Source organism: Chlamydotis macqueenii, chromosome Z (assembly GCF_036417535.1).
Source record: "Chlamydotis macqueenii isolate bChlMac1 chromosome Z, bChlMac1.mat, whole genome shotgun sequence".
Lineage (NCBI taxonomy): Eukaryota > Metazoa > Chordata > Aves > Otidiformes > Otididae > Chlamydotis > Chlamydotis macqueenii.
In genome coordinates, this window is record NC_141593.1 from 84,436,879 (window position 1) to 84,721,067 (window position 284,189).

Sequence of the window (284,189 nt, forward strand, 5' to 3'; positions counted from 1 at the left end):
CAGTGAGCAAGTACACAACCTAAAGGGCTTTTCTTTAATGTTCCTCCACTCTGACCTCCTCCCATATTTACTGATTCATTCTCTGATCCTGTCTTTACTCCGTGTCCAGCAACTCAGTTGCTGTACCACCCCTTCCCCAGAGTTTGAGGGGTGCTGCCACTCCCCCAGAATCCGACTGGGCGACTACTTCCTCTCTTCCCTCAGCCCGACTTCCTCTTTCCAGCGTACACATACACAACCCTCTCTTTACTCACCTAGAACACTCGAAATTCCAGCTAAACACTGCTCACAACTTTTCATTGCAGCACTTACTTGCACTCTGGAACAAACACAGGTTTACAAGAGGTATCGCGGTGTAAAGGATACCATTCAGGGCCATCGGGGTCCCACTACAAGGGAACAAAGAAATCTACAATGACAGAACACAATAAATTCGTACCGCAACTACAAAGACGCACTTTGGATCCAGTTCAAGAATACGTACACCGTGATCTCGGATAAAAACATACTAAACGTATAGTTAAGTTAGTTCAAATATTCTGTTCTTGTTCTACGTTTTACAGCAATCGTAAAGAATATATATATCTTAAAATAGTTGTTACCTTAAAAAGATCGATTAACGGCACTTTGTGAGTAGGCGTAAAAGCGAAGGCAAGCCTAATACTGTTAGTAAACCTGAGTGAAAATACTGTGTAATCATCTCGCGATAGCGAGTGTAAGGCACGCTGGGCGGATGGTAAATGGGGAACGATTAGGGATAATTCTAAACAAACAGAACCTTAAAGCAATTGTCGGTGTTCCATGCGTTCCACTAACATGACGTTAACCGTCTCTAATCGGCTCTTGACAAACGACACGAGTCTGTTTAGTATACAGGGTCCGAAGACCAATGCTAACACGATCATTGTGACTGGCCCTCCCAGGGTAGATACCAGGGTGGTTAACCACGGTGTGGCGAGTAAACCCTTTGTCCCCCGTCTGCCACCCGGACCGGGAATGCCAGCGTGGCTGTTGGGACCCAATCCGCACAGGCAATCTTTATTTCCCTCCAATCCGTGAGAGGAACTCCTTCCCCTCGCGATTCCTTTTTATTTTGGCTGGGGATATTTTTGCTTTTAATTTTATTTACCCTCGTGTCCTCCTCCTCTGAGTCTGAATCGGTTACGAGCCGCTCGCCCCAGCTCGCGGCTGTTCCGGAGTCGGAACTCCACTGACTGGTTACTTCCGGGTTCTGATGCCTTTTGTTGGGCGCCGCCTACTTCCTTGGTGGGCGGGCCGTTCCCTCCCCCTTGGCTTGTCCCTCCGTTTTGGTTCGCCCCGCCTTCTGCTCGGCGGGCCGCTCTGATTGGCTGTCGGCGCTTCACTCACACTCCCCTCCCCTCCCCGGTCGCCCCCACCACTCTTCTCCTTCTTGTCCTCCTGCCCTTCACCTTTGTGTGCGCTTCTTAGCTCGAGCGCTTCTTCTTTGTTCCCACCGGGGACATCTTCGCCCCGCCCTCCCCCCGGGGTTCGGCGCCATTATGAGGCGCATAAGGTGGTGGTCTCGCCCGGGCTTCAGCGCCCCTGGCTTCCTCAGTTAACCCACCCCAGAAGGACAGTGCGCGCTTCTGTGCCTCCGTAATCGGGTCAGGGTTTGGGGACTGAGGGGGCGAGGGGTTCAGGGGTAGAGGGGGCGTGTCGCCCTCTTGTAAGTTTTTGGACTCCGTGGAATCACCGCCGTTTGGGGGGTGCGGAGTCTGCGTAGCTGCCCCGACTCCCAATTTCGGAGTGACTAACAAACAGTCCCTTGCCGCCCTCCAGGTTTCCTGCTCTTGTAAGGCCTTCTGCAGGGCCTGTACGACTTTCCCCCACGACTTAAGGTTTTTCCCGCTACCCGAGGACATCGTCTCCTCGGCTAATGCTTTAGTGCATTTATCCCACACTTCAGGGTGGAGAATATCCACCGGCTGGTCAATGACCCCAATTTGTAAAAGCCTCGCAACTGCGACAGTAAAATCTTTGGGCTTACAATCAATACCCCACTGCTTATGTAATTGTGATACGACCTTCACAAGGGCTTCCATCCTCCTTGTTGGTCCGGGAGCGTCCTCCCCGCCGGGCTGGTCCTGCCGCTCCGGCCGCCCTTCACCCGTCCAGGCGACTTCCCGGGTTTCGGCACCACTTGTTGCCTTTGTTGGCGTGGCGACCTGGTTCAGGAACGGCATGGCGACCAACCCCAGGCCGCTCGGTCCATCAGCTCGCTGACACCAGTGTGGTGGACGGCAAATGGCGTTTATTGAGGGGTAACATGACCTTATATAGCTTAGGTTTACAACGTTATTTCCGTCTGCTTGCATCACAAACTGACCGCTATTGGTCATCAGGAGAGAGACCCTATCTTTCCGTACAGCGCGATATCTTCCGGTCGCCAGACCGTAGCTACCCACAACCACCCCTCCCGAGCGGCACGGAGTGGGGGGAAGGGAATGGGGGACACGGTAAGTTCATCACGCGATGTTAAATGCCACTGTGTCATCGTCGGGGGAAGAACTCCTCCCCTGCTCCAGCGTGGGGTCCCTCCCACGGTCCACAGCCCTTCGTGAAACTGCTCCGGCGTGGGTCATCTCTTCCACGGGGTGCAGTCCCTCCAGAACAGCTGTCCCAGCGGGCCTTCCACGGGCCACAGCCTCCTTCAGGCCTCTACCTGCTCCGGCGTGGGGTTCTCCACGGGCTGCAGGTGGATCTCTGCCCCTCCATGGACCTCCATGGGCTGCAGGGGGACAACCTGCTCCACCATGGTCTTCACCAGGAGCTGCAGAGGAATCTTGGCCAGGAGCCGCATTACTCCTCCCCCTCACATCTGAACTGACCTTGGTGTCTGCAGCCGTTCCTCACAACAGGCTGGCAGACGCCTCTCAGAATCCTTTTCACATCTTATTCACTTCAACTTCTCATCTCCTCTCCACTTCTTGCAGCCAGGCCGGGCCGAGTTGGGCCCAGTCGGCTCCCCGGTGGGAGGCCAGAGGGTGAGGTCTGCAAGGCCCATGAGGCTCGCGCCTCCCCCTCTCTGGCCCCCACTCAGCTGCTTCACATCTCTCCTCTCTTTTGCTGTTTTCCCCTACTTAAATACGTTATCGCAGAGGCGTTATCACGGGACATTCTGCTACCAATTGGCTTGGCCTTGGCCAGCAGTGGGTCCGCCCTAGGCCCGGCCGAGTCCACTGAACAAAGGGGAGTGACTTCTAGCAGTTTCCTACAGAAGCTACCACCTTAGGCCCCCCCTCACTAACAAAACCAGAACAGGCTGATATGATCAGAGCATGTCAAGATATTGGCTCAACAGGACACCAAGCTGATGCTTTAGCTAATGCCCTTGCAGCACAGTTAAAAGTATTGGATAAAAGGTCAGGACAAGGCAAGTGCTATTGTTGTGGTTCTTTGGGACATTTAAAGAGAGATTGCCCAAAAAATGCAGACAGAAAAAATTTTCCACCCCAAAACTGTCCTCGTTGTAGGAAAGGAAAACATTGGTCTAATGAATGTCATTCCAGATATCACGCTGATGGACAGCCCTTATCAGATCACTCGGGGAACGTGAGGCTGGGGGCAAGGCTGCGCACCCCGGACAATCAAATAAATCCGTGTCACGCTGTGTGGTAGGCAACCTCACTCCAGCCACCACAGGGAGTGCGGGGCTGGAGCTGGCCGCTGCCCACTCAGTTACAATCACAACAACTGATGTAATTCTTATTCTGACAGGAGTTTGGGGTCCGATGGAAACAGGGGTGCATGCTGTAAGGGTCAGTCAGAAAATCAGTATTTTTCAACCTTGTCATCGAGGACTTCCAGGTGGACTATGGACTTGATCTGGCCTAAAAGTTAGGCTCACAACTTGACATGAGTTGCTGCGAGCAGCTGGCCTGAGATGCAGTTGTTTTTTTTTCTCCCAGGAACAGAACGGAACTGTTATGGACAAGGCCGACTCTGGCCTAACAACAAAATATACAACATCCTTGAAATGGCGGACAGAGTGGCGCGGAGGTGCCATGGCTCATCCCTGTTGTCGAAACTGGCAGAGATAACTGTGCAGCTGCTATCGAGGAGGATGAATCACAACTGCTGTCTCAAAAACAATGGTGAGAAAGTGCCCTTTAACGGAACTTTGGTAATTATAATGTACAAAAACACACTTCTATCCTAAGTGCCAAGAACAGGTGGAGATCCCCAAAGTAATGAGGAGCCAGGTTTGCCACTTGGCATAAAAGGTCGACCCCTAACAACAAGACCCCCGAAGAGCTCTCCCCACCAAGGATCGACATCGACATCGATCGTGAGGACCAGCGGGACGCTGCCTGGATCTGGGACCATAGGGACGCCTTGGACCCGCGGCGGTAGCTATTATCTTCTTTTTTCCCTTCCCTATCTTTACTTTTACTTTTCACTCCCTTTCACATATCGCATGCCGCTTTACGGGCAAAATAATAAAGTTTGTGCTATTTGATTGAAACCAACCCCTTTGGCGTGTTCGCTGTAATTTTGCACTTTGAGATCACATTAAAAGAACCATCACGAGTCCCGAGTGGGCCGTGACACATGCTTTGTTAATTGGTAAATCATCAACCACTAAACTGGGACTTTTTGTTTTACTTGCAATCATTGATTCAGATTACAGTGGAGAAATTCAAATCATGGCATGGACACCGGTGCCTTCTTGTTATATCTCAGCAGGACAGCATATTGCACAGCTTGTACCTTTTCAAGGGGAAACTTCTGGGAAATCTGGACATTCAGGTAAAAAAAAAGTTTTGACAGCACTGGAAAACCACAGGTATTGTGGACAAAATCTATAAAGGGGACACAACCTATGATAACATGCACCATTGACGGACGTTGTTTTACAGGACTTGTAGATACCAGTGCAGATGTCTCTATAATCCAGAGTTCTGTCTGGCCGCCAGAATGTCCCACAGCAGACCCTGCTTCCACGATTGTGGGAATAGGAGGAATGCAGCAACCAAAACAAAGCACACTCCTTCGAGTGATTATCGGACCAGAAGGACAGGTAGCCCGTGCTGCTCCTTTCATTGCTCCAGTTCCATGCACCCTAAGGGGACGAGACATGCTTGGACAGTTTGGAACTACAGTCCACATAGCAGAACTGAAACAGAGAAATTGTATGCAGAGAACATCGAACAACCGATCAGAGCCTTCCTTCCATGACAGGAACACTCCTGTTTTTTGTATTCCAAAAAAAGAACGGCAGATGGCGCTTGCTACACGACCTCAGAGCAATTAATGCTGTAATTGAGCCTATGGGAGCTCTTCAACCAGGGATGCCCTCACCACCTATGCTTCCAGCCAATTGGCCTTTAACAGTGATTGATTTAAAGGACCGTTTTTTCACTATTTTTCTACATCCTGAAGATGCACCGTGTTTTGCTTTTTCCATTCCATCATTAAATCAGCAAGCACCCATGCAAAGATACCACTGGACAGTTTTACCACAAGGAATGCAAAACAGCCCAATGATTTGCCAAGCAGTTGTTAATGCAGCACTTCATCCAGTAAGAATCCAAAGTTTAGATGCCGTCATTTATCACTATATGGACTGTATTTTAATTGCTACACCACTTGACAGTGACTTAAAAAGCGTTATTACACAAGTCTACAAAGCCATCGAACAAGTTCGATTGGCCCATCTGGCACCTTATTTATATAGACCTGTGTCCCAAACTGTCCCAAGACCCTCAAGAAACCTCCAGAATTTTTTGCATACTGTTTTGCTCGCCTTCCAGGTAATCCCAAGGTCATTGGACATTCAGTTCTCCCTGGAGACTTTAATGGGTTCTCTGTCTCCCACAGCAGTGTCACCTTTACCAGTGTCTCTTCTGATCCTCACCCACCAGGGGTCACCCAGCTTGTCCAACCCAGAGACAAGCTCCACACATCCAAGCAGCTCCTTCACACTGAGGACACCCACCTCCTGATCTTTCTGGCCCGATGACCCTCATAATCCTATACCCACCTGGCACAGCACCCCAGCCACGTGATCTGTCCCAGTACCCCGCAGCTGTTATTCCCCCAAAGTGGAATGAAGAGATGGCACATGGGGTCCAGCTTCTCCAGCCTGTGCCCCTCAGCCTGAGGACATTGGTGCATGTCTGGCCTGGAGGTGAAGCTGATCTCAGCAAGGAAGAGAGAATTTTGAAAGCAGTTTTGGGTGTGGACATCCTGTGATACAGGCACACTGTGAAAATTGTTAGCCTAATCCATGACGGTATCATCGAGGGAAAGGTTAAACAAAGGATAAGAGAAGAACCAGGAGAGTTTGAGAGTGACGGAACACTTGCAGAGACCTCCGTGGGAGATGTTTTGTGTTCATGTGCTGTCATACGCCTACTGGATGGAGAAGGGACAGACCTTGTGTCTCTGCAGCGGTGGGATTCAGTCACTGGCCAAAGGCACTGAATTGGTCTGAGGTGCCCTGGCTGGTGCCCGTCACACCGCTGCTCTGAATGGGGCTGGGGTTCCTGCACAGGGCCGCTGCTGTCTGTGCCAGCTGCATGCAGCTGTGCTGCAGAGCCCTGGCGTCTTGCATAGCACTACAAGCCCATGCTTGGCCATCAAACCGACATTCAACTGCCCTGATTTAGGTCAGGCAGAGGAGGGACGTATGTGGGACAAGTGCCATTCTACCCAAAGGACAGGTGGAAAATACAGCTGATGGTGAACATTATCCAACATTATTGGATGGGCCAATAATGTTGACACTCATTTGCATCTGTCACTCACAAAGAGGGAAGATCTGGTCATGGATGTGAAAACCAGAGTCAGCCGTAGTTGTCATGATCGTTAAATAATGGGGTCTCACCTCCCAAGGAGAATGAGGGCACAGATGGATGTAATTCTTCAGTAGTGAGTCCCAAGACTGGTCGAAGCCAATTAATTGCTCCTAAAATCTTTTGCAGTTCATTAAGTGTTACTGTGTCCTTTAGCTTTATACAAAGAGGCTGTGGACGAATTTCTTGTTTGGTAATTTGCCATCCTAGGTATTTCCATGGTCTGGTTTCCTGTACCTTGTCAGGTGAGATGTGAAGGCCAACTTGTTCGATGGCATCCATTCATAAAATAAACAGCAAGATATCTGTGGAGTAAGAGTAATGAGGCTTTGGCCTAGTGTTGTGATTTGTAGTGGGGGAGCCCATGTGAGCAGCACAGAAGGGCAGCAGAGCTCAGTAGAGCTGGTCTTCAAGGACAGCGCTTTTCAAGTCCAAGACCGTCTGCACCAACAGTCAGGAAAAGCAGAAGAGATATTCAGGAGAGAAGCTTGAGGAAGCAGGAAATTCACGGTAAAGCTTGACGGCAAAAAGGAAGTGTACAGGAGATGGATGCAGGGTAACTCCAGGTCAGTCAGACTCATCTCTGTGCCTGGCAAGGTCATGGAGCAGATTCTCCTGGAAACCATGCTAAGGCACATGGAGAGCAAGGAGGTGGTTGGTGACAGCCAACACGGCTCCACCAAGGGTACATTGTGCCTGACCAATCTGGTGGCCTTCTATGACGGGGTGACAGCATTGGTGGACAAGGGACGAGCAACGGACATCATCTACCTGGATTTGTGCAAGGCATTTGACACTGTCCCACACAACATCCTTCTCTCTGAACTGGAGAGACATGGGTTTGATGGACGGACCACTCGGTGGATAAGGAGTTGGCTGGATGGCCGCACTCAGAGAGTGGCGGTCAACGGCTCGATATCCAGGTGGAGACCGGTGACAAGTGACGTTCCTCAGGGGTCCTTGTTGGGCCAGGCCCTGTTCAACATCTTTGTCGGCGACATGGACAGTGGGATAGAGTGCACCCTCAGCAAGTCCACCGACGACTCCAAGCTGTGTGGTGCAATCAACACGCTGGAACGGAGGGGTGCCATCCAGAGGGACCTTGACAGGCTGGAGAGATGGGACCTTGACAGGCTGGAGAGATGGGCCCATGCCTGTTGGATACCTGGAGTATCAGGGACACTTAGTGAACAATCCAGACTGAATGGAATTTTTATGTTTGTGAGCAGCAGGCCTCAAGGACATCGCTGAAGCTGCCTGTGAGAAAGCACTGAAGCCACCTGTGAGAAAGTAAATGAAGCAACCTTGAGAAGAAGGAAAACAGCTGGCATACATGACTGGGGGCTGAACGTGAAGCGGGGTGCAGGTTGAGGGTACCGTGTGCGTGAACAAAGAGACTTAACAAATCATATTTTAGCTAAGAGCGCGTGCATGATATAGTTAACCAATTAGTAGAGAGCTTGCGCATGATACAGAATTGGAAGGGCTATATTAACCGGGACGTATCAACAATAAATTGGCATTTGCTTGATCATATTGGTCGTGTGCAGTGTCCGTGACTTCTGCATCAGCAGGTGGCGCCCGAACAGGGACCTTCAGATCGGTGTTGGACATCACGACGGAACCGAAGAAGGAAAGAAGAAATGAGGGGGGGGAAGCCGGTCAAAGTCGAGTGCTGCCCCGGCACTTGGGAAGTCACTATAGCGCAAAAAGGTACAAAAAGTACGGAGGGAATCTCGTCTTGGCCAGGCAAGCAGCCGGGGAGGAGATGGGGTCCACACTGACCAAAGAGGAGTCAGCAGTGGTTAAGCTCCTCCAACATATGCTCTCTGTGAGAGGACTGAGTTATGACGCGGCCGTCCTAGAAGCTTTGCTGCAGTGGGCAAAGAAAAGGGAATTAATCCCCACAGTTGATGCTGCTTTTGAAACCCCAACATGGGAAAATATAGGGAAAGAACTGTGGGATGAGATAAGTAAGGGATCAAAGGAGGCGAGCAAATTCTCCACCGCGTGGAGGCTGGTTAATGAAACCTTGAAAAGTATGAAAGCCGAGCGTTCAGTTGTCTGCTTTCGTGGCTTTAACTCCAGCTGACGGGTCCACCTTCGCTACCAGCATGCTGTTCTTGGGTTTAACGAGCCCTGCTGCCACCCCGGCTCGTGCTGAGGGTGGGGGGGTTCGAGCCCCAGCAGGGACTCCAGGAAGTGCAGCCACAGCCCCCATAACTATAGATATGTGGGCACCAGAGGGAAAAACTGTCAAAAGCTTTTCACCACCATCAGATGTACCACCGCCAGGCACCCCACCACGCTGCGCCAGTGCAGGCTCAGAGTCACGAGCCTTTTCACTGGTGCCAACAGCTCCGGTTTATCCCCCGTTACCACCTTCTTCCCTACCACCACGGCGTGAGGAAGAGGGGGATGAACATTCATCCGGCTTGAAGGATGCACAGCTGCAAGAGATGCTAAAAAGGCTGGAAGCCCTAGAGGTTCGCCTAGAAGCATCGCTGGGAAACTTGTCAACTCCTTCGCCTGTGCCACATCGAGACCTGCCAGCGTCCAACCTGTTCGTTCCGAATGGAGCATCGGGTGAGATCAGTCTTCTTGCACCTTTGCAAGGGACGCCGGCGGGAGGGGTCGGGGATCCGAATCCAACAGCGCGGTGGAAAGGGGTGATTCGAGATGCCGTGATAGAAGGACAGCCTTTTCCTATGGCATTTCCAGTTGTGACTGATAATACTGGGAGAGGTGTGTGGGAAGCATTAGACTGGAAAATATTGAAGGAAGCTAAAAGCACAGTTACTCAGTATGGGCTAAAATCATCATACACTCGGTCTGTGTTGCAGCATATTTTTCTGTCACAGTTGTTAACTCCTTATGATATCAGAATGATTGTCCAGATGCTTCTGCCACTGTTGTTACATGACATAAACGTTGAAAATTAAATATCAATATGAGGTGATTCTTGCTAACTGTAGAACTGTAGTCACATAGGTTAAATCTTCATAAAATTCGTTTGTTCCTAAAGGGAGTGGGACCCTAGAGATATTATAATATGCATTTGTTAGAAGCTAGCCTAGCATATCTTTAATACAATGGTAAGTCCCAAACACCACCTGCAGAAATAGGCCCTGAGCCATCACTTTGGAGCCAGGAAAATCAAGGAGCATCGCGACCTGTTCTCAAGACCATATATGGTGATTTCAAGGAGGAGTTTGACCAGCGAATTCGAGGAGGGGGCGTTTTGATGACCACCAAAAGACCCTCGACTCAAAAGACTGGGCATGCGCGAGTGGGTGGGGAAATGATGTAATGGTTTCTCAGAAAATTTATGTTTATGCATATTATTTCTTGGAATTTAATGAATATGTATAATTAATGTGTATTTAACCCGTGCTGTTGATCAAATGGGTGCGCACGCTAGGTGGAGCAATCCCCCGTGTGCCCAGCGCTGCAATAAAGAAGTGCCTGCTTCTTAACTTCTCATTGCTGTTAAGGAGTTTTGTTCCGGATTTCGGTAACACTGTCACAGCAGCTGCAGTTCTTTCAGCACTGACAGGCTGCTTGTGATAGGGCAGCTGCATCGCCTCGACAACAGGGTGATCCATTATTTGGGGTGCAAACTCAAATGCTGATGGGAGCAGGACCCTACACACGATCTGATTGGCAAGTGCAATTTGCTACCGAAGTGTTACAACTGGGCCAAGATTTGGCTTATAGAGCGCTTGCTAGGGTGCACGATGAAAAGTCTGGACCTGCCTTTATGTCAGTAAGGCAAGGTCCCACAGAACCATATGGGAAATTTATTGATCGGTTGCACACTGCAATTATGGCTCACCCTGATCTGGGTGATGACATGAAAGCAAAGTTCTTAGATATGCTTGCCTTTAATAATGCTAATGAAAAAACTAAGAGAGCCCTTAGTGTGCTGCCAAAAGGATCTAGTAGAGGGCAACTGCTGGAAGCTGCCGAGCGAACGTTAGAACAAGAAAAGGCTACAGTCATGGCTGCTGCTGTAGGTGCAGCAGTTAAACCATTGATATCAATAAAGCGGCGCGTGATTAACTGTCTGTAACCCCCATTCCCTCGTCCCCCGTCCCCTGTCCCACCCAGGGGGCAGGGGAGGGAGGTGGAGATGGTGTTAAGCCCGAGAAGAGGGAGGGGTGGGGGGAGGTTTTCTTGTTCCCTTTTTCCTTATCCTGCTTTGGTTTTAATGATGGTCTGTTTTGCTTGTAGCGGTGGCTTTAAGGATCCCTCCCTATTCTTGTCTTAAACCTCGGGTTTTAGTTTTCTTTCCTCTTATATGTCCGGGGACACGCCCCCACCCCCCCTGCCCCTGACATGGTTAACAGATACTCCTGTCAGAGTCAAGCTGTGTATAAGTGGAAGGACCGTTCCCTCTTATAACATGGGGGAAGGGATACGCTTATGTCTTTACAGGAGCAGTAAACAAGTGGATCCCTGTCTGTGTCATCTGCGGGTAAGCCTTTCAGAACATGTTTGGTTGACCTGCCAGATACCGGTAGGACGGCAACTCTGTGTAAAACAGCAGCAACCATGAGTGCTGAGTGCTAAAACTACAAAAGATGAAACTTTTGGGGATCAGTAAAGATGGACTTCTGTCTATTTTTTTTAACTATTCAAGAGCTAACGTTTCTAGAGGGGTAATGATTGTAAATGCTTTAAGATCTATACATTGCAACCACACAGCATGACGTAATCATGAGAGCACATATCAAAATCCAGACAGCATAAAGACCTAAACGAAGCATTGAATCTGATTGCCAAGATGATACAGAGTTTTGGAAACTAAGTAAAATTATTGCTGCTTCAGTCTTTACACCTGGTGTGGCAAGTGCCTAGGCATTAACTATGCTAAATAAATTGGGCTGTTGGCTTGCTAAGCAAATAAATACAACTGCATCAGCACTATCAACGCTGTTAATTGATGTAGATTCTATACACTACGCTACTTTACAAAACAGAACCGCTGTTAGCCTGCAGAGCACATATTTGACAGGCCTTGTTGTATGCGCTGGCCACGCATGCAGCAACACCAGGTCAGTACTCTTTCACTGAATCTGCTGAGGGTATAAACAGAGGTGGCTCGGAGCGGAGGGGAGAGGACAGACCCAGAGCACACTTTATTTACAACAGGGGACGCCCTGAAGGTGCTGTGCCTGCCTCCTTTCTCTGCTCTGACCCAGCTGATCATCATCCTCTTGCTCAGCGGTGTCTTTGGCATAGTTGGGCTGGTAACCAAACAGATTAGCAATAGATTTTTTATTATTAGCACAAAATCATGGTTGTCAGGATTTTGATGGGCTTTGCAGCATGAATCTGTCTGATCATTTGGAATCTATTCACAAAGTCTTCAAAATTTGCAAACAGAGTACAAAACCAGCAACAAAGTGATGGTTTTGATATATTCAGAAATCTTTTTGGTGGATTGATTTAAGCCTATTACAAATAGCTGTAGAACGCTTATTCATGCTCTTTCTGTATGTATTTTGATCTGTATTTAGTGTGTGTGTTAAAATGTGTGCAGACTTTAATAGATAAAGCGTTGAAACAAGCCTCTTCTCATAAATAAAGAAAGGGGGAAATGTGGGTATTTTTTAAGCCACTACAGTGTCAGTGAAAGCAAACTGACCTTGGGAGAGGGATACAATCCTGCTCGCTGGAAGAAAGCCATGGAGTGAGAAAGGAAGCTTTAAGATACAAGACTTTGTTAGCAGAATTTATGGCTTTTTTCAACAGAGGCCTGGGGAAAAAAAAAAAAACCTAGTCACTGGCCTTGTAGATAAGAAAGTCACTGGACTTGATCTATCTATAATGGTGGAAGAGTGCCGTAGTAGAAAATTATTAGAAGGTAGTGAAATTTAGTTTTGCTTAACTAATTACGATTATGTATATCGTGTGTTCGGTAATTATATTGACTAAGCTTCTCTGTGGCATAACTGGGTGGTTGCTGTCCTTGGCTAAAATCGGAATTGAGACACTAGGTATCTCAGTAAGCATAATCATTAACATTTCGTGTTTGATTCACCTGCCTACAAAAATGATACAGAAAATACTATATAGGATATTGATAGTAGAAAAACAAAAAGGGGGAAATTTGGTAACAGAGAGTTCAGCACAGCTGTCTGATATTGAACAATTTGAGCTATGTCCTTGAACACCACTTGCTCAATAACAAAAAAAAAACTGCAATAATCATAGAATCATAGAATGGTTAGGGTTGGAAGGGACCTTCAAAGGTCATCTAGTCCAAGCCCCCTGCAAGGAGCAGGGACATCCCTGACTAGATCAGGTTGCTCAGAGCCTCATCCAGCCTGGCCTTGAAGGTTTCCAAGGATGGGGCCTCCACCACCTTCTGGGCAACCTGTTCCAGTGTTCTATAACTCGCATTGTAAAAAATTTTTTCCTAATTTCTAATCTAAATCTACCCCCCTCTATTTTAAAACCATTACCCCTCGTCCTATCGCAACAGGCCCTACTGAACAGCTTCTCCCCATGTTCTGGTTTTTTTAGTGAGGGGGGGCCTAAGGTGGCAGCTTCTGTAGGAAACTGCTAGAAGTTGCTCCCCTTTGTTTAGTGGACTCGGCTGTGCCTAGGGTGGACCCGCTGCAGGCCAAGGCCGAGCCAATTGGTAGCAGAATGTCCCATGATAACGCCTCTGTGATAACGTATTTAAGTAGGGGAAAACAGAAAAAAAAAAGGAGAAGATGTGAAGTAGCTGAGCGGGGGGCAGAGAGGGGGAGGCGCGAGCCTCGTGGGCCTTGCAGGCCTCACCCTCTGGCCACCCGCCGGGCAGCTGACTGGGCCCAACTCGGCCCAGCCTGGCTGCAAGAAGTGGAGAGGAGATGAGAAGGAAGTGAACAAGATGTAAAAAGGATCCTGAGAGGCGTCTGCCAGCCTGTTGTGAGGAACGGCTGCAGACGCCAAGGTCGGTGAAGAAGGAGGGGGAGGAGTAAGGCAGTTCCTGGCCAAGATTCCTCTGCAACTCGTGGTGAAGACCATGGTGGAGCGGGTTGTCCCCCTGCAGTCCATGGAGGTCCACGGAGGGGCAGAGATCCACCTGCAGCCCATGGGGGACCCCACGCCGGAGCAGGTGGAGGCCTGAAGGAGGCTGTGGCCCGTGGAAGGCCCACTGGGACAGCTGTTCTGGAGGGACTGCACCCCGTGGAAGAGATGACCCACGTCGGAGCAGTTTCATGAAGGAATGTGGCCCATAGGAGGGACGCCACACTGGAGCAGAGGAGGAATGTGAGGAGTTCTTCCCCCGACGATGATACAGCGGCGTAAAACCACGCGTGATGAACTGACCATGACCCCCATTCCCTTTTCCCCCCCCCGTGCCGCTCGGGAGGGGAAGGTAGTAGAGATAATATTAAGCCCGGGAAGAGGGAGGGGTGAGGGGAGGTTATCTTGTTCCCTGTCTCATTCTCCTGCTAATTTTAGAAATAAATGAATAGTTTTTCCCAAGTCGAGTCTGTTTTGCCCGTAACGGTAACTTTAAGGATTTCTCCCCGTCCTTATCTCAAACCTCGAGCCGTTTTTCTTATATCATCTCCCCCTATTCTCTCGGAGGGTGGGGGGAGCGAGAGAGAGACTGCGTAGTCTGGTCCCAATCGGGGCTGAACTACGACACCCCATCTTTCTTGTAGGCCCCCTTGAGGTACTGGAAGACCGCTATCAGGTCTCCTCGGAGCCTCCTCTTCTCCAGGCGGAACAGCCCCAACTCTCTCAGCCTGTGCTCATAAGAGAGGTGCTCCAGCCCTTTTATCATCTTTGTGGCCCTCCTCTGGACCTTCTCCAACTGGTCCATGTCCTTCTTGTGTTGGGGGCTCCAGAACTGGACACAGTACTCCAGGTGGGGTCTCACCAGGGTAGAGTAGAGGGGGAGAATCACCTCCCTTGACCTGCTGGCCATGCTCCTCTTGATGCAGCCCAGGATGCGGTTGGCCTTCTGGGCCACAAGGGCGCATTGCCTGCTCATGTTAAGCTTCTCATCCACCAGCAAGCTTCTCATCCACAAGATAAGTAAATATCAAATGCAAAAATAGTAAAGGCAACTAAAAAATCTATAAGCAATCCAAACCAAGCTTAAGGCACGTGAACATTTTATTGCTACCAACAGAATTATATTAAGTACGTGCACTTCACGTGTAACTGAGAAAAATTATAAAAGACTTATGGTGACAGACAATAAAGGTCTCCGGAACACCATCCACAGAGTCCATGTTTTTACTGCAACACCTCCAGATTCCTAGAGCTACCAGGACTGGGGGATAAACAGAAGAGTGATGTAAAAAGAAGTTCCCAGGGGATGGGGGCTGTATAGAGGCTCCTCACAGGAACAGACACTTCTCTGTGCCTCCGGCCAGAGCAGGGCCAACAGCCTGGTTTGGTCAGACCCCCCAAAAGTTCTCGAGTGAATGGACTGAAAGACAGGATCTGGGGGAGCAAAGTCACTCCCACTGCAAGAGAAGATATGATTTGTGACTGCCTGAGGCACCTGAACATCCCTAAGTCCATAGGATCTGACAAGACAGGTCCCAGAGTCCTGAAGGAACGGGATGACGGGCTGCTGCAGCTGCAAAGCCACTCTCCATGATATTTGAAAAGTCATGGCAGTCAGGTGATGTCCCTGGTGACCGGAGAAAGAGAAACATCTGTATCTCCTCTTGCTCATCAGCTAGTCCAGCTGCAAGTCCACTGGTGAACTGCAAATGCACAAAGTGCTCCAACCAGCAGCTGGCCCCAGACGTTCTGTGTTTCCCACTGCTGGGTGCCCCGGACCTCTGTCGGTCGCTTGCAGCCACGTCTCGGACCATCGTGCCTTCTGGGACACGGGACCTGGCTCCGCGATAAAGGGTGGTTTATTAGCAGCAGGGGTTTCCTGCAGACCCGCCCTCAGCATTGCCGGGGAAACATAGCGCACAAGGGCTGAGGCCAGGAAACTGTGGGGCTGTTCTGGGAGGTTCACAGACTTTACTTGCGTTTTTTTTTTTTTAAATAGCAGGCTGAAGTTCTGCTCCTGCAAACTGCTCCCCAGTACTCATACGCATGCCCTGGGACAAAAATTCAAATCCTTTGGCAGGCACAATCTCTGTGTGTACTTTCTGGTTTGAACGACCTGAAAACATACATTTAGCAATAAATGCAGCATGATGCTCCTTACCTTGCACTCATCTTTTTCTCACAGCTCAGTATTGTAGAATATTGGAGTATATTCTTTCCAAAACCATGCACTGAAAATAAAATACTAGCAGTATCACCTCATTTTCTGTCACTTCTGATGCATCATCCCAGCGTTCTTTACAAAATCTACCATGATGCATGGCTGCAGAGAATAACCCAGGACCGTTTAAAACTTTCTTTGGCCTGGAGCACACAACAAACCCCTCAAGTCACTTGCTGTATTCTTGGCATGGGGCAGCAAAACAAAGAAAGCCAGGCTACCCACAGGTGGGTAGGGAGAAAAGGTCTGGATCCTACAGAGTTTGGGGAGTAGGGGGAGGGATGGGAATCCAAATTCCCCAAATGCAACAGTGATGTTTTCCAAATACCTTCCTGACCAGACCGAAACAAGATGTTTGAACCTAAATGGCAATACAAAGAGCTCATTTCGGTACAGGGACTGTTGTAAAAGAAAAAAACACTCCTCCTGCCAAGACTGCAGTAACTAAAAACACGGGGGGCTCAAGGGGGCTCTGGGAGATAGGGTGCCTGGTGCTTGTGCCCGGGGAGTTCTGTCTCCATCTCCCTCCCCAGCTCTCGGGACACTCCCGAGGCTGCCGCGGCTGGGCCTGGCTCCAGCTGACCCCATGGCACTGGGCACTCTGGAGCTCCCCAGCAGCACCATGGGCTGGGGAGCGCCCACCTCGCTTGGGCTGCAGCTGGAGCAGAGACCGCACCTGCAGGCATCAACACGGCTGCCCGGAAGGTCAGTGTGGGTTCAGAACAATTTCCAGCATGCCCCGGGAACAACATGGCCGACCAGCAGCCACATGCCCTGCACTACAGCTCCCAGCATGGCCCAGGAGCAACATGGCCGACCAGCAGCCACATGCCCTGCACTACAGCTCCCAGCATGCCCTGGGTACAACATGGCCGACCAGCAGCCATATGCCCTGCACTACAGCTTCCAGCATGCCCCGGGAACAACATGGCCGACCAGCAGCCACGTGCCCCAGCACTACAGCTCCCAGCATGCTCCGGGAGCAACATGGCCGAAAAGGAGCACACTCCCCAGCACTACAAATCCTTTTACCATTCTTTTACTGCATTCCCGGGAGTTAAAAGTGTATGGTGGGTCCTCACTAATGGTGGAAGAATATATATGTGTACTCTTTCATCAGGGTATCCTTGAGTTCCTGGTTCCTCGTGCTGTAGATGAGGAGGTGCTCATGATGATGACTGATGATGGAACTGACGATGAGGGTGCTGGAGGCACCACCAAGTACAGAAATGACACCACCAGGTTCAGAGATGGGGAGGAGATGGAGGGGGGCTTCAGATGGGCAAACATGCCAGTGGTGACAAAAAAGGAGACCACAGCCAGGTGAGGGAGGCACGTGGAAAAGGCTTTGTGCCGTCCCTGCTCAGAGGGGATCCTCAGCACAGCCCTGAAGATCTGCACATAGGACACCACAATGAAAACAAAACAGGAAAATACAGCAAAGACACTAACCACAATTACCCCAGACTCCCCGAGATATGTTTCTGAGCAGGAGAGCCTGAGGATCTGGGGGATTTCACAGAAGAACTGGTCCACAGCATTGCCCTGGCAGAGTGGCAGTGAAAATGTATTGGCAGTGTGCAGCAGAGCATAGAGAAACCCACTGCCCCAGGCAGCTGCTGCCATGTGGACACAAGCTCTGCTGCCCAGGAGGGTCCCGTAGTGCAGGGGTCTGCAGATGGCAGCATAATGGTCATAGGCCATGACAGTGAGAAGACAGTACTCCGCAGATATAAAACAGAAAAAGAAGAATAGCTGGGCTACACATCCTTGGAAAGAGATTTTCCTGCTGTTCCAGAGGGAATTGACCGTGGATTTGGGGACAGTGGAGGAGATTGATGCTAGGTCGAGGAGGGAGAGGCTGAGAAGGAGGAAGTACATGGGGGTGTGGAGGCGGTGGTTGCAGGCTATGGCAGTGATGATGAGGCCGTTGGCCAGGAGGGCAGCCAGGTAGATGCCCAGGAAGAGCCAGAAGTGCAAGAGCTACAGCTCCCGTGTGTCTGCAAATGCCAGGAGGAGGAACTCAGTGACGGAGCTGCTGTTGGACATTTCCTTCTTCTGAGCACTGGGTCTCAGAGCACTTTTCCTCCTTTCCCAAGGAGGAAAAGGCAATGAAAGGTTAGGACAGACAAATCTGAGCAATACCTCTTCCATTTCTCACAAAACTCCCACTCCTCTAGCCTTTTCCCTTCCAGAAAACCATCGTGCAGCTCCCTGGCTGAGCTCTGTTTTATTGGCGGTTCAGGGTGCAGATGATTAAAATGTAGATGGTCTGCACACTCACCTCTCCAGGGAAGAGCTGTCAGCTTCTGGATGCCCTAAAGATGGGGTGTCCTTAACAGAGAGCCAGTTTCATCCACACCTTATGGACTGCATTGCCCAGAGACCCACAGGCCAGAAGAGGGAATGGGCACCTTGCTCCCATGGACACATCTGCACGGCAAGGCCTGCAGGGTCAGTGGCTGAGCTGCTGCTGAGCCCCCACCCCCAGAGAGCCCGAAAACAAGAGCAGCAGCAGCAGGGGCAGGTGGAAAAAGAAGGAGAAATGCCCCAGTGCTTCTGCCCAGGGAGGCAAGGCCAGGGAGGGACAGAGGGGCACTGGAGAGACTCTCCTGTGCTGGAGCTCTGGCTGAAGATTCTACAGCTCACAGAGCCCATCCCACCCACCGTGTGCTCACCTCTCCCCTCAAGGAACCTCCTGGCAGGAGGACACTGCCCAGGCCCATCTTTCTGTTGGCCAGCCCTAAGGAGCAGGTCAGAAAACCACTGAAGAGATGACTGAGCTTTCTGTAGGCAAAGGAATGGATGAAGGAGCTTTATCAGGTTCCTCGCAGACCTGCTGATCTGTCAGTGTAACGCTATAGGAGCCTCCTTCTCTTGTCCAAACCCAACAGCTGCATTGCTGTTCCCTCACAGTCACAGCAGGAAACCGAGAGCACAGACCCTGGAAAGCACCTTTCCTTCCAGGCAGCCCCTGCCTGCTTGTGCTTCTTGAAAAGCTGCCTCTGCCCATGTCCTGGGAGTGACCTGGAGCTGTGAGAAGCTCTGAGCCATACAGCACCCTCTTGTCAGCAGAAGGAACCCACCCTGATGGGGGTCTGTCCTTCCACCCACAGCTTCTCCCCAAACACCATGCGGAGCTCCCCGGGCAGGCTGAGTGCTGAGCCTGGCAGAGGCAGAGTCCCTGCCCCAGCACACAGCCCCTGGGGCGCAGGGACCCTGCTCTGAAGGACAGCCCTGGGCACCCCTGGCTGCACACACACATTCACACCCTGCAGCCGTCCCTGGGAGAAGGCAGCCGTCGTGCTCTGTCCCTCTAGCAGTGCAGCAGGGAATCCCTGCTCTGGAGCATCTCCTCCTCCTCCACACTACAGAGACATCCCATAGGTTGTGGGCTACGGCAGCTTTACAAGTTCCCTCCTGGAACAGCAGATGCATTGCCCTACACTGAGAGACTTACCATGTCACAGGCTGCAGAGACCTTTCCCACAGTGAGCTTTCAGCTGCCCTCCCACTGCCAGCTGCCTTTAACGTCCCTCTGCCTCTCTTATATAACACCAGTGCGTGCAGCAGTGCCCTCACACTGCTGTGCTTTGCAGAGCAGCTGCTCCTGGGCAGAGCTGTCTCTCTGCTGTTCTGCCTCCTTGCCGTGAGCTCCCTGCATCCCAGGAGCCTGGAGCAGCTCAGCAACAGAGGACCAGCCCAAGGCATTTTAAGGACCTCTCTGGTGGGTTTTGTGCCAAGTCCATGAACCTCAGACACGGTGAGGAAGTTGAGGAAACCTCTCCAGAAGTCAAAGTCAGATACAAACTCCAAGTTTCTTGGAGCCGTAATGGGTCCCAGTGAGGGACATTACTGACAAAGCCTCCCTGGGGCTGGTGAGAGCAGAAACCGGGAGGCAGAAATGACAGGGAAAGGAAATGTAGAGGTGGAACAGATGCTGAGTAAACCTGGATGTGTTATATTAAGCCAGAGGGCCAAGCCCTGACCCCTAGGCACTGGAAAAGGAGATCCTGTCCCTCACGTTTCTTGAGACTCTTTCTTGGGGCAGTGTGATGCGGGGATGATGTGCAACGCCAAGCGCAAGAACAGAGTGTGACACCTCCCTGCTCCTGAGTGGGGAAGAGGAGTCCATGAGGCCCTGGTGCTGTCAGTTTCTCCTAATTGGCACAGACAACAGCCATGGCCAAGGGGAGAAAGATGTCAGCTCTGATGAGGGTATTCAGCATTGTCAGGTCATAGAATCATAGAATCATAGAATGGTTAGGGTTGGAAGGGACCTTCAAAGGTCATCTAGTCCAACCCCCCTGCAAGGAGCAGGGACATCCCTGACTAGGTCAGGTTGCTCAGAGCCTCATCCAGCCTGGCCTTGAACGCTTCCAGAGATGGGGCCTCCACCACCTTTCTGGGCAACCTGTTTCAGTGTTCTATAACCCGCATCGTAAAGAATTTTTTCCTAATTTCTAATCTAAATCTACCCCCCTCTATTTTAAAACCATTACCTCTCGTCCTATCGCAACAGGCCCTACTAAACAGCCTATCCCCATCTTTCTTGTAGCCCCCCTTGAGGTACTGGAAGACGGCTATCAGGTCTCCCCGGAGCCTCCTCTTCTGCAGGCTGAACAGCCCCAACTCTCTCAGCCTGTCCTCATAGGAGAGGTGCTCCAGCCCTTTTATCATCTTCGTGGCCCTCAACAATCTCCAGCACAGGCTGTCCTCTGCTGCCCTACGCCTGCACCTGTTTCCTTGAAAGCTGTGGACACCTAATCCTCTTCTGCTTGTTCTCATCTGAGTATCTCACTACCATTACTTATTTCTCTCCACCATCCCTGTCTGTCCCTTGACACACAAAGCCTTGGGCTGGTCCAAACTCCCTCTGGGTGGACACAGACACGCACACAAATCCATCCACTCTCAGTCCATTGTTCAAGGAGCTGAAGCCTCTGATCGTGCTGCTCTGAGGCTCTGTCTCAGCAGGCAAAAGCCCAAGTGCCTCAGGATCCCCACAGAGGCCATGTACACGAGACTCCATCTTGGAAGACCTCTTCTGGGCACTCTCCAGTTCCTCCCAAGTTGTCTAGAGCAGGAAACCCAACAGAGGGAAGTATCAGTCCAAATGTGGCCACAACAGTTCTCAGTTGAGGGGGATGGTAACTCCCCTTTTCTGAGTGGCCACATGGTTCCTAATGCAGCTGCCTACCCAGCTGATCTCACTTATGGTGAGCATGTTCTACTGGCTCATATGGCATCCCTCCTTGGGCCCAGGCCCTCCTCCTTAGGGTCCCTGCTCAGCCAGCCAGGTCCTAGCCTGCCCTGAGGTACAAGGTTATTCTTTCCCCTCAAAGCAGGACTTGTTGCTTCTCCTTGTGAACTTCAGGATGTTTCTGTTGACCGAATCCCAGAGATTCTCAGGGTTCTCCCAGACTGATGCTCCATTGCGACAGCTGTTAATCTTGCAGGCAGCTGGCTCACCCTGATTTTGGTGTGTCTCACAAGAAAACAGCATGAGTTGCAGGGCACTACAAATACTAAAATAAGGTATTAATTCAAGGAAATTGCTTTCAAATATAGAATTATCCATGCTGACCACCTCAGAAAGAGCTACAAAGCAAGCAAAGCCAAGACCAGTGTGGGAGGCGCTAAGGATGATCAAAGGGAAGATCTCTGGTGGGGGAAAAGAGGGGAAAAGGAAACAGCAGATGAAGCAAAGGGTACGATCAAGGATGTGTGGAAGTACCTGCCAAGCAGCTCTGCATGTGACCAGCAGTGACTTGCAGAAGACAAGAAAGATTTTCTGACCAGTCATGTTTGCTCACTTCCATGGTCATGAGGAACCAGAGTGCTTTCCCTAGCATGGTCAAGGGAAGCCCTGTGGTGGAAGGAAATACACCATCAATGGTGCTGCAAGGCAGCTCAGGAAGTCTCTAAGCCAACCTCCTCCTCACAGCAAGGTCTCATCACCATTGCACAGCGTCTAGACCTGAACTGTTTTGGATGTAGTGTAAAAAGTGCTGACCAGAAGGAGATAATAACTTCTTCTGGCTATGGTGCTCTCACGCAGCCCTGGCCACCTTCTCTGCTGGGGGATGTTTTGCCTCATGAAACTGAAGAACCACCACAGCCTTTTACAACAGAGCTGTTGGCCAGCCACACAGTTCCTGGCCTCTGTCACTGCAGCCTGGAATTTCCCTGCTCAGTCCTTGGGTCTTCTTAGAAGATAGACACAAGACGGAACAGCCTTGCTATGACATCATCCTGGTCTGTCAGCATCCAAAGATCCATCCCATCTGGTGCAACGGACTCTTAAGGACTGACCTTACCTAAATAACCTCTGACTCCATCTCCATCCACTGTTGTGTTTTGGCTGGGCTCTGCCTTTTAGGCACATGCAACTGAGAGACCTTGCTGGAGAAGACAAAGGCCGAGAGTACCTCCAACCTATCTAGTCCTCCTCCTACTAAACCCAGCAGTGGCCACACATTCTCTTCATTTCTTGACCTTTTCCTCAAGTAGGAACAGCTGATTGTTGTTCCCCTGAACTCCCTTGCAAGTCTCAACTCTGCAGCTTTCCTAAAACCAACCCTATTTCTGAATTCCTTCTTTCTTTCAAGTCTCCGCATCCATCTCCTGTATGCTTCCTTTTTGCCATGGAGCTTTCCCAGGAATTTCCTGCTTCCTCAAGCTTCTCTCCTGAGTCTCTCTTCTTCTTTTCCAGACTGTTGGTGCAGAGGGTCTTGGACTTGAAAAGCGCTGTCCTTGAAGACCAGCTCTACTGAGCTCTGCTGCCCTTCTGTGCTGCTCACATGGGCTCCCCCACTACAAATCACAACACTAGGCCAAAGCCTCCTCCTCGGAGGTGGGGCATCTGCACTTTTCTATTTTCCTTCCTGTCACGAACCGATAAATGTCCGGGTGTGAAAGGTACGAATTTCTCGGTTACAGGTTTAAGACACAACGGTGTCATACGCATATATTGGTTTTTTTTTTCATTCACACACAAACGGTAACCACGGGGAGAGAACGAGAAGAGAGGAGAGAGAGGAAAAGAGGAAAAAAAGTGTGGAGAAAATACCACCATGGAGGGTCAGTCTCCTCAAAGTCTGTCTTATATATTGGGTGGGTTGGGCGCCTCAAGAGGATGACAATGCCACCACGGAGATTTGGCGTCCCAAAGGTCTGTCTGAGTCGGGTAGAGGTCCACACACGGGTTCATGCATCGACCCTTTTTATAGTCCTTTGTATCAGCCCTCCCTTCTTGATGTTTTGGGGGCCTTTACCAGTCTTTCCATCTTAGGAGGTCAGGTGCTTCCTCCCTGTGGTTTAGCTTGTGATTGCTGCATCATGCTGATCTGTCTCTGTGGTGGTGGGTGTTAGCTCTCTGCAAATGCAAGGCCCGCTTGTTCTTTGTAAGCCGTGAGGTTACCTGAAGGATATTGTTACCTGATGTCCAGCAAGACGGTGTCCACAAAGTCATTTTGCATCCCCCAGAGCGGGCCTCCATTGTGCAGTCACTTGGCAATGCTGTGCATGTTTGGTATCATCCAGGGCCTGAGCTCATGCACAGGGTTTGGCTCTATTCTGGGGGAAGGGTACAAAAACAAGATACCCCGTTTTGCAGTTCTTGGAGTTTTTAAGCACGTGTTGCTGCTTCAGCTACAAAACCAGGATATTTGTCTAGACATTTTTTCACAGTTATTGAAGTTTTTAGCATTGTGGTTTGTCGACATTTTGCTCGGTTCCATCCACCGTTTAGCGATGTTGAGACATTAATTAACCTTTTCAGTCTCTGACAAGGGAGGTAGATTTAGATTAGATATTAGGAAAATTTTTTTTAAACTGAGCGTGGTGGAACACTGGCCCAGGTTGCCCAGAGAGGTGGTGAATGTCCCGTACCTGGTAAAATTCAAGGCCAGGTTGGATGAGGCTCTGAGGAACCTGATCTGGTTGAAGATGTCCCTGCTCCCTGCAGAGGTGTTAAACTAGACAACATTTAAAGGTTCCTTCCAAACCTAAATATTCTATGATTCTAAAATTTCCACTTAAATAATATTATTCTTGGCATTCGATTCCTGGGTTTTTTTGATCCAAACACCTCACGTACAAATGGAGCTAGACTCCTTGTGTAGAGAGACACAATAAAGAAACCAGTTCAAAATTGTTTTTCCAAGCTCCCATCTCTATTGAACTTTTCCGGAGCAAGGTGCAGCTGCAGCATGCAGGAGGGGTTCAGGAGCCAAGAGCCCAGATGCCATGAGGGGACCTACGGCCTTTCCATTGCTCTCCAGTTACCCCCTGCCCTTGCACCTTGTTCAGAATCAGATCCCTTTCAAGTACCCAGGTGCTGCTTTGAGCTTCAAGGAGTCAGAAGCCTCGCCTCGTCTGTCAGCAACAGGATTATCTCTTCAGCCAGCTCCCTCACTATGTTTGTATCTACCTGTGAAAAGCATCTCCAGTGTGGTTATCCCCTGTGGGTGGTGAACCTCATTGGAGGCACCTTAGACTTAGCATACAGATGAGAACTGTGGGTTCTTGTTTATTAAACTTTACCATCCTCTCCTTCTGTTGGTTTGCAATGAAGGAAACTCTGCTGTGCCTGTGTGCAGCCAGGTCTCTCAGGAAAGCAGGTGGGAGTTGGTGCAGAGGAGCTGTCACCTCCAGCTGCAGACCTGGGTGGAGAAGTCTGATATCAGGAAAAGTGATGCAAGTCCCAGGGGGGTGATGAGAGAAATGGTGGGGCTGGAGTGGTGAGGAATCAGGTTGTCCATGCAGTGTCTGACCTCCAGGAGGAGCTGGTCCTACCCATCCTGATACCATTAGCAAATGCCCTGCATCCATATCGACTGGACAATGCTGCAATCACTCCTTCTGACCACTGAAAAAAATAATAAAATTGAAAGAAAATTAAGAAACTAAAAAGTAAAAAATGCTTTTGTGTTGAATACTCAGTGAAAACTTCCCCTTTACCTACACTCTGGAGACTTCTCCAAGTAGTTGTCCAAGACTTGAAGATTGTAGGAAATAATTGGAAGAGACATGGCTTTTTGCATTTTAATGAGCCCCAGGGTGTACCTGTTGCTGAGACCATGAAGCTCAGACACTGAGAAGAGCCTGGACAAACCCCTGAAGAAGTCAATGTCAGAAGCAATCCCTGCAGTCTCAGGGAATATTAATGGGTCCCACTGAGGATCGTTACCAACAAAGCCTCCCTGGGGGCTGGTTACAGGAGAAAACTGGAGGCAGAGATGAGAGGCAGGCAAATGCGATGTAAAGGTGGCTCTGATGCTGAGTGAACCTCCATGTGTTGCATGAAGACAAAGGGCCATGGCCTGACCCCCAGCCCCTGGGAAGGGAGATCCTGTGGGTCACACATTGCTCAGGGCTTTTCCTGGGGCAGTGTGATGTGGGAATGGGTGGTGCCATGTGCAGGAGTACGGTATGATGCTTATGGGTCTCTCCTTGGTAGGATGAGGAGGCCTTCATGTCCTGGTGCCATCAAGTTGTGGTGTCTCATGAGAGGCCTTGGTGGTCCAGGCAACAGGAGTAAAGACCTTGGCTCTGTTGGGAGCTTCTAGCCTTGCCACAGCCCTTGACCATCTCCACTACAGCCGGTCCTATAGAGTCTAACATCTGCGGCTCTTTCCCTGCAGGCTGTCAAAATCTTCCTTGCTTCCCTCTCCTGATCTCACCAGATCATATCCCTAACATTACCCATCTCTCTCTGTGCTCCCGGATTGTTCCTCAAAACACAAAGACACGGACTAATCTCAATTCCCTCAGAGTGACCTGTTGTAGCACAGAACAGCATTTGAAGAGACATTTCTTTCTCTTCGTGTCAAATCTCAGCCTCCTAAGCTGTACTTTCTCCTTTTCTTTTTATCTCATGTTGTTTTTCACTGTGAAGAAAAGGCCCACCGTCTCTGAAACCACCCTTCAAGCACTCTCAGGCTACTCCTACACTGCTCTGAGCCTGTCTGCCACTGGGCCAAAGATGCCCAGGTCTCTCCTTCTCTATACATAGATCATAAGCTTGAAGCTCTGAACCCCATCTTGGGAGACCTCCTCTGAGCACTCTCCAAAATCAACAGGTAAGAGCTTCAGGGTCCAGACCATGGCCTTTGAGGGTGCTAAAACTTGATGCTATGAGCTTCAGGGGTAATGTGGAGCTGTCTGAGGCAGTGCCTCCCAGGCTCTGCTTGCAGTCAATGGAGTGGAGGAGAAGTTCACCTGACTTGGTTTACATGTCACATAAACCACAGGAGGATTTGTGCCCCATATACATCTGCTCTCTCATCTGCTGAATAGATATCAGACAAGAGATCCTAGGATGATAAAAACATTGAGATTTGGAGCAGACCTTGGGGCATATGTAGAATCTCAAAGCAGCATCAGGTATATGGTCACACCTGGTTGCTCAGGGCTTGGTCCATCTGGGTCTTGAAAATCTCCAAGGACGGAGGACTTCACAATGTCTCGTGGTGACCAAAGCTTGTTCCAATGTCTGGCTAGCCTCATGGTAAAAAAGATGAGCCCTCCCCCTTGCTGTGAGGTTCCCCTCAGCCATCCCTTCTGCAGGCTGAACAAGCCCAGCTTCATCAGCTTTTCCTCACAGGGAAAGTGATCCAGCCCCCTGATCATCTTCAGGGCCCTTCACTAAACCTGCTCCAGCTTGCCAACACCTTTCCAGTGCTGGGGTTCCCAAAACTGGACACAGTGTTCTGGATGTGGCCTAACAACCTCCACATAGAGGGGGAGTGCTTTCCCCCCATCTCCTGGCCATGCTCCTGGTCGTACAGCCCAGGGCACTGCTGTCCTCTCTTGCTACCAGGGCACACGGCTGCCTCCTGTCCAGCTCCCTGCCCACCAAGTCCTTTCCCTCAGAGCTGCTCCCCAGCCTGTGCCAGGGCCAGGGTGAGTGCCCTGCAGGGGCAGGAACTGGCACTTGTCCTTGTGGGATCTGCCCAGGTTCCTCTCAATAAACCCTCTCCTCCTCCTTGAGCCCTGTCACTAAGGAGAGGCCTGGGAGGCAAAGCCTGGGGTAAAGAAGGCATCGAGTGCCTCAGCCCTGCCTGTTTCTGCAGTTATGGCCCCGTCCACCCCATCACTCAGCAGCCTGTTCCTTGCTCAGCCTTTACTGCAAACTCAGTGACTGAAGCTCTTCATTTTTCTCTTGACCTTTCCTGCAGCCCCCATCAGCTCCAGGTGATTGTCAGCTTTCCTAAACACGTGCCTGTACGCTGAGGTCACACTTCCAAATTTCTGCTTCATGGCCTGTTCTTGCTTCCGCCTCCTGACTGTTGGGTTATGGCTCCAATGTGTGACCCGTTCCTGAGCCAGCACAGCCCCACTGCCCAACACACGCCCCCACGGCCCTCCCCTCATCAGATACCGCAGAGGACAGGGTGTGTTTGGGGTGGGGAAACTGCTGTCACCAGAGCCCCCATGCCAGACCTCAGTGTCCATCCCCATCAGCTCTCTTTCTTTTGTAGTCCCCCAGTGCCCAGATCCAGCCAAGCCCCAGCTGTGTCCATGCAAGGGCTCACCAACAGCCCTGCTCTAGGGTCTGCCAAGGTCTGGGTGAGAAGAGCGGCTGGGCAGGGCTGGCTCTTCCCCCAGCACAGGCGCTGAGACCAGCAGGAGGATGGAGATGGCCACAGAGCAAAAACACCCACAAACTGGTGTGAGTGGGTGTCACGGCCCACTCGGGACTCGTGATGGTCCTTTTAATGCGATCTCGAAGTGCAAAATTACGGCGAACACGCCAAAGGGGTTGGTTTCAATCAAACAGCACAAACTTTATTATTTTGCCCGTAAAGCGGCGTGCAATAGGTGAAAGGGAGTGAAAAGGAAAAGTAAAGATAGGGAAGGGGAAAAAAAAAGAAGATAATAGCTACCACCGCGGGTCCAAGGCGTCCCTATGGTCCCAGGTCCAGGCAGCGTCCCGCCGGTCCTCACGATTGATGTCGATGTCGATCCTTGGTGGGGAGAGCTCTTCGGGGGTCTCGTTGTTAGGGGTCGACCTTTTATGCCAAGTGGCAAACCTTGCTCCTCCTTACTTCGGGGATCTCCGCCTGCTCTCGGCCCTTAGGATAGAAGTATTTTTTTTTGTACATTATAATTAGCAAAGTTCCGTTAAAGGACACTTTCTCACCGTTGTTTTTGAGACAGCAGTTGTGATTCATCCTCCTCGATAGCAGCTGCACGGTTATCTCTGCCAGTTTTGACAACAGGGATGAGCCGTGGCACCTCTGCGCCACTCTGTCTGCCGCTTCAAGGATGTTGTACATTTTGTTGTTAGGCCAGAGTCGGCCTTGTCCATAACCGCTCCGTTTTGTTCCCAGGAGGAAAAAAAAACAACTGCATCTCAGGCAGGCTGCTCACAGCAACTCATGTCAAGTTGTGAGCCTAACTTTTAGGCCAGATCAAGTCCATAGTCCGCCTGGAAGTCCTCGATGACAAGGTTGAGACAATACTGGTTTTCGATACTGGTTTTCTGACCGACCCTTACACCACCCCGTGGCTCAACATTGTCGTCAGGACCGCATGGTGGTAGCATAACCCTCAAAGGGAGACAGGAAAGAAGAGAGAAAGAGAAAGAGAAAAGTAACAGCAGCATAATTACCATACAACTTTGCAAAAAGTTAAGCTGTTTCTCTAACATACACTAAAAATCTTCTAATTCTATATCATGTTTTTCTCTAGGCAATCTGCCTTGCACTAGCAGATTTTGGAATATCTATGTAGGTTGGAACATTTATCAGACTGTGTGCATTAAGTACGGAAGTCAAACGTGTCAACTGATTCATTATTTTCCAAATTTTGACATACAGTATTGCTGTTAAAACAAAACTTATTAAGACCAGTATTAAGAGAACAATAATGGGGTGACACAATTTGTTCAACATGCCTGTTGCAGTAGGTGACCACCCAAAAACTGTGTCCCACCATCTATGTTCTGAATCTTTTTCTACCCTTTCCAAAACATGGTGGATTTCATCCACATCATGATGAACTGTTACTAAGGTTTTTTGTCCGTTTTCCCTGATCTTTCCCAGGATCTTGATCAAATCCTGGTGGTGTAATAATTTTTTTACCAAAGTGAGATTCATTCCAATTGGTGCAGGTAGCAGTTCATGAATCAGTGTGTAATTAGATTGCAAGAGTTTGTGAGAGGTCACCGGTGCTAAGTAAGAAAAGTCACATCCAGTGATTTTAGTAAAATTACAAACACAAAAATTTGAGTGGTTCCTAGTATCTACAACTACATCACTTACAGCTATGGAATCGCAAACAGTCCGTAAGCATGCACAACCTTTGCCAATATATACAAGTATTGTCTCAGGGTTTTCGTCAGGACGAATCTCGAAATGGCAAATGTTTTGTTCAGTGTCAAGACAAATGTCTTGGGCTCTGATGGTATTGCTTTCACAAATGAATCCTTGTTGTTCCCGCACAATACATGCATCAACATCAATACTTTGCCATTTATGCCCGTTTTTCCGGGCCCATACTCTATGGTCTAGAGGATAGAGTACAGTTCCGTTGTGGTTCAGTCCTAGCGCAATGATTGGGTATATTGTATCTACCGAAGCATTGTGTATGGTTAACACAAAAGCTGTGGCCACGCTGTTGATGGGGTTATAGGTAAAATTAACCAGATACCACCAGGACTGGAATTTCCTTTCAAAGTCAGTGGCACTGTCCCAAACTATTTTCCGAATTTCAGTGGGGAAAGTGCCTTCTTCACCTTCTCTTATAATTGATGCGGCTACTGATTGCATCCACAGTTGAGCTTGGATACAACTGAGAGCCAGGGAGAGGTTGTTTTGGACCACACTGAGTGCATCTATAACCAATTCATGGTCTTTTTCATTCACCTTCTCCCATTTTGGTAATATATTCGATAACATCCATTGATTAGTTCCCAAAGCCAATAGGGAGGATCGTAAAGGATGTTGCAATTTAGTCAGGTCACTACTTGTGGTAGCCAATTTGTTCATCAATACCTCTGAATCAATACTATTTAGAACTCCCAATCCTGTTCCCAAAACACCAGTTAGGTCTCTCTTTATTCGTTTCTCGGAAGGGGTCCGTTTTTGCAGCCAGGTTGTCCATCCCTCGTAAGAGGTTTTTAGGAAAGGTGAGCAAGCTGGCTGAATTTCTGAAGCATTATTTTGCATTGACAATTCAACTTGTTTGAGGGACCATGATGGATTGAATAACATCTGTTGCTGGCCCATATTTCTGATTACATATGGTCCAATCTCGACAATTTTCGGGTTCAGTACAATAACTGGTTCAGTGGTAAGAGGTGCTGTGTTTGTTGTCACGTTGGGGCTGGGAGTAGTAGTTGGCTCAATAATGGCCATTTTAAATTTAAATGTGAGTGCCACGTCACCTTTCTGGTTATTCCAGAGACAGATTACAAAGACAGGTTGGGTTAGTGTAAAATTACTCCAGCATTCCAATTTTTCCTTTTCAAGGACACAGAGACTCTTTGTGAGTACAGATTCATTAGTTCTTCTTACAATAATTTGGGTTGCTTTTTCATGGATAGATCCATTGACCATTCGGCAACCTATTTGAATTTTTTCTCCAATTGTTCCCATCAAGAGGGGAGCCCTGCTGTCTCTGTCCCAGCCCCACTCATGCTCTGAGTACATTTCCATTTCATGCTTAACCACAGTGGCCAAGTTTAAGTCCAACCGTTTAAAAGGTGGTCCCATGCTTCCTGTAAACCTAAGGTAGGCGTGAGACCATGGCCATTCGGTGTTCTTTTGATTACAGGTCAGTGGTAAGATGCAGAAAAATATTGTAAGCCCAATCACAGGTCCAATTAAAAAATTGGTCATTTTTAGAATTTATGCTTCCAAATTATCATCCATGTGCAGCTTTTCCCACTCACTGTTGTCCCTCGGAGTTCTTCTGCAAGATAAAATAACAGAGCTTGCCTCCTTGAGGCACAGTTAAAATGACGGAACTATCCAACGGGTATTAATCCGATGTTCCTTTCCCAGGGCATCAGAGGCTACCCATGCATATGCATTTAGAGGGGTTTTTAGGACCAATGGTACTGTTCCCGCAGTGGGAAGCTCCACTAAAACAGGTTGTCCTGGGAGGTGAGCTGGATTTTTAGAGTCATTTGGTCCTTTTAAAGAAGGGATTAAAGTAGGGGCTTTTGGACAGAAGGCAGTGATTTTAGGGCATCCATTTACCCCCCATCTGTCATTTACACCTTTGACAGCTTCCCACAGGCGAGCATCCCAATTGCCTTCCTGTGGTTTCAAAAGTCGTTTCAGCAAACCATTGGTTCTTTCTACAATACCATTAGCTTGTGGGTAATAAGGAGTGTGAAAAATCCATTTAATCCCTTCACTTCGTGCCCAATCCTGTACTATTCTGGCAGTGAAGTGGGAACCGTTATCAGACTGTATTTCTTGTGGTTTTGGAAAAGTTCCAAACCATTGTCGCAATGCTTTCACAGTGCTTTCTCCCGTAGCCCTGTTAAAGGCTTCTGCTTGGACTAGTCCTGATATTATTTCCACTCCCACCAACACAAAATGTTTCCCTCCTGATTTCTTAAAGGGTCCAATATAATCTACCTGCCACGCATCCCACAAACCTTTACCCTCTCTTAGATGCAGGGGATCATCTTCTAAAGGGTGTCTTTCCAGTCGCCTACGACATTGCTCACAGGCAGATATGCAAGTTTCGCATGTTGCTCTGGTGACAGGCCAGCCTCGAGCAAGGGCTTCACGATACAGGTCCTTAGCTCCTGTGTGTTTACGCTTTACATGCAACCATTCTAGCAGGCGTTCCCAATCTTCTGTGACTTGGTCCTTTTGTACAGGGGCTAGCCTTGCTAACTCATCCGCTCTGTTGTTCCATTTACCCGCTGAGCCCCCATCTGCCTGATGAGAAGCTACCCATCCCACGGCAAAGTTCCCCTGTTTAGCAATGTTTAAGATATCTTGCCATTTTTCCTTTTGCCACACTGGGATTCTGTTAACCTCCCATTCATTTTGCTCCCAAAAAGGCAGCCATTCAGTACAACCCTTAAACACAGCGTAGGAATCAGTATAGATGTGGATGGGAGAAGTGGCTTGAGCTTCACGCTGGAAAACACTCCACACTGCAATTAACTCTCCTACTTGGGCGCTGCCCACTCCCTCTGTAATAATTTGTTCATCAGAGGAGGTATGGAGTGCTACTGCTCGATATTTCCATACTTTCCCTTCTCTTTTTGCGGAAGCATCGGTAAACCAGGCACTCACTGCTTGGTCGGGAGAGAAAGGAGGAGCCGCTTGGATGACAGAGGCAGGTTTATCTTGGCTGCCATCCGAGCTTTCTGTTTCTTGTATAGCCAGGTGTTTTAAAGCTCCTTCAGTCACTGAGAAAATGTTACAGTAGTGTTCAATCTGGGCATACCATTTTCGTACTGAGGCTTTCTGGGCCACCCCGTCAGGGGGAGGGGTCCCACTGATAACTGCTTTTATCACTTTAAACGGGCCTCTCAGTACAATTGGTTGTTGGCGTGCAATTTTCTCTACTTCTATGAGAGCCAGGCTAACCACAAACAACCCTTTCTCCCAAGCAGTGTATCTCCTCTCGGCATCTTTAAAGCTACGAGAATAAAATCCCACAGGCCTAGTTGGACCCTCAGGGCCCCGTTGCCATATATGTACTGATAATCCTGATATGGCAAATCCCCATTCCACCTGAAAAGGGTCTGTAGGGTGGATAGGACCGAGAGCCTGGTGAGCTGTTGCTTCAAAAATTAACAATTGCATAGCTTCTTCCTGAGATGGGGTCCATTCCCATTTGACCCCTTTCCTCAGCAAATCATAAAGAGGTCTAGCAATAATGGAGAAGTCTGGAATATGTTTTCTCCAGAACACCAATAGTCCTAAAGCATGTTGTAAATCCTTTTTTGACTCAGGCATTTTAATCTGATCTAAAGAAGTGAGGGTGTCCGGTGGGATACACGTCATTCCCCCTTTCCACCAAATTCCCAAAAACTTTACTTCTTGTGATGGCTTTTGGACCTTTTCGGGAGGAATTTGCAAACCCAAATTCTCCAAGTGAGAAATTATATTCTGGTGGGTTGTTTCCACCTCCTTTATTTCTTCCCCCCCCACAAGGATGTCATCAATATATTGGTAAACATCTACAGCTTCAGGTTTTGGTATTTTTTCCAATTCTTGGGCTAAAGCATGATGAGCCAATGTAGGAGAGTGCTTATACCCCTGGGGCAGCCGGGTGAAAGTATATTGTTGCCCTTCCCACGTAAAGGCAAAACGGTCTCTGTCCTCTGGTTGCAAAGGTACCATAAAAAACATGTCTTTAACATCTATAGTTGCCATAATTGGGTGAGCTTTCTCCTGAATTATTGTTACCAATTCCGCCAAATTGGGCACTGCGGCAGTCAAAGGTTCGGTGTTGGCATTCAGTCTCCTAAAATCCACTGTGAGTCGCCACTTTCCATTTGGTTTTCGCACTGGCCACACCGGAGAGTTAAAAGGAGAATGTGTATTTATCACAACCCCTTGCTCCCGAAGTTCCTGCATAACAGGTCTGATACCTTCTTTTGCTCCCAGGGGAAGGGGATATTGTTTGACATTAGTTACTTTGCTAAACGGCAGAGAGGGTGCAGTTTGGAGTAACCTAATATTTAATTGGGGGGTCCCAAAAGTCCACCACAAGCCTTCTGGGTCTTTCCAACCTTTCCCTTTAAGGACATCCATTCCTAATAAATTAGTAGGAATATTCCCGATCACCATTGTAACAGTGACAGTGTTTTCCTCTCCCGGCAACGTTAGCTTTACCTGAGCAACACTCATGGCTTCTGTTGATCCTAAAGCATTCAGGACACAAAAACGTCTTCTCGAGGGAGAGACACCACACCTTTGTGCATCTTCTTTAGTCAAAGCGGAGACTTGGGCACCGGTATCAATCAAAAAGGTCACCAGTCCACGTTTTGGACCCACAATAGCCGTAATTAGCAAATCTCCCCTGCTAGTCTTGGTGAGCTGTCGGATATAAATCCATCCTCCATTCCCTCGCTCACCGATGGGGAATGGAGGTTCTAGTTTTCCTGCATCTGGGGAAAAACCTCACTGTTTCTGTTGCCTGTGTCTTCCAAAGGTGGGGCTGTGGGTGTGATGGGTGAGATTTCTTTCCCTTTGGGTGGGTATTGTTTCGGGTTACACCATTTTGATACCACCTTGCTCAGCTTTTCAATGGGTAAACCATCCATTACATCTCTTGGAACACCCTTTTTAATTCCCAAAAGCCACCACTGTTGTCGGGTCATGGGCTGTGCTCCCCCCGCTGTTTTAAAACGAGGGCTAGGTTGACTGATGTGGGGGGGTGAGTCCCTGATTTCTATCTGACGGATTCCTTTTGGTCTGTCCTCTGGGAGTTTTACTGGACCATATTTTCTTCCATAATTTATCAGCTCCTGTGCTACCTCCCCCCAGGTCCACACCTTCGCTTTATCACCTGATGAAGGTCGAGATGGGCTGAGATCGGAGGGAGACACATTCATAGGGCTATTGGTTGCATTTCCATGGCCTCTCATAAAGCCCTCCAATCTTTCTAAGGGACCGAGTGTCTCAATGGTCTTTCGAAGTTGAATCCCCAAAGGTTTAAGTGACTCTGGGAGTCCCCTTATCAAGGGAGTCATGCTCTCAGGGTCCACCGGCAACATCATTGGAGATTCACATCTAGGAGTTAACTTTCTTTCTTTCATCATTTGCAAACAAGCAGCTTTTTGGACGCTTTCCACCAGCTGATCAACTGTGCCAGTGATTGCAAGAGGATCCCCTCTCTCCAAAGGGTTTAGCCCCCCAGCCCAATAAGCAGCTCGCTGAGTTAAGGACCATGGGGCACGATTATCTCCTGTGGTCAAAAAGACGCCAGGACCCCAATATCCCTCAGCCTCCTTTTCACTCAGCTGGATTTGATCTCCCCCGGTTAGAGATACACACCACACATACTCCGTCTCAGATTCTTTGGCAAGACGCCCGTACTCCCGCTTCAGTTTGGCAAGCTCAGTAGCGGTATACGGCGACTCCTTAGTTGTTATCTGTGGGTTGCTATCCTCATCATTCAAATAAAAGAATTCTGTTTTAACCAAAGGTCTTACCCGAGGGTGGTCACCAGAGCGATCCCTCACTTCCTCCAATTTCTTCTGAGGGTATATTGGACTTATCTGTCGAATACCTCTCTCCTCAAGCTTCAGATCTGTCTCACTGTCCAATTCTGAATTCTTTGGATATTCCTCCCTCAAGATAGATTTTAGCAAAAGGTTTTGCTCCTTTTCTCCCTCCAGCTGTTTTTCGAGGTTGGATACTGTCCCCTGAAGGGCCTCCACCAAACGCTGGAGCGACTCAATAATCTGTTGCTCCTGCTCTCGCCGCTTAAGGCGGTCCTCTACTGCTGCTGCCAGACTGGCACCCAGAACAGCACAAACTATGGCTTTGCCTCTGCCAGATTTTACCCTCGCCTCCTTCTGCAAGGAAGTCATTCGATCTACTACGCTCTGCAAATTTGTCCAATTATCCCGAGCCCAATCTTGCCCAGGTGTGGACGGCCGGGCACCATGCTGTGCCAAGAACTCATAAAGCGAGTCTCGATTTCTGACTAACAAGGAGTACCGATCATCAACTTTTCCTGCCATTCTTATTACGAAGGGACCAAACCCACTTCGGAGAGGCTAAACTTAGTTTCCACACACGCAGTTCCCCTGCGTCGCCCTTCTCTTCCCCGAGTGGTTGAAGGGACCAAAATCTACTACAGGGAGGCCAAACTTAAGTTTCCACAAATGCAGACTCTCTGCAGTCGCCCTTCTCTTCCCTGAGTAGTCAGCCTCATACATATGAGGACAGATCCCCCTTTTGCACTAAGAGATCTGATTATTAACTCCCGTCAGACAGAGTCCAAACCTCAGTTCAAGTCCATTAGGTGTGTGAGGTGTGCGGGAAATTCGGATCAGCCCCCTTGCTTTCTAGACACCTCTCATCCGAATGGATGTAGGGCTAGGTGCGGCTGGACCGAACCGTCCTTCCCCTGTTACAGACCACACACAACCTGCACCTCTCTGTCTTTCAGGATCCTGCCGACTACGCCAGTTTAAAAAAAAATGTCACGGCCCACTCGGGACTCGTGATGGTCCTTTTAATGCGATCTCGAAGTGCAAAATTACGGCGAACACGCCAAAGGGGTTGGTTTCAATCAAACAGCACAAACTTTATTATTTTGCCCGTAAAGCGGCGTGCAATAGGTGAAAGGGAGTGAAAAGGAAAAGTAAAGATAGGGAAGGGGAAAAAAAAAGAAGATAATAGCTACCACCGCGGGTCCAAGGCGTCCCTATGGTCCCAGGTCCAGGCAGCGTCCCGCCGGTCCTCACGATTGATGTCGATGTCGATCCTTGGTGGGGAGAGCTCTTCGGGGGTCTCGTTGTTAGGGGTCGACCTTTTATGCCAAGTGGCAAACCTTGCTCCTCCTTACTTCGGGGATCTCCGCCTGCTCTCGGCCCTTAGGATAGAAGTATTTTTTTTTGTACATTATAATTAGCAAAGTTCCGTTAAAGGACACTTTCTCACCGTTGTTTTTGAGACAGCAGTTGTGATTCATCCTCCTCGATAGCAGCTGCACGGTTATCTCTGCCAGTTTTGACAACAGGGATGAGCCGTGGCACCTCTGCGCCACTCTGTCTGCCGCTTCAAGGATGTTGTACATTTTGTTGTTAGGCCAGAGTCGGCCTTGTCCATAACCGCTCCGTTTTGTTCCCAGGAGGAAAAAAAAACAACTGCATCTCAGGCAGGCTGCTCACAGCAACTCATGTCAAGTTGTGAGCCTAACTTTTAGGCCAGATCAAGTCCATAGTCCGCCTGGAAGTCCTCGATGACAAGGTTGAGACAATACTGGTTTTCGATACTGGTTTTCTGACCGACCCTTACAGTGGGCAGTGCTAGAAATATGTAACAAAGGAGGCTGGGTGGTGACAGGTGCCCTGGGGCACCTTCTGGGACTGTCCATGCCACAAAGGGAATGGACCAGCCTCCTCTTTCCTGCACTTGTCTGTCTCAGCTGCCTTCCAGGAGACTGGGCTCTGCACCACACACCCACTGCAGCGTGTCCTCGCTCTGCGTGGTCAAACATCTACGTGAACATTGGTGTTGGCCTCTCCCAGGCACTTTCCAGCACAGTCTAGCCCCTCTCCAGCTCTTCCCACCTCCCCTGCCTGCTCCCCAGCCCAGCCCCACAGAGCAGCCCAGTCTGGGCTGGCCCCATGGCAGTGCCCGCTGCAAGGTGCTGCAGAGCTCTGGCCATAAACCCCCCAGCCCCAGCTCCTCTGAAGTGCACAGCAGTTGCTGTGGGGCAGGGAGGGGTCTCAGGCGCAGGGATGGAGGTTCACCATGGCATGAGGAAATGGATGTCAGTGAAACTCCAGTACCCTTGGTCTCGGGACCAGGAGATGCCCACCACAGACTGACTGTCCCTCCTCAGTGTCAACTGCTCTCCCCGGGCCAGCACAAGAGTCCTGGGCAGGTGACAGAGCAGCATGTCCTGCCCTTGTGCTGCAGAAGGAGGTTTCTCCTTTTCATTGATTCCTCCCTGCAGGCACAGAAATGCTCCCTTGCCCTTCTCCAGAGTCATCTCTGCTCCCCAAGAGCCTTTCCCAGCTGAGCGTGTCTGTGCTGGCCTGGTCAGCTGTGCCTGGCTCCCTCCTCATGCTCTGTGCAGGACCCTGATCCTGCGGTGCTGGATCTTTGTGTTCTTATTCTCCTTGGTTTTGTTCATTTTGATTTAACATACTAGTCTTTGGGGGGATTTTGTGACTTTTTTTCTGTTTTTAGAAGGAAAAGCCATTTCCAAAACTGATCTGGGATGCAGCTACAGGGACACAGATGTCTTCAGGTACAGTGACACAGGCACCTGGTGCCAGTTCAGGTGCCCTGGGACCCTCTGCCTGGCCCATGCAATCAGTGTCCAAGGCACCCTGGTCTTCTGTAGGAGACCTCCTGTCCTGTCTGACAGCGACCAGTCCCAGGCAAACACCTCAGCTACAGTGGGGCCTCTACAAGGGGCACTTTATGTCCCTGGTCAGAAAGCTGAGCTCTGCCTGGAAGGAGGAAGAACTGCTTCTAACTTCTAAAAATCACATGAATACCTTTATAACAGCTGAGATAATTGAATCCTTTTCCTAAAATGATATTTTTCCACCATGCAAGAACAGGAATTTCCAGGGAGTATATTAATGGGTGGAGAAGAAATATTGACCTTCACTTGTATTTGCATTGCCGGGACTCTGGCCATTATACCGTGTATTCTCCCAAATCATAGAATCATAGAATGTTTAAGGTTGGAAGGGACCTTCGAAGGTCATCTAGTCCAAACCCCCTGCAAGGAGCAGGGACATCCACAACTAGATCAGGTTGCTCAGAGCCTCAGCCAGCCTGGCCTTGAACGTTCCCAGGGATGGGGCTTCCACCACCTCTCTGGGCAACGTGTTCCAGTGTTCTACAAACCTCAGTGTAAAAATTTTTTCCTAATATCCAATGTAAATCTACCTCCCTCTATCTTAAAACCATTGCCCCTCGTCCTATCACAACAGGCCCTACTGAACAGCCTCTCCCCATCTTTCTTGTAGGACCCCTTTAGGTACTGGAAGACCGCTATCAGGTCTCCCCAGAGCCTCCTCTTCTCTAGGCTGAACAGCCCCAACTCTCTCAGCCTGTCCTCATAAGAGAGGTGCTCCAGCCCTTTTATCATCTTCGTGGCCCTCCTCTGGACCTTCTCCAACTGGTCCATGTCCTTCTTGTGTTGCGGGCTCCAGAACTGGACACAGTACTCCAGGTGGGGTCTTACCAGGGCAGAATAGAGGGGCAGAATCACCTCCCTCGACCTGCTGGCCATGCTCCTCTTGATGCAGCCCAGGATGCGGTTGGCCTGGGCCTCAAGGGTGCATTGCCAGCTCATGTTGAGCTTCTCGTCCACCAGCACTCCCAAGTCCTTCTCCTCAGGGCTGCTCTCAATCCATTCCCAGCCCAGCCTGTATTTGTGCCTGGGATTGCCACGACCCAGGTGCAGGACCTTGCACTTGGCCTGGTTGAACCTCATGAGGTTGGCACGGGCCCACCTGTCCAGCCTGTCAAGTTCCCTCTGGATGGCATCCCTCCCTTCCAGCATGTCGACAGCACCACACAGCTTGGTGTCATCGGTGAACTTGCTGAGGGTGCACTCTATCCCACTGTCCATGTCGCCCACAAAGATGTTGAACAGGGCCAGGCCCAACATGGACCCCTGAGGGACGCCACTCGTGACCGGTCTCCACATGGACATCGAGCCGTTAAGCACCACTCTCTGAGTGCGGCCATCCAGCCAACTCCTTATCCACCGAGTGGTCCGTCCATCAAACGCATGTCTCTCTAGTTTAGAGAGAAGGATGTTGTGTGGGACAGTGTCAAAAGCTTTGCACAAATCCAGGTAGATGATGTCTGTTGCTCGTCCCTTGTCCACTGATGCTGTCACCCCGTCATAGAAGGCCACCAGATTGGTCAGGCATGATCTGCTGTTGGTGAAGCCATGTTGGCTGTCACCAACCACCTCCTTGCTCTCCATGTGCCTTAGCATGGTTTCCAGGAGAATCTGCTCCATGACCTTGCCAGGCACAGAGGTGAGGCTGACCTGTAGGCCTGCTTTAGGAATCATAGAATGGTTTGGGTTGGAAGGGACCTTAAAGACCACATAGTTCCAACCGCACTGCTTTGGGCAGGGACATCTTCCACTAGACCATGTTGCTCAAAGCCCCGACCAACCTTATCTTGAACATTTCCAGGCAGGGGACATCTACGGCTTCTCTGGGCAACCTCTTTAAGTGCTTCACCATTCATGTAGTGAAGAATTGCTTCCTTATATCTCATCTCAAGCTAGTCCATTTCTTTTGAAGTCATTACTCTTTGTCCTATCACTACATACCCTTGTCAAAAGTCCCTCTCCAACTTTCTCGTAGGCCTGCTTTACGTAGTGGAAGGCTGCTAGAAGGTGTCTCCAGAGCATTCTCTTATCCAGGCTGAATAGCCCCCACTCTCTCAGCCTGTCCTCATTGAAGAGGTGTGTCAGCCCTCTGATCATCTTTGTGGCCTCCTCTGGACTTGGTCCAATAGGTCCACATCCTTCTTATGTTAGAGTCACCAGAGCTGGACGCAGTACTCCAGGTGGTGTTTCATGAAAGCAGAGTAGAGGGGGAGAATCACCTCCCTCAACGGGCTGGCCGTGCTTCTTTTGATGCAGCACAAAATGTGATTGGCTTTCTGGGCCGCAAGCACAAAGTGCTGGCTCATGTTTGGCTCAGTGGAGTAACTGCCACAGTCACACATGGAGTAACTGTCATCATCTTTTCTAAGCACCCCATGGAAGTCTCTGGATGTAGAAGCCTGGGCCTCCATGGGGACTTTAATGACCCTGACATTTCTGGAAGAGGAACACAGCAGCATGCAAACACTCCAGGTGGCTTTAGGACAGCTTATTGTCACAGCTGCCAAATGGGTCAACAAGGGCAATGCAAACCTGGATCTGATATTTACAGAGAATGAGGAGCTGGTCAGTGGTGTGAAGATTGGCTGTTGTGACCCTGAAATAGTGAGTTCTGAGGTGCTCGGAGGAGTGTGGAACAACAGTAGAAGTCTGCAGATTCTTGTCATCAGTGGAGCAGAATTTGGCGTATTGTGGGGAGTTTTAGTGGGGATCCCATGGTCAGCAGCACTGATGGACAGCAAAGCTCAGTGTACCTGGTCTTGAAGGACAGCATCCTCCAAGCACAGGTATTATCTGTTTCAAAACTCAGTTGAAATTCGAAAGGCAGTTCAAGGGCATTATAATAAGATGTGACTAGTTTAGAAACAATTAAAGGAGAAATAAAGATAATATGTGGACCCTGCTGAATTCAGTAAGAGTAGGTGGAGATAGATCTGAGATACTCCATGTCCTCTTTGCCTCATATTTCACCAACAAATTCTCCTCAGCCATTGTGCCTCGTGACAGGGCTCTATAGGAACACAACCAATGATGGATAGGAATCAGATCAGAGGTTACTTGAGAAACCACAAATATTACCAGTTAGAAGAAAACAGATGTGTAAATCTATATTTATCTTGAGGGAACGTGTCATCAGCTTGTTCATTGTTGTCCATGGTTGATGGAAAAGAAATATGAGACTCTACAGAACAGTGTCCAAGTTCTCAGAATGAAGTCTTCTTACACTTTTTTTAATACGATGCCTCTTCAGCACATGTTTCAAGTTCTTCCTGATATCTTCATTCAGGGGTTGATGCAGTTGCCCACGCAGAGGTGGCCAATGCCTCCAGGATACCCAGGGGCACCTGAAGCCCCTACATGGGACTGGGAAATGTGACCCAGGGCTGATGGGAGCATTTCTGGAGCAGGAGATGGTGGACAGGCAGGAATTGAATGGAGGAATTGAATTACACCCAGAGACTTGGCTTGTTAGGGCATTTTGCATGTTAATGAGCCCTCTGGTGCCAAGTTCCTGAACTGGAGGTACCGAAAGTGGATTCAAGAGGCCTCTAGAGCAGTAAAAGTCAGCAGCAAACCTCCAAGTCTCTGGAAATGTCAGTGGGCCCAACTGATGGCCATCTCTGAAGAGACCATGAAGGAATGGGGAGATAAGGTTCCTGTTCCTGTGAGCTGGTGAAGTAGGAAGTCAGAGGCACTGCTTACAGGTGAAAAAACAGTGTTAAGACAACTGTTGAAAGCCCTTGACATGTTTCATCGAGCAGGATGATCAAGGACTGACCCCACACCGTGGGCAGGGGGATCATTTCCTTCATGGGATGCTGAGGGCCATTCCTGGGAGCACTGAGATGTGAGGGTGTGTGATGCTGAGTGCAGGAGAGCAGTAGGACACCTCCCAGCCTCTATGGAGAGCGGGGAATGGGAAAAAAGCCTTGTGGCTGTAAGGAACTGGTGTACTCCTAGGGGTCTCACTGGAAGACACAGTATCCACAGTAGAAAGGAAAAGGATTTCCATTCTGTTGGGGGGTTCGAGTCTCAACAAAGAGACCATCTCCACCCCTGCTTCCCCACCTCACTCTGACCCCATGCTGTCCCAAGTTTTACTGAACGCACAATGGCTGTGAGTTCCCCATCACCTGTGCAGCTTCTCCCAAATACCTACTAATGCTCCTCGATTAACCAAAGAGTGCCAACCCCCTGACTCACTACAAACCTATTTAGTTTCGTGTCCCAGCCCTGAACTGCACATCCTCCTTCTTCTGCTGCCTCAACATCAAAACTGAACATATTTCACTTGAGCATGACACACTCCCACCCCTCGCCATTTCACATCTTCTTCCTCTCTTTTACACACACACTGCCACACACACACCACTGCATCCCTGCACTCCCATGTGTCTCATAATATTTCCTCTTCCCCTGCAGTGATGGGAACTCAGCCCAGGACGTTTGTGCATCTTCCATGCTCATGGATGTTTCCTGAGGTCCATCCAAGCATGGAGAGTGAAGGAAGAAAACAGGTGTCTCAGGGCTGAAGGCCAGCCATGGCATGAAGAGACAGAAGACAGTGTCTCCATGTGTCCCTTGTGCCTGTCTCCAAGACATCCTTCTTGTCCACTGCCAACAAGTCATTCCATGCCAGCTGCTCTCCCAGGAAAAGACTCCTGGCCCAGGGGCTCCTCAGGCTGCTGCAGCTCCCCAGCAATAGAGAAAGCTGCCCCAAGCTGGTGCATTCAGAAATAGGTTTCTCTTGGTCATTGGTCCCCTCCTGGAGGCACAGATTTGCTCCTTTGCTCTTCCCCAGGGGTGTCCTTGCCCCGAGAGAGCCTTTCCCCTGGGCAATGTGTTCATGCTGACCTGACTTGCTGCCCCTGACCCCTCCCTGTGCTCTCCACATGGCCCTGAGCTGCTGGCCCTGCTCTGCAGAGTGAGGGGCTGTGGTGAGAAAGCCATGGGGTGACAGTCCCAGGCAGATCCCTGTGTGGAATGTCGATCGTTCATCATCTCCAAGGGAACCAGACACCCACATGTTAAGGCTCAGCCCAGGCCCGTTCTCAAAAACCTTGCCCCACGCCCTCCTCCCCTCATCCCATGGAGAACCCCAGCACAGCAGCACGGTGCTGTGGGGGCAATTCCTTCAGCCTGACCTCAGCTTTGGAAGAAGAGCCCAAGCTCCAAACACTGATATTGTAGAAACTCTCTTTTATTACTAGGATGCAACATGGGAGGGTCGCTCTACCACTGTGTCAGACACACGTGAACAGACCTCTGGGTCAGACAGGCTGGGTCCATGCCTCTGGTGAAGTGGAGTGCGTGTAGGCATGGACAAACATGCTTAGCATAGATAAAATGTCCAAAGCGCCGTTGCATGCTGAGGTGAATTTGCAATGATTTCTGTAGAGACATGGGCAGCTTAATGCTTCTGAGAAAGAGCTGATTGAATCAGCTTCTTCACTGTGTCTTTCAGCTCCTGGTTCCTCAGGCTGTAGATGAGGGGGTTCACTGCTGGAGGCACCACCGAGTACAGAAATGACACCACCATATTCAACAATGAGGTGGAGATGGAGAGGGGCTTCAGGTAGGCAAATGTGCCAGTGCTGATAAACAAGGAGACCACAGCCAGGTGAGGGAGGCACGTGGAAAAGGCTTTGTGCCGTCCCTGCTCAGAGGGGATCCTCAGCACAGCCCTGAAGATCTGCACATAGGACACCACAATGAACACAAAACAGCCAAAATCAAAACAGGCACTGACCACAAGAAGCCAAACTTCTCTGAGGTAGGTATCTGAGCAGGAGAGCATGAGGATTTGGGGGATTTCACAGAAGAACTGGTCCACAGCATTGCCCTGGCAGAGTGGCAGTGAAAATGTACTGGCAGTGTGCAGCAGAGCAGTGAGAAACCCACTGCCCCAGGCAGCTGCTGCCATGTGGACACAAGCTCTGCTGCCCAGGAGGGTCCCATAGTGCAGGGGTCTGCAGATGGCAATGTAGCGGTCATAGGCCATGACAGTGAGAACATAAAACTCTGCCGCAGACAAAAAGACAAAGAGAAAGACTTGTGCAACACATCCCATGTAGGAAATGGCCCTGGTGTCCCGCAGGGAACTGGCCATAATTTTGGGGATAGTGGTGGAGATGCAGCCCAGGTCGAGGACAGAGAGGTTGAGGAGGAAGAAGTACATGGGGGTGTGGAGGTGGTGGTCGCAGGCTATGGCAGTGATGATGAGGCCGTTGGCCAGGAGGGCAGCCAGGTAGATGCCCAGGAAGAGCCAGAAGTGCAAGAGCTGCAGCTCTCTTGTGTCTGCAAATGCCAGGAGGAGGAACTCGGTGGTGGAGCTGCTGTTGGACATTTACTGCCTTTGAACTTAGGAATGCCTGCAAGGAGGAAAAGTCATTAACAAGCTGGAAAGGACGTTTCTGAACAATACCAAAGAAGTTTTCTACAGACTCTCACCTTCCTAAAGACTGCCCCTTTTTTCTTTTCCATTTCTGAAGACCTTCCTTCAGCTCTATAGCTGAAGCTCTGGTTTGGTGCTGGCTGAATGTGCCCTGAGGAGCTGGGCCTCTGCCCGCTGGCTGCCCAGGTGTCAGCCCTGCTCTGCAGCAGTGAGTTCGTGGGAACGGTGGAAGCAGGGGCCAGCTCTGCTGTTCAACATTGTGAGAGGAAACCACCCCAATCCAGAAGGGTTTGTCAGCATCTGAACCTCCTGTTCTAAGGAATGAGGAAGGTAGAAGGCAGATTGAACATTTAGGTTTTTTACTTTTTTTAAAAATTATTTCTGTTATATTAAATAAAAATTATTTTGAGATGCCAGTAACCCCCAGCATTTCTGCTGCTCTCAGGGAGAACAGAGTGAGTCTTGTATGAGAAGAGAATTGCTGTGGCTTAGCACAAAGTGAGGGGAGCTGGTCTGTCCCTCTGTCCCAGGGGCTCTGGGCTTGCAGCGTTTCACAATCGCACTGCTGTGTTTCTGTGAAAAGCCAGCAAGCACTGCTGAGAGCACAGGGATCCACTGCAGACCACTAAATGTCTCACCCTTACTCAAGATCTCAGCACCTCGCTTCTAGCCCACAACACTCAGGGCTCATTTCACCAACCCAACAGCGGGGTTTTGGCCATAGCATCTCTGTGCTGAACCATGGGGTGTGCAGGTAACACAAAGATGTTATGGGAGAGTTTTGCATCTCTGAGGGAAACTCACAGCTTGGGAGGACACCCCAAGAAGTTATGTTGGGTGTTTTCATGATGGTATCTCACTGAGGGAAAACCAGCTCATGTCCCACTCCCCAGCCTGCATTGCCCACAGTCCCACAGGTGAAAGCTGGGACACTTGTTCCCATGGACACAGCTGCAGGAAAGGACCCACAAGATCAGGGGGTGACTCTGCAGCTGGAACTCCCCTCCTCAGACAGCCTGACAGCAAGAACAAGATCCCAGCAGCAACACCACAGAGAGGTGGAGGCACAAGGGCAAATACAGCCAGGGTGCGGCTGAGAGAGGACAGGGCAGAGGCAGGCGGGCACTGGGGACAGCGTCCCCCTCCCCCAGCTGTGCGTGCCCCCTCCCCGACACCACCATTGCCGGGCAGCTGCTCTCAGCCCCTGTGCTCTGCAGAGGGCCGTGGGCACGTGGCTGGAGAGCTGCAGCACGGCTCTGCTGGAGCTCTGGCTGCAGAGGAGGGGGTTCATGGCTGGGACCCCACAGCCCTGAGGGCAGAGGCTTGGGTGGGTGGGAGAGGAGGCCAGGGGGCTTGCTCAGAGGAAGGGGTCTGCCCTGGAGGGGATGCTACAGAGATTTCTGAATTCTCCCTCCCACAACATTTCTGCTTTTAGTTTCTTCTCATTCCTTGACTGTAAACCTGATGCCTGGGGATTTTCCTCTTGGGAGGTGTTTCCCTGTCTGATCTCTTTTCCCTGTCAGCACTCACAGACCTCATCCCAGCCTCTGTGCACTCACCCTGGCCCTGCACACACCTGCCTGTTTGCAGGGCGCTGGCTGGGTGCCTGTTCCTGTTTGGAGGTTCCAAAGGCCAGGGCAGGACAACCCTGCTGGGTGCAGCAAGGGTGATGCTGGTGCTGTCCCTGGGCAGAGGAGTGGCTGAAGGCACTTGAGGAGGCTCTTAGCAGACCAACTGACCACTCACAGTTGCAGCTCAGGAGTTTCAAGAACTTGTCCAAGCTTGACAGCTCCTTTTATGATATCTCTTTCCCTCCCCACCCTCATTAGACCCCTACCCTCAGAGTAGGAAAACAAAAACAGAGACTCAGGAAATCTCTTTATCTCTATAGCAAACCCTGCCTTGACCTTCCTCTTGAAACATCCCCTTGGAAGTTTCCCAGTGGTGACGTGGAGCTGTGAGCAGCCCTGACCCACGCAGCACCCTCTCGACCGCAGAAGGACCCTGCTCAGCCAGAATTTGATCCTCCCACCCACAGCTTCTTTCCCCAGCACCGTGGGGAGCTCACAAAAGGAGGCTGAGTGCTGAGCCTGGCAGAGGCAGAGTCCCTGCCCCAGCACACAGCCCCTGGGGCGCAGGGACCCTGCTCTGAAGGACAGCCCTGGGCACCCCTGGCTGCACACACACACTCACACCCTGCAGCCATCCCTGGGAGAAGGCAGCCGTCGTGCTCTGTCCCTCTAGCAGTGCAGCAGAAAAGCCCTGCTCCTCTACTGTGAAAGTCCTCCTGACTGTAGGATGTGACAGATTTTGGAAGTCTTTCCACAAACTACAGACACATTGCACTTCATGCAAGTACTTACCACGTATAGGGCTGTGAAGATTTCTCTCCTGTTGAGCTCTCAACTCTCCTCCCACCCCAGGCTGCCTTTCGCCTCTCTCTGCCTCGCTCCTCTCCCCTCAGCTCCTGCAGCAGTGCCCTCAGCCCTGCTGTGCTTGGCAGAGGAGCTGCTCCTGGGCAGAGCTGTCTTTCTGCAGCACTGCCCTGCTACCATCAGCTCCCTCCATCCCAGGAGCCCGGCCCAGCTCAGCAGCAGAGGCCCAGCCCAAGGCAGCACTTTCTCTGTCCCCTCTGGGCTCCCTCCAGCTGTCCCTGGGTCTGCAGGGGAACCTGCTGGGAAACAGCCTGAAGCCATTGCTGATGGTCCCTCCCTCAGCTGGGCAGAGACACTTTTTTTCCAGAAGAGCAATTTCTCCTCTCAGAGACAAAGTTATAATTTTTTTTTTTTTTTAATTGGACAGGACATCCAGATAGAGATGGGCCGGGATCTCTTTTATCCCTGCTGAGAGACGGGATTCAGCTGAGGCTACAAAGGCATCTCAGCATTCATTTCTATTCCCAGCATTTGAAGGGGACTCAGCTCCCTCTCACGCACACCACAAGCCCAGAGGAGGTGGGATTGCTCTGGCCTCTGTTCACATCTGCACAGAATAGACACCTGCATGTGAGCGTCTGTCAGAGTTTAGGCCCGCTCAGGACCAGACTATGTAGTCTCTTGCTCACTTCCCCCACCCTGTGAGGGAATAGGGAGAGGGAATATAAGAAAAAAGTCTCGAGATTTGAGATAAGAACAAGGAAATAATCATTAAAGTTACCGTTACGGGCCAAACAGACTCGACTTGGGGAAAATTATTTGTTTTTATTGCAGGAGAATAAGACAGAGAACAAGGTAACCTCCCCCCACAGCTCCCTCTTCCTGGGCTTAACATTATCTCTACCACCTTCCCGCCACCCAAGCACCACAGGGAGGAAGAGGGAATGGGGGTTATGGTCACTTCATCACTTGTCACTTTATGCTGCTCCTTCCTCCTCGACAAGGGAAGAACTCCTCACATTCCTCCCCTGCTCCATTGTGGGGTCCCTCGCCCGGGCTGCAGTCCTTCAATGAAACTGCTCCAGTGTGGGTCATTTCTTCCACAGGGTGCAGTCCCTCCAGAACAGCTGCCCCAGCGGGCCCTCCATGGGCCACAGCCGCCTTCAGGCACCCGCCTGCTCCGGCATGGGGTCCTCTATAGGCTGCAGGGGGTTCTCTGTTCCTCCGTGGGCCTCCATGGGCTGCAGGGGCATCTGCTCCTCCGGTGGCCTGCATGGGCTGCAGGGCGACAACCTGCTCCACTGTGGTCATCACAACAGGCTGCAGGGGTATCATGGCCAGGAGCTGCATTACTCCTCCCCTCCTTCTTCACTGCCCTTGGCGTCTACAGCTGTTCCTCTCAAGAAATTCTTCACAACAGGCAGGCAGACACCTCTCAATTTCTCTTTACATCTCAACTCCTCTCCACTTCTTGCAGCTGGGCCGGGCCAAGTCAGGCCCACATGGCCACCCAGTGGGAGGCCAGAGGGTGAGGGCCTCAAAGCCCACAGGGCTCGCACCTCCCCCTCTCTGCCCACACTCAGCGTCTTCACATCTCTCCTTTTTTTTTCTGTTTTTCCCATTTTTAAATATATTATAACGCAGAGGCGTTATCACAGGACATTCTCCTACCAATTGGCTTGGCCTTGGCCAGCAGTGGGTCCGCCCTAGGCCTGGCCGAGTCCACTGAACAAAGGGGAACAACTTCTAGCAGCTTCTTATAGAAGCTGCCACCGTAGCCCCCCCTCACTAAACAAAACCAGAACACAACTCATCCAAGAAAACAAATCCATGGAAAAAGACAGGATACACCCAAGGGTGCTGGGCAAGCTGGACAGTGTCCTTGCACGATGTTCTGGTTTTGTTAGTGAGGGGGGGCCTAAGGTGGCAGCTTCTGTAGGAAACTGCTAGAAGTTGCTCCCCTTTGTTCAGTGGACTCGGCCGGGCCTAGGGCGGACCCGCTGCTGGCCAAGGCCGAGCCAATTGGTAGCAGAATGTCCCGTGATAACGTCTCTGCGATAATGTATTTAAGTAGGGGTCTATACTACTTCCCCGAGCAGGGAGGTCTGCTTGTCTGTCCTTGAAATTTCAGGGCCCTCTGGGAAGGCTGTTGACTGCTGAAAGGCAGATGTTGCACCCATCTTCAAGAAGGGTCAGGAGGAGGGTTTGGAGAACTACAGCCCAGTCAGCCTCACCTCATTCCCTGGTAACATGGTGGAGTAAATCCTCCTGGAAGAAGGTTCCAGGCCTGAAATGGACAAGATAGGGAAGAGTCAGCAAGGGCAAATAAAAATCACCCTTGACCAGCCCGGTTGCATTCTCCATGAAGAAGAACGGCTGTGTGCACAAGGGGAATTAGTGGGCCCTTACTTTACTAAGGCCTTTAACACAGGTGCCCTGGTCTCTCTGTAACCAAAACGCTGAGCTCTGGCGTGGGTGAATGGATCATAGGTAGGTGGAAACTTGACTGAGCCATGCACTCACAGTGCAGCCAGCTACTAGTGGCCTCCATCAGCGATCAACACCTAGGGCAACACTTTATTAATGGCCCAAACAAGGGAACAGTGTAAACACCTGGTCTGTTTGTGGATGATGCCAGATGGAGAGGGAACTCCTCATGTCCATCTAGCTGACCTAGGTGATGCTCAGATGGCTTGTACACCCTGAGTTCCTCAGAAAGTCAACAGGACTGAAGAGAAGGACGGAAGGAGTAAGAGGCAGAAGAAGGAATATGAATTATGTCAATATAGATGTAGTAGTTTCTCGAACAAAATAACTGTCTTTATACACACGTATGTCTTTTTACAAATATATATGCATATGTATTTTTATTTCTCTGTATTTATACTTGTTATATCTACAGAAGCACACAGGGAGATTAAATCTTGCAGGGAATGAAAAGAGAGAATGACCAGATGCCTTACAGGCTCCTTTAAGAAGTCACTGTAACACAGCTATGATGAGATTTGTGCAGAAACGGCCATCCAGAAATTAGAGTGTTTCACTGAAACTGCTTCCCCCCATCAGCTGAGAGAGCTCGATACCTTGTTGTGACTCTGTGCCATGAGTGAGGAGAGGCGTGGCCAGAGAACGACAGGAAGATTTTGGGGAGCTCTGGGGTCTGTGCTTGAAACAAAATTCTATCAATTAATGCTGCAGGCCTGATTGTGCAGAAATGTGCAGGAAATTTTACAGAAAAATGAAACAATGAAGAAGTAAATGCAAAGATCTAAAGTGAAGAAATATTTTAATATACTTTTCATCTTTTGAAATTATTTGTGTTCTTATTCTCCTTGGTTTTGTTCATTTTGATTTAACATACTAGTCTTTGGGGGGATTTTGTGACTTTTTCTGTTTTTTAGAAGGAAAAGTCATTTCCAAAACTGATCTGGGATGCAGCTACAGGGACACAGATGTCTTCAGGTACAGTGACACAGGCACCTGGTGCCAGTTCAGGTGCCCTGGGACCCTCTGCCTGGCCCATGCAATCAGTGTCCGAGGCACCCTGGTATTCTGTAGGAGACCTCCTGTCCTGTCTGACAGCGACCAGTCCCAGGCAAACACCTCAGCTACAGTGGGGCCTCTACAAGGGGCACTTTATGTCCCTGGTCAGACAGCTGAGCTCTGCCTGGAAGGAGGAAGAACTGCTTCTGACTTCTAAAAGTCACATTGATACCTTTATACCAGCTGAGATAATTGACAAAAACCAAAACCATGACAAATCCTTTTCCTAAAACAATGATGTTTTTCCACCATGCAAGAACAGGAACTTCCAGGGAGTATATTAATGGGTGGAGAAGAGATATTGACCTTCACTTGTATTTGCATTGCCGGGACTCTGGCCATTATACTGTGTGTTCTCCCAAATCTTTCCATTTGTCCTGATAAACTGACCAGGTCTAAAGGCATCTTCTCAGCAGCCTGTCTGGACCTGTGCCCTTTCCATTGCTCTCCTGTTCCATCCTCCCCTTACTCCTTGCTCGGCCAGATCCCTCTCAGCCACCCAGGTCCTGCTTTGAGCTTCAGGGAGTCAGAAGCCTGCCCTTGACTTTCGGCAGCCTGAGTATCTCTTGAGCCCACTCCCATTGTGTTCAGATCTGCCTGTCCTGGTTTCAGCAGGGATGGAGTTAATTTTCTTCTCAGTAGCTGGTGTGTTTTGGATTTTGTGTGTGAAGAATGTTGATAAAAACATTCTGATGATACGAGTTGTTGTGAATGAGACCAAGGACACTGTCTGGCTTTCCAAGTCTCGTTAACGTGCAGATGCGGGAAGCTGGGCAAAAGACAGACAGAATAATTGATCCAAACTGGCCAAAGAGAGTATTCCATGCCATAAACGTCATGCTCAGTATATAAGTGGGGGTTGCCCATGGGAGGGGGCATCATTTTCAGTTATTCCTTTTCTTGTTGGGTATCCGTTCGGGCACCCTTGGCATCCTTTTCTTCTCTCTTGCTTGCTGGCATCGTTCCCTCTACCTTGCTAGCTTGCTCTCCCCCTTTGCTTGCTGCTCGGTGTTGTTCCTGTGATCGCTGCTCAGGACGGGCTGCGTCGGTCATTCGGACATCGGGTGGTGAGAAATTGTACATTGTTCATTTTGTATATTTTGTACATATTAATATCCTTATATCCTGTTAGCTTTGTAGTTTTTAGTATTTTTAGTAAACTGTTTTTATCTCAACCCACGAGTTTTCCTTTCTTCCCAATTTCTCTCCCCTGTCCCACTAGGTAGGGGCAGGGTGAATAAGAAAACTGTGTGGTGATCCGGGCTAAACCACCACAGTCTTTTTGGCGCCCAACGTGGGGCTCGAAGGGGCCTCACTAGATCAGTCGTGAGATCATCGGACCTTAGTCTGAGGATCCAAGGTTCAAGCCCTGGTCAGTCCCGAAGGGTTGAGATAAGGACAGGTTTGAACACAGTGTGTTGAAAACAGATTTGTTACAAGTGTTCATTAAGCCGGTTTGGTCATCGCTGGGCACAATGTTATTTTATTTGTTCTCGCAGTTGTTTTTAGAGCTGTACTGGATAGCACCCTACTTGCCGTATTTTCTGTTTGTCGGTGTTTGTGCACGCTTTATCAATGATGTGTGTTGGATCAAAGGTATCGTTCTGCTGTGCTATGCGGCACTGATTTGTCTAGTGAGATTGCTGGTAACGGGACCATTTTCATATCTGTACTCAATGGCGGCGGGCAGTGTGCAGAGCGAGGAGGCAGAGGCAGCTCCACCTGGGTATTTCGGGAGCCATCTTGTGGGTGTTGTTTGGAACTATACCTGTTGTTTTGTTCCGGGAAGCCAGGCCGCGGGGGGAACATCTGTTTACAGCTTTCCCCACCTCACCAAGCTAATTTCAACAGCTTTTGAGAATTTTGAATACCCTTTTTATACCCCTACCACCATGTTCATGGTGACAAGTCTCTTGCAGCTATCTCAGATCTTGATATTGATGAAGTTTAAACAGTTCTTTAAAAGTATTATGGCTCCTCCAATCCCTGCAACAGACACTGTGGCTACTCAAACTGCTGCTACAAATACTGCAGCTACTTCAGCCGCTACGGCAGGTGCTGCAGCTACCCCAGCCCCTGCTACAGGCACTGCGATTGCTTCAGCCCCCACGCCAGACACTGTGGCTACTCAAACCTCAGCAAGCAGTACCAAAGAGAAACCGAAAAACCAATCATCTACACCAGTATCAGTTGCCCCTGTACATAAGAAATACACCAAAAAATCAGTTCGCATAGTGAAAGATGATGATGAACCAGGCCCATCACATGATCAGGGAGACACAGAAGGGGAGGTAGTCACCCGATCCCTATCCCTGAGTGAGCTGCGAGATATGCGAAAAGATTTCAGCCGTAATCAAGGTGAGCAACTTGTCACCTGGTTGCTCCGATGCTGGGACAGAGGGGCCAGTAGCCTGGAATTAGAAGGCAGGGAAGCCAGGCAGCTGGGATCTCTGTCTAGGGAAGCAGCCATTGACAGGGCAATTGGAAGAGAGTCAGCAGCCTGCAGCCTCTGGAGGCGACTCCTGTCAGGCGTGAGGGACAGGTATTTCTTTAAGGAAGATATTGTATGCCACCCAAGCAAGTGGACCACCATGGAGAGAGGTATCCAGTTTCTGAGAGAATTAGCTGTTCGGGAGCTGATTTATCATAACCTGGATGACCCACGGACATCCGTAGATCCAGATGAAATTGAATGTACCCGACCCATGTGGCGGAAATTTGTACAGAGTGCACCATCATCGTATGCCAACTCATTGGCAGCAATGAGTTGGAAAGATGATGAGATGCCACCAGTACGTGCGGTGGCTAACCAGCTCCGACAATATGAAGACAATCTCTCTTCCCCGATGCGGGCCTGTGTCTCAGCTATAGAAAGACTGACTGAGAAATCTGAAAGCCAGTTTGAAAAACTGTTAGAAAAACTATCTGAGGTGTGTGAGAAACTCGAAGATTCTTGCTCCCCACCTGCACGGACTAATATCTCAGCTATTAGAAGAAGACCTCATCCTCCTCCTGCTCAAGGGAGACGGTACACCCGACGAGATGACCTATGGTTTACCTTGCGTGACCAAGGAGAGGATATGAGGAAGTGGGATGGAAAGCCTACCTCGGCCCTAGAGGCACGTGTACGTGAGTTGCGAGGTAAAACAATCACAAAGGGAGGTTCTTCCAGGCAATTTGCTGCTCCAGTCTCCAGTGGGCAGTTCCCCAGACAGCGTAGAAGGGCTGATCTTACCTCTGATCCTATGGAAGGAACTTCTGATTCATATTCACAGAAAGTGAATAGAAAATATTACAAACAGGACTAGAGGGGCCCTGCCTCCAGCCAGGCGGAGGAGAGGGACAACAGAGTTTATTGGACTGTATGGATTAAATGGCCTGGCACATCAGACCCACAAAGGTATAAAGCTCTAGTAGACACTGGTGCACAGTGTACCCTAATGCCATCAAGCTATAAAGGGGCACAACCCATTTGTATTTCTGGAGTGACAGGAGGATCCCAAGAGCTGACTGTATTGGAGGCTGAAGTAAGTTTGACTGGGAATGAGTGGCAAAAGCACCCCATAGTGACTGGCCCAGATGCTCCATGCATTCTTGGTATAGATTACCTCAGGAGTGGGTATTTCAAAGACCCAAAAGGGCACCGGTGGGCTTTTGGTATAGCCACCGTGGAGACAGAGAAAAATAAACAGCTGTCCATCTTGCCCAGACTTTCAAAGGACCCTTCCGTTGTGGGAAAGCTGAAGGTTGAAGAACAAAAGGTACCAATTGCTACTACCACGGTGCACCGGCGGCAATATCGCACCAACCGAGACTCCATAATCCCCATCCTCAAGCTGATTCGTCGACTGGAGAGCCAGGGAGTGATCAGCAAGTCCCGCTCACCCTTTAACAGTCCCATATGGCCAGTGCGAAAATCTAATGGAGAATGGAGACTAACAATGGACTATCGTGGCCTAAATGAGGTTACACCACCAATGAGTGCTGCCGTGCCAGACATGCTAGAACTTCAGTATGAACTGGAGTCAAAAGCAGCCAAGTGGTATGCCACCATCGATATTGCCAATGCGTTCTTCTCCATTCCTTTGGCACCAGAATGCAGGCCACAGTTTGCTTTCACTTGGAGGGGTGTCCAGTACACCTGGAATCGACTGCCCCAGGGGTGGAAACACAGCCCCACCATTTGCCATGGACTGATCCAGACTGTATTAGAAAAGGGTGGAGCTCCAGAACACCTGCAGTACATTGATGACATCATCGTATGGGGCAACACAGCAGAAGAAGTTTTTGAGAAAGGGGAGAAAATAATCCAAATCCTTCTGAAAGCCGGTTTTGCAATAAAACAAAGCAAAGTCAAGGGGCCTGCACAAGAGATCCAGTTTTTAGGAGTAAAGTGGCAAGATGGACGTCGTCACATTCCAATGGATGTGGTCAACAAAATAACAGCTATGGCTCCACCAGCTAACAAAAAGGAAACACAAGCCTTTTTAGGTGTTGTGGGTTTCTGGAGAATGCATATTCCAAATTACAGTATGATTGTAAGCCCTCTCTATGAAGTGACTCGAAAGAAGAATGATTTTAAATGGGGCCCTGAACAACGACAAGCCTTTGAACAAATTAAACAGGAGATTGTTCATGCAGTAGCCCTTGGGCCAGTCCGGACAGGACAAGATGTGAAAAACATCCTCTACACCGCAGCCGGGGAGAATGGCCCTACCTGGAGTCTTTGGCAGAGAACACCAGGAGAGACTCGAGGTCGACCCCTAGGCTTTTGGAGCCGGGGATATAGAGGATCTGAGGCTCGCTATACTCCAACTGAAAAAGAAATACTGGCAGCATACGAAGGAGTTCAAGCTGCTTCAGAAGTGATTGGTACTGAAGCACAGCTCCTCCTGGCACCCCGATTGCCAGTGCTGGGCTGGATGTTCAAAGGGAAGGTCCCCTCTACACATCATGCAACTGATGCCACGTGGAGTAAATGGGTCGCACTGATCACACAGCGAGCCCGAATAGGAAACCCCAATCGCCCAGGAATCTTAGAAGTAATCACAGATTGGCCAGAAGGCAAAGATTTTGGAATGCCGCCAGAGGAAGAGGTGACGCGCGCTGAAGAAGCCCCACCATACAACAACCTCCCAGAAAATGAGAGGCGATATGCTTTGTTCACTGATGGATCCTGTCGTATTGTAGGAAAACATCGAAAGTGGAAAGCTGCTGTGTGGAGTCCTACACGACGAGTGGCAGAAGCCACTGAAGGCCAAGGTGAATCAAGTCAGTTTGCAGAGGTGAAAGCCATCCAGCTGGCTTTAGACATTGCTGAACGGGAAAAATGGCCAAAGCTCTATCTCTACACTGACTCATGGATGGTGGCAAATGCCCTGTGGGGGTGGTTAAAGCAATGGAAGCAGAGCAACTGGCAGCGCAGAGGCAAACCCATCTGGGCTGCCGCACTGTGGCAAGATATTGCTGCCCGGTTAGAGAAGCTTGTTGTAAAAGTACGTCACGTAGATGCTCACATACCCAAGAGTCGAGCCACTGAAGAACATCAAAACAACCAGCAAGTGGATCAGGCTGCTAAGATTAAAGTTTCCCAAGTGGACTTAGACTGGCAACACAGAGGTGAACTATTTTTAGCTCGGTGGGCCCATGACACCTCAGGCCATCAAGGAAGAGACGCAACATACAAATGGGCTCGTGATCGAGGGGTGGATTTAACCATGGACACTATTGCACAGGTTATCCACGACTGTGAGACATGCGCTGCAATTAAGCAAGCCAAGCGGCTAAAGCCTCTTTGGTATGGAGGACGATGGCTGAAATACAAATATGGAGAGGCCTGGCAGATTGACTACATCACACTCCCACAAACTCGCCAAGGCAAGCGCTATGTGCTTACAATGGTAGAAGCAACCACTGGGTGGCTAGAGACATATTCTGTACCCCATGCCACCGCCCGAAACACCATCTTGGGCCTTGAGAAGCAAGTTCTCTGGCGACATGGCACTCCAGACAGAATAGAGTCAGACAATGGGACTCATTTCCGAAACAACCTCATAGACACCTGGGCCAAAGAGCATGGCATTGAGTGGGTATATCACATCCCCTATCATGCACCAGCCTCTGGAAAGATTGAACGGTACAATGGACTGCTGAAAACTACACTGAAAGCAATGGGTGGTGGAAGCTTCAAAAACTGGGACAAACATTTAGCAAAAGCCACTTGGTTAGTCAACACTCGGGGATCCATCAATCGAGCTGGCCCTGCCCAATCTGAACTTTTACATACTGTAGATGGTGATAAAGTTCCTGTGGTGCATGTAAGGAATATGTTGGGGAAAACAGTCTGGGTTATTCCTCCTCTGGGCAAAGGCAAACCCATTCGTGGGATTGCTTTCGCTCAAGGACCTGGATGTACTTGGTGGGTGATGCGGGAGGATGGGGAAGTCCGATGTGTACCTCAAGGAGATTTGATTCTAGGTGAAAACAGCCAATAATTTGAACTGTATATAATCATGTCTGTAGTTCTTTTATGTTCTCTCAGAGGTAGTGAAGCAAGAATCACACTCAACAGTGAAGAACAAGCTTCGATGAAACCGAGCGATGTGCAGCAGTGATGGAGTCAGAACTGGTGACCAACAACTTCCTCGAGATCAACATCTTCAACTTGCAGACCATGGACGTGATACACCAGCCGCGCCAGAGGTACCAGCTACGAGTTCCAGATGCAGTATGTAACAACTTCACACTACATACCATCTCTCCTGCCCTGAGAGACTGCTATCACAGATGGGGCCCAAAGTCATGGACTAAATTAACTCAACAGACTTTGGAGGGATAGCTCATAGATTGAGATAGTGATATCTGTGTGTATATCTATAAGCATGACGTAAATGGTATGGAATAAGGGGTGGATACTGTCCTGGTTTCAGCAGGGATGGAGTTAATTTTCTTCTCAGTAGCTGGTGTGTTTTGGATTTTGTGTGTGAAGAATGTTGATAAAAACATTCTGATGATACGAGTTGTTGTGAATGAGACCAAGGACACTGTCTGGCTTTCCAAGTCTCGTTAACGTGCAGATGCGGGAAGCTGGGCAAAAGACAGACAGAATAATTGATCCAAACTGGCCAAAGAGAGTATTCCATGCCATAAACGTCATGCTCAGTATATAAGTGGGGGTTGCCCATGGGAGGGGGCATCATTTTCAGTTATTCCTTTTCTTGTTGGGTATCCGTTCGGGCACCCTTGGCATCCTTTTCTTCTCTCTTGCTTGCTGGCATCGTTCCCTCTACCTTGCTAGCTTGCTCTCCCCCTTTGCTTGCTGCTCGGTGTTGTTCCTGTGATCGCTGCTCAGGACGGGCTGCGTCGGTCATTCGGACATCGGGTGGTGAGAAATTGTACATTGTTCATTTTGTATATTTTGTACATATTAATATCCTTATATCCTGTTAGCTTTGTAGTTTTTAGTATTTTTAGTAAACTGTTTTTATCTCAACCCACGAGTTTTCCTTTCTTCCCAATTTCTCTCCCCTGTCCCACTAGGTAGGGGCAGGGTGAATAAGAAAACTGTGTGGTGATCCGGGCTAAACCACCACAGTCTTTTTGGCGCCCAACGTGGGGCTCGAAGGGGCCTCACTAGATCAGTCGTGAGATCATCGGACCTTAGTCTGAGGATCCAAGGTTCAAGCCCTGGTCAGTCCCGAAGGGTTGAGATAAGGACAGGTTTGAACACAGTGTGTTGAAAACAGATTTGTTACAAGTGTTCATTAAGCCGGTTTGGTCATCGCTGGGCACAATGTTATTTTATTTGTTCTCGCAGTTGTTTTTAGAGCTGTACTGGATAGCACCCTACTTGCCGTATTTTCTGTTTGTCGGTGTTTGTGCACGCTTTATCAATGATGTGTGTTGGATCAAAGGTATCGTTCTGCTGTGCTATGCGGCACTGATTTGTCTAGTGAGATTGCTGGTAACGGGACCATTTTCATATCTGTACTCAATGGCGGCGGGCAGTGTGCAGAGCGAGGAGGCAGAGGCAGCTCCACCTGGGTATTTCGGGAGCCATCTTGTGGGTGTTGTTTGGAACTATACCTGTTGTTTTGTTCCGGGAAGCCAGGCCGCGGGGGGAACATCTGTTTACAGCTTTCCCCACCTCACCAAGCTAATTTCAACAGCTTTTGAGAATTTTGAATACCCTTTTTATACCCCTACCACCATGTTCATGGTGACAAGTCTCTTGCAGCTATCTCAGATCTTGATATTGATGAAGTTTAAACAGTTCTTTAAAAGTATTATGGCTCCTCCAATCCCTGCAACAGACACTGTGGCTACTCAAACTGCTGCTACAAATACTGCAGCTACTTCAGCCGCTACGGCAGGTGCTGCAGCTACCCCAGCCCCTGCTACAGGCACTGCGATTGCTTCAGCCCCCACGCCAGACACTGTGGCTACTCAAACCTCAGCAAGCAGTACCAAAGAGAAACCGAAAAACCAATCATCTACACCAGTATCAGTTGCCCCTGTACATAAGAAATACACCAAAAAATCAGTTCGCATAGTGAAAGATGATGATGAACCAGGCCCATCACATGATCAGGGAGACACAGAAGGGGAGGTAGTCACCCGATCCCTATCCCTGAGTGAGCTGCGAGATATGCGAAAAGATTTCAGCCGTAATCAAGGTGAGCAACTTGTCACCTGGTTGCTCCGATGCTGGGACAGAGGGGCCAGTAGCCTGGAATTAGAAGGCAGGGAAGCCAGGCAGCTGGGATCTCTGTCTAGGGAAGCAGCCATTGACAGGGCAATTGGAAGAGAGTCAGCAGCCTGCAGCCTCTGGAGGCGACTCCTGTCAGGCGTGAGGGACAGGTATTTCTTTAAGGAAGATATTGTATGCCACCCAAGCAAGTGGACCACCATGGAGAGAGGTATCCAGTTTCTGAGAGAATTAGCTGTTCGGGAGCTGATTTATCATAACCTGGATGACCCACGGACATCCGTAGATCCAGATGAAATTGAATGTACCCGACCCATGTGGCGGAAATTTGTACAGAGTGCACCATCATCGTATGCCAACTCATTGGCAGCAATGAGTTGGAAAGATGATGAGATGCCACCAGTACGTGCGGTGGCTAACCAGCTCCGACAATATGAAGACAATCTCTCTTCCCCGATGCGGGCCTGTGTCTCAGCTATAGAAAGACTGACTGAGAAATCTGAAAGCCAGTTTGAAAAACTGTTAGAAAAACTATCTGAGGTGTGTGAGAAACTCGAAGATTCTTGCTCCCCACCTGCACGGACTAATATCTCAGCTATTAGAAGAAGACCTCATCCTCCTCCTGCTCAAGGGAGACGGTACACCCGACGAGATGACCTATGGTTTACCTTGCGTGACCAAGGAGAGGATATGAGGAAGTGGGATGGAAAGCCTACCTCGGCCCTAGAGGCACGTGTACGTGAGTTGCGAGGTAAAACAATCACAAAGGGAGGTTCTTCCAGGCAATTTGCTGCTCCAGTCTCCAGTGGGCAGTTCCCCAGACAGCGTAGAAGGGCTGATCTTACCTCTGATCCTATGGAAGGAACTTCTGATTCATATTCACAGAAAGTGAATAGAAAATATTACAAACAGGACTAGAGGGGCCCTGCCTCCAGCCAGGCGGAGGAGAGGGACAACAGAGTTTATTGGACTGTATGGATTAAATGGCCTGGCACATCAGACCCACAAAGGTATAAAGCTCTAGTAGACACTGGTGCACAGTGTACCCTAATGCCATCAAGCTATAAAGGGGCACAACCCATTTGTATTTCTGGAGTGACAGGAGGATCCCAAGAGCTGACTGTATTGGAGGCTGAAGTAAGTTTGACTGGGAATGAGTGGCAAAAGCACCCCATAGTGACTGGCCCAGATGCTCCATGCATTCTTGGTATAGATTACCTCAGGAGTGGGTATTTCAAAGACCCAAAAGGGCACCGGTGGGCTTTTGGTATAGCCACCGTGGAGACAGAGAAAAATAAACAGCTGTCCATCTTGCCCAGACTTTCAAAGGACCCTTCCGTTGTGGGAAAGCTGAAGGTTGAAGAACAAAAGGTACCAATTGCTACTACCACGGTGCACCGGCGGCAATATCGCACCAACCGAGACTCCATAATCCCCATCCTCAAGCTGATTCGTCGACTGGAGAGCCAGGGAGTGATCAGCAAGTCCCGCTCACCCTTTAACAGTCCCATATGGCCAGTGCGAAAATCTAATGGAGAATGGAGACTAACAATGGACTATCGTGGCCTAAATGAGGTTACACCACCAATGAGTGCTGCCGTGCCAGACATGCTAGAACTTCAGTATGAACTGGAGTCAAAAGCAGCCAAGTGGTATGCCACCATCGATATTGCCAATGCGTTCTTCTCCATTCCTTTGGCACCAGAATGCAGGCCACAGTTTGCTTTCACTTGGAGGGGTGTCCAGTACACCTGGAATCGACTGCCCCAGGGGTGGAAACACAGCCCCACCATTTGCCATGGACTGATCCAGACTGTATTAGAAAAGGGTGGAGCTCCAGAACACCTGCAGTACATTGATGACATCATCGTATGGGGCAACACAGCAGAAGAAGTTTTTGAGAAAGGGGAGAAAATAATCCAAATCCTTCTGAAAGCCGGTTTTGCAATAAAACAAAGCAAAGTCAAGGGGCCTGCACAAGAGATCCAGTTTTTAGGAGTAAAGTGGCAAGATGGACGTCGTCACATTCCAATGGATGTGGTCAACAAAATAACAGCTATGGCTCCACCAGCTAACAAAAAGGAAACACAAGCCTTTTTAGGTGTTGTGGGTTTCTGGAGAATGCATATTCCAAATTACAGTATGATTGTAAGCCCTCTCTATGAAGTGACTCGAAAGAAGAATGATTTTAAATGGGGCCCTGAACAACGACAAGCCTTTGAACAAATTAAACAGGAGATTGTTCATGCAGTAGCCCTTGGGCCAGTCCGGACAGGACAAGATGTGAAAAACATCCTCTACACCGCAGCCGGGGAGAATGGCCCTACCTGGAGTCTTTGGCAGAGAACACCAGGAGAGACTCGAGGTCGACCCCTAGGCTTTTGGAGCCGGGGATATAGAGGATCTGAGGCTCGCTATACTCCAACTGAAAAAGAAATACTGGCAGCATACGAAGGAGTTCAAGCTGCTTCAGAAGTGATTGGTACTGAAGCACAGCTCCTCCTGGCACCCCGATTGCCAGTGCTGGGCTGGATGTTCAAAGGGAAGGTCCCCTCTACACATCATGCAACTGATGCCACGTGGAGTAAATGGGTCGCACTGATCACACAGCGAGCCCGAATAGGAAACCCCAATCGCCCAGGAATCTTAGAAGTAATCACAGATTGGCCAGAAGGCAAAGATTTTGGAATGCCGCCAGAGGAAGAGGTGACGCGCGCTGAAGAAGCCCCACCATACAACAACCTCCCAGAAAATGAGAGGCGATATGCTTTGTTCACTGATGGATCCTGTCGTATTGTAGGAAAACATCGAAAGTGGAAAGCTGCTGTGTGGAGTCCTACACGACGAGTGGCAGAAGCCACTGAAGGCCAAGGTGAATCAAGTCAGTTTGCAGAGGTGAAAGCCATCCAGCTGGCTTTAGACATTGCTGAACGGGAAAAATGGCCAAAGCTCTATCTCTACACTGACTCATGGATGGTGGCAAATGCCCTGTGGGGGTGGTTAAAGCAATGGAAGCAGAGCAACTGGCAGCGCAGAGGCAAACCCATCTGGGCTGCCGCACTGTGGCAAGATATTGCTGCCCGGTTAGAGAAGCTTGTTGTAAAAGTACGTCACGTAGATGCTCACATACCCAAGAGTCGAGCCACTGAAGAACATCAAAACAACCAGCAAGTGGATCAGGCTGCTAAGATTAAAGTTTCCCAAGTGGACTTAGACTGGCAACACAGAGGTGAACTATTTTTAGCTCGGTGGGCCCATGACACCTCAGGCCATCAAGGAAGAGACGCAACATACAAATGGGCTCGTGATCGAGGGGTGGATTTAACCATGGACACTATTGCACAGGTTATCCACGACTGTGAGACATGCGCTGCAATTAAGCAAGCCAAGCGGCTAAAGCCTCTTTGGTATGGAGGACGATGGCTGAAATACAAATATGGAGAGGCCTGGCAGATTGACTACATCACACTCCCACAAACTCGCCAAGGCAAGCGCTATGTGCTTACAATGGTAGAAGCAACCACTGGGTGGCTAGAGACATATTCTGTACCCCATGCCACCGCCCGAAACACCATCTTGGGCCTTGAGAAGCAAGTTCTCTGGCGACATGGCACTCCAGACAGAATAGAGTCAGACAATGGGACTCATTTCCGAAACAACCTCATAGACACCTGGGCCAAAGAGCATGGCATTGAGTGGGTATATCACATCCCCTATCATGCACCAGCCTCTGGAAAGATTGAACGGTACAATGGACTGCTGAAAACTACACTGAAAGCAATGGGTGGTGGAAGCTTCAAAAACTGGGACAAACATTTAGCAAAAGCCACTTGGTTAGTCAACACTCGGGGATCCATCAATCGAGCTGGCCCTGCCCAATCTGAACTTTTACATACTGTAGATGGTGATAAAGTTCCTGTGGTGCATGTAAGGAATATGTTGGGGAAAACAGTCTGGGTTATTCCTCCTCTGGGCAAAGGCAAACCCATTCGTGGGATTGCTTTCGCTCAAGGACCTGGATGTACTTGGTGGGTGATGCGGGAGGATGGGGAAGTCCGATGTGTACCTCAAGGAGATTTGATTCTAGGTGAAAACAGCCAATAATTTGAACTGTATATAATCATGTCTGTAGTTCTTTTATGTTCTCTCAGAGGTAGTGAAGCAAGAATCACACTCAACAGTGAAGAACAAGCTTCGATGAAACCGAGCGATGTGCAGCAGTGATGGAGTCAGAACTGGTGACCAACAACTTCCTCGAGATCAACATCTTCAACTTGCAGACCATGGACGTGATACACCAGCCGCGCCAGAGGTACCAGCTACGAGTTCCAGATGCAGTATGTAACAACTTCACACTACATACCATCTCTCCTGCCCTGAGAGACTGCTATCACAGATGGGGCCCAAAGTCATGGACTAAATTAACTCAACAGACTTTGGAGGGATAGCTCATAGATTGAGATAGTGATATCTGTGTGTATATCTATAAGCATGACGTAAATGGTATGGAATAAGGGGTGGATACTGTCCTGGTTTCAGCAGGGATGGAGTTAATTTTCTTCTCAGTAGCTGGTGTGTTTTGGATTTTGTGTGTGAAGAATGTTGATAAAAACATTCTGATGATACGAGTTGTTGTGAATGAGACCAAGGACACTGTCTGGCTTTCCAAGTCTCGTTAACGTGCAGATGCGGGAAGCTGGGCAAAAGACAGACAGAATAATTGATCCAAACTGGCCAAAGAGAGTATTCCATGCCATAAACGTCATGCTCAGTATATAAGTGGGGGTTGCCCATGGGAGGGGGCATCATTTTCAGTTATTCCTTTTCTTGTTGGGTATCCGTTCGGGCACCCTTGGCATCCTTTTCTTCTCTCTTGCTTGCTGGCATCGTTCCCTCTACCTTGCTAGCTTGCTCTCCCCCTTTGCTTGCTGCTCGGTGTTGTTCCTGTGATCGCTGCTCAGGACGGGCTGCGTCGGTCATTCGGACATCGGGTGGTGAGAAATTGTACATTGTTCATTTTGTATATTTTGTACATATTAATATCCTTATATCCTGTTAGCTTTGTAGTTTTTAGTATTTTTAGTAAACTGTTTTTATCTCAACCCACGAGTTTTCCTTTCTTCCCAATTTCTCTCCCCTGTCCCACTAGGTAGGGGCAGGGTGAATAAGAAAACTGTGTGGTGATCCGGGCTAAACCACCACACTGCCCTTTCCTATCACTCTGCCTAAAACATTTCTAGTGAGGCTGTCACTTGTGGATGGTGAACTTCACTGCAGGCAGATTGAATGGAGCATAGGGTTCAGTGTGGTTGATGGTTTGCTGAATTTCACCATGGTTTTCTTCTGTTTGTGGGTGATGAAGAGAACCTGCTGTGCCTGTGTGCAGCCAGGTCTCTAAGGAAAGCAGATGGGGGTTAATGCAAAAGAGACTGTAACGTCCAGCTGCAGACTTCAGTGGAGAAGTCTGATGTAAGGAGAAGTGATCCAAGACCCCGGTGGCCCATGAGAGCAAGGCTGGGGCTGGGCAGGTGAGGAAGAATTTTGTCCAGCAATGCCTGACCTCCAGGAGCCTGCTTTTCCTATTTCGTCAGGAATCATAATGAAAAAAAAAGACTTCAAAGGATATGTTTTTTTTTTACTAGCTGTTAATACAATTACGTCTCATAACTGCACTCCTGAAACCTCACCAATTAGCTGCACAAGTCTTATTTCTTGCAGAAAATAATGGGAAGAGACATAGCTTCTTGTCTTCTAACGAGCCCCATCATGTATTTGGTGCTGAGTCCATGTACCTCAGACACTGAGAAGGAGTTGAAGAAACCTCTCAAGAAGTCAAAGTCAGACGCAAGCTCCCACTGAGGGACATTACTGACAGAGGCTCCCCAAGGGCTGCTTAGAGCAGAACACTCCAAGCAGTGATGGCAGGTAGGCAAAAGCAATGTAACAGCGTCTCTGACGCTGAATAAACTCTCGCATGTGACATTAAGCCAAAGGGCCAAGCTCTGACATCCAGCCCATGGCAAGGGAGATTTCGTCGTTCCACATTTACTCGGAGCTCTTCCTAGGGCAGTTTCATGTGGGGATGTGCAATGCCAAGGGCAAGACTACAGCGCAATACTTCATGGTCTCTCCTAGGCGGGTCAAGGAGGCAATGAGTTCCTGGTGCCATAAGATGCCTCCTGATGTCTTTGGTGGCAGAGACAACAGCCATAACCAAGAGGAGAAAGAGTTTGACTCTGTCTGGGGCTGTAGGCCTTGCCAGAGCCCTCAGCTGTCTTCACCACACTGGACATCTACACTGTGGACATCCAACTTCCTCTTCACAACCCAAGCAGAAATCTTACTGCTTCTGCTGATATCTCCCTCCCTGACTGTTCCTTGAAACACAAAGCTGTAGGCTGATCCTGACTCCCTCAGGGTGGCCTGTTGTACCATACGAGTGATATTTCTTTTTCCTCATGTCCAGTTTCAACCTCCTAAGCTGCACTTTGTTGCCCTCTTCATTTCTTCTGCTTATCTCCATTGAAGAAAGCCAGTGACTGTGCTGCTCTGAGGTTTCACTTTACCATGCAAAGGTGCTCAAGTCCTTCAGCCTCCCCACAGTGGTCATGTGCCCCTTTTTGGCAGACCTCCTCTGGACACTCTCCAGTTCTTAGCCACCCCACAGAGGGACACACTACTCCAGATGTGGCCACATCAGTGCTAAGTCGTATGGCATTCCTCGTAGTGCCCAGGCCCTTCTCAGGGTCACTGCTCAGCTTGTCAGGTCCCAGCTGGCCCTGACCTACAGGCTTGTTCTTCCCACCTGTTGTGGGAGGGGCGAGGCAGGTGAAGGAGACCTTTCTGTGGGCATGGCTGTTACAGCCACCTGACTGTCTGTGGCAGGCAGGAGGGCAGGGCGTGTTCATGGACACCCTGCTCAGCCCTCTCTCTTGTGGAGCAGACCTGACACCAAGCAGCATGTCACTCCTCTCCCAGGTGTCCTTTAAGTCACTGTTCTGGTTTTGTTTAGTGAGGGGGGGCCTAAGGTGGCAGCTTCTGTAGGAAACTGCTAGAAGTTGCTCCCCTTTGTTCAGTGGACTCGGCCGGGCCTAGGGCAGACCCACTGCTGTCCAAGGCCAAGCCAATTGGTAGGAGAATGTTCCCTGATAACACCTCTGTGATAACATATTTAAGAAGGGGAAAACAGAAAAAAAAAGACAAGAGAAGATGTGAAGAAGCTGAGCAGGGGCAGAGGAGGAGAGTGGGAGGCGCAGGCCTCATGGGCCTTGCAGGCCTCACCCTCTGGCCTCTCGCCAGGCGGCCGACTGGGCCCGACTCGGCCCAGCCCAGCTGCAAGAAGTGGAGAGGAGATGAGATGGATGATGTGAAGAGACTCTGAGAGGCGTCTGTTGTGAAGAACTTTCTTGTGATAGGAATGGCTGCGAATGCCGAGGTCAGTGAAGAAGGAGGGGGAAGAGTAATGCGGCTACTGGCCAAGATTCCCCTGCAGCCTGTGGTGATGACCATGGTGGAGCAGGTTGTCCCCCTGCAGCCTGTGGAGGCCCCCACGCCAGGGGAGGTGGAGGCCTGAAGGAGGCTGTGGCCTGTGGAGGGCCCACTGGGGCAGCTGTTCTGGAGAGACCGTGGAAGAGATGACCCACGCCGGAGCAGTTTCAGGAAGGACTGTGGCGTAGGGGTGGGACCCCACAATGGAGCAGGGGAGGAATGCGAGGAGTTCTTCCCCCGACCATGAAGCAGCAGCGTGAAACAACGTGTGATGAACTGACGACAACCCCCATTCCCTCTTCCACACCCTGTGCTGCTCAGGGGGGAAGGTGGTAGAGATAATGTTAAGCTTGGGAAGAGGGAGGGGTGGGGGGAGGTTATCTTGTTCCCTGTCTCATTCTCCTGCTGTTTGTAGTAACAAATGAATAGTTTTGCCCAAGTTGAGTCTGTTTTGCCCATAACGATATCTTTAAGGATTTCTCCCTGTCCTTATCTCAAACTTCGAGCCATTTTTCCTTATATTATCTCTCCCTGTTCTCTGGGAGGGTGGGGGCAGTGGGGGAGAGACTGCGTAGTCTGGTCCCGATCGGGGCTGAACTACGACACCACCAATATAGGACTGGCCATTTCGCCTTTTAAACTCCTTTCTGTTTCTCAAGGTCCCCCTGGACTGCAGCTCCATTTGGTCACCTGTTGGCTCATGTGCAGATGGTTCGCTCTGATGGTGACGTGTTTCACAAGGTAACAGCAGGAGGAGTTGCAGGGCACTACAAATACTGAAAGGTGGCTCTAGTTTTATGGCATTTCCTTCCATGACTAATCACGCTGACCATCTCAGAAAAAGTTGCAATGCAAGCAAAACCAGGGCGAGTGAGAAGAGTTAACAGAGGTGGTCTGTTCACATGGGTTGGAAAAAGAAGATCAAAGGGAAGAACTTGGATGGGTGAAAAGAAGGAAAAATAAAATCACAGGTGAAGCAACAGACGTGATCAATTTTGTTTGGAAGTACCTGCCAAGCAGCTCTGGTATGGGACAAGAAAGAAACAGATGAGCCAAACCAACTTAGGTCCGATCTGCTTACGAGATGTAAGCACATAATTAAGAACCTCTCTATATGACTGCGTGATGGAGAAACCAGCATGACTGGACATCTCTTGAGGTGGAATGCATGAAGTGTGGCAAACTAACAAGGGGTATTAGAAGTCTGTGTTTAATTACAGAGACAAGGTCTCATTTGTATAACAGAGGCGTGGTGCACTGCTCACACAGCTGCAGTGCTGTGATGGGCAGACACAGGCTCTTTAGAAGGACAGGCCATGCATGCGAGGAAAATAAGTTGCCCCTCATGTGAACGAGCAGCAGGAACACATCAAGCTCTGCCTAGGGAGAGGTGATGACTCAGCTGAGAACCAATGAGTTAGTGGGCAGGGCAACATAGGCGATACTGTAGTGGGTGTCTGCTCTAGGCAATGAGGAAGATTCAGGAAGACACAGATGAAGTTTTCTTCAGAAGTACATGGGCTCTGCTCCTCATGGGGAACTTGAGCCCCTGATAGCTGCCAGAGGTGAAACACAGCAGGGCAGAAGCTATTGAGAAGGCTTCTGGAGGGTAGCAATGATAACTTCCCAAGCAGTGTGACATGGGGTTAGGAAAGCCAGAGCCCACCAGCTGCTCAATGTGGGAAGGGAGGTGAGAGCAGCCAAATGATTCTACAAGTACATCAACAGCAAAAGGAAGGGAAGGGCAAACATGGGGCCACTGCCGAATAGGACAGGGGTCCTGGTTACATGGGTCATGGAAAAGGCTGAGGGAGTAGAGTATGAGACTGTAGTCAGTGGTGCCCAGCGACAGGGCAAGAGGCAGTGGCACAATCTGAAACAAAGGGAATTCCACCTAAACCAAAGAAAGCACTTTAATTTGGAGCAAGTGGTTGATCATTGGAAGAGGCTGCCCAGAGATGTTATGAAGTCTCCCTCCATCCATGAAGGCATTCAAAACCCAGCATGGCTCTGAGCAACCAGCTCTAGCTGACCTCACTTGACCAGGGGAGGAGGAATAGAGGATCTGCAGAGGATCTGCACCCCCACGACATCATATGTGTTGTGATTTCTAACATCTCTGTATTATCCCTGTATTGGTCTGACTTCTGATGCCCACGGAGCAGAACTTTCTTTGAGGATAAAATCATTCACTGTGTGATCCTGACGACAGGGTTGACCAAGGATTACAAATATCAGCAATGCTTCAAACTCACAGCAGTGTCTCCTGCCAGCAACTGTGGTGTCCAGCCCCTTTCTCAGTGAGGATTTGCATCAGAAGGCACCTCTGGAGGTCTCTAGCACCATGATTGCCTCTGAGGAGGGATGACGTTGCAGTTACATGTGGTTGGTCAGTATTTTATCTGGTTGAGTTTTTTAAATCTCTGGGCCCCTGACCCACTGCTGATCCACCAGTATCACGATCTTTTTGGGTTTGGAGTCCCCCTCCACTCCCTCACCTCACTGTTTCTTGTCCTGATTCCCCTTTGTCCTTTTCTGGCTCCAGCGAGATTCTCACACCTACTCTGAGAAAGGACAATCACAACCTACTTTCCAAGCACAGATGCAGCAGCATCCCCTGAGACCTTGCGGGCAGGCTGTGGTGGCCAGCTCCAAGCAGAGACACACACTGCACGTCCCTGCATGGGCTCAGAGCAGGGCACACAGACACACAACACCCAGCACAGAGGGGTGACAGCAGTGCCCACGCATTCTTGGAGGGACTCTGGAGCATTTCCAAGGCCATTAGATGAGTTCTGCTCTCACTCTAGATCCAACTACTGATATTCACAAAGGGTGACATGAATCGCTCTCCAACCTCCCTTCCTCGTGCCTACTGGCTCCCCACTGCCTCCCCTGAGATCACAGCATCCCCATTTGCCTGTTAATACCTGCATTTAGTGCTTTACCTTTGGGTGATTCCTTCTTGGGCCATCTCTCGCTTTGTGGGTCTCTGTCCATTTGCCACCCAAGGCATACGCTGTCCTTGGAAACACCCTGTGCTCCCAGATTCCCTTGCTGATGGATGGCTGTCTGCCATGCCATACGTGTTACAGCCCTGGGTGTCTCCCTCAGTGACACTCACCATCCCCGCTGTCAGTAGCCACACACACAGATGAGTTCTAAATCCATCCCTTGGTCTCTCACAGGTCATGGTGTGACAATGAGGTTTTTGCTCCCAAGTCAATGGATGAATGGGCCTTTTTGGGGTCTTGCTCTTCTTGACACCAACACTTTACTACAGGGATCATGTGAGAGAGACAGCTCTGAGCCAGTGCTACACAAAATTTTTTTATCATCTCAGGGTGAGAGGGAGCATGTTCGTGACTCAGATGTAGTGGGAGAGAGCCAAAGAGTCATGTAGGAAAGAGAGAGGGAGAAATAACAGCAACAAAAATGAAAAAAAAGAGTGAATAAAAAAAAGCTCTAACAGACTAAGAGAGCCACTGTGAATCGTGTGTACGGGAAATGGCAGGGGTTAGCTGTTTAAAAATGTCCATTAAACCATTTCTTAATGGCATCCTTGAGCTCCTGGTTTCTTATGCTATAGATGAGGGGGTTCACTGCTGGAGGCACCACCGAGTACAGGAATGATTCTATCAGATTTAGAGGTGGAGAGGTGATGGAGTGGGGCTTCAGGTAGGCAACTATGGCAGTCCTGATAAGCAGGGAGACCACAGCCAGGTGAGGGAGGCACGTGGAAAAGGCTTTGTGCCGTCCCTGCTCAGGGGGGATCCTCAGCACAGCCCTGAAGATCTGCACGTAGGACACCACAATGAAAACAAAACAGCCAAAACCAAAACAGGCACAAATGACAAGAAGCCCAACTTCCCTGAGGTAGGAGTCTGAGCAGGAGAGCTTGAGGATCTGAGGGACTTCACAGAAGAACTGGTCCACAGCATTGCCCTGGCAGAGTGGCAGTGAAAATGTATTGGCAGTGTGCAGCCGAGCATGGAGAAACCCACTGCCCCAGGCAGCTGCTGCCATGTGGACACAAGCTCTGCTGCCCAGGAGGGTCCCGTAGTGCAGGGGTTTGCAGATGCCATCATAGCGGTCATAGGCCATGACAGTGAGAATAAAATACTCATCAGACATCAGGAACAAAAAGAAAAATATCTGTGCAGCACATCCTGAGTAGGAGATGACCCTAGTGTCCCACAGGGAATTGGCCATGGCTTTGGGGACAGTGGTGGAGATGTAGCCCAGGTCGATGAGGGAGAGGTTGGGGAGGAAGAAGTACATGGGGGTGTGGAGGTGGTGGTCGCAGGCTATGGCAGTGATGATGAGGCCGTTGCCCATGAGGGCAGCCAGGTAGATGCCCAGGAAGAGCCAGAAGTGCAAGAGCTGCAGCTCCCTTGTGTCCGAGAATGTGAGGAGGAGGAACTCGGTGGTGGAGCTGCCATTGGACATTTTGTGCCTCTGAACATCGGGGACCTCTCTATGGAGCAAAACACAGTGAGAAGTTAGGGAAGACTTTCCTGAAGCGAAATCTATTTGATTTCCCATACAGACCCAGCAAATTCCCTTCCTTTCACACTTCTTTTGGGCTTCACTTGCTTCTGGCTGAGTGTGTCATAAGGAGCAGCAATATATAATCTTAGAATCATAGAGTAGTTACAGTTGGAAGGGACCTTCAAATGTCATCTAGTCCAATCCCCCTGCAAAGAGGAGGGACATCTTCAGCCAGAACAGGTTGCTCAGAGCCTTGCACAACCTGGCCTTGAGAGGTTCCACGGACGGGGCATCCACCACCTCTCTGGGCACCTTGATACATTGTTCTACCACCCTCACCGTAATTATTTTTTTCCTTATTGCTGTCTGAATCTACCTCCCTCTATTTTACAAACATTACCCCCCATTCTATCACAACAAGCCCTGCTAAAAAGTTTCTCCCTATCTTTCCTATAAGCCCCTTCTAGGTAGTGGAAGACCACTATCAGGTCTCCCTGGAGCCTCCTCTTCTCCAGGCTGAGCAGCCCCAACTCTCTCAGCCTGTCCTCACAGGAGAGGTGCTCTAGCCCTCTGATCATTTTTGTAGCCCTCCTCTGGACTCTCTTCAAGTGGTCCATGTCCTTCTTATGCTGGGGGCTCCAAAAGTGGATGCAGAACTCCAGGTGGGGTCTCACCAGAGTGGAGTAAAGGGGCAGAATCACCTTCCTCCACCTGCTGGCCAAGCTCCTTTTGATGCAGTTTGCTTTCTGGACTACAGGTGCACATTGCCAGGTGATGTTGAGATTCTCGTCTATCAGCACCCCCAAGTCCTTCTCCTCAGGGCTGCTCTCAATCCATTCTCCACCCAGCCTGGATTTGTGCCTGGGATTGCCATGACCCAGGTGCAGGACCTTGCCCTTGGCCTGGGTGAATTTAATGAGGTTGGCACAGGCCCACCTCTCCAGCCTGTCAAGGTCCCTCTGGATGGCATCCCTCCCCTCCAGCCTGTTGACTGTACTACACAACTTGGTGTTGTCGGTGAACTTTTTGAGGGTGCACTCTATCCCACTGTCCATGCCGCCGACAAAGATGTTGAACAGGGCCTGCCCCAGTATGGACCCCTGAAGAACGCCACTCATCACCAGTCTCCACCTGGACATCAAGTTGTCGAACACAACAATTCAAGTGTGGCCATCCAGCCAATTCCTTATCCACCCAGTGGTCCATCCATCAGACCCTGTTTTTGTTGCCCTAGTGTCGTGGTTTTGTTTAGTGAGGGGGGGCCTAAGGTGGTAGCTTCTGTAGGAAACTGTTAGAAGTCGCTCCCCTTTGTTCAGGGGACTTGGCCAGGCCTAGGGCGGACCCACTGCTGGCCAAGGCCAAGCCGATTGGTAGCAGAATGTCTCGTGATAACGCCTCTGCGATAACGTATTTAAGAATGGGAAAACAGAAAAAAAAAGAGAGAGAAGATGTGAAGAAGCTGAGCGGGGGCAGAGGCACAGAGGGGGAGGCGCAGGCCCATGGGCCTTGCAGGCCTCACCCTCTGGCCTCTCGGCAGGTGGCCGACTGGGCCCAACTCGGTCCGGCCCGGCTGCAAGAAGTGGAGAGGAGATGAGAAGTGAATAAGATGTAAAAAAGATCCTGAGAGACATCTACCAGCCTGTTGTGAGGAACGGCTGCAGACGCCAAGGTCAGTTCAGAAGGAGGGGGAGGAGTAATGCGGCTACTGGCCAAGATTCCCCTGCAGCCTGTGGTGACGACCATGGTGGAGCAGGTTGTCCCCCTGCAGCCCATGGAGGTCCACGGAGGAGCAGAAATCCACTTGGAGCCCGTGAAGGACCCCGTACCGGGGGAGGTGGATGCCTGAAGGCAGCTGTGGCCCGTGGAGGGCCCGCTGGGACAGCTGTTCTAGAGGGACTGCACCCGTGGAAGAGATGACCCACGCCAGAGCAGTTCCACGAAGGACTGTGGCCCGTGGGAGGGACCCCACGATGGAGCAGGGGAGGAACGTGAGGAGTTCTTCCCCCGACCACGAAGCAGCGGCGTAAAACAACGTATGATGAACTGACCGCAACCCCCATTCCCTCTTCCCCCCTGTGCCGCTCGGGGGGGGGGAAGGTAGTAGAGATAATGTTAAGCTTGGGAAGAGGGAGGGGTGGATGGAGGTTATCTTGTTCTCTGTCTCATTATCCTGCTGTTTGTAGTAATAAATGAATAGTTTTCCCCAAGTTGAGTCTGTTTTGCCCGTGACAGTAACTTTAAGGATTTCTCCCTGTCCTTATCTCAAACCTCGAGCCGTTTTTCGTTATATTTTCTCTCCCTGTTTTCTCGGAAGGTGGGGGGAGTGAGAGAGAGACTGCGTAGTCTGGTCCGATCGGGGCTGAACTACGACACCTAGTACACATGAGGGTTATTTTAAATTCAGAAACAGCTGGCATTTCTGCTGCACCAGTGAAATCTTGCTGGTCTGTAGAAATAAATTGCCTGTCCTTTAGTACAGAGTGAGGGCACCCAGTCAGCCCCAGTCTCATCTGTTCTGTGCTGACACCTCTTTCAGCTGGTGGACAATCACGCCTAAATATTCCACCCCCCAAAAAATGGACACTACTGGGAGTAGAGGAATTCAGTTTCCAAGTGCAGATCTCAAACCCGCTCAGTCCAGCTCATGGTACCTGAGGAGAATCTCAGGTCTGCCCTCCCAGTCAAGTACACAGAGAGGCTCATTGCAGCTGCTCACACACAGCCCTCCAGCAGTATTTCTGTGGCCTCAGCATCGTGACCTTTCCGCTGGAGTCTTGGGAAACACAGAGATGCCATGGGAGAGCTGTGCCTTTCTGGAGGGCAGCCTGCAGCCAAGCAGGACCCCCCAGGGAAAGAGTCAAAGAGCAGAAAGGTGATCTGTCCTGACAGGAGGACCAGATCATTGCCAGCCCCACACAGTGCGGTGCCTACAGCCCAGAGTTAGCAGGGGACTTGGGTGCTTTTCCAATGGACACATCTGCACGACAGGACTCACAACATCTGTGCTTGGGCTTCAGCTGAATCCTCACCCCCTACACCAGTGAGTGCAATGGAACAAACAACGGCAGCAGGGACAAGAGGAGAACATGCCAAACTACTGCCGCCAAGGGTGGCAGGACAGGGAGGCACGGGTGGACACTTGACCACCCCTACTCTTTGGTGGTCTGGCTGCTGGGAAGGCAACTCTTGATGAAGTCCCGTGACATTAAGGGTGGGTGGCTCTGCTGGGCAGGAGAGGAGACTGGAGAGTAGCTCCAGAAAAGTTTTCTGCACTGTGGGGAATGGCAGGGAGGTGTCCGAATCCCCCCTCCCAAGATGTTTCTGGTAGGAGCTCCCTCTCCCTCCCTGCCCAGGTCTCTGCTGCCTGGAGCTGTCCCTGCCAGGAGCTGGTTCTGCATCCCCACGCCTCCTCCCTGCCGGTGATTGCAGACCCCATCCCACCCGGTCCATGCTCAACACTGCCCTGCAGAGAGCTGTGCAGCAAGCACTGCCCAGGAGCATCTCTGTGTGTCCAGGGACTAAGGAGCAATTCATGCAAACACTGACAAAACCACAAGTGTGATGGTGATGCTTTCTGAAGGCTGAGGGGCCCCGAGTGCTGTTGCTGTGGCTCCTCCTAACCCTCGGAGTGATGGTTTAGGAGTATCAGCCCTTTCTCTGAAAGAACAGCTCTGTTCCTGTTACTTCCAAGTAGAACAACAGAAAACTGAAAGCAGAGACTCAGAACGCCACACTCTGACAACTACGACAAGCAGGTAACCCCAGCCTTGACATTCCTCTTGCAAAGTCCCCTCAGAAATTTCCTGGAGGTGATGCTGTGAGTAGCCCTACACCACACAGCACCCTCTCCACAGAAGAAGGACCCTGCCCTGCCCTGCCCTGCCAGGAGTCTGTCCTTCCATCCACAGCTTGTCCCCACAAAACCACAGGGAGCTCCCCAGGCAGGCTGAGTGCTGAGCCTGGCAGAGGCAGAGTCCCTGCCCCAGCACACAGCCCCTGGGGCACAGGGACCCTGCTCTGAAGGACAGCCCTGGGCACCCCTGGCTGCACACACACATTCACACCCCTGCAGCCGTCCCTGGGAGAAGGCAGCCGTTGTGCCCTGTCCCTCTGGCAGTGCAGCAGGGAATCCCTGCTCTGGAGCATTTCCTCCTCCTCTGCATTAGAGAAACTGTGAAAGTCCTTCCAACAGATCCCAGAAGCTGTTGGATGTAGCAGATACAGGAGCTCCCTCAAAAAACTGCAGCTGCATTGCCCTGCACCCAGAGACTTAGCATGTAGAGGGCTTTTCAGATTCCTCCCCAGTGAGCTCTCAGTATCCTTCCACTCCTGACCAACTTTAACCTCTCTCTGCCTCGCTCCTCTCCCCTCAACTCCTGCAGGCAGAGCCCTCAGCCCTGCTGCGCTTGGCAGAGGAGCTGCTCCTGGGCAGAGCTGTCTCTCTGCGGTACGGCTTGGTTGTCATGAGCTTCCTCCATCCCAAAAGCCCGGCCCAGCTCAGCAGCAGAGGACCAGCCCCAAGAGGCACTTTCTCTGACTCCCACCCTGTACTCCCTCAAGATGTCCCTGGGGCTCCCCAGAAACCTGTTGGCAAACAGACTGGTGTAATCGCTCTTCCCTCTCTCACCTCTGTAGAGATAATTTGTTCTAGAACTGACCTTCCTCTTCTCAGGGACAGAGTTCAGTCTGACAAGCACCTTGCGTTGTCCCATCATGAGACAAGACACCTGGGCAGTGACAGGGAGGGATCTCCTTTACCCCTGCTGAATGAAGGGATCCAGTTGAGTCAGTCGAGGCATCTCCTCCTGGGTTTGTAGCCCTGGGACTGGAAGGGCACTCAGCTCCCTCCCACGGATACCACAAGCACACAGGAGGTGGGATTCCCCTTTCCTCAGTTCAGGTGTTCACAAAATAGGTCCCTGCATGTGAGCTCCATGTCTAAGCTGCCGTGGTAACTGATGGAGATGGAGGCCAGCAGTGAGCTGTTTGGATGGGAACACCGGGTGCCACCTGAGGTACCAGAGGGGGTCCAAAATACGTGCTGCTAACTGCAAGGTCTAATTGACCAGTGCTGATGGGTTGTGGCACCATCTGGGGACATCATCCTGGAGCCTGCTGGGGAATTCCTTTGGACAACTTACAGTTAACACCAGATGCCCACAATACAAACAACTAAATCTCCTCCACTTGTTGTGTTCAAGGCCACCTGTAGAGGTTTTCAGCTGAACAAATGGAGTTGTGTGCCATCAGGACATCTGAGTCTCTCTTTCTCTTTATCATCAGCTCCATTTCCTAACCCCCAGTGACTCTAATGAAGTCTTTTACATGTGTATCCCTCTATTGCCTAACCTTCGTCAGGGCAGCTGCTCGATTTAGCTACCAAATACAGGGCTGTAGGGCTACAGGAAATGTCAGGGCACTCCAGCACAACTGCGTGTTGCTGACACAACAGCACAGGACCGACAGGGAAACCGTGCCCACTCAGAGTGGGTACATTACAGGCACCTCAGGGCACCTTAGGCAACTTTGGTACTGCTCTGAAAGCAATTCCCACTGCTGCAGTAAGGCCAGGTCTGTCCCACCTCTCTCTATGAGATGCACACACCGTATGAAACATGAAGCACGCCACAGTGAGATTTCCACTTGTGGGCCTACATTCTCAAACTTTGCCGATTCTTCTGTCCCCTTGATGACAAAATCAAGGAACAGGCCAAGAATTTCCACAAACAACTGGCCATCTCAAGTGCTTGTCCTCAAACCACGGAGCCAAGCACTAAGTTTCTGGGGTGCAACAAACCACTCCAAAGGCTCCACTGGCTGTGCAACCCTACACAGATGTCCTGCTTTTATTAAGTGCTCTGGTTTTCTTTAGTGAGGGGGTGGCTACAGTGGCAGCTTCTGTAGGAAACTGCTAGAAGTTTTTTCCCCTTTGTTCAGTGGACTCGGCCAGGTCTAGGGTGGACCCGCTGCTGGCCAAGGCCCTGCCAATTGGTAGCAGAATGTTCCGTGATAACGTCTCTGCAATAACGTATTTAAGAAGGGAAAAAAAGAAAAAAAAAGAAGAGGAGAAGATGTGAAGAAGCTGAGTGGGGACAGAAAGGGGGAGGCGCGAGCCTCATGTCCCTTGCAGGCCTCACTCTCTGGCCTCCTGCCAGGCAGCCGACTGGGCCCGACTTGGCCCAGCCTGGCTGCAAGAAGTGGAGAGGAGATGAGATGTGAAGAGAACCTGAGAGGCATCTGCTTGCCTGTTGTGAAGAATTTCTGAGAGGAACGGCTGCAGACACCAAGGTCAGTGAAGAAGCAGGGGGAGCTTTAATGCTGCTCCTGGCCAAGATTCCCCTGCAGCCTGTGGTGATGGCCATGGTGGAGCAGGTTGTCCCCCTGCAGCCCATGGAGGTCCATGAAGGAGCAGAGATCCACCTGTAGCCCATGGAGGACCCCATGCTGGAGCAGAGGAGGAATGTGAGGAGTTCTTCCCCCGACAACGAAGCAGAGACATAAAACAACGTGTGATGGACTGACCGTAACCCCCATTCCCTCTTCCCCCCTGTGTCATTCGGAGGGGGAAGGTGGTAGAGATAATGTTAAACCCAGGCAGAGGGAGGGGTGGGGGGAGGTTATTTTGTTCTCTGTCTCATTATCCTGCTGTTTTTAGAAAAAAAAATGAACAGTTTTCCCCAAGTCGAGTCTGTTTTGCCCGTAACAGTAACATTAAGATTTTTCTCCCTGTCCTTATCTCAGACCTCGAGCATTTTTCTTATATTATCTCTCCCTGTTCTCTCGGAGGGTGGGAGGAGTGAGAGAGAGACTGTGTAGTCTGGCCGCGACTGAGGCTGAACTATGGCAGTGTGTGACACATCCTTTGAGGGGAAAACATATACTATAGCAGACAGGAGTGAAGAGGACCTACCAGGTAATCAACATGGATGGATGTTATGGTCCTTATGTATGACCTGAGGAAGTAAATTCCCCAGGTCAGGCAGGAGGCAAGCAGCTGGGCATTTTGATCTGACTTAATCCCTCACATTTTGATACAAAAAAAAAAAAAAAAGATAAAGGATTAAAGGGTTTGCCATTTCTAGGCCATCAACCACCCTGTTTTCAGAGGAATGATTGAAAACCAAAGGGGAAAAATAAGTTACAGACAAGCCCAACTTATCTGAGTGTGAGACTTACCAAGTTGCTCACTGGGAGAGCCTCCCAGGATGACCTCGCATACTCGGGGTGTGGGTTTCTGCCTCTGGGGGTCTGAGACCCATTGTGGGAAGCCAGAGAGAACATGTGAGGATTCTGTAAAATGTTGTGTGGGATGTCTAGGAAAGGCCTGAAGGCCTGTAGCCATTGTGGGGCCACAACTGGGGAGATTAGAGTGTGTGTGTGTATCATGTGTGCATGTCAGTGGATGTAACCACTAGGAAACACCAAACCAGAGCAGCCAATGATTAGAAGAGGCCTGGAAGCCAGTTAGTTGAAGTCTGGACTGAGTAATGGAGAGCCCAGCAGGTCTGCAGATTGGGTACGGAAAGCAGAATATGGCCTCCTGGAGGAACACCCCTGGTGTTGAGGGTCTGGTACTGATAAGGCCTTGGGTGTGGACCTGGAGAAGAAGTAGCTCTTTATGGGAGAGAGCAGCAGGAACGCCTGGAGTTCTGCCTGGGGATGGACAGTGCGTCAACTGAGAGCTGAGAGGTAAACAGGAGAGAACAGAAAGACACGGGCAACACAATGGTGGGTGGATGTCTGCTATGGATCTCCTGGAAGAGGAAGCAGATGGCGCCTTTTTCAGACAACTGGGAAAAGTTTCATGTTTGCAGGCCCTGGACCTCCTGTGGGATTTAATCCATTCCAGTATCTGCTGAAAGAGCAACATTGTGAGGGATAAGCCACCCAGGAGGGTTTTGGAGCCCATTGATGACATCTTCCTGACAGGGATGAGTGAGGAAGCAGTGAGGTGAGGTGCCCTGTGGGTATCATGCTTGGAAACAAAGAAGAGGTGATCAGGGATGTAAAAGTCAAGGGGAGAGAAGGCAGAGTGGAGGCTCCTGAAAGAAAAGAGGGTGACAAAGAGCAGGATTTCAGGAGAGCAGGCTTTGGCCTGCTGAAGGACCTGCTTGGAAGAATCCCATGGGATACGACCCTGCAGAGAAGAGCTAAGAGCTGTTTCATAGTCACAGATCTCCTTTTCCAGATGTAGAATGGCCCACTTGGTCATGCAAGAAGTCAAGCAAACGTGGCAGGAGGCTGGGATGAATGAGAGAGGAGCTCATAACTAAAACCAAGCATGAAAGGGAAGCACAGCGGAGGCAGAAGCTGCCTGCCTTCCAGCCTCAATGGTTCTGTGACTCTGTGCTGGAAAGAGCCATTTGCGTTTACGCATGGGGGAACTGTGGGTATGGCAGAGTCCCAGGACCAGCTCCTGGACAGATGGAGGGTCTAAAATCTGCTCTTGGAGGGAACCTACTGTGTCTGTGCCTACATGGGTAGACATTTACACTAACAGTGCCTAGCACACAACCAGTCTAACCCTCATTTTCCCTTTCTCCACTGGCCCCGGTTTTGTTTGCTTTGTGCCGTCCTTTGATGTTTCAGAGACGACTTTCACAGTAATTTCTGCCTGGATCAGAAATTTTTTAAAAGTACCTTCTTTTATTGTCCTTAGTGCCCTGCAACTCCTTGTGCCGTTATCTTGTGAGAGACAGCAGCATCAGGGTGAGCCATCTGTACGCAGCTGAGCAAATGGAGCTTTCTTCCAGGAGGACCTGGAGAAACTGTGGGACTTCTCCAAAAGAAGTTTCTTGAACTTTCTCAAAATTTGGAAAGAGCACAAGAAAGAAAGAATGCTACAAAGTGCAGGCTGGGAGGTTGAGACCTGAGACAAGAAGAAAGAAATGCCACTTGAAGGGCAGCACTGTGTTGCAATAGCAGTCTGGTGAACATTGACATCTCTCCTGGATGACACCATGGAAGGACAAATCTCACTTCCAAAATCAGTCTTGACAGTGTTCAGAGAGGGACAATGATTACTTCACTCTGCATCAGCCTACACTCCCCAGGAGAGACACGGCTGCCTCCCAGGTGCTGTCAGACCTTGGAGCCCCAGAGACATCTCCAGGGAGACCAGGAGGGCAGAGAAAGTGCCGCCTTGGGCTGGTCCTCTGCTGCTGAGCTGGGCTGGGCTCCTGGGACAAAGGGAGCTCACAGCAAGCATGCAGCACTGCAAAGAGACAGATCTTCTTAGGAGCAGCTCCTCTGCCAAGCACAGCAGGGCTGAGGTCTCTGCCTGCAGGCACCGAGGGGAGAGGAGCGAGGCAGAAAGGTTAAAGGTAGCCTGGGGTGGGAGGCCACTGAGATGCCACTGGAGGAGAACACTTCACAGCCCTTGACATATTAAGTGTCTGGCTGCAGGCCATCGAAGCTTCAGGTTCTTGAGGGATTTTGTGAAGCTGGCACCTCCCCCAGCCTGCAGGATCTGTAAGTACCACTCTCAGACCTTCTCTGCTGTAGAGGAGGAGGAGGACATGCTCCAGAGCAGGGATTCCCTGCTGCACTGCCAGAGGGACAGAGCACGACGTCTGCCTTCTCCCAGGGACAGCTGCAGGGTGTGAGTGTGTGTGTGCAGCCAGGGGTGCCCAGGGCTGTCCTTCAGAGCAGGGTCCCTGCGCCCCAGGGGCTGTGTGCTGGGGCAGGGACTCTGCCTCTGCCAGGCTCAGCACTCAGCCTCCCTTTGTGAGCTCCCCACGGCGCTGGGGAAAGAAGCCGTGGGTGGGAGGAACAACTTGTGGCCGAGCAGGGTCCTTCTGCGGTCGAGAGGGTGCTGCGTGGGTCAGGGCTGCTCACAGCTCCACATCACCACTGGGAAACTTCCAAGGGAATGTTTCAAGAGGAAGGTCAAGGCAGGGTTTGCTGTAGAGATAAAGAGATTTCCTGAGTGTGATTTTTTTTTCCTACTCTGAGGGTAGGGGACAGATAGCAGGTGAGGAGTAGGGAGGGAAAGAAATAGAAAAGGAGCTGTCAAGCTTGGACAAGTCCTTGAGACCTCTGAGCTGTAACTGTGAGTGGTCAGCTGGTCTGCTAAGAGCCTCCTCAAGTGCCTTCAGCCACTCCTCTGCCCAGGGACAGCACCAGCATCACCCTTGCTGCACCCAGCAGGGTTGTCCTGCCCTGGCCTTTGGAACCTCCAAACAGGAACAGGCACCCAGCCAGTGCCCTGCAAACAGGCAGGTGTGTGCAGGGCCAGGGTGAGTGCACAGAGGCTGGGATGGGGTCTGTGAGTGCTGACAGGGAAAAGAGATCAGACAGGGAAACACCTCCCAAGAGGAAAATCCCCAGGCATCAGGTTTACAGTCAAGGAATGAGAAGAAACTAAAAGCAGAAATGTTGTGGGAGGGAGAATTCAGAAATCTCTGTAGCATCCCCTCCAGGGCAGACCCCTTCCTCTGAGCAAGCCCCCTGGCCTCCTCTCCCACCCACCCAAGCCTCTGCCCTCAGGGCTGTGGGGTCCCAGCCATGAACCCCCTCCTCTGCAGCCAGAGCTCCAGCAGAGCCGTGCTGCAGCTCTCCAGCCACGTGCCCACGGCCCTCTGCAGAGCACAGGGGCTGAGAGCAGCTGCCCGGCAATGGTGGTGTCGGGGAGGGGGCACGCACAGCTCGGGGAGGGGGACGCTGTCCCCAGTGCCTGCCTGCCTCTGCCCTGTCCTCTCTCAGCCGCACCCTGGCTGTATTTGCCCTTGTGCCTCCACCTCTCTGTGGTGTTGCTGCTGGGATCTTGTTCTTGCTGTCAGGCTGTCTGAGGAGGGGAGTTCCAGCTGCAGAGTCACCCCCTGATCTTGTGGGTCCTTTCCTGCAGCTGTGTCCATGGGAACAAGTGTCCCAGCTTTCACCTGTGGGACTGTGGGCAATGCAGGCTGGGGAGTGGGACATGAGCTGGTTTTCCCTCAGTGAGATACCATCATGAAAACACCCAACATAACTTCTTGGGGTGTCCTCCCAAGCTGTGAGTTTCCCTCAGAGATGCAAAACTCTCCCATAACATCTTTGTGTTACCTGCACACCCCATGGTTCAGCACAGAGATGCTATGGCCAAAACCCCGCTGTTGGGTTGGTGAAATGAGCCCTGAGTGCTGTGGGCTAGAAGCGGGGTGCTGAGATTTCGAGTAAGGGTGAGACATTTAGTGGTTTGCAGTGCATCCCTGTACTTTCAGCAGTGCTTGCTGGCTTTTTTGGAAACATAGTAGTGCGATTGCGTTTAATCTCAGAATGCTGCAAGCCCAGAGCCCCTGGCACTGAGGGACAGACCAGCTCCCCTTACTCTGCACTAAGCCACAGCAATTCTCTTCTCATACAAGACTCACTCTGTTCTCTCTGAGTGCAGCAGAGATCTTGGGTGTTACTGGTATCTCAAAATAATTTCCTATTAATATGGCAAATATTTTAAAAAAAATCAAATCCCCAAAAACCTACAGATTCAGTCTGCCTTCTACCATCTTCTTTCCTTGGAACAGGAAATGCAGATGCTGACAAGCCCTTCTGCGTTAAGCATGGTTTCCTTTCACAATGTTGAGCACCAGAGCTGGCCCCTCCTTCTACCGTTCCCATGAACTCACTGCTGCAGAGCACATTTGACACCTGGGCAGCCAGCAGGCAGAGGCTCAGCTCCTCAGGGCACATTCAGCCAGCACCAAACCAGAGCTACAGCCATGGAGGAGAAGGAAGGTCTTCAGAAATGGAAGAAAAAAAAAAAAAAGGACAAGATGTTTAGGAACAAAAGAGTCTGTACGAAACTTTTTTTGGTTTGGCTCAGAAAAGTCTCTCAAGGTTTTCAATGACTTTTTGTCCTTTCAGGTGTTCCCATGTCCAGAAGCAGCAGATGTCCAACAGCAGCTCCATCACTGCGTTCCTCCTCCTGGCATTCGCAGACACACGGGAGCTGCAGCTCTTGCACTTCTGGCTCTTCCTGGGCATCTACCTGGCTGCCCTCCTGGCCAACGGCCTCATCATCACTGCCATAGCCTGCGACCACCACCTCCACACCCCCATGTACTTCTTCCTCCTCAACCTCTCCCTCATCGACCTGGGCTGCATCTTTGTCACTGTTCCCAAATCCATGGCCAATTCCCTCTGGAACAGCAGGAACATCTCCTACTCAGGATGTGCGGCACAGGTCTTTTTCTTTTCCTTTTGATGTCAGCAGAGTACTGGCTTCTCACAGTCGTGGCCTATGACTGCTACATTGCCATCTGCAGACCCCTGAACTACGGGACCCTCCTGGGCAGCAGAGCTTGTGTCCACATGGCAGCAGCTGCCTGGGGCAGTGGGTTTCTCCATGCTCGGCTGCACACTGCCAATACATTTTCACTGCCACTCTGCCAGGGCAATGCTGTGGACCAGTTCTTCTGTCAAGTGCCCCAGATCCTCAAGCTCTCCTGCTCAGACTCCTACCTCAGGGAAGATGGGCTTGTTGTGCTTAGTGCCTGTTTTGGTCTTGGCTGTTTTGTGTTCATTGTGGTGTCCTATGTGCAGATCTTCAGGGCTGTGCTGAGGATCCCCTCTGAGCAGGGACGGCACAAAGCCTTTTCCACGTGCCTCCCTCACCTGGCTGTGGTCTCCTTGTTTATCAGCACTGGCACATTTGCCTACCTAGAGCCCCCCTCCATCTCCTCCTCATTGTTGGATCTGGTGGTGTCATTTCTGTACTCAGTGGTGCCTCCAGCAGTGAACCCCCTCATCTATAGCATGAGGAACCAGGAGCTGAAAGACACAGTGAAGAAGCTGATTCAATCAGCCCTTTCTCAGTAAGCTGCCCATGTTTCTACAGAAATCATTGCAAATTCACCTTCGCCTTCTTCTGTGCTTTGGGTATTCTATCTATGCTAAGCTTGTTTGTCCATGCCTACACGCACTCCACGTCACCAGAGGCATGGACCCAGCCTGTCTGACCTAGAGGTCTGTTCACATGTGTCTGAGACAATGGTACTGTTAGCCTCCCATGTTGTATCACTGTAATAAAAGAGAGTTTCTACAACAGGAGTGTCTGGAGATTGGGCTCTTCTTCCAAACCTGAGGTCAGGCTGAAGGAGTTGTCCCCACAGTGCCGTGCTGCTGTGCCGGGGTTCTCCATGGGATGAGGGGAGGAGGGCGTAGGGCAACGTGTTCGAGAATGGGCTGAGCCTTAACATGTGGGTGTCTGGTTACCCTGGAGACAGTGATCAACAGGGGTCTGCCTGGGACTGTCACCACATGGCGTTGTCACCACACTCACCACGTGGCGTTGTCACCACCTCATGGTGTTGTCACCACCTCACTCTGCAGAGCAGGGCCAGCAGCTCAGGGCCATGTGGAGAGTACAGGGAGGGGTCAGGGGCAGCACGTCAGGTCAGCATGGACACACTGCCCCGGGGAAAGTCTCTATGCGGGCAGGGACACCCCTGGGGAAGAGCAAAGGAGCAACTCTGTGCTTCCAGGAGGGGACCAATGACCAAGAGAAACCTATTTCTGAATGCACCAGCTCGGGGCAGCTTTCTCTATTGCTGAGGAGCCCTTGGGCCAGGAGTCTTTTTCTGGGAGAGGGGCTGGCACCGAACGACTTGTTGGCAGTGGACAAGAAGGATGTCTTGGAGACAGGCACAAGGGACCCATGGAGACACTGTCCTCTGTCTCTTCATGCCATGGGTTGCCTTCAGCCCTGAGACACCTCCCTTTCCTTCCTTCACTCTCCATGCTTGGATGGACCTCAGGAAACATCCATGAGCATGCAAGATGCACAAACCACCTCGGCTGAGTTCCCATCACTTCAGGGGATGAGAAAAGATTGTGAGACACATGGGAGTGCAGGGATGCAGTGGTGTGTGTGTGGCAGTGTGTGTGTAAAAGAGAGGAAGAAGATGTGAAATGGCGAGGGGTGGAAGTGTGTCATGCTCAGGTGAAATACGTTCAGTTTTGATGTTGAGGCGGCAGAAGGAGGTGGATGAGCAGTTCAGGGCTGGGACATGGAGCTAAAAAGAGGAGTCAAGGGAGTCAGGGGTTGGCATCTTTCGTACCTGAGGAGGATTAGCAGGGCTTTGGAAGAAGCTGCACAGGTGATGCGGAACTCATAGCCATTGTGAGTTCAGTCAAACTTGGGACAGCATGGGGTCAGAGTGAGGTGGGGAAGCAGGGGTGGAGATGGTCTCTTTGTTGAGACTCGAACCCCCCAACAGAATGGAAATCCTTTTCCTTTCTACTGTGGATACTGTGTCTTCCAGTGAGACCCCTAGGAGTACACCAGTTCCTTACAGCCACAAGGCTTTTTTCCCATTCCCCGCTCTCCATAGAGGCTGGGAGGTGTCCTACTGCTCTCCTGCACTCAGCATCACACACCCTCACATCTCAGTGCTCCCAGGAATGGCCCTCAGCATCCCATGAGGGAAAGGATGCCCCTGCCCAGGGTATGTGGTCAGTCCTTGATCATCCTGCTCAATGAAACATGTCAAGGGCTTTCACAGTCACCTTAACACTGGATTTTCAACCTGTAAGCAGTGCCTGTGACTTCCTACTTCACCAGCTCGCAGGGATAGTAACCTTATCATTCCTCCATGGTCTCTTCAGTGATGGCCCTGACATCCCCAGAGACTTGGAGGTTTGCTGCTGACTTACTGCTCTAGAGGCCCCTTGAATCCTGTAGCCTCTCAAATTAGCCACCTAAGAACAGAGGAATTGAATTATGCCCAGAGACTTGGCTTGTTAGGGCAGTTTGCATGTTAATGAGCCCTCTGGTGCCAAGTTCCTGAACTGCAGGCACCGAAAGTGGATTCAAGGGGCCTCTAGAACAGTAAGTCAGCAGGGAAGTCAAGACCCTGTATGTCAGACACTCTATGGGCAGTCTTCATCCCCATGTACAACCTCACATGTCTCTCATCAGCCACCTGGGACTGACAGCGCCTCTGTTCATATCAGAGCTTTCTCTATTCCAGCTTGTAGCTGCCTGATTTCAACCATTGACACCAGTTTCCACTTGTTTTACTTGGGGATGACTTCTGGATACAGAATGAAGTTTCTTAATTATAAAAAAAAACCCAAAACTAAATGAATGTCCAGTTCAATTAAAAAAAACAAAACAAAACAAAACGCACTCCAGAGCATTAATAAAGATATCAACCAGTGTTGTCCTAAGGGTTGGTCACTGAAGGAGGCCACTAGTAACTGGCTGCACTGTGACTGCATGGCTCAGTCAAGTTTCCACACACTCCAGAGATCAGCGGTTCGGATACAGAGAGACCAGGGGGCCTGTGTTAAAGGCCTTAGTAAAGCAAGGGCCCACTAAGTGACATTCTTCTTCATGGAGAATGCAACCGGGCTTGTCAAGGGTGATTTTTATTTGCGCTTGCTGACTCTTCCCAATCTTGTCCATTCCAGGCCTGGAACCTTCTTCCAGGCAGATTTACTCCACCATCTTACCAGGGAATGAGGTGAGGCTGACTGGGCTGTAGTTCTCCAAACCCTCCTCCTGACCCTTCTTGAAGATGGGTGCAACATCTGCCTTTCTGCAGTCATCAACAGCCTTCCCAGAGGGCCCTGAAATTTCAAGGGCAGACAAGCACAATCTTGCAAGGTCCAGCTTCCCCAGCACCCTTGGGTGTATCGTGTCCTTTTCCATGGACTTGTTTTCTTGCATGAGTGGAATGCGCCTCACTCAAAAGAGAGAAGCTGTAATACGTTTTCTTGAGGCAAAATAATAATTAGACAGAGTTTGACATACTTGATGGAATTTAACAAAGTTTCACAGTGGTTTACCAGGATAAGGAAAAGGATAAGGAAGACTCTTTTGCCAAGTCATGAAGTTCAGAGTGGACCCTCTTGCTTTCCAAACTCTTTGTAAAGCCTAGGTGCTCCAAGGGCCAATCTCAGGCTCAGACTTTGTTCTGGTTTTGTTAGTGAGGGGGTCCTAAGGTGGTAGCTTCTGTAGGAAACTGCTAGAAGTTCCTCCCCTTTGTTCAGTGGACTCGGCTGGGCCTAGGGCGGACCTGCTGCTGGCCAAGGCTGAGCCAATTGGTAGAAGAATGTCCTGTGATAACGCCTCTGCGATAACGTATTTAAGTAGAGGAAAACAGAAAAAAAAAAAAGAAGAAGATGTGAAGCAGCTGAGCAGGGGGCAGAGAGGGGGAGGCGCGAGCATTGTGGGCCTTGCAGGCCTCAACCTCTGGCCTCCCGTCGGGCAGCAGACTGGGCCTGACTTGGCCCAGCCTGGCTGCAAAAAGTGGAGAGGAGATGAGCAGTTGAAGTGAATAAGATGTGAAAAGGATCCTAAGAGGCGTCTGCGAGCCTGTTGTGAGGAACGGCTGCAGACGCCAAGGTCAGTGAAGAAGGAGGGGGAGGAGTTAAGCAGCTCCAGGACAAGATTCCTCTGCAACTCGTGGTGAAGACCATGGTGGAGCGGGTTGTCCCCCTGCAGCCCATGGAGGTCCACGGAGGAGCAGAGATCCACCTGCAGCCCATGGAGGACCTTTTCCTCAAGTAGGAACAGCTGATTCTTGTGCCCCTGAACTCCCTTGCAAGTCTCAACTCTGCAGCTTTCCTAAAACCAACCCTATTTCTCAATTCCTTCTTTGTTTCAAGTCTCCGCATCCATCTCCTGTATGCTTCCTTTTTGCCATGGAGCTTTCCCAGGAATTTCCTGCTTCCTCAAGCTTCTCTCCTGAGTCTCTCTTCTTCTTTTCCAGACTGTTGGTGCAGAGGGTCTTGGACTTGAAAAGCGCTGTCCTTGAAGACCAGCTCTACTGAGCTCTGCTGCCCTTCTGTGCTGCTCACATGGGCTCCCCCACTACAAATCACAACACTAGGCCAAAGCCTCCTCCTCTGAGGTCACGCATTCATAAGAAGGACATGGACCAGTTAAGAAGGACATGGACCAGTTGGAGAAGGTCCGGAGGAGGGCCACAAAGACCATAAAAGGGCTGGAGCACCTCTCTTATGAGGACAGGCTGAGAGAGTTGGGGCTGTTCAGCCTGCAGAAGAGGAGGCTCCGGGGAGACCTGATAGCCGTCTTCCAGTGCCTCAAGGGGGCCTACAAGAAAGATGGGGAGAGGCTGTTTAGTAGGGCCTGTTGCGATAGGACGAGAGGTAATGGTTTTAAAATAGGGGGGGTAGATTTAGATTAGAAATTAGGAAAAAATTCTTTGCGATGCGGGTTATAGAACACTGAAACAGGTTGTCCAGAAAGGTGGTGGAGGCCCCATCCCTGGAAACCTTCAAGGCCAGGCTGGATGAGGCTCTGAGCAACCTGATCTAGTCAGGAATGTCCCTGCTCCTTGCAGGGGGGTTGGACTAGATGACCTTTGAAGGTCCCTTCCAACCCTAACCATTCTATGATTCTATGCTGATTTGCTCCCCTTCCAGGTACTCCCAGGGTCACTGGTCATGAAATACTCCGTCAGGACTTGAATGGGTTATTTGTCTCCCACAACAGTGTGCTCCTCAGCCTGAGGACATTGGTGCATGTTTGGCCTGGAGGTGAAGCCCATCCCAGCAAAGAAAGAGAGGATTTTGAAAGCGGTTTTGGGTGAGGACATCCTGTGATACAGGAACATTATGAAACCTGTTGGATGAATCCATGATGGTATCATCAATGGGAAGGTTAACCAATGTGGAGAGAAGAACCAGGAGGGTTTGAGAGTGACGGAACACTTGCAGAGACCTCCGTGGGAGATGTTTTGTGTTCATGTGCTGTCATACGCCTACTGGATGGAGAAGGGACAGACCTTGTGTCTCTGCAGCGGTGGGATTCAGTCACTGGCCAAAGGCACTGAATTGGTCTGAGACACCCTGGCTGGTGCCCGTCACACCGCTGCTCTGAATGGGGCTGGGGTTCCTGCACAGGGCCGCTGCTGTCTGTGCCAGCTGCATGCAGCTGTGCTGCAGAGCCCTGGCGTCTTGCATAGCACTACAAGCCCATGCTTGGCCATCAAACCCACATTCAACTGCCCTGATTGAGGTCAGGCAGAGGAAGGACGTATGTGGGACAAGTGCCATTCTAGCCAAAGGACAGGTGGAAAATACAGCTGATGGTGAAGAGAAAGGGAAACTGAGCTCTCCCTGTTCTATTCCACGTGCTCAGCTGAACACCTCTGCCCTCTGTCCTGAACATCATGACTAGGGAAAAGTTCGCTTGTCCTGCATGTGGGCTTCTGCTGTCCTTTCACCTCCTCAAAGGGATTCCCCACCAGCCTCCAAGAGACACCTTCAGGCGCTGGCCTGTCTCTCAGCACTGCCTCATGACAGCTTGCAGCCAGCTCCATGCAGAGGGATGCAAGATTTGCTTCTTGCTTCCTCCACTCATTATGACATCACAAAATGTCTCGGAACAGCCTTGCTATGACATCATCCTGGTCTCTCAGCATTCTAAGATCCATCCCATCTAGTGCAACGGACTCTTAAGGACTGACCTTACCTAAGTAACCTCTGACTCCATCTCCATGCACTGCTGTGTTTTGGCTGGGCTCTGCCTTTTAGGCACACGCAACTGAGAGACCTTGCTGGAGAAGACAAAGGCCGAGAGTACCTCAAACCGATCTAGTCCTCTACCTGTTGTAGCACAGAACAGCATTTGGAGAGACATTTCTTTCTCTTCATGTCAAATCTCAGCCTCCTAAGCTGTTCTTTCTTCTTTTATTTTTATCTCATATTGTTTTTCACTGTGAAGAAAAGGTCCACCATCTCTGAAACCACCCTTCAAGCACTCTCAGGCTACTCCTACACTGCTCTGAGCCTGTCTGCCACTGGGCCAAAGATGCCCAGGTCTCTCCTTCTTTATACACAGATCATAAGCTTGAAGCTCTGAACCCCATCTTGGGAGACCTCCTCTGGGCACTCTCCAAAATCAACAGGTAAGAGCTTCAGGGTCCAGACCATGGCCTTTGAGGGTGCTAAAACTTGATGCTATGAGCTTCAGGGGTAATGTGGAGCTGTCTGAGGCAGTGCCTCCCAGGCTCTGCTTGCAGTCAATAGAGTGGAGGAGAAGTTCACCTGACTTGGTTTACATGTCACATAAAACAGAGGAGGATTTGTGCCCCATATACATCTGCTCTCTCATCTGCTGAATAGATATCAGACAAGAGATCCTAGGATGATAAAAACATTGAGACTTGGAGCAGACCTTGGGGCATATGTAGAACCTCAAAGCAGCATCAGGTATATGGTCACACCTGGTTGCTCAGGGCTTGGTCCATCTGGGTCTTGAAAATCTCCAAGGACGGAGGACTTCACAATGTCTCGTGGTGACCAAAGCTTGTTCCAATGTCTGGCTAGCCTCATGGTAAAAAAGATGAGCCCTCCCCCTTGCTGTGAGGTTCCCCTCAGCCATCCCTTCTGCAGGCTGAACAAGCCCAGCTTCATCAGCTTTTCCTCACAGGGAAAGTGATCCAGCCCCCTGATCATCTTCAGGGCCCTTCACTAAACCTGCTCCAGCTTGCCAACACCTTTCCAGTGCTGGGGTTCCCAAAACTGGACACAGTGTTCTGGATGTGGCCTAACAACCTCCACATAGAGGGGGAGTGCTTTCCCCCCATCTCCTGGCCATGCTCCTGGTCGTACAGCCCAGGGCACTGCTGTCCTCTCTTGCTACCAGGGCACACGGCTGCCTCCTGTCCAGCTCCCTGCCCACCAAGTCCTTTCCCTCAGAGCTGCTCCCCAGCCTGTGCCAGGGCCAGGGTGAGTGCCCTGCAGGGGCAGGAACTGGCACTTGTCCTTGTGGGATCTGCCCAGGTTCCTCTCAATACACCCTCTCCTCCTCCTTGAGCCCTGTCGCTAAGGAGAGGCCTGGGAGACCTTATCAGCAAAGCCTGAGGCAATGAAGGCATCAAGTGCCTCAGCCCCGTCTCTGTCTGCAGTTATGCTCCCCTCCACCCCATCACTCAGCAGCTTGTTCCTTGCTCAGCCTTCACTGCAAACTCAGTGACTGAAGCTCTTCATTTTTCTCTTGACCTTTCCTGCAGCCCCCATCAGCTCCAGGTGATTGTCAGGTCTCCTAAACACGTGCCTGTACGCTGAGGTCACACTTCCAAATTTCTGCTTCATGGCCTGTTCTTGCTTCCGCCTCCTGACTGTTGGGTTATGGCTCCAATGTGTGACCCGTTCCTGAGCCAGCACAGCCCCACTGCCCAACACACGCCCCCACGGCCCTCCCCTCATCAGATACCGCAGAGGACAGGGTGTGTTTGGGGTGGGGAAACTGCTGTCACCAGAGTTCCCCTGCCAGACCTCAGTGTCCATCCCCATCAGCCCTCCTTCTTTTGTAGTCCCCCAGTGCCCAGATCCAGCCAAGCCCCAGCTGTGTCCATGCAAGAGCTCACCAACAGCCCTGCTCTAGGGTCTGCCAAGGTCTGGGTGAGAAGAGCGGCTGGGCAGGGCTGGCTCTTCCCCCAGCACAGGCGCTGAGACCAGCAGGAGGACGGAGATGGCCACAGAGCAAAAACACCCACAAACTGGTGTGAGTGGCCAGTGCTAGAAATATGTGACAAAGGAGGCTGGGTGGTGACGGGTGCCCTGGGGCACCTTCTTGGACTGTCCATGCCACCAAGGGAACGGACCAGCCTCCTCTTTCCTGCACTTGTCTGTCTCAGCTGCCTTCCAGGAGACTGGGCTCTGCACCACACACCCACTGCAGCGTGTCCTCGCTCTGCGTGGTCAAACATCTACGTGAACATTGGTGTTGGCCTCTCCCAGGCACTTTCCAGCACAGTCTAGCCCCTCTCTAGCTCTTCCCACCTCCCCTGCCTGCTCCCCAGCCCAGCCCCACAGAGCAGCCCAGTCTGGGCTGGCCCTATGGCAGTGCCCGCTGCAAGGTGCTGCAGAGCTCTGGCCATAAACCCCCCAGCCCCAGCTCCTCTGAAGTGCACAGCAGTTGCTGTGGGGCAGGGAGGGGTCTCAGGCCCAGGGATGGAGGTTCACCATGGCATGAGGAAATGGATGTCAGTGAAACTCCAGTACCCTTGGTCTCGGGTCCAGGAGATATCCACCACAGACTGACTGTCCCTCCTCAGTGTTGACTCCTCTCCCCAGGCCAGCACAAGAGTCCTGGGCAGGTGACAGACATGTCCTGCCCTTATGCCTGCAGAAGGAGGTTTCTCCTTTTCATTGATTCTTCCCTGCAGGCACAGAAATGCTCCCTTGCTCTTCTCCAGAGTCATCCCTGCTCCCCAAGAGCCTTTCCCAGCTGAGCGTGTCTGTGCTGGCCTGGTCAGCTGTGCCTGGCTCCCTCCTCATGCTCTGTGCAGGACCCTGATCCTGTGGTGCTGCTCTGCAGAGCAAGAGGACTATGATGCCCTGGGGCCACAGAGTAACTGTCCCCTAGCTGTGCTGGTGAGGGTGGGAAGTAGATCCAGACAGATAGAGTTCAGTGCTGCTGAGGCCCTTTCCATCTTCCCTTGATGGACCAAGAGCCAAAGACAAGGCTTAGCAGGACTATGGGGTGTCTCCAATTGCACTAAGGGCAAGGGAGGGCTGCACTAGATCCAGCCCACGGGGTTTCCAAAAGGGTGTCCTGAACCACTCTCCAGTCTTGTGTCCCTTTGCCTTCTGGCTCCTCACAGCCTCTCCTGGCATTGCAGGGCCCTCATCAGCCCATGGTGTCCTCAGGTTCACCTCATCCTCCAGGAGACTCTGCCTTGGTTGGCTGTTTATTTTATGGGGTGCCACTCACTGCCCACCCAGACTCACATACTGTCCCTGGAGATCCCCTGAGCTCTCCTGGCAGCTCCCAGTTCCTCTCCAGGATGGCATCTGCCATAAGCCCCACTGCAGGAGGGACAGTGCCAGGCAGATAAATCAAAGACCAGTTGCTGTCTGCTTGAACATGTGCAGCCACGAAGGGAGGTCTCTCTCCAGCCCTGGGTCCCTAACATGTCCAGTTGTGGCTCTGAGCTTGTCTCCCTGAAACCATCACGAACCCCAGAAGAGGAAAAGTCTTTTTGAGGGAGCTGCTCCTTGGATCTATTCCTGACACTGGCTTTGGAAGAGGCATCCAGTCTTCTGGCCTTGCCCTGAAGAACCCCTTTGGTTATGGTGGTCCTTGCACGGAGGCCAGCTCTGACACAGTGTTTCACACTGCCTGTTCCTGCCTGCAGCCACAGGGATGCCACTGTGGACAGAACGGGAGTGTCCAAAGTTACACAAGACCTTGGAGGTAGCCCAAATGCAAGGGCACAACAGGACAGTGTGGAAGTGAGACACCAGCACTGAAAAGGCCATGTCCTGCTGCTGTCCTTGGCCACGGCTCCAGGGAAGCATTAGTCCCCATTCGCAAGCAGTCGAGAGGCAGTGCCCACCATGGAGCGAGGGGGAGCCCTGAGGGCAACAGGGGCTGCTTCTCCATGTCACAGCTGGGTATTTGCTTCCTGAATCCATCCTGTGTGCTGGGCTTTTGGCTCTCACAGCTCCAGAGGAGAGCTGAAGAGATGGGAGCAAAGACAAATAATTTTCTTCTACTTTCTGTATTGAATTTATCTAAACAGGGAGTCTGAATCTTTATGTACATGAGGTAATTGGGTCAAGAAAATAACAGGTAGGAGGCTGAGAATAAGATAATTATAGGTGTAAAAGATACAAAACCAAAACCCAAACAACCACCCCTACAAAGTTATAATAAAGACACACAGAATAAAACTTAAGCCTAGCTTTTCCTGAGATACAGAGAGAGTCATAGTAGAATAATGGACACCTTATTAATCTACAGTAGCTTATGTTCAAATACTTTCCCCAGGGCAGCTTTGATTTCATTGTTCCTCATGCCATAGATGAGGGGATTCACTGCTGGAGGCACCACCGAGTACAGAAATGACACCACCAGATCCAGGGTTGGAGAAGAGAAGGAGTAGGGCTTCAGGTAGGCAACCATGGCAGTGGTGACAAACAGGGAGACCACGGCCAGCTGAGGGAGGCACGTGGAAAAGGCTTTGTGCCGTCCCTGCTCAGAGGGGATCCTCAGCACAGCCCTGAAGATCTGCATATAGGACACAACAATGAACACAAAACAGACAAATCCAGCAACGACACTAAACACAACAAGCCCAACTTCCCTGAGGTAGGAGTCTGAGCAGGAGAGCTTGAGGATCTGGGGGACTTCACAGAAGAACTGGTCCACAGCATTGCCCTGGCAGAGTGGCAGTGAAAATGTATTGGCAGTGTGCAGCAGGGCATGGAGAAACCCACTGCCCCAGGCAGCTGCTGCCATGTGGACACAAGCTCTGCTGCCCAGGAGGGTCCCGTAGTGCAGGGGTTTGCAGATGCCATCATAGCGGTCATAGGCCATGACAGTGAGAAGGGCACACTCTGTTCCTAGGAATAAGAAAACAAGAAGGACTTGTGCAGCACATCCCCAGTAGGAGATGTTCCTGCTGTCCCAGAGGGAATTGGCCATGGCTTTGGGAACAGAGGTGGAGATGGAGCTCAAGTCAAGAAGAGAGAGGTTGAGGAGAAAGAAGTACATGGGGGTGTGGAGGCGGTGGTCACAGGCTATGGCAGTGATGATGAGGCCGTTGGCCAGGAGGGCAGCCAGGTAGATGCCCAGGAAGAGCCAGAAGTGCAAGAGCTGCAGCTCCCGTGTGTCTGCGAATGCCAGGAGCAGGAACTCAGTGATGGAGCTGCCATTGGACATTTGCTCTTTCTTGGTATGAGAACACTGCTTTAAAAAGGAAAACATAGGGAAAAATTAGGACAAACTTCTCTGAGGAAAGCCCCTCCAATTTTCTTAGTATAACCCCCACCCCTCCCCACTGAAATTCTTTTTCTCTCTCTGATTCGTACTGCCTGAGTTTGCTGTGAGGAGCAGGAGCTCTGTCTGTGCGCTGCTGAGGAGTCAGCTTTGCCCTGCTGTAGTGGGTGCGTGGGAGCTGGTTTTGTGACAGTTCCAGTGTTCACAAGGGATGTCAGATGTAATCCAGCTTAAATGGAAAAGTTCAGTATTTCCACTCATGGCTCTGAAGAGAGTGCGGAAGACAGTCTTGGCATGTGTTTATAATAATTGTTTTCTGTATTGGGTATTTTTCAATATCACATCTGGTGAGTGTTTGTTTCAGGGGTAGAAATCCTTGGGTTTATGACTGCAAGTGTGAAGAATCTTGAGATGGGACAGGCAAATGGCTCAACTCTCTGTGTCTTAGTGCAGCATTGCACTGGAGAGCGGCAGTGTCCAATCGTAATTCTCGCATCTGCCCTGTGCTTTCACTTCTTTTGCCTACAATATGACTTCATGCACATATCACTCTTATAAAAAAGAAACAAACAAAACAAATAAACACAGCTGGACTCTGATGAGAGCAAGGGAGCAATGTTTCAAAGAGTGGACCTGTGAAGTGTTCTCCTTCCCAGCCCAGAGGTGGAGTTGTGACAGAGCAGGACACAACCCCTCTCCTTTCTTTCCGGGTACCCTCTGCCTCGATGTGCTTCTTGGAAAACGCTTCGGGGAATATCCTGTGGGTGGTTTGGAGCTCTGAACAACCCTGACCCACCCCTCTGGACAGCAGAAGGACCCTGCTCGGCCACAAGTTGTTCCTCCCACCCACAGCTTCTTTCCCCAGCGCCGTGGGGAGCTCACAAAGGGAGGCTGAGTGCTGAGCCTGGCAGAGGCAGAGTCCCTGCCCCAGCACACAGCCCCTGGGGCGCAGGGACCCTGCTCTGAAGGACAGCCCTGGGCACCCCTGGCTGCACACACACATTCGCACCTGCAGCCGTCCCTGGGAGAAGGCAGCCGTCATGCTCTGTCCCTCTGGCAGTGCAGCAGAGAATTCCTGCTCTGGAGCATCTCCTCCTCCTCCTCTACAGCAGAGAAGGTCTGAGAGTGGTACTTACAGATCCCACAGGCTGGCGGAGGTGCCAGCTTTACAAAATCCCTCAAGAAACTGAAGCTTCAATGACCTGCAGCCAGACACTTAATATGTCAAGGGCTGTGAAGTTTTCTCCTCCAGTGGCCTCCCACTCCAGGCTGCCTTTATCCTTTCTCTGCCTTGCTCCTCTCCCCTCAGCTCATGCAGGCAGAGCCCTCAGCCCTGCTGCGCTTGGCAGAGGAGCTGCTCCTAAGAAGATCTGTCTCTTTGCAGTGCTGCCTTCATGCTATGAGTTCCCTTTGTCCCAGGAGCCCGGCCCAGCTCAGCAGCAGAGGACCAGCCCAAGGTGGCACTTTCTCTGCCCTCCTGTCTCCCTGGAGATGTCTCTGGGGCTCCAAGGTCTGACAGCACCTGCGAGGCAGCCGTGTCTCTCCTGGGGAGTGTAGGCTGATGCAGAGTGAAGTAATCAGTGTCCCTCTCTGAACATTGTCAAGACTGATTTTGGAAGTGAGATTTGTCCTTCCATGGTGTTGTCATCCAGGAGAGATGTCAATGCTCACCTGCCTTTACCCCGATCCCTGTCCCATTGCCAGGCAGGACACTGCGGCAGGGACGGGCAGGGGTCATTTCTACCCACGCAGGGCAGGGATTTGAGTCTGTACATATGTCTCCTCTCTGGTGAGAAGCCCAGAGCCTGGAGTGGGGTTCACCTCTGCCCCATACACCCCACAGACCCACAGGAGGCGGGAATCCTCTTGCCTCAGCTCAGTGTGCACAAAATAGGGGCCAGCCACTTCCCTGAGCTCCCACCATCATCCATGGGGATGGATGGTGGCAGTGAGCAGCTCACACACAAACACCTGCTAGGCACTGGAGGTGCCAGGGATGGTCCAAGACTTGTGTACATGTCTGTAAGCTGTGATGGAGCACACATGGGACAACTGCACCTGCCTGAGTGTCAGCTGTGGAGCTGTGAGAATGGGGTCACTTTGTCACCTCAGATTTCATTCAGTGTTTAGGGCACCTGAACATCTGGTAGAATCACATTTCCAAGGCAGCTGCTGGACTTCCAGATGACCAAAAGGATGAGTGCACCAGAAGGGGAGTCAGATCTCTCTCTAGGTCCCATCCTCTATACTCAGTAGAGATCAGCTCACTGCAAAACTGCATGTGCACATCCCTCTGTCGCAGGCACTGACATTATTTCAAGGTTTTCCCTCAATGGCATAAGAAAGGTCACTAGTGCCCTGTCTGGTCCCTGGGGTGCCCAGCACAACTGCTTGTGGCTGGCAAATACAGCATGGGACCTCCAGGAGAGCCACGTCCCCCTGGAGTAGGGGCTGGGCAGAAACCCCAGAGCCTCCCAAAGGGAGGAGGAACATCACACCAGGGTCACCACTCATGTCCCTGTGCTCTCAAGCCCTGACAGTTCTCCTCTCATTTATCCTCTACCCATGTCCCTGATGACATAAAGAAAAACCACGCCACTGATGTCCACAGCGTGGCTGGATCACAGGCCCTGCCACCCAGGGACATTCTTAGTGGTCCCTTGTGTTCCTGGAGATTGGCACAAGGCACTGCAGAGTCACCTCTGCTAGAAAACTCTTCTCTTGCAAGGTCCCAAGCGAGGCTAAACTACGACACATGGGAAGTAAGACAGAAGAGCAAGAGAACTCAGGTTTGAGATCTCAGAGAAGCAGACATTGGCCTGCTCAGGGTTGTTGTTTTAGGAGATCCCATGGAGAGGAAGCTCTGAAAGATAAAAATCTATGACAGCTGAGAGTCCTTTAAGGACATCTTCCTCCAAGCACAGGAAAGGTCTGTCCTGATACTCAGGAAAACAAGCCTTCATCTCAGGAAACTGGCTGGGCTAACCAGGAGCCTCACGGCTCAGCTCCAGTGCCAAAAGGCAGCACGCAGGAGCTGGAAGCAGGGACAGCCTGCAAAGGTGGAGTTTAGAAAAGTTGTCTGGAGAAATAGGGATTATCTTAGGGGAGTTAAAGCTCCCCAAAATTCAAGCTTGCAAGGAATGTCAAAGGGCAACAAGATGAGCTACTACTGCTTCCTTAACACTTAAAAAACCCCCAAATAAATGTGAAGTAGGCCACAGTTGAATTTAGAATAGAATAGAATGGAACAGAACTGAACTGAACTGAATGGAACTGAATTTTGCAATTGGAAGGGACCTACAGCAATCATCTATTCCAACTACCTCACCACTTCAGGGCTGACCAAAAGTTAAAACATGCTGTTAGGGCATTGCCCAAATGCCTTTTAAACACTGACATGGGGCATCAACTGCCTCTCTAGGAAGCCTGTTCCAGTGTTTGACCACCCTCTCAGTAAAGAAATTCTTCCTCATCTCCAGTCTAAAACTCCCCTGGTGCAGCTTTGAGCCGTTCCCGCACACTCTGTCACTGGATACCAGGCAGAAGAGCTCAGCACCTCCCTCTCCACGTTCCCTCCTCAGGAAGCTGTAAAGAGCATTGAGGTCGCTCCTCAGCCTCCTTCTCTCCAAACTAGACAAACCTAGTTTGTCCTCAGCTGCTCCTCATAGGACATGCCTTCCAGCCATGTTGCCCTCCTCTGCATGCATTCAAGTACCTTAAAATGCTTCTTGAATTGTGGGTCCCACACCTACACAGTGCTCAAGGTGAGGCCGTATCAATACTAAATACAGCAGGATAATCACTTCTTCTGACCGACTGGTTACACTGTGTTCAAATTTAGGAAGAGTAGATGAGCTAGGTCTGAAGTACCCTGTGTCTTTTTTTCCTCTGTCTTCACTAGCAAGGTCTCTGTGATGGATTCACTGGACCCCTAGCTGTACTCTAGTTTGGGTTGACTGAGGAGCCTAAGTCAGTCAACTAAGGATAACTCATGGCCTGCAGTGAACCTGCGAGCTGTTAGGTCCTGCCTCACGCACAAGGGAGAGAAGGTGCCTCAGAAAAAAAAAATTGAGAGGTGGTCTTGAAGCCCCAAAAATGCAAGATAACCAAAGTACAGAAGAAGACACCAGAGCTAAAATGATGACGTCTATCTTGTCTGTACTATTGACTAGCAGCCAACTGCTCTATAAATACTACCATCAGGATGGGCCCAGTTTGAGCTCTCCCTGAATGGCAGCAGGACTGCATGCCAGGTGACTCTCCCTTTGAGCAGGGACGCCTCTCAAGGTTTGAGATCCCTCACCTGAGACTAAGGGATCTTAGTTTTGGTAAAAAGAGTAAGGGATCTTATCTTGGCATAAATCTCTGCCCAAGGAGAGGAGATCCCTTACTGAGGACGGATCCCTGCTAAGTGACTGATAGCATGCTGAATTAATCCTAATGAAACGTTACTAATCCATGTAGCTACTCAATATTAATTATCATAAACTTTGTACAGATAATTCCATTAGACATAAACCATTGTCCAAGTCTGAAAGTAAGATTGGCCCTTGCAGCACCTAGGTTTCACAAGGAGTTTCTAAAGCAAGAGGATCCACTCTGAACTTCATGACTTGGCAAAAGAGTCTTCCTTATCCTTTTCCTTATCCTGGTAAACCACTGTGAAACTTTGTTAAATTCCATCAAGTATGTCAAACTCTGTCTAATTATTATTTTGCCTCAATAAAACGTATTACAGCTTCTCTCTTTTGAGTGAGGCGCATTCCACTCATGCGAGAAAACAAGTCCATGGAAAAGGACACGATACACCCAAGGGTGCTGGGGAAGCTGGACCTTGCAAGATTGTGCTTGTCTGCCCTTGAAATTTCAGGGCCCTCTGGGAAGGCTGTTGATGACTGCAGAAAGGCAGATGTTGCACCCATCTTCAAGAAGGGTCAGGAGGAGGGTTTGGAGAACTACAGCCCAGTCAGCCTCACCTCATTCCCTGGTAAGATGGTGGAGTAAATCTGCCTGGAAGAAGGTTCCAGGCCTGGAATGGACAAGATTGGGAAGAGTCAGCAAGCGCAAATAAAAATCACACTGGAGAAGCCCGGTTGCATTCTCCATGAAGAGGAACGGCTGTGTGCACAAGGGGAATTAATGGGCCCTTACTTTACTAAGGCCTTTAATGCAGGCCCCCTGGTCTCTCTGTATCCGAACCGCTGATCTCTGGAGTGTGTGGAAACTTGACTGAGCCATGCAGTCACAGTGCAGCCAGTTACTAGTGGCCTCCTTCAGTGACCAACCCTTAGGACAACACTGGTTGATATCTTTATTAATGCTCTGGAGTGCATTGTTTTTAAAATTGAACTGGACATTCATTTAGTTTTGGTTTTTTTGATAATTAAGAATCATCATTCTGTATCCAGGTGCACATCATTCCCCAAGTAAAACAAGTAGAAACTGGTGTCAATGGGCGAAATCAGGCAGCTACAGGCTGGAGTGGAGAAAGCTCTGATCTGAACAGAGGTGCTGTCAGTCCCAGGTGGCTGATGAGAGACGTGTGAGGTTGTACATGGGGATCACGACTGCCCATAGAGTTTCTGACATACTGGGTCTTGACTTCCCTACATATTCATATTCAATCAGGACTCAAGATCAGTATCAATAGGAATTTGCTGATGGCACTTAATGCATAAGCAGAAAAAAATGGTGTGGTGCATAAAGAATAAATTGTTTCTTACTGACATTGATCACTGAGAACTTTGTACTTTGACTACACTCCTGTAGCCTCTCAAATTAGCCACCTAAGAACAGAGAAATTGAATTATGCCCAGAGACTTGGCTTGTTAGGGCATTTTGCATGTTAATGAGCCCTCTGGTGCCAAGTTCCTGAACTGGAGGTACCGAAAGTGGATTCAAGAGGCCTCTAGAGCAGTAAAAGTCAGCAGCAAACCTCCAAGTCTCTGGGGATATCAGTGGGCCCCACTGAGGGCCACCACTGAAGAGACCGTGGAGGAATTATAAGGTTGCTATCCCTGTGAGCTGGTGAAGTAGGAAGTCACAGGCACTGCTTACAGGCTGAAAATCCAGTGTTAAGGTGACTGTGAAAGCCCTTGACATGTTCCATTGAGCAGGATGATCAAGGACTGACCACATACCCTGGGCAGGGGCATCCTTTCCCTCATGGGATGCTGAGGGCCATTCCTGGGAGCACTGAGATGTGAGGGTGTGTGATGCTGAGTGCAGGAGAGCAGTAGGACACCTCCCAGCCTCTATGGAGAGCGGGGAATGGGAAAAAAAAAAGCCTTGTGGCTGTAAGGAACTGGTGTACTCCTAGGGGTCTCACTGGAAGAAACAGTAGCCACAGTAGAAAGGAAAAGGATTTCCATTCTGTTGGGGGGTTCGAGTCTCAACAAAGAGACCATCTCCACCCCTGCTTCCCCACCTCACTCTGACCCCATGCTGTCCCAAGTTTTACTGAACGCACAATGGCTGTGAGTTCCCCATCACCTGTGCAGCTTCTCCCAAATACCTACTAATGCTCCTCGATTAACCAAAGAGTGCCAACCCCCTGACTCACTACAAACCTTCTATTTGGCTTCGTGTCCCAGCCCTGAACCGCACATCCTCCTTCTTCTGCTGCCTCAACATCAAAACTGAACATATTTCACCTGAGCATGACACACTCCCACCCCTCACCATTTCACATCTTCTTCCTCTCTTTTACACACACACTGCCACACACACACCACTGCATCCCTGCACTCCCATGTGTCTCACAATCTTTCCTCTTCCCCTGCAGTGATGGGAACTCAGCCCAGGACGTTTGTGCATCTTCCATGCTCATGGATGTTTCCTGAGGTCCATCCAAGCATGGAGAGTGAAGGAAGGAAAGGGAGGTGTCTCAGGGCTGAAGGCAACCCATGGCATGAAGAGACAGAGGACAGTGTCTCCATGGGTCCCTTGTGCCTGTCTCCAAGACATCCTTCTTGTCCACTGCCAACAAGTCGTTCGGTGCCAGCCCCTCTCCCAGGAAATGTCTCCTGGCCCAGGGGCTCCTCAGGCTGCTGCAGCTCCCCAGCAATAGAGAAAGCTGCCCCAAGCTGGTGCATTCAGAAATAGGTTTCTCTTGGTCATTGGTCCCCTCCTGGAAGCACAGAGTTGCTCCTTTGCTTATCTCCAGGGATGTCCTTGCCCCCAGAGAGCCGTTCTCCAGGGCAGTGTGTCCATGCTGACCTGACTTGCTGCCCTTGACCCCTCCCTGTGCTCTCCACATGGCCCTGAGCTGGAGGCCCTGCTCTGCAGAGTGAGAGGCTGTGGTGAGGAAGCCATGGGGTGACAGTCCCAGGCAGATCCCTGTGTGGAATGTCGATCATTCACCATCTCCAAGGGAACCAGACACCCACATGTTAAGGCTCAGCCCAGGCCCGTTCTCAAAAACCTTGCCCCATGCCCTCCTCCCCTCATCCCATGGAGAACCCCAGCACAGCAGCACGGCACTGTGGGGGTAATTCCTTTAGCCTGATTTCAGGTTTGGAAGAAGAGCCCAACCTCCAGACACAGATATTGTAGGAAATCTCTTTTATTATCGTGATGCAACATGGGAGGCTAGCACTACCATTGTGCCAGACACACGTGAACAGACCTCTGGGTCAGACAGGCTGGGTCCATGCCTCTGGTCAAGTGGAGTGCATGCAGGCATGGGGAAACATGCTTATCACAGATAAAATGTCCAAAGCACAGGAGAATTTGCAATCACTTCTGTAGAGACATGGGCAGCTTAATGCTTCTGAGAAAGAGCTGATTGAATCAGCTTCTGCACCGTGTCTTTCAGCTCCCGGTTCCTCATGCTGTAGATGAGGGGGTTCACTGCTGGAGGCACCACCGAGTACAGAGATGGCACCACCATATCCAGCAATGGGGAGGAGATGGAGGCAGACTTCAGGTAGGCAAAAATGACAGTGCTGATAAACAGGGAGACCACAGCCAGGTGAGGGAGGCACGTGGAAAAGGCTTTGTGCCGTCCCTGCTCAGAGGGGATCCTCAGCACAGCCCTGAAGATCTGCACATAGGACACTACAATGAAAACAAAACACCCAGAGGATACTAAGAGACTGATCATAATAACCCACATTTCCTTGAGGTAGGAGACTGAGCAGAAAAGCTTGAGGATCTGGGGGATTTCACAGAAGAACTGGTCCACAGCATTGCCTTGGCAGAGTGGCAGTGAAAATGTATTGGCAGTGTGCAGCAGAGCAGTGAGAAACCCACTGCCCCAGGCAGCTGCTGCCATGTGGACACAAGCTCTGCTGCCCAGGAGGGTCCCGTAGTGCAGGGGTTTGCAGTTGGCAACGTACCGGTCATAGGCCATGACAGTGAGAAGCCAGTACTCTGCTGACATCAAAAAGAAGAAGAAAAAGACCTGTGCCGCACATCCTGAGTAGGAGATGTTCCTGCTGTTCCAGAGGGAATTGGCCATGGATTTGGGAACAGTGACAGAGATGCAGCCCAGGTCGAGGAGGGAGAGGTTGAGGAGGAAGAAGTACATGGGGGTGTGGAGGTGGTCGTCACAGGCTATGGCAGTGATGATGAGGCTGTTGGCCAGGAGGGCAGCCAGGTAGATGCCCAGGAAGAGCCAGAAGTGCAAGAGCTGCCGCTCCCGTGTGTCTGCGAATGCCAGGAGCAGGAACTCAGTGATGGAGCTGCCATTGGACATTTTCTGTTTCTTGGCACGAGAGCACTGCTCAAAAAAAGGAAAACATAGGGAAAAATTAGGACAAACTTCTCTGAGGAAAGCCCCTCCAATTTTCTTAGTATAACCCCCACCCCTCCCCACTGAAATTCTTTTTCTCTCTCTGATTCGTACTGCCTGAGTTTGCTGTGAGGAGCAGGAGCTCTGCCTGTGCGCTGCTGAGGAGTCAGCTTTGCCCTGCTGTAGTGGGTGCGTGGGAGCTGGTTTTGTGACAGTTCCAGTGTTCACAAGGGATGTCAGATGTAATCCAGCTTAAATGGAAAAGTTCAGTATTTCCACTCATGGCTCTGAAGAGCGTGCAGAAGAGAGTCTTGGCATGTGTTTATAATAATTGTTTTCTGTATTGAGTATTTTTCAATATCACTACTGGTGAGTGTTTGTTATAGGGGTAGAATCTTTGGTTTTTACGACTGCAAGTGTGAAGAATCTTGAGATGGGACAGGCAAATGGCTCAACTCTCTGTGTCTTAGTGCAGCGTCTGGAGAGAGGCAGTGTCCATTCGTAGTTCTCCCATCTGCCCTGTGCTTTCACTTCTTTTGCCTACAAGATGACTTAATGCACAAATTACTCTTATAAAAAAGAAACAAACAAAACAACTAAACACAGCTGGACTTTGATGAGAGCAGGGGAGCAATGTTTCAAAGAGTGGATCTGTGAATTCTTCTCCTTCCCATCCCAGAGGTGGAGTTGTGATAGAGCAGGACACAACTCCTCACGAGAGAAGCAAAGGACTCTGAGAGGAGAGTCCTGGCCTCCAAGGGAAAGCTCAGCGCTGCTATGAGAGACCTGAGCCTTTCTGGAGGGCAGCCCACAGGCCAACAGGACAGGCAAAGCAGACAGTCGGGTGTCCTGGAGATCATATGTTCTACAGAGGCCGTCAGCTCACTGCCCACAAGATGTATCCAGTGAAGGACTGTTCTGGTTTTATTTAGTGACGGGGGGGCTACGGTGGTAGCTTCTCTAAGAAGCTGCTAGAAGTTACTCCCCTTTGTTCAGTGGACTTGGCCAGGCCTAAGCCGGACCCACTGCTGGCCAAGGCTGAGCCAATTGGTAGCAGAATGTTCCGTGATAACACTTCTGTGATAATGTATTTAAGGGAAAAAACAGAAAAAAAAAAGGAGATAATGTAAAGAAACTGAGCAGGGGCAGAGAGGCACAAGCCTTGTGGGCCTTGCAGGCCTCACCCTCTGGCCTCCTGCCAGACGGCCGACTGGGCCCGACTCGGCCCAGCCCAGCTGCAAGAAGTGGAGAGGAGATGAGATGGATGATGTGAAGAGACCCTGAGAGGCATCTGCTTGCCTGCTGTGAAGGATTTCCTGTGAGTGGAACAGCTGCAGACACCAAGGTCAGTGCAGAAGGAGTGCGAGCAGTAATGCGGCTCCTGGCCAAGATTGCCCTGCAGCCTGTGGTGATGACCATGGTGGAGCAGGTTGTCGCCCTGCAGCCCATGGAGCCTCACAGTGACATGTGGAAAAAGAAACTCCACAACCCAGAAGGTTGTAAAGTAGGTATACTTTATTTTCGATGCACTGGGCGCACAGGGAATCGCTTCCCAAAAAAGATGCGCGCCTTTGTCAGTGGACTTTTCTATATTTATCCACAGGAGTGTTTACATATTCATAAGGATTGTGATAATACCTATACATATTCATGACCTTTTCCCGAAAAGGTGGGCCCATTCCTGGAACTCATTTCCCTAGTCCACGCCCCAGATTCCTCCTTATTGCGCCTGCGCCGTGATGTCTGGTGGTTGTGCACGGGGGTCTTTGGGGATGAAGGCAGCAGGGAAGAGCGAGGAAGAGGAGGTTAAACTTTTTACCTCTGGGCCCTCATATGCCATTAATTGCCCACGGCAGCTGTTTGTTGTCCATCTGTGCTCCTGATGTTTCGCCAATAGCTTGTTTGCTCCATATTTGTCCTGCTGTCCTTGTTATTTTGAGTAATATCTTCCTTCTTCGTGATTAATTCTGTATATTTCTGTGTGCTGTAAAATAAGCTACATACTTTATCATCTATTGTCAAAGATTATCCTTAATTATCGTGCTACTATTTTTGGTGTTTTCCATCCTGATCTCAATCTCTCCCTATTGTCTTGGAGGGTGGAGGGAGTGAGAAAGTGAATGTGTAGTTTGGTCTAGAGTGGGGCTGAAAAATTGCAGAGGGAAAGACAGTGACAACTTAGGGAAGATCCCTCTGAGCAGATAAAAAGCTGTTTCTCATAGACCCTCCTCTGCTATGCACGTCCTTTACATTTTCTAGGAGACCTTCCCTCAGCTATGTGCCTGGAACTCTGGGCGGTGCTAGCTGAATGTGCTGTGAGGAGAAGTGCCCCCACCCACTGCCTGCCGAGGAGTCAGCCCTTTCTGCAGCAGCGGGGTCATGTGAATGACGGGGTGAGGGGCCAATGCTGGTGCTTGACTTTGTCAGATAAAACCGCTCCTAATGCAGAAGGGCTTGTCAGGATCTGCACTGCCAGTGCTAAGGAAACAGGATTGCAGAAAGGAGTTTGAGAGGTTTGGAGTTTTTTTCAATCTCCATCCCCTTCTTCCCTAGGGAATATTCCTGGATGTTAGCAACCTTCAGCATTTCTGCTGCACTCAGGGAGAAAAGAGAGACACCTGCAAAAGAAAGGGTTGTCTGTGGCTCAGTGTACACTGAGCTCTTTCTTATTCCCAGCTGCCCTGGATCACACCTTTCTCTGATCGAGGACAATGACATTCCCCAGTTTATCCTGCAAAGCCACCAGACACTGCTGAGAGAAGAGCAATGCCCTGAACTTGGATGCAGACAACTGAATCTCTCATCTCTTCTCAAGGTGTCGGAACCCCACAAAGACACGCATGGCTCATTTCATCAGTCCAACAGTGTTTCTTTGGTCATAGTATCTCCCTGCTTACACATGGGGATTGGAGATAACAGAAACATGCGGTGAGACAGAATTACATCCTAGAGGGAAACTCTACAGAGGCTGCTATTGGACAGGTGACATCAGAAACACTATGGTGCAAGGCTCAGACACAACAGGATCAAGTCTCAGTAAATGTGATATAAACCTAGAAAATTATATATAAGTAGAATTATCACAGGGAAGAAAAAACATATGGCCTAAGATAAACTCTGGGAAATGTATATAGAAGGGGAGGTAGGTTGTTGTCAGTGAAATGATGTGCATTGGGCCAGTTTCCATAGGGCATCCTTGAGCTCCTGGTTCCTTATGCTGTAGATGAGGGGGTTCACTGCTGGAGGCACCACAGAGTACAGAAATGACACCACCAGATCCAGGATTGGGGAGGAGATGGAGAGGGGCTTCAGATAGGCAACCATGCCAGTGCTGATAAACAGGGAGACCACAGCCAGGTGAGGGAGGCACGTGGAAAAGGCTTTGTGCCGTCCCTGCTCAGAGGGGATCCTCAGCACAGCCCTGAAGATCTGCACATAGGACACAACAATGAAAACAAAACAGACAAATGAAAAACAAACACTAACCACAATAAGCCCAGCTTCCCTGAGGTAGGAGTCTGAGCAGGAGAGCTTGAGGATCTGAGGGACTTCACAGAAGAACTGGTCCACAGCATTGCCCTGGCAGAGTGGCAGTGAAAATGTATTGGCAGTGTGCAGCAGGGCATGGAGAAACCCACTGCCCCAGGCAGCTGCTGCCATGTGGACACAAGCTCTGCTGCCCAGGAGGGTCCCGTAGTGCAGGGGTTTGCAGATGGCAGTGTAGCGGTCATAGGCCACGACTGTGAGAAGATAGTACTCTGCTGAGATAAAAAGTAAAAAGAAGAATAGTTGGGCCACACATCCTTGGTAGGAGATGTCCCTGGTGTCCCAGAGGGAATTGGCCATGGCTTTGGGAACAGAGGAGGAGATGGATGCTAGGTCGAGGAGGGAGAGGCTGAGGAGGAAGAAGTACATGGGGGTGTGGAGGTGGTGGTCGCAGGCTATGGCAGTGATGATGAGGCCGTTGCCCAGGAGGGCAGCCAGGTAGATGCCCAGGAAGAGCCAGAAGTGCAAGAGCTGCAGCTCCCATGTGTCTGCAAATGCCAGGAGGAAGAACTCAGTGATGGAGCTGCTGTTGAACATTTGTTGTCTGGAGATGGCAATGCCTGCAGGGAGGAAAAGTCATTGCAAACTTGGAGAGAATTTCCTGAGCCAAACCGATAAGTTTTATACAGATCCCCTGCTTCCTAAACATCCTGTCCCTTTTTTTTTCCCATTTCTGAAGACCTTTCTTTATCTCCATTGCTGAAGCTCTGGTTTGGTGCTGGCTGAATGTGCCATGAGGAGCTGGGCCTCTGCCCGCTGGCTGCCCAGGTGCCAGCCCTGCTCTGCAGCAGTGAGTTCATGGGAACGGTGAAAGCAGGGGCCAGCTCTGGTGCTCACCTTTGCCAGATTAAACCATTACTAATGCAGAAGGGCTTGTCATTATCTGCATTTCCTGTTCTAAGAAATGAAGATTGTAGGAAAAGCAGATGGAAACTGAAAAATAGAATAAAATCCCTCATCTTTTTTTATGGTTGTATTAGCATCTGAGTAACTCTCAGCTTTTCTTCTGCACTCAGAGACAACAGAGTGAAACCTGCATAGGAAGGGGATTGCCTGTAGCTCAGAGCAGAGTGAGGGGAGCTACTCTGTCCATTGGTCCCAGGTGCTCTGTGCTTGCACATTTCTAAGTTTGAGGGCAAGTACACTGCTATGTTTTTGTGAGATGCCAGCAGACACTTCTGAGAGCACAGGGATCCACTGCAGAGCAATAAATGTCTCACCCTTTCTCAAGGTCTCAGCACCTCAATTGTAGCCCAGCTCAACAGCATTTCTCTGGTCATAGCATCTCCGTGCTTATCCATGGGAATTTCAGATAACACAAAGATGGTAAGAGACAGTTTGGCATGCTTGAGAAAAATTCACAGCTTGGAAGGACACCCCAAAATATTATGTTAGGTGTTTTCATGCTGGTATCCCACTGAGAGAAAACCAGCTGATGCCCCAGCCCCACAGCCTGTAGTGCCCACAGCCCCACAGGTGAAAGCTGGGACACTTGTTCCCACGGACACAGCTGCAGGAAAGGACCCACAAGATCAGGGGGTGACTCTGCTGCTGGAACTCCCCTCCCCAGACAGCCTGACAGCAAGAATAAGATCCCAGCAGCAACACCACAGAGAGGTGGAGGCACAAGGGCAAATACAGCCAGGGTGCGGCTGAGAGAGGACAGGGCAGAGGCAGGCAGGCACTGGGGACAGCGTCCCCCTCCCCGAGCTGTGCGTGCCCCCTCCCCGACACCACCATTGCCGGGCAGCTGCTCTCAGCCCCTGTGCTCTGCAGAGGGCCGTGGGCACGTGGCTGGAGAGCTGCAGCACGGCTCTGCTGGAGCTCTGGCTGCAGAGGAGGGGGTTCATGGCTGGGACCCCACAGCCCTGAGGGCAGAGGCTTGGGTGGGTGGGAGAGGAGGCCAGGGGGCTTGCTCAGAGGAAGGGGTCTGCCCTGCAGGGGATGCTACAGAGATTTCTGAATTCTCCCTCCCACAACATTTCTGCTTTTAGTTTCTTCTCATTCCTTGACTGTAAACCTGATGCCTGGGGATTTTCCTCTTGGGAGGTGTTTCCCTGTCTGATCTCTTTTCCCTGTCAGCACTCACAGACCCCATCCCAGCCTCTGTGCACTCTCCCTGGCCCTGCACACACCTTCCTGTTTGCAGGGCACTGGCTGGGTGCCTGTTCCTGTTTGGAGGTTCCAAAGGCCAGGGCAGGACAACCCTGCTGGGTGCAGCAAGGGTGATGCTGGTGCTGTCCCTGGGCAGAGGAGTGGCTGAAGGCACTTGAGGAGGCTCTTAGCAGACCAACTGACCACTCACAGTTGCAGCTCAGGAGTTTCAAGAACTTGTCCAAGCTTGACAGCTCCTTTTATGATTTCTCTTTTCCTCCCCACCCTCATTAGACCCCTACCCTCAGAGTAGGAAAGCAAAAACAGAGACTCAGGAAATCTCTTTATCTCTATAGCAAACCCTGCCTTGACCTTCCTCTTGAAACATCCCCTTGGAAGTTTCCCAGGGTGATGTGGAGCTGTGAGCAGCCCTGACCAACGCAGCACCCTCTCGACCGCAGAAGGACCCTGCTCGGCCACAAGTTGTTTTTCCACTCACAGCTTCTTTCCCCAGCACCGTGGGGAGCTCACAAAGGGAGGCTGAGTGCTGAGCCTGGCAGAGGCAGAGTCCCTGCCCCAGCACACAGCCCCTGGGGCGCAGGGACCCTACTCTGAAGGACAGCCCTGGGCACCCCTGGCTGCACACACACATTCACACCCCTGCAGCCGTCCCTGGGAGAAGGCAGACGTCGTGCTCTGTCCCTGTAGCAGTGCAGCAGAAAAGCCCTGCTCTGGAGCACATCCTGCTCCTCTACTGTGAAAGTCCTCCTGTCTGTAGGATGTGACAGATTTTGGAAGTCTTTCCACAAACTGCAGACACATTGCACTTCATGCAAGTACTTACCACATAGACGGCTGTAAAGATTTCTCTCCTGTTGAGCTCTCCTCTCTCCTCCCAGCCCAGGCTGCCTTTCACCTTTCTCTGCCTCACTCCTCTCCCCTCAGCTCCTGCAGGCAGAGCCCTCAGCCCTGCTGCGCTTGGCAGAGCAGCTGCTCCTGGGCAGAGCTGTCTCTCTGCAGCGCTGCCCTGTTACCAGCAGCTCCCTCCATGTCAGGAGCCCGGCCCAGCTCAGCAGCAGAGGCCCAGCCCAAGGCAGCACTTTCTCTGTCCCCTCTGGGCTCCCTCCAGCTGTCCCTGGGTCTGCAGGGGAACCTGCTGGGAAACAGCCTGAAGCCATCACTGATGATCCCTCAGCTGGGCAGAGACACTTTTTTCCAGAAGCACAATTTCTCTCCATGAGACAAAGTTATAGCTTTTTTTTTTTTTAATTGGACAGGACATCCAGATAGAGATGGGCCGGGATCTCTTTTATCCCTGCTGAGAGACGGGATTCAGCTGAGGCTACAATGGCATCTCAACATTCATTTCTATTCCCAGCATTTGAAGGGGACTCAGCTCCCTCTCACGCACACCACAAGCCCAGAGGAGGTGGGATTGCTCTGGCCTCTGTTCACATCTGCACAGAACATGCACCTGCATGTGAGCGTCTGTCAGAGTTTAGGCCCGCTCAGGACCAGACTATGTAGTCTCTTGCTCACTTCCCCCACCCTGTGAGGGAATAGGGAGAGGGAATATAAGAAGAAAGGCTTGAGATTTGAGATAAGATCAGGGAAAAAAATCATTAAAGTTACCGTTACGGGCAAAAGACACTTGACTTGGGGAAAATTATTTGTTTTTATTGCAGGAGAATAAGACAGAGAGCAAGGTAACTTCCCCCCACAGGTCCCTCTTCCTGGGCTTAACATTATCTCTACCACCTTCCCGCCACCCAAGCGGCACAGGGAGGAAGAGGGAATGGGGGTTATGGTCACTTCATCACTTGTCACTTTACGCTGCTCCTCCTCCTCAACAAGGAAAGAGCTCCTCGCATTCCTCCTCCCCTGCTTCTTCGTGGAGTCCCTCCCACAGGCCGCAGTCCTTCATGAAACTGCTCCGGCGTGGCTCATATCTTCCATGGTGTCGTAGTTCAGCCCCAATGGGGACCAGACTATGCAGTCTCTCTCTCACTCTGCCCCTACTCTCCAAGAGAGCAGGGGGAAATTTGGTAAACAAAAGAAAACCAGGAAGAAAAACCACAAACATGTAGGTTGAGATTGAACAAAAAGTAAATTTAACAGTAATGACAGAAGAAAACAAAACAGTGATGGAATACCAATACAGTATAATGCCTTACAAGAAATCTCCACACCCAGTTTCTTCCAAGTAGCAGGGAGACTCCCTTCAGCACCGTCCTCACTTATATACTGAGCATGATGTCAGATGGGATGGAATAGCCCTTTGACTAATTTGGGTAAATAAACCCCAGCTGTTAGCTAATTAGTTAACTATCCCAGCCATAGGGGCTACCAGCTTCAGTTCTCCACCCAGCTCAGGTGAATATTAACTCTATCCTAGCCAGAACCATTATCCACCCCTTATTCCATACCATCTATACCATGCCCAGATCCTACACTTTCTGATTAATCATCAACTTTTTCTTCCTTTGATCTACTTGTATGCATACACACAGATGCAACTCCCTTAGTCCATGGCCCATCCCTTCAAAAGGTCTGTTGAGTTTATCCAGTCCATAACTTTGGGCTCCATCTGTCATAACAGTCTCTCAGCGTAGGACAGACAACACAGTGTTTCCTCAGGTAGTCTATCCGGTGCGAGTGACTTAGCAAGTTCATAGTCTGCAGACTGAAGATCTGTTGGTAGGTGCTAGTAGCAAGAGCCACTTCTGGTTGCATCAGTGCTGCAATTGTTCCTATTTTATTACAGTTCATTCTTTGTTGGTCTAGATGATTTTATTATAATACTTTTGACACAAGTCTCTTAGGGTGTGGAACAGGAAGAAGCAAGGAGGGACATTTAATAGCTAGATAATGACATACAGTACTGTATAGTAACCGACATCAAGCACTTCAAATTATTGGCTCTTTTCACCTAAAATTAGATCTCCTTGAGGTATACATCAGACTTTCCCATCCTCCTGCATTATCCACCAAGTACACCCAGGTCCTTGAGCAAAAGCAATCCCATGCATGGGTTTGCCTCTGCCCAAGGGAGAAATGACCCAGACTGTCTTCCCCAGTATATTCCTTATGTGCACCACAGGGACTTTATCCCCTTCCACAGTATGTAGAAGTTCAGATTGGGCAGGGCCAGCTCGATTGGTGGACCCCCGAGTGTTGACTAGCCAAGTGGCTTTTGCTAAATGTTTATCCCAATTTTTGAAGGTTCCACCACCCATTGCTTTCAGAGTTGTTTTCAGCAGCCCATTATACCTTTCAATTTTTCCAGAGGCTGGTGCATGATAGGGGATGTGGTATACCCACTTGATGCAGTGCTCTATGGCCCAGGTGCCTAGGAGGTTGTTTCGGAAGTGGGTACCGTTGTCTGATTCAATTCTTTCTGGAGTGCCATGTTGCCATAAGACTTGTTTCTCAAGGCCCAGGATGGTGTTTCGGGCAGTGGCATGGGGTACAGGATATGTTTTCAGCCATCCAGTGGTTGCTTCCACCATTGTAAGTACATAGTGCTTGCCTTGGTGAGTTTGTGGGAGTGTGATGTAATCAATTTGCCAGGCCTCTCCATATTTATACTTCAGCCATCGACCTCCATACCACAGAGGCTTTAACCGCTTGGCCTATTTGATTGCAGCACATATTTCACATTTAAGGATAACCTGTGCAATAGTGTCCATGGTTAAATCCACCCCTTGATCACGAGCCCATTTGTATGTTGCGTCTCTTCCCTGATGGCCTGAGGTGTCATGGGCCCACTGAGCTAAAAATAGTTCACCCTCATGCTGCCAGTCCAGATCCACCTGAGCCACTTCAATTTTAGCACCTTGATCCACTTGCTGGTTGTTTTGGTGTTCTTCAGTGGCCCGACTTTTGGGTACGTGGGCATCTACGTGACGTACTTTTACAACGAGGTGCTCTAACCAGGCAGCAGTATCTTGCCACAAAGGGGCAGCCCAGATAGGTTTGCCCCTACGCTGCCAGTTGCTCTGCTTCCTTTGCTTTTACCACCCCCACAGAGCGTTTGCCACCATCCATGAGTCGGTGTAGAGATAGAGCACTGGCCATTTTTCCCGTTCAGCAATGTTTAAAGCCAGCTGGATGGCCTTCACCTCCACAAACTGACTCGATTCACCTTGGCCTTCAGCAGCTTCTGCAACTCGTCGTGTAGGACTCCACACAGCAGCTTTCCACTTCCCATGTTTTCCTACAATACGACAGGACCCATCAGTAAACAGGGCACACTGCTGCTCATTTTCTGGGAGGTTGTTATATGGTGGGGCCTCTTCAGCACGCGTTACCTCTTCCTCTGGTGGCTTTCCAAAATCTTTGCCTTCTGGCCAGTCTGTAATTACTTCTAATATGCCTGGGTGATTGGGGTTTCCTATTCGGGCCTGCTGTGTGAGCAGTGCAACCCACTTGCTCCATGTAGCGTCCGTTGCATGATGCGCAGAGGGGACCCTTCCTTTGAACATCCAGCCCAGCACTGGCAGTCGGGGTGCCAGGAGGAGCTGCGCTTCAGTACCAATCACTTCTGAAGCAGCTCAAACTCCTTCGTATGCTGACAGAATTTATTTTTCTGTTGGAGTATAGCAGGCCTCAGATCCTTCATATCCCCGGCTCCAAAACCCAGGGGGTTGACCACGGGTTTCCCCTGGCACTTTCTGCCAGAGACTCCAGGTAGGGCCATCCTCCCCAGCTGCGGTGTAGAGCACATTTCTTACCTCTTGCCCTGTCCGGACTGGCCTGAGAGCCACTGGGTGAACAATTTCTTGTTTAATTTGTTCAAAAGCCTGCTGTTGTTCAGGGCCCCACTTAAAATCATTCTTCTTTCAGGTGACTTTATACAGAGGGCTTACAATCATACTATAATTTGGAATATGCATCCTCCAGAAACCCACAACACCCAGGAAAGCTTGCGTTTCCTTTTTGTCAGTCGGTGCAGCCATAGCTGTTATTTTGTTGACTATATCTATTGGAATCTGACGACGCCCACCTTGCCATTTTATCCCCAAAAACCGTATCTCTCTTGCAGGTCCTTTCACCTTACATCATTTTATGGCAAGCCCAGCTTTCAGGAGGATTTTAATTATTTTCTCCCCTTTTTGAAAAGCTTCTGCTGCTGTGTTGCCCCATACGACAATGTCATCAATGTACTGCAGGTGCTCTGGAGAGCCACCCTTTTCCAGTGCACTCTGGATCAGCCCATGGCAGACAGTGGGGCTGTGTTTCCACCCCTGGGGCAGTCGATTCCAAGTGTACTGGACCCCCCTCCAAGTGAAAGCAAACTGTGGCCTGCATTCTGCTGCCAATGGGATTGAAAAAAAACGCGTCGGCAATATCAATGGTGGCGCACCACTTGGCTGCCTTGGATTCCAGTTCATACTGAAGTTCTAACATGTCTGGCACAGCAGCACTCAGTGGTGGTGTTACCTCATTCAGGCCACGATAGTCCACTGTTAACCTCCACTCTCCACTTGATTTTCTCACTGGCCATATGGGACTGTTAAAAGGTGAGCGGGACTTGCTGATCACTCCCTGGCTCTCCAGCTAATGAATCAGCTTATGGATGGGGATCAGGGAGTCTCGGTTGGTGCAATACTGCCACCGGTGCACAGTTGTGGTAGCAATTGGCACCTGTTGTTCTTCAACCTTCAGCAACCCCACAACAGAAGAATCCTCTGACAGACCAGGCAAGGTGGACAACTGTATAATTTCCTGCATCTCCAAAGCACCTCCACCAAAAGCCCACCTTTTGGGTCCTTGAAATACCCCCTTCTGAGGTAACCTATACCAAGAATGCATGGAGCATCTGGGCCAGTCACTATGGGGTGCTTTTGCCACTCATTCCCTGTCAGGCTCACTTCAGCCTCCAAAACAGACAGCTCTTGGGATCCTCCTGTCACTCCAGAAATACAGATGGGTTCTGACCCATTATATCTTGATGGCATCAAGGTACATTGTGCACCAGTATCCACTAGAGCTTTGTACTTGTGGGTCTGATGTGCCAGGCCATCGGATCCACACAGTCCAATAAACTCTGTTGTCCCTCTTCTCCACCTGGCTGGAGGCAGGGCCTCTCTAATCCTGGCCACAGTATTCATTGTTCATTTCTTTTAAATATGCATGAGAATTCCCTTCAAGAGGGTCAGAACCAAAGCTATTCCTTCTACTCTGCCTATTGGAGACTAGTGCAACAATTTTCTGGGAAAAATCATAGAATCATAGAATGGTTAGGGTTGGAAGGGACCTTCAAAGGTCATCTAGTCCAACCCCCCTGCAAGGAGCAGGGACATCCCCAACTAGATCAGGTTGCTCAGAGCCTCATCCAGCCTGGCCTTGAACGTTTCCAGGGATCGGGCTTCTACCACCTTTCTGGGCAACCTGTTCCAGTGTTCTATAACTCGCATCGTAAAATTTTTTTTCCTAATTTCCAATCTAAATCTACCCCCCACTATTTTAAAACCATTACTCCTTGTCCTATTGCAACAGGCCCTACTGAACAGCCTCTCCCCATCCTTCTTGTAGGCCTCCTTGAGGTACTGGAAGACCGCTATCAGGTCTCCCTGGAGCCTTCTGTTCTCCAGGCTGAACAGCCCCAACTCTCTCAGCCTGTCCTCATAAGAGAGGTGCTCCAGCCCTTTTATCATCTTTGTGGCCCTCCTCTGGACCTTCTCCAACTGGTCCATGTCCTTCTTGTGTTGGGGGCTCCAGAACTGGACACAGTACTCCAGGTAAAGAACTTATATTTGCAATGGTTTTTCCACGCAACTCACGTTCACGTGCATCTAGGGCAGAAGTAGGCTTCCCATCCCACTCCGTCATGTCCTGTCCTTGGTCACGCAAGGTAAACCACAGGGTACCCTGCCACGTATACCATCTCTCTTGAGCTGGGAAACGTTTACTCCTAATAGCTGAAATATTGGCCCACACCAGTGGGGAATGGGACATATCTGCTTTGAATTGCTGGAACTCCTGGGACAGTTTCTCCACAGCCGAGACACAGGCCCGTAGGGAGGAAGACGGGCTTTCCTCGTACTGCTGGAGTCAGCCAGCCAGTTCATCCACTGTTTCTTCCTCTCCATCTTTCCAGGTCATAACTGCCAATGAGTTGGCATATGATGACGGTGAACTTCAAACAAACTTCCACCACATTTGTCATGTGCACCTGACTTCATCTGGATCCTTAGGTAACTGATCATTGTCCAGGTCATCATAAATAATGTCGAGCACAGCTAATTCCCTCAGGTACTGGATACCCTTCTTCATGGTGGCCCACTTGCCTGGGTGACACATTACATCCTCCTTGAAAGGACACCTCTCCTTCACACCTGACAAGAGTCGCCTCCAGAGGCTGAGGGCTTGTGTCCCTTTTCCAACTGCTTTGTCAAAGCTCACTTCTCTAGAAATGGATCCCAGTTGCCTAGCTTCTCTGCCCTCTAATTCCAAGCTATTGGCCCCATTATCCCAGCACCGCAGCAGCCAGCTGATAATGTGCTCCCCAGGATGACAGCTAAAATCTCTTCGCATGTCTCACAGCTCGCTCAGCGATAGAAATCGGGTGCTCACTGTCTCTTTTAGGAATTCTTCCTCTGAGGAAGAGCCTGCCTGCCAAGTTCTTTCTTGGCATGAAGCAAATAAACCTTCCTCTTCTTCCTCCTGCTCCCTCCTAGAAGGGGCTTCTTCATCCCTCACTAAACAAGCTGACTTCCGCTTCCAAGTCTTCTTGTATACAGGGGCAACTGATACCAGTACGGGTTCACCCTCTGATTCAGCTGCAATGCCTGTTGCTGGGGTTTGAGTCCCTACATTGCAGGTCAGTTTGTTCTCCCTCATACCATGCCACGTATTAGTATCTTGCCTTAGGGTAAATCTCGGGAGGAGATTCCCAAAAAGTGGGTTTGCAGCCCTAGACAAGACTTGGCACACATTCAAGATACGTAACAAAAACATCAGAGTGGCTTGAATATCCCCCAGATCTTCAAAGTTCTCAAAAAGTGGTTTAACTACCCTGGAAGTGAAAGAATTCGGGAAGCTGTCCACATAGGAATACCAATTTATCTCTAAGGCCATTGATGACACCATGTCATAGATGGATTTGGTGTAGTATAACAGAAGGATAACTCTCATCATTTTCCTGATGAAATAAACACCACCACTGGGAACACACAGTACATAGAGCAGCGTAGACAGTACAACAACATAAACAACCACTGCAACATCATGACCAATAACGGACAAGCAATACAATGAGCAAGTATAAACAAATTTGTTTCAATAAAAAAAAAAAGCCAGAACTGATATTATCACCACTGTTTGAGCCCCACATTGGGCACCAAAAATAACTGTCATAGCTCAGCCCCGATCAGGACCAGACTATGAAGTCTCTCTCTCACTCCCCCCACCCTCTGAGAGAACAGGGGGAGAACTGGTAAACAAAAGAAAACCAGGAAAAAAAAAACAAAACAAAACACAAAAAAAAACCAACAAAAAAACCCCATATAGGTTGAGATTAAGCAAAAAATAAAATTTAACAAAAATGACAGAAGAAAACAAAACAGTGATGGAATACAAATACAGTATAATGCCTTACAACAAACCTCCACACCCAGTTTCTTCCAAGTAGCAAGAAACTCCTGTTGTCACCATCCTCACTTTTATACTGAGCATGATGTCAGATGGGATGGAATAGCCCTTTGACTAATTTGGGTAAATTAACCCCAGCTGTTAGCTAATTAGTTAACTATCCCAGCCATAGGGGCTACCAGCTTCAGTTCTCCACCCAGCTCAGGTGAATATTAACTCTATCCTAGCCAGAAACAGGACACCAGGACAGCGCTTTTTAAGTCCAAGACCATCTGCACCAGCAGTCAGGAAAACAAGAAGAGATATCCAGGAGAGAAGCTTGAGGAAGCAGGAAAATCCTGGGAAAACTCCATGGAGAAAAGGAAGCATACAGGAGATGGATGCGGAGACTTGAAACAAAGAAGGAATTCAAAAATAGGGTTGGTTTTAGGAAAGCTGCAGAGTTGAGACTTGCAAGGGAGTTCAGGGGCACAACAATCAGCTGTTCCTACTTGAGGAAAAGGTCAAGAAGAAATGAAGAGAATGTGTGGCCACGGCTGGGTTTAATAAGAGGAGGAATAGATAGGTTTGAAGTACTCTCGGCCTTTGTCTTCTCCAGCAAGGTCTCTCAGTTGCGTGTGCCTAAAAGGCAGAGCCCAGCCAAAACACAGCAGTGCATGGAGATGGAGTCAGAGGTTACTTAGGTAAGGTCAAGCCTTAAGAGTCCATTGCACCAGATGGGATGGAACTTAGGATGCTCTGAGACCAGGATGATGTCATAGCAAGGCTGTTCCGGGACATTTTGTGATGTCATAATGAGTGGAGGAAGCAAGAAGCAAATCTTGCATCCCTCTCCATGGAGCTGGCTGCAAGCTGTCATGAGGCAATGCTGAGAGACAGGCCAGCACCTGAAGGTGTCTCTTGGGGGCTGGTGGGGAAACCCTTTGAGGAGGTGAAAGGGCAGCAGAAGCCCACATGCAGGACAAGCGAACTTTTCCCTACTCATGTTGTTCGGGGGAGAGTGCAGAGGTGTTCAACTGAGCACGTGGAGTAGCACAGGGAGAGCTCAGTTTCCCTTTCTCTTCACCATCAGCTGTATTTTCCACCTGTCCTTTGGCTAGAATGGCACTTGTCCCACATACGTCCTTCCTCTGCCTGACCTCAATCAGGGCAGTTGAATGTGGGTTTGATGGCCAAGCATGGGCTTGTAGTGCTACGCGAGACGCCAGGGCTCTGCAGCACAGCTGCATGCAGCTGGCACAGACAGCAGCGGCCCTGTGCAGGAACCCCAGCCCCCTTCAGAGCAGCAGTGTGACGGGCACCAGCCAGGGCGTCTCAGACCAATTCAGTGCCTTTGGCCAGTGACTGAATCCCACCGCTGCAGAGACACAAGTTCTGTCCCTTCTCCATCCACTAGACGTATGACAGCACATGAACACAAAACATCTCCCACGGAGGTCTCTGCAAGTGTTCCGTCACTCTCAAACCCTCCTGGTTCTTCTCTCCCTATCGGTTAACCTTCCCATTGATGAGACCATCATTGATTCATCCAACAGGTTTCATGATGTTCATGTATCACAGGATGTCCTCACCCAAAACCGCTTTCAAAATCCTCTCTTTCTTTGCTGGGATGGGCTTCACCTCCAGGTCAAACATGCACCAATGCCCTCAGGCTGAGGAGCACACTGTTGTGGGAGACAAAGAAGCCATTCAAGTCCTCATGGAGAATTTCACAGCCAGTGACCCTGGGAGTACCTGGAAGGGGAGCAAAACAGCATGCCAAATATTGTGGAGGTTGCTGGAGGGTCTTGGGACACTTTGGGAAACAGGTCTCTGTAGATGGGGTGTCAGATGGGCCAACAATGGTGAAACTCATTTGCATCTGTTACTCACCAAGAGGGAAGATCTGGTGAGGGATGTGAAAGGCAGAGTCAGCCTTAGTCGTCACGATCATTAGGTAACAGGGTCTCACCTCCCCAGGAGAATGATGAAGGAAAATAGAAAAGTGCAGATGTGCGACCTCCGAGGAAGAGGCTTTGGCCTAGTCTTGTGATTTGTAGTGGGGGAGCCCATGTGAGCAGCACAGAAGAGCAGCAGAGCTCAGTAGAGCTGGTCTTCAAGGACAGCGCTTTTCAAGTCCAAGATCGTCTGCACCAACAGTCAGGAAAAGAAGAAGAGATATTCAGGAGAGAAGCTTGAGGAAGCAGGAAATTCCTGGGAAAGCTCCAGAGGTGACACTGGCATTACAGCAGGCAAGTCCTGCAGGGTCAGTGGCTGAGCTGCTGCTGATCCCCCACCCCCAGAGAGCCCAAAAACAAGAAGAGCATCAGCAGGGGCAGGTGGAGAAAGTAGGAGAAACGCCCCAATGCTTCTGCCCATGGCAACAGGGCCATGGAGGGACAGAGGGGCACTCAGGAGTCTCCTGTGCTGGAGCTCTGAGTGCAGAGGAGGCAGCTCCTGCCCTGGATCCCAGGGCTCGGAGGGCCGAGGCTGTAATAGGTGTGAGAGGAGACAGAGAGACTTGTCAGGGGAAAAAACATGTTCAGTGCAGGGCTGACAGGGAGATGCCCAAATCCCCACTCCCAGCCTTTGCTGTCAGCACTTTTCTCTCTCTCCCGGTCTGTGGCTCCAGGGCCTGGATGGTTCCCTGCCAGGAGCTGCTTCTCTGTCCCCGTGTCTGCTACCTGTCAGTGCCCACAGACCCTGTTCCACATGCTGTGTGCTCCAGCCTGCCCTGCAGACCCCTCCTGGCAGCAGGGCACTGCCTGGGAGCATCCCTGTGTTGGCAGGGGCTAAGGAGCAGCTCAGATGAACCATGGTGATACCACACACGTGATGGAGCTCTCAGCAGGCAATGGAAGAGGTGAAGGGACGTTATCAGCCTCCTCACAGACCCACTGACTATTCAGTCCAATGTCGTGGGAGTGTCAGTCACTTGTGACACCCTGACAGCTCCATTGCTCTTTTCCCCCACAAACACAGCAAGGGACTGAAAGCACAGACTTCAGGAAGCACCTTTCCTTCCAGGTGGCACCTGCTTTGATGTGCTTATTGGAAAGCTGCTTCTGGCAATGTCCTGTAGTGACCTGGAGCTGTGAGCAGCCCGGACCAACACAGAACTCTCTCAACACCACAGGGACCATGCGAAGGGTCCCTTTTCCACCCACAGTTTCTCCCTGCAGTGCTGTTTTGTGTTAATTGTGGTGTCCTATGTGCAGACCTTCAGGGCTGTGCTGAGGATCCTCTGTGAGCAGGGACAGCACAAAGCCTTTTCCACGTGCCTCCCTCACCTGGCCATGGTTTCCCTGTTTCTCAGCACTGCCATATTTGCCTCCATCTCCTTCCCATCTTTGAATTTACTGGTTGCTGCTTCGTACTGATTGGTGCCTCCAGCAGTGAACGCCCTCATCTATAGCATGAGGAACCAGGACCTCAAGGAAGCAGTGTGGAAAATGATGACTGAATGTTTTCGAGATGCGATCGTGTGTCCATCTTCTTCAATGTATGACTCATAGTGGAACTCCTTACTGCCCCAGCCTTTATTAGGTTTTGTGTTTGTTGTTCTTGCTGAGTGGGACCATATCCTATGGTCAGTACTGGGCTGTGTGCCACCCTCTGCTGTCTACAAGTCTCATGAACTGGGACATCTGTCTCCAGAAGACAACTGCACCTTCCCTAGGGCGATTTCTGTCATCAACATTAATCATTTCAGTCATGTCCCAGATATATTTCTGTGGCCCAGGCAGAGCTGACCACTTCTCCTGTGAATTCACCCCATTGGTGGAGCTCTCACACAATGACACCGTGACACTCATCCTCTTCCCATTCATAACCTGCTTTTTAGATCCCATCCCCCCCTTTCTGTTCACGTGGCCATCCTGTGTGCATCAGAGCTGTCACCCTGGGGCAGATCTCCCATCTAGCGTGCCCAGGCAAGTAGAGACCTTTTCCACATGCTCCTCTCACCTCACTTGTGCCACTGTTTTCCATGACGCCTGTACCTTGTGTGTGTCATGCCCAGAACAGTCTTCCTGCGATCATTTGACAAAGTCCTTTCTCAACATGTTCCTCACACCCCTTGTCAACCCCTTCATCTACAGCCTTTAGACTAGAAAGCCTGGGGGGAAGGGGAACCCAGAGCAAAATGCTCAGGAAAGCTCTGCGCCACACCGAGAACCCATTGGAGTCATGGGCCTGCTGGGAGAAATGTCTTCTGGTTCTCTCCTGAACAGGCCCCAAGGACCTGGACTGATGTGCACTGCCTTGTGTGCTCTCCTCTGGAAATGTGTGATATGGAGAAGGCTTGTGGCGTGGGAAGGAGCAGAAGGGTGCTGGTGGCATCTGAAGGACAAGAAAGAGATTGCTGAATCCATGTGGGAGGGGAGAGAAGGGCGTGTTGTGTACCTGAACTTTTCCAAGTCCTTGGAAGTGATCTCCTTTAGTCTCCTTAGAGCAGATTGTTAACATGTGGCCTGAAGAGGTGGATGACGTGCTTGGTAGGAAGGTGGTTGGATGATCAGGAGTAAATGCTGTCAGTAGTAGACAGTCCTCCAAGGAGCCAGATACTAGCAGCATCCCTCTGAGATCAGCAAAATTTCATTTAAAAATCATTAAAAGCCTAATGCTGCCAGAAAAGAAGCTATTTCAGAGTGCTTTCTCTGCATAGCTTTCAATGTTTTTCAAAAACTCCCATTCTGGGCTAGATTCAGTTGTTTACACAGAGGTGGCCACTGCATCCAAGATACCCTGGGCTGACTGGAGCACCCGTGTGGGAAAGGGAGCCCAGGAACCCTTCTGGTGCATGAGCTGGGTTGCAGGCAGGGTACCTCAGCGATGGTGCAGGGCATCACCTTCCCCCAGCACTGCTGGGTGGGCCATGAAGAGGCTGTAAAGAGGAATTTCAAGCACAGCAGCACAACGTTTCCCCTCAGACACTGGCTGTGAGGTCACTAGTCAGCAGCAGGGAGAGAGATACTGTGAGGTCACAAAGGTCATCAGAAAGCTGCCACCAACAAGATGACACACTGTGGGAGGTTAGTAGAAGGCTGGGCAAGAGAGATGAGAGATGTGAGGAAGGGAGGAGAGACTTGGCCAAAAGATTAGGGTTATAGTGATGTTGCTGTGAAACATTCATGTGAATCCCAGACACTATCTCTAACCAGGAACCTTAAGCCCTAACCTGTTCCTAAAGGCCACTCCTCACCCTGACAGCAATCCACCAGTACTAACCTAATTGAGGTTAAGCTGTCCCTAACCTCAAACCTTACATCTAAGCCAAATCTCAAACCCACAATCCCTTACCCGCACTCTTACCCTACTGCTCACCCTAGCCCCTAGCTTTTATCTCTGGTATTTAAATTCTAGCCTTAATCTTAGCCCTGGCTCCAGCCCTAACCAAAACCCTAGCCCACAAAGCTAGCCCATGCCTTAAACACTAACCAGGAACCCTTAGCAGAACAAGAGACCTTGCCCCTAAGCCTTTGCCTAATCCCTAACTCTGAAAGGTGAGCTCTAATCCCACAGCCCTACCCTAACTGCTGAAGCCCTCTTTCCCACACTCTAACGTGCTCATAATCATCCTCTCTCCTCACCCTGCCTTCAGCTGTGTGGTCCCTTGGGGCAGGGCAGGGATCGTGAGGACCAAGAGCAATGTCATGGTGTTGGAAGAGGAATGTGAGGTGACCTGTATCTGATCAGCTCATAGGCCACAAGGAGGAGATGGGTGAGCGTGCTGTGGTGTGGTCAGCTGTGCCTCAGGATCTCATGGACCAGCAGGAGGCACATGGCTGTGAGGGAGGCTGTGAGGTCACTTCTCTCTTTGGAGTTGAGAAGCCAGCAGCAGGAACATGGCTGGGAAAGGGGCTGTGAGGTCACTTCTTTCTGAAGGAGCTGATAGGTCAGCTCATGGCTGGGATAGGTACTTCTAAGCTCACATCTGTCAGCAAACTGACAGGCCAGCAGAAGGTGCCTGGCTGGCACACTGATTGTGAGGTCCTCTCTGCCCAAGTTCCTGGTGAGTCCTTCTGGGAAGAGGCCTTGAATATGAGTTGGCAAGTCCCTTCCACTAGAGTACAGGACAGGTCAGCAGCAGGAACATGGTTTGGTTGTGTCTACTGGAGAAGTTGAAAGACACATGTCTTGGAAGATCACAATGATTTTACTTTTGTTTCATCAGTTGATAGGCCACAAGAAGGCGAAAGTTCTGATCACCCATTTGAAGAAGGAAAAAGAAGACTAAGAAAAGAGAAGGGAAGGTTGACAAAGATAACAAGGTGAATTGCACCAGGTGTATATATGAGTTACTCTTGTCACACCTTCAACCGACTAGGTACTGAAATGGATCCTCACAATCGTACCATAACAAGAATATTTTCCCTAAAGGCCTTGACAGTCATTCAAGAGTTAAGAGTTGAAAACCCTTTTTTACACTGCTGCTGGTGATTTATGTGCTGGATGTCATGGGGAATGCAGTCACCATTGCCGTGGTTTGGCTCCATCACAAGTACCACACTTCCTCAGCACCTTGTCCTTCTTGGATATTTAGTTCACTTTGGTCATTCCCCCTCACATGTTTCTCAGTCTCTTGTTGGAGATTAAGGTGTCTTTGCAGCTGCTTGCAAGTGCCAGACCTCCTTCTCTGCTGCCTTCTCTGACCTTCTTTGAGTTGCTGCAGGACCATTTGCAACCCCTCACGCTGCTCCGTCCTTACGAACTCTTGGATGTGCTCCAGGCTCATCTTTAGCTGCTGGGGAATGGCATCTCTGTCCGTGCTCAGCCCCACCATCTTGTACACCATTAGACCCTCTGTGCCCAGTGTAGAGACTGCTTCTTCTGCAGGATCATCCCCTTGCTGAGAGCAGCACGCATGGGCACCAGCTGCTGTGAAACATGAGCGTTGCTCCCTCCTCCGTTGTGTTGCTGAGCTCCTTCACACTGACAGCTGGGGTTTGTGCCGACGTGATATGCACCATGCTGAGGGTAACCTCTCTGCAAAGCCACAATAAGGCCTTCTTCACCTGGATATCCTTCACCTGCACATCCTGTATTTCTTCACTCACTATTGCACAGGCTAGCTGCAGGTTTGACAATGCCAGGCCTTAGGAGAAGCTGCTTTGTCCTAAGCTGTCTGCAAATTTGCAGATTCCTCTAGGAAAGTGCATTCAGGAGAAGAATAATTTTAGGTAATGTAGGTGTCACCCAACAGAGTGAGAAGATACAGCCCTTTGAGCATTTGAATGGACCCAGAAAATGGAAACGGGGACTGTCCCCTCTGATTCACTGGTTCACTGCGCTCGTACTGCTGTGGGTGGCTGAGCTTGAGCTTTTGCTCCAATCAGCCAGTGGTTTAATCTCAGAAAGTTTTCCAGACGAAGCCAGTGCAGAGATTGCCCTATGCCAGAGCAGAGACAAAATCAAGCTGGGCATTTGGGTCCTAAGACCAGCCTGAGCCCCAGGCTGAAACATCACCTCAAACATGGAGCACTGCCCGATACTTCCATTTTACTCCTTGTGCAAAGGCTACCCATCCTGCCCTGGGACAGAGCCTGAGGGGGCAACACAGTCTGTGAAGCTTTGTTTCTCTGCTGCTAGCCTATCATTTCCTCTCCTCCCTCTCCTCCTATTGCATGTTGAATCATCCTCTTTTTGGAGTCATCCGCTCTGCTCCTTCCTATGCCTAAAAAGAAATCTAAAGATGAAAAGAAAACATCAGCCTTTATTGTGTGTATTTTTCTTGTGCTTCCTGCTGTTAGATGTGTATTTGAATTTAAAAACAAATAATAATCAGAGATTGGAGACTTGACTGGTGAGTTTCACCTACTTCCCTGCAGGTGCCTGCGAGAACTTGTTTTCCCCAGGTTCCCTCTGTAGTCAGTAGAGACAAGAGAAAACGCCAGAGGCTGGGTCCTCCCAGCCTATAACTGGCATGGAAAAGAAAGGTTACAGATCTCTTCCAGACACTCTTCTCCTGCTCTGCACTGAGGTCAGGACATTTCACAGGAATAGCACTGAGCAAGTGTTTGGAAACAGCTGCATTTCGGTGCAGGCAGATGAGGCTGTGTGACGGACAGAGTGGAACCACAACACATTTCAGTCATTCTTTAGAATACTGAAGAAGGCAAGACGTACTTGGTCCCTCATCCACCCTCTTTCCCTTTCCTGAAGAAACAGAGGGCAGGAAGTTGTGGAAGAAAGCCAGGGATTCCAAAAAAGATACTTGATCTTACTTTGAAATCAACAGATTCTCCGAGATTACAAGTCCAAAAAGGCAAGTACTGAGAAGTAGAAGGAACAGGTTTCATGACATATATTTGATCAGATTTGATTTGATGGTTTAACATTTTTTCAATAGAAAAATTTTGCATGTAAGTGTGATAGATGTTTGCAAGGGGTCTGAGCAAATTTGGAATTTCCCAGGAATGGGGTGAAATAGTTAACAGCCACTTTTAAGTCCTCTCTTCTGGAGAAATAATCCTTTGTGACTGTTTGAAAAAGGTAGAAAGAACAGCTTATCTGAGGACCGTAACTAAAATGTAAACCAGGAAAATTAAGAAATGACAAATGCTTGAAGGACTGTCTCTGCCTGTGTTACAGAGGAAGACAGCAGGAAGGTAAAGAAGCAGAAAAGAAAGGACAGAACTTTTCATCCAGACTGTGAAAGCACCACGCTTGTTCATTGCCATGTTCCTGTTCCAGCAGGATGAACTGAAATTCAGCACGGGACCAGAAAACGGAACTGCAGTTACTGAGTTCATCCTGGAGGGTTTCTCAGGGCTTGATCAAAGACTGCAACTGTTTCTGTCTCTGCTCCTTCTGCTCGTATACCTGACAACAGTGATGGGGAACGCAACCATCATTTTCCTTGTGTGTGTGGATCCCCACCTGCAAACTCCCATGTACTTTTTCATCAGCAATCTGTCCTTCTTGGAAATCTGGTTTACGTCCTCCACAAGTGTCAAATTGTTGCTGATCCTGGGTTTTGGCAGGAGAACAATCTCACTAAGCGGCTGCTTTGCCCAATCCTATTTCTATTTTGCGCTGGGCTGTACAGAGCTCGTTGTACTTGTTGTCATGTCCTTTGACCGCTATGTTGCCATCTGCCAGCCTTTGCGTTACGCTGCCATCATGAAGCCTCAGCTCTGCATCCGCCTGGTTGTTGCTGCTTGGGTCTTAGGCATCACACTCGTGAGTTACCACCTGGTCCTCCTCTCCAAGCTGACTTTCTGTGGCTCAAACAAGATCCACCATTTCTTTTGTGACAACTCCCCCTTATTCAAATTGTCCTGCTCTGACACCAGCCTGCTTTGGAAAACAGACTCTGTTTTGTTTTCATTTTTCATACTGGGTTCCTTATGTTTAACTCTGGCATTTTACTCGGGCATCCTTTTCTCTGTTCTACACCTGCCAGCAGCCTCTGGGAGGAAGAAAGCTTTTATGACATGTTCTTCCCATCTCACCACCTTGGCCATTGCATATGGGAGCTGCATTGCTTTCTACGTGCGTCCTTCCAAAGATGTTTCCTTGGAGACAAACACAGTTGTAGCTTTGCTGAACACTGTCTTGTATCCATTCTTAAACCCGTTCATCTACAGTCTTAGAAACAAGGCTGTGAGACTGGCCCTGAAGGAAGCCATTGCCTGTGCTACACCACAGCTTTTTCCCTGATAGTGATGCATTTCTGGACAGCAATTCCAATGAGCTGCTGTCACGTGTTGAATAATACCAGTGCAGATGTATGTAATGTCCGAACACCTGAGATGCCTCAGGTGATAGATGTTCTTGCTGTATTGTGTTAAGTGATAAGAAGCTCATCTGCACACAAGAAGAAGGCACAAACAATGACAGGAGGAGTAACTCAGTTAATGCCCTGCCCTGGCTGCTCCCAGGCACATCACAGGAGAACCACCTGTGCATCAAGAGCCCATCTCCACAAACCAAGAGGAGCACAGAGGTACAGTGGCAGGTGGGAACCCAAATTACAGGCTCCTGAGGAATGAACATCTTGTCCCAGCTCCTTCCAGGGCTGCCCTGTGAGAGCCGTCAGCCCCGTGGTCCAGGAGGGAAAGCCGTTGGGATGAGTCTCTGAGAGCAGCTCTCTGGATCACCATTTGGACTGAGGGCCTTGTTGCCTGGAGTGTAGGACATATCATGGGATGCAGGGAAAGAGCATTTTTGGATTGGAGAGGACTTATTACGGGATGTTTATGGGAGGACACTGACCTGTGCAGTCTGTCCTGTACTCTCATTAAACTTAATTTCTAACTCATTCCTGTGTGAGAGAATTTATCTTCTGCATGAATGAGTACACAAGTGTGAGTGCAGCAACTGGAGCAGGACCAGGGGATCACTAGTATGTCATTAGTGCCAGCAACTGAGAGTCTGGAGTGAGTGGACTTAAGAGTGTATGTGTGACTGGGGTGGTGTGTACCAGTATCTGGAAAGTGGCTGTGGCCTCGGAGACTCTTATTTCCAGGTGCCTTCAACTGAGGAAGCTGATATCCAGGGGCAGCTGCTGAGGTGACTGAGTGCCTGAGTCCAGCTGCTGGAGGAGTCCTCCCTGTACAGGTGTATATATAGAATAGTATTGAACTGAATCATAGAATCGTAGAATAGTTTGGGTTGGAAGGGATCTTAAAGGTCATCTAGTCCAGCCCCCCTGCCAGCGCCAGGAACATCCCCGACTACATCAGGTTGCTCAGAGCCTCATCCAACCTGGCCTTGAATGTTTCCAGGGATGGGGCATCCACCACCTCTGTGGGCAACCTGTTCTAGTGTTTCACCAACCTCAGTGCAAATTTTTTTTCTTTATATCAGTTCTGAATCTACCTCCTTCTACTTTAAAACTATTACCCCTCATCCTTTCACAACAAGCCCTGCAATAATATTTCTCCCCCTCTTTCCTATAGGCCCTTTAGGGCCTATAGGTACCTTCCTTCAGGTACTGTAAGACTACTGTAAGATCTCCCCAGAGCCCTCTCTTCTCCAGGCTGAATAGCCACACCTCTCTCAGCATGTCCTCACAGGAGAGGTGCTCCAGCCCTCTCATCATCTTTGTGGCCTCCTCTGGACTCTCTCCAACAGTGCCATATCCTACTTATGTTGAGGGCTCCAGAGCGGGATGCAGTACTGTAGGTGGGGCCTCTCCAGAGTGGAGTAGAGGGGCTGAATCCCTTCCCTCGACCTGCTGGCCACGCTCCTTTTGATGCAGCCCAGGATGCGGTTGGCCTTCTGGGCTGCAAGAGCGCACTGTCAGCTCATGTTGAGCTTCTCATCCACCAGCACCCCTAAGCCCTTCTCCTCAGAGCTGCTCTCAATCCACTCTCTGCCCAGCCTGGATTTTGTCTGGGATTGCCCTGACCCACATACAGGACCCTGGAGAGCAGAGGAGAGGGGAGGGGAGGGGAAGGGAGGGGAGGAGAGGGGAGGAGAGGAGAGGGGACGAGAGGGGAGGGGAGGGGAGGGGAGGAGAGGAGAGGGGAGGGGAGGAGAGGGGAGGGGAGGGGAGGGGAGGGGAGGGGAGGGGAGGGGAGGAGAGGGGAGGGGAGGGGAGGGGAGGGGAGGGGAGGGGAGGGGAGGGGAGGGGAGGGGAGGGGAGGGGAGGGGAGGGGAGGGGAGGGGAGGGGAGGGGAGGGGAGGGGGCTAACTAATTCAGAGCTGGCTAAGAGACAAAGCCTGTTATCAAGGGCATTGTTTGAATGCCTCTGATGGGCTTGGGGCATTGACAACCTCTCTAGGATGTCTGATCCAAGGTTTGAGCACTCTCTCAGTAAACAAATGCTTCAAAATGACCAGTTTCTACCTCCACTGACACAGCTTTGAACCATCCTCACATGTCCTATCACAGATTACTATGAAAAAAACTCAGCACCTCCCTCTTGACTTCCTGTCATCATGAAGCTGTAGAGAGTGATGAGGTAGCTCCACAGCCTCATTTTCTCAAAACTTGAAGAGTCCAGAGTCCTCAGCCACTCCTCACAGGACATGTCTTCCAGTCCTTTCAACACTTTTCTTGACCTCCTCTGGACGCATCCAAGGACTTTAACCTCCTTTTAAAATTGTGAGGGCCAGCCCTGCACACAGTAGCACCAGCGTTTCTTACAGGTGGCACCAATGCTGAACACAGCGGGATAGTCACCCCTTTGGACTGGCTGGCCATACTGTGTTTCCTGCACCCCAGGATGCAGTTTCCCCTCTTGGCTGCCAGGGCACACTGCTCACTCACATTGAGCCTGCTGTCGACCGGCACCCCCAGATCCCTTTCTGCAGGGCTTGTGCCCAGACACTCCTATTCCAGTCTATTCTTGTGCCTTGCACTATTTCATCCCAGGTACAGAATCCGGCATTTGTTCTTGTTAAACACGGTGAGAGTTGCCTCCTCTGGGCCATGGATACAGGTGTTAAACTGCACAGGGCCCAGGAGAGTTTTCTATGCTGCCCCATAATGTCCCACTATGTCCCAGTGGCCTCCAGGTAGGGTATGACCCCTTCAGCATTGCTCCCTCAGCCTGAGAGGGTCCAACTGCTGTTTGACTCACCTGTTTCTCTGCCCTTCCAGACTGTAATGTCCTCTCTTGGGTACAAGAATATTGAGGGAGACCATATAAAAAATCTTGCTGAAGTTCAGGTGAACAACATCCACTATTCTCCCCTCATGCACAAAAGTTGTTGCTTCATTGTGAAGGCAGTCAGATTGGTGAGTCCATGCTGACTGCATTTGGACACATTTTTCTCTGCTAGGTGCCCAGAAATATCACCCAAGAGATATCAGTGTCTTACAGCTCACCAGTGTGAGCTTGTACAGCCTGTGGTTCCCTGGGTTGCACTTTTGGCTTCTTTCAGAGAAAGATGCAACATTTGCTTGTCCTCACTCACAAGACACCTCTACCAATGCTATCACCTTTCAAAAGGGATATTCCACAGAAATATCCATCTTCTCCTGTCCTTTCATTACCACCATTCTGCCTTTTGTACACTGCATTTAATTTCTCTCATATTTCATATATTGTCACCTTTCCTGATACATTTACCATTTCTGAAGTCATCTTTTCAGCAGAGTGTCGAGCCCAAGGCCCTTTTCATTAGTGTCCAGTTTTCTCCTCCCCTTACTCCTTGTCATTCAGACAGTGCCACCTGTGCTGCTGCTCTGAGCTTCAGGGAGTTAAACCGTACCTGACTGTCAGTGGCCTAGCTGTCTCTTTAGCCAACTCTGTCATTGTGTTTACATCTACCTTTCTGTACCTCTCTCTCGAATATTTCTCATAAGAGATCCCTTGTAGAAAGGCAGCCTCATTACAGATATCCCATCCTTAGCATATGCTTGAGGAGTGTGTTTCACTCTTTATGAAGCTTTATCTGGCTTCACTTTTCTTTGCTTGCAAAGAGGACAAACCCTTCTGTGCCTGTGTGCAGCCAGCTCTCTAAGGAGAGCAGGTGGGAGTTGGTGCAAAGGAGCTGTAACATCCAGCTACAGACTTCAGTGGAGAAGTCTGATGTCAGGAAAAGTGATGCAAGTCCCAGGTGGCCAACAAGAGAAATGGTGGGGTAAGGGAGGTGAGGAGGAAGGCTGTCCATACGGTGTTGAACTTCAAGGGACTGCTATTCCTACCTGTCCAGACCTCCTGAGGAGACACTCTGGAACAATATCAATTGGAGATTGCCGCTATCACCTCTTCTTTCAACTGAAAAGTAACAAAAAAATATCCTTTGAAGTCAAGAACATTTTTTTAGGTGCACTAGGACATCTTCCTCCTTAACTACACTATGAAACCTCTCCAATTAGCTGTCTTGAAGACTTGAAGAAAATTACAGGAAGAGACATGGCTCGTTAGAACTTTCTGTGTTTGAATGAGCCCCACAGTGCTTTTGGGGCTCATTACATGAACCTCAGATACTCAGAGGAGACTGAACAAATTGCGCAAGATGTTGAAGTCAGGAGAAAAACTCAAAGTACCTTGAAGCATTAATGGGCCCCACTGAGGGTTATTACTGACAAAGCCTCCCCATGGACTCATTAGAGCAGATAATTGGAGGCTGTGATTGCAAGTAGGCAAAAAAAAAGCACCGTGCAGGTGGCTGTAATGCTGAGAAGACCCTTGGTTTGTTTCATGAAGCAGAGGGGCCAAGCCATGACCCCCAGGCCCTAGGAAGGCTGATCTTGTCCCTCACATGTGACTCTGGGGGCAGTGGGGTGTGAGGGTGAGCAATGCCCAGTGTAGGAAAGCTGTACAGCACATCCTGGCTTCACCAAGAAGAGATGAGGAGGAAACAAAGTCCAGAACCTCAAAATAAGGTTCATCCTAGTAGGCCTCAGCGGCAGAGGCAACTGCATATTCAGCAGGACAAAGAGCTTGGTCTTTCAGCCTTGCCAGAGCCCTTGATCATCTGTTCTGCAGGTTTACCCATACTGTCCCCTTCATGCACCTTTTTCCCTTCAGGCTGTTGACATCCATCTTGCTTTCCTACCTAGCTCTCACCTCAGCATTTCTATAGCTTCACTGATGTCTCCATTCTCATTGGCCATTCCTTGAAACACAAAGCCATGGGCTGATCCAGATTCCCTCTGGGAGACCTCCTGCACCACAATGTTACCCTTTGATGGAGATTTCTTATTCCTCCCTTGCAGTCTGAACCTTCCAAGCTGCACTTTCTGGAAGCTTCCTTCTCTTCCCGCTACCAAGAAAAGTTTCAGCACCTCTGAAACCATCCTTCAAGCAATTGCAGGCTGCTGCTATGGAGCCCTTGGCCTCCACTTCACCAGGCTAAAGAAGCCCAGGTTTCTCAGCCTCTCCACAAAGGCCCCAAACCTCATCCTAGCAGATGTCCTCTGCACCCTCTCCAGTTCCTCCTCATTCCTTCAGAACAGTGAGCCCCACAGGCAGATACGCTAGTCCAGGTGTGGTCACAGCAATGCTGGGTGAAAGTGGATGATAACTCCCTGTTTGGGTGCCCACAGTCCCCCTCATGCATCCCCATGTGCCATTGGCCTGATTCACAGTGAGCATGCATCACTGGCTCATGTGGCATCCCTCTTAATGCCCAGTCCCTTCTCCTCAGAGTCCCTCCTCAGCTGTTCAGGCCTCGGTCTTCCCTTGGAAATGGAGTTATTTTGCCTCCAGTAAAGGAACTCCCACTTCTTGTAAAACTATAGGAGCTTTCTATTTGCTGAATCCCAGATTCCTTCCCTCTGTCCCTGTGGATCTGGGACAAAACAATTTCATGGTCACTACAGCCAAGGTGGACACTGGTGTTCACGTCCCTCACAAGCTCTTCCTCTTTTGGCAGTACCATGTCCAGGGGAGCAGAAGACTGGATGCCTGGTTTGGCAGCTGTGCTAAGAAATGTTCCAGAAGCACCACAAGAAACCTCCTGGACTGTTTGCATCCTGCTGCTGTCTCACTTGGCCAGTGAATGCTGGGGAGATTTTGTCCCCCATCAGAGCCAGGGTCTGTGATCCACTGATCTCCTCACGTCATTTAAAAGGCATCGTTCATTCCTCACCCTGACTCTGTGACCTGTAACTCTGTCCTGGACCTGGCTGGGATGGAGTTAATTCCCTCACAGCAGTGCTTTGGATCTGTAACTGATCCAGCTCTGATAACACAGTAGCGTTCTGGCTGTTGCTGAACGGTCCTTGCAGAGCACAAAGACTTCCTCTTTCTCACACTCTGCCCCCACAGCAGGTAGGCTGGAGGTACACAAGAAGTTGGCCAAGAAGTTGGCAAGGGCACAGCTGGGAAAGCTGACCCAAAATAACCAAAGGGATATTTCATTCTGTATGATGTCATGTTTCACAAAAACCTCAAGGAAAGACAGAGGAACAGTCATGATCACTGTGATCTCAAGTCATTGACACTTGTGATGAAGCCCTGCTTTTCTGGAAATAGCTGAATGTCTGTCTGTCAATGGAAAGCATGGACTGAATTCCTTATTTTGCTTTGCTTGCACACAAAGCCTTTGCTTCCCTCTTTAAATTGCTGGCTCTCTTGCCAGCTAACCTACCCTGCACGCACCGGAGGCCCACCCCGGGGAAAGCAGGGCATCACACGGATACCGTCAAACCAAGCCTTCAATTTAATGCTGCACAACACAGGGTTAAATACCCGTGCACCCGCTACGCACGCGAACGCACCCGCCCCCTGCGCCCATGAATCTATCCATGCCTGCCACGCACCTGCCCCTGCGCCCATGGACTTATCTGTGCCCACCACATACATGGAGGCACCTGCCCCCTGCGCCCATGAATCTATCCATGCCTGCCACGCACCTGCCCATGCGCCCATGGACCTACCCGCACGTAGCGCGCGAATCGCCATGGACCGCCCCTCCTGCATACATGCAGCCCTGCTAACGTTACCCCACAATTCCCCGCTCTATGCTAAATCATCCTGGTCTAATGGCTGGTACCCTGGGGCGGATGCCACAATAACATAGTTGATCACGAATAGTCGCCTAGTGACCCGTCAATCACAGCATGCAAGAAACGTAACAGTAACAGAAACAAACAAAGCATTATCAAAGCAACTGCTAGGATCATCAGAGCTATAGACACAATATTTCTTAGCCATCTAGGTAAACCGAACAGGTCTGGAAACTACCCCCAGTCCTTTAGGACTTTGACGTTGAATACCGACTGGGCAGCATGCACACGCGTCTTCTCCAAGGCCAAGGAGGCGTTCTTGCTGAAGTCCACACAGCAGTAACCCTGGAGACCTAGGACTCCCTCTAGGTCGCTGCAACCGATGCCAGGCCTCGCAAGGGCATAATCTAATGCCATCTTCATTTGTGTCAGTCCTTCGTCGTCTGCTGCTAAAGCAGTCGCCAGTTCAGATATGGCGAGGGCTGTGCGGTTGGCATTCCCAAGAGCCCAACAGGCCACGCGCTATGCAAACCTGAGTAGAGTCGGCGCAGTTCGTGAACCACTCCCAGAAATTAGTCATTATCACTGGCATTGGAAGACTCACAATCAGGATCAATCCCACTAGGGTGAGCTGGAGGGCGCCGCGCTGCTCGGTTACCCTGGCGATCCTCCAGCCATGGCTGTACCAACCGGGCCGGGATCCATCAGGTCCCTGCACCTGTGGAGATACAAGCATACCCTCGTCCCTGTATTAGCAAATCAGCGGGACCTTCCCAACATGGGTTTTCTGGCAGGTGGTACCGGTCCCCCAGGAGTGCCTTGCCCCCAAACAGCGGCTGACGCGAGGAAAAATGGTTCTGGATAGGGGAAATGGATTGGGGGTCAGCAAAGTATATATGATTCAGTACTACAAGTGCTTTATCGACTAAGACCTCTGGCGAACCCCTCTCTTAAGCGTGTTAGCTGTGCTTTCAGGGTTTTGTGTGCGTGTTCTACAATCGCTTGCCCGGTGCTGTTCAGAGGAATGCCAAATGTATGGTGGTCTCCCCACGTCTGCAGGAAGTGGCAGAATACCAATGATCAATAATTTGGCCCATTGTCGGTCTTTATCTTTCGAGGTACTCCTAGGCAGGCAAAAGCCCAGTTCTGGTGCATCTGTGTCGTGGACGTCGTGAATGGACACACGAAGAGAGCTCAGGAGCAAGTGTCAACCACAACATGAATGTATTTGAGACAGTGTTGTAGTTCAGCCCCGATCGGGACCAGACTATGCAGGCTCCCCCCACCCTCCGAGAGAACAGGGGGAGATGATATAAAAAAAACGGCTCAAGGTTTGAGATAAGGACAGGGAGAGAATCCTTAAAGTTACCGTTATGGGCAAAACAGACTCAACTTGGGGAAAAACACTCATTTATTTCTAAAATTAGCAAGAGAATCAGACAGGGAACAAGATAACCTCCCCCTCCACCCGCTTCCTGGGCTTAACATTATCTATACTACCTCCCCTCCCAAGCGGCACAGGGTGGGGAAAGGGAATGGGGGTCGTGGTCAGTTCATCACGCGTTGTTTTACGCTGCTGTGTCATCGTCGGGGGAAGAACTCCTCGCATTCCTCCTCTGCTCCAGCGTGGGGTCCCTCCCACGGGCCACAGTCCTTTGTGAAACTGCTCCGGCGTGGGTCATCTCTTCCACGGGGTGCAGTCCCTCTAGAACAGCTGTCCCAGCAGGCCCTCCACGGGCCACAGCCTCCTTCAGGCCTCCACCTGCTCCGGCGTGGGGTCCTCCACGGGCTGCAGGTGGATCTCTGCCCCTCCGTGGACCTCCATGGGCTGCAGGGGGACAACCCGCTCCACCATGGTCTTCACCACGAGTTGCAGAGGAATCTTGGCCAGGAGCTGCGTTACTCCTCCCCCTCACATCTGAACTGACCTTGGCATCTGCAGCCGTTCCTCCCAACAGGCTGGCAGACGCCTCTCAGGATCCTTTTTACATCTTATTCACTTCTCATCTCCTCTCCACTTCTTGCAGCCAGGCCGGGCTGAGTTGGGCCCAGTCTGCTGCCCAGCGGGAGGCCAGAGGGTGAGGCCTGCAAGGCCCACGAGGCTCGTGCCTCCCCCTCTCTGCCCCCTGCTCAGCTGCTTCACATCTTCTCTTCTTTTTCTGTTTTCCCCTTCTTAAATACGTTATCACAGAGGCGTTATCATGGGACATTCCGCTACCAATTGGCTCGGCCTTGGCCAGCAGTGGGTCCGCCCTAGGCCCGGCCGAGTCCACTGAACAAAGGGGAGCAACTTCTAGCAGTTTCCTACAGAAGCTACCACCTTAGGCCCCCCCTCACTAACAAAACCAGAACAGACAGCCAAATAGCGCATAGTCTGTGATATGCCCGGGGTTAATGCCTGGGTAGTGTAAGGCCTGGTTCGGCTTTGCTGCTTGACATGCTGGACAGGCTGCCACTAGAGCCCGAGCGTGTGAGATGGGCAGTCGGAACTGATGCCGTATGGCGTGCGCGCCCTGATGTAGTATTCTCTGTATCACCTTTGTAGGCAGGTGACCAAGCACGGAATGTTAATGATTATATCTAGTATGATGCCTAGTATCACAATTCTGATTTTAGCCAATGACAGCAACCACCCAGTTATGCCACACACAACCTTAGCCAATAAAATTACTGATCACACATTATACATATTCATGATTGCTAAGCAAAACTAAGTTTCACTACTTTCTAGTAATTTTCTACTACAGCATTCTTCTCCTATTACAGACATAACAACTCCAGTAACTTTCTTATCTACAAGAGCAATGACTAGTTTTTTGCAAGCCTCTGTTCAAACAAGCCATAAATTCTGCTAACAATGTTTTGGATCTTAAAGCTTCCCTTCTCATTCCATGGCTTTCTTCCTGAGAGCATGATTGCATTCCTCCCCCAAGGTCGATGTGCTTTCACTGACACCGTACTGGCTCAGCAAAATAACACATCTCCCCCTTCTTTGTTTATGAGAAGAGGCTTGTTTCAACGCTTTATCTATTAAAGTCTGCACACATTTTAAGACACAGAATTATAGATCAAAATACATATATAAAAGGAATGAATAAGCATCCTACAGCTATTAGTAACAAGCTTATATCAAGTCACCAAAAGATTTCGGAATATATCAAAACCATCACTTTGTTGCTGTTTTTGTACTCCTTTTTGCAAGTTTTGAACATTTTTGTGAATAGATTCCAAATGATCAGACAGATTTATGCAGCAAAGCCCATCAAAATCTTGACAATCATGATTTTGTGCTAATAATAAAAAATATATTGCTGATCTGTTCGGTTACTAACCCAACTACGCCAAAGACACTGCTGAGCAAGAGGATGGTTATCAGCCGGGTCAGAGCAGAGAAGGGAGGCAGGCACAGCACCTTCAGGGCGTCCCCTGTTGTAAATAAAGTGTGCTCTGGGTCCGTCCTCTCCCCTCCGCTCCGAGCCACCTCTGTTGATACCCTCAGCAGATTCAGTGAAAGAGTACTGACCAGGTGTTGCTGCACGTGTGGTCAGCACATGCAACAAGGCCTGTCAAAATATGTGCTCTGCAGGCTAACAGCGGTTCTGTTTTGTAAAGTAGCATAGTATATAGAATCTACATCAGTTAACAGCGTTAATAATGCTGATGCAGTTGTATTTATTTGCTTAGCAAGCCAACAGTCCAATTTATTTAGTGTAGTTAACGCCTAGGCACTTGCCACACCAGGTGTAAAGACTGAAGCAGCAATAATTTTACTTTGTTTCCAAAACTCTGTATTATCTTGGCAATCAGATTCAATGCTATGTATGCTTCGTTTAGGTCTTCTATGCTGTCTGGATTTTGATATGTGCTCGCATGATTACGTCAAGCTGTGTTGTTGCAATGTATAGATCTTAAAGCATTTACAATCATTACCCCTCTAGAAATATTAGCTCTTGAATAGTTAAAAAAAAAAACCCAAAAAGTTCCATCTTTTGTAGTTTTAGCACTCAGCACTCGTGATTGCTGCTGTTTTACACAGAGTTGCCATCCTACCGGTATCTGGCAGGTCAACCAAACATGTTCTGAAATACCCGCAGATGATACAGTCAGGGATCCACTTGTTTACTGCTGCTGTAAAGACATGAGCGTATCCCTTCCCCCATGTTATAAGAGGGAACGGTCCTTCCACTTATACAAAGCTTGACTCTGACAGGAGTATCTGTTAACCATGTCAGGGGCGGGGGGGTGGGGGCACCTGGCGGCTGCCATGGCCCCAGGCATATAAGAGGAAAGAAAACTAAAACCCGAGGTTTAAGACAAGAATAGGGAGGGATCCTTAAAGCCACCGCTACAAGCAAAACAGACCATCACTAAAACCAAAGCAGGATAAGGAAAAAGGGAACCAAGACAACCTCCCCCCACCCCTCCCTCTTCCCGGGCTTAACACCATCTCCATCTCCCTCCCCTGCCCCCTGGGTGGGACGGGGGACGGGGGACGGGGGAAGAGGGAATGGGGGTTACAGACAGTTAATCACACGCCGCTTTATTGATATCAACGGTTTAATTGCTGCACGTACAGCAGCAGCCATGACTGTAGCCTTTTCTTGTTCTAACATTCGCTCGGCAGCTTCCAGCAGTTGCCCTGTACTAGATCCTTTTGGCAGCACACTAAGGGCTCTCTTAGTTTTTTCTTTAGCATTCTTAAAGGCAAGCATATCTAAGAAATTTGCTTTCATGTCATCATCCAGATCAGGGTGAGCCATAATTGCAGCGTGCAACCAATCAATAAATTTCCCATATGGTTCTGTGGGACCTTGTCTTACTCACGTAAAGGCAGGTCCGGACTTTTCATCGTACACCCTAGCAAGCGCTCTATAAGCCAAATCTTGGCCCAATTGTAACACTTCGGTAGCAAATTGCGCTTGCCAATCAGATCGTGTGTAGGGTCCCGCTCCCATCAGCATTTGAGTTTGCACCCCTAATAATGGATCACCCTGTTGTCGAGGCATTGCAGCTGCCCTATCACAAGCAGTCTGCCAGTGCTGAAAAAACTGCAGCTGCTGTGACAGTGGCAGAAGCATCTGGACAATCATTCTGATATCATAAGGAGTCAACAACTGTGACAAAAAAATATGCTGCAACACAGACTGAGTGTGTGATGATTTCAGCCCATACTGAGTAACTGCACTTTTAGCTTCCTTCAATATTTTTCAGTCTAATGCTTTCCACACAATTTTCCCAGTATTATCAGTCACAGCTGGAAATGGCATGGGCAAAGGCTGTCCTTCTATCACGGCATCTCGAATCACCCCTTTCCACTGCGCTGTTGGATTCGGATCCCCGGCTCCTCCCTCTGGCGTCCCTTGCAAAGGTGCAAAAAGATTGATCTCACCCAATGCTCCATTCGGAATGAACAGATTGGATGCTGGCAGGTCTCAATGTGGCACAGGCGAAGGAGTTGATAAGCTTCCCAGCAACACTTCTAGGCGAACCTCTAGGGCTTCCAGCCTTTTTAGCTTCTCTTGCAGCTGTGCATTCTTCAAACCGGATGAATGTTCATCCCCCTCTTCCTCACGCTGTGGTGGGGGGAAAAGGGTGGTAACGGGGGATAAACCGGAGCTGTTGGCGCTGGCGAAAAGGCTCGTGACCCTGAGCCTGCACTGGCGCAGCGTGGAGGGGTGCCTGGCGGTAGTACATCTGATGGTGGTGAAAAGCTTTTGACAGTTTTTCCCTCTGGTGCCCACATATCTATATTTATGGGGGCTGTGGCTGCACTTCCTGCAGTCCCTGCTGGGGCTTGAACCCCCCCAACCTCAGCACAAGCCGGGGCGGCGGCAGGGCTTGTTAAACCTGAGAACAGCATGCTGGTAGCGGAGGTGGACCCGCCGGCTGGAGTTAAAGCCACGAAAGCAGACGCGACAACTGAACGCTCAGCTTTCATACTTTTCAAGGTTTCATTAACCAGCCTCCACGCGGTGGAGAATTTGCTCGCCTCCTTTGATCCCTTACTTATCTCATCACACAGTTCTTTTCCTATCTTTTCCCATGTCGATAGTTCAAAAGGATCATCAACTGTGGGGATTAATTCCCTTTTCTTTGCCCACTGCAGCAAAGCTTCTAGGACGGCCGCGTCATAACTCAGTCCTCTCACAGAGAGCATATGTTGGAGGAGCTTAACCACTGCTGACTCCTCTTTGGTCAGTGTGAACCCCATCTCCTCCCCGGCCGCTCGCCTGGCCAAGACGAGACTCTCTCTGTACCTTTTGTACCTTTTTGCGCTATAGCGACTTCCTGAGTGCCGGGGCAGCATTCGCCTTCGACCAGCTTCCGCCCCCTCATTTCTTCTTTCCTTCTTCAGCTCCATTGGGATGTCCAACACCAATCTGAGGGTCCCTGTTCGGGCGCCACCTGCTGATGCAGAAGTCACGGACACTGCTGACGACCAATATGATCAAGCAAATGCCGATTTATTGTTGATACATCCCAGTTAATATAGCCCTTCTAATTCTGTATCATGCACAAGCTCTCTACTAATTGGCTAACTATATCATGCACGCGCTCTTAGCTAAAATATGATTCTTTAAGTCTCACGCGCACAGTACCCTCAACTTGCACCCCGCTTCACGTTCAGCCCCCAGTCACGTATGCCAGCTGTTTTCCTTCTTCTCAAGGTTGCTTCATTTACTTTCTCACAGGTGGCTTCAGTGCTTTCTCACAGGCAGCTTCAGCGATGTCCTTGAGGCCTGCTGCTCACAAACATAACAATTCCATTCGGTCTGGATTGTTCACTAAGTGCCCCTGATACTCCAGGTATCCAACAGGCACGGGCCCATCTCTCCAGCCTGTCAAGGTCCCTCTGGATGGCATCCCTCCCTTCCAGCGTGTCGATTGCACCACACAGCTTGGAGTTGTCGGTGAACTTGCTGAGGGTGCACTCTATCCCACTGTCCATGTTGCCAGCAAAGATGTTGAACAGGATCGAGCCCAACATGGACCCCTGAGGAACGTCACTTGTCACCAGTCTCCACCTGGATATCGAGCCGTTGACCGCCACTCTCTAAGTGCGGCCATCCAGCCAACTCCTTATCCACCGAGTGGTCCGTCCATTAAACCCATGTCTCTCCAGTTCAGAGAGAAGGATGTTGTGTGGGACAGTGTCAAATGCCTTGCACAAATCCAGGTAGATGACGTCCGTTGCTCGTCCCTTGTCCACCGATGCTGTCACCCTGTCATAGAAGGCCAGCAAATTGGTCAGGCACAATGTACCCTTGGTGAAGCCATATTGGCTGTCACCAACCACCTCCTTGCTCTCCATGTGCCTTAGCATGGTTTCCAGGAGAATCTGCTCCATGACTTTGCCAGGCACAGAGATGAGTCTGACCGACCTGGAGTTACCCTGCATCCATCTCCTGTACACTTCCTTTTTGCTGTCGAGCTTTCCCATGAATTTTCTGCTTCCTCAAGCTTCTCTCCTGAATATCTCTTCTGCTTTTCCTGACTGTTGGTGCAGACGGTCTTGGACTTGAAAAGCGCTGTACTTGAAGACCAGCTCTACTGAGCTCTGCTGCCCTTCTGTGCTGCTCACATGGGTTTCCCCACTAAAAATCACAAGACTAGCACACAACCTCCTCCTCAGAGGTCCAGCATCTTCAATTTTCTGTTTTCCTTCCTCATTCTCCTTTGGAGGTGAGACCCTATTATTTAACGATCATGACAACTAAGGCTGACTCTGGTTTTCACATCCGTGACCAGATCTTCCCTCTTTGTGAGTGACAGATGCAAATGAGTGTCAACATTATTGGCCCAACTGACACCTGATTTATATAGACCTGTGTCCCAAACTGTCCCAAGACCCTCAAGAAACCTCCAGAATTTTTTGCATACTGTTTTGTTCGCCTTCCAGGTAATCCCAAGGTCATTGGACATTCAGTTCTCCCTGGAGACTTTAATGGGTTCTCTGTCTCCCACAGCAGTGTCACCTTTACCAGTGTCTCTTCTGATCCTCACCCACCAGGCGTCACCCAGCTTGTCCATCCCAGAGACAAGCTCCACACATCTAAGCAGCTCCTTCACACTGAGGACACCCACCTCCTGATCTTTCTGGCCCGATGACTCTCTTAATCCTATACCCAGCCAGCACAGCACCCCAGCCACGTGAGCTGTCCCAGCACCCCACAGCTGTTACTCCCCCAAAGTGGAATGAAGAGATGGCACATGGGGTCCAGCTTCTCCAGCCTGTGCCCATTGGCCTGAGGACATTGGTGCATGTCTGGCCTGGAGGTGAAGCTGATCTCAGCAAGGAAGAGAGGATTTTGAAAATGGTTTTGGGTGTGGACATCCTGTGATACAGGCACACTGTGAAAATTGTTAGCCTAATCCATGATGGTATCATCGAGGGGAAGGTTAAACAAAGGAGAAGAGAAGAACCAGGAGAGTTTGAGAGTGACGGAACACTTGCAGAGGTCTCTGTGGGAGATGTTTTGTGTTCATGTGCTGTCATACGTCTAGTGGATGGAGAAGGGACAGAACTTGTGTCTCTGCAGCGGTGGGATTCAGTCACTGGCCAAAGGCACTGAATTGGTCTGAGACGCCCTGGCTGGTGCCCGTCACACTGCTGCTCTGAAGGGGGCTGGGGTTCCTGCACAGGGCCGCTGCTGTCTGTGCCAGCTGCATGCAGCTGTGCTGCAGAGCCCTGGCGTCTCGCGTAGCACTACAAGCCCATGCTTGGCCATCAAACCCACATTCAACTGCCCTGATTGAGGTCAGGCAGAGGAAGGACGTATGTGGGACAAGTGCCATTCTAGCCAAAGGACAGGTGGAAAATACAGCTGATGGTGAAGAGAAAGGGAAACTCTCCTGCCTAAAACTGAACTCTGAAAAGGTGATTCTTGAAGCTAAATCTGAGTATGGTAAGAAAAATATAGTGCTAGAAATAAGAGAGAGTACACTGCTGGAAAGAACTCTCTTTCTCCCCAGCTGAGGGATCATCATTGATGGCTTCAGGCTGTTTCCCAGCAGGTTCCCCTGCAGACCCAGGGACAGCTGGAGGGAGCCCAGAGGGGACAGAGAAAGTGCTGCCTTGGGCTGGGCCTCTGCTGCTGAGCTGGGCCGGGCTCCTGGCATGGAGGGAGCTGCTGGTAACAGGGCAGCGCTGCAGAGAGACAGCTCTGCCCAGGAGCAGCTGCTCTGCCAAGCGCAGCAGAGCTGAGGGCTCTGCCTGCAGGAGCTGAGGGGAGAGGAGCGAGGCAGAGAGAGGTGAAAGGCAGCCTGGGCTGGGAGGATGCCAAGAGCTCAGTGAGGCAGAAATCTTCACAGCCCTCTTTACGGTAAGTCTCTGGATGCAGAGCAATGCAGCTGGTTTTACTGGAGGGACATCCAAAAGCAGGAATATCCCAAAGCATATATGATCTTCCAGGAGTATTCTCTCAGTTTGTCCAGTGCAGAGGAGGAGGAGATGCTCCAGAGCAGGGCTTCCCTGCTTAACTGTCTGAGAGACAGGGCACGAGAGCTGCCTCCTCCCAGGGACGGCTGCAGGGGTGTGAATGTGTGTGTGCAGCCAGCGGTGCCCAGGGCTGTCCTTCAGCGCAGGGTATTTCCAAGACACTTTTCAAGAAGCACATCCAGACAGGAATTACCCAGAAGGAAAGCTGCTTTTCTGGGGCTTTGCTTTCAGTTTCCCGTTGTGCTGGTGGTGGGGAAATGGTGATGGAGCTCCAAGGTTTGGACAAAAGACCAAGACTCTTACAGCAAGACAGTGACTGATCAACAGGTTCTCAAAGAACACAGGGCACTGCCCTATGAGTCCTTCACTGAAAATGCTTTTCCCAAATCAAGCCTCCTTGCTCTCCCCACTACTTAGCAGAGCCTCTCCCCTCAGGGCCCTGGGATCCAGGGCAGGAGCTGCCTCCTCTGCAGCCAGAGCTCCAGCACAGGAGACTCCCGAGTGCCCCTCTGTACCTCTCTGGCCTTGCTGCCCTGGGCGGATGAACAGTGTCATTTCTCCTTCTTTCTCCACCTGTCCCTGCTGCTACTGGTTCTTTTTCTTCTCTCTCTTCAGATGGGTGTTTCAGTGGCAGCTCAGCAACTGCTCCTGCAAATCTACCGTGCAGATATGTCCAAGGTGCCCAATCCTCACTCTAACATACCATGACTATGGGCGATGGAGTCCTTGGGATGGGGATGCATGACTGATCCTCCGATAAAGACACTTCATTTTCAGAGCATCCAGGTGTCCAGAAGCACACAGATTATCCCCAGGGATGGGAGAGTGGAGATCCTCTGCACTTTCAAACTAGATTCCACTTTTCTCAGCAGGATCCAATTTCCTTTCAGGGGAACATCTGAGTGTGATCACCATCCAGACCAAAGAAGTGTGAGCCAAGGCCATCTGGGAACAAGACTGATGGACAGAGCAGCTCTCCTCTCTTTGCACTAAGGGTCTGTCCTTCTGCCTCCTAGGACTCACACTGTAGCAGAAAGATAGCACAGACAGAAATGACAGGCATGTCCACCTTCATAAAAACCTTCTCATATGTGAGACGGGAAACAGGAACAAAATACACACGCCCCACTCCCCTAGCTCTGTATGGCAGTCAGGTGACTTGGCAGAGAAAATGCTGAAAAGTGCATTGACGTCAGAAGCAAATTTAATCAGAGCCCACTCCTCTTTCCTAATCTGCTTTTGCTGCACAGTAGTTCTGACTCCTCCACAGCAAGGACCCCTGCTCCCCATTGCCCGCTCAGCCAGCGTCAACCAGAGCTCCAGCCAGGGGGCTGCATGAAGGGCTTCCTGGAAAGACAGAGGCGTGTGGAGGGGATTCTCTGAGAAATGAGTCCTCACTGATCCCTGCCTGTTCCTCCTCAGGCCCCTGTTACCACAGGGATCAGATGTCCAATGGCAGCTCCATCACGGAGTTCCTCCTCCTGGCATTCGCAGACACGCGGGAGCTGCAGCTCTTGCACTTCTGGCTCTTCCTGGGCATCTACCTGGCTGCCCTCCTGGCCAACGGCCTCATCATCACTGCCATAGCCTGCGACCACCACTTCCACACCCCCATGTACTTCTTCCTCCTCAACCTCTCCCTCCTCGACCTGGGCTGCATCTCCACCACTGTTCCCAAATCCATGGCCCATTCCCTCTGGGACACCAGGGCCGTCTCCTACATGGGATGTGCTGCACAAGTCCTTCTAGTTTTCTTATTCCTAGGAACAGAGTGCGCCCTTCTCACTGTCATGGCCTATAACCACTACGTTGCCATCTGCAGACCCCTGCACTACGGGACCCTCCTGGGCAGCAGAGCCTGTGTCCACATGGCAGCAGCTGCCTGGGGCAGTGGGTTTCTCTATGCTCTGCTGCACACAGCCAATACATTTTCACTGCCACTCTGCAAGGACAATGCCTTGGACCAGTTCTTCTGTGAAATCCCCCAGATCCTCAAGCTCTCCTGCTCAGACTCCTACCTCAGGGAAGCTGGACTTGTTGTGGTTAGTCTTTTAGTAGCATTTGGGTGTTTTGTTTTCATTGTGGTGTCCTATGTGCAGATCTTCAGGGCTGTGCTGAGGATCCCCTCTGAGCAGGGACGGCACAAAGCCTTTTCCACGTGGCTCCCTCACCTGGCTGTGGTTTCCCTGTTTATCAGCACTGGTATGTTTGCCCACCTGAAGCCCCCCTCCATCTCCTCCCCATCTCTGAACCTGGTGGTGTCATTTCTGTACTCGGTGGTGCCTCCAGCAGTGAACCCCCTCATCTACAGCATGAGGAACTAGGAGCTCAAGGATGCCCTACGGAAATTATTTGAACACATGCTAATTCATTGTCCTCATAGGACCTTCAGGCTGTGTAATGAATAGCCAGGACTATACTTTTTCATATGTATCTTTTTTATTTTTTTTAATTTTTTTTTTATACTTCCAGTACTATAATTCTCTTTATATAATTTTATTATTGGCATCATATCTTCCTGATTTTGAGCCACATACCTCATGTACAAATGGAGCCAGATTCCCTGTTTAGAGAAACACAATAAAGAAACCAGTACAAAATTATTTCTTCAAACACCCTTCTCTATTTCACTTCTCTGGAGCAACGTGCAGCTGCAGCATGCAGGAGGGGTTCAGGAGCCAAGAGCCCAGATGCCATGAGGGGACCTACGGCCTTTCCATTGCTCTCCAGTTTCCTCCTGCCCTTGCACCTTGTTCAGAATCAGATCCCTCTCAAGTACCCAGGTGCTGCTTTGAGCTTCAGAGTCAGAAGCCTCGCCTCGTCTGTCAGCAACAGGATTATCTCTTCAGCCAGCTCCCTCACTATGTTTGTATCTACCTGTGAACAGCATCTCCAGTGAGGTTATCCCCTGTGGGTGGTGAACCTCATTGGAGGCACCTTGGACTTAGCATACAGATGAGGAGTGTGGGTTCTTGTTTATTAAACTTTACCATCCTCTCCTTCTGTTGGTTTGCAATGAAGGGAACCCTGCTGTGCCTGTGTGCAGCCAGGTCTCTCAGGAAAGCAGGTGGGAGTTGGTGCAGAGGAGCTGTCACCTCCAGCTGCAGACCTGGGTGGAGAAGTCTGATGTCAGGAAAAGTGATGCAAGTCCCAGGGGGGTGATGAGAGAAATGGTGGGGGTGAGGAATCAGGTTGTCCATGCAGTGTTTGACCTCCAGGAGGAGCTGGTCCTACTTATCCTGACACTAGCAAATGCCCTGCATCCATATCGACTGGAGAATGCTGCAATCACTCCTTCTGACAACTGAAAAAGTAATAAAATTGAAAAAAAAAAAAAAAGAAACTTAAAAATAAAAAATTCTTTTGTGTTGAATACTCAGTGAAAACTTCCCCTTTATGTCCACTCTGGAGACCCCTCCAACTAGCTCTCCAAGACTTGAAGACTGTAGAAAATAATTGGCTTTTTGCATTTTAATGAACCCCAGGGTGCATTTGGTGCTGAGACCGTGAACCTCAGACACTGAGAGGAGCCTCATCAAACCCCTGAAGAAGTCAATGTCAGAAGCAACCCCTACAGTCTCAGGGAGTATTAATGGGTCCCACTGAGGATCGTTACCAACAAAGCCTCCCTGGGGGCTGGTTACAGGAGAAAACTGGAGGCAGAGATGAGAGGCAGGCAAAGGCGATGTAAAGGTGGCTCTGATGCTGAGTGAACCTCCATGTGTTGCATGAAGACAAAGGGCCATGGCCTGACCCCCAGTCCCTGGGAAGGGAGATCCTGTGGGTCACACATTGCTCAGGGCTTTTCCTGGGGCAGTGTGATGTGGGAATGTGTGATGCTGTGTGTAGGACTGTGGTACAATGCTTATGAATCTCTCCTTGGTGGAGTGAGGAGGACTGCATGTCTTGGTTCCATCAAGTTATGGTGTGTCCTCACAGGCCTGGGTTGTCCCAGTAACAGCGATAGTGTGGAGAAAGACCTTTTCTCTGTTGTGGGCTTCTCGCCCTTCCACAGCTCTTAATCATCTCCAGCACAGGGTGTCCTGGAGGGTCTCACACCTACAGCTCTTGCCTTGCATGCTGTCAGTCTTCCTGCATGCTCCCAGTCTTCCTTGCTTACCCACCTTGCTCTCTCACTTCAGGATCCCACTACCCTTACTGGTATCTTTCCATCTGCTCTAGGTGTTGCTTGAAACACAAAATGATGGGATGGTCCAGGAGCTCTGTTGGTGACCTGTTGTAGCACAGAATTACCCTTGGAGAGACATTTCTTTGTTTTATTCCCCCCATCTCAACGTCCTAAGTTGCTCCACCATCCATTATTTCCTTGTCATGCTTTTACTACTGTGAAGCAAAGCTTCACCATCTCTGAAACCACCCTTCAAGCACTCTCAGGATACTTCTAGTCTGCCTTGAGCCTCTTTGCTGCTGAGCCAAAGATGCCCAGGCCCTTCTTCCTCTATACACAGAACATATGGTTGAGGCTCTGAAGCCCATCTTGGCAGACCTCTGCTGGGAACCCTCCAGCTCTACCCAACTCCTCCAAAATATGGAACTGCAGAGAGGGACACACCTGTGCATGGAGCCACACCAGTGCTGAGGTGAAGGGGAAGGTAACTCAAGTTGTCTGATTTGACACATTCTTCCTAATGCAGCCCCAGCTGGCCTTGTTCATGGGGAGCATGCACCACTGGCTTGTATGGCATCCCTCGCAGTGCCTTCTCCTCAGAGTCACTTCTCAGCATGTCAGCTTACAGTTGGCCCAATAAATGGGGTTATTCTCCCCTCCGATGCAGGACTGGCTACTTCTTCTGGTAAGCTTCAAGAGGTATCTCTTGGCCAATTCCCCAAGTTACTCAAGGTTCCCCAAGCTCCATTTGGTCGGCTGTTAATGTCTGTGTGCTGATGGCTCACCCTGACTGAGGTGTGTCTGACAAAATAACAGTAGGAGGAGTTTCAGGATACTATAGAAAATAAAAGACGTACTAGTTTAATTTCTGGCCCAGCTATGAATTATTGTGACAACTGTCTCTGCAACAGCAAATGAGGATACAAAGCAAGCAAATCAAGCACCAGTGGAAATAGAGTTGATGAAGGTTGGTGTGCCAGGCTGTGTTAGTGGAAAAAGTTATACCTATATAGACAGACAGACAATATGACTCCCTCAAGGAGCTGGTCTTCAACACTTCTGGCCAATGTTCTTCTGTCTTCTCCTGCTGACCCCTCAGCTCTCAGCTGACTCAGATACAAAAATGAGGCATGTAGGTGGTGAAAGCAAAGACGAATAACTGGGAGAAACAAACATCCAAGTATCTAGGAATGAAGTTAGAAAAGCTAATACCTAAATGGAATTGAGTCTGGCCAGGGATGTCAAAGACAATGAGAATGGCCTCAATAAGTACATAGGTGACAAAAGGAAGAATATGGAAAATACGGGCCCATTGCTCAACGATCAAGGGACTGGCTTACACAAGACATTGATACTGTGGACGTACTGAACACTTTCTTCACCTCTGTCTCCACTAGCAAGGCTTTGATGAATCTCAGGTCCTAGAGACCAGTGGGAAAGGTTGGAACAAGGAAAATGCAACCTTCGTAAAAAAAAGTATCAGGTCAGGGAACAGTGACTTTTTAATGTCATTCTGAGGTCACCCTTGATAATCTTTGATCAATGATGGTGACTGCGAGAAGTGCCTGGAGACAAAAGTAAAGCAAATGTCAGACCCATCTTCAAGAGTGGCACAAAGGGAGAACCAGGGAATTGCAGGTCTGTCAGCCTCACCTTGATCCCTAGGAGGCTGATGGAACAGCTAAATCTGGAAAACAATTACCAGGCACTTTGAAGACAATAAAATGATCAGGAGTTTTCTGCATGGCTTCACGAAGGGGAAATCATGCTTAACAAACTGATAAACTTGTATGATGAAGTGATTGGCCTGGTAGATGAGAGCAGAGCAGCACTCAGAGTGGTGGTCAATGGCTCTCTGTCCAGGTGGAGACTGGTGATGAGTGGAGTTCCTCTGGGGTCCATATTGGGGCACATCCTGTTTAAGATCTTTGTCAGTGGCATGGACAGTGGGATAGAGTGCACCCTCAAAAAGTTTGCTGATGACACCAAGCTGTGTGGTGCCATCGACACGCTGGAGGGTAGGGATGCCATCCATAGGGACCGTGACAGGCTGGAGAGGTGGGCCTGTGCCAACCTCATTAAGTTCAACCAGGCCTGCATCAAGAGAAGTGTGGCCAGCAGGTCGAGGGAGGTGATTCTCCCCCTCTACTCTGCCCTGGTGAGACCCCACCTGGAGTACTGTGTCCAGTTCTGGAGCCCCCAACACAAGAAGGACGTGGACCAGTTGGAGAAGGTCCAGAGGAGGCCACAAAGATGATAAAAGGGCTGGAGCACCTCTCTTATGAGGACAGGCTGAGAGAGTTGGGGCTGTTCAGCCTGCAGAAGAGGAGGCTCCGGGGAGACCTGATAGCCGTCTTCCAGTGCCTCAAGGGGGCCTACAAGAAAGATGGGGAGAGGCTGTTTAGTAGGGCCTGTTGCAATAGGATGAGAGGTAATCGTTTTAAAATAGAGGGGGGTAGATTTAGACTAGAAATTAGGAAAAATTTTTTTAAAATGCGAGTTATAGAACACTGGAACAGGTTGCCCAGAAAGGTGGTGGAGGCCCCATCCCTGGATACCTTCAAGGCCAGGCTGGATGAGGCTCTGAGCAACCTGATCTAGTCGGGGATGTCCCTGCTCCTTGCAGGGGGGTTGGACTAGATGACCTTTGAAGGTCCCTGCCAACCCTAACCATTCTATGATTCTATGATTTCCAAAGACACTACAAGTATCCAGGTCAGCCTCTAGATCCATCCAGGGGTAATTCATTGAGGGTAATAGGAACTTTTCTCTAAGCTGGGCCTGCTGAGTCCCCACTGCATCTTGTGCAATTGTAGAGTCTGTCTTTGTGGATGCCTTGGTTTAGGACTTTGCCTTGAGATGACTCCACCGTGGGCAATCCATCACTATGTGAGGTACCAGTCACTGCCCACCCAAGGCACATGCTGCTTCAGGAGATCCACTGGGCTCTCCAGGAAGCTCCAGATTCCCCTCTTGAAGGGGTTCTCTGCCATATGGAAAGCCCCAGGTATGTACCTCAGTAAGCATTCACTCTCCCCACTGTGATTAGACACTAACGAGTGAGTCCTAAACCCAACCATTGATCACAAGGTCACTGTAAAGTTTTTGCTCCTGAACCCATGGAGCAACAGACCTGTTTGGAGTCCAGTTTCTTGGACCTGTTCATGACAGCACCTTTAGAAGAAGAGGCCAACCTTCAGCCACAGCACTGGGGAGATTTCATTTTATTACAGAGGTGCTAGGACACCTATCCCACCTATCCCCCAGCTCTATCCCACTATTAGGTAGAATTTTATACAGGCTCAAAACTGAAGAAAAAAGCAAGGTCATACCTCGGTATAAGTGAGGGGAAAAAATTGTGAAAAGACATAAGAACAATCTACAACATAATGATAAAAATACAGTGAATAAAAAGATCAGGTTTTGTCTAGGGCATTGTGGGAATCAACTGTGAAGAAAGACAGGAAGTGTTTGACTGCTGAAAAATGACTGAGAAATCCATTCCCATGCTCCATCCTTGATAACAGTAATGATAATGATAACCGAAATGATAAAAATAACAATAATGACAATGATAACAATAATGATAATGATAAGAACACAGATCATGATAAGGGTAATGACAATAAGAATGATAAACAAAGCACCAGAGTCATCTGTGGTTAGTGATGAGAAGTGTATCACTATTCAGAAACATCCATGAAATCACTTTTTTAATGGCATCCTTGAGCTCCTGGTTCCTCATGCTGTAAATGACGGGGTTCAGTGCTGGAGGCACCACCGAGTACAGAAATGACACCACCAGGTTCAGAGAAGGGGAGGAGATGGAGGGTTGCTTCAGGTAGGTAAACATGCCAGTGCTGATAAACAAGGAGACCACAGCCAGGTGAGGGAGCCACGTGGAAAAGGCTTTGTGCCATCCCTGCTCAGAGGGGATCCTCAGCATAGCCCTCGAAGATCTGCACATAGGACACCACAATGAAAACAAAACAGCCAAATGCGAAACAGACACTGAGCACAAGAAGCCAAACTTCTCTGAGGTAGGTATCTGAGCAGGAGAGCTTGAGGATCTGGGGGACTTCACAGAAGAACTGGTCCACAGCATTGCCCTGGCAGAGTGGCAGTGAAAATGTATTGGCCGTGTGCAGCAGAGCATAGAGAAACCCACTGCCCCAGGCAGCTGCTGCCATGTGGACACAAGCTCTGCTGCCCAGGAGGGTCCCGTAGTGCAGGGGTTTGCAGATGGCAGTGTAGCGGTCATAAGCCATGACAGTGAGGAGCCAGTACTCTGCTGACATCAAAAAGAAGAAGAAAAAGACCTGTGCAGCACATCCTGCATAGGAGATGACCCTGGTGTCCCAGAGGGAATTGGCCATGGATTTGGGAACAGTGGTAGAGATGGATGCCAGGTCAAGGACAGAGAGGTTGATGAGAAAGAAGTACATGGGGGTGTGGAGGCGGTGGTCGCAGGCTATGGCAGTGATGATGAGGCCGTTGGCCAGGAGGGCAGCCAGGTAGATGCCCAGGAAGAGCCAGAAGTGCAAGAGCTGCAGCTCCCGTGTGTCTGCGAATGCCAGGAGCCGGAACTCAGTGATGGTGGTGTTGGACATCTCTTATATTTTTGATGAGCCACTATCTGAAAAGGTAAAGACAGTGCGAGAATAGGGCAGACTTCTCTGAGAAAAATTTTGTAGGTCCTTAGACAAGGTAACTGTCCCATACTGCAGGATGAGGAGAGATGTTCTGCCGTCAGCGCTGGTGTCAGCTGACCTGTGCTGGCACATCTTTCAGCTGGAGGAGGCTCACACACAGACATTTCCCCAAAAAGTATCCGGACACCGCTGAGAGCGTAGGAGTCCAGTTTCCAAGTGCAGACCTGCAAACTCCTCACCTCATCTCGTCGCACCCAAGCAGGATCTCATCTCTCCTCGCCCAGCCAGGGACACAGAGGACTCATTGTAGCTGCCCACATAGAGATGCCCAGCAGCATTTTCATGACCTCAGCATAGAGGTGTCTTCTCCATGGGGCAGCTATGTTTCACAGAAAGCCCATGGTAGAGCTGTGCCCTTGGGGAAAGCAGCCTCCATCCAGCAGGACCCTCCAGGGAAACAGTTGAATGTTTCAGTGGTGGGATGTCCTGACGGAGGGGTCAGATCATTGCCAGCCCCACAAGCTACATCTCCCAGACCCCAAAATATAAGAACGAATTTGGATGCTTTTCCTCCATTGATACATCTGCATGAGAGGACCCCCAGCATCAGTGTCTGAGCTGCCAATTAACCCTCAACCAGGACACAGTGAATTCAAGGGGAAGAAGAAGGGAGCGCGGAGAAGAGAGGAGCATGCCAAAGAACTCCTGTCAATAGAGGAAGACAAGGAGACATGGTTGGACACTTGAGCATTTCTCCTCTGTGGTGGTTGGGCTGGTGGGAAGGCAACTCATACCCAAGTCTCCATGATGTTAAAGGGTGGGCTGCTCTGCTGAGGGGGAGAGAAGACCGGGAGGGTTCTCTGGGAAAGGCATCTGCCCTGCAGGGAAATGCCTACATCCCCCCTCGCAGTGCACTTCTGTGAGCAGCTCCCTAACACTCCCTGCCCCTCCCTGTGCATCCTGGAGCTGTCCCTGCCAGAGGCTGTTCCTCTCTCCCTGTGTCTCTGTCAGTGTTCACAGACCCCATCTCACCCACTGAGTGCTCAGCTCTACCCTGCAGAAACCTCCTGGCACCAGGGCACTGCCCAGAAACGTCTCTGTGGATGCAGGGGCTAAGAAGCCGCTCAGAAAAGTCCTCATGAGAATTTGTGTCTCAGTGCCTTCTCCAGAGCAGAGAAATGAATTTCCACCTCCCACTGCCCACCAAACAGAACAAGAGCAAACACAAAGCACAGGCTCATTTCACTTTCAGATAAATGCTGCCTTTATGTCCTTCTTGAAAAGGACCCTCTGTAAATGGGGTGATCTGGGGCTGTGAGCAGCCCTGACCGACACAGCACCCTCTCGACAAGAGAATGACCCTGATCGGCCACAAGTTGTTCCTCCCACCCACAGCGTCTTTCCCCAGCGCCGTGGGGAGCTTCTGGGGCCGACTAAGTGCTGAGCCTGGCAGAGGCAGAGTCCCTGCCCCAGCACACAGCCCCTGGGGCGCAGGGACCCTGCTCTGAAGGACAGCCCTGGGCACCCCTGGCTGCACACACACATTCACACCCCTGCAGCTATACCTGGGAGACGGCAGCCGTTGTGCCCTGTCCCTCTGGCAGTGCAGCAGGGAATCCCTACTCCAGAGCACGTCCTCCTCCTCTACAGCAGAGAAGGTCTGAGAGTGGTACTTACAGATCCCACAGGCTGGGGGAGGTGCCAGCTTTACAAAATCCCTCAAGAAACTGAAGCTTTGATGCCCTGCAGCCAGACACTTAATATGTCAAGGGCTGTGAAGTTTTCTCCTCCAGTGGCCTCTCAGTGTTCCCTCACCCCAGGCTGCCTTTAACCTCTCTCTGCCTCGCTCCTCTCCCCTCAGCTCATGCAGGCAGTGCCCTCAGCCCTGCTGCGCTTGGCAGAGGAGCTGCTCCTGGGCAGAGCTGTCTCTCTGCGGTTCTGCCTGTTTGCTGTGAGTTCCCTTTGTCCCAGGAGCCCGGCCCAGCTCAGCAGCAGAGGCCCAGCCCAAGGTGGCACTTTCTCTGCCCTCCTGGTCTCCCTGGAGATGTCCCTGGGGCTCCAAGGTCTGACAGCACCTGCAAGGCAGCCGTGTCTCTCCTGGGGAGTGTAGGCTGATGCAGAGTGAAGTAATCAGTGTCCCTCTCTGAACATTGCCAAGACTGATTTTGGAAGTGAGATTTGTCCTTCCATGGTGTTGTCATCCAGGAGAGATGTCAATGCTCACCTGCCTTTACCCCGATCCCTGTCCCATTGCCAGGCAGGACACCACGGCAGGGACAGGCAGGGGTCATTTCTACCCACGCAGGGCAGGGATTTGAGGTGTCTCCTCTCTGGTGAGAAGCCCAGAGCCTGGAGTGGGGTTCACCTCTGCCCCATACACCCCACAGACCCACAGGAGGCAGGAATCCTCTTGCCTCAGCTCAGTGTGCACAAAATAGGGGCTACAGGCCAGCCACTTCCCTGAGCTCCCACCGTCATCCATGGGGATGGATGGTGGCAGTGACCAGCTCACATACAAACACCTGCTAGGCACTGGAGGTGCGAGGGGTGGTCCAAGACTTGTGTACATCTCTGTAAGCTGTGATGGAGCACACATGGGACACCTGCTATTGCCTGAGTGTCAGCTGTGGGGCTGTGAGGACGGGGTCACTTTGTCACCTCAGATTTCATTCAGTGTTTAGGGCACCTGAACATCTGGTAGACACATTTCCAAGGCAGCTGCTGGACTTCCAGATGACCAAAAGGATGAGTGCACCAGAAGGGGAGTCAGATCTCTCTCTAGGTCCCATCCTCTATACTCAGCAGAGCTCAGCTCACTGCAAAACTGCATGTTCACATCCCTCTGTCACAGGCACTGACATTATTTCAAGGTTTTCCCTCAATGGCATAAGAAAGGTCGCTAGTGCCCTGTCTGGTCCCTGGGGTGCCCAGCACAACTGCTTGTGGCTGGCAAATACAGCATGGGACCTCCAGGAGAGCCACGTCCCCCTGGAGTAGGGGCTGGGCAGAAACCCCAGAGCCTCCCAAAGGGGCCCGTTGTGTTCAGCATCTGAACACCAGCACCACGGCAAGCATGCAAGATCCATCCCATCTACACCCAGGGGTACTGCAGGATTGGGAGGAACATCACACCAGGGTCACCACTCATGTCCCTGTGCTCTCAAGCCCTGACAGTTCTCCTCTCATTTATCCTCTACCCACGTCCCTGATGACATAAAGAAAAACCACGCCACTGATGTCCACAGTGTGGCTGGATCACAGGCCCTGCCACCCAGGGACATTCTTAGTGGTCCCTTGTGTTCCTGGAGATTGGCACAAGGCACTGCAGAGTCACCTCTGCTAGAAAACTCTTCTCTTGCAAGGTCCCAAGTGAGGCTAAACTACGACACATGGGAAGTAAGACAGAAGAACAAGAGAACTCAGGTTTGAGATCTCAGAGAAGCAGACATTGGCCTGCTCAGGGTTGTTGTTGTAGGAGATCCCATGGAGAGGAAGCTCTGAAAGATAAAAATCTATGACAGCTGAGAGTCCTTTAAGGACATCTTCCTCCAAGCACAGGAAAGGTCTGTCCTGATACTCAGGAAAACAAGCCTTCATCTCAGGAAACTGGCTGGGCTAACCAGGAGCCTCACGGCTCAGCTCCAGTGCCAAAAGGCAGCATGCAGGAGCTGGAAGCAGGGACAGGCTGCAAAGGTGGAGTTTAGAAAAGTTGTCTGGAGAAATAGGGATTATCTTAGGGGAGTTAAAGCTCCCCAAAAGTTCAAGCTTTCAAGGAATGTCAAAGGGCAAGAAGATGAGCTACTACTGCTTCCTTAACACTTAAAAAACCCCAAATAAATGTGAAGTAGGCCACAGTTGAATTTAGAATATTTCTAGTATTTCACTGAAACTGCTTCCCCCCATCAGCTGAGAGAGGTCAATACCTTGGTGCGACTCTGTGCCATGAGTGAGGAGAGGCATGGCCAGAGAAGGATAGGAAGATTTTGGGGAGCTCTGGGGTCTGTGCTTGAAACAAAATTCTATCAGTTAATGCAGCAGGCCTGATTGTGACAGAAATGTGCAGGAAATTTTACAGAAAAATGAAACAATGAAGAAGTAAACGCAAAGATCTAAAGTGAAGAAATATTTTGATATGCTTTTCATCTTATTAATTCTTTGTGTTCTTATTCTCCTTGGTTTTGTTCATTTTGATTTAACATACTAGTCTTTGGGGGGATTTTGTGACTGTTTTCTGTTTTTAGAAGGAAAAGCCATTTCCAAAACTGATCTGGGATGCAGCTACAGGGACACAGATGTCTTCAGGTACAGTGACACAAGCACCTGGTGTCAGTTCATATGCCCTGGGACCCTCTGCCTGGCCTATGCAATCAGTGTCCAAGGCACCCTGGTCTTCTGTAGGAGACCTCCTGTCCTGTCTGACAGCAACCAGTCCCAGGCAAACACCTCAGCTACAGTGGGGCCTCTACAAGGGGCACTTTATGTCCCTGGTCAGAAAGCTGAGCTCTGCCTGGAAGGAGGAGGAACTGCTTCTAACTTCTAAAAATCACATGAATACCTTTATAACAGCTGAGATAATTGAATCCTTTTCCTAAAATGATGATGTTTTTCCACCATGCAAGAACAGGAATTTCAGGGAAGTATATTAATGAGTGGAGAAGAAATATTGACCTTTACTTGTATTTGCATTGCCAGGACTCTGGCCATTATACCGTGTATTCTCCCAAATCATAGAATCATAGAATGGTTAGGGTTGGAAGGGAACTTCGAAGGTCATCTAGTCCAAACCCGCTGCAAGGACCAGGGACATCTCCAACTAGATCAGGTTGCTCAGAGCCTCATCCAGCCTGGCCTTGAAGGTTTCCAGGGATGGGGCCTCCACCACCTCTCTGGGCAACCTGTTCTACAACCCTCAGTGTAAAAATTTTTTCCTAATATCCAATGTAAATCTACCTCCCTCTATCTTAAAACCATTGCCCCTCGTCCTATCACAACAGGCCCTACTGAACAGCCTCTCCCCATCTTTCTTGTAGGCCCCCTTGAGGTACTGGAAGACCACTATCAGGTCTCCCCGGAGACTCCTCTTCTGCAGGCTGAACAGCCCCAACTCTCTCAGCCTGTCCTCATAAGAGAGGTGCTCCAGCCCTTTTATCATCTTCGTGGCCCTCCTCTGGACCTTCTCCAACTGGTCCATGTCCTTCCTGTATTGGGGGCTCCAGAACTGGACACAGTACTCCAGGTGGGGTCTCACCAGGGCAAAATAGAGGCGCAGAATCACCTCCCTCGACCTGCTGGCCATGCTCCTCTTGATGCAGCCCAGGATGCGGTTGGCCTTCTGGGCTGCAAGGGCGCATTGCCGGGTCATGTTGAGCTTCTCGTCCACCAGCACTCCCAAGTCCTTCTCCTCAGGGCTGCTCTCAATCCATTCCCAGCCCAGCCTGGACTTGTGCCTGGGATTGCCATGACCCAGGTGCTGGACCTTGCACTTGGCCTGGTTGAACTTCATGAGGTTGGCACAGGCCCACCTCTCCAGCCTGTCAAGTTCCCTATGGATGAGATCCCTCCCTTCCAGCGTGTCGATGGCACCACACAACTTGGTGTCATCGGCGAACTTTTTGAGGGTGCACTCTATCCCACTGTCCATGTCGCCGACGAAGATGTTGAAGAGGGCCAGGCCCAACATGGACCCCTGAGGGACGCCACTCATGGCCGGTCTCCACACGGACATTGAGCCGTTAAGCACCACTCTCTGAGTGCGGCCATCCAGCCAACTCCTTATCCACCGAGTGGTCTGTCCATCAAACCCATGTCTCTCCAGTTCAGAGAGAAGGATGTCGTGTGGGACAGTGTCAAAATCTTTGCACAAATCCAGGTAGATGATGTCTGTTGCTCGTCCCTTGTCCACCAAAGGTGTCACCCCGTCATAGAAGGCCAGCAAATTGGTCAGGCACGATCTGCCCTTGGTGAAGCCATGTTGGCTGTCACCAACCACCTCCTTGCTCTCCATGTGCCTTAGCATGGTTTCCAGGAGAATCTGCTCCATGACCTTGCCAGGCACAGAGGTGAGGCTGACCTGTAGGCCTGCTTTAGGAATCATAGAATGGTTTGGGTTGGAAGGGACCTTAAAGACCACATAGCTCCAACCCCACTGCTTTGGGCAGGGACATCTTCCACTAGACCATGTTGCTCAAAGCCCCAATCAACCTGATCTTGAACATTTCCAGGCAGGGGACATCCACAGCTTCTCTGGGCAACCTCTTTAAGTGCTTCACCATTCATGTAGTGAAGAATTGCTTCCTTATATCTCATCTTGAGCTAGTCTCTTTCTTTTGAAGTCATTACTCTTTGTCCTATCACTACATACCCTTGTCAAAAGTCCCTCTCCAACTTTCTCGTAGGCCTGCTTTAGGTAGTGGCTGCTAGAAGGTGCCTCCAGAGCATTCTCTTATCCAGGCTGAATAGCCCCCACTCTCTCAGCCTGTCCTCATTGAAGAGGTGTGTCAGCCCTCTGATCATCTTTGTGGCTTCCTCTGGATTTCCTCCAACAGGTTCACATCCTTCTTATGTTAGAGTCGCCAGAGCTGGACGCAGTACTCCAGGTGGTGTCTCATGAGAGCAGAGTAGAGGAATCACCTCGACGGGCTGGCCATGCTTCTTTTGATGCAGGACAAAATGTGATTGGCTTTCTGGGCCGCAAGCACAAAGTGCTGGCTCATGTTTGGCTCAGTGGAGTAACTGCCACAGTCATCCATGGAGTAACTGTCATCATCTTTTCTAAGCACCCCATGGAAGTCTCTGGATGTAGAAGCCTGGGCCTCCATGGGGACTTTAATGACCCTGACATTTCTGGAAGAGGAACACAGCAGCATGCAAACACTCCAGGTGGCTTTAGGACAGCTTATTGTCACAGCTGCCAGATGGGTCAACAAGGGCAATGCAAACCTGGATCTGATATTTACAGAGAATGAGGAGCTTGTCCATGGTGTGAAGACTGGGTGTTGTGACCCTGAAACAGTGAGATCTGAGGTGCTCGGAGGAGTGTGGAACAACAGTAGAAGTCTGCAGATTCTGTTCATCAGTGGAGCAGAATTTGGCGTATTGTGGGGAGTTTTAGTGGGGATCCCATGGTCAGCAGCACTGATGGACAGCAAAGCTCAGTGTACCTGGTCTTGAAGGACAGCATCCTCCAAGCACAGGTATTATCTGTTTCAAAACTCAGTTGAAATTCGAAAGGCAGTTCAAGGGCATTATAATAAGATGTGACTAGTTTAGAAACAATTAAAGAAGAAATAAAGATAATATGTGGACCCTGCTGAATTCAGTAAGAGTAGGTGGAGATAGATCTGAGATACTCCATGTCCTCTTTGCCTCATATTTCTCCAACAAATTCTCCTCAGCCATTGTGCCTCATGGCAGGACTCTGTAGGAACACAACCAATGATGAATAGGAATCAGATCAGAGGTTACTTGAGAAACCTCAAATATTACCAGTTAGAAGAAAACAGAGGGAAAATCTTGAGGGAAAATCTTGAGGGAACGTGTCAACAGCTTGTTGGTTGTTGTCCATGGTTGATGGAAAAGAAATATGAGACTCTACAGAACAGTGTCCAAGTTCTCAGAATGAAGTCTTCTTACACATTTGTTACTACGATGTCTCTTCTGCACATGTTTCAAGTTCTTCCTGATATCTTCATTCAGGGGTTGATGCAGTTGCCCACACAGAGGTGGCCAATGCCTCCAGGATACGCAGGGCACCTGAAGCCCCCACATGGGACTGGGAAATGTGACCCAGGGCTGATGGGAGCATTTCTGGAGCAGGAGATGGTGGACAGGCAGGGTAGGCCAAAGCATCTCAGTTGAGACAACTCATTTCTCTCCCTTGAGGAGAAGGGAAAGTCTGGACAATTGCACCCGAGCTGTCCAGTGTTGGAGGAGAATGAGAAATGAGTGGGTCTCGATGCTGCAGAGCCTGCCTGAAGACATTTCTATAACCCAGATCTGCTGGGATTAGCGCAGGCTGTTCAAAAAAGAGCTTTTCACTGACTTTGTCTCTTTGCTTCCCTCTGTGAATCGAGGGAGCTCATGGCTTCAGAGTGTGACATGCTGTGAGCAAATATGGACAAACAGCGTCCAGGGCAGGGAGTGCTTTGGGGGCTCCTGGGCTCTGTGCTTGACACAAAATGTATTTTCCTTTGGTCTAAGGCCATGCACTGTGGAAAGTGAACTTCAGAGCAGGTAAGGTGGGCTTAATATAGAGCAGAGGTGTGCATTTTTTTTTTCAAATTGAACTAGAAATTCATTTAGTTTTGTTTTTTTTTTTTATAATTAAGAAACATCATTCTGTATCTAGGCGCGCGTCATTCCCCAAGTAAAACAAGTGGAAACTGGTGTCAATGGGCGAAATCAGGCAGCTACAGGCTGGAGTGGAGAAAGCTCTGATCTGAACAGAGGCGCTGTCAGTCCCAGGTGGCTGAGGAGAGACATGTGAGGTTGTACACAGGGATCACGACTGCCCATAGAGTGTCTGACATACAGGGTCTTGACTTCTCTACATATTCCGATTCAATCAGAACTCAAGATCAGTATCAACAGGAGTTTGCTGATGGCACTTAATGCATAAGCAGAAAAAATGGCGTGGTGCATAAAGAACAAATAGTTTCTTACTGACATTGATCATTGAGAACTTTGTACTTTGACTACACTCCTGTAGCCTCTCAAATTAGCCACCTAAGAACGGAGGAATTGAATTATGCCCAGAGACTTGGCTTGTTAGGGCATTTTGCATGTTAATGAGCCCTCTGGTGCCAAGTTCCTGAACTGCAGGTACGGAAAGTGGATTCAAGGGGCCTCTAGAGCAGTCAAAGTCAGCAGCAAACCTCCAAGTCTCTGGGGATGTCAGTGGGCCCAACTGATGGCCATCTCTGAAGAGACCATGGAGGAATGAGGAGGGAAGGTTGCTATCCCTGCGAGCTGGTGAAGTAGGAAGTCACAGGCACTGCTTACAGGTTGAAAATCCAGTGTTAAGGCAACTCTTGAAAGCCCTTGACATGTTCCATTGAGCAGGATGATCTAGTAGTGACCCCATACCCTGGGCAGGGGCATCCTTTCCCTCATGGGATGCTGAGGGCCATTCCTGGGAGCACTGAGATGTGAGGGTGTGTGATGCTGAGTGCAGGAGAGCAGTAGGACACCTCCCAGCCTCTATGGAGAGTGGGGAATGGGAAAAAAAAGCCTTGTGGCTGTAAGGAACTCATGTTTTCTCAGGGGTCTGATTGGAAGAGACAGCAGCCAGAGTAGAAACGAAAATTATTTCAGTTCTGCTGGGGGGTTGCAGACTCAACAAAGAGACCATCTCCACCCCTGCTTCCCCACCTCACTCTGACCCCATGCTGTCCCAAGTTTGACTGAACTCACAATGGCTGTGAGTTCCCCATCACCTGTGCAGCTTCTTCCAAAGCCCTGCTAATGCTCCTCAGGTACTAAAGATGCTAACCCCTGACTCCCTTGACTCCTCTTTTTAGCTCCATGTCCCAGCCTTGAACTGCTCATCCACCTCTTTCTGCTGCCTCAACATCAAAACTGAACATATTTCACCTGAGCATGACACACTCCCACCCCTCGCCATTTCACACCATCTTCCTCTCTTTTACACACACACTGCCACACACACACCACTGCATCCCTGCACTCCCACGTGTCTCACAATCTTTTCTTTTCCCCTGCAGTGATGGGAACTCAGCCCAGGAGGTTTGTGCTTCTTCCATGCTCATGGATGTTTCCTGAGGTCCATCCAAGCATGGAGAGTGAAGGAAGAAAACAGAGGTGTCTCAGGGCTGAAGGCAACCCATGGCATGAAGAGACAGAGGACAGTGTCTCCATGTGTCCCTTGTGCCTGTCTCCCGGACATCCTTCTTGTCCACTGCCAGCAAGCCCCTCTGTGCCAGCCCCTCTCCCAGGAAAAGACTCCTGGCCCAGGGGCTCCTCAGGCTGCTATGGCTCCACAGCAATAGAGAAAGCTGCCCCAAGCTGGTGCATTCAGAAATAGATTTCTCTTGGTCATCGATCCCCTCCTGGAAGGACAGAGTTGCTCCTTTGCTCTTCCCCAGGGGTGTCCCTGCCTTTAGAGAGACTTTCCCCGGGGCAGTGTGTCCATGCTGACCTCATGTGCTGCCCCTGACCCCTCCCTGTACTCTCCACATGGCCCTGAGCTGCTGGCCCTGCTCTGCAGAGTGAGGGGGCTGTGGTGACAACGCCATGTGGTGACAGTCCGAGGCAGACCCCTGTTGATCACTGTCTCCAGGGTAACCAGACACCCACATGTTAAGGCTCAGCCCATTCTCGAACACGTTGCCCTACGCCCTCCTCCCCTCATCCCATGGAGAACCCCGGCACAGCAGCACGGCACTGTGGGGACAACTCCTTCAGCCTGACCTCAGGTTTGGAAGAAGAGCCCAATCTCCAGACACTCCTGTTGTAGAAACTCTCTTTTATTACAGTGATACAACATGGGAGGCTAACAGTACCATTGTCTCAGACACATGCGAACAGACCTCTGGGTCAGACAGGCTGGGTCCATGTGTCTGGTGAAGTGGAGTGCGTGTAGGCATGGACAAACATGTTTAGCATAGATAGAATACCCAAAGCACAGAAGAAGGCGAAGGTGAATTTGCAATGACTTCTGTAGAGACATGGGCAGCTCAATGCTTCTGAGAAAGAGCTGATTTTGATGAGCTTTCAGCTCCTGGTTCCTCATGCTGTAGATGAGGGGGTTCACTGCTGGAGGCACCACCGAGTACAGAACTGCAACCACCAGATCCAACAATGAGGAGGAGATGGAGGGGGGCTCTAGGTAGGCAAATGTGCCAGTGCTGATAAACAAGGAGACCATAGCCAGGTGAGGGAGGCACGTGGAAAAGGCTTTGTGCCATCCCTGCTCAGAGGGGATCCTCAGCACAGCCCTGAAGATCTGCACATAGGACACAACAATGAACACAAAACAGCCAAATGTGAAGCAGAGACTAAACTCAATAAGCCCAACTTCCCTGAGGTAGGAGTCTGAGCAGGAGAGCTTGAGGATCTGGGGGATTTCACAGAAGAACTGGTCCACAGCATTGCCCTGGCAGAGTGGCAGTGAAAACGTATTGGCCGTGTGCAGCAGAGCAGTGAGAAACCCACTGCCCCAGGCAGCTGCTGCCATGTGGACACAAGCTCTGCCGCCCAGGAGGGTCCCGTAGTGCAGGGGTTTGCAGATGGCAGTGTACCGGTCATAGGCCATGACAGTGAGAAGCCAGTACTCTGCTGACATCAAAAAGGAAAAGAAAAAGACCTGTGCCGCACATCCCGAGTAGGAGATGGTCCTACTGTTCCAGAAGGAATTGGCCATGGATTTGGGAACAGTGACGGAGATGGAGCCCAGGTCAAGGACAGAGAGGTTGAGGAGGAAGAAGTACATGGGGGTGTGGAGGTGGTGGTCGCAAGCTATGGCGGTGATGATGAGGCCGTTGGCCAGGAGGGCAGCCAGGTAGATGCCCAGGAAGAGCCAGAAGTGCAAGAGCTGCAGCTCCCGTGTGTCTGCGAATGCCAGGAGGAGGAACTCAGTGATGGAGCTGCTGTTAGACATCTGCTGCTTCTGGACATGGGAACACCTGAAAGGACAAAAAGTCATTGAAAACCTTGAGAGACTTTTCTGAGCCAAACCAAAAAAGTTTTGTACAGACTCTTCCCTTCCTAAACATCTTGTCCTTTTTTTTTTTTTCTTCCATTTCTGAAGACCTTCCTTCTCCTCCATGGCTGTAGCTCTGGTTTGGTGCTGGCTGAATGTGCCCTGAGGAGCTGGGCCTCTGCCCACTGGCTGCCCAGGTGTCAAATGTGCTCTGCAGCAGTGAGTTCATGGGAACGGTAGAAGGAGGGGCCAGCTCTGGTGCTCAACATTGTGAAAGGAAACCACGCTTAACGCAGAAGGGCTTGTCAGCATCTGCATTTCCTGTTCCAAGGAAAGAAGACGGCAGAAGGCAGACTGAATCTGTAGGTTTTTGGGGGTTTGATTTTTTAAAAAATATTTGCCATATTAATAGGAAATTATTTTGAGATACCAGTAACACCCAGCATTTCTGCTGCACTCAGAGAGAACAGAGTGAGTCTTGTATGAGAAGAGAATTGCTGTGGCTTAGTGCAGAGTGAGGGGAGCTGGTCTGTCCCTCAGTGCCAGGGGCTCTGGGCTTGCAGCATTCTGAGATTAAACACAATCGCACTGCTATGTTTCCAAAAAAGCCAGCAAGCACTGCTGAAAGTACAGGGATGCACTGCAAACCACTAAATGTCTCACCCTTTCCCAAGGTCTCAGCACCTCGCTTCTAGCTCACAGCACTCAGGGCTCATTTCACCAACCCAACAGCAGGGTTTTTCTCCACAGCATCTCTGTGCTGAACCATGGGGTGTGCAAGTAACACAAAGATGTTATGGGAGAGTTTTGCATCTCTGAGGGAAACTCACAGCTTGGGAGGACAACCCAAGAAGTTATGTTGGGTGTTTGCATGATGGAATCCCACTGAGGGAAAAGCAGCTGATGCCCCAGCCCCACAGCCTGCAGTGCCCACAGCCCCACAGGTGAAAGCTGGGACACTTGTTCCCATGGACACAGCTGCAGGAAAGGACCCACAAGATCAGGGGGTGACTCTGCAGCTGGAACTCCCCTCCCCAGACAGCCTGACAGCAAGAACAAGATCCCAGCAGCAACACCACAGAGAGGTGGAGGCACAAGGGCAAATACAGCCAGGGTGCGGCTGAGAGAGGACAGGGCAGAGGCAGGCGGGCACTGGGGACAGCGTCCCCCTCCCCCAGCTGTGCGTGCCCCCTCCCCGACACCACCATTGCCGGGCAGCTGCTCTCAGCCCCTGTGCTCTGCAGAGGGCCGTGGGCACGTGGCTGGAGAGCTGCAGCACGGCTCTGCTGGAGCTCTGGCTGCAGAGGAGGGGGTTCATGGCTGGGACCCCACAGCCCTGAGGGCAGAGGCTTGGGTGGGTGGGAGAGGAGGCCAGGGGGCTTGCTCAGAGGAAGGGGTCTGCCCTGGAGGGGATGCTACAGAGATTTCTGAATTCTCCCTCCCACAACATGTCTGCTTTTAGTTTCCTCTCAATACTTGACTGTAAACCTGCTGCCTGGGGATTTTCCTCCTGGCAGCTGTTTCCCTGTGCCATGTCTTTTCCCTGTCAGCACTCACAGACCCCATCCCAACCTCTGTGCACTCACCCTGGCCCTACACACACCTTCCTGTTTGCAGGGCACTGGCTGGGTGCCTGTTCCTGTTTGGAGGTTCCAAAGGCCCGGGCAGGACAACCCTGCTGGGTGCAGCAAGGGTGATGCTGGTGCTGTCCCTGGGCAGAGGAGTGGCTGAAGGCTCTTGAGGAGGCTCTTAGCAGAGCAAATGACCACTCAAATGTTACAGCTCAGGAGTCTCAAGGACTTGTCCAAGCTTGACAGCTCCTTTTTTGATTTCTCTTTCCCTCCCCACCCTCATTAGACCCCTACCCTCAGAGTAGGAAAGCAAAAACAGAGACTCAGGAAATCTCTTTATCTCTATAGCAAACCCTGCCTTGACCGTCCTCTTGAAACATCCCCTTGGAAGTTTCCCAGTGGTGATGTGGAGCTGTGAGCAGCCCTGACCCACACAGCACCCTCTCAACAGCAGAAGGACCCTGATCGGCCACAAGTTGTTCCTCCCACCCACAGCTTCTTTCCCCAGCGCCGTGGGGAGCTCCCCGGGCAGGCTGAGTGCTGAGCCTGGCAGAGGCAGAGTCCCTGCCCCAGCACACAGCCCCTGGGGCACAGGGACTCTGCTCTGAAGGACAGCCCTGGGCACCCCTGGCTGCACACACACATTCACACCCCTGCAGCTGTCCCTGGGAGAAGGCAGCCGTTGTGCCCTGTCCCTCTGATGGGAGATTCCTGCCCTGGAGCATGTCCTTCTCCTCTGCTCTGGAAAAAAATGAGAGAATACTCCTGGAAGATCATATATGCTTTGGGATATTCCTGCTTTTGGATGTCCCTCCAGTAGAACCAGCTGCATTGCCCTGCATCCAGAGACTTACCATATCCAGGGCTGTGAAGATTTCTGCCTCACTGAGCTCTTGGCATCCTCCCACCCCAGGCTGCCTTTCATCTCTCTCTGCCTCGCTTCTCTCCCCTCAGCTTCTGCAGGCAGAGCCCTCACCCCTGCTGCGCTTGGCAGAGGAGCTGCTCCTGGGCAGAGCTGTCTCTCTGCAGTGCTGCCCTGTTAGCATCAGCTCCCTCCATCTCAGGAGCCCGGCCCAGCTCAGCAGCAGAGGCCCAGCCCAAGGCAGCACTTCCTCTGTCCCCTCGGGGCTCCCTCTAGCTGTCCCTGTGAAACAGGCTTAAGGAAACACTGATTATCTCTGCCTCAGCTGGGGAGTGAGGCTTCTTTCCAGCTGTGGCATTTCCCTGCTGAGAGATAGTTAAACACCAACTTTTCCTGGCCCATCATTAGACAGGACACACAGAAAGGGACAGTCAGGGATCCCTTTTACCCCTGCCGAGGAAGGGGGTTCAACTGACTCATACAAGTCATAGTTTACATCATTTGTAGTCCTGGGGCTGCAAGGGGCCTCAGCTCCCTCCCATGCACACCAGAAACCCACAGGAGTTGGGATTCCTCTTCTCTCTCTCTGATCATCAGGTCATCAAAGAGACATCTGGACACCTGCGTGTCAGCTACTTGTCACACCTCCCAGGGCAGTTAATGGCACTTAATTGAAACTCAAAATGGAATTCAAGGGCATTAGGATCAGCTGCTGCTGCTTCTTCAAGAATGGCTACAGAAATACTGAGAGATCACTGCTAAATTTAGTAAGAGTAGGTGTGGGTAGATCTGAAATATTTTACATCCCATTATCCTCAGTTTTCACCAGTGAGTTCTCCCAGACCTTTTTGCTTTGAGGCAGGACTCTGGAGGAGAACAACCAGCCATGGATGAAGATCAAGCCAGGGGTTACTTGAGCAAACAACACCCTTACTGGTCCATGGGCCTGGAGGGGCTACATCGAAGGGAGCTGAGAGAGTGTTTTTCACCACTGGTTCATTATAATTTGAGTAAAAAAGACAGTCAGATTCTGTGAAGTATCTTTTTAAATGCTGTTCATCAGCACTAATACTAAAAAGAGAGAATCATGAAGATCATCTAAGGTCCCTTTTTGATGTTGAGAAACCCAGGCAGGGAAGCACTAAACAGACCTCTGACCCACACACAGCACGCCATGCAGACCTCACCCATAGAAGACATTCCTCTGTTCTGATCAAGCTACTTGTCGTAGTTCAGCCCCGATCGGACCAGACTACGCAGTCTCTCTCTCACTCCCCCCACCTTCCAAGAGAACAGGGAGAGAAAATATAAGGAAAAACAGCTCGAGGTTTGAGATAAGGACAGGGAGAAATCCTTAAAGTTACTGTCACGGGCAAAACAGACTCGACTTGGGGAAAACTATTCATTTTTTACTACAAACAGCAGGATAATGAGACAGAGAACAAGATAACCTCCCCCCACCCCTCCCTCTTCCCGGGCTTAACATTATCTCTACCACCTTCCCCTCCTGAGTGGCACAGGGGGGAAGAGGGAATGGGGCTCGCGGTCAGTTCATCATACGTTGTTTCATGCCGCTGCTTCATGGTCGGGGGAAGAACTCCTCACATTCCTCCCCTGCTCCAGCGTGGGGTCCCACCCCTATGCCACAGTCCTTTGTGGAACTGCTCCGGCGTGGGTCGTCTCTTCCACGGAGTGCAGTCCCTTCAGAAAAGCTGTCCCAGCGGGCCCTCCATGGGCCACAGCTGCCTTCAGGCATCCACCTCCCCTGGTACGGGGTCCTTCACGGGCTCCAAGTGGATTTCTGCTCCTCTGTGGACCTCCATGGGCTGCAGGGGGACAACCTGCTCCACCATGGTCGTCACCACAGGCTGCAGGGGAATCTTGGCCAGTAGCCGCATTACTCCTCCCCCTCCTTCTGAACTGACCTTGGCGTCTGCAGCTGTTCCTCCCAACAGGCTGGTAGATGTCTCTCAGGATCTTTTTTACATCATCTTATTCACTTCTCATCTCCTTTCCACTTCTTGCACCCGGGCTGGACCGAGTCGGGCCCAGTCAGCTGCCTGGCAAGATGCCAGAGGGTGAGGCCTGCAAGGCCAATGAGGCCTGCGCCTCTTCCTCTGCGCCTCTGCCCCCGCTCAGCTTCTTCACATCTTCTCTTCTCTCTTTTTTTTTTTCTGTTTTCCCCTTCTTAAATACGTTATTGCAGAGGCGTTATCACGGAACATTCTGCTACCGATCGGCTTGGCCTTGGCCAGCAGCGGGTCCACCCTAGGCCCGGCCGACTCCACTAAAGAAAGGGGAGCGACTTCTACCTGTTTCCTACAGAAGCTACCACCTTAGGGCCCCCCTCACTAACAAAACCACAACACTACTGTAGGAACTTCTTACAAAAACCAAACTCTTTTCACCATCTCGACAGTCAGACAGAAGTGATGTTCTCATGAGAACACCTTCCTGCATTGTTGGATACAGGCAAGGCCACGCAGGAGGCGTAAGGGCCAGCGCTGAGGCGGAGCTGCCCACAGGCTCTGCTGTGACAATGAGCTGCTGAAGTTGTCCTGCAGCCAAAGGCTCTGCTCTGCACAGCACAGGCGTGAAGCCCAGGCTGCATGTGCAGCGCAGCACAGCTCCATGTACAACGGTCTGCTGGTCAGGGTCACTGCTCAGGTTTCCCTCTGAGAAGTCTGCACTCCACCCTGGTGCCACGGCTGAGCTGCCACTGCCCAATGTGCACAGCCAGGAGGAGATGGGTCACAGGCAGAAGGAGCTGGAGCCCCAGGGCTTGTTACACAACTGTAGTGGTTTAGGATTAAATGAGATGTGGTGGGACAGCTTGCTCGCATGGGGTTTTGCAATGCAGGAATAGAGGCTCTGCTGGAGAGACTGTCAGGGAGGACGAGCATGGAGGATGCCCTCTGTGTTGAAGGCTATGGTTTGTTGGTTCTCTTGCTATGGAGGTGAACAACCAGTTGTGGATGAGGATCAACTCAAGGGTTACTTGAGCAAACTCAACCACCATGACAGAAATGGAGATGGGTGTTTTGATCAGATCCCTGAACACAAGTATTGGGATGCCATTACATTTGAGACTCCATTTTTTGGTCCAGAGGACTATGATGCCCCTTGAGGTGTCCTGAAATATCTCCTGACCCATGTGGTGCTTTAGGCTGTGAAAAGAATCAAAACAACACCTCTGACTGCAGTAATATCTTCTTCAGTACTGACATACAGAGCAGACAGAGGGGTCTCAGACCTTCCAGACATTCTGCTGAAAAGTTAGGTCTTCAGAGCTCCAAAGCTAATGGTGGTGCACCAGTGTCCATCCCATTAATATTTGCCCTTCTTTGTGCTTTTCACCAGTTTGAGACATGTCCCTTGACATTTTTGGGCAGCAAAATAAACTCCTCTCACATAAAGTTCAAATAAGGATGAAAGAGAGCAGACAGGAATGAGGGGCAATATTGTCTGAGAGGCTGTCGTAGTTCAGACCCGATCGGGACCAGACTTCGCAGTCTCTCTCTCCCGTTCCCCCAACCCTCCAAGAGAACAGGAGGAGATGATATAAGAAAAACATCTCAAAGTTTGAGATCAGGACAGGGAGAAATCCTTAAAGTTACCGTTACGGGCAAAACAGACTTGACTTGGGGAAAAATACTCATTTATTTTCTAAAACTAGCAGGAGAATGAGACAGGGAACAAGATAATCTCCCCCCACCCCTCCCTCTTCCCGGGCTTAACATTATCTCTACCACCTTCCCCCCCGAGCGGCACAGAGGGGAAAAATGGAATGGGGGTTGCGGTCAGTTCAGCACACGTTGTTTCATGCTGCTGCGTCATCATCGGGGGAAGAACTCTTTGCATTCCTCCTCTGCTCCAGCGTGGGATCCCTCCCACGGGCCACAGTCCTTCGTGAAACTGCTCCAGCGTGGGTCATCTCTTCCACGGGGTGCAGTCCCTCTAGAACAGCTGTCCCAGCGGGCCCTCCACGGGCCACAGCCTCCTTCAGGCCTCCACCTGCTCCGGCGTGGGGTCCTCCACGGGCTGCAGGTGGATCTCTGCCCCTCCATGGACCTTCATGGGCTGCAGGGGGACAACCTGCTCCACCATGGTCGTCACCACAGGCTGCAGGGGAATCTTGGCCAGGAGCCACGTTACTCCTCCCCCTCCTTCTTCACTGACCTTGGCGTCTGCAGCTGTTCCTCACACCAGGCTGGCAGATGCCTCTCAGGATCTTTTTTACATCTTATTCACTTTTCATCTCCTCTCCACTTCTTGCAGCCAGGCTGGGCCGAGTTGGGCCCAGTCTGCTGCCCGGCGGGAGGCCAGAGGGTGAGGCTCGCGCCTCCCCCTCTCTGCCTCCGCTCAGCTGCTTCACATCTTCTCTCCTTTTTTTTTTTTTTCCTTTTTCCCCTACTTAAATACATTATCGCAGAGGCATTATCACGGGACATTCTGCTACCAATTGGCTTGGCCTTGGCCAGCAGCGGGTCCACCCTAGGCCCAGCCGAGTCCACTAAAGAAAGGGGAGTGACTTCTAGCAGTTTCCTACAGAAGCTGCCACATTAGGCCCCCCTCACTAACAAAACCAGAACAGAGGTGTTACCATTAAATTATAACACAGAGTGTGCAGTGAGAAGAAAAGCACTGTTCTAAAAACTCCATACCAGATGCTAAACTCTGTTACGTTACAGCTGCCCAGTCAAGTAAGAATGCATCACAGGAATAAAAGTAAAGAAATTATGTTTAGCATCATTAAGAAGGGAAAGAAATTGTAGAGCAAGTGAAAACAGAAATACGTCCATACGCGGCTGTTAAGCTCCCATCCAGCTGCTCGCTCACTCGTCTCTCCTGAGGGATGAGAAGATAATCAGAAAGGGCAAAATTAGAATAATTCCTGAGTCAAGATGAGGAAACTTGAATAGGCAAAGTAAAAGCTGTGCCCAGAAACAAAATAAACCAAGGAATTAATTCACAACTTCCCCTTGGCAGACAGGTGTTCAGGGAAGCAGGATTCCATCACAAGTCATGGTTACCTGGGAAGACAAATGCTGTAACTCCAAATGTCCCCCTCTTCCTTCTTCCTTCAGCTTGTATTGCTGAGCATGACATCACGTGGTACGGGATATCCCTGTGGTCAACTGGGGCCAGCTGTCCTGGTTGTGTCCCCTCCCAACTTCTTGCCCACCTCCAGCCTATTCATGGGCAGAGAAGTGTGAGGAATAGAAAAATTCTTGGCACTGTGCAAGCACTGCTCAGCAACAGCTAAAACACGGATCCATTATCAACGCTGCTGTGGTCACAGATCCAAAACTTCTAACTATGTGGACTGCTATGAAGATAATTAACTCAATCCCAGCCAGCCACGGTAGGCTGGATGTCTTGGAAGCCATAAGGATAATAAAAGTGAAGAACTTGTGAGGGGGAAAAGGAACCAGTAAATTAAAGGTGAGGCCAAAGATGTCATTGGGGCTGTTTGGGGTGGCTGTGATGCAGCCATTACTTGTTATGAATCACTTCCACAGTCAGTGGGAATCTGAGTGATTTCCCTAATGCTGAGGACGTGAAGGGGCAGCAACGAATGTGTCATTCAGGCTGCAAGGGAATTTGCAAGATATCTGTGGACTAAGAGCTTACTCAAAGCAGGATCGCACCAAGCTGCTCTTGGTTTTATCCAGATGTGTATGAGAAACTTCCAGGGATGGATGAAGCACACACTCTTGGGGAAATGGCTTCCCATGTCTCACTGTCCACGTGTTGCAACACTGTCTCCCTATATTGAGCCTGACCCTCTCTTCTTTTCCCTCCTTGCCTCCTGTGCTCCTGCCTTTCAGCAAAGTGTCTTCTTATAAACCTCACCGTAGGTAGTACAAGTCTGTTACATCCTTCCGACACAGCCCTCTGTTCTCTGCTGCTCTCTCCCACAAAGGGCAACTTTGCACACAAACATCAACCTCATCTTGGTAGGTCCAGAGTTGACACCAGGAGAAGGAAATGTCACTCAAGAGCAGTGCTGTTGTGCAGCAGGTCACCCTGGATCAGCCCAAGGCTCTGTGTTTCACGGGAGGGCCAGGGAGGACAGAGAGATATCAGTAAAGGAAGGAAGATGCTCAGGTGACAGCGAGGTGCAGTAGCAGGGTGGATGTGCACAGCCTGTAGGGAAGGAGGCAGAGGTGAGGCAATGCTGTAGGGCAGCCTGTGGTGGAGATGGCAGGGGGATGTGGAAAGACTGAAAGTCCTCTAGAAAGTTGAGCACTTTCTCCTGCTGGCAATGGCTGTTGTGTCTGCCACTGCTGGCTATGAGGAGACACCTTATCCTCAGAGCCTGGGAGGTGTCGTACAACAGTCCTGCCCTTGGCACCGCACATCCCCACATCACAGTGCCCCAGGAAGATCCTTGATCAACGAGTGAGGTACAGGATCTCCCTTCCCAGGGGCTGGGATTTGGGGCTGAACACTTTGACATAATCTGTCACTTTATGGTTCATTCAGCACCAGAGCCACCTCTACATTTCCTTTGCCTGTCATCTCTGCCTCCAGGTTTCTGCTCTCACCAGCCCCAGGGAGGCTTTGTCAGTAATGTCCCTCACTGGGACCCATTAAGGCTCCAAGAAACTTTGGAGTTTGCATCTGACTTTGACTTCTGGAGAGGTTTCATCAACTTCCTTACAGTGTCTGAGATTCATCAACTCATACCCAAACCCACCAGAGAGGTCGTTACAATGCCTTGGGCTGATCCTCTGCTGTTGAGCTGCTCTAGGCTCCTGGGACGCAGGGAGCTCATGGCAAGGAGGCAGAACAGCAGAGAGACAGCTCTGCCCAGGAGCAGCTGCTCTGCAAAGCGCAGCAGGGCTGAGGGCACTGCTGCAGGCACTGAGTGGGGACAGGCAGGGCAGAGAGAGGTTGAAGGCAGCCTGGGCTGAGAGCTCACTGGAGGAGAAACCTTCACAGCCCTCTACATGGTAAGTCTCTGGCTGCAGGGCAATGAACAGGAGCTTCCTGGAGGGGTCTTGTCCAGCTGCCATAGCCCCCAGAGATCTCTCTGCAGAGTAGAGGAGGAGGAGGAGAAGATGCTTCAGAGCAGGAATTCCCTGCTGCACTGCCAGAGGGACAGGGCACGATGGCTGCCTTCTCCCAGGGACGGCTGCAGGGGTGTCAATGTGTGTGTGCAGCCAGGGGTGCCCAGGGCTGTCCTTCAGAGGAGGGGCTGTGTGCTGGGGCAGGGACTCTGCCTCTGCCAGGCTCAGCACTCAGCCTGCCTGGGGAGCTCCCAACAGCACTGCAGGGAGAAGCTGTGGGTGGAAAAGGGACCCTTTGCATGGTCCCTGTGGTGTCGAGAGAGTTCTGTGTTGGTCCGGGCTGCTCACAGCTCCAGGTCACTACAGGACATTGCTAGAAGCAGCTTTCCAAGAAGCACGTCAAAGCAGGTGCCACCTGGAAGGAAAGGTGCTTCCTGAAGTCTGTGCTTTCAGTCCCTTGCTGTGTTTGTGGGGGAAAAGAGCAATGGAGCTGTCAGGGTGTCACAAGTGACTGACACTCCCACGACATTGGACTGAAAGGGCAGTGGGTCTGTGAGGAGGCTGATAACTTCCCTTCACCTCTTCCATTGCCTGCTGAGAGCCCCATCACCTGAGTGGTATCACCGTGGTTCATCTGAGCTGCTCCTTAGCCTCTGCCAACACAGAGATGCTCCTGGGCAGTGCCCTGCTGCCAGGAGGGGTCTGCAGGGCAGGCTGGAGCACACAGCGTGTGTAATGTGGTCTGTGGGCACTGACAGGTAGCAGACACGGAGACAGAGAAGCAGCTCCTGGCAGGGAACCATCCAGGCCCTGGAGCCACAGACTGGGAGGGAGAGAAAAGTGCTGACAGCAACGGCTGGGAGTGGGGATTTGGGCATCTCCCTGTCAGCCCTGCACTGAACATGCTTTTCCCCCCCGACAAGACTCTCCATCTCCTCTGACACCCATCAGAGCCTCTGCCCTCAGGGCCCTGGGATCCAGGGCAGGAACTTCCTCCTCTGCAGCCAGAGCTCCAGCACAGGAGACTCCCGAGTGCCCCTCTGTTCCGCCCTGGCCTTGCTGCCCTGGGCAGAAGAATTGGGGAGTTTCTCCTTCTTTCTCCACCTGCCCCTGCTGCTGCTGCTCTTGTTTTCGGGCTCTCTGGGGATGGGGGTTCAGCAGCAGCTCAGCCACTGACCCTGCAGGCCTTGCCGTGCAGATGTGTCCATGGGAGCAAGATGCCCAAGCCCTCTTCTGACCTGTGGGTCTCTGGGCAATGCAGTCCAGAGGGTGGGGATGAAGCTGGCTCTGTGTTAAAGACACCCCATCTTTAGGGCATTCAGACCCTCACAGCTCTTCCCTGGAGAGGGGAGTGTGGAGATCATCTGCATTTTGAAACTGGGTTCCTCTCTTCTCAGCAGCGTCCAGTTCCTTTCAGGGGAAGAGCTGAGTGTGCTCATCCTCTGGCTCAGAGAGCTGTGAGCCCAGGGCAGCTGACAGCAGGATGGATGCATGTTGGATACCTGGAGTACCAGGGGCACTTAGTGAACAATCCAGACCGAATGGAATTGTTATGTTTGTGAGCAGCAGGCCTCAAGGACATCACTGAAGCCGCTTGTGAGAAAGTACTGAAGCTGCCTGTAAGAAAGTACTGAAGCCACCTGTGAGAAAATAATGAGGCCGCCTGTGAGAAAGTAATGAAGGTTCCTGTGAGAAAGTAAACGAAGCAACCTTGAGAAGAAGGAAAACAGCTGGCATACGTGACTGGGGGCTGAACGTGAAGCAGGGTGCAGGTGGAGAGAGCCGTGCGCGTGAACATAGAGACTTAATGAATCGTATTTTAGCTAAGAGCGCGTGCATGATATAGTTAACCAATTAGTAGAGAGCTTGTGCATGATACGGAATTAGAAGGGCTATATTAACCGGGATGTATCAACAATAAATTGGCATTTGCTTGATCATATTGGTCGTCAGCAGTGTCCGTTACTTCCGCGTCAACAGATGCACATACTGTCTGTCCTCCCTGTGCACCAAGGCTCTGTCCCTTTGCCTCCCAGGGCTCTCAGGATGGCACCTGCAGTGTCGCAGAGATGCCAAGGATGTCTGCCTTCAGCAAACCCTCCTCAGGTGGGACAGGAGGCAGGAACAAAAGAAACATAACCAACTCCCCAGAGCTCTGCTCTGCGGTCGGTTGAGCAGGGAGGGACAGTGCTGAAATGTCATTGATTTCATGAGGGGATTTAAACAGAGATCACTCCTGGTTCCTTCCTGCCTGTTGGTGCACAGCAGCACTGACTCCTCAGGAGCCCACAGCAGAACCCTCTGCTCCCCATTGCACCCTCAGCCAGCAGAACCCAGACCTCAGCCAGGGAGCTGCATGAAGGTCTTTCTGGAAGGACAGAGTCTTTGGGGAGGGTGATGGTTCTATGAGAAATTGCCTTTTCTGACTTGGACAGGTCCCCAGTGCCCAGAGGAAGGAAATGTCCAACAGCAGCTCCATCACTGAGTTCCTCCTCCTAGCATTCACAGACACACGGGAGCTGCAGCTCTTGCACTTCTGGCTCTTCCTGGGCATCTACCTGGCTGCCCTCCTGGGAAACGGCCTCATCATCACTGCCATAGCCTGCGACCACCGCCTCCACACCCCCATGTACTTCTTCCTCCTCAGCATCTCTGTTCTTGACCTGGGCTGCATCTCCACCACTGTTCCCAAAGCCATGGCCAATTCCCTCTGGGACACCAGGGACATATCCTATGCAGGATGTATGGCACAGGTTTTTTTTTTTTTCTTTTTTATGTCAGCTGAGTACTATCTTCTCACATTCATGGCCTATGACTGCTACGCTGCCATCTGCAAACCCCTGCACTACGGGACCCTCCTGGGCAGCAGAGCTTGTGTCCACATGGCAGCAGCTGCCTGGGTCAGTGGGTTTCTCCATGCCCTGCTGCACACTGCCAATACATTTTCACTGCCACTCTGCCAGGGCAATGCTGTGGACCAGTTCTTCTGTGAAGTCCCTCAGATCCTCAAGCTCTCCTGCTCAGACTCCTACCTCAGGGAAGTTGGGCTTCTTGTCATTTGTGCCTGTTTTGGTTTTGGCTGTTTTGTTTTCATTGTGGTGTCCTATGTGCAGATCTTCAGGGCTGTGCTGAGGATCCCCTCTGAGCAGGGACGGCACAAAGCCTTTTCCACATGCCTCCCTCACCTGGCTGTGGTCTCCCTGCTTATCAGCACTGCCATGGTTGCCTACCTGAAGCCCCTCTCAATGTCTTCCCCATCTCTGGACCTGACGGTGACTGTTCTGTACTCACTGGTGCCTCCAGCAGTGAACCCCCTCATATACAGCATGAGGAACCAGGAGCTCAAGGATGCCTTATGAAAACTCACACAATGGACGTAGTTTCACTGACAACAACCTACCTCCCCTTCTCTGCATCTTTCTTAGAATTTATGTTAGGCCAGGAGGTTTTATTTTTCCTCTCTGATAATTCTAATTACATATAATTCCCTAGACTCTCTAGAGCCTCTTTTGAGTCCTGATTTGGTTGTGTCTGAGCCTTGCACCACACTCTGTCGAATGTGACCTCTCCAATAGCAACTTCTCAATAAAACGATATCGCCTGGGTGCAGTGACTGAAGGCTGGGTACTTCATAGAATCATAAAATCATAGAATGGTTAGGGTTGGAAGGGACCTTCAAAGGTCATCTAGTGCAACCCCCCTGCAAGGAGCAGTGACATCCCCAACTAGATCAGGTTGCTCAGAGCCTCATCCAGCCTGACCTTGAACGTTTCCAGGGATGGGGCCTCCACCACCTCTCTGGGCAACCTGTTCCAGTGTTCTATAACTCGCATTTTAAAAAATTTTTTCCTAATACCTAATCTAAATCTACCCCCCTCTATTTTAAAACCATTACTCCTCGTCCTATTGCAACAGGCCCTACTAAACAGCCTCTCCCCATCTTTCTTGTAGGCCCCCTTGAGGTACTGGAAGACCGCTATCAGATCTCCCTGGAGCCTCCTCTTCTGCAGGCTGAACAGCCCCAACTCTCTCAGCCTGTCCTCATAAGAGAGGTGCTCCAGCCCTTTTATCATCTTTGTGGCCCTCCTCTGGATCTTCTCCAACTGGCCCATGACCTTCTTGTGTTGGGGGCTCCAGAGCTGGACACAGTACTCCAGGTGGGGTCTCACCAGGGCAGAGCAGAAGGGTAGAATCACCTCCCTCAGCCTGCTGGCCACGCTTCTCTTGATGCAGCCCAGGATGCAGTTGGCCTTCTGGGCCACAAGGGCACATTGCCGGGTCATGTTGAGCTTCTCGTCCACCAGCACTCCCAAGTTCTTCTCCTTAGGGCTGGTCTTGATCCATTCTCCGCCCAGCCTGGATTTGTGCCTGGGATTGCCATGACCCAGGTGCAGGACCTTGCACTTCGCCTGGATGAACTTCATGAGGTTGGCACGAGCCCACCTCTCCAGCCTGTCAAGGTCCCTCTGGATGGCTTCCCTCCCTTCCAGCGTGTCAACGGCACCACACAACTTGTTGTCGTCGGCGAACTTGCTGAGGGTGCACTCCGTCCCACTGTCCATGTCACCGACAAAGATGTTGAACAGGGCCGGGCCAAACACGGACTCCTGAGGGATGCCACTCGTGACCGGTCTCCACATGGACATTGAGCTGTTGTCCACAACTCTCTGTGTGTGGTTGAGCAGCCAATTCCTTATCCACCGAGTGGTCTGTCCATCAAACCCATATCTCTCTAGCTTAGAGAGAAGGATGTCGATCAGGACAGTGTCAGAAGCTTTGCACAAGTCCAGGTAGATTATATCCATTGCTCATCCCTTGTCCACCAATGCTGACACCCTGTCATAGAAGGCCAGCAAATTGGTCAGGCACGATCTGCCCTTGGTGAAGTCATGTTGGCTGTCACCAACCACCTCCTTGCTCTCCATGTGCCTTAGCATGGTTTCCAGGAGAATCTGCTCCATGACCTTGCCAGGCACAGAGGTGAGGCTGACCGGCCTGTAGTTGCCCTGCATCCATCTCCTGTACACTTCCTTTTTGCTGTCGAGCTTTCACATGAGTTTCCTGCTTCCTCAAGCTTCTCTCCTGAATATCTCTTCTTGTTTTCCCTACTGTTGGTGCAGAGGGTCTTGGACTTGAAAAGCGCTGTCCTTGAAGACCAGCTCTACTGAGCTCTGCTGCCCTTCTGTGCTGCTCACATGGGCTCCCTCACTAAAATCAAAAGACTAGGCCAAAGCCTCCTCCTCGGAGGTCCAGCATCTGCACTTTTCTATTTTCCTTCCTCATTCTCCTTGGGAGGTGACACCTTGATCATGACAACTAAGGCTGACTCTGGCTTTCACATACATAGCCCTACCTTCCTTCTTGATGAGTAGAGATGCAAATGAGTTTCACCATTGTTGGCCAATCTGACATCCGATCTACAGAGACCTGTTTCCCAAACTGTCCCAAGACACTCCAGAAACCTCCAGAATTTTTTGCATGCTGATTTGCTCCCCTTTCAGGTACTCCCGGGGTCATTGGTCATGAAAATCTCCATGAGGACTTGAATGGATTCTTTGTCTCCCACAGCAGTGTGCTCCTCAGCCTGAGGACATTGGTGCATGTTTGGCCTGGAGCTGAAGCGGACCACAGCAAGGAAGAGAGGATTTTGAAAGCGGTTTTGGGTGAGGACATCCTGTGATACATGAACATCATGAAACCTGTTGGATTAATCCATGATGGTATCATCTATGAGAAGGTCAAAGGATGGGGAAGAGAACAACCAGGAGGGTTTGAGAGTGACGGAACACTTGCAGAGACCTCCGTGGGAGATGTTTTGTGTTCATGTGCTGTCATTCGTCTAGTGGATGGAGAAGGGACAGACCTTGTGTCTCTGCAGCGGTGGGATTCAGTCACTGGCCAAAGGCACTGAATTGGTCTGAGATGGCCTGGCTGGTGCCCGTCACACCACTGCTCTGAAGGGGGCTGGGGTTCCTGCACAGGGCCGCTGCTGTCTGTGCCAGCTGCATGCAGCTGTGCTGCAGAGCCCTGGCGTCTCGCGTAGCACTACAAGCCCATGCTTGGCCATCAAACCCACATTCAACTGCCCTGATTGAGGTCAGGCAGAGGAAGGACGTGTGTGGGACAAGTGCCGTTCTACCCAAAGGACAGGTGGAAAATACAGCTGATGGTGAAGAGAAAGGGAAAATGTGCTCTCCCTGTTCTATTGCACATGCTCAGCTGAACACCTCTGCCCTCTGTCCTGAACATCGTGACTAGGGAAAAGTTCGCTTGTCTTGCTTGTGGGCTTCTGCTGTCCTTTCACCTCCTCAAAGGGATTCCCCACCAGCCTCCAAGAGACACCTTCAGGTGCTGGCCTGTCTCTCAGCACTGCCTCATTACAGCCTACAGCGAGCTCCATGTATCTTGGTCCACCTCTGACACCTCAGATATCACCAGGTGTCTTTGTCTGAACAGCTCCCTCCTGACCTCCATCTCCATTAATTACCATGGGAGCTGAAACAACGGTGTTTTGTGCAGATCTGAGCTGAGGCAAGAGGAATCCTACCTGGTGTGGGTTTGTGGCAGTCATGGGAGGGAACTGGGTCCTGTTCTGTCCGAGGACTGAAAAGCCAAGAGAGTATATCTCGATTTATTCAACTGAATCTCTCCCCTCAGAAGGGGTAAACGAAATTCATGTCAGCCGCTCTCTGCGTGTCCTGCCTAAAACTGAGATGTGAAAAGGTAATTCTTGAACCTAGATCTGAGTATGGTAAGAGAAAGTACACTGCTGGAGAGAAGTGTCTCTGCCCAGGTGAGGGAGAGACCATCAGTGATGGCTTCAGGCTGTTTCCCAGCAGGTTCCCCTGCAGACCCAGGGACAGCTGGAGGGAGCCCAGAGGGGACAGAGAAAGTGCTGCCTTGGGCTGGGCCTCTGCTGCTGAGCTGGGCTGGGCTCCTGGGATGGAGGGAGCTGATGGTAACAGGGCAGCACTGCAGAGAGACAGCTCTGCCCAGGAGCAGCTCCTCTGCCAAGCGCAGCAGGCTGAGGGCTCTGCCTGCAGGAGCTGAGGGGAGAGGAGCGAGGCAGAGAGCGGTGAAAGGCAGCCTGGGGTGGGAGGAGAGAGGAGAGCTCACTTGGTATAAAATCTTCACAGCACTTTACAGGGTAATTCTCTGGCTCCAGGGCAACGCATCTGTGGTTCCTCCTAAAGCTGGCACATCCCACAGCCTGTGGGATCTGTCAGGAGGACTCTCACTGTTTCCCCAGTGTAGAGAAAAAGGACGTTCTTTGGAGCACAGCTTCTCTGCTGCACCGTCAGAGGGACAGAGCATGTCGGCTGTCCTTCAGAACAGGGCCCCTGCAACCCAGGGTGCTGTGTGCCATGGCAGGGATTTTTATCTTGCCAGGGTCGACATTCATCTATCCCAATGTTGTGGTTCAGCCCCGACCGGGACCAGGCTACGCAGTCTCTCTCTCACTCCTCCCACCCTCTGAGAGAATAGGGAGAGATGACATAAAGGAAAACAGTGCAATGTTTGAGATAAGGACAGGCAGAAAATCCTTAAAGTTACCGTTATGGGCAAAACAGACTCGACTTGGGCAAAAATTATTCATTTTTTACTACAAACAGCAGGAGAATGAGACAGAGAACAAGATAACCTCCCTCCACACCTCCCTCTTCCCAAGCTTAACATTATCTCTACCAACTTCCCCCCCGAGTGGCACAGGGGGGAAGAGGGAATGGGGGTTGTGGTCAGTTCATAAGCGTTGTTTCATGCCGCTGCTTCATGGTCAGGGGGAAGAACTCATCACATTCCTCCCCTGCTCCAGCGTGGGGTCCCACCCATACCCCACAGTCCTTCCTGAAACTGCTCCGGCATGGGTCATCTCTTCCACAGAGTGCAGTCTCTCCAGAATGGCTGCCCCAGTGGGCCCTCCATGGGCCACAGCAACCTTCAGGCATCCACCTCCCCCGATGTGGGGTCCTTCACGGGCTCCAAGTGGATCTCTGCTCCTCCGTGGACCTCCATGGGCTGCAGGGGGACATCCTGCTCCACCATGGTCGTCACCACAGGCTGCAGGGGAATCTTGGCCAGGAACCGCATTACTTCTCCCCCTCCTTCTTCACTGACCTTGGCGTCTGCAGCTGTTGCTCGCACAAGAAATTCTTCACAACAGGCTGGCAGACGCCTCTCAGAATCTCTTCACATCATCCATCTCATCTCCTCTCCACTTCTTGCAGCCGGGCTGGGCTGAGTCGGGCCCGGTCGGCCGCCCGGCGAGAGGCCAGAGGGTGAGGCCTGCAAGGCCGATGAGGCCCGCGCCTCCCCCTCTGCGCCTCTGCCCCCGCTCAGCTTCTTCACATATTCTCTTCTCTCTTTTTTTTTTCTGTTTTCCCCTTCTTAAATACGTTATCGCAGAGGCGTTATCACGGAACATTCTGCTACCGATCGGCTCGGCCTTGGCCAGCAGCGGGTCCGCCCTAGGCCTGGCCGAGTCCACTGAACAAAGGGGAGCGACTTGTAGCAGTTTCCTACAGAAGCTACCACCTTAGGCCCTCCCTCACTAAACAAAACCACAACACCCAGGGAGCTCTGAACAGTGCTGTGAGGAGAAGTTGTGGGCAGAAAAACAACTCCTGGCAGGAGAGGGTTCTTTTGCTGTCAAGAGGTTGCTGCGTTGGTCAAAGCTCCTCACAGCTCCAGTTCACCCCAGGACATTTCTGAGGGGGCTTTTCAAGTGTAAGGTCAGGGCAGAATTACTACAAATCTAAGGATCGCCCAAAGTTTGTGGATTTAGTTTCTTATTTCAGGGGGTGGAGAGGTGAAAAAAAAAATAAATGGAAAAAGAAGCTGTCAAGTTCGAAGAACTTACTAAGACTCCTGAGCTGTAACTGTGAGTGGTCAGTTGGTCTGCTAAGAGCCTCCTGAAGTGCCTTCAGCCACTCCTCTGCCCAGGGACAGCACCAGCATCACCCTTGCTGCACCCAGCAGGGTTGTCCTGCCCTGGCCTTTGGAACCTCCAAACAGGAACAGGCACCCAGCCAGTGCCCTGCAAACAGGAAGGTGTGTGCAGGGCCAGGGTGAGTGCACAAGAGGCTGGGATGAGGTCTGTGAGTGCTGACAGGGAAAAGAGATGGCACAGGAAAACAGCTGCCAGGAGGAAAATCCCCAGGCAGCAGGTTTACAGTCAAGTAATGAAGGGACACAGAAACCAGACATGTTGTGGGAGGGAGAATTCAGAAATCTCTGTAGCATCCCCTCCAGGGCAGACCCCTTCCTCTGAGCAAGCCCCCTGGCCTCCTCTCCCACCCACCCAAGCCTCTGCCCTCAGGGCTGTGGGGTCCCAGCCATGAACCCCCTCCTCTGCAGCCAGAGCTCCAGCAGAGCCGTGCTGCAGCTCTCCAGCCACGTGCCCACGGCCCTCTGCAGAGCACAGGGGCTGAGAGCAGCTGCCCGGCAATGGTGGTGTCGGGGAGGGGGCACGCACAGCTGGGGGAGGGGGACGCTGTCCCCAGTGCCCGCCTGCCTCTGCCCTGTCCTCTCTCAGCCGCACCCTGGCTGTATTTGCCCTTGTGCCTCCACCTCTCTGTGGTGTTGCTGCTGGGATCTTGTTCTTGCTGTCAGGCTGTCTGGGGAGGGGAGTTCCAGCTGCAGAGTCACCCCCTGATCTTGTGGGTCCTTTCCTGCAGCTGTGTCCATGGGAACAAGTGTTCCAGCTTTCACCTGTGGGGCTGTGGGCACTGCAGGCTGTGGGGCTGGGGCATCAGCTGCTTTTCCCTCAGTGAGATACCATCATGAAACACTTACTGTAACTTCTTCTAGTATCCTTCCAAGCTGTGAGTTTCCTTTCAGGATGAAAACATCTCTCATAGCATCTTTGTGTTACCTGCACACCCCATGGTTCAGCACAGAGATGCTATGGCCAAAAACCCTGCTGTTGGGTTGGTGAAATAATAGAATCATAGAATAATAGAATGGTTAGGGTTGGAAGGGACCTTCAAAGGTCATCTAGTGCAACCCCCCTGCAAGGAGCAGGGACATCCCCAACTAGATCAGGTTGCTCAGAGCCTCATCCAGCCTGGCCTTGAACGTTTCCAGGGATGGGGCCTCCACCACCTCTCTGGGCAACCTGTTCCAATGTTCTATAACTCGCATTTTAAAAAATTTTTTCCTAATATCCAATTGAAATCTACCCCCCACTATTTTAAAACCATTACTCCTTGTCTTATTGCAACAGGCCCTACTAAACAGCCTCTCCCCATCTTTCTTGTAGGCCCCCTTGAGGTACTGGAAGACGGCTATCAGGTCTCCCCGAAGCCTCCTCTTCTGCAGGCTGAACAGCCCCAACTCTCTCAGCCTGTCCTCATAAGAGAGGTGCTCCAGCCCTTTTATCATCTTTGTGGCCCTCCTCTGGACCTTCTCCAACTGGTCCATGTCCTTCTTTTGTTGGGGGCTTCAGAATAAGATACAAGTGCTGTGGGCTAGAAGCGAGGTGCTGAGAGCTTGGGAAAGGGTGAGACATTTAGTGGTCTGCAGTGAATCCTTGTTCTTTCAGCAGTGCTTGCTCGCTTTTTTGAAAACATAGCAGTACGATTGCTTTTAATCTCAGAATGCTGCAAGCCCAGAGCCCCTGGCACTGAGGGACAGACCAGCTCCCCTCATTCTGCGCTAAGCCACAACAATTCTCTTCTCATACAAGACTCACTCAGTTCTCCCTGAGAGCAGCAGAAATGCTGGGGGTTACTGGCATATCAAAATAATTTCCTATTAATATGGAAAAAATAAAAAAAAAAACAAACCCCAAAAGACCTACACGTTCAATCTGCATTCTACCATTCTCCTTCTTTAGAAAAGGAGGTGCAGATGCTGACAAGCCCTTCTGCATTATGACGTTCTCACAGTGTTGAACACCAGAGCTGGACCCTGCTTCCCCCGTTCCCATGTACTCCCTGCTGCAGAGCAGGGCTGACACCTGGGCAGGCAGCAGGTGGAGGCCCAGCTCCTCATGGCAAATTCAGCCAGCACCAAACCATAGCTTCAGCCATGGAGGAGAAGGAAGGTCTTCAGAAATGGAAGGAAAAAAAAAAAAAAAAGGACAAGATGTTTAGGAAGGGAAGAGTCTGTACGAAACTTTTTGATTTGGCTCAGAAAAGTCTCTCAAGGTTTTCAATGACTTTTTGTCCTTTCAGGTGTTCCCATGTGCAGAAGCAGCAGATATCCAACAGCAGCTCCATCATTGAGTTCCTCCTCCTGGCATTCGCAGACACACGGGAGCTGCAGCTCTTGCACTTCTGGCTCTTCCTGGGCATCTACCTGGCTGCCCTCCTGGGAAACGGCCTCATCATCACTGCCATAGCCTGCGACCACCACCTCCACACCCCCATGTACTTTTTCCTCCTCAACCTCTCCCTGCTCGACCTGGGCTGCATCTCTGTCACTGTTCCCAAATCCATGGCCAATTCCCTCTGGGACAGCAGGAACATCTCCTACTCAGGATGTGTGGCACAGGTCTTTTCCTTTATGATGTCAGCAGAGTACTGGCTACTCACCATCATGGCCTATGACTGCTACATTGCCATCTGCAAACCCCTGCACTACGGGACCCTCCTGGGCAGCAGAGCTTGTGTCCACATGGCAGCAGCTGCCTGGAGCAGTGGGTTTCTCCATGCCCTGCTGCACACTGCCAATACATTTTCACTGCCACTCTGCCAGGGCAATGCTGTGGACCAGTTCTTCTGTGAAATCCCCCAGATCCTCAAGCTCTCCTGCTCAGACTCCTACCTCAGGGAAGATGGGCTTGTTGTGCTTAGTGCTTGTTTTGGTTTTGGCTGTTTTGTTTTCATTGTGGTGTCCAATGTGCAGATCTTCAGGGCTGTGCTGAGGATCCCCTCTGCACAGGGATGGCAGAAAACCTTTTCCATGTGCCTCCCTCACCTGGCTGTGGTCTCCTTGTTTATCAGCACTGGCACATTTGCCTACCTAGAGCCCCCCTCCATCTCCTCCTCATTGTTGGATCTGGTGGTGTCATTTCTGTACTCTGTGGTGCCTCCAGCAGTGAACCCCCGCATGAGGAACCAGGAGCTGAAAGACACAGTGCAGAACCTGATTCAATCAGCTCTTTCTCAGAAGCATTGAGCTGCACATGTCTCTACAGAAGTCATTGCAAATACACCTTGGCGTTCTTCTGTGCTTTGGGTATTCTATCTATGCTAAGCATGTTTGTCCATGCCTACATGCACTCCACTTCACCAGAGGCATGGACCCAGCCTGTCTGACCCAGAGGTCTGTTCGCATGTGTCTGACACAATGGTACTGTTAGCCTCCCGTGTTGTATCACTGTAATAAAAGAGAGTTCCTACAATATCAGTGTCTGGAGGTTGGGCTCTTCTTCTTCTAAAGGTGAGGTCAGGCTGAAGGAAATGCCCCCACAGTGCCGTGCTGCTGTGCCGGGGTTCTCCATGGGATGAGGGGAGGAGGGCGTGGGGCAACATGTTCGAGAATGGACCTGGGCTGAGCCTTAACATGTGGATTCCTGGTTACCCTGGAGACAGTGATCAACAGGGGTCTGCCTCGGACTGTCACCCCATGGCGTTGTCACCACAGCCCCCTCACTCTGCAGAGCAGGGCCAGCAGCTCAGGGCCATGTGGAGAGCACAGGGAGGGGTCAGGAGCAGCAAGTCAGGTCAGCATGGACACACTGCTTTGGTGAAACGCTCTCTGGGGGCAAGGACACCCCTGGGGAAGAGCAAAGGAGCAACTCTGTGCTTCCAGGAGGGATCAATGACCAAGAGAAACCTATTTTTGAATGCACCAGCTTGGGGCAGCTTTCTCTATTGCTGTGGAGCCATAGCAGCCTGAGGAGCCCCTGGGCCAGGAGTCTTTTCCTGGGAGAGGGGCTGGCACAGAGGGGCTTGCTGGCAGTGGACAAGAAGGATGTCTTGGAGACAGGCACAAGGGACACATGGAGACACTGTCCTCTGTCTCTTCATGCCATGGGTTGCCTTCAGCCCTGAGACACCTCTGTTTTCTTCCTTCACTCTCCATGCTTGGATGGACCTCAGGAAACATCCATGAGCATGGAAGAAGCACAAACCTCCTGGGCTGAGTTCCCATCACTGCAGGGGAAGAAAAAAGATTGTGAGACACGTGGGAGTGCAGGGGTGCAGTGGTGTGTGTGTGGCAGTGTGTGTGTAAAAGAGAGGAAGAAGATGTGAAATGGCGAGGGGTGGGAGTGTGTCATGCTCAAGTGAAATATGTTCAGTTTTGATGTTGAGGCAGCAGAAGGATGTGGATGAGTAGTTCAGGGCTGAGACATGAAGCTAAAAAGAGGAGTGAAGGAAGTCAGGGGCTGGCACCTTTAGTACCTGACGAGCATTAGCAGGGCTTTGGAAGAAGCTGCACAGGTGATGCGGAACTCACAGCCATTGTGCTTCAGTAAAACTTGGGACAGCATGGGGTCAGAGTGAGGTGGGGAAGCAGGGGTGGAGATGGTCTCTTTGTTGAGACTCGAACCCCCCAACAGAACTGAAATCCTTTTCCTTTTTACTGTGGCTACTGTGTCTTCCAGTGAGACCCCTAGGAGTACACCAGTTCCTTACAGCCACAAGGCTTTTTTCCCATTCCCCACTCTCCATAGAGGCTGGGAGGTGTCCTACTGCTCTCCTGCACTCAGCATCACACACCCTCACATCTCAGTGCTCCCAGGAATGGCCCTCAGCATCCCATGAGGGAAAGGATGCCCCTGCCCAGGGTATGGGGTCACTACTAGATCATTCTGCTCAATGGAACATGTCAAGGGCTTTCAAGAGTTGCCTTAACACTGGATTTTCAACCTGTAAGCAGTGCCTGTGACTTCCTACTTCACCAGCTCGCAGGGATAGCAACCTTCCCTCCTCATTCCTCCATGGTCTCTTCAGAGATGGCCATCAGTTGGGCCCACTGACATCCCCAGAGACTTGGAGGTTTGCTGCTGACTTTGACTGCTCTAGAGGCCCCTTGAATCCACTTTCCGTACCTGCAGTTCAGGAACTTGGCACCAGAGGGCTCATTAACATGCAAAATGCCCTAACAAGCCAAGTCTCTGGGCATAATTCAATTCCTCCGTTCTTAGGTGGCTAATTTGAGAGGCTACAGGAGTGTAGTCAAAGTACAAAGTTCTCAATGATCAATGTCAGTAAGAAACTATTTGTTCTTTATGCACCACGCCATTTTTTCTGCTTATGCATTAAGTGCCATCAGCAAACTCCTGTTGATACTGATCTTGAGTTCTGATTGAATCGGAATATGTAGAGAAGTCAAGACCCTGTATGTCAGACACTCTATGGGCAGTCGTGATCCCTGTGTACAACCTCACATGTCTCTCCTCAGCCACCTGGGACTGACAGCGCCTCTGTTCAGATCAGAGCTTTCTCCACTCCAGCCTGTAGCTGCCTGATTTCGCCCATTGACACCAGTTTCCACTTGTTTTACTTGGGGAATGACGCGCACCTGGATACAGAATGATGTTTCTTAATTATAAAAAAAAACGAAACTAAATGAATTTCTAGTTCAATTTGAAAAAAAAATGCACTCCTCTGCTCTATATTAAGCCCACCTTACCTGCTCTGAAGTTCACTTTCCACAGTGCATGGCCTTAGACCAAAGGAAAATACATTTTGTGTCAAGCACAGAGCCCAGGAGCCCCCAAAGCACTCCCTGCCCTGGACGCTGTTTGTCCATATTTGCTCACAGTATGTCACACTCTGAAGCCATGAGCGCCTTCGATTCACAGAGGGAAGCAAAGAGACAAAGTCAGTGAAAAGCTCTTTTTTGAACAGCCTGCGCTAATAGCAGGGCTATAGAAATGTCTTCAGGCAGGCTCTGCAGCATCGAGACCCACTCATTTCTCATTCTCCTCCAACACTGGACAGCTCGGGTGCAATTGTCCAGACTTTCCCTTCTCCTCAAGGGAGAGAAATGAGTTGTCTCAACTGAGATGCTTTGGCCTACCCTGCCTGTCCACCATCTCCTGCTCCAGAAATGCTCCCATCAGCCCTGGGTCACATTTCCCAGTCCCATGTGGGAGCTTCAGGCACCCCTGGTGTTCTCATTTTATTTATTAAGGGGGGACTATGGTGGTAGCTTCTGTAGGAAACTGCTAGAAGTTGTTTCCCCTTTGTTCAGTGGACTTGGCGGGGCCTAGAGCTGAGTGGCCAAGGCAGCAGAATGTTCTGTGATAACGCCTCTGCAATAATGTATTTAAGACAGGGAAAGAAAAAAAAAAAAAAAAGGAGAGAGGATGTGAAGAAGCTGAAGCAGGGGCAAAGAGGGGGAGGCACGAGCCTTGTGGGCCTTGCAGGCCTCACCCTCTGGCCTCCCGCCGGGCTGCCGACTGGGCCCGACTCGGCCCGGCCCAGCTGAAAGAAGAGGAGAGGAGATGAGATGTGAAGAAATCCTGAGAGGTGTCTGCCTTCCTGCTGTGAAGATTTTTTCTTGTGAGCGGAACAGCTGCAGACGCCAAGGTCAGTAAAGAAGGAAAATGAGCAGTAATGCAGCTCCTGGGCAGAATTCCCTTGCAGCCCATGGTGATGGCCATGGTGGAGCAGGTTGTCCCCCTGCAGCCCATGGAGGCCCCCAAGCCAGAGGAGGTGGATGCCTGAAGGAGGCTGTGGCCCATGGAGGGCCCGCTGGGACAGCTGTTCTGGAGGAACTGCACTCCATGGAAGAGATGACCCATGCCAGAGCAGTTTCAGGAAGGACTGCAGCCCATGGGAGGGACCCCACGCTGGAGCAGGGGAGGAATGTGAGGAGTTCTTTCCCCAACCATGAAGCCGTGGTGTAAAACAACGTCTGATGGACTGACCGCAACCCCCATTCCCTCTTCCCCCCTGTGCCGCTCAGGGAGGGGAAGGTGGTAGAGATAATGTTAAGCCTGGGAAGAGGGAGGGGTTGGGGATGGTTATCTTGTTCTCTGTCACATTATCCTGCTTTGGTTTTATTAATAAATGAATATTTTTTCCCAAGTCGAGTCTGTTTTTCCCGAAACAGTAACTTTAAGGATTTTCTCCCTGTCCTTATCTCAAACCTCAAGTCTTTTTTTCTTATATTATCTCCCCCTATTCTCTTGGAGGGTGGGGGAAGAGAGAGAGAAACTGCGTAGTCTGGTCCCAATCAGGGCTGAACTATGACAACAGAGTTCACTGCTGCTGAGGCCCTTTCCATCTTCCCTTGATGGACCAAGAGCCAAAGACAAGGCTTAGCAGGACTATGGGGTGTCTCCAATGGCACTAAGGGCAAGGGAGGGCTGCACTAGATCCAGCCCACGGGGTTTCCAAAAGGGTGTCCTGAACCACTCTCCAGTCTTGTGTCCCTTTGCCTTCTGGCTCCTCACAGCCTCTCCTGGCATTTCAGGGCCCTCATCAGCCCATGGTGTCCTCAGGTTCACCTCATCCTCCAGAAGACTCTGCCTTGGTTGGCTGTTTATTTTATGGGCTGCCCACCCAGACTCACATACTGTCCCTGGAGATCCCCTGAGCTCTCTGTCAGCTCCCACTTCCTCTCCAGGATGGCATCTGCCATCAGCCCCACTGCAGGAGGGACAGTGCCAGGCAGATAAATCAAAGACCAGTTGCTGTCTGCTTGAACATGTGCAGTCAAGAAGGGAGGTCTCTCTCCAGCCCTGGGTCCCTAACATGTCCAGTTGTGGCTCCGAGCTTGTGTCCATGTAACCATCACGAACCCCAGAAGAGCAAAAGTCTTTTTGAGGGAGCTGCTCCATGGATCTATTCCTGACACTGGTTTTTGAAGAGGCATCCAGTCTTCTGGCCTTGCCCTGAAGAACCCCTTTGGCTATGGTGGTCCTTGCACGGAGGCCAGCTCTGACACAGTGGTTCACACTGCCTGTTCCTGCCTGCAGCCACAGGGATGCCACTGTGGACAGAACGGGAGTGTCCAAAGTTACACAAGACCTTGGAGGTAGCCCAAATGCAAGGGCACAGCAGGACAGTGTGGAAGTGAGACACCAGCACTGAAAAGGCCATGTCCTGCTGCTGTGCTTGGCCACGGCTCCAGGGGAGAAGCAGCCTTGGCTTGCATGTGGCAGAGGGACAGTGCCCACCGTGAAGCGAGGGGCAACCCTCAGGGGAACTGGGGATGCTCCTTCATGTGGCAGCTGGGGTCTTGGATCCTGAATCACTTCTATCTGCTGGGGCTGGGCCCCAAGCTTGAAAGGAGATCTGCGAGAGAAAGGAGAGGCAAATGACTATATTCTTTATCTTTGCAATGAGCCCAGTTCCTTATGTACATTGGGTTTACCAGAGAGAAAAAAAGAGGTCTCAGGATTAAGAAGAAGTTGTATGAATAATACATAATTACAATCCATATTATCACAAGTTTAAAAAACAAAACCAATAAAAATAGAAGAACAGAAGACATGATGGGATTTCACTGCATTTCTAGGAGTTATATGAAGATGGTAGGTCCTTATTAGTGATAGAAGAACATGTATTCGTATACTTTCCACAAGGCACCATTGATCTCCTTGTTCCTTATGCTGTAGATAACGGGATTCACTACTGGGGGCACCACAGAGTACACAAATGACACCACCAGGTTCACAGATGGGGAGGAGATGGAGGGGGGCTTCAGGTAGGCAACCATGGCAGTGCTGATAAACAGGGAGACCACAGCCAGGTGAGGGAGGAACGTGGAAAAGGCTTTGTGCTGTCTCAGGTCAGAATGGATCTTCAGCACGACCTCGAAGATCTGCACATAGGACACAGCAATGAAAACAAAACATGCCAAAGAAAAGGAGACACTAACAATGATAATTCCAACTTCCCTGAGGTAGGAGTCTGAGCAGGAAAGCTTGAGGATTTGGGGGATTTCACAGAAGAACTGGTCCACAGCATTTCCCTGGCAGAGTGGCAGTGAAAATGTATTGGCAGTGTGCAGCAGAGCATAGAGAAACCCACTGCCCCAGGCGGCTGCTGCCATGTGGACACAAGCTCTGCTGCCCAGGAGGGTACCGTAGTGCGGGGGTCTGCAGATGGCAACGTAGCGGTCATAGGCCATGACAGTGAGAAGATAAAACTCTGCTGCGATCAAGAAGATAAATGAAAAGGCCTGCGCAGCACATCCTGAGTAGGAGATGCCTCTGGTGTCCCAGAGATAATTGGCCATGGATTTCAGAATGGTGACGGAGATGCAGCCCAGGTCAAGGACAGAGAGGTTGAGGAGGAAGAAGTACATGGGGGTGTGGAGGTGGTGGTCGCAGGCTATGGCAGTGATGATGAGGCCATTTCCCAGGAGGGCAGCCAGGTAGATGCCCAGGAAGAGCCAGAAGTGCAAGAGCTGCAGCTCCCGTGTGTCTGCAAATGCCAGGAGGAGGAACTCAGTGATGGAGCTGCTGTTGGACATTTCCTTCCCCTGGGCACAGGGACCTGTCCAAGCAGGAAGAGACAGTGAAGGGACTTAGTTCTCTGAGCAAAACTTACTCCACTTCTCATGGAGCCATCATTCCTCCAAATCTCTCTCTTTCCAGAAATCCTTGATGGAACTTCCTGGCTTGAGCTCCAGTTTTTGCTTGCTAAGGCAGCAGCAGGGGCAGGTAGAGAAAGGAGGAGAAATGCCCAAATGCTTCTGCCCAGGGCGGCAATGCCATGGAGGGATAGAGGGGCACTTGGGAAAGTCTCCTGTGCTGGAGCTCTGGCTGCAGAGGCTACAACTCACAGAGCCCATGCCACCCACCATGTGCTCACCTGTCCCCTCAAGAAACCTCCTGGCAGGAGGACACTGCCCAGGCCCATCTTTCTGTTGGCCAGCCCTAAGGAGCAGGTCAGAAAACCACTGAAGAGATGACTGAGCTTTCTGTAGGCAAAGGAATGGATGAAAGAGCTTTATCAAGTTGCTCACAAGACCTGCTGATCTGTCAGTGTAACGCTATAGGAGCCTCCTTCTCTTGTCCAAACCCAAAGCTGCATTGCTGTTCCCTCACAGTCACAGCAGGAAACCGAGAGCACAGACCCTGGAAAGCACCTTTCCTTCCAGGCAGCCCCTGCCTCCTTTGCTTCTTGAAAAGCTGCCTCTGCCCATGTCCTTTGAGAGATGTGGAGCTGTGAGAAGCTCTGAGCCATGCAGCACCCTCTTGTCAGCAGAAGGACCCTACCCTGATGGGGGCTTGTCCTTCCTACCACAGCTTCTCCCCACACCACAATGAGGAGCTCACAAAGGGAGGCTGAGTGCTGAGCCTGGCAGAGGCGGAGTCCCTGCCCCAGCACACAGCCCCTGGGGTGCAGTGACCCTGCTCTGAAGGACAGCCCTGGGCACCCCTGGCTGCACACACACATTCATACCCCTGCAGCCGTCCCTGGGAGAAGGCAGCCATCGTGCCCTGTCCCTCTGGCAGTGCAGCAGGGAATCCCTGCTCTGGAGCATCTCCTCCTCCTCCACATTACAGAGACATCCCATAGGTTGTGGGCTACGGCAGCTTTACAAGTTCCCTCCTGGAACGGCAACTGCGTTGCCCTACACCTAGAGACTTACCGTGTCACAGGCTGCAAAGACCTTTCCCACAAAGACCTTTCAGCTGCCCACCCACTGCCAACTGCCTTTAATGTCCCTCTGCCTCTCTTATATAACACCAGTGCCTGCAGCAGTGCCCTCAGCCCTGCTGTGCTTTGCAGAGCAGCTGCTCCTGGGCAGAGCTGTCTCTCTGCCATTCTGCCTCCTTGCCGTGAGCTCCCTGCATCCCAGGAGCCTGGATCAGCTCAGCAGCAGAGGACCAGACCAAGGATTTTAATGACCTCTCTGGTGGGTTTGGAACAAAGTCCATGAACCTCAGACACGGTGAGGAAGCTGATGAAACCTCTCCAGAAGTCAAAGTCAGATACAAACTCCAAGTTTCTTGGAGCCGTAATGGGTCCCAGTGAGGGACATTACTGACAAAGCCTCCCTGGGGCTGGTGAGAGCAGAAACCTGGAGGCAGAGATGACTGGGAAAGGAAATGTAGAGGTGGAACAGATGCTGAGTAAACCTGGATGTGTTATATTAAGCCAGAGGGCCAAGCCCTGACCCCTAGGCACTGGAAAGGGAGATCCTGTCCCTCACACGTTCCTTGAGACTCTTTCTTGGGGCAGTGTGATGTGGGGATGATGTGCAACGCCAAGTGCAAGAAGAGGCTGTGACACCTCCCTGCTCCTGAGTGGGGAAGAGGAGTCCATGAGGCCCTGGTGCTGTCATGATAAGTTTCTCCTAGGTGGCACTGGGAACAGCCATGGCCAAGGGGAGAAAGATGTCAGCGCTGATGAGGGTATTCAGCATTGTCAGCTCCCTCAACAATCTCCAACACAGCCTGTCCTCTGCTGCCCTACGCCTACACCTGTTTCCTTGAAAGCTGTGGCCACCTAATCCTCTTCTTCTTGTTCTCATCTGAGTATCTCACTACCATTACTTATTTCTCTCCACCGTCCCTGGCTGTGCCTCAACACACAAAGATTTGGGCTGGTCCAAACTCCCTCTGAGTGGACACAGACACGCACACAAATCCATCCACTCTCAGTCCATTGTTCAAGGAGCTGAAGTCTCTGATCGTGCTGCTCTGAGGCTCTGTCTCAGCAGGCAAAAGCCCAAATGCCTCAGGATCCCCACAGAGGCCATGTACACGAGACTTCATCTTGGAAGATCTCTTCTGGGCACTCTCCAGTTCCTCCCAAGTTGTCTAGAGCAGGAAACCCAACAGGGGTATGCATCAGTCAAAATGTGGCCACAACAGTTCTCAGTCAAGGGGGATGGTAACTCCCCTTTTCTGAGTGGCCACATGGTTCCTAATGCAGCTGCCTACCCAGCTGATCGCACTTATGGTGAGCATGTTCTACTGGCTCATATGGCATCCCTCCTTGGGCCCAGGCCCTCCTCCTTAGGGTCCCTGCTCAGCCAGCCAGGTCCTAGCCTGCCCTGAGGTACAAGGTTATTCTTTCCCCTCAAAGCAGGACTTGTTGCTTCTCCTTGTGAACTTCAGGATGTTTCTGTTGACCGAATCCCAGAGATTCTCAGGGTTCTCCCAGACTGATGCTCCATTGTGACAGCTGTTAATCTTGCAGGCAGCTGGCTCACCCTGATTTTGGTGTCTCTCGCAACAAAAAAGCATGATTTGCAGGGCACTACAAATATTAAAATCAGGTATTAATTCAATGAAATTGCTTTCAAATATAGAATTATCCATGCTGACCACCTCAGGAAGAGCTACAAAGCAAGCAAAGCCAAGACCAGTGTGGGAGGCGCTAAGGATGATCAAAAGGAAGATCTCTGGTGGGGGAAAAGAGGGGAAAAGGAAACAGCAGATGAAGCAAAAAGCACGATCAAGGATGCGTGGAAGTACCAGCCAAGCAGCTCTGCATGTGACCAGCAGTGACTTGCACAAGACAAGAAAGATGATCTGGCCAAAGTCATGTTTGCTCACTTCCATGGCCATGAGGAACCAGAGTGCTTTCCCCAGCATGGTCAAGGGAAGACCTGTGGTGGAAGGAAATACACCATCACTGGTGCTGCAAGGCAGCTCAGGAGGTCTCTAAGCCAACCTCCTCCTCACAGCAAGGCCTCATCACCATTGAACAGCGTCTAAACCTGAACTGTTTTGGATGTAGTGTAAAAAGTGCTGAGCAGAAGGAGATAATCATTTCTTCTGCCTGTGGTGCTCTCATGCAGCCCTGGATGCTGTTGGCCACATTCTCTGCTGGGTCATGTTTTGCCTCATGGAACTGAAGGACCACCACAGCCTTTTCCCACAGAGCTGTTGCCCAGCCACACAGGACCTGGCATCTGTCACTGCAGCCTGGAATTTCCCTGCTAGTCCTTGGGTCTTCTTAGAAGATAGACACAAGACTTGCTTTTTGCTTTCTCCAGACATTATGACCGCAGACAATGTCTCGGAGCAGCCTTGCTATGACATCATCTCTCAGCATCCTAGGATTCATACCATCTGGTGCAATGGACTCTAAAGGCTTGACCTTACCTAAGTAACCTCTGACTCCATCTCCATCCACTGCTGTGTTCTGACTGGGCTCTGCCTTTTAGGCACATTCAACTGAGAGACCTTGCTGGAGAAGACAAAGGCTGAGAGTACCTCAAACCTATCTAGTCCTCCTCTTACTAAACCCAGCAGTGGCCACACATTCTCTTCCTTTCTTCTTGACCGTTTCCCCAAGTAGGAACAGCTGATTGTTGTGCCCCTGAACTCCCTTGCAAGTCTCAACTCTGCAGCTTTCCTAAAACCAACCCTATTTCTCAATTCCTTCTTTCTTTCAAGTCTCTGCATCCATCTCCTGTATGCTTCCTTTTTGCCATGGAGCTTTCCCAGGAATTTCCTGCTTCCTCAAGCTTCTCTCCTGAATACCTCTTAATGTTTTCCTGACTCTTGGTGCAGAGGGTCTTGGACTTGAAAAGCGCTGTCCTTGAAGACCAGCTCTACTGAGCTCTGCTGCCCTTCTGTGCTGCTCACATGGGCTCCCCCACTACAAATCACAACACTAGGCCAAAGCCTCCTCCTCGGAGGTCGCGCATCTGCACTTTTCTATTTTCCTTCATCATTCTCCTTGGGAGGTGACACTTTGTTACCTAATGATCATGACGACTAAGGCTGACTCTGGCTTTCACATCCCTCACCAGATCTTCCCTCTTGGTGAGTAACAGATGCAAATGAGTTTCACCATTGTTGGCCCATCTGACCCCCGATCTACAGAGACCTGTTTCCCAAAGTGTCCCAAGACCCTCCAGCAACCTCCACAATATTTGACATGCTGATTTGCTCCCCTTCCAGGTACTCCCAGGGTCACTGGTCATGAAATTCTCCATGAGGACTTGAATGGCTTCTTTGTCTCCCACAACAGTGTGCTCCTCAGCCTGAGGACATTGGTGCATGTGTGGCCTGGAGGTGAAGCCCATCCCAGCAAAGAAAGAGAGGATTTTGAAAGTGGTTTTGGGTGAGGACATCCTGTGATAGAGGAACATTATGAAACCTGTTGGATGAATCCATGATGGTCTCATCAATGGGAAGGTTAAATGATGGGGAGAGAAGAACCAGGAGGGTTTGAGAGTGACGGAACACTTGCAGAGACCTCCGTGGGAGATGTTTTGTGTTCATGTGCTGTCATACGTCTAGTGGATGGAGAAGGAACAGACCTTGTGTCTCTGCAGCGGTGGGATTCAGTCACTGGCCAAAGGCACTGAATTGGTCTGAGGTGCCCTGGCTGGTGCCCGTCACACCACTGCTCTGAATGGGGCTGGGGTTCCTGCACAGGGCCGCTGCTGTCTGTGCCAGCTGCATGCAGCTGTGCTGCAGAGCCCTGGCGTCTCGCGTAGCACTACAAGCCCATGCTTGGCCATCAAACCCACATTCAACTGCCCTGATTGAGGTCAGGCAGAGGAAGGACGTATGTGGGACAAGTGCCATTCTAGCCAAAGGACAGGTGGAAAATACAGCTGATGGTGAAGAGAAAGGGAAACTGAGCTCTCCCTGTTCTATTCCACGTGCTCAGCTGAACACCTCTGCCCTCTGTCCTGAACATCGTGACTAGGGAAAAGTTCGCTTGTCCTGCATGTGGGCTTCTGCTGCCCTTTCACCTCCTCAAAGGGATTCCCCACCAGCCTCCAAGAGACACCTTCAGGTGCTGGCCTGTCTCTCAGCACTGCCTCATGACAGCTTGCAGCCAGCTCCATGGAGAGGGATGCAAGATTTGCTTCTTGCTTCCTCCACTCATTATGACATCACAAAATGTCTCGGAACAGCCTTGCTATGACATCATCCTGGTCTCTCAGCATCCTAAGATCCATCCCATCTGGTGCAACGGACTCTTAAGGACTGACCTTACCTAAGTAACCTCTGACTCCATCTCTGTTGGATACCTGGAGTACCAGGGACACTTAGTGAACAATCCAGACCGAATGGAATTGTTATGTTTGTGAGCAGCAGGCCTCAAGGACATCACTGAAGCCACTTGTGAGAAAGTATGGAAGCCACCTGTAAGAAAGTCCTGAAGCCACCTGTGAGAAAATAATGAAGCCACTTGTGAGAAAGTAATGAGGCGTCCGGTGGGAAAGTAAACGAAGCAACCTTGAAGAAGATCGTAACCAACTTTGAGAAAGTTAAAACATGAAAAGTACGGGACTTTCCAGGTTAACGGACTTTCCAGATTATCTGACTGCAAGTAGGAGGGATATGCAAATGTAACCATTAGAGCTTAAGCCAATCACGCAATGACTAGTAGGCATATTTTATCTTAGCAATAAAAATATGCACACCCGGGACTAATAAATCGAACTCCGCTTATTACTCGTATTAAGTCTTTGTCGTACGTTCCTCTGTCACTCGCAAATGGCACCCGAACAGGGACAACTAGAAGACACTGCTATCGGAGCGACGGAGGCGGAGAAGCACTGGGAGCAGTAAGCAAGGGGCAAGATCGACTACGCATTTGTCCTTCAGATGCGACCATCCGGAGCCTGAACCGTTGAAACACGGGTTCGCAGTCTGCAAGGGCTACAGGACAAGCTGCAAAAAACGGGTGCCTTAATCAGGGAGCACCAATCGTGAGCACGTAATCAGGGAAAAAGGGGTGCCTTAATCAGGGAGCACCAATTGTGAGCACGTAATCAGGGAATAAAAGGGGTGCCTTAATCAGGGAGCACCAATTGTGAAAATGCCGGCAGTAATGGAAAAGGACATAGCCCTAGAATTTTTATGCTCTCTATGAGAGGACTGAGTTACGACTTGGCCGTCCTAGAAGCTTTGCTGCAGTGGGCAAAGAAAAGGGAATTAGTCCCCACAGTTGATGATGCTTTTGAACTATCGACATGGGAAAAGATAGGAAAAAATCTGTGGGATGAAATAAGTAAGGGATCTCCACCGTGTGGAGGCTAATTAACGAAACATTGATAAACATGAAAGCTGAGTGTTCAGTTGCTGCATATTCTTTTGCGGCCTTAACTCCAGCCGACGGGTCCACCTCTGCTACCAGCATGCTGTTTTCGGGCTTAACGAGCCCTGCCGCTGCCCTGGCTCGTGCTGAGAGTGGGGGGGTTCGAGCCCCAGCAAGGACTCCAGGAAATGCAGCCACAGCCCCTATAACTATAGATATGCGGGCACCAGAGGGAAAAACTGCCAAAGACTTTTCACCACCATCAGATGTACCACCGCCAGGCACCCCACCACGCTGCACCAGTGCAGGCTCCGTCACGAGCCTTTTCGCTGGCGCCAACAGCTCCGGTTTATCCCCCGTTAACACCTTCTTCCCTGCCACCATGGCGTGAGAAAGAGGGGGATGAACATTCATCTGGCTTGAAGGATGCACAGCTGCAAGAGACACTAAAAAGGCTGGAAGCCCTAGAGGTTCGCCTAGAAGCGTTGCTGGGAAACTTGTCAACTCCTTTGCCTGTGCCACATCGAGACCTGCCAGCATCCAACCTATTCGTTTCGAACGGAGTATCGGGTGAGATCAGTCCTTTTGCACCTTTGCAAGGGATGCCGGTGGGAGGGACCAGGGATCCGAATCCAACAGCGCAGTGGGGTGCAAACTCAAATGCTGATGGAAGCGGGACCCTACACACGATCTCATTGGCAAGCGCAATTTGCTACCGAAGTGTTACAACTGGGCCAAGATTTGGCTTATAGAGCACTTGCTAGGGTGCACAATGAAAAGTCCGGACCTGCCTTTACGTGAGTAAGGCAAGATCCCACAGAACCATATGGGAAATTTATTGATCGGTTGCACACTGCAATTATGGCTCACCCTGATCTGGATGATGACATGAAAGCAAATTTCTTAGATATGCTTGCCTTTAATAATGCTAATGAAAAAACTAAGAGAGCCCTTAGTGTGCTGCCAAAAGGATCTAGTACAGGGCAACTGCTGGAAGCTGCCGAGCGAATGTTAGAACAAGAAAAGGCTACAGTCATGGCTGCTGCTGTACGTGCAGCAGTTAAACCGTTGATATCAATAAAGCGGCGTGTGATTAACTGTCTGTAACCCCCATTCCCTCTTCCCGCCCCCCCCCCCCGCCGATCCCTGTCCCGCTCAGGGGGCAGGGGAGGGAGGTGGAGATGGTGTTAAGCCCGGGAAGAGGGAGGGGTCGAGGGAGGTTGTCTTGTTCCCTTTTTCATTATCCTGCTTTGGTTTTAGTGATGGTCTGTTTTGCTTGTAGCGGTGGCTTTAAGGATCCCTCCCTATTCTTGTCTTAAACCTCGGGTTTTAGTTTTCTTTCCTCTTATATGCCTGGGGCCATGGCAGCCGCCAGATGCCCCCACCCCCCCCGCCCCTGGCATGGTTAACAGATACTCCTGTCTGAGTCGAGCTGTGTATAAGTGGAAGAACCATTCCCTCTTATAATATGGGGGAAAGGATACGCTTATGTCTTTACAGGAGCAGTAAACAAGTGGATCCCTGTCTGTATCATCTGCGGGTATTTCAGAACATGTTTGGTTGACCTGCCAGATACCGGTAGGACAGCAACTCTGTGTAAAACAGCAGCAACCATGAGTGGTAAAACTACAAAAGATGGAACTTTTTGGGATCAGTAAAGATGGACTTCTGTCTATTTTTTTTTAACTATTCAAGAGCTAATGTTTCTAGAGGGGTAATGATTGTAAATGCAACAACACAGCATGACGTAATCATGCGAGCACATATCAAAATCCAGACAGCATAGAAGACCTTAACAAAGCATACATAGCATTGAATCTGGTTGCCAAGATAATACAGAGTTTTGGAAACAAAGTAAAATTATTGCTGCTTCAGTCTTTACACCTGTTGTGGCAAGTGCCTAGGCATTAACGATGCTAAATAAATTAGACTGTTGGCTTGCTAAGTAAATAAATACAACTGCATCGGCCCTATCAATGCTGTTAACTGATGTAGATTCTATATACTATGCTACTTTACAAAACAGAACCGCTGTTAGCCTGCAGAGCACATATTTTGACAGGCCTTGTTGCATGTGCTGACCACACGTGCAGCAACACCTGGTTAGTACTCTTTCACTGAATCTGCTGAGGGTATCAACAGAGGTGGCTCGGAGCGGAGGGGAGAGGACGGACCCAGAGCACACTTTATTTACAACATGGGATGCCCTGAAGGTGCTGCGCCTGCCTCCCTTCTCTGCTCTGACCCGGCTGAGAACCATCCTCTTGCTCAGCGGTGTCTTTGGCATAGTTGGGTTAGTAACAGAATAGATCAGCAATAGATTTTTTTATTATTGGCACAAAATCATGATTGTCAGGATTTTGATGGGCTTTGCTGCATGAATCTGTCTGATCATTCGGAATCTATTCACCAAAGTATTCAAAACTTGCAAAAAGGAGTACAAAAACAGCAACAAAGTGATGGTTTTGATATATTCCGAAATCTTTTGGTGACTTGATATAAGCTTGTTACTAATAGCTGTAGGATGCTTATTCATTCCTTTTATATATGTATTTTGATCTATATTCTGTGTCTTAAAATGTGTGCAGACTTTAATAGATAAAGCATTGAAACAATCCTCTTCTCATAAACAAAGAAGGGGGAGATGTGGTATTTCGCTGAGCCAGTATGGTATCAGTGAAAGCACACCGACCTTGGGGGAGGAATGCAATCATGCTCTCAGGAAGAAAGCCATGGAATGAGAAGGGAAGCTTTAAGATCCAAAACATTGTTAGCAGAATTTATGGCTTGTTTCAACAGAGGCCTGCAGAAAACTAGTAATTGCTCTTATAGATAAGAGAGTTACTGGAGTTGTTATATCTATAATAGTAGAAAAATGTTATAGTAGAAAATTACTAGAAAGTAGTGAAACTTAGCTTTGCTTCGTAATCATGAATATGTATAACGTGTGATCAGTAATTTTATTAACTAAGGTTGTGTGTGGCATAACTGGGTGGTTGCTGTCCTTGGTTAAAATCGGAATTGTGATACTAGGCATCACACTGGGTATAATCATTAACATTCCGTGCTTGGTCACCTGCCTACAAAGGTGATACAGAGAATGCTACATCAGGGCGTGCAAGCCATATGGCATCAGTTCCGACTGCTCATCTCACACGCTCGGGCTGTAGTGGCAGCCTGTCCAGCATGTCAAGCAGCAAAGCCGAACCAGGCCTTATACTCCCCAGGCATTAACCCTGGGGGTATGCTCCAAACCAGGTATGGCAAGTTCATATCACAGACTATGCGCTATTTGGCTGTCTGTTCTGGTTTTGTTAGTGAGGGGGGGCCTAAGGTGGTAGCTTCTGTAGGGAACTGCTAGAAGTTGCTCCCCTTTGTTCAGTGGACTCGGCTGGGCCTAGGGCGGACCCACTGCTGGCCAAGGCCAAGCCAATTGGTAGCAGAATGTCCCGTGATAACGCCTCTGCGATAACGTATTTAAGAAGGGGAAAACAGGAAAAGAAGAGAAGATGTGAAGCAGCTGAGCGGGGGGCAGAGAGGGGGAGGCACGAGCCTCGTGGGCCTTGCAGGCCTCACCCTCTGGCCTCCTGCTGGGCAGCAGACTGGGCCCAACTCGGCCCAGCCTGGCTGCAAGAAGTGGAGAGGAGATGAGAAGTGAATAAGATGTAAAAAGGATCCTGAGAGGCGTCTGCCAGCCTGTTGTGAGGAACGGCTGCAGACACCAAGGTCAGTGAAGAAGGAGGGGGAGGAGTAACACAGCTCCTGGACAAGATTCCTCTGCAACTCATGGTGAAGACCATGGTGGAGCGAGTTGTCCCCCTGCAGCCCATGGAGGTCCACGGAGGGGCAGAGATCCACCTGCAGCCCGTGGAGGACCCCACGCCGGAGCAGGTGGAGGCCTGAAGGAGGCTGTGGCCCGTGGAGGGCCTGCTGGGACAGCTGTTCTAGAGGGACTGCACCCCGTGGAAGAGATGACCCATGCCGGAGTAGTTTTAGAACGAACTGTGGCCCGTGGGAGGGACCCCACGCTGGAGCAGAGGAGAAATGCGAGGAGTTCTTCCCCCGACAATGACACAGCAGCGTAAAACAACGCGTGATGAACTGACCGCGACCCCCATTCCCTTTCCCCACCCTGTGCCGCTTGGGAGGGGAGGTAGTATAGATAATGTTAAGCCCAGGAAGCAGGTGGAGGGGGAGGTTATCTTGTTCCCTGTCTCATTCTCTTGCTAATTTTAGAAATAAATGAGTGTTTTTCCCCAAGTTGAGTCTGTTTTGCCCATAACGGTAACTTTAAGGATTCTCTCCCTGTCCTTATCTCAAACCTTGAGCCGTTTTTTTTATATCATCTCCCCCTGTTCTCTCAGAGGGTGGGGGGAGCCTGCATAGTCTGGTCCCGATCGGGGCTGAACTACAACACTGTCTCAAATACATTCATGTTGTGGTTGACACTTGCTCCTGAGCTCTCTTCGTGTGTCCATTCATGACGTCCACGACACAGATGCACCAGAACCGGGCTTTTGCCTGCCTAGGAGTACCTCGAAAAATAAAGACCGACAATGGGCCAAATTATCGATCACTGGTATTCTGCCACTTCCTGCAGACGTGGGGAGACCGCCATACATTTGGCATTCCTCTGAACAGCACCGGGCAAGCGATTGTAGAACACGCACACAAAACCCTGAAAGCACAGCTAACGCGCTTAAGAGAGGGGGGAGAGAGGGGTTCGCCAAAGGTCTTAGTCGATAAAGCACTTGTAGTACTGAATCATATATACTTTGCTGACCCCCAATCCATTTCCCCTATCCAGAACCATTTTTCCTCGCGTCAGCCGCTGTTTGGGGGCAAGGCACTCCTGGGGGACCGGTACCACCTGCCAGAAAACCCATGTTGGGAAGGTCCCGCTGATTTGCTAATATAGGGACGAGGGTATGCTTGTATCTCCACAGGTGCGGGGACCTGATGGATCCCGGCCCGGTTGGTACAGCCATGGCTGGAGGATCGCCAGGGTAACTGAGCAGCGCGGCGCCCTCCAGCTCACCCTAGTGGGATTGATCCTGATTGTGAGTCTTCCAGTGCCAGTGATAACGACTAATTTCTGGGAGCGGTTCACGAACTGCGCCGACTCTACTCAGGTTTGCATAGCGCGTGGCCTGTTGGGCTCTTGGGAATGCCAACCAGATACAGTCGCTGTATCTGAACTGGCGACTGCTTTAGCAGCAGATGACGAAGGACTGACACAAATGAAGTTGGCATTAGATTATGCCCTTGCGAGGCCTGGCATCAGTTGCAGCGACCTAGAGGGAGTCCTAGGTCTCCAGGGTTACTGCTGTGTGGACTTCAGCAAGAACACCTCCTCGGTCTTGGAGAAGACGCGTGTGCATGCTGCCCAGTCGGTATTCAATGTCAAAGTCCTAAAGGACTGGGGTAGTTTCCAGACCTGTTCGGTTTACCTAGATGGCTAAGAAATATTGTGTCTATAGGTTTGACGATCCTAGCAATTGCTTTGATAATGCTTTGTTTGTTTCTGTTACTGTTACGTTTCTTGCATGCTGTGATTGACGGGTCACTAGGCGACTATCCATGATCAACTATGTTATGACGGCATCCGCCCCAGGGTACCAGCCATTAGACCAGGATGATTTAGCATAGAGGGGGGGGAATTGTGGGGTAACGTTAGAAGGGCTGCATGTATGCAGGAGGGGCGGTCCGTGGTGATTCACGTGCTAGGTGCGGGTAGGTCCATGGGCGCAGGGGGCAGGTGCGTGGCAGGCATGGATAGATTCATGGTAGCAGGGGGGCAAGTGCGTTCACGTGCGTAGCGGGTGTACTGGTATTTAACCCTGTGTTGCGCAGCATTAAATTGAAGGCTTGGCTTGACGGCATCCGTGTGATGCCCTGCTTTCCCCGGAGCGGGGCTTTGGTGTGTGTGGGTATGTAAGCTGGCAAGAGAAGACTGCAAGACACCTTCAGGTGCTGCCCTGTCTCTCAGCACTGCCTCATGACAGCTTGCAGCCAGCTCCATGGAGAGGGATGCAAGATTTGCTTCTTGCTTCCTCCACTCATTATGACATCACAAAATGTCTCAGAACAGCCTTGCTATGACATCATCCTGGTCTCTCAGCATCCTAAGATCCATCCCATCTGGTGCAATGGACTCTTAAGGACTGACCTTACCTAAGTAACCTATGACTCCATCTCCATCCACTGTTGTGTTTTGGCTGGGCTCTGCCTTTTAGGCACACGCAACTGAGAGACCTTGCTAGAGAAGACAAAGGCTGAGAGTACCTCAAACCTATCTAGTCCTCCTCTTGCTAAACCCAGCCGTGGCCACACATTCTCTTCATTTCTTCTTGACTTTTTCCTCAAGTAGGAACAGCTGATTGTTGTTCCCCTGAACTCCCTTGCAAGTCTCAACTTTGCAGCTTTCCTAAAACCAACCCTATTTCTGAATTCCTTCTTTCTTTCAAGTCTCCGCATCCATCTCCTGTATGCTTCCTTTTTGCCATGGAGCTTGCCCAGGAATTTCCTGTTTCCTCCAGCTTCTCTCCTGAATATCTCTTCTTCTTTTCCTGACTGTTGGGTTGGTGCAGACGGTCTTGGACTTGAAAAGCGCTGTCCTTGAAGACCAGAGTCAGCCTTACTCGTCACGATCATTAGATAACAGGGTCTCACCTCCCAAGGAGAAGGAGGAAGGAAAATAGAAAAGGGCAGATGGCTGACCTCAGAGGAGGAGGCTTTGGCCTAGTGGTGTGATTTGTAGTGGGGGAGCCCATGTGAGCAGCACAGAAGGGCAGCAGAGCTCAGTAGAGCTGGTCTTCAAGGACAGCGCTTTTCAAGTCCAAGATTGTCTGCACCAAGAGTCAGGAAAACATTAAGAGGTATTCAGGAGAGAAGCTTCAGGAAGTAGGAAACTCATGGGGAACCCCTTAGAAAAACAAAAGCGTACAGGAGATAGATGCAGGGCAACTGCAGGCCTGTCAGCCTCACCTCTGTGCCTCGCAAGGTCATGGAGCAGATTCTCCTGGGAACCACGCTAAGCCACATGGAGAGCAAGGAGGTGGTTGGTGACAGCCAACATGGCTTCACCAAGGGCAGATCATGCCTGACCAATTTCGTGGCCTTCTATGATGGGGTCACAGCATCGGTGGACAAGGGACGAGGAACGGACATCATCTAGCTGGACTTGTGCAAGGCTTTTGACACTGTCCTGCACGACATCCTTCTCTCTAATCTGGATTTACCAGTCAGTGGATGACGAATTGGCTGGATGGCTGCACTCAGAGAGTGGTGGTCAACAGCTCAATGTCCAGATGGAGACCGGTGACGAGTGGCGTCCCTCAGGGGTCCGTGCTGGGCCCGATCCTGTTCATCCTTGTCAGCGACATGGACAGTGGGATAGAGTGCACCCTCAGCAAGTTCACTGACGACACCGAGCTGTGTGGTGCAGTCGACATGCTGGAATGGCGGGATGCCATCCAGAGGGATCTTGACAGGCTGGAGAGTTGGGCCCATGCCAACATCATGAAGTTCAATCAGGCCAAGTGCAAGGTCCTGCACCCAGGTCGTGGCAATCCCAGGCACAAATACAGGCTGGGCGGAGAATGGATCGAGAGCAGCCCTGAGGAAAGGGACTTGGGAGTGCTGGTGGACGAGAAGCTCAACATGAGCAGGTAATGTGCCCTTGCGGCCCAGAAAGCAAAGCACATCCTGGGCTGCATCAAGAGAAGCGTGGCCAGCAGGTCGAGGAAGTATTGCATCCAGTTCTGGAGCCCCCAACATAAAGACAAGGACCAGTTGGAGAGGGTCCAGAGGAGGCCACGAAGATGATAAGAGGGCTGGAGCACCTCTCCTATGAGGAAACACTGGGAGAGCTGGGGCTGTTCAGCCTGGAGAAGAGGAGGCTCCCAGGAGACCACTCCAGTGGCCTTCCAGTTCCTCAAGGGGGCCTACAGCAAAGACAGGGATAGACTGCTCAGTAGGGCTTGTTGTGACAGGATGAGAAGTAACGGATTTAAAATAGAGGGAGGTAGATTTAGATTAGACATTAGGCAATTTTTTTTTTTTTACACTAAGGGCGGTAGAACATTGGAACAGGTTGCTCACAGAGGTGGTGGATGCCCCATCCCTGGAAACATTCAAGGCCAGGCTGGATGAGGCTCTGAGCAACCTGATCTAGTCGGGGATGTCCCTTCTCCTTGAAAGGGGGTTGGACTAGATGACTCTTGAGGGTCCCTTCTACCCCTTCTCCTCAGGGCTGCTCTCCATCAATTCTCCGCCCAGCCTGTATTTGTGCCTGGGATTGCCGTGACCCAGGTGCAGGACATTGCACTTGGCCTGGTTGAACTTCATGAGGTTGGCATGGGCCCAACTCTCCAGCCTGTCAAGGTCCCTCTGGATGGCATCCCTCCCTTCCAGTGTGTGGACAGTACCACACAGCTTGGTGTCGTCGGCAAACTTGCTGAGGGTGCACTCCGTCCCACTGTCCATGACGCCGATAAAGATCTTGAACAGGGCCGGGCCCAACATGGACCCCTGAGGGACACCACTCGTCACCGGTCTCCACATGGACATTGAGCTGTTGACCACCACTCTCTGTGTGTGGCTGACCAGCCAATTCCTTATCCACCGAGTGGTCCGTCCATCAAACGCATAACTCTCCACTTTAGAGAGCAGGATGTCATGCGGGACAGTGTCAAAAGCACTGCACAAGTCCACGTAGATTATATCCATTGCTTGTCCCTTGTCCACCAAAGGTGTCACCCTGTCATAGAAGGCCACCAACTTGGTCAAGCACGATCTGCCTTTGGAGAAGCCGTGTTGGCTGTCACCAACCACGTCCTTGCTCTCCATGTGCCTTAGCATGGTTTCCAGGAGAATCTGCTCCATGACCTTGCGAGGCACAGAGGTGAGGCTGACCGGCCTGGAGTTGCCCTGCATCCCTCTCCTGTATGCTTCCTTTTTGCCATGGAGCTTTCCCAGGAATTTCCTGCTTCCTCAAGCTTCTCTCCTGAATACCTCTTAATGTTTTCCTGACTCTTGGTGCAGAGGGTCTTGGACTTGAAAAGCGCTGTCCTTGAAGACCAGCTCTACTGAGCTCTGCTGCCCTTCTGTGCTGCTCACATGGGCACCCCCACTACAAATCACAAGACTAGGCCAAAGCCTCCTCCTCTGAGGTCGAGCATCTGCACTTTTCTATTTTCCTTCCTCATTCTCCTTGGGAGGTGAGACCCTGATCATGACAATTAAGGCTGACTCTGGCTTTCACATCCGTAGCCCTACCTTCCTTCTTTGTGAGTAACAGGTGCAAATGAGTTTCACCATTGTTGGCCCATCTGACACCCGGTCTACAGACACCCATTTCCCAAACTGTCTCAAGACACTCCAGAAACCTCCAGAATTTTTTACATGCTGTTTTGCTCCCCTTTTAGGTACTCCCAGGGTCATTGGTCATTAAATTCTCCATGAGGACTTGAACGGGTTCTTTGTCTCCCACAGAAGTGTGCTCCTCAGCCTGAGGACATTGGTGCATGTGTGGCCTGGAGGTGAAGCAGACCATAGCAAGGAAGAGAGGATTTTGAAAGTGGTTTTGGGTGTGGACATCCTGTGATACAGGAACATTATGAAACCTGTTGGATTAATCCATGATGGTATCATCAATGGGAAGTTTAAACGATGGGGAAGAGAAGAACCAGGAGGGTTTGAGAGTGACAGAACACTTGCAGAGACCTCCGTGGGAGATGTTTTGTGTTCATGTGCTGTCATACGTCTAGTGGATGGAGAAGGGACAGACCTTGTGTCTCTACAGCAGTGGGATTCAGTCACTGGCCCAAAGGCATTGAATTGGTCTGAGATGCCCTGGCTGGTGCCCGTCACACCACTGCTCTGAATGGGGCTGGGGTTCCTGCACAGGGCCGCTGCTGTCTGTGCCAGCTGCATGCAGCTGTGCTGCAGAGCCCTGGCGTCTCGCGTAGCACTACAAGCCCATGCTTGGCCATCAAACCCACATTCAACTGCCCTGATTGAGGTCAGGCAGAGGAAGGACGTATGTGGGACAAGTGCCATTCTACCCAAAGGACAGGTGGAAAATGCAGCTGATGGTGAAGAGAAAGGGAAACTGAGCTCTCCCTGTGCTACTCCACATGCTCAGCTGAACACCTCTGCCCTCTGTCCTGAACATCGTGACTAGGGAAAAGTTCGCTTGTCCTGCATGTGGGCTTCTGCTGTCCTTTCACCTCCTCAAAGGGATTCCCCACCAGCCTCCAAGAGACACCTTCAGGTGCTGGCCTGTCTCTCAGCACTGCCTCATGACAGCTTGCAGCCAGCTCCATGGAGAGGGATGCAAGATTTGCTTCTTGCTTCCTCCACTCATTATGACATCACAAAATGTCTCGGAACAGCCTTGCTATGACATCATCCTGGTCTCTCAGCATCCTAAGATCCATCCCATCTGGTGCAACGGACTCTTAAGGACTGACCTTACCTAAGTAACCTCTGACTCCATCTCCATCCACTGCTGTGTTTTGACTGGGCTTTGCCTTTTAGGCACACGCAACTGAGAGACCTTGCTGGAGAAGACAAAGGCCGAGAGTACCTCAAACCTATCTAGTCCTCCTCTTACTAAACCCAGCAGTGGCCACACATTCTCTTCATTTCTTCTTGACCTTTTCCTCAAGTAGGAACAGCTGATTGTTGTTCCCCTGAACTTCTTTAGCCCCCAACATAAGAAGGACATGGACCAGTCGGAGAAGGTCCACAGGAGGCCACAAAGATGAAAAAAGGTCTGGAGCACCTCTCCTATGAGGACAGGCTGAGAGAGTTGTGGCTGTCCAGCCTGGAGAAGAGGAGGCTCCAGGGAGACCTGATAGCCGTCTTCCAGTACCTCAAGGGGGCCTACAAGAAAGATGGGGAGAGGCTGTTCAGTAGGGCCTGTTGTGATAGGACAAGGAGTAATGGTTTTAAAATAGTGGGGGGTGGATTTAGATTGGAAATTAGGAAAAAATTTTTTACAATGCGAGTTATAGAACATTGGAACAGGTTGCCCAGAAAGGTGGTAGAAGCCCAATCCCTGGAAACCTTCAAGGCCAGGCTGGATGAGGCTCTGAGCAACCTGATCTAGTCAGGGATGTCCCTGCTCCTTGCAGGGGGGTTGGACTAGATGACCTTTGAAGGTCCCTTCCAACCCTAACCATTCTATGATTCTTCCCAGAAAATTGTTGCACTAGTCTCCAATAGGCAGAGTAGAAGGAATAGCTTTGGTTCTGACCCTCTTGAAGGGATCTCTCGTGCATATTTAAAAGAAACGAAAAATGAATACTGTGGCCAGGATTAGAGAGGCCCTGCCTCCAGCCAGGTGGAGAAGAGGGACAACAGAGTTTATTGGACTGTGTGGATCCGATGGCCTGGCACATCAGACCCACAAGAGTACAAAGCTCTAGTGGATACTGGTGCACAATGTACCTTGATGCCATCAAGATATAACGGGGCAGAACCCATTTGTATTTCTGGAGTGACAGGACGATCCCAAGAGCTGTCTGTATTGGAGGCTGAAGTGAGCCTGACAGGGAATGAGTGGCAAAAGCACCCCATAGTGACTGGCCCAGATGCTCCATGCATTCTTGGTATAGGTTACCTCAGAAGGGGGTATTTCAAGGACCCAAAAGGTGGGCTTTTGGTGGAGGTGCTTTGGAGATGCAGGAAATTATACAGTTGTCCACTTTGCCTGGTCTGTCAGAGGATTCTTCTGTTGTGGGGTTGCTGAAGGTTGAAGAACAACAGGTGCCAATTGCTACCACAACTGTGCACCGGTGGCAGTATTGCACCAACCGAGACTCCCTGATCCCCATCCATAAGCTGATTCATTAGCTGGAGAGCCAGGGAGTGATCAGCAAGTCCCGCTCACCTTTTAACAGTCCCATATGGCCAGTGAGAAAATCAAGTGGAGAGTGGAGGTTAACAGTGGACTATCGTGGCCTGAATGAGTGTCGTAGTTCAGCCCCGAACAGGACCAGACTACGCAGTCTCTCTCTCACTCCCCCCACCCTCCGAGAGAACAGGGAGAGAAAATATAAGAAAAATGGCTCGAGGTTTGAGATAAGGACAGGGAGAAATCCTTAAAGTTACCGTCACGGGCAGAACAGACTCGACTTGGGGAAAACTATTCATTTATTACTACAAACAGCAGGATAATGAGACAGAGAACAAGATAACCTCCATCCACCCCTCCCTCTTCCCAAGCTTAAAATTATCTCTACTACCTTCCTCCCCGCGGTGGCTCTCGGGCCAGTCCGGACAGGGCAAGAGGTAAGAAATGTGCTCTACACCGCAGCTGGGGAGAATGGCCCTACCTGGAGTCTCTGGCAGAAAGCGCCAGGGGAAACCCGTGGTCGACCCCTTGGGTTTTGGAGCCGGGTATATAAAGGATCTGAGGCCTGCTGTACTCCAACCGAAAAATAAATTCTGTCAGCATACGAAGGAGTTCGAGCTGCTTCAGAAGTGATTGGTACTGAAGCACAGCTCCTCCTGGCACCCCGACTGCCAGTGCTGGGCTGGATGTTCAAAGGAAGGGTCCCCTCTGCGCATCATGCAATGGATGCTACATGGAGCAAGTGGGTTGCACTGCTCACCCCAATCACCCAGGCATATTAGAAGTAATTACAGACTGGCCAGAAGGCAAAGATTTTGGAAAGCCACCAGAGGAAGAGGTAACGCGTGCTGAAGAGGCCCCACCATATAACAACCTCCCAGAAAATGAGCAGCAGTGTGCCCTGTTTACTGATGGGTCCTGTCGTATTGTAGGAAAACATGGGAAGTGGAAAGCTGCTGTGTGGAGTCCTACACGACGAGTTGCAGAAGCTGCTGAAGGCCAAGGTGAGTTGAGTCAGTTTGTGGAGGTGAAGGCCATCCAGCTGGCTTTAAACATTGCTGAACGGGAAAAATGGCCAGTGCTCTATCTCTACACCGACTCATGGATGGTGGCAAACACTCTGTGGGGGTGGTAAAAGCAAAGGAAGCAGAGCAACTGGCAGCGTAGGGGCAAACCTATCTGGGCTGCCACTTTGTGGCAAGATACTGCTGCCTGGTTAGAGCACCTCGTTGTAAAAGTACGTCACGTAGATGCCCACGTACCCAAAAGTCGGGCCACTGAAGAACACCAAAACAACCAGCAAGTGGATCAAGGTGCTAAAATTGAAGTGGCTCAGGTGGATCTGGACTGGCAGCATGAGGGTGAACTATTTTTAGCTCAGTGGGCCCATGACACCTCAGGCCATCAGGGAAGAGACGCAACATACAAATGGGCTCGTGATCAAGGGGTGGATTTAACCATGGACACTATTGCACAGGTTATCCTTAAATGTGAAATATGTGCTGCAATCAAATAGGCCAAGCGGTTAAAGCCTCTGTGGTATGGAGGTCGATGGCTGAAGTATAAATATGGAGAGGCCTGGCAAATTGATTACATCACACTCCCACAAACTCACCAAGGCAAGCGCTATGTACTTACAATGGTGGAAGCAACCACTGGATGGCTGGAAACATATGCTGTACCCCATTCCACTGCCCGAAACACCATCCTGGGCCTTGAGAAACAAGTCTTATGGCAACATGGCACTCCAGAAAGAATTGAATCAGACAACGGTACCCACTTCCGAAACAACCTCCTAGGCACCTGGGCCATAGAGCACTGCATCGAGTGGGTATACCACATCCCCTATCATGCACCAGCCTCTGGAAAAATTGAAAGGTATAATGGGCTGCTGAAAACAACTCTGAAAGCAATGGGTGGTGGAACCTTCAAAAATTGGGATAAACATTTAGCAAAAGCCACTTGGCTAGTCAACACTCGGTGGTCCACCAATCGAGCTGGCCCTGCCCAATCTGAACTTCTACATACTGTGGAAGGGGATAAAGTCCCTGTGGTGCACGTAAGGAATATACTGGGGAAGACAGTCTGGGTCATTTCTCCCTTGGGCAGAGGCAAACCCATGCATGGGATTGCTTTTGCTCAAGGACCTGGGTGTACTTGGTGGATAATGCAGGAGGATGGGAAAGTCCGATGTGTACCTCAAGGAGATCTAATTTTAGGTGAAAAGAGCCAATAATTTGAAGTGCTTGATCATTATCTAGCTATTAAATGTCCCTCCTTGCTTTTTCCTGCTCCACACCCTGAGAGACTTGTGTCATAGAATCATAGAATCATAGAATGGTTAGGGTTGGAAGGGACCTTCAAAGGTCATCTAGTCTAACCCTCCTGCAAGGAGCAGGGACATCCCTGACTAGGTCAGGTTGCTCAGAGCCTCATCCAGCCTGGCCTTGAACGTTTCCAGAGATGGGGCCTCCACCACCTTTCTGGGCAACCTGTTCCAGTGTTCTATAACTCGCATCGTAAAAATTTTTTTCCTAATTTCTAATCTAAATCTACCCCCCTCTATTTTAAAACCATTACTCCTTGTCCTATCACAACAGGCCCTACTAAACAGCCTCTCCCCATCTTTCTTGTAGGCCCCCTTGAGGTACTGGAAGACCACTATCAGGTCTCCCCGGAGCCTCCTCTTCTGCAGGCTGAACAGCCCCAACTCTCTCAGCCTGTCCTCATAAGAGAGGTGCTCCAGCCCTTTTATCATCTTCGTGGCCCTCCTCTGGACCTTCTCCAACAGGTCCATGTCCTTCTTGTGCTAGGGGCTCCAGAACTGGACACAGTACTCCAGGTGGGGTCTCACCAGGGCAGAGTAGAGGGGGAGAATCACCTCCCTCAACCTGCTGGTCACACTTCTCTTGATGCAGCCCAGGATGCGGTTGGCCTTCTGGGCCGCAAGGGTGCATTGCCTGCTCATGTTAAGCTTCTCATCCACCAGCACTCCCAAGTCCTTCTCCTCAGGGCTGCTCTCAATCCATTCCCCGCCCAGCCTGGATTTGTGCCTGGGATTGCCATGACCCAGGTGCAGGACCTTGCACTTAGCCTGGTTGAACTTCATGATGTTGGCACGGGCCCACCTCTCCAGCCTGTCAAGGTCCCTCTGGATGGCTTCCCTCCCTTCCAGCGTGTCAACGGCACCACACAACTTGGTGTCGTCGGCGAACTTGCTGAGGGTGCACTCTATCCCAGTGTCCATCTCGCCGACAAAGATGTGGAACAAGGCCGGGCCCAGCACGGACCCCTGAGGGACGCCACTCGTGACCGGTCTCCACATGAACATTGAGCCGTTGACCATCACTCTCTGAGTGCGGCCATCCAGCCAACTCCTTATCCACCGAGTGGTCTGTCCATCAAACCCATGTCTCTCTAGTTTAGAGAGAAGGATGTCATGCGGGACAGTGTCAAAAGCATTGCACAAGTCCAGGTAGATGATGTCAGTTGCTCGTCCCTTGTCCACCAATGCTGTCACCCTGTCATAGAAGGCCAGCAAATTGGTCAGGCATGATCTGCCCTTGGTGAAGCCATGTTGGCTGTCACCAACCACCTCCTTGCTCTCCATGTGCCTTAGCATGGTTTCCAGGAGAATCTGCTCCATGACCTTACCAGGCACAGAGGTGAGGCTGACCGGCCTGTAGCTACCCGGGTCTTCCTTATTCCCCTTTTTAAAAATTGGGGTTATGTTCCCTCTCTTCCAGTCATCGGGGACCTCACCAGACCACCACGACTTCTCAAATATGATGGCCAGTGGCTTGGCAACTTCATCCGCCAGTTTCCTCAGGGCCCGAGGATGGATCTCATCAGGACCCATTGACTTGTGCACCTTCAGGTTCCTTAGAGGATCCCGAACCTGCTCTTTGAGTACAATGGGCAGTTCTTCATTCTCACAGTCCCTGCTTGCACCTTCTACAGCTTGGGCGGTGGGACAGGAACTCTTGTCAGTGAAGACTGAAGCAAAAAAGTCATTGAGAACCTCAGCCTTCTCCATGTCCTGGGTAACCAGGACACCAGTTCCCTTCTGGAGGGGGCCTACATTTACTCTGGACTTTCTTTTGTCCCCTACGTACTTATAAAAGCTCTTCCTGTTACATTTTATATCCCTGGCCAGATTCAGTTCTGCCAGGGCTTTGGCCTTCCTTACCTTATCCCTGGCCACTCGAGCAGCCTCTTTGTAGTCCTCCCAGGCTACCTGTCCCCACTTCCACCCTCTATAGGCTTCCGTTTTCACTTTCAGTTGGTCCAGGAGCTCCTTGCTCATCCATGCCGGCCTCCTGGCATTTTTGCCCGACTTGTTTTTCATAGGGATGCACCTCTGCTGAGCTTGGAGGAGGTGCTGCTTGAATATGGACCAACTTTCCTGGGCCCCTCTTCCCTCCAGGGCTGCCTCCCATGGCACTTGGCCCATCAGGTCCCTGAAGAGGCTGAAGTCCGCCTTCCTGAAGTCTAGGGCAGAGAGCTTGCCGTGTATTTTCCTTGCTGCCCCGTGGATCTTGAACTCCACCATGTCATGGTCGCTGCAGCCAAGGCTGTCCTTTAGTTTCACATCCCCCACCTGTCCCTCCCTGTTGGTGAGCACAAGGTCGAGCACGGCACCCCTCCTTGTCGGCTCCTCTATTGCCTGCAGGAGGAAGTTGTCATCCACGCATTCCAGGAACCTCCTGGACTGCCTGTGCCCTGCCGTGTTGTCTCTCCAACAGATGTCAGGGTGGTTGAAGTCCCCCATGAGGACCAGGGCCTGTGACCATGAGGCTGCTCCTATCTGCCTATAGAGCACTTTGTCTGCTCTATCCTCCTGGCGAGGCGGCCTGTAACAGACCCCTACCGTGATGTCCCCTGTCCGTCCCCATCCTCTAATCTTGACCCATAAGCTCTCTGTCAGCTCCTCCTCCATCCCCAGGCGGAGCTCCACACACTCCAGCCGGTTGCTGACGTAGAGAGCGACACCCCGTCCTCGTCTCCCCTTCCTGTCTTTTCTAAAAAGCCTATACCCTTCCTTGTTGACCCTCCAGTCGTATGTGTCATCCCACCAGGTCTCCGTGATGCCAATGAGGTCGTAGCCCTGCTCGTGTGCAAGCATCTCCAGCTCTTCCTGTTTATTCCCCATGCTGCGTGCATTGGTATAGAGACACTTCAGCTGGGCCCCCGACAAAGCTGACTTGCTGGCTGGAGCGACAGGGGTGCTATTGCACCGCAGTTTAGGTTTATTTGCACTTATCTGTGATCCCTCCTCAGCTTCTGGACCCTCGGTGCTGGCACTGGTGCCATGCTGACCACAGTGGGCTGAACTGTGCTCCCCCTCCCCCAGCAACACTAGTTTAAAGCCCTCCGGACGAGCCTGGCAAGTCTTTGTCCAAGCACACTCTTCCCCTTCTTGGTTAGGTGCACGAGAAGGACCATGCAAGGACCACCGTAACCAAAGGGGTTCTTCAGGGCAAGGCCAGAAGACTGGATGCCTCTTCCAAAGCCAGTGTCAGGAATAGATCCAAGGAGCAGCTCCCTCAAAAACAATTTTCCTCTTCTGGGGTTCGTGATGGTTTCAGGGAGACAAGCTCGGAGCCACAATTGGACATGTTAGGGACCCAGGGCTGGAGAGAGACCTCCCTTCTTAGCTGCACATGTTCAAGCAGACAGCAACTGGTCTTTGATTTATCTGCCTGGCACTGTCCCACCTGCAGTGGGGCTGATGGCAGATGCCATCCTGGAGAGGAACTGGGAGCTGTCAGGAGAGCTCAGGGGATCTCCAGGGACAGTATGTGAGTCTGGGTGGGCAGTGAGTGGCACCCCATAAAATAAACAGCCAACCAAGGCAGAGTCTCCTGGAGGATGAGGTGAACCTGAGGACACCATGGGCTGATGAGGGCCCTGCAATGCCAGGAGAGGCTGTGAGGAGCCAGAAGGCAAAGGGACACAAGACTGGAGAGTGGTTCAGGGCACCCTTTTGGAAACCCCGTGGGCTGGATCTAGTGAATCCCTCCCTTGCCCTTAGTGCCATTGGAGACACTCCATAGTCCTGCTAAGCCTTGTCTTTGGCTCTTGGTCCATCAAGGGAAGATGGAAAGGGCCTCAGCAGCACTGAACTCTCTCTGTCTGGATCTACTTCCCACCCTCACCAGCACGGTTAGGGGACAGTAACTCTGTGGCCCCAGGGCATCATAGTCCTCTTGCTCTGCAGAGCAGCACTGCAGAATCAGGGTCCTGCACAGAGCATGAGGAGGGAGCCAGGCACAGCTGACCAGGCCAGCACAGACACGCTCAGCTGGGAAAGGCTCTTGGGGAGCAGGGATGACTCTGGAGAAGAGCAAGGGAGCATTTCTGTGCCTGCAGGGAAGAATCAATGAAAAGGAGAAACCTCCTTCTGCAGGCACAACGGCAGGACATGTCTCTGTCACCTGCCCAGGACTCTTGTGCTGGCCTGGGGAGAGGAGTCAACACTGAAGAGGGACAGTCAGTCTGTGGTGGGCATCTCCTGGTCCCGAGACCAAGGGTACTGGAGTTTCACTGGCATCCATTTCCTCATCCCATGGTGAACCTCCATCCCTGCGCCTGAGACCCCTCCCTGCCCCGCAGCAACTCCTGTGCACTTCAGAGGAGCTGGGGCTGGGGGGTTTATGGCCAGAGCTCTGCAGCACCTTGCAGCAAGCACTGCCATGGGGCCAGCCCAGACTGGGCTGCTCTGTGGGGCTGGGCTGGGGAGCAGGCAGGGGAGGTGGGAAGAGCTGGAGAGGGGCTAGACTGGGCTGGAAAGTGCCTGGGAGAGGCCAACGCCAATGTTCACGTAGATGTTTGACCATGCAGAGCGAGGACACACTGCAGTGGGTGTGTGGTGCAGAGCCCAGTCTCCTGGAAGGGAGCTGAGACATGCAAATGCAGGAAAGAGGAGGCTGATACGTTCCCTTGGTGGCATGGACAGTCCCAGAAGGTGCCCCAGGGCACCCGTCACCACCCAGCCTCCTTTGTCAGATATTTCTAGCACTGGCCACTCACACCAGTTTGTGGGTGTTTTTCCTCTGTGGCCATCTCCATCCTCCTGCTGGTCTCAGCACCTGTGCTGGGGGAAGAGCCAGCCCTGCCCAGCCGCTCTTCTCACCCAGACCTTGGCAGACCCTAGAGCAGGGCTGAGCAAGGAACAGGCTGCTGAGTGATGGGGTGGAGGGGGCATAACTGCAGACAGAGATGGGGCTGAGGCACTCGATGCCTTCTTTGCCTCAGGCTCTGCCGATAAGGCCTCCCAGGCCTCTCCTTAGCGACAGGGCTCAAGGAGGAGGAGAGGGTGTATTGAGAGGAACCTGGGCAGATCCCACAAGGACAAGTGCCCGTTCCTGCCCCTGCAGGGCACTCACCCTGGCCCCGGCACAGGCTGGGAAGCAGCTCTGAGGGAAAGGACTTGGTGAGCAGGGAGCTGGACAGGAGGCAGCCGTGTGCCCTGGTAGCAAGACAGGAGAGCAGTGCCCTGGGCTGTACGACCAGGAGCATGGCCAGGAGATGGGGGGAAAGCACTCCCCCTCTATGTGGAGGTTGTTAGGCCACATCCAGAACACTGTGTCCAGTTTTGGGAACCCCAGCACTGGAAAGGTGTTGGCAAGCTGGAGCAGGTTTAGTGAAGGGCCCTGAAGATGATCAGGGGGCTGGATCACTTTCCCTGTGAGGAAAAGCTGATGAAGCTGGGCTTGTTCAGCCTGCAGAAGGGATGGCTGAGGGGAACCTCACAGCATGGAGGAGAGCTCATCTTTTTTATCATGAGGCTAGCCAGACACTGGAACAAGCTTTGGTCACCACGAGACATTGTGAAGTCCTCCGTCCTTGGAGATTTTCAAGACCCAGAGGGACCAAGCCCTGAGCAACCAGGTGTGACCATATACCTGACACTGCTTTGAGGTTCTACAGATGTCCCAAGGTCTGCTCCAAATCTCAATGTTTTTATTATCCTAGGATCTCTTGTCTGATACCTATTCAGCAAATGAGAGAGCAGATATACATGGGGCACAAATCCTCCTGTGGTTTATGTGACATGTAAACCAAGTCAGGTGAACTTCTCCTCCACTCTATTGACTGCAAGCAGAGCCTGGGAGGCACTGCCTCAGACAGCTCCACATTACCCCTGAAGCTCATAGCATCAAGTTTTAGCACCCTCAAAGGCCATGGTCTGGACCATGAAGCACTTACCTCTTGATTTTGGAGAGTGCCCAGAGGAGGTCTCCCAGGATGGGGTTCAGAGCTTCAAGCTTATGATCTATGTATAAAGAAGGACAGACCTGGGCATCTTTGGCCCGGTGGCAGACAGGCTCAGAGCAGTGTAGGAGTAGCCTGAGAGTGCTTGAAGGGTGGTTTCAGAGATGGTGGACCTTTTCTTCACAGTGAAAAACAACATGAGATAAGAATAAAAGAAGAAAGTACAGCTTAGGAGGCTGAGATTTGACACGAAGAGAAAGAAATGTCTCTCCAAATGCTATTCTGTGCTACAACAGGTAGAGGACTAGATCGGTTTGAGGTACTCTCGGCCTTTGTCTTCTCCAGCAAGGTCTCTCAGTTGCGTGTGCCTAAAAGGCAGAGCCCAGCCAAAACACAGCAGTGCATGGAGATGGAGTCAGAGGTTACTTAGGTAAGGTCAGTCCTTAAGAGTCCGTTGCACCAGATGGGATGGATCTTAGGATGCTGAGAGACCAGGATGATGTCATAGCAAGGCTGTTCCGAGACATTTTGTGATGTCATAATGAGTGGAGGAAGCAAGAAGCAAATCTTGCATCCCTCTCCATGGAGCTGGCTGCAAGCTGTCATGAGGCAGTGCTGAGGGACAGGCCAGCACCTGAAGGTCCTTCACGGGCTCCAAGTGTATCTCTGCTCCTCCGTGGATCTCCATGGGCTGCAGGGGGACAACCTGCTCCACCACGGTCGTCCCCACAGGCTGCAGGGGAATCTTGGCCAGGAGCCGCATTACTCCCCCCCCTCACTTCTGAACTGACCTTGATGTCTGCAGCCGTTCCTCACAACAGGCTGGCAGATGTCTCTCGGGATCTTTTTTACATCTTATTCACTTCTCATCTCCTCTCCACTTCTTAGTCGACTTCTGAGTCGGACCCAGTCGGCGCCTGGCAAGAGGCCAAAGGGTGAGGCCTGCAAGGCCCATGAGGCCTGCGCCTCCCGCTCTGCGCCTCTGCCCCCGCTCAGCTTCTTCACATCTTCTCTCCTCTCTTTTTTTTCTGTTTTCCCCTTCTTAAATATGTTATCACAGAGGCGTTATCATGGGACGTTCTGCTACCAATCGGCTCGGCCTTGGCCAGCAGCAGGTCCGCCCTAGGCCCGGCCGAGTCCACTGAACAAAGGGGAGCAACTTCTACCTGTTTCCTACAGCAGCTACCACCTTAGGCCCCCCCACACTAGCAAAACCATGACACATATGCATATATATTTATAGACTTGTGTATAAAGACAGTTATTTTGTTCAGAGAAACTACTACATCTATATTGACACAATTAATATTTCTACTTCTACCTCTTACTCCTTCCTTCCTTCTCTTCAGTCCTGTTGACTTTTTGAGGAACTCAGGGTGTACAAGACATCTGAGCATCACCTAGGTCAGCTAGGCGGACATGAGATTTCTCAGGGGTTCCCTCTCCATCTGGCATCATCCACAAACAGACCAGGTATTTACGCTGTTCCCTTGTTTGGGCCATTAATAAAGATATCAACCAGTGTTGCCCTAGGTGTTGGTCGCTGATGGAGGCCACTAGTAACTGGTTGCACTGTGACTGCATGGCTCAGTCAAGTTTCCACCTACCTATGATCCATTCACCCACTCCAGAGCTCAGCGGTTTGGATACAGAGAGACCAGGGGGCCTGTGTTAAAGGCCTTAGTAAAGCAAGGGCCCACTAAGTGACATTCTTCTTCATGGAGAATGCAACTGGGCTGGTCAAGGGTGATTTTTATTTGCCCTTGCTGACTCTTCCCAATCTTGTCCATTTCAGGCCTGGAACCTTCTTCCAGGAGGATTTACTCCACCATCTTACCAGGGAATGAGGTGAGGCTGACTGGGCTGTAGTTCTCCAATTCCTCCTCCTGACCCTTCTTGAAGATGGGTGCAACATCTGCCTTTCAGCAGTCAATAGCCTTCCCAGATGGCCCTGAAATTTCAAGGACAGACAAGCAAGGACACTGTCCAGCTTCCCCAGCACCCTTGGGTGTATCCTGTCCTTTTCCATGGACTTGTTTTCTCGCATGAGTGGAATGCGCCTCACTCAAAAGAGAGAAGCTGTAATACGTTTTATTGAGGCAAAATAATAATTAGACAGAGTTTGACATACTTGATGGAATTTAACAAAGTTTCACAGTGGTTTACCAGGATAAGGAAAAGGATAAGGAAGTCTCTTTTGCCAAGTCATGAAGTTCAGAGTGGAGCCTCTTGCTTTAGAAACTCCTTGTGAAACCTAGGTGCTGCAAGGGCCAATCTTACTTTCAGACTTGGACAATGGTTTATGTAAAGTGGAATTATCTGTACAAAGTTTATGATAATTAAAATTGAGTAGCTACATGGATTAGTAATGTTTCATTAGGATTAATTCAGCATGCTATCAGTCACTTAGCAGGGATCCGTCCTCAGTAAGGCATCTCCCCTCCTTGGGCAGAGATTTATGCCAAGATAAGATCCCTTACTCTTTTTACCAAAACTAAGATCCCTTAGTCTCAGGTGAGGGATCTCAAACCTTGAGAGGTGTCCCTGCTCAAAGGGAGAGTCACCTGGCATGCAGTCCTGCTGCCATTCAGGGAGAGCTCAAACTGGGCCCATCCTGATGGTAGTATTTATAGAGCAGTTGGCTGCTAGTCAATAGTACAGACAAGATAGACGTCATCATTTTAGCTCTGGTGTCTTCTTCTGTACTTTAATTATCTTGCATTTTTGGGGCTTCAAGACCACCTCTCAAATATTTTTTCTGAGGCACCTTCTCTCCCTTGTGCGTGAGGCAGGACCTAACAGCTCGCAGGTTCACTGCAGGCCATGAGTTATCCTTAGTTGACTGACTTAGGCTCCTCAGTCAACCCAAACTAGAGTACAGCTAGGGGTCCAGTGTATCCGTGACAGAGACCTTGCTGGTGAAGACAGAGGAAAAAAAGACACAGGGTACTTCAGACCTAGCTCATCTACTGTTCCTAAATTTGAACACAGTATAACCAGTCGGTCAGAAGAAGTGATTATCCTGCTGTATTTAGTATTGATACGGCCTCACCTTGAGCACTGTGTAGGTGTGGGACCCACAGTTTAAGAAGCATTTTAAGGTACTTGAATGCATGCAGAGGAGGGCAACATGGCTGGAAGGCATGTCCTATGAGGAGCAGCTGAGGACAAACTAGGTTTGTCTAGTTTGGAGAGAAGGAGGCTGAGGAGCGACCTCAATGCTCTTTACAGCTTCCTGAGGAGGGAACGTGGAGAGGGAGGTGCTGAGCTCTTCTGCCTGGTATCCAGTGACAGAGTGTGCGGGAACGGCTCAAAGCTGCACCAGGGGAGTTTTAGACTGGAGATGAGGAAGAATTTCTTTACTGAGAGGGTGGTCAAACACTGGAACAGGCTTCCTAGAGAGGCAGTTGATGCCCCATGTCAGTGTTTAAAAGGCATTTGGGCAATGCCCTAACAGCATGTTTTAACTTTTGGTCAGCCCTGAAGTGGTCAGGTAGTTGTAACAGATGATTGCTGTAGGTCCCTTCCAATTGCAAAATTCAGTTCCATTCAGTTCAGTTCAGTTCTGTTCCATTCTATTCTATTCTAAATTCAACTGTGGCCTTTTTCACATTTATTTGGGGTTTTTTTAAGTGTTAAGGAAGCAGTAGTAGCTCATCTTGTTGCCCTTTGACATTCCTTGCAAACTTGAACTTTTGGGGAGCTTTAACTCCCCTAAGATAATCCCTATTTCTCCAGACAGCTTTTCTAAACTCCACCTTTGCAGGCTGTCCCTGCTTCCAGCTCCTGCGTGCTGCCTTTTGGCACTGGAGCTGAGCCGTGAGGCTCCTGGTTAGCCCAGCCAGTTTCCTGAGATGAAGGCTTGTTTTCCTGAGTATCAGGACAGACCTTTCCTGTGCTTGGAGGAAGATGTCCTTAAAGGACTCTCAGCTGTCATAGATTTTTATCTTTCAGAGCTTCCTCTCCATGGGATCTCCTACAACAACAACCCTGAGCAGGCCAATGTCTGCTTCTCAGAGATCTCAAACCTGAGTTCTCTTGCTCTTCTGTCTTACTTCCCATGTGTCGTAGTTTAGCCTCGCTTGGGACCTTGCAAGAGAAGAGTGTTCTAGCAGAGGTGACTCTGCAGTGCCTTGTGCCAATCTCCAGGAACACAAGGGACCACTAAGAATGTCCCTGGGTGGCAGGGCCTGTGATCCGGCCACGCTGTGGACATCAGTGGCGTGGTTTTTCTTTATGTCATCAGGGACGTGGGTAGAGGATAAATGAGAGGAGAACTGTCAGGGCTTGAGAGCACAGGGACATGAGTGGTGACCCTGGTGTGATGTTCCTCCCAATCCTGCAGTACCCCTGGGTGTAGATGGGATGGATCTTGCATGCTTGCCGTGGTGCCGGTGTTCAGATGCTGCACATACCAGGCCCCTTTGGGAGGCTCTGGGGTTTCTGCCCAGCCCCTACTCCAGGGGGACATGGCTCTCCTGGAGGTCCCATGCTGTATTTCCAGCCACAAGCAGTTGTGCTGGGCACCCCAGGGACCAGACAGGGCGCTAGTGACCTTTCTTATGCCATTGAGGGAAAACCTTGAAATAATGTCAGTGCCTGCGACAGAGGGATGTGCACATGCAGTTTTGCAGTGAGCTGAGCTCTACTGAGTATAGAGGATGGGACCTAGAGAGAGATCTGACTCCCCTTCTGGTGCACTCATCCTTTTGGTCATCTGGAAGTCCAGCAGCTGCCTTGGAAATGTGTCTACCAGATGTTCAGGTGCCCTAAACACTGAATGAAATCTGAGGTGACAAAGTGACCCTGTCCTCACAGCCCCACAGCTGACACTTAGGCAGGTGCAGTTGTCCCATGTGTGCTCCATCACAGCTTACAGACATGTACACAAGTCTTGGACCATCCCTGGCACCTCCAGTGCCTAGCAGGTGTTTGTGTGTGAGCTGCTCACTGCCACCATCCATCCCCATGGATGATGGTGGGAGCTCAGGGAAGTGGCTGGCCTGTAGCCCCTATTTTGTGCACACTGAGCTGAGGCAAGAGGATTCCTGCCTCCTGTGGGTCTGTGGGGTGTATGGGGCAGAGGTGAACCCCACTCCAGGCTCTGGGCTTCTCACCAGAGAGGAGACACCTGTACAGACTCAAATCCCTGCCCTGCGTGGGTAGAAATGACCCCTGCCTGTCCCTGCCGTGGTGTCCTGCCTGGCAATGGGACAGGGATCGGGGTAAAGGCAGGTGAGCATTGACATCTCTCCTGGATGACAACACCACGGAAGGACAAATCTCACTTCCAAAATCAGCATTGACATTATTTAGAGAGGGACAGTGATTACTTCACTCTGCATCAGCCTACACTCCCCAGGAGAGACAGGGCTGCCTCCCAGGTGCTGTCAGACCTTGGAGCCCCAGGGGCAACTCCAGGGAGACCAGGAGGGCAGAGGAAGTGGCACCTTGGGCTTGTCCTCTGCTGCTGAGCTGGGCCGGGCTCCTGGGACAAAGGGAACTCACAGCAAACCGGCAGAACCGCAGAGAGACAGCTCTGCCCAGGAGCAGCTCCTCTGCCAAGCGCAGCAGGGCTGAGGGCACTGCCTGCATGAGCTGAGGCAGGAGGAGCGAGGCAGAGAAAGGATAAAGGCAGCCTGGAGTGGGAGGCCACTGGAGGAGAAAACTTCACAGCCCTTGACATATTAAGTGTCTGGCTGCAGGTCACTGAAGCTTCAGTTTCTTGAGGGGTATTTTAAAGCTGGCACCTCCCCCAGCCTGCAGGATCTGTAAGTACTACTCTCAGACTTTCTCTGCTGGAGAGGAGGAGGAGGAGATGCTCCACAGCAGGGATTCTCTGCTGCACTGCCAGAGGGACAGAGAATGATGGATGCCTTCTCCCAGGGACAGCTGCAGGGTGTGAATGTGTGTGTGCAGCCAGGGGTGCCCAGGGCTGTCCTTCAGAGCAGGGTCCCTGCGCCCCAGGGGCTGTGTACTGGGGCAGGGACTCTGCCTCTGCCAGGCTCAGCACTCAGCCTCCCTTTGTGAGCTCCCCACGGCGCTGGGGAAAGAAGCTGTGGGTGGGAGGAACAACTTCTGGCCGAGCAGGGCCCTTCTGCTGTCCAGAGGGGTGGGTCAGGGTTGTTCAGACATCCAAACCACCCACAGGATATTCCCCAAAGCGTTTTCCAAGAAGCACATCGAGGCAGAGGGTACCTGGAAAGAAAGGAGAGGGGTTGTGTCCTGCTCTGTCACAACTCCACCTCTGAGCTGGGAAGGAGAAGAATTCACAGGTCCACTCTTTGAAACATTGCTCCCTTGCTCTCATCAGAGTCCAGCTGTGTTTTGTTGTTTGGTTTGTTTTTTTTTTTTTTAATAAGAGTATTATGTGCATGAAGTCATATTGTAGGCAAAAGAAGTGAAAGCACAGGGCAGATGGGAGAATTACAAATGGACACTGCTGCTCTCCAGATGCTGCACTAAGACACAGAGAGTTGAGCCATTTGCCTGTCCCATCTCAAGATTCTTCACACTTGCAGTCATAAACCCAAGGATTTCTACCCCTGAAACAAACACTCACCAGATGTGATATTGAAAAATACCCAATACAGAAAACAATTATTATAAACACATGCCAAGACTGTCTTCCGCACTCTCTTCAGAGCCATGAGTGGAATCACTGTACTTTTCCATTTAAGCTGGATTACATCTGACATCCCTTGTGAACACTGGAACTGTCACAAAACCAGCTCCCACGCACCCACTACAGCAGGGCAAAGCTGACTCCTCAGCAGCGCACAGGCAGAGCTCCTGCTCCTCACAGCAAACTCAGGCAGTACGAATCAGAGAGAGAAAAAGAATTTCAGTGGGGAGGGGTGGGGGTTATACTATGAAAATTGGAGGGGCTTTCCTCAGAGAATTTTGTCTGGATTTTTCCCTATGTTTTCCTTTTTAAAGCAGTGGTCTCATACCAAGAAAGAGCAAATGTCCAACAGCAGCTCCATCACTGAGTTCCTCCTCCTGGCATTCGCAGACACACGGGAGCTGCAGCTCTTGCACTTCTGGCTCTTCCTGGGCATCTACCTGGCTGCCCTCCTGGGCAACGGCCTCATCATCACTGCCATAGCCTGCGACCACCGCCTCCACACACCCATGTACTTCTTCCTCCTCAACCTCTCTCTTCTTTACCTTATCTCCGTCTCCTCCTCTGTCCCCAAAGCCATGGTCAATTCCTCCTGGGACTCCAGGGACATCTCCTACTGGGGATGTGTCTTGCAGGTCCTTCTGGTTTGCTCATTCCTTAGAACAGAGTATGCCCTTCTCACGGTCATGGCCTACGACCGCTATACTGCCATCTGCAGACCCCTGCACTATGGGACCCTCCTGGGCAGCAGAGCTTGTGTCCACATGGTAGCAGCTGCCTGGGGCAGTGGGATTCTCATTGCTGTCCTGTACGCGGCCAATACATTTTCACTGCCACTCTGCAAGGACAATGTCCTGGACCAGTTCTTCTGTGAAGTCCCCCAGATCCTCAAGCTCTCCTGCTCAGACTCCTACCTCAGAAAAGCTGGGCTTATTGTGATTAGTCTCTGTTTCTCATTTGGCTGTTTTGTGTTCATTGTGGTGTCCTATGTGCAGATCTTCAGGGCTGTGCTGAGGATCCCCTCTGAGCAGGGATGGCACAAAGCCTTTTCCACATGCCTCCCTCACCTGGCTGTGGTCTCCCTTTTTGTCACCACTGCCATGTTTGCCCATCTGAAGCCCCCCTCCATCTCCTCCCCTTCTCTGAACCTGGTGGTGTCATTTCTGTACTCGGTGGTGCCTCCAGCACCCTCATCATCAGTCCCATCATCAGTCATCATCATGAGCACCTCCTCATCTACAGCACGAGGAACCAGGAACTCGAGGATACCCTGATGAAAGAGTACAAATACATATTCTTCCACCATTAGTGAGGACCCACCATACACTTTTAACTCCTGGGAATGCAGTAAAAGAATGGTTGCCATGTTGCTCCCAGAGCATGCTGGGAGCTGTAGTGCAGGGCATGGGCTCCTTGTAGGCCATGTTGTTCCCAGGGCATGCTGGGAGCTGTAGTGCAGGGCATGTGGCTGCTGATCGGCCATGTTGCTCCCAGAGCATGCTGGGAGCTGTAGTGCAGGGCATCTGGCTGCTGTCGGCCATTTTTTTCTGGGGCATGCTGGGAGCTGTAGTGCAGGGCATGTGGCTGCTGGTCGGCCATGTTGCTCCCGGAGCATGCTGGGAGCTGTAGTGCAGGACATGCGGCTGCTGATTGGCCATGTTGCTCCCAGAGCATGCTGGGAGCTGTAGTGCAGGGCATGTGGCTGCTGGTCGGCCATGTTGCTCCCAGGGCATGCTGGGAGCTGTAGTGCTGGGGCATGGGCTCCTTGTAGGCCATGTTGCTCCCAGGGCATGCTGGGAATTGTTCTGAACCCACACTGACCTTCCAGGCAGCCGTGTTGATGCCCGCAGGTGCGGTCTCTGCTCCAGCTGCAGCCCGAGTGAGGTGGGCGCTCCCCAGCCCATGGTGCTGCTGGGGAGCTCCAGAGCGCCCAGTGCCATGGGGTCAGCTGGAGCCGGGCCCAGCCGGGGCAGCCTCGGGAGTGTCCCGAGAGCTGGGGAGGGGAGGGAGATGGAGACAGAACTCCCCGGGCACAAGCACCAGGCACCCTATCTCCCAGAGCCCCCTTGAGCCCCCCGTGTTTTTAGTTACTGCAGTCTTGGCAGGAGGAGTGTTTTTTTCTTTTACAACAGTCCCTGTACCGAAATGAGCTCTTTGTATTGCCATTTAGGTTCAAACATCTTGTTTCGGTCTGGTCAGGAAGGTATTTGGAAAACATCACTGTTGCATTTGGGGAATTTGGATTCCCATCCCTCCCCCTACTCCCCAAACTCTGTAGGATCCAGACCTTTTCTCCCTACCCACCTGTGGGTAGCCTGGCTTTCTTTGTTTTGCTGCCCCATGCCAAGAATACAGCAAGTGACTTGAGGGGTTTGTTGTGTGCTCCAGGCCAAAGAAAGTTTTAAACGGTCCCGGTTTATCCTCTGCAGCCATGCATCATGGTAGATTTTGTAAAGAACGCTGGGATGATGCATCAGAAGTGACAGAAAATGAGGTGATACTGCTAGCATTTTATTTTCAGCGCATGGTTTTGGAAAGAATATACTCCAATATTCTACAATACTGAGCTGTGAGAAAAAGATGAGTGCAAGGTAAGGAGCATCATGCTGCATTTATTGCTGAATGTATGTTTTCAGGTCGTTCAAACCAGAAAGTACACACAGAGATTGTGCCTGCCAAAGGATTTGAATTTTTGTCCCAGGGCACGAGTATGAGTACTGGGGAGCAGTTTGCAGGAGCAGAACTTCAGCCTGCTCTTTAAAAAAAACCACCCAAGTAAAGTCTGTGAACCTCCCAGAACAGCCCCACAGTTTCCTGGCCTCAGTCCTTGTGCGCTATGTTTCCCCGGCAATGCTGAGGGCGGGTCTGCAGGAAACCCCTGCTGCTAATAAACCACCCTTTATCGCGGAGCCGGGCCCTGTGTCCCAGAAGGCACGATGGTCCGAGACATGGCTGCAAGCGACCGGCAGAGGTCCGGGGCACCCAGCAGTGGGAAACACAGAACGTCTGGGGCCAGCTGCTGGTGGGAGCACTTTGTGCATTTGCAGTTCACCGGTGCACTTGCAGCTGGACTAGCTGATGAGCAAGAGGAGATACAGATGTTTCTCTTTCTCCGGTCACCAGGGACATCACCTGACTGCCATGACTTTTCAAATATCATGGAGAGTGGCTTTGCAGCTGCAGCAGCCCATCATCCTGTTGCTTCAGGACTCTGGGACGTGTCTTGTCAGATCCAATGGATCTGATGCAATGGATGGCTACAAACTCTTCAGGAGGGACAGGCAAGGAAGGAGGGGTGGTGGTGTGGCTCTCTACGTTAGGGAATCCTTTTCTGCTACTGAGATTGTGACTGGGGATGATAACATTGAATCCCTATGGGTAAAGATCAGAGGAAGGGCTGACAAGGCAGACATCCTGGTGGGCGTCTGTTATAGACCGCCAAACCAGGATGAAGAGACAGATGAGGTATTCTACAAGCAGCTGGCATGAGCTGCACGGTCGTCAGCCCTTGTCCTCATGGGGGACTTCAACTTCCCTGACATATGCTGGGAGTACAGCACAGCACAGAAGAAGCAGTCTAGGAGGTTTTTGGAGTGCATAGAGGATGCCTTCCTAATGCAGTTGGTCAGAGAGCCCACGAGAGGAACTGCCCCGCTAGACCTGCTGTTTGCAAACAGGGAAGGTCTGGTGGGAGATGTGGAGGTTGGGGGCTGCCTTGGACAGAGTGACCATGAAATGATAAATTTCTTGATTCATGGTGGAGCTTGGAGGGGGAATAGTAAAACTGCTACCTTGGACTTCCGGAGGGCGGACTTTGAATTGTTCAAGAGACTAGTAGGGGGAGTCCCCTGGCATTCAGTCTTAGCGAACAAAGGGGTCCAAGAGAGCTGGTTGCTCTTCAAGAAGGGAGTCTTAAGGGCGCAGGAGCAGGCGGTCCCCCTGAGCCGCAAAATGAGCCGGCAGGGAAGAAGACCGGCGTGGATGAATAGGGAGCTATTCTTGAGGCTCCGGGAGAAAAAGAGAATCTACCGCCCGTGGAAGGAGGGACGGGCAACTGAGAATGAATACAAGGAAGTCGTTAGGATGTGTAGAGGTGAAATCAGAAAGGCAAAAGCCCAGCTTGAATTTAACCTGGCCACTGGGGTGAAAAGGAATAAGAAACTCTTTTATAAATACATTAACAGTAAGAGGAGGACAAAGGAGAATATCCACTCTTTGCTGGATGAGGCTGGGAATGTGACCACTGAGGATAAGGAAAAGGCGGAGGTTCTGAATGCCTTCTTTATGTCTGTCTTTAAAGGTCAGACCAGTTATCCTCAGGGTACTCCTCTCTCTGACCTGGTAGTCTCGGCTGGGGAGCACGCTAACCCCACTGTGATTCTGGAAGAAACGGTCAGAGACTTACTACTCCAACTGGACTGCCACAAGTCCATGAGGCCAGATGAGATCCACCCAAGAGTGCTAAGGGAACTGGCGGAGGTGATAGCTGAGCCGCTTTCCATCATCTATCAGCGCTCCTTGTTGACTGGTGAGGTCCTGGAAGACTGGAGGATTGCCAACGTGACTCCCATTTACAAGAAAGGTTGTAAGGAGGATCCGGGGAACTACAGGCCTGTTAGCCTGACCTCGGTTACAGGGAAGGTTATGGAACAGATAGTCTTGAGGGAGATCATGCGGCATGTGCGGGATGGCCGGGGGATCAGGCCTAGCCAGCATGGGTTCATGAAGGGCAGGTCCTGTTTGACCAACCTGATCTCCTTTTATGATCAAGTGACCCATCTGCTGGATGAGGGAAAGGCTGTTGATGTGGTCTACCTAGACTTCAGCAAAGCCTTTGACACTGTCTCCCACAGTATTCTCCTGCAGAAGCTGGCAGCCCATGGCTTGGATGGGTACACTCTTGGCTGGGTAAGGAGCTGGCTGGAGGGCCGGGCTCAGAGAGTGGTGGTGAATGGAGTTAAATCCAGCTGGCTACCGGTCACAAGTGGTGTTCCCCAGGGGTCGGTGCTGGGGCCTGTCCTCTTCAATATCTTTATTGATCTGGATGAGGGCATTGAGTGCACCCTCAGTAAGTTCGCAGATGACACCAAATTGGCTGGGAGTGTGGATCTGCCTGGGGTTAGCGAGGCCCTACAGAGGGATCTGGACAGGCTGGAGAGCTGGGCTGAAGCCAATGGGATGAGGTTCAACAAGACCAAATGCTGAGTCCTGCACTTCGGCCACAACAACCCCAGGCAGCGCTATAGGCTTGGGGCGGAGTGGCTGGAGGACTGTGTGGAGGAAACGGACCTGGGGGTACTGATTGATGCTCGGCTGAGCATGAGCCGACAGTGTGCCCGGGTGGCCAAGAAGGCCAACGGCATCCTGGCTTGCATCAAAAACAGTGTTACTAGCAGGACCAGGGAGGTAATTGTCCCCCTGTACTCGGCACTGGTGAGGCCGCACCTCGAGTACTGTGTTCAGTTTTGGGCCCCTCACTGCAAGAAAGACATTGAGGAGGAGGGCTACGAAGCTGGTGAGGGGTCTGGAGCACAGGCCTTATGAGGAGTGGCTGAGGGAGCTGGGATTGTTCAGTCTGGAGAAGAGGAGGCTCAGGGGAGACCTTATAGCTCTCTATAACTTCCTGGAGGGAGGTTGTAGTGAGCTAGGGGTCAGCCTTTTCTCTTGTGTAGACAGTGATAGAACTAGAGGCAATGGTTTCAAGCTGCGCGAGGGGAGATTCAGGCTGGACATTAGGAAATATTACTTCTCGGAAAGGGTAGTCGGGCACTGGAATGCACTGCCCAGGGAGGTGGTGGAGTCACCGACCATGGGGGTGTTCAAGAAACATTTGGATGTTGTGTTGAGGGATATGATTTAGCTGAGAAGTATTGGTGATGGTTGGACTGGATGATCTTTTAGGTCTTTTCCAATCTTGATAAATCTGTGATTCTGTGATTCTGTAATCTACAATATAATGATACAAATACAGTGAATACAAAGATCAGGTTTTGTCTAGGGCATTGTGGGAATCAACTGTGAAGAAAGACAGGAAGTGTTTGACTGCTGAAAAATGACTGAGAAATCCATTCCCATGCTCCGTCCTTGATAACCGAAATGATAAAAATCACAGTAATGACAATGATAACGATAATGATAATGATAAGAATACAGATCATGATAAAAATAACAATAATGATAACGATAATGATAAGAATACAGATCATGGTAAGGGTAATGATAACAATAAGAATGATAAACAAAGCACCATAGTCATCTGTGGTTAGTGATGAGAAGTGTATCACTATTCAGAAACATCCATGAAATCACTTTATTAATGGCATCCTTAAGCTCCTGGTTCCTCATGCTGTAAATGATGGGGTTCACTGCTGGAGGCACCACCGAGTACAGAAATGACACCACCAGGTCCAGGGATGGGGAGGAGATGGAGGGGGGCTTCAGGTGGGCAAACATTGCAGTGCTAATAAACAGGGAGACCACAGCCAGGTGAGGGAGGCACGTGGAAAAGGCTTTGTGCCGTCCCTGCTCAGAGGGGATCCTCAGCACAGCCCTGAAGATCTGCACATAGGACACCACAATGAACACAAAACAGCCAAATGCAAAACAGACACCGAGCACAAGAAGCCCAACTTCCCTGAGGTAGATGTCTGAGCAGGAGAGCTTGAGGATTTGGGGGACTTCACAGAAGAACTGGTCCACAGCATTGCCCTGGCAGAGTGGCAGTGAAAATGTATTGGCAGTGTGCAGCAGAGCATAGAGAAACCCACTGCCCCAGGCAGCTGCTGCCATGTGGACACAAGCTCTGCTGCCCAGGAGGGTCCTGTAGTGCAGGGGTTTGCAGATGGCAGCATAGCGGTCATAGGCCATGACAGTGAGAAGCCAGTACTCTGCTGACATCAAAAAGAAGAAGAAAAAGACCTGTGCAGCACATCCTGCATAGGAGATGACCCTGGTGTCCCAGAGGGAATTGGCCATGGATTTTGGAACAGTGGTGGAGATGGAGCCCAGGTCAAGGACGGAGAGGTTGAGGAGAAAGAAGTACACGGGGGTGTGGAGGCGGTGGTCGCAGGCTATGGCAGTGATGGTGAGGCCGTTTCCCAGGAGGGCAGCCAGGTAGATGCCCAGGAAGAGCCAGAAGTGCAAGAGCTGCAGCTCCCGTGTGTCTGCGAATGCCAGGAGGAGGAACTCAGTGATGGAGGTGCTGTTGGACATCTCGTATATTTTTGATGAGCCACTATGTAAAGAGGTAAAGACAGTGCGAGAATAGGGCAGACTTCTCTGAGAAAAATTTTGTAGGTCCTTAGACAAAGTAACTGTCCCATACTGCAGGATGAGGAGAGATGTTCTGTCTGTCAGCGCTGGTGTCAGCTGACCTGTGCTGGCACCTCTTTCAGCTGGAGGAGGCTCACACACAGACATTTCCCCAAAAAGTATCCGGACACTGCTGAGAGCGTAGGAGTCCAGTTTCCAAGTGCAGACCTGCAAACTCCTCACCTCATCTCATCGCACCCAAGCAGGATCTCATCTCTCCTCGCCCAGCCAGGGACACAGAGGGCTCATTATAGCTGCCCGCATAGAGATGCCCAGCAGCATTTTCATGACCTCAGCATAGAGGTGTCTTCTCCATGGGGCAGCTCCCATAGCAGCTATGGGGCTGCTATGTCTCTCCATGGTAGAGCTGTGCTCTTGGGGAAAGCAGCCTCCATCCAGCAGGACCCTCCAGGGAAACAGTTGAATGTTTCAGTGGTGGGATGTCCTGACGGAGGGGTCAGATCATTGCCAGCCCCACAAGCTACATCTCCCAGACCCCAAAATATAAGAACGAATTTGGATGCTTTTCCTCCATTGATACATCTGCATGAGAGGACCCCCAGCATCAGTGTCTGAGCTGCCAATTAACCCTCAACCAGGACACAGTGAATTCAAGGGGAAGAAGAAGGGAGCGCGGAGAAGAGAGGAGCATGCCAAAGAACTCCTGTCAATAGAGGAAGACAAGGAGACATGGTTGGACACTTGAGCATTTCTCCTCTGTGGTGGTTGGGCTGGTGGGAAGGCAACTCATACCCAAGTCTCCATGATATTAAAGGGTGGGCTGCTCTGCTGAGGGGGAGAGGAGACCGGGAGGGTTCTCTGGGAAAGGCATCTGCCCTGCAGGGAAATGCCTACATCCCCCCTCGCAGTGCATTTCTGTGAGCGGCTCCCTACACTCCCTGCCCCTCCCTGTGCATCCTGGAGCTGTCCCTGCCAGAGGCTGTTCCTCTCTCCCTGTGTCTCTGTCAGTGTTCACAGACCCCATCTCACCCGCTGAGTGCTCAGCTCTACCCTGCAGAAACCTCCTGGCAACAGGGCACTGCCCAGAAATGTCTCTGTGGATGCAGGGGCTAAGAAGCCGCTCAGAAAAGTCCTCATGAGAATTTGTGTCTCAGTGCCTTCTCCAGAGCAGAGAAATGAATTTCCACCTCCCACTGCCCACCAAACAGAACAAGAGCAAACACAAAGCACAGGCTCATTTCACTTTCAGATAAATGCTGCCTTTGTGTCCTTCTTGAAAAGGACATGGGGCGATCTGGGGCTGTGAGCAGCCCTGACCCATGCAGCACCCTCAAACTGGAGAAGCACCTTACCATGACAGAGGTCACTCCTTACCCCCACAGCTTCTCCCCACAGAACCACAGGGAGCTCCCGGGGCCGGCTGAGTGCTGAGCCTGGCAGAGGCAGAGTCCCTGCCCCAGCACACAGCCCCTGGGGCGCAGGGACCCTGCTCTGAAGCACAGCCCTGGGCACCCCTGGCTGCACACACACATTCACACCCTGCAGCCGTCCCTGGGAGAAGGCAGCCGTCGTGCCCTGTCCCTGTAACAGTGCAGCAGGGAATGCCTGCTGTGGAGCATCTCCTCCTCCTCCTCTACAGCAGAGAAGGTCTGAGAGTGGTACTTACAGATCCCACAGGCTGGGGGAGGTGCCAGCTTTACAAAATCCCTCAAGAAACTGAATCTTCAATGACCTGCAGCCAGACACTTAATATGTCAAGGGCTGTGAAGTTTTCTCCTCCAGTGGCCTCTCAGTGTCCCCTCACCCCAGGCTGCCTTTAACCTCTCTCTGCCTCGCTCCTCTCCTCTCGGTGCCTGCAGGCAGTGCCCTCAGCCCTGCTGCGCTTGGCAGAGGAGCTGCTCCTGGGTAGAGCTGTCTCTCTGCAGCTCTGCCTGTTTGCTGTGTGTTCCCTTTGTCCCTTTGGCTCAGCAGAGGGGACCAGCCCAAGGTGCCACTTCCTCTGCCCTCCTGGTCTTCCTGGAGATGTCCCTGGGGCTCCAAGGTCTGACAGCACCTGGGAGGCAGCCCTGTCTCTCCTGGGGAGTGTAGGCTGATGCAGAGTGAAGTAATCACTGTCCCTCTCTAAATAATGTCAATGCTGATTTTGGAAGTGAGATTTGTCCTTCCATGGTGTTGTCATCTAGGAGAGATGTCAGAGGAGAGATGTCCCTGTCCCATTGCCAGGCAGGACACCACGGCAGGGACAGGCAGGGGTCATTTCTACCCAAGCAGGGCGGGAATTTGAGTCTGTACAGGTGTCTCCTCTCTGGTGAGAAGCCCAGAGCCTGGAGTGGGGTTCACCTCTGCCCCATACACCCCACAGACCCACAGGAGGCAGGAATTCTCTCGCCTCAGATCAGTGTGCACAAAATAGGGGCTACAGGCCAGCCACTTCCCTGAGCTCCCACCATCATCCATGGGGATGGATGGTGGCAGTGAGCAGCTCACACACAAACACCTGCTAGGCACTGGAGGCGCCAGGGATGGTCCAAGACTTGTGTACATGTCTGTAAGCTGTGATGGAGCACACATGGGACAACTGCACCTGCCTAAGTGTCAGCTGTGGGGCTGTGAGGACAGGGTCACTTTGTCACCTCAGATTTCATTCAGTGTTTAGGGCACCTGAACATCTGGTAGACACATTTCCAAGGCAGCTGCTGGACTTCCAGATGACCAAAAGGATGAGTGCACCAGAAGGGGAGTCAGATCTCTCTCTAGGTCCCATCCTCTATACTCAGTAGAGCTCAGCTCACTGCAAAACTGCATGTGCACATCCCTCTGTCACAGGCACTGACATTATTTCAAGGTTTTCCCTCAATGGCATAAGAAAGGTCGCTAGTGCCCTGTCTGGTCCCTGGGGTGCCCAGCACAACTGCTTGTGGCTGGAAATACAGCATGGGACCTCCAGGAGAGCCATGTCCCCCTGGAGTAGGGGCTGGGCAGAAACCCCAGAGCCTCCCAAAGGGGCCTGGTATGTGCAGCATCTGAACACCAGCACCACGGCAAGCATGCAAGATCCATCCCATCTACATCCAGGGGTACTGCAGGATTGGGAGGAACATCACACCAGGGTCACCACTCATGTCCCTGTGCTCTCAGGCCCTGACAGTTCTCCTCTCATTTATCCTCTACCCATGTCCCTGATGACATAAAGAAAAACCACGCCACTGATGTCCACAGCGTGGCTGGATCACAGGCCCTGCCACCCAGGGACATTCTTAGTGGTCCCTTGTGTTCCTGGAGATTGGCACAAGGCACTGCAGAGTCACCTCTGCTAGAAAACTCTTCTCTTGCAAGGTCCCAAGCGAGGCTAAACTACGACATATGGGAAGTAAGACAGAAGAGCAAGAGAACTCAGGTTTGAGATCTCAGAGAAGCAGACATTGGCCTGCTCAGGGTTGTTGTTTTAGGAGATCCCATGGAGAGGAAGCTCTGAAAGATAAAAATCTATGACAGCTGAGAGTCCTTTAAGGACATCTTCCTCCAAGCACAGGAAAGGTCTGTCCTGATACTCAGGAAAACAAGCCTTCATCTCAGGAAACTGGCTGGGCTAACCAGGAGCCTCACGGCTCAGCTCCAGTGCCAAAAGGCAGCACGCAGGAGCTGGAAGCAGGGACAGCCTGCAAAGGTGGAGTTTAGAAAAGCTGTCTGGAGAAATAGGGATTATCTTAGGGGAGTTAAAGCTCCCCAAAAGTTCAAGTTTGCAAGGAATGTCAAAGGGCAACAAGATGAGCTACTACTGCTTCCTTAACACTTAAAAAAACCCCAAATAAATGTGAAAAAGGCCACAGTTGAATTTAGAATAGAATAGAATGGAACAGAACTGAACTGAACTGAATGGAACTGAATTTTGTAATTGGAAGGGACCTACAGCAATCATCTGTTACAACTACCTGACCACTTCAGGGCTGACCAAAAGTTAAAACATGCTGTTAGGGCATTGCCCAAATGCCTTTTAAACACTGACATGGGGCATCAACTGCCTCTCTAGGAAGCCTGTTCCAGTGTTTGACCACCCTCTCAGTAAAGAAATTCTTCCTCATCTCCAGTCTAAAACTCCCCTGGTGCAGCTTTGAGCCGTTCCCGCACACTCTGTCACTGGATACCAGGCAGAAGAGCTCAGCACCTCCCTCTCCACGTTCCCTCCTCAGGAAGCTGTAAAGAGCATTGAGGTCGCTCCTCAGCCTCCTTCTCTCCAAACTAGACAAACCTAGTTTGTCCTCAGCTGCTCCTCATAGGACATGCCTTCCAGCCATGTTGCCCTCCTCTGCATGCATTCAAGTACCTTAAAATGCTTCTTAAACTGTGGGTCCCACACCTACACAGTGCTCAAGGTGAGGCCGTATCAATACTAAATACAGCAGGATAATCACTTCTTCTGACCGACTGGTTATACTGTGTTCAAATTTAGGAACAGTAGATGAGCTAGGTCTGAAGTACCCTGTGTCTTTTTTTCCTCTGTCTTCACCAGCAAGGTCTCTGTCACGGATACACTGGACCCCTAGCTGTACTCTAGTTTGGGTTGACTGAGGAGCCTAAGTCAGTCAACTAAGGATAACTCATGGCCTGCAGTGAACCTGCGAGCTGTTAGGTCCTGCCTCACGCACAAGGGAGAGAAGGTGCCTCAGAAAAAATATTTGAGAGGTGGTCTTGAAGCCCCAAAAATGCAAGATAATTAAAGTACAGAAGAAGACACCAGAGCTAAAATGATGACGTCTATCTTGTCTGTACTATTGACTAGCAGCCAACTGCTCTATAAATACTACCATCAGGATGGGCCCAGTTTGAGCTCTCCCTGAATGGCAGCAGGACTGCATGCCAGGTGACTCTCCCTTTGAGCAGGGACACCTCTCAAGGTTTGAGATCCCTCACCTGAGACTAAGGGATCTTAGTTTTGGTAAAAAGAGTAAGGGATCTTATCTTGGCATAAATCTCTGCCCAAGGAGGGGAGATGCCTTACTGAGGACGGATCCCTGCTAAGTGACTGATAGCATGCTGAATTAATCCTAATGAAACATTACTAATCCATGTAGCTACTCAATTTTAATTATCATAAACTTTGTACAGATAATTCCACTTTACATAAACCATTGTCCAAGTCTGAAAGTAAGATTGGCCCTTGCAGCACCTAGGTTTCACAAGGAGTTTCTAAAGCAAGAGGCTCCACTCTGAACTTCATGACTTGGCAAAAGAGACTTCCTTATCCTTTTCCTTATCCTGGTAAACCACTGTGAAACTTTGTTAAATTCCATCAAGTATGTCAAACTCTGTCTAATTATTATTTTGCCTCAATAAAACGTATTACAGCTTCTCTCTTTTGAGTGAGGCGCATTCCACTCATGCGAGAAAACAAGTCCATGGAAAAGGACAGGATACACCCAAGGGTGCTGGGGAAGCTGGACAGTGTCCTTGCTTGTCTGTCCTTGAAATTTCAGGGCCATCTGGGAAGGCTATTGACTGCAGAAAGGCAGATGTTGCACCCATCTTCAAGAAGGGTCAGGAGGAGGGTTTGGAGAACTACAGCCCAGTCAGCCTCACCTCATTCCCTGGTAAGATGGTGGAGTAAATCCTCCTGGAAGAAGGTTCCAGGCCTGGAATGGACAAGATTGGGAAGAGTCAGCAAGCGCAAATAAAAATCACCCTTGACCAGCCCAGTTGCATTCTCCATGAAGAAGAATGTCACTTAGTGGGCCCTTGCTTTACTAAGGCCTTTAACACAGGCCCCCTGGTCTCTCTGTATCCAAACCGCTGAGCTCTGGAGTGGGTGAATGGATCATAGGTAGGTGGAAACTTGACTGAGCCATGCACTCACAGTACAGCCAGTTACTAGTGACTGACTCCATCAGCGACCAACACCTAGGGCAACACTGGTTGATATCTTTATTGATGGCCCAAACAAGGGAACAGTGTAAACACTCGGCTTGTTTGTGGATGATGCCAGATGGAGAGGGAACCCCTGAGAAACCTCATGTCCATCGAGCTGACCTAGGTGATGCTCAGATGTCTTGTACACCCTGAGTTCCGCACAAAGTCAATGATACCGAAGAGAAGGAAGGAAGGTGTAAGAGGCAGAAGAAGAAATATGTATTATGTCAATATAGATGTAGTAGTTTCTCTGAACAAAATAACTGTCTTTATACACAAGTCTATAAATATATATGCATATGTATTTTTATATCTCTGTATTTATACCTGTTATATCTACAGAAGCACACAGGGAGATGAAATCTTGCAGGGAATGAAAAGAGAGAATGACCAGATGCCTTACAGACTCCTTTAAGAAGTCACTGTAACACAGCTATCATGAGGTTTGTGCAGAAACGGTCATCCCAAAATTAGAGTGTTTCACTGAAACTGCTTCCCCCCATCAGCTGAGAGAGCTCGATACCTTGGTGCGACTCTGTGCCATGAGTGAGGAGAGGCATAGCCAGAGAAGGACAGGAAGATTTTGGGGAGCTCTGGGGTGTCTGCTTGAAACAAAATTCTATCAATTAATGCTGCAGGCCTGGTTGTGCAGAAATGTGCAGGAAATTTTACCGAAAAATGAAACAATGAAGAAGTAAACGCAAAGATGTAAAGTGAAGAAATATTTTAATATGCTTTTCATCTTATTAAATTCTTTGTGTTCTTCTCCTTGGTTTTGTTCATTTTGATTTAACATATTAGTCTTTGGGGGGATTTTGTGACTGTTTTCTGTTTTCAGAAGGAAAAGCCATTTCCAAAACTGATCTGGGATGCAGCTACAGGGACACAGATGTCTTCAGGTACAGTGACACAGGCACCTGGTGCCAGTTCAGGTGCCCTGGGACCCTCTGCCTGGCCCATGCAATCAGTGTCCGAGGCACCCTGGTCTTCTGTAGGAGACCTCCTGCCCTGTCTGACAGCGACCAGTCCCAGGCAAACACCTCAGCTACAGTGGGGCCTCTACAAGGGGCACTTTATGTCCCTGGTCAGACAGCTGAGCTCTGCCTGGAAGGAGGAAGAACTGCTTCTAACTTCTAAAAATCACATGAATACCTTTATAACAGCTGAGATAATGGAATCCTTTTCCTAAAATGATGATGTCTTTCCACCATGCAAGAACAGGAATTACCAGGGAGTATATTAATGGGTGGAGAAGAAATATTGACCTTTACTTGTATTTGCATTGCCGGGACTCTGGCCATTATACCGTGTATTCTCCCAAATCATAGAATCATAGAATGTTTAGGGTTGGAAGGGAACTTCGAAGGTCATCTAGTCCAACCCCCCTGCAAGGAGCAGGGACATCCCCAACTAGATCAGGTTGCTCAGAGCCTCATCCAGCCTGGCCTTGAACGTTTCCAGGGATGGGGCTTCTACCACCTCTCTGGGCAACCTGTTCAATGTTCTAAAACCCTCAGTGTAAAATTTTTTTCCTAACATCCAATGTAATCTACCTCCCTCTATCTTAAAACCATTGCCCCTCGTCCTATCACAACAGGCCCTACTGAACAGCCTCTCCCCATCTTTCTTGTAGGACCCCTTGAGGTACTGGAAGACCACTATCAGGTCTCCCCGGAGCCTCCTCTTCTCCAGGCTGAACAGCCCCAACTTTCTCAGCCTGTCCTCATAAGAGAGGTGCTCCAGCCCTCTTATCATCTTCGTGGCTCTCCTCTGGACCTTCTCCAACTGGTCCATGTCCTTCTTGTGTTGGGGGCTCCAGAACTGGACACAGTACTCCAGGTGGGGTCTCACCAGGGCAGAGTAGAGGGGCAGAATCACCTCCCTCGACCTGCTGGCCATGCTCGTCTTGATGCAGCCCAGGATGCGGTTGGCCTTCTGGGCCGCAAGGGCATTTCGAGCTCATGTTAAGCTTCTCATCCACCAGCATTCCCAAGTCCTTCTCCTCAGGGCTGCTCTCAATCCATTCCCCGCCCAGCCTGGATTTGTGCCTGGGATTGCCATGACCCAGGTGCAGGACCTTGCACTTGGCCTGGTTGAACTTCATGAGGTTGGCACGGGCCCACCTCTCCAGCCTGTCAAGGTCCCTCTGGATGGCATCCCTCCCTTCCAGTGTGTCGACGGCACCACACAGCTCGGTGTCATGGGCAAACTAGCTGAGGGTGCACTCTATCCCACTGTCCATTTCGCCGACAAAGATGTTGAACAGGGCCGGGCCCAGCACGGACCCCTGAGGGACGCCACTCATGGCCGGTGTCCACATGGACATTGAGCCATTGGTTGACCACCACTCCCTGTGTGTGGCTGACCAGCCAATTCCTTATACACCGAGTGGTCCGTCCATCAAACCCATATCTCTCCAGTTTAGAGAGAAGGATGTCATGCGGGACAGTGTCAAAAGCATTGCACAAGTCCAGGTAGATTATATCCATTGCTCGTCCCTTGTCCACCAATGCTGTCACCACATCATAGAAGGCCAGCAAATTGGTCAGGCATGATCTGCCCTTGGTGAAGCCATGTTGGCTGTCACCAACCACCTCCTTGCTCTCCATGTGCCTTAGCATGGTTTCCAGGAGAATCTGCTCCATGACCTTGACAGGCACAGAGGTGAGGCTGACCGGCCTGTAGTTACCTGGGTCTTCCTTATTCCCCTTTTTAAAAACTGGGGTTATGTTCCCTCTCTTCCAGTCATCGGGGACCTCACCAGACCGCCACGACTTCTCAAATACGATAGCCAGTGGCTTGGCAACTTCATCCGCCCGTTCCCTCAGGACCCGCGGATGGATCTCATCAGGTCCCATGGACTTGTGCACCTTCAGGTTCCTCAGATGATCCTGGGCTGCATCAAGAGGAGCGTGGCCAGCAGGTCGAGGTAGGTGATTCTCCCCCTCTACTCTGCCCTGGTGAGACCCCACCTGGAGTACTGTGTCCAGTTCTGGAGCCCCCAACACAAGAAGGACATGGACCTGTTGGAGAAGGTCCAGAGGAGGGCCACGAAGACGATCAGAGGGCTGGAGCACGTCTCTTATGAGATCAGGCTGAGAGAGTTGGGGCTGTTCAGCCTGGAGGAGTCTTCGGGGAGACCTGATAGCGGTCTTCCAGTACCTAAAGGGGTCCTACAAGAAAGATGGGGAGAGGCTGTTCAGTAGGGCCTGTTGCAATAAGACAAAGAGTAATGGTTTTAAAATAGTGGGGGGTAGATTTAGATTGGAAATTAGGAAAAAATTTTTTACAATTTGAGTTATGGAATACTGGAACAGTTTGCCCAGAGAGGTGGTAGAAGCCCCATCCCTGGAAACGTTCAAGGCCAGGCTGGATGAGGCTCTGAGCAACCTGGTTCTAGTTGGGGATGTCCCTTCTCCTTGCAGGGGGTTTGGACTAGATGACCTTTGAAGGTCCCTTCCAACCCTAACCATTCTATGATTCTATGATTCCCTTAGTAGGCCAAAGGCCAACAACATTTTTGCACTGGGGAGCACACAGCGCTCCAGATGTGGCCTCACCAGTGCTGAGTAGAGGGGAAGGATTGTCTCCCTCCATCTCCCACCAATGCTTTTCCTAATATTGTCAAGGAAGCCGTTGGCCTACTCCACGTTGAAGGCTGATGCTCAGCTGCTTGTCCTCCAGGATGCTAATGTCCTTCTCTGCAGAGCTGCTGTATGGCCAGTCAGCCCCCAGCATGATGTCCACAGTGTGGTCGGATCACAGGCTGTCCTCCCCCAGGAACATTCTCAGCAGCAGCTTGTCCTTCTTGGAGATGGGCTTCACCTCTGTCACAGGTCCCACAGTGCTCCAGAGCCACCTGGGACAGCAAAGCCCTCTCCTGCCAGGGCTGCACTGCTTAGACCTGTTTCTCTCTGGCCTTGGGGACTGCAGCTTTGGTTCTCTTTGTGGGAACGTCATTTGTAAGTGTGTTTTTACCTGCCATCTGTCAGAGACTGAAAGGATTAATTAATGTCTCAACATCGCTAAACGATGGAGAGAACTAACCAAAACGTTGACAAACCACAATGCCACAAACTTCAACAACTGTGAGGGAATGTCTAGACAAATATCCTGTTTTGTAGCTGAAGCAGCAACATGTGCCTAAAAACTCCAAGAACTGCAAAACGGGGTGTCTTGTTTTTGTACCCTTCTCCCAGAACAGAGCCAAACCCTGTGCATGAGCTCAGGCCCTGGATGATACCAAACATGCACAGCATTGCCAAGTGACTGCACAATGGAGGCCCGCTCTGGGGGATGCAAAATGACTTTGTGGACACCATCTTGCTGGACATCAGGTAACAATATGCTTCAGGTAACCTCACGGCTTACAAAGAACAAGCGGGCCTTGCATTTGCAGAGAGCTAACACCCACCACCACAGAGACAGATCAGCATGATGCAGCAATCACAAGCTAAACCACAGGCAGGAAGCACCTGACCTACAAAGGACTACAAAAAGGGTTGCCGCATGAACCCCTGTGTGGACCTCCACCCCACTCAGATGGACCTTCGGGATGCCGATTCTCCGTGGTGGCATTGTCATCCTTTTGAGGAACCAACCCCACCCACTCTGAAAGATGGACTTTCAGGAGGCTGACTCTCCATGGTGGTATTTTCTCCACTCTTTTTTTCTCTCTTCCTCTCTCACCTCTCTTTCTCATTCTCTCCTCACAATTACCCTTTGTGTGTGAATGAAATAAAGAACCAACATATGCATATGACACCGTTGTGTCTTAATTCTGTAACCGAGAAATTCATACCTCTCACGACCGGACCTTTATCAGTTCGTGACACCATCTACTCCAGAATGTCTCTGCTTTGAAGCAAAGCCTTTCCACAAAAGGAGTCCAACCTCTCGGTACGACGTTGCCATGTGACAAGTCTGCCCAAATGTGCACCGAAGCCCAGAGCCTGGGGCAGAGACAGGAGGAGCCCCGTGTGCCATCACAGAGATGTGACATCAGTGCAAGAAGAGCTGAGATGGGGAAGGACGGCTCCCACGGCTTTTGTAGTGGATGGTGATAGAGTGTCTGGAGGAGAGACACATAGCGAAGGAGGATGCCCTTGGTGATTTAAGGGCTGTTAAGATACATGGAGCTCCTCTCCAGGACAGGAAACAGGTCAGTTGAGAGCTTCTGTGTGAGTAAGAGTAGAAGCCACAAAGGATGCCACTGTGGTAAGTGTTCAATTTGATTTGACTCCAGCCAGCATCTAAATGCCCACAGAGCCACCTGTGCACTCTCTCTTTTCATCCCCAGAGAAACAGGGGATACAATGAGAAGTGCAAAAGGAAGAAAATTCATGAGTCAAAAGAAAGATTTAAAGAGGGAAGCAAACGTTTTGTGTGCAAGCAAATAAAATAAGGAATTCATTCCATGCTTTCCATCGACAGGCAGACGTTCAGCTATTTCCAGAAAAGCAGGGCTTCATCACACGTGTCAATGACCTGAGATCACAGTGATCATGACTGTTCCTCTGTTTTTCCTTGAGGTTTTTGCGGAGCATGACATCGTACAGAATGGAATATCCCTTTGGTCATTTTGGGTCAGCTTTCCCAGCTGTGCCCTTGCCAACTTCTTGGCCAACTTCTTGCGTACCTCCAGCCTACCTGCTGTGGGGGCAGAGTGTGAGAAAGAGGAAGCCTTTGTGCTCTGCGAGGGCCGTTCAGCAACAGCCAAAACGCTGCTGTGTTATCAGAGCTGGGTCAGTTACAGATCCAAAGCACAGCACCCTGTGCACTGCTGTGAGGGAATTAACCCCATCCCAGCCAGGTCCAGGAAGAGTTACAGGTCACAGAGTCAGGGTGAGGAATGAACGATGCCTTTTAAATGACGTGAGGAGATCAGTGGATCACAGGCCCTGGCTCTGATGAGGGACTCAGTCTCCCCGGCATTCACTGGCCAAGTGAGACAGCAGCAAGATGCAAACAGTCCAGGAGGTTTCTTGTGGTGCTTCTGGAACATTTCTTAGCACAGCTGCCAAACCAGGCATCCAGTCTTCTGCTGCCCTGGACATGGTACTGCCAAAAGAGGAAGAGCTTGTGAGGGATGTGAAGACCAGTGTCCACCTTGGCTGTAGTGACCATGAAATTGTTTTGTCCCAGATCCACAGGGACAGAGGGAAGGAATCTGGGATTCAGCAAATAGAAAGCTCCTATAGTTTTACAAGGAGAAGTGGGAGGTCCTTTACTGGGTCAAAATAACTCCATATCCAAGGGAAGACTGAGGCCTGAACAGCTGAGGAGGGACTCTGAGGAGAAGGGACTGGGCATTAAGAGGGATGCCATGTGAGCCAGTGATGCATGCTCACTGTGAATCAGGCCAAGAGCACATGGGGCTGCATGAGGGGGACTGTGCACACCCAAACAGGGAGTTATCATCCACTTTCACCCGGCATTGCTGTGACCACACCTGGACTAGCGTATCTGCCTGTGGGGCTCACTGTTCTGAAGGAATGAGGAGGAACTGGAGAGGGTGCAGAGGACATCTGCCAGGATGAGGTTTGGGGCCTTTGTGGAGAGGCTGAGAAACCTGGGCTTCTTTAGCCTGGTGAAGTGGAGGCCAAGGGCTCCATAGCAGCAGCCTGCAATTGCTTGAAGGGTGGTTTCAGAGGTGGTGAAACTTTTCTTGGTAGCGGGAAGAGAAGGAAGCTTCCAGAAAGTGCAGCTTGGAAGGTTCAGACTGCAAGGGAGGAATAAGAAATCTCCATCAAAGGGTAGCATTGTGGTGCAGGAGGTCTCCCAGAGGGAATCTGGATCAGCCGATGGCTTTGCGTTTCAAGGAATGGCCAATGAGAATGGAGACATCAGTGAAGCTATAGAAATGCTGAGGTGAGAGCTAGGTAGGAAAGCAAGATGGATGTCAACATCCCGAAGGGAAAAAGGTGCATGAAGGGGACAGTATGGGTAAACCTGCAGAACAGATGATCAAGGGCTCTGGCAAGGCTGAAAGACCAAGCTCTTTGTCCTGTTGAATATGCAGTTGCCTCTGCCGCTGAGGCCTACTAGGATGAACCTTATTTTGAGGTTCTGGACTTTGTTTCCTCCTCATCCCTTCTTGGTGAAGCCAGGATGTGCTGTACAGTTTTCCTACACTGGGCATTGCTCACCCTCACACCCCACTGCCCCCAGGAGTCACATGTGAAGGACAAGATCAGCCTTCCTAGGGCCTGGGTGTCATGGTTTGGCCCTTCTGCTTCATGAAACAAACCAAGGGTCATCTTAGAATTACAGCCACCTGCACAGTGCTTTTTTGTCCACTTGCAATCACAGCCTCCAATTATCTGCTCTAACGAGTCCATGGGGAGGTTTTGTCAGTAATCACCCTCAGTGGGACCCATTAATGCTTCAAGGTACTTTGAGTTTTTCTCCTGACTTCAACATCTTGTGCAATTTGTTCAGTCTCCTCTGAGTATCTGAGGTTCATGTAATGAGCCCCAAAAGCACTCTGGGGTTCATTAAAACACAGAAAATTCTAACGAGCCATGTCTCTTTCTGTAATTTTCTTCGAGACTTGTACAGCTAATTGGAGAGGTTTCATAGTGTAGTTAAGGAGAAAGATGTCCTAGTGCACCTAAAAAAAATGTTCTTGATTGTAAAGGCTACTTTTTATTACTTTTCAGTTTAAAGAAGAGGTGATAGCGGCATTCTTCAATTTATATTGGTCCAGAGTGTCTCCTCAGGAGGTCTGTACAGGCAGGAATAGCAGTCCCTTGAAGTTCAACACAGTATGGACAACCTTCCTCCTCACCTCCCTTACCCCACCATTTTTCTCATTGGCTACCTGGGACTTGTATCACTTTTCCTGAAATCAGACTTCTCCACTGAAGTCTGTAGCTGGATGTTACAGCTCCTTTGCACCATCTCCCACCCGCTCTCCTTAGAGAGCTGAGCTCCAGGACAGAAAGGCAGCACACAGGAGGTGGGGAAGTTTTCTCTGCGACCAAGGGCTATGAGAAGACATGTTGACCTCCTGGCACTGCAGCCTCACTTCCTCCTTGTAGCCCAATGGGGAAGTTGGGACAGTTGTACTGATGTCCTACACTGGACACTGCGGCCCTCACAGCCACTGCCCCAGGAAGGGCCCTGAGCCACGTGTGAGGGACAGGATCCCCCTTCCCATAGGCTTGAGGTCAGAGCTTGGCCCTTCTGCTTCATGGAACAAATCAAGGCTTGACTCAGCATCAGAGCCACCTGCACAGTGCCTTTGCCTACCTTTACTCACAGCCTCCAATTATCTGCTCTAACGAGTCCATGGGGAGGCTTTCTCAGTAATGGCCCTCAGTGGAGTCCATCAAGGCTTCAAGGTACTTTGGGTTTTGCCTCTGACTTTGTCTCCTTGAGAGGTTTGTTCAGTCTCTTCTCAGCACCTGAGCTCCATGGACTCAGCACTGCATAAACCATGGGCTCATTAAAATGCAGAAAGTGCTAATGAGCTATATCCCCTCTCTGATTTTCAAGTACTTAAGACTTGTATAGCTAATTGTAGAGGTTTCAGGAGGGTAGAGAAAGAGGAAATTTTCAGTGAGCACTTTGAAGAAGTGATAGAAGAATTCTCCAATTGATATTGATGCAGAGTGTCTCCTAATGAAAGGCAGGTCCTGCTTGACTAACTTGATCTCCTTCTATGACCACGTGATGCAATTTGTGGGTGAGGGAAAGGCTGTGGATGTTGTCTGCCTAGACCTTAGTAAAGTCTGTGACACTGTTTCCCACAGCATTTTCCTGGAGAAACTGGCTGCTCATGGCTTGGACAGGTGCACTCTGCTGGCTAAAACACTGGCTGTATGGCCGGGCCCAAAGAGTTTTAGTGAATGGAGTGAAAACCAATTGGTAGCAGAATGTCCCGTGATAACGCCTCTGCGATAACATATTTAAGTAGGGAAAAACAGGAAAAGAGGAGGAGAAGACGTGAAGCAGCTGAGTGGGGGGGCAGAGAGGGGGAGGCGCAAGCCTTGTGGGCCTTGCAGGCCTCACCCCCTGGCCTCCCGCTGGGCAGCAGACTGGGCCCAACTCGGCCCAGCCTGGCTGCAAGAAGTGGAGAGGAGATGAGAAGTTGAAGTGAATAAGATGTAAAAAGGATCCTGAGAGGCATCTGTCAGCCTGTTGTGAGGACCGGCTGCAGATGCCAAGGTCAGTGAAGAAGGAGGGGGAGGAGTAACGCGGCTCCTGGACAAGATTCCTCTGCAGCCCGTGGTGAAGACCATGGTGGAGCGGGTTGTCCCCCTGCAGCCCATGGATTTCCACAGAGGGGCAGAGATCCACCTGCAGCCCATGGAGGACCCCATGCCGGAGCACGTGGATGCCTGAAGGAGGCTGTGGCCCGTGGAGGGCCTGCTGGGACAGCTGTTCTAGAGGGACTGCACCCGTGGAAGAGATGACCCATGCCAGAGCAGTTTCACGAAGGACTGTGGCCCGTGCGAGGGACCCCACATTGGAGCAGAGGAGGAATGCGAGGAGTTCTTCCCCTGATGATGACACAGAGGCTTAAAACAACGCGTGATGAACTGACCGCAACGCCCATTCCCTTCCCCCCCAGCCCCCCGTGCCGCTCAGGAGGTGAGGTAGTATAGATAATGCTAAGCCCGGGAAGAGGGAGGGGTGGGGGGAAGTTATCTTGTTCCCTGTCTCATTTTCCTGCTAATTTTAGAAATAAATGAATAGTTTTCCCCAAGTCGAGTCTGTTTTGCCCCTAACGGTAAGTCCCTGTCCTTATCTCAAACCTTGAGCCGTTTTTCTTATATCATCTCCTCCTATTCTCTCGGAGGATGGAAGGAGCGAGAGAGAGACTGCGTAGTCTGGTCCCGATCGGGGCTGAACTACGACAAGGCCCAAGAGGCAACATCACACCGAGAGATAGACTGGTGCTGGGGATGCCATAATGGATGCTGATGCACATGCAGAGGAGGAATTCAAGACTGTAAGAATCACAGTACTTATCACCAGAGGAGACAGAACAACTGAGCCATTCAAGTCAGACGGAACCTTGGGAGGATTCCAGATCAACCTCCTGCTCACATCAGAAAGAACAATGATTTCCCATGACATTCCTCAGAGTTTTGTCCAACTAAGTCTTCAAAATATTTTCTGGGAACTTGGCCAAAGATCCAGGAATGCAGGAGTTTGCAGATGGCAATGTAGGAGTCATAGGCCATGACAGGGAGAAGATAAAACTCTGCTGAAATGAAAAAGACAAATAGAAAGACTTGAGCAGCAAAACTTGGCAGGAAATGTCACTGGTGTCCCAGAAGGAATTGGCAATGGATTTGGGAACAATGGTGGAGACGCAGCCCAGGTCAAGGAGGGAGAGGTTCAGCAGGAAAAAGTACATGGGGGTGTGGAGGCGGTGGTCGCAGGCTATGGCAGTGACGATGAGGCCGTTTCCCAGGAGGGCAGCCAGGCAGATGCCCAGGAAGAGCCAGAAGTGCAAGAGCTGCATCTCCCATGTGTCTGCAAAGGCCAGGAGGTGGAATTCAGTGATGGAGCTGCCATTGGACATTTTGTCCCACTGGACATGTGAACCTGTCCAAGGAGAGTGTCCTAGTTTTATTTAGTGAGAGGGGCTACAGTGACATCTTCTCTAAGAACCTGCTAGAATTTTTTTTCCTCTTTGTCCATTGGACTCAGCCAGGCCTAGGGTGGACCCATCTATGGCCAAGGCTCAGCCAATTGGTAGCAGAATGTTCTGTGATAACGCCTCTGCCATAACATATTTAAGAAGGGGAAAACAGGAAAAAAAAAAAAAAAAAAAAAGAAGAAGATGTGAAGAAGCAGAAGCAGGGGCAGAGAGGGGGAGGCGCAAGCCTTGTGGGCCTTGCAGGCCTCACCCTCTGGCCTCCTGCTGGGCGACCGTCTGGGCCTGACTCAGCCCAGCCCAGCTGCAAGAAGTAGAGAGCAGATGGATGATGTGAAGAGACCCTGAGAGGCGCCTGCCTGCCTGCTGTGAACAATTTCTTGTGAGAGGAACGGCTGCAGATGCCAAGGTGAGTGAAGAAGGAAGGAGAGCAGTAGTGCAGCTTCTGGCCAGAATTCCCCTGCAGGCTGTGGTGATGGCCATGGTGAAGCAGGCTGTCCCTGTGCAGGCCATGGAGGTCCACGGAGGAGCAGAGATCCCCCTGCAGCCCGTGGAGGACCCCACGCCATGGCAGGTGGAGGCCTGAAGGAGGCTGTGCCCTGTGCAGGGCCCACTGGGGCAGCTGCTCTGGAGGGGCTGCACCCCATGGAAAAATGACCCACACCAGAGCAGTTTCATTGAGGACTGTGGCCTGTGGGAGGGACCCCATGAAGGAGCAGAGGAGAAATGGGAAGAGTTCTTCCGCCGATGATGAAGTAGCAATGTAAAACAACGTGTCATGAACTGACCACCACCCCAATTCCCTCTTCCCAACTGTGCCTCTTGGGGCGGGAAGGTGGTAGAGATAATGTTAAGCCTGGGAAGAGGGAGGTGTGGGGGGAGGTTATCTTGTTCTCTCTCTCATTATCCTGCTTTTCTTTTAATAATAAACAAATAGTTTTCCCAAGTCAAGTCTGTTTTTCCCGTAACAGTAACTTTAAGGATTTTCTCCCTGACCTTATCTCAAACCTGGAGCCGTTTTTCTTATATTATCTCTCCCTATTGTATCGGAGGGTGGGGGGAGAGAGAGAGTGAATACGTAGTCTGGTCTCAAACGGGGCTGAACAATGGCAGAGGGAAAGACAGTGACAACTTGAGGAAGATTTCTCTGAGCAGATAAAAAGCCGTATCTCATAGACCCTCCTCTGCTATTCACGTCCTTTACATTTTCTAGGAGATCTTCCCTCAGCTCTGTGCCTGGAACTCTGGGCGGTGCTGGCTGAATGTGCTATGAGGAGAAGTACCCTCACCCACTGCCTGCCGAGGAGTCAGCCCTTTCTGCAGCAGCGGGGTCATGTGAATGACGGGGTGAGCGGCCAATGCTGGTGTTTGACTTTGTCAGATAAAACCGCTCCTAATGCAGAAGGGCTTGTCAGGATCTGCACTGCCAGTGCTAAGGAAATAGGATTGCAGAAAGGAGTTTGAGAGATTTGTTTTTTTTTTTTCAAATCTCCATCCCCTTCTTCCCTAGGGAATATTCGTGGATGTTAGCAACCTTCAGCATTTCTGCTGCACTCAGGGAGAAAACAGAGACACTGGCAAAGGAAAGGATTGTCTGTGGCTCAGTGCACAGTGAGCTCTTTCCTGGATCACACCTTTCTCTGATCGAGGACAATGACATTCCCCAGTTTATCCTGCAAAGCCACCAGACACTGCTGAGAGAAGAGCAATGCCCTGAACTTGGATGCAGACAACTGAATCTCTCATCTCTTCTCAAGGTGTCGGAACCCCACAAAGACAAAGACAGACATGGCTCATTTCATCAGTCCAACAGCGTTTCTTTGGTCATAGTATCTCCCTGCTTACACATGGGGCTTGGAGATAACAGAAACATGCGGTGAGACAGAATTACATCCTAGAGGGAAACTCTACAGAGGCTGCTATTTGACAGGTGACATCGGACACACTGTGGTGCAAGGCTCAGACACAACAGGATCAAGTCTCAATAAATGTGATATAAACCTAGAAAATTATATATAAGTAGAATTATCACAGGAAAGAAAAACATATGGCCTAAGATAAACTCTGGGAAATATATATAGAAGGGAAGGTAGGTTGTTGTCAGGGAAATGATGTGCATTGGGCCAATTTCCATAGGGCATCCTTGAGCTCCTGGTTCCTCATGCTGTAGATTAGGGGGTTCACTGCTGGAGGCACCACAGAGTACAGAAATGACACCACCAGGTCCAGGATTGGGAAGGAGATGGAGGGGGGCTTCAGGTTGGCAACCATGGCAGTGCTGAGAAAAAGGGAGACCACAGCCAGGTGAGGGAGGCACGTGGAAAAGGCTTTGTGCCGTCCCTGCTCAGAGGGGATCCTCAGCACAGCCCTGAAGATCTGCACATAGGACACCACAATGAACACAAAACACCCAAATGTGAAACAGGCACTGACCACAAGAAGCCCAACTTCCCTGATGTAGGTGTCTGAGCAGCAGAGCTTGAGGATGTGGGGGATTTCACAGAAGAACTGGTCCACAGCATTTCCCTGGCAGAGTGGCAGTGAAAATGTGTTGGCAGTGTGCAGCAGAGCATAGAGAAACCCACTGACCCAGGCAGCTGCTGCCATGTGGACACAAGCTCTGCTGCCCAGAAGGGTCCCGTAGTGCAGGGGTCTGCAGATGGCAACGTAGCGGTCATAGGCCATGACAGTGAGAAGACAGTACTCAGCTGCGATAAGAGAGATAAAGAAAAAGAGCTGGGCCACACACCCTGAGTATGAGATGCCTCTGGTGTCCCAGAGGGAATTGGCCATGGCTTTGGGAACAGTGGTGGAGATGCAGCCCAGGTCAAGCAGCGAGAGGTTGAGGAGGAAGAAGTACATGGGGGTGTGGAGGCGGTGGTCGCAGGCTATGGCAGTGATGATGAGGCCGTTGCCCAGGAGGGCAGCCAGGTACATGCCCAGGAAGAGCCAGAAGTGAAAGGGCTGCAGCTCCTGTGTGTCTGCGAATGCCAGGAGGAGGAACTCAGTGATGGAGCTGCTGTTGGACATTTCCTTCCTCTCAACATGGGAGTCTGTCAAAGCAGGAGAAGGCAGTGAAGGGTTAGGAATGGCTTCTCTGAGAAAAACCTCTTCCATTTCTCACAGAACTCCCACTCCCCCAGCCTCCGTCGTTCCAGAAAGACCATCATGCAGCTCCCTGGCTGAGCTCTGGGTTCTGCTGGCTGAGGGTGCAATGGGGAGCAGAGGATTCTGCTGTGGGCTCCTGAGGAGTCAGTGCTGCTGTGCACCAACCTGCAGGTAGGAACCAGGAATGATCTCTGTTTAAATCCCCTCATGAAATCAATCACATCTCAGCACTGTCCCTCCCAACTCAGCTGACTGCAGAGCAGAGCTGTTCGGGGGTGGTTATGTTTCTTTTGTTCCTGCCCCCTGTCCCAACTGAGGAGGGTTTGATGAAGGCAGACATCCCTGGCATGGCTGCTACACTGCAGGTGCCATCCTGAGAGCCCTGGGAGGCAAAGGGACAGAGCCTTGGTGCACAGGGAGGACAGACAGTATGTCCATCTGTGCTGCTGTCAGCTGCCCCGGGCTCACAGCTCTCTGAGCCAGAGGATGAGCACACTCAGCTCTTCCCCTGAAAGGAACTGGATGCTGCACAGAAGAGAGGAACCCAGTTTCAGAATGCAGATGATCTCCACACTCCCCTCTCCAGGGAAGAGCTGTCAGCTCCTGGATGCCCTAAAGATGGGGTGTCCTTAACAGAGAGCCAGCTTCATCCTCACCCTCTGGACTGCATTGCCCAGAGACCCACAGGCCAGAGGAGGGCTTGGGCACTTTGCTCCCATGGACACATCTGCACGGCAAGGCCTGCAGGGCCAGTGGCTGAGCTACTGCTGAACCCTCAGACCCAGACAGCCCGAAAAGAAGAGCAGCAGCAGCAGGGGCAGGTGGAGAAAGAAGGAGAAATGCCCCAATTCTTCTGCTCCGGCAGACAGGGCCAGAAAACATCCCTGTGTTGGCAGGGGCTAAGGAGCAGCTCAGATGAACCACGGTGATACCACACAGGTGATGGGGCTTTCAGCAGGCAGTGAAAGAGATGAAGGGACATTATCAGCCTCCTCACAGACCCACTGACCTTTCAGTCCAATGTCGTGGGAGTGTCAGTCTCTTGTGCAAACCTAACAGCTCCATTGCTCTTTTCCCCCACAAACACAGCAAGAAACTGAAAGCACAGACTTCAGAAAGCACCTTTCCTTCCAGGTATCCCCTGTCCTGATACGCTTTTTAGAAAGCTTCCTCTGGAAATGTCCTGCAGAGATCCAGAGCTCAATAGGACAGGAACGCTGCTAAGGGTCACTCTATCCACCCACAGCTTCTCCCTCTGTGCCCTTGCGAGCTCCCCAGAAGGCTGATTCCAGCAACCACTGGACTCCCTGCCCAAGCACACAGACGCTGGGGTGCAGGGACCCTGCTCTGAAGGACAGCCCTGGGCACCCGTGGCTGCACACACACATTCACACCCTGCAGCTGTCCCTGGGAGAAGGCAGCCGTTGTGCCCTGTCCATCTGGCAGTGAAGCAGGGACAGCCCTGCTCTGGAGCATCTCCTCCTCCTCCTCCTCCTCCTCTACACTGGAGAGAGATCTCTGTGGGCCATGGCAGCTGGACGAGACCCCTCCAGGAAGCTCCTGTTCATTGCCCTGCAGCCAGAGACTTACCGTGCAGAGGGCTGTGAAGGTTTCTCCTCCAGTGAGCTCTCAGCCCAGGCTGCCTTTAACCTCTCTCTGCCCTGCCTGTCCCCACTCAGTGCCTGCAGGCAATGCCCTCAGTCCTGCTGCGCTTTGCAGAGCAGCTGCTCCTGGGCAGAGCTGTCTCTCTGCCGTTCTGCCTCCTTACCGTGAGCTCCCTGCATCCCAGGAGCCTGGAGCAGCTCAGCAGCAGAGGACCAGCCCAAGCCACTGTAATGACCTCTCTGGTGGGTTTGGGGCCGGGTCCATGAAACTCAGACACTGTGAGGAAGCTGATGAAACCTCTCCAGAAGTCAAAGTCAGATACAAACTCCAAGGCTTCTTGGAGACTTAATGGGTCCCACAGAGGGACATTACTGACAAAGCCTCCCTGGGGCTGGTTAGAGCTGAAATGACAGGGAAAAGCAATGTAAAGGTGGAACAGATGCTGAGTAAACCTGGATGTGTTATATTAAGCCAGAGGGCCAAGCCCTGACCCCTAGGCACTGGAAAGGGAGATCCTGTCCCTCACGTTTCTTGAGACTTTTTCTGGGGCAGTGTGATGTGGGGATGATGTGCAACGCCAAGTGCAAGAAGAGGCTGTGACACCTCCCTGCTCCTGAGTGGGGAAGAGGAGTCCATGAGGCCCTGGTGCTGTCATGATAAAGTTTCTCCTAGTCGCACAGAAAACAGCCATGGCCAAGGGGAGAAAGATGTCAGCTCTGATGAGGGTATTCAGCATTGTCAGCTCCCTCAACAATCTCCAACACAGCCTGTCCTCTGCTGCCCTACACCTGCACCTGTTTCCTTGAAAGCTGTGGCCACCTAATCCTCTTCTTCTTGTTCTCATCTGAGTATCTCACTACCACTACTGATTTCTCTCCACCGTCCCTGGCTGTGCCTTGACACACAAAGCCTTGGGCTGGTCCAAACTCCCTCTGGGAGGGGACACACACACACACACAAATCCATCCACTCTCAGTCCATTGTTCAAGGAGCTGAAGCCTCTGATCGTGCTGCTCTGAGCCTGTGTCTCAGCAGGCAAAATCCCAGGTGCCTCAGGATCCCCACAGAGGCCATGTACACGAGACTCCATCTTGGAAGACCTCTTCTGGGCACTCTCCAGTTCCTGCCACGTTCTCTAGAGCAGGAAACCCAACAGAGGGATGCATCAGTCAAAATGTGGCCACAACAGTGCTCAGTTGAGGGGTATGGTAACTCCCCTTTTCTGAGTGGCCACATGGTTCCTAATGCAGCTGCCTACCCAGCTGATCTCACTTATGGTGAGCATGTTCTACTGGCTCATATGGCATCCCTCCTTGGGCCCAGGCCCTCCTCCTTAGGGTCCCTGCTCAGCCAGCCAGGTCCTAGCCTGCCCTGAGGTACAAGGTTATTCTTTCCCCTCAAAGCAGGACTTGTTGCTTCTCCTTGTGAACTTCAGGATGTTTCTGCTGACCGAATCCCAGAGATTCTCAGGGTTCTCCCAGAATGATGCTCCATTGTGACAGCTGTTAATCTTGCAGGCAGCTGGCTCACCCTGATTTTGGTGTCTCTCGCAAGAAAACAGCGTGAGTTGCAGGGCACTACAAATACTAAATTAAGGTATTAATTCAATGAAATTGCTTTCAAATATAGAATTATCCATGCTGACCACCTCAGGAAGAGCTACAAAGCAAGCCAAGCCAAGACCAGTGTGGAAAGAGCAAACAAAGGAGGGCTGTTTGTATGGGAGGCGCTAAGGATGATCAAAGGGAAGATCTCTGGTGGGGGAAAAGAGGGAAAAAGGGAACAGAAGATGAAGCAAACGGCATGAGCAAGGAGGTCTGGAAGTACCTGCCAAGCAGCTCTGCATGTGACCAGCAGTGACTTGCAGAAGACAAGAAAGATGTTCTGACCAAAGTCATGTTCCTCACTTCCATGGTCATGAGGAACCAGAGTGCTTTCCCTAGCATGGTCAAGGGAAGACCTGTGGTGGAAGGAAATGCACCATCACTGGTGCTGCAAGGCAGCTCAGGAGGTCTCTAAGCCAACCTCCTCCTCACAGCAAGGTCTCATCACCATTGCACAGTGCCTAAACCTGAACTGTTTTGGATGTAGTGTAAAAAGTGCTGAGCAGACGGCGACAATCACTTCTTCTGCCTGTGGTGCTCCTCATGCAGCCCTGGATGCTGTTGGCCACCTTCTCTGCTGGGTCATGTTTTGCCTCATGAAACTGAAGGACCACCACAGCCTTTTCCCACAGAGCTGTTGGCCAGCCACACAGCTCCTGGCCTCTGTCACTGCAGCCTGGAATTCCCCTGGTCAGTGCTTGGGTCTTTTTAGAAGATAGACACAAAATTTTTATTTTGCTTTATCCAGATATTATGACCTCACAAAATCTCTCGGAACAGCCTTGCAATGACATCATCCTGGTCTCTCAACATCCTAGGATACATCCCGTCTGGTGCAACAGACTCTTAAGGGTTGACCTTACCTAAGAAAGCTCTGACTTGATCTCCATCACCTGCTGTATTTCACCTGGGATCTGCCTTTTAGGTAATTGAGAGACAAAGGCCAAGAGTACCTCAAACGTATCTATTCCTCCTCTTGCTAAACCCAGCAGTGGCCACACATTCTCTTCATTTCTCCTTCTGAAATAGTAACAGCTGTTTGTTGTGCCCACGAATTCTTTTGCAAGTGTCAACTTGGCTCCCTAAAACCAACCGAATTTAGAATTATAGAATCATAGAATTGCAATGGTTGGAAAGGACCTTCAAGGATCATCTAGTCCAAGCCCACTGCAAGGAGCAGGGACGTCCCCAACTAGACCAGGTTGCTCAGAGCCCCGTCCAACATGGCCTTGAATGTTTCCGGGGATGGGGCACCCACAACCTCCCTGGGAAACCTGTTCCAGTGTTCCACAACCCTCAGTGTAGAACATTATTTTCGTAATATCCAATCTAAATCTGCATCCCTCTATTTTAAAACCATTACCCCTCGTCCTATCACAACATGCCCTGCTGAACAGCCTCTCCCCATCTTTGCTGTAGGGCCCCTTGAGGTACTGGAAGACTACTACAAGGTCTCCCCAGAGGCTCCTCTTCTCCTGGCTGAAGAGACCCAACACTCTGAGCCTGTCCTCATAGGAAAGGTGCTCCAGCCCTCTTATCATCTTAGTGGTCCTCCTCTGGACCCTCTCCAACTGATCCATGTCCTTCTGATGCTGGGGCTCCAGAACTGGACACAGTACTCCAGGTGGGGTCTCACCAGGGCACAGTAGAGGGGGAGAATCACCTTCCTCGACCTGCTGGCCACGCTCCTCTTGATGCAGCCCAGGATGCGGTTTGCCTTCTGGGCTGCAAGTGTGCATTGCCGGCTCATGTTAAACTTCTTGTCCATCATCACTGCCAAGTCCCTGTCCTCAGGGCTGCTCTCAATCCATTCTCCAGCCTATATTTGTGCCTGGGATTGCCATGACCCAGGTGCAGGACCTTGCACTTGGCCTGCTTGAACTTCATGATGTTGGCACGGGCCCACCTCTCCAGCCTGTCAAGTTCCCTATGGATGGGATTGCTCCCTTCCAGCGTGTCGACGGCACCACACAGCTTGGTGTCATCAGTGAACTTGCTGAGGGTGCACTCTATCCCACTGTCCATGTCGCCCACAAAGATGAACAGGACTGGGCTCAACACAGACCCCTGAGGGACACCACTCGTCACAGGTCTCCACCTGGACATCAACCCATTGACCACCATTCTCTGAGTGCGGTCATACAGCCAATTCCTTATCCAGCTAGTGGTCCATCCATCAAACCCATGTCTCTCCAGTTTAGAGAGAAGATTGTCATGCAGGTCAGTGTCAAATGCCTTGCACAAGGCCAGGTAGATGACGTCCGTTGCTCGTCCCTTGTCCACTGATGCTGTCACCCTGTCATAGGAGGCCAGCAAATTGGTCAGGCACTATCTGCTCTTGGTGAAGCCATGTTTGCTGTCACCAACCACCTCCTTGCTCTCCATGTGCCTTAGCATGGTTTCCAGGAGAATCTGCTCCATGACCTTGCCAGGCACAGAGGTGAGGCTGACCGGCCTGGAGTTGCCCTGCATCCATCTCCTGTAAGCTTCTTTTTGTCTAAGGGGCTTTCCCATTACTTTTCTGCTTCCTCAAGCTTCTCTCCTGAATATCTGCTCTTCTTTTCCTGACTGTTGGTGCAGAGGGTCTTGGACTTGAAAAGCGCTGTCCTTGAAGACCAGTTCTACTGAGCTCTGCTGCCCTTCTGTGCTGCTCACATGGGCTCCCCCACTACAAATCACAACACTAGGCCAAAGCCTCCTCCTCTGAGGTCGGGCATCTGCACTTTTCTATTTTCCTTCCTCATTCTCCTTGGGAGGTGAGACCCTGTTACCTAATGATCGTGACGACTAAGGCTGACTCTGGCTTTCATATCCCTCACCAGAGCTTCCCTCTTGGTGAGTAACAGATGCAAATGAGTTTCACCACTGTTGGCCCATCTGACACACCATCTGCAGAGACCTGTTTCCCAAAGTGTCCCAAGACCCTCCAGCAACCTCCACAATATTTGGCATGCCGATTTGCTCCCCTTCCAGGTGCTCCCAGGGTCAATGGTTGTGAAATTCTCCATGAGGACTTGAATGGCTTCTTTGTCTCCCACAACAGTGTGCTCCTCAGCCTGAGGACATTGGTGCATGTTTGGCCTGGAGGTGAAGCCCAGCAAAGAAAGAGAGGATTTTGAAAGCGGTTTTGGGTGAGGACATCCTATGATACAGGAACATTATGAAACCTGTTGGATTAATCCATGATGGTATCATCAATGGGAAGGTTAAACGATGGGGAGAGAAGAACCAGGAGGGTTTGAGAGTGACGGAACACTTGCAGAGACCTCCGTGGGAGATGTTTTGTGTTCATGTGCTGTCATACGTCTAGTGGATGGAGAAGGAACAGACCTTGTGTCTCTGCAGCGGTGGGATTCAGTCACTGGCCAAAGGCACTGACTTGGTCTGAGATGGCCTGGCTGGTGCCCATCACACCGCTGCTCTGAATGGGGCTGGGGTTCCTGCACAGGGCCGCCGCTGTCTGTGCCAGCTGCATGCAGCTGTGCTGCAGAGCCCTGGCGTCTCGCGTAGCACTACAAGCCCATGCTTGGCCATCAAAACGACATTCAACTGCCCTGACTACACCAGGGACGTCAACAGCAACAAGAAAAGCTTCTAGAGATATGTCGGGGAAAAGATATCTCCAGGAATAATGTAGGCCCCCCGTGGAAGTAAATGAGTGTTGCGGTCCACTTGGGACTCGTGATGGTTCTTTTACTGTGACCAGACCCTGGTCTTCTTGAAGACCAGCTATACTGAGCCCCGCTGCCCCTCTGTCTTTCTGCGAAACATTTCAGTAGTGTTTACACTGACTTTTCTGTGAGCCTGCAATTTACATTTCCCCTCTGGCAAAGGACAAGTGGGATTCATTTCACCAGATTTTTAGCTGTCCAAAAATTAAGTTTCTCGTTTGAGCTAATGTTGATCTGATGAATGGGAGATTTCTGCAGAAAGAAAAATTGTTCCCCCCTGCCTCTCCTGGTGGTGCGGCTCTAGAAAAGTAGTTTAAGCAAAATGCCTACATTTTAGAAGGCTAATACAGAGCAAAAAGAATTCTGTCTATTATCTTCCTTTGATAAAATCCAAAGCTTGGCAAAGTGTTCCTGTACCCATCTTTAACTTCTTTCTTTTTCCTTCCCCACTCCCCCATCAAGGGGAGCCTACGCTAGAGGAAAGAAGGAAAAGCCTCCCTTTTCCCCAGAGGAGCCATCCGCCTCCTTCTCCTCTTCTGATGATCCCATTCCAGGTGAGGTCTTATGGCTCATTTGCAAAGAGAGAACGGCTGAGGCAGCTGTGATGCCCTGCTGTGGAAACAGTTATAGTGATGAATGTGTTACACCCGTGTTTGTTAATTCAAAACATCACACCTGCCCTCCTGAAAAGAGAAACAGGAGATTAAAAAAATAACTTGGTTACCAGTTCTGTTTAATACTTCAGGATACCCGGAATGGGAAAGGACTCTTCTGGGATAAAGGGAAAAAAGGAAGAAAGCTTTTTTTTTCCCTTTTTTACGTGTCTTGTTACATCCTCTCTACATAGGGAAGGACAAGCAGAGTGCAGAACTGTGCAGGTGTTTACAGGATTAGCGACTGACTGCATTCAGTTTGTCGACAGCCCTTTCTCTCATACAACGTGATACCGGCAACTCTGGTGCCTGACTGTGGTCTGCAACAACAGGAGAGTCGGGCATTTAATCCACGTTCTTCTCCACAGCAGAGCTGGTTAAAACCTTCAGAACTCAAACCTGCTAATGCTGTCTTGAAATGTGTTTTATTCATTCACCTTGAGGTTGGGGACTTCTCCCTCTACTAGACAGTGGAGAGACAACGAGTCAGAACCTCAAGACACAGCCTGCTCTGCATCTTCCAATGTTACCATAGCGAGCTACCAAAACTGTGCTGTTATTTGCTGCATACTAGAATTTCTTTTACATTCTTGAACATTTACAGTGTCATGCTCTCAATTCAAGACCACATTTGAATTAGAAAGCCCAAGATTTCCTTAGCGTGGCTAAAAACTATTTGGCTGACTCTAATTATGTACAGGTCTTAGAACAGCATCACTGGAAGCGGAGGAACATCCCTGCCCAACGTGGCATTGCACAGGTGTTTCTCCTGACACTTTAATTGCCAACAAGTGGCAAGCCACCCTTTTGCTTACTGGCTGAACAGGGCGAAGAAACTGATTTCCGATTAGAAATCAGCCTCCAGCATTCTTTTTTTCAAAGAACTACCTTGACACTGATGCAGGAAATTATTGGAAAAGACAAGGCTGCTATTTGATGAGCATTTGGAATTGCTTCCCTTTAGGCATCTCACAAAGCCAAGCTCCTTTCTCTGCTTGGAGAGACAGGAGTCTGATGTATCCATGATTGCAGTGTCAAGTTAGCCCCTCCTTCTGGTACATCATGCTTATGGCAGGATTGCAAGGCTGCATTGTGTTTGTAAAATCCTAAAGATAAATCAAAACAAAAACCAGCATCCAGCCCATCATCTACAACCTCCAATTCCATAAGCAGGAAAATAACAACTAGAGGGCAAGAAGAGGCCAAATACAGCATCATGAGGTGACAGGATAGGAAGCGCAGGTGGGAGGAGTTGAAAGAAGCTTGAGAGAAGAGTACCTAATAGCTGTGCAGAACTTTGAAGACCGGAGTGTGAAGTGGGAGTGGGAGAGGAGGGGTGAGTGCTTGGCACATGGGAGATGGGGTCTCCTGTAAGTATGGGCAACCTCCATCCACAGTCCCAAAGCTGAGCATAAGGAGAGAAGACCAAGAGAAATGCTGGGGGTGAGGATGGGGAAGGTGAGGACGAGGATGCCATCCAGAGGGAGCTTGACAGGCTCAAGCGGTGAGCCCGTGCCAACCTCATGAAGTTCAACTAGGCCAAGTGCAAGGTCCTGCACCTGGGTCGTGGCAATCCCAGGCACAAATGTAGGCTGGCGGAGAATGGATGGAGAGCAGCCCTGAGGAGAGGAATTGGGAGTGCTGGTGGACGAGAAGCTCAACATGAGGTGGCAATGCACCCTTACGGCCCAGAAGGCCAACCGCATCCTGGGCTGCATCAAAAGAAGTGTGGCCAGCAGGTCGAGGGAGGTGATTCTCCCACTCTACTCTGCTCTGGTGAGACCCCACCTGGAGTACTGTGTCCAGTTCTGGAGCCCCCAACACAAGAAGGACATGGACCAGTTGGAGAGGGTCCAGACGAGGCCACGAAGATGATCAGAGAGCTGGAGCACCTCTTCTGTAAGGACTGGTTGAGAGAGTTGGGGCTGTTCAGCCTGGAGAAGAGGAGGCTCCAGGGAGACCTTACAGTGGTCTTCCAGTGCCTAAAGGGAGCCTAGAGGAAAGATGGGACAGGCTGTTCAGTAGGGCCTGTTGTAACAGGATGAGGGGTAATGGTTTTAAAATAGAGGGGGGTAGATTTAGATTGGATATTAGCAAAAAAATTTTTGCAATGAGGGTTGTAAAATACTGGAACAGGTTGCCCAGTGAGGTGGTGGAAGCCCCATCTCTGGAAACGTTCAAGGCCAGGTTGGACGGGGCTCTGAGCAACCTGATCTGGTTGGAGATGCCTCTGCTGCTTGGCAGGGGGCGGTTGAACTAGATGATCTTTGAAGGTCCCTTCCAATCTAACCATTCTATGATTCTATGATTGTAAGATCATATGGAAGTGTTGTCATTGCCAGATGGCCAAGGCGCCCTGCAGCCAGCAGATGCAGCACAGCTGGGGATGGCACAGAGGTGGACGGCGTCAGCATCGCTCAGCCCCATGGAGCCCGGTTCGCCCTCCCCCAGCACAGGCCTGCCACGTTTCGCTGGGCTGCCTGGCCAGTGACATCGTGTCCCTGACAAAGCCACTGACCCTCCTCCTCTCACCAAAATCGCGAACTCCAGGAGCTGTGCACAGACTCTCCACTCACACCACCAGCTGCACCGGGACCCACTCCCATAGCGGGTACCAGGCCAGGGAAGCCAGGGCTACCCACACTCCCTGCATGAGAGAGACAGAGATCCCACAGAGAGCGAGCTCAGAAAAGATTTAATGAGAAGTTAGAAGAAGACAGGACAGGCATCATTTGTGTCCTGCTATCAGTCACTCGTCATTGTCGTCATATGGAACTTCTTCAAAACGAATCAGTCTCCAGCTGTTGACATCTATTTCCCATTTCTTTCTGCCTTTCACTCTGGGCTCTGCCTCCTGCAGCTGGCTTTGAAGATCTTGGTTCGGATGGCAGAATCTCGCTCCTCTCTCACTTGCCAATGGGGGAGAGGCCCGAGCACCTTCCCATTCCATGGGGGCCTCTGCTTGCACACCTGGGCACTGGCCAAAATCTCCACTGGCAGGTGCCTGGGGCGATGCTCTGCACTCACCTTGCTCCTCGGCGTCCTGACGCTGCCTTTTCTGTGGGGGAGGCTCACAGGAGGCTCTTGCCTCCTGCTCCAGCACCCCTGCAGGACACTGGGCAGGGGGGAACTGTGGCCTCCTGTGGTCCCCCGATCTCAGCTCCATCACTGGAAGCAGCTGCAGCAAAGGAGATGCCTGGGTGTGGGCACATTGGTGCTGTTAAGGACCATCCTGATCCTCCAGCATCCCTGGGAAAGGCGCCACTGAGAAGGGGGCATGTGCCCAAGAGTATTTACCCAGCCGGGGTCTTTAGGACACAGCACTACAGGCACAGAATGACAGACCTGTTAGGGTTGGAAGGGACTTCTAAAGGTCATCCAGTCCAACCTCCCTGCAAGGAACAGGGACATCTCCCACCAGATCAGGTTCCTGTCCCAGCAACCTGCACAGCCTCACCAATAAAAGCTGGAAGTTCACACGTGGGTTTTCCTGATGTGCCTGAGCACTGCAGGGCAAGAGCCTCTGTGCTTTCTTCCATGACGTAAAATGCTTAATCAATACAATTTTAGAATAATATGATTTTTTTAAATTAAATATCAAGATGAGGTAATTCTTGCTAAGTTTAGAACTGTAGTCACATAGCTTATGCAAGACTATAATAGAGCAATAAATACTGTTGTGCTTTTAAATTATAGAATCATAGAAGCATAGAATGGTTAGGGTTGGAAGGGACCTTCATCCCCTAGATCAGGTTGCTCAGAGCCTTGCACAATCTGGCCTTGAGTGGTTCCACGAACGGGGCATCCACCACCTCTCTGGGGACCTTGATACATTGTTCTACCACCCTCACCGTAATTACTTTTTTCCTTATTGCTGATCATACTCAGATGATCCCGAACCTGCTCTTCGAGTACAGTGGGTGGTTCTTCATCCTCGCAGTCCCTGCTTGCACCTTCTACAGCTTGGGTGGTGGGACAGGAACTCTTGTCGGTGAAGACTGAGGCAAAAAAGTCATTGAGTACCTCAGCCTTCTCCATGTCCTGGGTAACCAGGACACCAGTTCCCTTCCAGAGGGGGCCTACATTTTCCCTGGACTTTCTTTTGTCCCCTTCGTACCTATAAAACCTCTTGTTGTTGCATTTTATATCCCTGGCCAGATTCAGTTCTGCCAGGGCTTTGGCCTTCCTTACCTTATCCATGGCCACTTGCACAGCCTCTTTGTAGTACTCCCAGGCTACCTGTCTCCGTTTCCACCCTCTATAGGCTTCCTTCTTTACTTTCAGTTGGTCCAGGAGCTCCTTGCTCATCCACGCCGGCCTCCTGGCCTTTTTTGCGTGACTTGTTCTTCGTCGGGATGCACCTCTACTGAGCTTGGAGGAGGTGCTCCTTGAATATAGACCAACTTTCCTGGGCCCCTCTTCCCTCCAGGGCCGCCTCCCATGGCACTTGGCCCATCAGGTCCCTGAAGAGGCCAAAGTCTGCCCTCTTGAACTCTACGGCAGAGAGCTTGCCGTGTAGTTTCCTCGCTGCCCAGTGGATCTTGAACTCCACCATGTCATGGTCGCTGCAGCCAAGGCTGTCCTTTAGTTTCACATCCCCCACCTGTCCCTCCCTGTTGGTGAGCACAAGGTCGAGCATGGCACCCCTCCGTGTCGGCTCCTCTAGCGCCTGCAGGAGGAAGTTGTCATCCACGCATTCCAGGAACCTCCTGGACTGCCTGTGCCCTGCCGTGTTGTCTCTCCAACAGATGTCAGGGTGGTTGAAGGACCAGGGCCTGTGACCGTGAGGCTGCTCCTATCTGCCTATAGAGCGCTTAGTCTGCTCTGTATTCCTGGCCAGGCGGCCTGTAACAGACCCCCACCGTAACGTCCCCTGTCCATCCCCATCCTCTAATCTTGACCCATAAGCTTTCTGTCAGCTCCTCCTCCATCCCCAGGCGGAGCTCCACACACTCCAGCCGGTTGCTGACGTAGAGAGCGACACCCCTTCCTGGTCTTCTCTTCCTGTCTTTTCTAAAAAGCCTATACCCTTCCTTGTTGACGCTCCAGTCGTATGTGTCATCTCACCAAGTCTCCGTGATGCCAATGAGGTCATAGCCCTGCTCGTGTGCAAGCATCTCCAGCTCTTCCTGTTTATTCCCCATGCTGCGTGCATTGGTATAGAGACACTTCAGCTGGGCCCCTGACAAAGCCGACAATGAGCTGCTGAAGTTGTCCTGCAGCCAAAGGCTCTGCTCTGCACAGCACAGGCGTGAAGGCCAGGTTGCATGTGCAGCGCAGCACAGCTCCATGTACAACGGTCTGCTGGTCAGGGTCACTGCTCAGGTTTCCCTCTGAGAAGTCTGCACTCCACCCTGGTGCCACGGCTGAGCTGCTACTGCCCAATGTGCACAGCCAGGAGATGGGTCACAGGCAGGAGGAGCTGGAGCCCCAGGGCTTGTCAAGCAACTGTGATGGTTCTGGATTAAATGAGATGTGGTGGGACAGCTTGCTCACATGGGGTTTCGCAATGCAGGAATAGAGGCTCTGCTGGAGAGACTGTCAGGGAGGATGAGCATGGAGGATGCCCTCTGTGTTGAAGGCTATGGTTTGTTGGTTCTCTTGCTATGGAGGTGAACAACCAGTTGTGGATGAGGATCAACTCAAGGGTTACTTGAGCAAACTCAACCACCATGACAGAAATGGAGATGGGTGTTCTGATGAGATTCCTGAACACAAGTATTGGGATGCCATTACATTTGAGACTCCATTTTTTGGTCCAGAGGACTATGATGCCCCTTGAGGTGTCCTGAAATATCTCCTGACCCATGTGGTGCTTTAGGCTGTGAAGAGAATCAAAACAACACCTCTGACTGCAGTAATATCTTCTTCAGTACTGACATACAGAGCAGACAGAGGGGTCTCAGACCTTCCAGACACTGCTGAAAAGTTAGGTCTTCAGAGATCCAAAGCTAATGGTGGTGTACCAGTGTCCATCCCATGAATATTTGCCCTTCTTTGTGCTTTTCACCAGTTTGGGATCTGTCCTTGACATTTTTGGGCAGCAAAATAAACTCCTCTCACACAAAGTTCAAATAAGGATGAAAGAGAGCAGAAAGGAATGAGGGGCAATATTGTCTGAGAGGTGTTACCATGAAATGATAACACACACTGCAGTGAGAGAAAAAGCACTGTTCTAAAAAGTCCATACCAGAGGCTAAACTCTGTTATGTTACAGCTGCCTAGTCAAGTAAGAATGCACGACAGGAATAAAAGTAAAGAAATTAATTTTATCATCATCAAGAAGGGGAAGAAATTGTAGAGCACGGTACTGTTACTCTTTGAAGTGAAAACAGAAATACGTCCATAACGTGGCTGTTAAGCCCCCATCCAGCTGCTCGCTCACTCATCTCTCCTGAGGGATGAGGAGAGAATCAGAAAGGGCAAAGTGAGAGAAACTCCTGGGTCAAGATGATGAAAGTTGAACAAGTAAAGTAAAAGCTGTGCCCAGAAACAAAATAAACTGAGGGATTCATTCATGACTTCCCATTGGCAGACAGGTGCTCAGGAAAATAGGATTCCATCACATAACTCTAAATATCTGCCTCTTCCTTCTTCCTCCAGCCTGTATTGCTGAGCATGACATCATGTGGTACAGGATATCCCCGTGATTAGTTGGGGTCAGCTGTGCTGGCTGTGTCCCCTCCCAACTACTTGCCCACCTCCAGGTAGGGAAGTGTGAGGAACAGAAAAATTCTTGGCACTGTGCAAGCACTGCTCAGCAACAGCTAAATCAATGACGCATTACCAACACTGTTTTGGTCACAGATCCCAAAATTGTAACTACGCGGACTGCTATGAAGACAATTAACTCCATCTCAGCCAGCCAGGGTAGGCTGGAGGTCTTGGAAGCCGTGAGGATGGTAACAGTGAAGAACTTGTGAGGGGGAAAATGAGCCAGTAAATTAAAGGTGAGGCCAAGGATGTCAAGATATCTGTGGAGTAACAGCTTACTCAAAGCAGGATCACACCAGGTTGCTCTTGGCTTTATCCAGACGGGTATGAGAAACTTCCAGGGATGGATGAAGTGCACACTCTCTGGGAAATGGCTTCCCATGTCTCACTGTCCACGTGTTGCAACAGTGTCTCCCCATATTGAGCCTGACCATCTCTTTTCACTCCTTGCCTCCTGTGCTCCTGCCTTTCACCAAAGTGTCTTCTGATAACCCTCACCATAGGTAGTACAAGTCTGTTACATCCTCCCCTCAAAGCCCTCCATCCTCCTCACACCACAGGAGTGAGAGGTCCTTTTGGGAGGTGTATTTTTCATTTTGTGGTTTTATCTTTTGTTTAGTATACATTGCACACTGACCAGTATACAACGTGAAATCTCTCTCTCTTAAGAACATCAATACACCTTCATGCTGTAAAGACTCAATGACATGAAAGGGAGGGAAATGTTCACAGCACTCTGCAGACACACACACAATGTGGTTCCCTCCAGGAGCTGGTTTTAGACCCTCTGTCTATCCAGCAGCTGGCCCTGGGATCCCCTCATCCCCCCGTTCCCCCATGCCCACACAAGCGCACACACACACGCACACACACAAATGGCTCTCTCCAGCCCAGAATTTCTGAACCATTGAGGCTGGAAGGCAGTCAGCTTCCACCCTCTCTGTGCTGCCTCTTCATGCTTTGTTTTAATCAGGAGGTCCTTTCTCATCCATGCCAGCCCCCTGACAACTATGCATGACTTCCTGTCTCTTGGGGTGGGCTGTTCTGGAGCTGGGAGAGACCCTTGACCATCCAACAGCTCTCTGCACCCTTTTTCTCTGCAGTGCCATATCCCATGGGATTCATCATGGCAGGTCCCTCAGTAGGCCAGAGCCTGCTCTCCTGAAGCCCTTTCTTTCAGGAACCTCAACTCTACCTTCTTACCCCTGACTTCTACATTTCTGACCATCTCTTCTTTGTTTGTAAGTATGAAGTCCCACAGGGCACCTCACCTCACTGGCTCCTCTGTCACCTTTGTCAGGAAGATGCTGTCAATGTGCTCCAAAAACCTCCTTGCTATGTTGCCCCTTCAGCAAATACTGGGATAGTTCAGGTCTGCCATGAGGACCAGGACCTGCAAACATGAGGCTTCTTTTTACAATGAGAGTGGTGAAACACTGGAACAGGTTGCCCAGAGAGGTGGCAGATGCCTTATCTGTGGAAACATTCAAGGCCAACTTGGACAGGGCACTGAGCAACCTGATCTGGTTGAAGATGTCCCTGTTCCTTACAGGACGGATGAACTACATGACCCTTAAAGGTCCCTTACAACCCAAAATAGGCTATGATTTTATGATTCTATGATACTTGTAGTTTTCTGCAGAAGGCCTCATCTACTTCCTCTTCCTGATCATGGCGTCACCACCAGACATCCACCAACCACAATGCTGCCCATGTTGTTCTGCCCTCTCATGTTGACCACTCAGCTCTCAGCTGACTCATTGTCCCCAGGCAGAACTCCAGGCCCTCCTGCTGCTCTCTCCCATAAAGGGCAACTTCCCCTCCGAGCACAGGTCTGTGGCCTTGTGACTTGTAGATCCCCCCGGCCCCAGTTTCTCCCGGAGGTGTTATTTGTAGTGCCCTGCAACTCCTGCTGCTGTTACCTTGTGAGAGACACCACCATCATGGTGAGCCATCTGCACACAAACATGAACAGCTGGCTCAGTGCAGAGGAACCTTGAGAAAATCTGGGATTGGGCCAACAGAAACCTCTGGAAGTTTTACAAGGAGTAGTGTCCAGTCCCACAGAGTGGAGAGATTAACCAAATTCATAAGGGCACACTGAGACCTGACACGGACCCTGAGGAGAAGGGTCTGGGCACTATGAGTGGCACCACAGGAGCCAGTGGTGCACGCTCACCATGAACAAGGCCAGCTGCATATGACGCTGTATTAAGGAGGAGCATGGGCCACCCAGACAACCTGAGTTAACATCCTTCTCATCTCAGAAGTTGTGTAGCCCCACACACACAGGTGTGTCCCAGTGTGGGGATCTCCATTTTAAAGTGGGAAGGAATTGGAGAGTGTCCAGAGAAGGTCTGCTGAGGTGGTACTTGGGACCTGGTGCATGTGACCTTTGTGAGACAGCTGAAAGACAAGGGCTTCTTTGGCCCAAAGTTCTGGATGTTCCAGAGAATACAGGAGTAGCCTGAGAGTTCTTGAAGGGTGGTTTCAGAGATGGTGGTGCTGTTCTTTGTAGTGCAATACAGTATAAGAAAGAAATAATGCCCTAATGTTAATCTTGGAAGGTCCAGGGTGGTCATAAGGAGAAAGAAATGTCACTCAAGAGCAGTGTTGTTGTGCAGCAGGTCACTCTGGATCAGCCCAAGGCTCTGTGTTTCACGGGAGGGCCAGGGAGGACAGAGAGATATCAGTAAAGGAAGGAAGATGCTCAGGTGAGAGCGAGGTGCAGTAGCAGGGTGGATGTGGACAGCCTGTGGGGAAGGAGGCAGAGGTGAAGCAATGCTGTAGGGCAGCCCGTGGTGGAGATGGCAGGGGGACGTGGAAAGGCTTAAAGTCCCCCAAAATGATGAGGTCTTTTTCCCGTTGTCAATGGCTGTTTTGTCTGCCACTGATGGCTATGAGACACCCTAGCCGCAGATCATTAGGGCGTCCTTGCCTCCTTGTCCATATCCAGCAGCCTGGGAGGTGTCGTACCATAGTCCTGCCCTTGGCACCACACCTTCCCAGATCACAGTGCCCCAGGAAGAGCCCTGAGCCACTTGTGAGGGACAGCATCTCCCTTCCTAGGGGCTGGGATTTAGGGCTGGACACTTTGGCTTAATGTGACACACCCAGGTTCACTCAGCATCAGAGCCACCTCTACATTGCCTTTGCCTGTCACCTCTGCCTCCAGGTTTCTGCTCTCACCAGCCCCAGGGAGGCTTTGTCAGTAATGTCCCTCAGTGGGACCCATTAAGGCTCCAAGAAACTTTGGAGTTTGCATCTGACTTTGACTTCTGGAAACGTTTCCTCAACTTCCTCTCAGTGTCTGAAGTTCATGGACTCCTCCCAAAACCCAGCAGAGAGGTTATTAAAATGCCTTGGGCTGGTCCTCTGCTGATGAGCTGTCCTGGCCCTGCGGCTCCTTAGGCGGCTCCCACATCTCTCCAGTCTCACCTCCCTGTGCCTGTTTGGCACTGACCCGATGTCACTGGAGAGTCCTCTTTGTGGGAACCTTGATTCATTGCTTCACTTGTGAGAAATTTCACCTTTGAGGTTGTTTCACCTTCTGAGTCTCCATTCACTCCCAGCCCAAGGCACATGGTGAGTCCCCATCCTGTCCTGACCTCTCTAAACTAATTTACAGAGAGACTGAACATGCCATCAGTCCAGTCATACATGATGCAGCCTGAGGAGGTAATGGGGAGCCCATACACCATCTCCACTGTCATTGGACTCCAAGAGAAGAGCTTTTAAAACCAGAATTTTTGGTCCAGTTGAACTCAATTTTCTGTGAGCATAACTCAAAACATGAGGAGAACACAAAGGCCAAAGGTTCTTTAAAAGAACAATTCCTTAGAAATTTTTTTTGGCAGCAACTTTGGCAGAAGTACCCAGCAGTCAGTCACTGCAGACGGTACATATAATTTTACTGAGGAGCTGCTATTGGACAGGTCACATCGGACACACTTTGGTACAAGACTCAGACATAAGAGGATCAAGCCTCAAAAGAGGTAATAGAACATAGAAAATCATACAGAAGTAGAATTATCACAGAGGAAAAAGATAAGATAACCTCTAAGAAACATGCAGAGAAGGGGAGGTAGGTTGTTGTCAGTGAAACTACGTCCATTGCGAGAGTTTCCATAGGGCATCCTTGAGCTCCTGGTTCCTCATGCTGTAGTTGAGAGGGTTCAATGCTGGAGGCACCAGTGAGTACAGAACAGTCACCGTCAGGTCCAGAGATGGGGAAGACATTGAGGGGGGCTTCAGGTAGGCAACCATGCCAGTACTGATAAACAAGGAGACCACAGCAAGGTGAGGGAGGCACGTGGAAAAGGCTTTGTGCCGTCCCTACTCAGAGGGGTTCCTCAGCACAGCCCTGAAGATCTGCACGTAGGACACAACAATGAAAACAAAACAGCCAAATGAGAAACAGAGACTAATCACAATAAGCCCAGCTTTTCTGAGGTAGGAGTCTGAGCAGGAGAGCTTGAGGATCGGGGGCATTTCACAGAAGAACTGGTCCACAGCATTTCCCTGGCAGAGTGGCAGTGAAAATGTATTGGCAGTGTGCAGCAGAGCAGTGAGAATCTCACTGCCCCAGGCAGCTGCTGCCATGTGGACACAAGCTCTGCTGCCCAGGAGGGTCCCATAGTGCAGGGGTCTGCAGATGGCAGCATAGCGGTCATAGGCCATGACAGTGAGAAGATAAAACTCAGCAGCTATAAAAAACAGGAAAAAAAAGACCCATGCAGCACATCCTGCATAGTAGATGGCCCTGGTGTCCCAGAGGGAATTGGCCATGGCTTTGGGAACAGTGGTGGAGATGCAGCCCAGGTCAAGCAGCGAGAGGTTGAGGAGGAAGAAGTACATGGGGGTGTGGAGGCGGTGGTCGCAGGCTATGGCAGTGATGGTGAGGCCGTTGCCCAGGAGGGCAGCCAGGTACATGCCCAGGAAGAGCCAGAAGTGCAAGAGCTGCAGCTCCCATGTGTCTGCGAATGCCAGAAGGAGGAACTCAGTGATGGAGCTGCTGTTGGGCATTTCCTTCCTCTCAACATGGGAGTCTGTCAAAGCACGAGAAGACAGTGAAGTGTTAGGAATGGCTTCTCTGAGAAAAACCTCTTCCATTTCTCATAGAACTCCCACTCCCCCAGCCTCCGTCGTTCCAGAAAGACCTTCATGCAGCTCCCTGGCTGAGCTCTGGGTTCTGCTGGCTGAGGGTGCAATGGGGAGCAGAGGATTCTGCTGTGGGCTCCTGAGGAGTCAGTGCTGCTGTGCACCAACCTGCAGGTAGGAACCAGGAGTGATCTCTGTTTAAATCCCCTCATGAAATCAGTGACATTTCAGCATTGTCCCTCCCAATTCAACCAACTGCAGAGCAGAGCTCTAGGGAGTTGGTTATGTTTCTTTTGTTCCTGCCCCCTGTCCCACCTGAGGAGGGTTTGATGAAGGCAGACATCCCTGGCATTTCTGCTACACTGCAGGTGCCATCCTGAGAGCCCTGGGAGGCAAAGGGACAGAGCCTTGGTGCACAGGGAGGACAGACAGTATGTCCATCTGTGCTGCTGTCAGCTGCCCCGGGCTCACAGCTCTCTGAGCCAGAGGATGAGCACACTCAGCTCTTCCCCTGAAAGGAACTGGATGCTGCACAGAAGAGAGGAACCCAGTTTCAGAATGCAGATGATCTCCACACTCCCCTCTCCAGGGAAGAGCTGTCAGCCTCTGGATGCCCTGAAGATGGAGTGTCCTTAACAGAGAGCCAGCTTCATCCTCACCCTCTGGACTGCATTGCCCAGAGACCCACAGGCCAGAGGAGGGCTTGGGCACTTTGCTCCCATGGACACATCTGCACGGCAAGGCCTGCAGGGTCAGTGGCTGAGCTGCTCCTGAACCCCCATCCCCAGAGAGCCCGAAAACAAGAGCAGCAGCAGCAGCAGGGGCAGGTAAAGAAAGAAGGAGAAATACCCAGTGCTTCTGCTCCGGCAGACAGGGCCAGAAAACATCTCTGTGTTGGCAGGGGCTAAGGAGCAGCTCAGATGAACCACGGTGATACCATACAGGTGATGGGGCTTTCAGCAGGCAATGGAAGAGGTGAAGGGACATTATCAGCCTCCTCACAGACCCACTGACCTTTCAGTCCAATGTCGTGGGAGTATCAGTCTCTTGTGCAAACCTGACAGCTCCTTTGCTCTTTTCCCCCACAAACACAGCAAGAAACTGAAAGCACAGACTTCAGAAAGCACCTTTCCTTCCAGGTATCCCCTGTCCTGATACGCTTTTTAGAAAGCTTCCTCTGGAAATGTCCTGCAGAGATCCACAGCTCAATAAGACAGGAACGCTGCTAAGGGTCACTCTATCCACGCACAGCTTCTCCCTCCGTGCCCTTGCGAGCTCCCCAGAAGGCTGATTCCAGCAACCACTGGACTCCCTGCCCCAGCACACAGCCTCTGGGGCACAGGGACCCTGCTCTGAAGGACAGCCCTGGGCACCCCTGGTTGCACACACACGTTCACACCCTGCAGCCGTCCCTGGGAGAAGGCAGCCGTTGTGCCCTGTGTATCTGGCAGTGAAGCAGGGAATCCCTGCTCTGGAGCATCTCCTCCTCCTCTACACTGGAGAGAGATCTCTGTGGGCCATGGCAGCTGGACGAGACCCCTCCAGGAAGCTCCTGTTCATTGCCCTGCAGCCAGAGACTTACCGTGCAGAGGGCTGTGAAGGTTTCTCCTCCAGTGAGCTCTCAGCCCAGGCTGCCTTTAACCTCTCTCTGCCCTGCCTGTCCCCACTCAGTGTCTGCAGCAGTGCCCTCAGCCCTGCTGTGCTTTGCAGAGCAGCTGCTCCTGGGCAGAGCTGTCTCTCTGCCATTCTGCCTCCTTGCCGTGAGCTTCCTGCGTCCCAGGAGCCTGGAGCAGCTCAGCAGCAGAGGACCAGCCCAAGCCACTGTAATGACCTCTCTGGTGCATTTTGGGCCAAGTCCATGAACCTCACCGTGGTGAGGCAGTTGATGAAACCTCTCCAAGGCTTCTTGGAGACTTAATGGGTCTCACTGAGGGACGTTACTAACAAAGCCTCCCTGGGGCTGGTTAGAGCTGAAATGACAGGGAAAAACAATGTAAAGGTGGAACAGATTTTGAGTAAACCTGGATGTGCTATATATGAAGCCAGAGGGCCAAGCCCTGACCCCTAGGCACTGGAAAGGGAGATCCTGTCCCTCACAAGTTCCTTGAGACTTTTTCTGGGGCAGTGTGATGTGGGGATGATGTGCAACGCCAAGTGCAAGAAGAGGCTGTGACACCTCCCTGCTCCTGAGTGGGGAAGAGGAGTCCATGAGGCCCTGGTGCTGTCATGATAAAGTTTCTCCTAGTCGCACAGAAAACAGCCATGGCCAAGGGGAGAAAGATGTCAGCTCTGATGAGGGTATTCAGCATTGTCAGCTCCCTCAACAATCTCCAACACAGCCAGTCCTCTGCTGCCCTACGCCTGCACCTGTTCCCTTGTAAGCTGTGGACACCTAATCCTCTTCTTGTTCTCATCTAAGCATCTCACTACCACTATCGATTTCTCTCCACCGTCCCTGGCTGTGCCTTGTCACACAAAGCCTTGGGCTGGTCCAAACTCCCTCTGGGAGGGGACACACACACACACACAAATCCATCCACTCTCAGTCCATTGTTCAAGGAGCTGAAGTCTCTGATCGTGCTGCTCTGAGCCTGCGTCTAAGCAGGCAAAAGCGCAAGTACCTCAGCATCCCAATAGAGGGCATGTACACGAGACTCCATCTTGGAAGACCTCTTCTGGGCACTCTCCAGTTCCTGCCACGTTCTCTAGAGCAGGAAACCCAACAGAGGGATGCATCAGTCAAAATTTGGCCACAACAGTTCTCAGATGAGGGGGGATGGTAACTCCCCTTTTCTGAGTGGCCACATGGTTCCTAATGCAACCGCCTACCCAGCTGATCTCACTTGTGGTGAGCATGTTCTACTGGCTCATATGGCATCCCTCCTTGGGCCCAGGCCCTCCTCCTTAGGGTCCCTGCTCAGCCAGCCAGGTCCTAGCCTGCCCTGAGGTACAAGGTTATTCTTTCCCCTCAAAGCAGGACTTGTTGCTTCTCCTTGTAAACTTCAGGATGTTTCTGTTGGCTGAATCCCAGAGATTCTCAGGGTTCTCCCAGAATGATGCTCCATTGTGACAGCTGTTAATCTTGCAGGCAGCTGGCTCACCCTGATTTTGGTGTCTCTCGCAAGAAAACAGCGTGAGTTGCAGGGCACTACAAATACTAAATTAAGGTATTAATTCAATGAAATTGCTTTCAAATATAGAATTATCCATGCTGACCACCTCAGGAAGAGCTACAAAGCAAGCCAAGCCAAGACCAGTGTGGAAAGAGCAAACAAAGGAGGGCTGTTTGTATGGGAGGCGCTAAGGATGATCAAAGGGAAGATCTCTGGTGGGGGAAAAGAGGGGAAAAGGAAACAGCAGATGAAGCAAAGGGTACGATCAAGGATGTGTGGAAGTACCTCCCAAGCAGCTCTGCATGTGACCAGCAGTGACTTGCAGAAGACAAGAAAGATTTTCTGACCAGTCATGTTTGCTCACTTCCATGGTCATGAGGAACCAGAGTGCTTTCCCTAGCATGGTCAAGGGAAGACCTGTGGTCGAAGGAAATGCACCATCACTGGTGCTGCAAGGCAGCTCAGGAGGTCTCTAAGCCAACCTCCTCACAGGAAGGTCTCATCACCATTGCACAGCGTCTAGACCTGAACTATTTTGGATGTAGTGTAAAAAGTGCTGAGCAGAAGGAGATAATGACTTCTTCTGCCTGTGGTGCTCTCATGCAGCCCTGGATGCTGTTGGCCACCTTCTCTGCTGGGTCATATTCTGCCTCATGAAACTGAAGGATGAGCACAGCCTTTTCCCACAGAGCTGTTGCCCAGCCACACAGGACCTGGCATCTGTCACTGCAGCCTGGAATTTCCCTGCTCAGTCCTTGGGTCTTCTTAGAAGATCAACACAAGACTTGCTTGTTGCTTCCTCCACTCATTATGACATCACAAAATGTCTCGGAACAGCCTTGCTGTGACATCATCCTGGTCTCTCAGCATCCTAAGATCCATCCCATCTGGTGCAATGGACTCTTAAGGACTGACCTTACCTAAGTAACCTCTGACTCCATCTCCATCCACTGCTGTGTTTTGGCTGGGCCCTGCCTTTTAGGCACACGCAACTCAGAGACCTTGCTGGAGAAGACAAAGGCCAAGAGTACCTCCAACCTATCTAGTCCTCCTCTTACTAAACCCAGCAGTGGCCACACATTCTCTTCATTTCTTCTTGACCTTTTCCTCAAGTAGGAACAGCTGATTGTTGTGCCCCTAAACTCCCTTGCAGGTCTCAACTCTGCAGCTTTCCTAAAACCAACCCTATTTCTCAATTCCTTCTTTCTTTCAAGTCTCCGCATCCATCTCCTGTATGCTTCCTTTTTGCCATGGAGCTTGCCCAGGAATTTCCTGCTTCCTCAAGCTTCTCTCCTGAATATCTCTTCTTCTTTTCCTGACTGTTGGTGCAGATGGTCTTGGACTTGAAAAGCGCTGTCCTTGAAGACCAGCTCTACTGAGCTCTGCTGCCCTTCTGTGCTGCTCACATGGGCTCCCCCACTACAAATCACAAGACTAGGCCAAAGCCTCCTCCTCTGAGGTCGGGCATCTGCACTTTTCTATTTTCCTTCCTCATTCTCCTTGGGAGGTGAGACCCTGTTACCTAATGATCGTGACGACTAAGGCTGACTCTGGCTTTCACATCCCTCACCAGATCTTCCCTCTTGGTGAGTAACAGATGCAAATGACTTTCACCATTGTTGGCCCATCTGACACCCCATCTACAGAGACCTGTTTCCCAAAGTGTCCCAAGACCCTTCAGCAACCTCCACAATATTTGGCATGCTGATTTGCTCCCCTTCCAGGTGCTCCCAGCGTCAATGGTCGTGAAATTCTCCATGAGGACTTGAATGGCTTCTTTATCTCCCACAACAGTGTGCTCCTCAGCCTGAGGACATTGAAGCATGTTTGGCCTGGAGGTGAAGCCCATCCCAGCCAAGAAAGAGAGGATTTTGAAAGCGGTTTTGGGTGAGGACATCCTGTGATAGAGGAACATCATGAAACCTGTTGGATTAATCCATGATGGTATCATCAATGGGAAGGTTAAACGATGGGGAGAGAAGAACCAGGAGGGTTTGAGAGTGACGGAACACTTGCAGAGACCTCCGTGGGAGATGTTTTGTGTTCATGTGCTGTCATACGTCTACTGGATGGAGAAGGAACAGACCTTGTGTCTCTGCAGCGGTGGGATTCAGTCACTGGCCAAAGGCACTGAATTGGTCTGAGGTGCCCTGGCTGGTGCCCGTCACACCGCTGCTCTGAATGGGGCTGGGGTTCCTGCACAGGGCTGCTGCTGTCTGTGCCAGCTGCATGCAGCTGTGCTGCAGAGCCCTGGCGTCTCGCGTAGCACTACAAGCCCATGCTTGGCCATCAAACCGACATTCAACTGCCCTGATTGAGGTCAGGCAGAGGAAGGACGTATGTGGGACAAGTGCCATTCTAGCCAAAGGACAGGTGGAAAATACAGCTGATGGTGAAGAGAAAGGGAAAATGTGTTCTCCCTGTTCTATTCCACGTGCTCCCCTGAACACCTCTGCCCTCTGTCCTGAACATCATGACTAGGGATAAGTTCGCTTGTCCTGCATGTGGGCTTCTGCTGTCCTTTCACCTCCTCAAAGGGATTCCCCACCAGCCTCCAAGAGACACCTTCAGGTGCTGGCCTGTCTCTCAGCACTGCCTCATGACAGCTTGCAGCCAGCTCCATGGAGAGGGATGCAAGATTTGCTTCTTGCTTCCTCCACTCGTTATGACATCACAAAATGTCTCGGAACAGCCTTGCTGTGACATCATCCTGGTCTCTCAGCATCCTAAGATCCATCCCATCTGGTGCAACGGACTCTTAAGGACTGACCTTACCTAAGTAACCTCTGACTCCATCTCTGTTGGATACCTGGAGTACCAGGGACACTTAGTGAACAATCCAGACCGAATGGAATTGTTATGTTTGTGAGCAGCAGGCCTCAAGGATATCACTGAAGTCGCCTGTGGGAAAATAATGAAGCCGATTGTGAGAAATTAATGAGGCTTCCGGTGAGAAAGTAAACGAAGCAACCTTGAAGAAGATCATAAACAACTTTGAGAAATTGAAAATATGAAAATTACAGGACTTTCCAGCTTAACGGACATTCCAGATGAGCTAACTGCAAGTAGGAGGGATATGCAAATGTAACTATTAGAGCTTAAGCCAATCACGCAATGACTAGTAGGCATATTTTATCTTAGCAATATAAATATGTGCACCTGCGACTAATAAATCGAACTATGCTTATTACTCATATTTAGTCTTTGTCGTACGTTCCTCCATCGCTCGCAAATGGCGCCCAAACAGGGACAACCAGAAGACACTGCTATCGGAGCGGCGGAGGCAGAGAAGTACCGGGAGCAGTGAGCAGGGGGCAAGATCGACTACGCATTTGTCCTTCAGATGCGACGATCCGGAGCCTGAACTGCTGAAACAGGGGTTCGCCGTCTGCCAGGGCTACAGGACAAGCTGCAAAAAAGGGGTGTCTTAATCAGGGAGCACCAATTGTGAAATTGCCGGCAGTAATGGAAAAGGAGGTAGCCCTAGAATTATTATGCTCTCTATGAGAGGACTGAGTTATGACTTGGCCGTCCTAGAAGCTTTGCTGCAGTGGGCAAAGAAAAGGGAATTAATCCCCACAGTTGATTATGCTTTTGAACTCTAACTGTAGATATGCGGGCACCAGAGGGAAAAACTGCCAAAGACTTTTCACCACCATCAGATGTACCACCGCCAGGCACCCCGCCACGCTGCGCCAGTGCAGGCTCAGTCACAAGGCTTTTCGCCAGTGCCAACAGCTCCGGTTTATCCCCTGTTACCACCTTATTGCCTGCCACCACGGCGTGAGGAAGAGGGGGATGAACATTCATCTGGCTTGAAGGATGCACAGCTGCAAGAGACTCTAAAAAGGCTGGAAGCCCTAGAGGTTCGCCTAGAAGCGTCGCTGGGAAACTTGTCAACTCCTTTGCCTGTGCCACATCGAGACCTGCCAGCATCCAACCTATTCGTTCCGAACGGAGCATCGGGTGAGATCAGTGCTTTTGCACCTTTGCAAGGGATGCCGGCAGGAGGGGCCGGGGATCCGAATCCAACAGCGCAGTGGGGTGCAAACTCAAATGCTGATGGGAGCGGGACCCTACACACGATCTCATTGGCAAGCGCAATTTGCTACCGAAGTGTTACAACTGGGCCAAGATTTGGCTTATAGAGCGCTTGCTAGGGTGCACGATGAAAAGTCCGGACCTGCCTTTACGGCAGTAAGGCAAGGTCCCACAGAACCATATGGGAAATTTATTGATCGGTTGCACACTGCAATTCTGGCTCACCCTGATCTGGATGATGACATGAAAGCAAAGTTCTTAGATATGCTTGCCTTTAATAATGCTAATGAAAAAACTGAGAGAGCCCTTAGCGTGCTGCCAAAAGGATCTAGTACAGGGCAACTGCTGGAAGCTGCCGAGCGAATGTTAGAACAAGAAAAGCTACAGTCATGGCTGCTGCTGTAGGTGCAGCAGTTAAACCGTTGATATCAATAAAGCGGCACGTGATTAACTGTCTGTAACCCCCATTCCCTCTTCCTGCCCCCCCGCCCCCCATCCCTGTCCCGCCCAGGGGGCAGGGGAGGGAGGTGGAGATGGTGTTAAGCCCGGGAAGAGGGAGGGGTGGTGGAAGGTTGTCTTGTTCCCTTTTTCCTTATCCTGCTTTGGTTTTAGTGATGGTCTGTTTTGCTTGTAGCGGTGGCTTTAAGGATCCCTCCCTATTCTTGTCTTAAACCTCGGGTTTTAGTTTTCTTTCCTCTTATATGCCTGGGGCCACGGCCACCGCCAGGTGCCCCCACACCCCCGCCCCTGACATGGTTAACAGATACTCCTGTCTGAGTCGAGCTTTGTATAAGTGGAAGGACCGTTCCCTCTTATAACATGGGGGAAGGGATACGCTTATGTCTTTACAGCAGCAGTAAACAAGTGGATCCCTGTCTGTATCATCTGCGGGTAAGCCTTTCAGAACATGTTTGGTTGACCTGCCAGATACCGGTAGGACGGCAACTCTGTGTAAAACAGCAGCAACCATGAGTGGTAAAACTACAAAAGATGGAACTTTTTGGGATCAGTAAAGATGGACTTCTGTCTATTTTTTTTTTTAACTATTCAAGAGCTAATGTTTCTAGAGGGGTAATGATTGTAAATGCTTTAAGATCTATACATTGCAACAACACAGCTTGACGTAATCATGAGAGCACATATCAAAATCCAGACAGCATAAAAGACCTAAACGAAGCATACATAGCATTGAATCTGGTTGCCAATACAGAGTTTTGGAAACAAAGTAAAATTATTGCTGCTTCAGTCTTTACACCTGGTGTGGCAAGTGCCTAGGCATTAACGATGCTAAATAAATTGGGTTGTTGGCTTGCTAAGTAAATAAATACAACTGCATTGGCACTATCAATGCTGTTAACTGATGTAGATTCTATATACTATGCTACTTTACAAAACAGAACCGCTGTTAGCCTGTAGAGCACATATTTGACAGGCCTTGTTGCATGTGCTGACCACACGTGCAGCAACACCTGGTTAGTACTCTTTCACTGAATCTGCTGAGGGTATCAACAGGGGTGGCTCGGAGCGGAGGGGAGAGGACGGACCCAGAGCACACTTTATTTACAACAGGGGACGCCCTGAAGGTGCTGCGCCTGCCTCCCTTCTCTGCTCTGACCCGGCTGAGAACCATCCTCTTGCTCAGCGGTGTCTTTGGCATAGTTGGGTTAGTAACAGAATAGATCAGCAATAGATTTTTTTATTATTGGCACAAAATCATGATTGTCAGGATTTTGATGGGCTTTGCTGCATGAATCTGTCTGATCATTCGGAATCTATTCACCAAAGTATTCAAAACTTGCAAAAAGGAGTACAAAAACAGCAACAAAGTGATGGTTTTGATATATTCCGAAATCTTTTGGTGACTTGATATAAGCTTGTTACTAATAGCTGTAGGATGCTTATTCATTCCTTTTATATATGTATTTTGATCTATATTCTGTGTCTTAAAATGTGTGCAGACTTTAATAGATAAAGCATTGAAACAATCCTCTTCTCATAAACAAAGAAGGGGGAGATGTGGTATTTCGCTGAGCCAGTATGGTATCAGTGAAAGCACACCGACCTTGGGGGAGGAATGCAATCATGCTCTCAGGAAGAAAGCCATGGAATGAGAAGGGAAGCTTTAAGATACAAAACATTGTTAGCAGAATTTATGGCTTGTTTGAACAGAGGCTTGCAAAAAACTAGTCATTGCTCTTGTAGATTAGAAAGTTACTGGAGTTGTTATGTCTGTAATAGGAGAAGAATGCTGTAGTAGAAGATTACTAGAAAGTAGTGAAACTTAGTTTTGCTTAGCAATCATGAATATGTATAATGTGTGATCAGTAATTTTATTAACTAAGCTTGTGTGTGGCATAACTGGGTGGTTGCTGTCCTTGGTTAAAATCGGAATTGTGATACTAGGCATCACACTGGGTATAATCATTAACATTCCGTGCTTGGTCACCTGCCTGCAAAGGTGATACAGAGAATACTACATCAGGGCGCGCACGCCATACGGCATCAGTTCCGACTGCCCATCTCACACACTCGGGCTGTAGTGGCAGCCTGTCCAGCATGTCAAGCAGCAAAGCCGAACCAGGCCTTATACTCCCCAGGCATTAGCCCCAGGGGTATGCTCCAAACCAGGTATGGCAAGTTCATATCACAGACTATGCGCTATTTGGACGTCTGTTCAGGTTTTGTAAGTGAGGGGGGGCCTAAGGTGGTAGCTTCTGTAGGAAACTGCTAGAAGTTGCTCTCCTTTGTTTAGTGGACTCGGCCGGGCCTAGGGCGGACCCGCTGCTGGCCAAGGCCGAGCCGATTGGTAGCAGAAAGTTCCGTGATAACGCCTCTGAGATAACGTATTTCAGTAGGGGAAAACAGGAAAAGAAGAGAAGATGTGAAGCAGCTGAGCGGGGGGCAGAGGGGGGAAGGCCTTGTGGGCCTTGCACCCCTCACCCTCTGGCCTCCTGCTGGGCAGCAGACTGAGCCCAACTCGGCCCGGCCTGGCTGCAAGAAGTGGAGAGGAGATGAAAAGTGAATAAGATGTAAAAAGGATCCTGAGAGGCGTCTGCCAGCCTATTGTGAGGAACAGCTGCAGACACCAAGGTCAGTGAAGAAGGAGGGGGAGGCATAATGTGGCTCCTGGCCAAGATTCCTCTGCAACTTGTGGTGAAGATGAGCTGTCCCCCTGCAGGTGGAGCAGGTTGTCCCCCTGCGGCCCATGGAGGTCCACGGAGGAGCAGAGATCCACCTGCAGCCCGTGGAGGACCCCACGCCAGAGCAGGTGGAGGCCTGAAGGAGGCTGTGGCCCGTGGAGGGCCTGCTGGGACAGCTGTTCTAGAGGGACTGCACCCTGTGGAAGAGATGGCCCACGCCGGAGCAGTTTCACGAAGGACTGTAGCCCATGGGAGGGACCCCACGCTTGGAGCAGAGGAGGAATGCAAGGAGTTCTTCCCCCGACGATGACACAGCGGCATAAAACAACGCGTGATGAACTGACCGCGACCCCCATTCCCTTTCCCCACCCTGTGCCGCTTGGGAGGGGAGGTAGTATAGATAATGTTGAGCCTGGGAAGAGGGAGGGGTGGGGGGAGGTTATCTTGTTCCCTGTCTCATTCTCCTGCTAATTTTAGAAATAAATGAATGTTTTTGCCCAAGTTGAGTCTGTTTTGCCCATAACGGTAACTTTAAGGATTCTCTCCCCGTCCTTATCTCAAACCTTGAGCTGTTTTTTTTATATCATCTCCATGGAGCTGGCTGCAAGCTGTCATGAGGCAGTGCTGAGAGACAGGCCAGCACCTGAAGGTGTCTCTTGGAGGCTGGTGGGGAATCCCTTTGAGGAGGTGAAAGGACAGCAGAAGCCAATATGCAGGACAAGCGAACTTTTCCCTAGTCATGATGTTCAGGACAGAGGGCAGAGGTGTTCAGCTGAGCACGTGAAATATTGTGGAGTCAGCCCCGGCCTTAGGACTCCCAGATGTGAGTAAGCCATTTCTTCTTTTCTCTCATGAAAAGCAGGGCATTGCCCTGGGAATATTGGTACAGGATCTGGGTCCGCATCGACGGGCAGTTGCCTACCTCTCTAAGCAGTTAGACGCGACTGCAAAGGGCTGGCCTGGATGCCTACGGGCGGTTGCAGCTGTGATACTGAACATAGGAAGCCTGAAACACAGGAAGCCTGAAAGTTTACTCTGGGCCAGAAAATGACTGGTTTTGTGTCCCATGCAGTGTCAGCAGTACTGGAAGCAAAGGGTGGGCACTGGCTCTCTCCACAAAGATTCCTGCGATATCAAGCTGTGATAGTGGAACAGGATGATGTGGAAATCGTGGTCACTAACATTGTCAACCCAGCTTCTTTTCTCCGTGGGAACACAGGAGAACCGGTGCATCATGACTGTTTGGAAACCATCGAAGCAACATACGCAAGCCGCCCAGACCTGAAGGATAGCCCCATAAAAAACGGGGAAAACTGGTTAACAGACGGGAGCAGCTATGCCTTGAATGGCAATTGACATGCAGGATACGCCATCACCACCAGTCAAGAGGTAATAGAATCAGGGCCTTTGCCCATGAACACCTCCGCACAGAAGGCAGAAATAATTGCCCTAACCCGAGCCCTGGAGTTGGTCCAGGGCAAAACTGTGAACATTTATACAGACTCAAAATATGCCTTCAGAGTTGTGCACGCACATGGAGCAATTTGGAAAGAAAGAGACTTATTGAACTCCCAAGGGAAAAATATCAAACATGCAGAAGAAATTCTGAAGCTACTAGAAGCTGTCCAACTCCCTGAGAAAGTGGCAATTATGCATATTAAGGCACACCAGAAAGTGAGCTCAGATTTGGAAAAAGGGAATGAACTGGCGGACAGAGAGGCAAAACAAGTGGCCAAAACGAAGGTAAAAATAGAAGGGGCTCTAATTCCTGATAGGCAAATGTCCCTACAAGGTAAGCCAAAATATAGCAAAGAAGATCAGAAACTTATTACAGACTTAGAAGGGTCATATAATGAAGAGGGGTGGGCTTATACCCCACAGGGAAGACTAATTATTCCCTCTTGTTTACTGTGGCACTTGATACGGGAGGAACATAGAAAAAGGCATTGGGGAACAGAGGCTCTGTATAAACATTTGATAAGAGAAATCGTGGCTAGAAACTTATATACCACAGTGAGACAAGTGACTCAACAGTGTGACCTTTGCCTCCAGACTAATCCAAAAAATACTCCCAAACCAGAAATGGGCCAGATGAGGAAGGGCAATGGGCCTGGACAACAATGGCAGGTTGATTTTACAGAACTTCCAAGAAAAGGGGGGCACTGATATTTAGTGGTATTAACTGACACCTTTTCAGGTTGGCCAGAAGCGTTCCCAACTAGGATAGCCAAGGCTCGGGAGGTAACTAAAATATTGGTACAAGAGATAATACCACGTTTTGGGGTTCCGGCAACCATATCCTCTGACTGAGGACAACATTTTGTCTCAAAAATAGTACAACAAATCAGCCACCATTTAGGTATAGATTGGCAACTTCATACCCTGTATCACCCTCAGTCGAGTGGCCAAGTGGAGAAAATGAACCACTTAATCAAACAGCAAATTGTGAAACTGGGACAAGAAGCAAACCTGACATGGCCTCAGTCTCTCCCTTTAGCCCTTTTGCGTATACGAACAAGACCAAGGGCGAGGGAAGGACTGAGCCCCTTTGAAATTTTGTATGGACGACCCTATGGAATACAAAAAGGGATATCTATGCAATTGGGGACGAAATTATGACATCCTACATGGTGGCATTGAGCAAACAGCTCAATAAAATTA

General features: G+C 50.7%; 11 protein-coding genes, 1 long non-coding RNA gene and 3 pseudogenes across 12 annotated transcripts; 4 read left to right on the forward strand and 11 right to left on the reverse strand.

The window, feature by feature from the left end:
• Window positions 1-28,757: 28,757 nt before the first annotated feature.
• Window positions 28,758-30,428, reverse strand: LOC147596503 (uncharacterized). The gene has a single exon (XM_086771459.1). It carries the CDS (start codon window positions 30,426-30,428, stop codon window positions 28,758-28,760), a length of 1,671 nt encoding a protein of 556 aa, XP_086627585.1.
• Window positions 30,429-30,960: 532 nt separating this feature from the next.
• Window positions 30,961-35,740, reverse strand: LOC147596504 (uncharacterized). The gene is made up of 2 exons (XM_086771460.1): window positions 34,280-35,740; window positions 30,961-30,984 (listed from the first exon to the last, which is right to left on the reverse strand). Exons 1-2 carry the CDS (start codon window positions 35,738-35,740, stop codon window positions 30,961-30,963), a joined length of 1,485 nt encoding a protein of 494 aa, XP_086627586.1.
• A 7,773-nt stretch (window positions 35,741-43,513) lies between these two features.
• Window positions 43,514-44,449, reverse strand: LOC104473658 (olfactory receptor 14A16). Its single transcript, XM_010124435.2, has one exon. It carries the CDS (start codon window positions 44,447-44,449, stop codon window positions 43,514-43,516), a length of 936 nt encoding a protein of 311 aa, XP_010122737.2.
• A 42,714-nt stretch (window positions 44,450-87,163) lies between these two features.
• LOC147596505 (uncharacterized) lies at window positions 87,164-201,934 on the forward strand. The gene is made up of 2 exons (XR_015261516.1): window positions 87,164-87,207; window positions 201,793-201,934. It is a non-coding gene; the product is annotated as an uncharacterized LOC147596505 (long non-coding RNA).
• On the reverse strand, window positions 102,544-106,357 carry LOC147596506 (olfactory receptor 14A16-like). Its single transcript, XM_086770497.1, has 2 exons — window positions 106,341-106,357; window positions 102,544-103,357 (listed from the first exon to the last, which is right to left on the reverse strand). The coding sequence occupies exons 1-2, from the start codon at window positions 106,355-106,357 to the stop codon at window positions 102,544-102,546; spliced, it is 831 nt and encodes a 276-aa protein (XP_086626623.1).
• On the reverse strand, window positions 106,621-107,598 carry LOC147596507 (olfactory receptor 14A16-like; annotated as a pseudogene).
• LOC147596508 (olfactory receptor 6E1-like) lies at window positions 126,409-127,392 on the forward strand. The gene has a single exon (XM_086770972.1). The coding sequence runs from the start codon at window positions 126,409-126,411 to the stop codon at window positions 127,390-127,392; it is 984 nt and encodes a 327-aa protein (XP_086627098.1).
• On the forward strand, window positions 144,968-145,930 carry LOC147596509 (olfactory receptor 14C36-like; annotated as a pseudogene).
• Window positions 151,304-152,261, reverse strand: LOC147596510 (olfactory receptor 14C36-like; annotated as a pseudogene).
• LOC147596511 (olfactory receptor 14A16-like) lies at window positions 160,337-163,920 on the reverse strand. Its single transcript, XM_086770498.1, has 2 exons — window positions 162,938-163,920; window positions 160,337-160,403 (listed from the first exon to the last, which is right to left on the reverse strand). Exons 1-2 carry the CDS (start codon window positions 163,918-163,920, stop codon window positions 160,337-160,339), a joined length of 1,050 nt encoding a protein of 349 aa, XP_086626624.1.
• LOC147596512 (olfactory receptor 14A16-like) lies at window positions 175,871-176,770 on the forward strand. Its single transcript, XM_086770949.1, has one exon. It carries the CDS (start codon window positions 175,871-175,873, stop codon window positions 176,768-176,770), a length of 900 nt encoding a protein of 299 aa, XP_086627075.1.
• Window positions 190,860-194,263, reverse strand: LOC147596513 (olfactory receptor 14C36-like). Its single transcript, XM_086770503.1, has 3 exons — window positions 194,215-194,263; window positions 191,130-191,815; window positions 190,860-191,015 (listed from the first exon to the last, which is right to left on the reverse strand). The coding sequence occupies exons 1-3, from the start codon at window positions 194,261-194,263 to the stop codon at window positions 190,860-190,862; spliced, it is 891 nt and encodes a 296-aa protein (XP_086626629.1).
• Window positions 201,935-231,243: 29,309 nt separating the features above from the next.
• Window positions 231,244-232,203, reverse strand: LOC147596514 (olfactory receptor 14C36-like). Its single transcript, XM_086771116.1, has one exon. It carries the CDS (start codon window positions 232,201-232,203, stop codon window positions 231,244-231,246), a length of 960 nt encoding a protein of 319 aa, XP_086627242.1.
• Window positions 232,204-250,879: 18,676 nt separating this feature from the next.
• On the reverse strand, window positions 250,880-251,809 carry LOC147596515 (olfactory receptor 14I1-like). The gene has a single exon (XM_086771462.1). It carries the CDS (start codon window positions 251,807-251,809, stop codon window positions 250,880-250,882), a length of 930 nt encoding a protein of 309 aa, XP_086627588.1.
• An 18,429-nt stretch (window positions 251,810-270,238) lies between these two features.
• LOC147596516 (olfactory receptor 5A1-like) lies at window positions 270,239-270,814 on the reverse strand. The gene is made up of 3 exons (XM_086771463.1): window positions 270,746-270,814; window positions 270,474-270,505; window positions 270,239-270,407 (listed from the first exon to the last, which is right to left on the reverse strand). The coding sequence occupies exons 1-3, from the start codon at window positions 270,812-270,814 to the stop codon at window positions 270,239-270,241; spliced, it is 270 nt and encodes an 89-aa protein (XP_086627589.1).
• Window positions 270,815-284,189: the final 13,375 nt, after the last annotated feature.

Coding starts and splice junctions, on each gene's coding strand:
- LOC147596503 (XM_086771459.1), bottom strand. CDS start 30,428: ATGGCCATTATTGAGCCAACTACTACTCCCAGCCCCAACGTGACAACA.
- LOC147596504 (XM_086771460.1), bottom strand. CDS start 35,740: ATGGCAGGAAAAGTTGATGATCGGTACTCCTTGTTAGTCAGAAATCGA. Junction 30,985..34,279: donor TTGAAAAGCTGAGCAAGGTG/GTATCAAAATGG, acceptor TTTATCTTGCAG/AAGAACTCCGAGGGACAACA.
- LOC104473658 (XM_010124435.2), bottom strand. CDS start 44,449: ATGTCCAACAGCAGCTCCACCACCGAGTTCCTCCTCCTGGCATTTGCA.
- LOC147596508 (XM_086770972.1), top strand. CDS start 126,409: ATGTTCCTGTTCCAGCAGGATGAACTGAAATTCAGCACGGGACCAGAA.
- LOC147596511 (XM_086770498.1), bottom strand. CDS start 163,920: ATGTCTAACAGCAGCTCCATCACTGAGTTCCTCCTCCTGGCATTCGCA. Junction 160,404..162,937: donor CGCCTTCTTCTGTGCTTTGG/GTATTCTATCTA, acceptor ATTTGCTCACAG/CATGTCACACTCTGAAGCCA.
- LOC147596512 (XM_086770949.1), top strand. CDS start 175,871: ATGTCCAACAGCAGCTCCATCACTGAGTTCCTCCTCCTAGCATTCACA.
- LOC147596513 (XM_086770503.1), bottom strand. CDS start 194,263: ATGCCATATGAGCCAGTAGAACATGCTCACCATAAGTGCGATCAGCTG. Junction 191,816..194,214: donor CCATAAGTGCGATCAGCTGG/GTAGGCAGCTGC, acceptor CTGCTTGGACAG/GTCCCTGTGCCCAGGGGAAG. Junction 191,016..191,129: donor CCTATGTGCAGATCTTCGAG/GTCGTGCTGAAG, acceptor GCCTACCTGAAG/CCCCCCTCCATCTCCTCCCC.
- LOC147596514 (XM_086771116.1), bottom strand. CDS start 232,203: ATGTCCAACAGCACCTCCATCACTGAGTTCCTCCTCCTGGCATTCGCA.
- LOC147596515 (XM_086771462.1), bottom strand. CDS start 251,809: ATGTCCAACAGCAGCTCCATCACTGAGTTCCTCCTCCTGGCATTCGCA.
- LOC147596516 (XM_086771463.1), bottom strand. CDS start 270,814: ATGGCCTATGACCGCTATGCTGCCATCTGCAGACCCCTGCACTATGGG. Junction 270,506..270,745: donor CCCTCCTGGGCAGCAGAGCT/TGTGTCCACATG, acceptor TCCTACGTGCAG/ATCTTCAGGGCTGTGCTGAG. Junction 270,408..270,473: donor GTGCTGAGGAACCCCTCTGA/GTAGGGACGGCA, acceptor CTTGTTTATCAG/TACTGGCATGGTTGCCTACC.